This window comes from Poecilia reticulata, chromosome 15 (genome assembly GCF_904066995.2).
Source record: "Poecilia reticulata chromosome 15, P_reticulata-male-v2, whole genome shotgun sequence".
In the NCBI taxonomy this organism is placed as follows: Eukaryota; Metazoa; Chordata; class Actinopteri; order Cyprinodontiformes; family Poeciliidae; genus Poecilia; species Poecilia reticulata.
The window spans coordinates 22,125,278-22,353,247 of NC_088844.1; the positions used below are offsets into that span (position 1 = coordinate 22,125,278).

At 38.9% G+C, this 227,970-nt stretch overlaps 2 protein-coding genes and 1 long non-coding RNA gene across 7 annotated transcripts; 1 reads left to right on the forward strand and 2 right to left on the reverse strand.

Annotated features, from left to right (window-relative positions):
* The first annotated feature begins 22,877 nt into the window (after positions 1–22,877).
* Positions 22,878–195,282, forward strand: LOC103477236 (uncharacterized). 5 transcript variants are annotated; one of them, XR_014091152.1, is made up of 7 exons: positions 22,878–23,090; positions 24,036–24,193; positions 78,177–78,308; positions 78,451–78,598; positions 78,751–78,865; positions 187,645–192,561; positions 193,068–195,282. It is a non-coding gene; the product is annotated as an uncharacterized LOC103477236 (long non-coding RNA). The 5 variants fall into 5 exon arrangements; XR_014091153.1 differs by lacking the exons at positions 187,645–192,561; positions 193,068–195,282 and adding an exon at positions 107,933–113,624 and having other exon boundaries at positions 22,902–23,090; XR_001777371.2 differs by lacking the exons at positions 187,645–192,561; positions 193,068–195,282 and adding an exon at positions 78,960–79,575 and having other exon boundaries at positions 22,902–23,090.
* Positions 69,825–80,589, reverse strand: btbd3b (BTB (POZ) domain containing 3b). The gene is made up of 4 exons (XM_008430209.3): positions 79,590–80,589; positions 78,185–78,275; positions 75,036–75,154; positions 69,825–73,661 (listed from the first exon to the last, which is right to left on the reverse strand). The coding sequence occupies exons 1-4, from the start codon at positions 79,916–79,918 to the stop codon at positions 72,629–72,631; spliced, it is 1,572 nt and encodes a 523-aa protein (XP_008428431.1). The 5' UTR covers positions 79,919–80,589; the 3' UTR covers positions 69,825–72,628.
* On the reverse strand, positions 114,326–154,832 carry LOC103477234 (uncharacterized). Its single transcript, XM_081616534.1, has 16 exons — positions 153,612–154,832; positions 132,838–132,888; positions 129,919–130,019; positions 129,625–129,751; positions 129,463–129,512; positions 127,125–127,257; positions 126,749–126,907; positions 125,803–125,920; positions 125,410–125,471; positions 124,416–124,541; positions 124,221–124,315; positions 123,984–124,139; positions 123,709–123,905; positions 122,374–122,503; positions 118,232–118,425; positions 114,326–117,659 (listed from the first exon to the last, which is right to left on the reverse strand). The coding sequence occupies exons 3-16, from the start codon at positions 129,982–129,984 to the stop codon at positions 117,425–117,427; spliced, it is 1,848 nt and encodes a 615-aa protein (XP_081472660.1). The 5' UTR covers positions 129,985–130,019; positions 132,838–132,888; positions 153,612–154,832; the 3' UTR covers positions 114,326–117,424.
* Positions 195,283–227,970: the final 32,688 nt, after the last annotated feature.

A 227,970-nucleotide genomic window follows, 5' to 3' on the forward strand; every position in this document is an offset into this window, starting at 1 on the left:
ATCAAAGCTTGTTTTAACCTAATCCTGCTTTAAGCTTCTTCACAACATCATCCGTGACTTGTCTGTTGTGCTACTTGATCCTCATGATTATTCATTAATGTCCACTTAACAAACCTCTGAGGCTTTCCCAGAACGGATAAATTAAACACAGTCGGACTCTGCTTACTAATTAGGTGACTTTTAAAGGCATCTGCTTGCACTGAATTTTAGATAGGAATAAGTGCCTTGAATGTCACTCATTTAAAAATATCTATAAAGAAAAAACAAACTATGCTTCCTTTTTCTTCCTCTTCACAATTATGTATTAGTTTGCGTTTATCTATTCCATAAGGTTGAGGTTTGTTGTTGTAGTGTGACAAAATGTGAAGTATGAATACTTTTGCTTTTAATGTACCTACAATTAAAAAAAAATGGTTTCAAAGGAAACAGAACTCTAACTTGTAAAATGCATCCCAAACCTTTTCTGAATGAATCTATGTCTGTATAGGAATGTGAAACAGTAAGATGCTTTCAGACTCGATTCATGAGTATAACTGACTTTGGTGCTAAATATTTTCACTTTTCATGGTTTCACTTCAGGCGTTCAAAGTAGTCTTACTTGTGAAATTGTACTCTGCACGTCAAATGCTGCTGTTGCTGTAATAAAAGACAACTAAATGACATGAAGATGGTGGTAAAAGAAATGTGACGGACACTGTCATGGCGGGCCCAAGGCACAAGCAAACTAAGCTGTTTCCTATGACCCTTGAATTATCAGTGGCCTCCTATTAATGCTTGAATTTAACACCAACAATAGATCTAAAAAAAAAGGTGGTTATTGAAAATAAGAACGCTGTTCAGTTTGATTTAAGATTTTAGATCAATTAAAACATGTAAAGTTGTTAAAATTTTAATTTTAAGGAGAAAATTATCGATTTTACTTGGTAAAAGTGCAAAGACTAATCTTCATTGGTTGATTATTGTGTTAACAAAGCTATAATGTCATGCTTCAAACTTAATCTTTTTTTTGTTTTTAAATTAGGTTTGTTTGTAAATTAATTTCAGCAAACAATTAAAAACTATATACAAGATTCTCTTTTAAGCCCAGCTAGTAAAATGTTGCCCCCTCTCCACCTAAAGCTGTTGTTGTTGATGATGTTCGACAGGAAGAGCCGCCACAAACCAGGTTCTGTTTGAGGCATTTGTAAGACCTGGTATATGTTGTTTCCTGTTGGGTGCTTGGGTTTGGTCATTGAGTGTAACAACCTCATTACCATGTGCTTTGCTTACTTATAACAAAGCAGTGACTGATGTCGACACTTTGGACAAAAATAAATAAAAAATAATCAGACTGTTCACATTTGATCTGATATAAAACAGCACAATGATGTTATCTGGATATAATGGGAAGTTCAGCGGTTAGAGGGGCAGATGCCGCTATAGTGCTGGTAGTCATATTTACTGTGCCGAACACCAACTGTTTCTGTGTCAAAGTCCAGCTCAGCCTAATGGCAACACTTTTACACCTTTAAAGTGGCTGTTAATGTTTTTGCTGAGCAAAACTTTCTAGTTTTACTGCTGTAACAAGTGTTGCTATTGGTTTCCACGGCAGGAAGGCTTTGTGGTGAATCATATACTTCTGTGTCATAAATCAAACCTACTGTTTACTCTTATAAAGCACATAAAAAAAAATTGCCTTCTAAAGTCTTATCTGTTTGCTTGGTGATAGACCGCCCGCACTTTGACTAGTTTCCCTTTAGGATAAAGAGAGCGATGTTCATTAGTAAAATGGTGCTAACCGCTCCTGTGGTGTACGTTGTGGCTTTCCAAAGTAAACTGAAACATGTGCATGACTAAACAGGCTGGTGTGACGAAAAATATGCTAGTGAATTTTTTTCCCCAAGCTTTTCAGCTGACTTATTGCTTCTGAAGAGCAAGTCAGATTCCCAGAAGTGACAGACGTGAAGGTAGCGCTCAGAGGAACTTGTTTGGAATGCAGCTGCATGTCTGAACTTTATGCTGCAAGAATAGGAATGCTCTAATGGCAGTTTCTGCCACACAGGTTCTGCTAACTTTCCTTTGGGTCGCTCTGTTTGGGTCGCCGTCTAATATCTCCCATCTCCATGTAATTTCAACACACATTTTTTTACCACTGTTATGTTGGTAAAAAGCTCATTTATTAATATTTGATCAACGTAACTTCCTTCTTTATCCGACCTCTGCTGTCCCTAACCATCTCAACTCTAAATTTCAAAGCTAATAGAATCAGAATGTCATTTAAAGTCACTGTATTATGTTCTGACTGAAAATATTACTGCTCTGGGATCGTATGCATTGCATTGGAAAAGTATGTTTGCACATTTTGTTATGTTACAAATCATTAAAGAAAAAATGATTAATTCATGAAAGAAAATCTTACTTGTGTGGCATACATTTAAATTTGACTCCTGTTACTCCTATATGCCCCTAAATAAAATAAAGTGCACTTTAGAAGACCAATAATATTGCAAACAATATGCCTGTCCACCAGAGGACTACATGTTTGCTGAGTCTCCTACACCTGTTCACCTGAAGTGATAAGGACAGCATCAGTCAGAGAAGCAGCCAAGAGGCCCATGGTTACTTTAGAGATGGGAGACACTGTTGATATATAATTAATAGTTTGCATTTTAGAAACCTGGTCTTTATAAAACAATGGGAAGAATAAAGTCATTGTTGACAGAAAGCCTTAAGAAATTACAGTTAAAGTTTGGTGTAAGTTCTTTAGGAGACACTGACATGTGGAAGAAGTTGCTGTGGTCATTTAAGACTCATGTCTAATTTAGCAAAAACTAGTAAAGCTAACAGACATGTCAGGTAGAGCAACTTTACTGAGGCAGCTCATCTATATCAGTAGATCAGTTGGTCTGGATTAAGTGTTACAAACCGTGTCAATGAGATATTAGTCATATCTGCAGCTTTTAGCTGTTAGCTTCGTTTGGAGTCTTGAGCAGACCCCACAGCAGCAGGAGCAGCTGGTTCTTGCTTTCCTTCGTTACACAATTGCTTCCCTCTCATGGGACCAGATGCAGCCTACATCTGTCAGCCTTCATTAACTGCAACAATCTGGACAGCACTCTTCATTATGGATGTTTTCTTTAATCCTATGGTTCATTTAAAGCAACAGAAGTAACTTTTACTTACAATTTCAATGTTGCATGACTGATACATAAGTTTAAGTATTTTGTCTGACAGCTACATGTGCTGTCATTTTCAGTTGATTGATCTTGGCAGGGAAAATGCATATTAAACAGACTAAATCAGTTTGCTGTTGCTTTTTTATGTTCTCTATATTTAAGATTATTATGTGATTTATAGTGTGATAATCCATATTGAAAGCTCAGTAATAGAGTTGGTGAAGTACAACAAGTACAGATTATTCCAGTGTGGAGTTTCCATTTCTCAGAGTATCATGTCAAACAATTAACATTCCATATTTGATGACTTTAAAAGTTTTAATATGCCCAAACTCCCTGTGCTGCAGCATTTGCATATTATTTATAAAGAAAATCTATCTGGAGGTTGTATAGAAAAAGTAAACATTCTTTGCCAACAACAGAATGCATCACCAATTTGATAAGTAGCTTTTGACAGACAGGAGGTTGTCCTGCCATCTTGTGGCAGCGCAGAGGACATCAAAGTCAGACACAGACAATCCACTTAACTCTTCTCTCACACACGTAAGCTCTACTGCCCATTAAACAAATAAATAAAAGAGCAAATATTGCATATTTATATTATGTGAATGACCATTTCTTACTGCATCTAAGTTGCTGGTTCATCAGAGATGTGGGCAGTTGTGCATGAATGAACTCTTGCTATGCCATGAAAGCAAGTTGTGCTGCTGAGCTATATTTAAACTTCCCCCGGGGTGCCATTAAATCATGTAATTTCTTCGTCAGGCCCAAATGACCTCATTTTAATATCCTGGTTGCTACTGTTCTATATAGGATTTAAGGAATACTTATTTTATGTGACTTTAAAATGGAACAACCTTAAATATGCAGATGGATCTTAGTAAAAACCAACAAAGAAAACAAATCTAGTTTGGTGGAATTTTGACAGATTCCTTTTGAAAGAACTACTGTAACTGAGTGAGGCTTGTAGGCCATCTAGATGGCTGAATTTCCCACAGAGATCATCACTTTGTGATGGCCACAAAGTCAAATCATTATTATTTGTAAGCCACTTTGTAACAAATTTGATGATATGCTTTGTGTCTTGTCTCTGTTGTGTCCAAACTTTAACTTGTCTGGTGATTCCTCTGGTCTTAAGAATTTGCTTCAATATTTTCACATAATCTTTTTTGTAAATTGCACCAGTACATCCTGCAGTAAAACACTTTCCCAACATAATTCGGCCACCACCATACATTAGAATTAATATTAAATCCTAAGAATTATAAGTGTCCCCGTCTTTGCTCCAAATAAGACCAAACAGTTCCACTTTAGTTTCATAATCTTCTGTTCTAAAGTCAGAAGATTTAAAATAATACTTAGAGAAATATTTGTATTATTTTGGCATGCCTTTTGCCCAATTAGCTAGAAGTCACCAGCCCTGGTGCAAAGACAAGTGGATATAGATGGGATTGATCAGATAGAAATATTTTGGTAATTCTAACTGAACTAAAACAGAAAAGTTTGGTTGTATTTATTGTCAGACAGAAAAAAAGAGGTTTTGATTTTTTTTTTAATGGAAGTGTTTTGATAAAAAATAAAAAAGTGACATAAGAATGAAGTCTTGAGGAACCTCAGCTTGTCATGTTTTCTGATAATTTCCTTACCCACATACAGAGTCAGATACTGGACGCAGAATGAAAAAGGTATTGAAGTTTATTTACAATGACTAAAATGAAAGAACACAGCGGGAGGTTTGGTTGTCTGGTTTAGAGACAAGCAGTAGATAAATGGAGATGAATTTCACTAAAGCAAATCAAAGTTTCAAGCTTGCGGTTCTGAGGTGGACAGCTGATGTTGAGGAAGAGCGATCCTGGTGACAAAGAGTTTTGGTAAAAATTCCAGGGAGCTTCTCTGTGAGTAACGGACGACCTGAGAAATTCAGATGGTTACTTGAACAGAGTGTGTAGGAGAGCGGGCGGGCAGATGAAAGCTGAGGCTTACAGAGCTGTAGTGGGCAAGCATCGAAAGAATTGAAATCCAAAGATATCCTTGGTGAAGGACCGGTTTGTTGGTTTGATCGGGGATGATGTGGAAGCTAACTGCTCGTTTAACCTGGGAAGCACAGAGAGCACATAAACATAATCACAAATTCAATAAACTGCAATAAAGTATCTCAAAGAGATACATTTGGCTTGACCACCAGTAAAGGCTGATCACTTGCAGGCAGGTGTGGGATCTGCAGCAGGTCTGCCACACCTTTCAGCTGAGATCCTTTGTTCAGGGAACCTTCTTACATGCACATCAAAGCACAGCCATTCACCAACATCCCAACACAGATGTAATCTTTGTTTACTAAAGTTTATAAGTGTCTAAAAGAACATTCTGTTCTGGTAAATAAGATCTGAAACAATCTAGGCGAATGTTAGACAGTTCCACCCACTATTACATTCTTGTACACATTGGAACATTTCACAATGTTTTTTTGTTGTAAGCTTTTTTTTCTTCTTTTTTTTTTTTACCCAGTTAGCGGTGTAGACTGTAAACAAAACTGAAAAATGTGTTTTGTATAACAATAAAAACGCTATTTTGGTCCGTCACCTCCAGCGCTCAGCCTTTGGAATATGTTCAGATGCATTGGGGAATTGAGGATCGAAACAGAATTGGGCAAAGATATTTATACTGAGTGCAAGAGAGAGGTGATAGTGGTGATGTTGCAGACATGACTGGAGGCTATATGGACTAAGCTGTAATTTTCTGTGTTTTTGTCGGTCAACTTAGCACTTTTATGTCTGCTGATCCCAATTTATCCAGCAGGCATTGTGACTCACTAAACGGCTGGAAGAAGTTTCCTTTCAGGATGTGTTAAATACATCTTGAAAAATTGCTCTTTATCTTCCTTATACAGTTACAATTGTATAAACATTATTTCATTGTAAATAACCCAACCTCAGATTATAAAAAAAAAACATTGCACATTTTTAAATATTTATATACAGTACGTCACTAACCGTCTGAGGCCCAGACTTTATTCTCATGGTCAGATGAAATGAAGTGGGATTTCATCTTGAATAACTCGGGACGTATTTATAAAGGTCAGGATGTGAAGTTTAGTCTTAAGAGATATGCCACTAAACAGACAATTGAACTAATAAATTGCCTCCTCTAAGTCAAATCTGCCCAGTTCTATTGCATTTTTCTGCTCTGACAAGAAAGGCAACTATTTGTTACAGGCACCCAGGAATCTATTGGCCTTATGACACTGAATCTCTGCAAGGCTCCAGACTCCCTGGGAGCCTCCCCCCTCAGCAGTAATTACTGTTTCCCATCTACCGAGAATGTGCCAACCCGCCCCACAGACACTGCACTAAATCCCCTTGATGTTGTCAGCTATTCTGGTAGCTGGACAGGCAAAAAGAATAATAATAAGAAAAAGCGGAGGGCCTCCCGGAAGTGAGCGAGCTTCCCTCCTGGGTAATTGATGTGCGGATGATCGGTGGATTTTGAAGGATGGCTTCTCTTCCCACACTGGGCCATTCTGAAATCATTGTCAGACTGAGCAAATGTGTCTAGGAGGATAGATGAGAGCTTGCCATGTTCAGGATAGACTGGAAATAATGTTGTCCTCTCAGATCAGACACACAGTGGTGCAGAGCAGATAGACATTGTCATACGGTGAAAGGCTTATAAGAGCGAGGCTGTCTGGAAGATGACAGATCTAACAATAAGTAAAGTCCTGCGTATAGTTTTCAGGTTAGTGATTGATTGTACTTTTGGTTTGTTTTTTTAGGCAGGAAAGGATTGTTAGGTTTTATTGAGAAGCAGTACAAGTTTCAGATATTGTAACCAAGCCCTATTGGTTTGTTTGCAGTGCAAAAATATTTGAACCCCTTGACTTTTTTCTGGATTTTCTTATTTTTCAAACCAAAAACTTTAATTTAATGCGTTTAATTTGAATTTTGTATCGAAATTCAAATTTTGATACAAAATTTGAATTTTGTATCAAAATTTGCTTCATTTTCTTTTGGAAAAAGGTTTACCAAAAGAGGATAATGGTTGAAATTACTCGCTCATTTTTGCACGCACCACAGGAAATGAGGTGTAGAAATGCAACACTGTTTTTTTTTGTTGTTTTTTTTAAAATTACTTTTCTAGAAAAAAAAGGTACGCTTTTAAAGTTTGGGCACGACTTTTGACAATACGTAGGTATGAATGTTCTGTGGAGAATATTTTAAGACACCGGGGTCATTGTTCAGTAAGGCTCAGTTAGATCAAATAAGCTCTAGTTAAGGACACATCACAAGTGTGATGCAGTGCAAACTAAGCAGTAATGCAGCATGGGACAATGGCAAAGTATAAATAGTTGAATTCATTACATGAATTCAAAACAGGACAAAAAAAAACTTGGTTGGAAGATAATGATAAAGTAAGAACCTTTGAGTTCATTATGCAGAGTTACTCACCACCAGTGTGTATATCACTATCAGACTGCAAGATAAGCAGGATCAGTTGTGCTTGGAGCTGGTCTGCTGTGCAATCAAAGCAAGAGAGGAATAAAATGAGCACAAGAGACAGATAGCTGAAGGGTTTTTTTTTTAAAGCCTGCTTAGTCGAGAACAGTCATTATGAGAGCATCAATCTACATTACGACACAGTGCTTTTCCACTCATTTACAACAATTTGCCTGTCCTCGATGTGAATATTACAGTTCCTGTATTTTACAGTCACAATCAGTATTCATTACTCCTCCAACTTCAGCTCCAGATGAATGTTAGGCAATGCTAAGCTTTGACTTCATTTCTCTGCACTGCAGGGTTTTTTTGTTAGCTTATCTGAAACAATCCTAGTGGCAGCCTGTGACTGTCGTATCTTATTTTTCTAAATCTGCATGCAAATGCCACAACTTATGTATTGGACAGACAAGTGTGCAACAAGGTTCTGCTTTGCTGTGTTTGTCGTTTCCGTAGACCGACCACTCAATCAGACAAAGTCTATGGACAAATCCAGTTTGATATTAGCGGATGTTGCTACTAGTCCAGGGACTCTCCACACAGATGTAGGTACATTTGCGTGAAGAAAAACAAAATGTAACAGGTACTTCAAAGAGGTTTTGCTGCTGGTAAATGGTTTAATGAATTGTGTGGGTTAAAACCCCCAAACAACCAAATATGATGACTTGTCCACTTGTGACCTCATTATCCTTGAACTTCAACTACAAAATTGTTGCAAGAAATAAAAATTACAAAATTGCTTAGCTGGAACCTGAGCCTGTTTGTACAAGAGGTTTAAAAGTCTGCCTTTCTCCTCTTCTGACACATGCTTTATGAGAAGAATGATTCAGCCAGCTAGATATCTTAATATAATTTTGTGAATTTTGCAACATATGACCAAATTAGTGTAACTATCCTGTCTTATAATTTGGAATAAAACGGCTTATATCCAATTGGATGGGATTTTGATTATGTAATTGTATTTTATTGGGTTGAATTTGATCAAATTGAAGTAAATCTGGAGGAAATTGGATTCCATATACTAATTGAAAATGAACTGGGCCTGTGGCAGTAGTTAGAAAGTGGCACTATGAAAGTAAATAAGTTCAAATAAATTCATTGCATGCAGGAACTGCTAAATGTTGGCGAATGTCCAGTTCCCACTGTGCGGTCTCATTTTAGACCGAACAGATCAACACAGGAAGCAGAAAGAAAGAAGTTAATGGTTCACTTTTAGCCAGTGAAAAAGAGATCAATAAAACAAATGGACACACTTAACAACAGATTTTCAGGAACTGGTTTGTCATTTAAGTAAACACAGCAGGACCAACACAGAAAGTATCTTAACCACTTTCAGTAGTTAAAAATAGCTCCGGAACATCTTTGTTGCACCCGTCACTTGCTGTTTTTTACTACGAAAGTTATTCTCTGCCTCAGTTTGGTGCTAAAAGCTGAAGTGTTGAAATTTCACAGTTTTATTGAGACATTTTTTCACACATGAGCTTAATGGTGAGAAATCGTTACATTAAGGAAGGGTGTATATATAAATATAAATATATATATTTGTGTGTACGTATTTGTGTGATTGTCCTTCAGTTTGAAAATAGTGAAGAAAGTGAAGTTAGCCGGCAGTGACAATGTGGCGACGGATCTTGAGGTATGAAAACGAGACAGGCCAGTTGTGTGCAGAATTAAACAGGATAAAAGGAGAGGTGACTGTCTGACAGGCATGTGTCGGCTCTGCTTCCATGATAAATGCTGGTGGGGACAAGGGTGGCTTGTTAATTGGGACAGAATGTAAAAGTTCCTGTCACTCATCATCATCTTTGCTAATTTGTTTGGAGGCAAAAGTCAGCTGAACCGTAGAAGTGGGAGATTAGTCATGAAAGTTTGGGGAATCTGGGTGGATTTTTATCTCAGTTCATAACACATTAGATTATATTGGCATATAACCCAATCTCGCTTGGGCTTGCTTGCATATTTTGCTCGGGCAAAATATGCAAAAAGCACATCAGTATTATTTCTGATTTTCTTTCTATTACTTCTCAAAGATGCATTTGACTGTGAATCACTTGCTCAAAAGTAACAATGCATGTTCATGGAGTGCAGGTCTTGGCCTTCCAGTACGTGTAATTTATTTTTTTCTGACCTTCATTTGTTCCCATCTTTCAGAGCCCCTCATGCAGAGCCCTCGGGGGAAATAATAGCAGTGAGAAGGCGAGTAGAGTGCAGCCTCTGGAATTGACTGTAAAATTAACAGGGGACATGTTGCTTAACCAGTGTGAAAAACAGATAGTGACAGCGATAACAAAGCTGGTGATGGCACGATAAGTCCTCCTGCTGCTGTGGTGCATCCCACATTATTTATTCTCTAGAACAGCAGATTATTTTTAAAAAATACATCTTTAACTATTCATTAGAAAAATCAAATCTGATTTAAATTGACAAACATTTTCTAAATCTGTCATGTAAGTGTATTAGAAATGCACAAAAACATTTATTATTATTATTATTATTTTGATTATCAGTGTTTCCACCAGCTGCCAAACCTCTCAAGTCAATATTCTGCTGCAGGACGTTAGAGTCCAGATAAAATGTTATTTTACCCTGCAGCAGAAGAGTATTCACCCCACTTGAACTTTTTGTTTTTTCTCACATGACAGCCAGGGATATTCACAAATATTACAACAAGCAATCAATCAATTAATTGGATCAAAAATTTAAATGAGCTCAAAAATTTCTATTTTGATGATTAGTATTTGTTTGAAGGTCAGTTTTGTTTACTGTGACATCAAAGTCAATTTAATTTATGGTTTCAGTTATAGGTCATTTTTTATTTCTGTTTGGTTGTTGTGATTTATTTTGGATATATAAAACACCTTCTAGTTCCAGTGTTAAGTGTTCTTTACAACATAAAAGTTTATTGGTCTTTGAGGGGGGTGAACTTGCATATTACTTGAAAATGGTGTGAGAACAACACATCGCAATAATTGCTAGCACAATTTATTGTCCAACAAAATTTCTTAATGCTACAGGCCTAATCACACGTACGGAGAGTTTTATTTACTAAACAGTTGAACTCTGAAGGTAATTATTGGCAGTGGATTTTCTTTTGTGGCATTAGAGCAAAGGATGGAGGAATACAAATGCTCACCAAACTCTAAATCCATGTATAACTTTTAGATTCCTTTGCAATTTTGCACGTTTTCTTAACATCAGTTCATCACATAATCCTAATAAAATGCATTGAAGTTTGTGGAAGTAAGTACATTTGGAAAGTTTAGGGGATATAAGTAATTTTGCAAGACAATGTAGATTGCTAATTTGAGTAGTTTTAAGATGTCATGTCTTAAACCCGCTAACTGGGAAAACAAAAGCAATTATGGGGCTGGTTTGAGCATGGAATGACATCCCTGAACCGCAGTCATGCAGCAGGTGGGTAATTGGCCTGAGCGGTGCAGCGGTCACTGTCCTTGTCTCTTGATGGGGGCAGCGACCGCTTCACAGGGCAGTCTTATCAGCTAGCCGCCCTCTGAGGCAGATGCACCATTTTATAATTAACCAAATGAGACCGGCAAGGGTTAGAGAGAGATACCATACTTCTATAATGTAACACGCTCTGCTGAGCCTGCAATTAGGCATTTAGAGTAAATGTGTCGGTCTTCTCCTGCATTCATTTCAGCATATGTACAGTATGTATACTGTTAGCACGCATAAAGTCTGTTGGTGAGAGTTTTGTTGCTGAGAATGGCAGTGGATCACTGTGTGGCATTAATTGGGACTGTGGTGTGGCTTTTTTTTTTTTTGTCTTCCCAGACCATCAGATTCAATTTACTGGGATGACTTCAGCATCGTCCTTGAGCTTTAACAACTAAAAACCACTAAAGATAAAAGGTTGGTGTTAATGTGTAACTTTTTAGAGAATCTTTTAACAGCACATTAACATTTTTATATGTGCACTTTTAACCTGAAGACAACTGGAAACATAAAGAGACACAGAGATGCAAAAGGATTATTTTAATAGAGAGAATATTGTTTGTGCAGGTTACAGTCTTTTGTTCTTTTTCTTACATTCAATTCAAGTAGACATGCATTGTTGAGCATGAGAATCCTAGCTGTGTGATTTAGAAGAGACTATTCAGATTCTTCTTTTTCTTCTGAAAATATTTGTAATTTTTAAGGTTAAATAATACTCTTCACAAAGCAGATTTAATCTTCTTCTTTTAAATCTGTGGCTTCAACAAATTCCTAACACTACCTATATGAATGCATTTCCTTTTATTTTCTTTTGTGTGAACTTTGACTCTAATTGTATAATGACTATCTTGTCTTGTGTTGGTTCTGTGTGAGAAGGGATTTCTCTTCCCGCTATGAAAGGATCAAGGCCACTGGATCTTTGGGGAGCATTTTATTTTATGGCCACGCGTACGTATATACATTTTTGCTCAGAGCTTTAGCCAGCCAAACCGATCATTGTTGAGTGACCTTTCTGCATTGGTGCCACTGCAATGCAGTTCATGAATGTTTAATAGAAAGCCTGGCTGTGTTGGGCCTGCCAACCACGGTTTACTGCTTGACAGAAACATATTAACTTGAAGGCAGAGCGGAGGTTAACAGCAGCGGCAGCTCCAGACATGGGAAGCCAGGCACGACGCCTGACAGGTAAACACCCATTAGAACCATAGAAACCAGTTTAGCGTCGTGTGAAAAGCAAACACACAAAACACAATGCAAAACTCTTTATTTCATAATTTTATCTTATAACTTTATGTCAACTTTCAGTTCAATATGATGAACTGCTGCTTGAGTAAGCTACTCATACCTCTTGGAACTTTTTCATATTTTGCCATGTTGTAACCACAAACTTAGTATCTTTAAGTGATAGATCAACACACCAGTGTTCAATTGTGAACTCGAAGAAAAAATGTCAACATTTCTTTAAAAAATTAAAATCAGATGGTGTGATACCACTTTATTATTCAGCCCCTTAGTTAATGGGGATGTGTCTCTATCAGCTGACTGCGACTCAGCTAAACTGGATGGAGTCTCTATGAACATCAGTTTTCAAGTCTTGACACAGATTTGAGTTGTTTAACTTTGATCTCTCAACTTGGACTTTATCCAAACACCTGCTTGATTGATCCAAACCATTCTGGATCAAGTGTATGTTACATACACCTCTTAGTGTATGTTTAACCCCATTGTCCAGCGGAAATCTCTGCATAGTTTTAAATCTTCTGCAGCCTCTGACAGGTTCCCCTCACGGATTGCTCCGGATTTAGCTAATGCTGCTGGTTTTCCTCCACATATAGGATTTTGGTTTTTACATATGCCTAACCTATAGTTTCAGGTGAACATTCATGTCTTAGTAACTAATTAGCATGCACCAGACAGTTCTTGACCTCTGAAGGATTCATTTAGCTGTATCAGAGTGCATGAGTCTAAATACGCATGCATCACAATTATGATCTGCTTTGAGTTGGTGTATCACTTGAAATTCCACTAAAATACATTGACGTGGTTTCTAAGCTGAGGTTGCAGCGTGACAAAATGTGGAAAAGTTCAAGGTTTTTACAAGCCACAGCGCACAGTGTCTACATCCACTGTTTCCACCTCAAAGCATTTCACACAAATAACCACTTATTCTCAGACAAAATAAAATCTCTAAAGTCTGTGCCAACAAAATAGAACACAGAGAAGCTGGACAAACGGCTTCTGGTAAATGCCAAAATGAAAGAAGAAGTTTGAAACTTAATTGGATTTTAGAGCAAAACTGTGGCGGAAAAGCGGTGTTTGTCAGGGACAATGTCACACATACAGCAACTACAGAATATATTGGTAAAAAATATTCCTAAAACAAAACCTTCTTTCCTTTTCATGCTACGCCTGAGTGCTGCACAACAAACAACATCAAATCAAAGTTCTTCACTTTCTTTGTTTACAAGATAAAAATATGGAGTTCTTGTTTCTGACAGCACCCGATATTTTTTTCTTTTTTTAGAGGAGATTACAAGGAAAGGAAGAGCAGGTGTTTTTACAAAGACAATGCCAGACACTAAGAAAGAAACATCCTCCAAATGAAAAAAAAAAGTTTTACGTTTTGTCAGCTGGGTAGCATGAGAGAATCAACGAGAGTTGAATTTATAAACTAGAAATCGCCAAGTCATTGGGGGATTATCACAGAACCATCAAACATTTTGTTTCAAATAGTCAATGAGGCCCAAATGACAAAGATTTGAGAAGAACCAGTCATGGGGCTATCAGGAACCCAGTCTCTTCTCAAGCTGTTAACTTTCAGAAATGCAACCTTCCCATAAGTTTCCAGAAATACAAGATGCTCATGCTCAGAGATACCACCAGGGTAAGGAGGGAATGTACTCAACCACCGCTGAACTGGACACATGAGCTGAAATATCAAGACTGGGCCAAAAATAGAGGAAGATGGATTCTAATGGGTTGATGAGAGAGATTCTTGTCAGAATTTTGTATCAATTTATAGTTTTGGGGAATTATTTAGTTTATCACCAACATTAATAACGTTGGTATTATTGACAGTCAATACTGTACTATTGACAGTATTGACGGTCAATAGTACAGTCAAAACTGACTGTACTATAATAATCATGACTGTCAATAATAATCACAGAAAATAAAAACACAGCTTAATAGAATGATAGATCAGGAGATCATATCCTCATCACCCTGGTGAAATTTAAAGAAACATTTACTTACTCAACGGAGTGTTTTATCTGTTTTTTCTTTTTCTTTTAGAAGTATTTTTTAACAGGTATTTTTTTTATTTATTCTATTTTTTATGAAAAGGAAAAACTAATCCTAGATTAGACAAACTGAAGCTGGGGTATTTTACCTTTAAATTGGTCGGGGGTCAGGGTAAGCAACTCCTGATGAACTCTGCTCAACATCAGCAAACCAGGACTCAGTAAGAAAAGAAACAGCAAGAGAGCTAGAAAAGTTTTTATTTGATTCAGAGAGATTAAATATTATGAGAAGTTTCCTTTTTTTTCTCCTTCCTTTTTTTCCTGCCCTTTGAAGGTATGGGTTGAGGTGATGGATGCTGATGATCCACTGACCTCTACAGGGTGCAGTTGAAAGAAAAAGTACACAACATAGGTTTTGTTTCAGACTTTGACATAACATACCAAGTTTTAAAACATATCAGTGACTCCCTGTTTAAAGATTAAAGTGTCTTTCATTTTTCTATTGGTTAGAAAAGCATTGACTAGGAAGAGGAGAGAAAGAAATGTTAAATTCTTTCTATCAAGGCTAGATTTTAATGCAGGGAGCAGTCTTCATAGATAATGCATCAGAAGAGGAAATCCATCAGGAGCGCAGCCATTTAAAGCGAGATGGAGATATTCATGCATGAACGTGGGCACGGCCTCCCTCTTCCTGAACCTGCAGCCAGGTTGATGTTGTTCTACTTGGCAGCTCTGGCTCCCATGGACACTTTTTCTCTGCATCATTGCTACAGGGTTAAAAAATAAATAAATAAAAGTTATTAAGCATTCACAAGCTTTCTTTTCAATAATATTACATTTAACATGCTTGGTTCTGGTCATCTTCACTTGTCCTTGTTCTGCACACATTATGATTCAGCTGATTCAAGGTAAAAAAAAACAAACAAAAAAAACAAAACCCAGTGTGGATACATGACCAAATGTGCTTCTCCTGCAAAAGAAAAAAAAGGCATTTATCTCTCTTTGTTGTGCTTCTGACCTTTGAAAATATCACATATTAAATCTTTAATTATTTATGAAAGCGTATGAAAGCGAGTTGCAGTGATGAGAGATGGGAGGAGGATCCTGCCACGTGTGATGGGGCACTCTGACTTTAAGAGAACAACACATTCTGCCTGTAGCTATGAAATCAAATGAGGATCTCCGTTTGGTGCCAAAAGAGCCTCCTTCAGATCTTTGTAGCTTTTTACTTCTCCTGCAGTAAACAATTCTGACACATTCATTTTAACATAATCAAGCCATCATTACCCAAAAGTACAATAAACAACAGAGAAAACAACCATAGAGAGACAAAAAAAAAATAAAGAGATTTTCTTTGGAGAACTATTTAACTCGTGTTTGATATGCAAATTTTCTTTTTCATCCTCGCACCAGTAAATGTCAGGAAGGGACACAAGGGAAGAGCTGGACATCTCAATTAAAGAGTGCTAACATGCAGCAATGCAAACAACCATGGAAATGAAAGCATTTTGATTAATCTACAGCATCTGGGAGAATAAATGAGAGTCGCAACCTGATTCTGCTGTACTCCCGAGAGTGCCTGAAAATTGCAGAACAGGAACTGAAAGTCATATCTCCTTATTGAAATTTCAGCGCATGAAGGTGAGTTTTAGTATTTGGAAACTGGTTAAAGTCTGTGGTGATTCTGATGCAAAGATTTTTCTCCAAAACAGTAATGAATGTGCAGTTTTACCCCTTAAAGCAGGGGTCCCCAAACTTTTTCCTGTGAGGGTCACATAACTTTTTCCTTCTCTGGTGGGGGGCCGGAGTCAGTTTGTAACTGAAAAAATGTGACGATTGCAGGAGTGCCTAAATGTAAGAATTTATTGTTTTCCAGAAAGCACAATCAAATAACCCTCTCTGGGTTCTTCACAGAAAAAATCCAGGAAATAACACTATTTATTAAATAAATACTGTATTTTCCAGACTATAAGCCGCACCGGACTATAAGCCACAACCCCAAAGGTTTTTTTTTAAACCAGTAAACATACACAAATAAGCCTCAGATATCTCTGCCGCTCCAGGTTTTCCACAGCAATGCAGCAGCAGCAGAGGGGGGCAGACACCCAAAATTTGAGTCATAACAGGTCAATTGAATATCACATTTATTACGGATGAAGAAGAAAAAGTTGCCAAGATTAGATTTAACTGAACTGATTACGGTAGTTTCCGAACGGTAACTGTAACAGTAAAAGTGCTGATCCTTCGTGTCTGCTAGCATGTGCTTAATGAAAATAGGCGCTTTCTTCTTTAGCTTTCAACGGCAGAGTGCATGCATTATTGTTGCACTACTGCCATCTACTGGATCCTAAAATCTATACCTCAAATTATCATAATGATCCCAGTATTATTTTAAAAAAATAAAATAAATCTTCTTTTCCCCCTCAATGCTATTTAACTGATCAACAACATTCTCAAATTTCAGTTCCCTATTAAAACCTAATTCCGTTTTAATGGGCTCTTTCTTCTTTTATTTCCAATTTTGACTTCCAATGATTCACTTCCTGCTAAAGAGCCCCCTGGTGGTTGAAGAAAAATCCACATATAAGCGGCTTATTTTCCGGAAAATACAGTATATGAAAAAAAATCTAAATGTTCTCTGGCATTGTTCAGGGGGCCAGACCAAATGTGGAGGCGGGCCGGATCCGGCCCGCGGGCCGTAGTTTGGGGACCACTGCCTTAAAGTTTTGTTTGAAAGCAGTTAAATAATTTGTCTACAGTTTTATTTAAACATTTTCAATGGTATTTAATGCGTTCTTTGGCAAAGGTTGTCTAAATTCTGCAGATGCACTTAAAGTTGGCTCATATTTGCTCCTTGTATTTTGTTTTCCAAACATTTAGAGCAGCTTTTTATTGACAGAAAAAGCTACAGACTCATCCAGATCTAATTTCCTAATGGCTTTCAGTGTCTGAGTCTTTTAACAAAGGCCTTTTATTCATCACTATGCTGACAAAGTAGAGATCTGACAGCTTTCAGATTCAGCAGATTTTTTACTTTAGGCTTGCTCAGGAGATAAGATAAAAATTGCTTTATATAATGTTTCCCACAAAAAACACATGCAAGCAACACATATATAAAATAAAAAGGCAACACTTTAAACAGAAAACTGGCATTGTGCTAGTTCGCTTTCATCCAAACTTAGCATATGCTTATATAAGACTGGGCTTTTTTTTATTTCTTTTTTTCAGAGGCTTCTGCCATCTTTCAAACCCATTCCTTTATTTAGATAAGTAGAGAGTAACGTGGAAGACTGTAGCCATACGCAGAACACATCTTACCAAAAGTCACACTACAGTTAATTCAGTCTCAGTCTCTTTGCAGTTCCTGAGACCAGCTTCTGTCTTGTCTTTTTATCTGTAACGTCACGTTTTGCCATATTCTATTTACTGACAGCTGTATTTTCTGTGCCAGATTATTATGTATAAAATGTAGATTTTTTTTTTTGGCCCATTGTAATCTCCCGGTAAACTCTGGATTTGATTTAAGGATGCAAATTAGCAGTTAATAAGAATATCATGTAAGTAGAGCTAAACCTACAGCTGAACACATTCCCTAATTTTGATGGCAGGTGTGTGCTAAAAAGAAAAGAAATGCTGGAATTGAATCTAAAGACTAATTTAAGGGTGTACAGTTCAGACATATGGAACCAGGCTATTGCTGCTTTTTCTGTTTTTTACATTTTTCCCATCACAGATTTTGTTTGTGTTTCAAATAACTGCATTTTATTTGCTGGTAAAGTAAAAGTAAGACCTCCCCTAGGCAGTTGCTAATGGATTCGGGGTTGGTACGCAGAGTCTCATGGTAGGCAGGTCTTTTTATTTTCAAAATATGTTAGAAAACCTAACAAAAAAATCCCAAAAACTAGAAGCACAAAATGATGAACAGGCCGAATGTCCTGCAGCTGCTTACAATAGATGGTATCCATAAAGAAAAAAAAAAAAGAATCAAACAGAATTCTTAAAGATAGACTCCAACTTTAAGGAAGATCTGCCAAAGAACACAGCTCATGGTTTTTGTTTTATCAAGGAACCCACAGACAGGAAAAGAAGGAACAAATAGAAGGAACAAGATCAGAAAAGGTAAAACCTCAAAAAATGCAAACAGCAGAAAATAAATCAAGAAAGTAAATGTGAACCAAGAACTTGATCAAAACCGAATGGGAAAATAAAAGGAAATACAATAAACTGAAACAGAAACCAAAGCCACAATGTAGTTCACAGTACTACATACAGTGGGGCAAAAAAGTATTTAGTCAGCCACCAATTGTGCAAGTTCTCCCACTTAAAAATATGAGAGAGGGCTGTAATTTTCATCATAGATGTACCTCAATTATGAGACAAAAGGAGAGAAAAAAAATCCAGAAAATCACATTTTCTGATTTTTAAAGAATTTATTGGCAATATATGGTGGAAAATAAGTATTTGGTCAGCTACAAACAAGCAAGATTTCAGGCTCTCACAGCTGTGTAACTTCTTCTGTAAGAGGCTCCTCTGTCCTCCACTTGTTACCTGTATTAATGGCACCTATTTGAACTCGTTATCAGTATAAAACACACCTGTCCACAACCTCAAACAGTCACACTCTAAACTCCACCATGGCCAAAACTAGAGAGCTGTCAAAAGACACCCGAAACAAAATTATAAACCTGCACCTAGCTGGGAATACTGAATCTGCAATAGGTAAACAGCTTGGTGTAAAGAAATCAACTGTGGGATCAATTATTAGAAAATGGAACACTTACAAGACCACTGATAATTTCCCTCGATCTGGGGCTCCACGCAAGATCACACCCTGTGGGGTCAAAATGATCACAAGAACGGTGAGCAAAAATCCAGAACCACATGGGGGAACCTAGTGAATGACCTGCAGAGAGCTGGGACCAAAGTAACAAAGGCTACCATCAGTAACACACTACGCCGCCAGGGACTCAAACCTGCAGTGCCAGACGTGTCCCCCTGCTTAAGCCAGTACATGTCAAGGCCCGTCTCAAGTTTGCTAGAGAGCATTTGGATGATCCAGAAGATGACTGGGAGAATATCATATGGTCAGTAGAACTTTTTGGTCAAAACTCTACTCGTCGTGTTTGGAGGAGAATGAATGCTGAGTTGCATCCAAAGAACACCATGCCTACTGTGAAGCATGGGGGTGGAAACATCATGCTTTGGGGCTGTTTTTCTGCTAAGGGACCAGGACGACTGATCCGTGTAAAGGAAAGAATGAATGGGGCCATGTATCGTCACATTTTGAGTGAAAACCTCTTTCCATCAACAAGGGCATTGAAGGTGAAACGTGGCTTTCAGCAGGACGATGATCCCAAACACACCACCCGGGTAACGAAGGAGTGGCTTCGTAAGAAGCATTTCAAGGTCCTGGAGTGGCCTAGCCAGTCTCCAGATGTCAACCCCATAGAAAATCTGTGGTGGGAGTTGAAAGTCCATGTTGTCCAGCGACAGCCCCAGAACATCACAGCTCTAGAGAAGATCTGCATGGAGGAATGGGCCAAAATACCAGCAACAGTGTGTGAGAACCTTGTGAAGACTTACAGAAAACGTTTGATCTCTGTCATTGCCAACAAAGGGTATATAGCAAAGTATTGAGATGAACTTTTGTTATTGACCAAATACTTATTTTCCACCATATTTTGCAAATAAATTCTTTAAAAATAAGAAAATGTGATTTTCTGGATTTTTTTTCTGCCTTTGTCTCTCATTGTTGAGGTACATCTATGATGAAAATTACAGGCCTCTCTCATCTTTTTAAGTGGGAGAACTTGCACAATTGGTGGCTGACTAAATACTTTTTTGCCCCACTATATGTGTTTCTGATTTATCTTTTCATTCAGCACTTTCTATCATATAACATCACTTCAGACCTTTTCACAGCTGTTGTAACAACTTTATTTCTGCATTTTGTTTTAGAATATTAACAAATACTTTTTAAAATTTAATTATTAATGCAGAAATATCATGTCATTGCCCTGTCATATGACTTGACACCTGACAAAACTGTCAAAAGTACAAATACCTGGTTTAATGGCTAAGGTATTACAAAACTTGACTAGCTAACAAACTTGTTTTAGCTAAACTCCAGTATAAGGATTATTGTCAAGTGGATGTGGCTTACTTGTGTTTTAAGGTTGATCACAGACCTCACAAAGAAGAAGAACCGTCTCTGAGAGTCAGTTAATTAGGATGACCTAATTAACTGACATGGGAGGGGGGGGTGAAATGTTTGGGGTATGCACCACAACATGAGAGATCACACCACTGCCGTCACCTCAAGTTTACCTTTCTTGATGAGACAGTCCACATGTCGACAAAGCTGTTGGAGGTCTACTAAAAAACCTTAGCAAAGATTTTAAAAATGCTTTTGCATATTTGATGATCCTTACAGAACGGTAATACACCTACAATGAATATATATTAAATATTAATTCATCAAGCTGCTCTTTATATTGTGAAAAAAACACCAAACTGCTGAAGTTTACCACACTTTTGTATGTCCTGGCCACCATATCTGTTCAGATAGTACTCAAGCGAGGGCTTATTATAATCCTCAGCATATTCTTTGGTGTCACATTCAAATGCAAGATGTAGAAGATTAAAAGAATTACTCTGAATTAAAAAAAAAAGAAGAAAACTGCATTTAAGGCTTTGGTTGACCCAGTTTCCAGGCGTGCATCCTGCAGCTTAGAGACTCTGGAGGCTTCTAAATGTAGAATTGTTGATTCACCAACCAGAATGTGCCTTTGTGAATAACTGTGTTTACTGTGTGCATAGTATATGTGCACGCAAATTCTACCTTTGTGTAGAAGTTTTTTCACACAAACTTGTACATGAAGCTCTTTTCACTCGTATTTGTGTTTTATTCAGCATCAGATCTCATGGAAACATTGACCTAGATATAATAAACCCCATTAAATCTGTAGAAAAATAAAACATGTATTTAACGGAACCTGGCACTCATCAATCTGCTCTGCGTGTCGTCACACAGCTGCTTCTCATGTTAAATGTAGGCTCCTAATAGAGGCGAATGTCATTGCCCCTGCATAACAGTATAAACTGCAAGAATGCAGAGACACGTAGAAGACAGGTGATGGAATAGAAAGACTTGTGTAATGCCGGTTCTTTTGGATGACAGACTTCTCACACGAAAGCACACAAGTTCCAGAGAAACAAGGTTTCTGTTAAAGCAAAGATGAGCGTTTCATTTTGAAAAGCAGCAAATACAAAAAGAAAATACCCTGAACTCCATTTCATGACAGAAAGACATGAAAAATGTTTGTAACTTTTAAAATTCTTCCCTACCTTTCAAGATCATGATAGTCTGTGTATTTGCATCATGGGGAAACTGAATATGTTTTTTCCCCCCTTCAGAATACAAGTTAGTTTCTCTTTAATGTTGATTTAAAATGCCTTTAAACCACATTGATGTTCAGCTTTCAGTTTCTTATCAGATCTAAAAATCCTTTTGGTTTTCAGAGTCTTCCTATCAAGAAAATTGAGAAATTAATTCTAAGGCACAGGTGTCAAACTCCAGTCCTCAAGGGCCACTGCCCTGCAACTTTTTGATGTGCCTCTGCTGCACCACACCTGAATAGAATAATTAGATCTTTAGCAAGGCTCTGGAGAACTTATCTACACAAGGAGGAGGTAATTAAGCCATTTCATTCCAATGTTTTGTACCTGTGGCCCTTGAGTACTGGAGTTTGACACCCTGCTCTAAGGTAAGGTAAAGAACAAATATTAGAGGAGGCGGAGGCCTTATATTTTGTGGAGAAGGAAATCACTCAGTTCTAACTAATTAAACTTACTCTACATCACACTGTTGCCTAATTCCTGCACTTCAAGATATGTTCAAGCATTATCATTCATTATAGGAACGTAACAGTAACATATACATCAGTTAAACCAGACTAACAGTTTTTGGACTTGTCAAAAAAAAAAAAGTTTGATTACTTTAGGAAAGTAATAAAACAGTGGATCTAACATTACTTAATTTCAAGCAGTGTCAAGCTGAAGCTTTGTCAGCACCGATGAAGCTGTTGGCATCAAAATAGTTGGAGTGACGTTGATGTCAAGGGACCTGTTCTTGTTTTCCTGTTAACTCGGCTATTAATTTCTTCATGACTCATAGTCACGAATGCACTGTTTGCAGAACATTGAACATAACATTATCATTGTAGCGTCTAGTCTCGTCTTTCTTATGCTAAGGATGCCAAAGACAATGATCACTAAAATTTAAAAATATTTAGCTCTCATTAGAGGTGGCTCTGGTTGATTAAGCTCAGCTACAGGCCTATGGCTTTAAGCAGCATAAATAAATGCAGAAGACGCCAGGAAGCTAGGGGACGCCATGAAAAATAGTAACGAAAAAAAAAACATTCTTTTAAAACTAATTGGTTATTTTTTAATTTCCTAATACAAAAACTTGTCTCTAATTTAACTGCAATTAATATTCATATTTCCCCCCCATTCTCTTCTAGTTGGTTTGTTCCTGCACCCTTCGCGCACCGCGCACCCTCACTGCTCCCTTACTGCTTGGTATCCACTGATAATCGCGCTGTGGGGGGGAGGTATGGGGGTTAAGTGGGGTGAGTTTCGTAAAGCATGTAACTTCAGAAACACCATGTCAAAGCGTCATGTCGGATGCCCAAGGAAGAAAATAAGACAAAAGAAGACTAGGGGAAAACGTGAAAGAAATGGAGGTAAAGGAAATCTAATGGGATGAAATTACCTGCTGCTTTAGCAGAGTGTAGCGTAGCAGCTAGGCTAGCTAGCCAAACACGGAGCTAATCGGCAGCATAGCCAATGTTTCTTGTTTACTTTCATTCAGCTGTCAACTCAAACTGCACATTTTCAATACAGTCACAGGCACTCATGATCAAACTGACACATTTTGTTTGCATTAGGCTGCAACTGTGCCAAAAACATTTAAAATGTAAAACAAAAGCAAATATTGCCTTCTAACAATTCAATTTGCAATTAAGGGACAACTTGTCCTATTGCATCACTTTGGCATTAATTTTTCTAGGCTGTGTCAAATTTTCCTTCTCACTAAAAGTTTGTTCCAGAATCAAAAATGTTTTGATGCAAATTTTTTTTGATTGCATGACATTTCTATTAAACTGTGACTGAAAACTGTAAATATTACCAAAAAAAAATACTGTAAATGTGAGATAAAACTACCAGAGAATAAGAAATAAAGTAAATAAAGATAAAATGATGGTTAAAACGATGGCTTTTGGACGGCTTGAGTGACATCTGTGTTAACTGTTGTAAAAAGTTGAGGAAGATGTGTCAAACCAACAAGAAATGGGTAATACAGTTGCAAGAAATGTCTTCTGCTCTGCTGACAGTGATGATGACAAGTCAGTGGATCCCAGTTTCTTTAAGTAGGTCAAAACAATCAAGAAAAACTAAACTAGCAAAAACAAATCAACGATGCGAGGTCATTACTTAACAGTAATGTTAAGTTGTCAAATTAACATCATTTCATTTCCATATATTGTTGAAGTTTATTGGTCCATTGAATCCTGCATTTAAATGAGATCATTTCAATTTGATTTCAGTTGCATCTCAGAAAATTCATAGTGTATTTTACATGTAGAGGATGTTTTTACTTCTGGAATCATACTCTTCTTTCTTTTCAGATGCATTGCTGAGATAATTAAGTGCTACCTCTGGGCCTTCTGCATCCCCACAAAGCACTTTTCCTGTTGCCTCTACGTCACAGGAGCTCGTCCATGCATCAGAATTAAAGAGTGCACTGATACATGTCGCTGACTGGCTGTGTCGACTAAGTGATCAGGTCAGAATACTTTGAATATTTTCAGATTACAGATGATTTGTGTTTTGATGAATGGGGAACTGCACAAAATCTAGGTCCGGCCCTTGGTTGCTTTAAATGTTTCTTATCAAAAAGGAATATTTATACTAGAGGTGTGCCAATCAATCGGCCACCGATCAGAATCGGCCGATTTCTGTGAAAAAGTGTATGATCGGTGATCGCCGATCACGGTCTCTTGTTGCCGATCACACAAACCGATCACCTGCTTCTCATTTCGCAGCCTGCCTGTGCAGCTGGTCTCCTCTTTCCTTCACTCTGCGCAAACGTGCAGCAACAAATCCTAAGCGATGTGGAACTATAATGCACTGAGTGAATGGGGAAGTTTGCGTGTTGCGGCGGAAAATTGAAGCACGTCAACATAACGAATCTAATATGGCATTAAAACAATGCCATACTTGACGGAGTTTGGCTACATCGAGGCTCACTGCAGTAAAAAAGACATATGGAGGATCAGATAGCAGGTAAAGCAGCGCACAGCTACAAATACTCACCCGGATTAGCATGACGGTCAGAAAGCTAAACAAATAACCCACAAAATTATTTAAGTCTTCGAGCTGCGATGGAAGACACTGGTTCTGGTCTCGCTATTGAACCGCTGCTACGCGCTACAGGTAGTAATATTTCACAGACGGAGCGCCGCTTCTGCTCCACCTGGTAGTGACTCTCACACCGAACCTCTGTTTAAAGCTGCAGCATCTAACTTAAAAAAATACATTCTACACATGTATTAAAACTTTCGCTGTCCTAACATGAAACAGATAATCTCTAAAAAAATAATTGATCTCCTCCCTGCTCTGCATAATTACTCCGCTCAGTCAGAAACAGCCAATCAGAACTAGCAGTAATCAGCTAGCCGCCATGCTAACAGGAAGTTTTCATTCAGTAACTCTGGATTGTTTATTGAAATGGATCCTGTATTTGCCTTTGAATGTTAAGTTTTATACTTGAATTTTTTTGGCAATGTTGAGAGGTTTTATTTTGGCTCTTTGCACTATTTAGCCTCTTCAGAGGCTTCATATGTTATCAGTCTGTTAAAGATAGTATTATCAATAGCAGTACAATTTGCACAATGCCTGTTTTGTTTAGTTTTCTTCTTGGAAAAAGTTATTAAAAACAAGTTTTTGTCTAAATTAAGGTGAATTCATGGTTCATTTTTCCACATAATGTAACCGGTAGTGTTTATAATAAAAAAAAAATAAAATAAAATTATGTGATCGGTATCGGTGATCGGCCCTCATGGGTGATCGGAATCGGTATCGGCAGGAAAAAACCTGATCGGCACATCTCTAATTTAAACAGATCTCACAGATTTTGATGCTTTTTACAGACTGTTAAAAAAAACAGTCTGTATGTTTTTTAGACATGCAATACAGACTTCAAAACATCTTTCTACACATTCTGTTCAAAGTTAAAGTTATATTACAAATTTGATCTTAAAGTCAGACGGATGTTCAAGGCAAAATATGGCAAAAATAATGAGCAAGGTTATTATTACCAGCCAATAATGCATCTAGTTTTCAAGTTCCAGTTTTTGTTTTGTACTTGATTAAGGTCATTTTTAAGTGCTCTAAATAGTTGAAAGCCAAAATCTCTTCTGCTTCAGACTGAAATGTGTTGCATTTAATTGATTACTGTTTTTTTTTCAAATATGTTTAGATCTTTTATCTCACTCACTGCAACACCAACCCAGAGTAAAACCATGGTTATGCCCGACACATGCCGAGGCGTTGTTCCATCAAACATAGTTCCTTCTTTGTTTTCCAACAGCAAGATTGAGATTTAGATTGAAACCAAAGAAGTTAAATTTGAATTTCATCCTCATTGCTGGTCTCCAAAGATTCCAACTCTATTGAGTTTAGACCACACATATTGTTTGCCTTTCATAACTTTTAGACTCCCAGCCAATTTTGGTTCTAATACACAAAAGGACTATGCTAGCCAGGGCTGGGAAATATCGCCTAAAATTAATATCCCGACATAGTGGTCATTTATTTCAATAAATTATATATCTACAATATATATTTTTTGTCAGGAACTGCCTGCAGAAAAGACTTAAGTTAAAAGTCATATTTTTATCCCGACATTCTGCAACATTTTTGCATATTGCATGTCTTCCAAACACTGTGGTGCCAAACTTTTTAGGTTTGTTCAATGTGACTAATTCCTAAAAACGATGCATTTGACTTATAAGTCGTACAACAACAATTTTAAATGAACTTAAAACAGAAACGAAAGTAAAATCTGGTGTTCTCACAGGTATGCACATTATTTACTTACTCTTACTTTAGTGGCAACAATGATAAAGTTCATCATCCTGTCAGATTAGCAGCCTAACTGTACCATCAACAACACAGTTTTGACAGAGACTAGTTAAAATCTCTTGACCAGGCTAAGTAAACATCACTAACTTGTCATTGGACTAGTACATGGGCACTGAAATCTCAGAACTCTTGCTGACCTGATTACATTTCAAACACGACTCCTGCAGTTGCAATTTGTAATTTTTTACATGTCTGGAAGTGATGAGTTCACAACGATAAGAGAATCGGCTTTTAGTGAACTAGATGCGGATGGGCAGTGGTTGCTCTGGGAATTTATACTAGATGAGTCAAAATGTTATATTGTTAGACAACACATCAAATATAGTTGTCATTATTGCCTAACCCAAGTCTAAACTCTCCCGTGTCTCTGAAACCTTCTCCTCAGTAACTGTGGGGGCTTGGTTTGCATTATATCTAAACATTTAGGACCATCTCATGTATTTCACTGTTTCTGTTAGTTACTTGAAACATGTTAGTCTGTGGAAAAACTGAAGCTTTAAGCACTGAATTGCTTAACGTTACAGTTTCTCTTTCAGATGCTTCAGTAGTACCGTTTGTACTGTGTCATCATAAGGTTTGAGTAGTCCTACATGGTGCAACGATGTGATTCAGTTTGTTAAGATGTGTTCTCCGAGCAGGTGGTACGTTAATAAGCAGTAGGCCACACACCCTGAATGCTTGGGGAAGATACAGGGAGAGAATTTCAGAAACTCATATGTTCTGAGACTGTCGGGCTCTGAAATCATCCATTTCTGTCAGGCTTGTTGTGCTTTTCATCGCTTCGATTGTGTGGTTCTGTTTTTCTGTTACTTTAACTTTCAGCTCTTCCTTCTTACTCCACAACCAATTTGTCAGAGATCTGCCGCCATGCTGTTTGTCCTATACAGTACATATAGGCTGTTTCAGTTATTCTCTGTCAGATCCTCATTGCATTTGTTTTCTTTCTGTACCGCCTGCCTGTTAGCCCAGTTTTGTGCCCAGTTCTTGTTGAGAGTTCAGTTGTTATCTTCCTATTTTTGCTGCTCCTTTGACTCTGTTTGTTGTTGAAAGAAACATGTTTGGGCTTTTGGTGTCTGCTTTTTGTTTCCAAGTCATCCTCTTCAGTATTATTTATGACTGAGAGATTTAGGTTTTGGTAAAGTCTCAAATAGTGACACTTTAACCATTTAAAATTACTGGAATTTTTTTCCTTTGTCAGTTTTATTTCTCCAGCACTCTTAGTACTAGTTTAACCTAAAAAGCAGCATGACGACAGCTATTACTACATCAAAAAAGTTGTCCACAGTACAATCAAATTTAAAAACATGGAAACTTGACACACAGAATCTTGCTCTCATATTTATAGCCACAACCTTCACCGTGTTCAGGTGAGAAAATTTGTGAACTGGACAAGTGTCGAGGCTCTCCTATGCTTCATCCGGAGTGTCAATCGTTTCCGATTCACATAGTTGCGTGACAAAAATTGGGTCATCTTTTTCGCAGAGAGGTGTCTAATCCCCTTCTCAAATCCAGGCCTGGGTTAAACTATTTCCCATGGAGTTCTGCGTAAAGTACAGTGTGACTGATTTCAACTACAATTATTGTGCATACACTATCCAGTTTTGTTTCTGGAGGGCAACATGAATACTTTAAAGAAGTGTTTATCAATCATAGTGAGAAATTACTTACTTTTCTATAAATTTTTTTTTTTCTACCAGGATTGTCAACTGGCTAAAAACTTAGGGGCATAACTTATACTACAACCGAATACAAATGCTTGTAAACATTAGAAACATTTTTGTTTCCTTTCACAATTAAATGGTATTCCGTGTTCTGTCTCGGGTAAAATCGTACAAATACTGATGTAAAATTAAAATACATATGCATCATGAAATAATGCAAATAATTTTCAGAACAAAATCAATGTCACTTACAGACTCAGACATTCTGATGGTCAGCTCTCAGGAGTTGGTGGGTTAGGAATATTCAAATAAGCATTTGCTCCTGCCTAAGGCTCTACAGTCATGGCAAGATGCATAAACTAATTATGAATGTATAATAATCATGTTGATTATCTGCGTTTATTGTTAAATGCGTCAATAAAAACAATTTAGTAAAATCCCCAAAAAATTTAAGTTGGGTGACTGTTGTGTGACCAAATAGTGAAAGATATGATGGTGTAAAAAGATAAGAAATCATGATAATTCAAGAGAAATTTAGTATTTTGATACTAATCCTACCATAGTGAATTAACAGAAAATTCTTGCTCAAAATTTGACTCTTTCACAGTGCTTCTTACGTATTTGTGTTTCTTTTCTGAGAAATGCTGCAGTGCTGATGTATTGTTCCTTCACCCTCCCTCTGGGACTGTGGTTTCCAGGGGAAGAGACGAGTAAAGATGAGAGAAAAGGAAGCGGGGAACACAGAGGAGTAAACTTTAATATGCACAATTCTAGTGTCGTCTTGTTTCCAGCATTTTATATAGGAAATTCACTACACCCCAGTTCCCAGAACTGTATATCCAAGAAGATATTTTGATGTCAGGTTTACTATGCAGAACTGCGCTTTCATCTTATAGCAGGGTCTTCACACATGCTCATTAAACCTGCTGATTTAGCTTGACTAATCAAAGCCCAAGGGCTCAGGTTTGAGATGTAAGCAGATATAGTGCGCCTCCTGGGCCATTACAACTTGTTGATAAATCATAAACATGAGAGTGTGGTCTGCTGGAGAAAATCACTGGATGTTGTATTTCGAGGAAGAACCTTATGCACTTATTTGTGTTGCAATGACAGGATATCTTCTTTCAGTTTAGGAATGATGGGAATCCTATCGGCACTCAGTCGGGCCCTTGGGCTTGGGTATTACATGAACTGTGTACTTGTTAAACCCTCCAAACCCTTGCCTCTGCAAAGCTTCCCTGAATGCACAATCATTGCCCTCTCTCTGAGCTTCAACGCCGACCATGAGTCCTCGATTCTCCCAGGACGCCGAGTACTTACTTCCATTTCAACAGGACTCTGCAACGACCGCAAAGGTCGGGCTGAGAGTAAATTTGTAAGCCTGCCTCTGTGTAAACTAGATCACTAGGGAGCTGACACTGCAGCTCAGTTCATGGAGTCCTGCTATTTTTATGTGTACCTTTTATTTTTGGACAAAAGAAGTCTAAAAAAAAATAAAAATAGTTATTGTTTCTCTTCATTGCTCTTGAACTCTGTAAACAAAGAGGCATCTGCACCAAAACCTGCAAACCTCTCTTTTGACACCCACGCCAAACCCTGTATATACAAACATGCCACGTATCTGTCAATTTCAAGCAGGATATTAGGGGACCCAGAGCCATGGTCTACCATGCAGGAAAGAGCATATTCATTTAGCCCCTGGCAGTTCTTCACCTCTACCTATCATCGTTGCATCACATTTCAATGTTTCACAGAGGTGTGCCGCCAACGCTCTGCTGACACATCAAAGGACTGCAGCAAATCCACTCTCCCCTTCGGTACCTCACAGTTCTGGAGTTGGCCAGAGAGGTGCCGCAGCCAGGCAGGCCATGACTAAAGACCTTAGCAGACAAATTAAAAAATGGACTCTCCATTTCCCACTTGGATGACTTAAAGTTATCAGGGCAGCCTGTGGGTAGAACTTTCCAAGTCTAGTGCAGCATGGTTAACTCTGGGGGTTAGGTGGAAAGCAGATTTCAGTTGCAAGACGTGCACAACAAGCTGGATTTTTTTCACCCCTGTTTGTCGAGTTGAAGGTATTTTCCTGGAAAAACGATGTTTTCCATGGTGCCATGCAAAAATATCTTTACCCTTATTTTTTGTGATATGACCACAAACTTCATTGTATTTTGAAGGTTTGATGAGATTTAGCAATGGAATGTAGTGCATCATTGTGAAGGGGAAGGAAATGATAAACAATTTTAACTGGGATTTGGTAATAAAAAATCAGACAAGAAAAAATCTGTGGAAGACTTTTTTTTCTTCTGCATATTGGTGGCAGCAACATGTTACTGGATCTTTTTCTTTAGCAGAATCAGGGAAGCTATTCTGAGTTCATCAATCAATCCATCCCTACTCAAGAAGTGCAACTTGTCATGTTCTACATAGATATTAACATTATTCAGTTCGTCCTGTGTTTGCCCATCACTGTGTGGTTTGACTCGTCCACACAGTTGTTGGCATTGTTGGCATTTGTTGACCAAATGCCAACAAAACAATTAGATTTGCAGAGAGAATCAATGTGGATGAACCTTCCCTTCATCCATGGCACTTGTACAGGTCAGAGGTCAGAAAAAGAGCAGTTAACATGTCTACAAACCCCACACTTTCTGGACACAAATGTCTACCTTCAGGTTTAGCGCCATTTGCAAAGGAGTTGTCTGGTAAATGAAATATTGCACCACCACAGAGACAGTTTTCCCCCCATATTCTCTGATGAACACAACACATACTTTATAGCCAGAGCGATACTCTATGAAACAAAATAAACATATTTACACTATCGCAACCTGCGTTTTTTTCTGTTCTTTATGGAAAAATTGCTGTATGTCTAAATGCATGTAAATTCTGTTTTATGTATTTTGTTTCCTCTAAAACGTATATACTTGTGCCTAGTATTTGTACACTACGAGTACAGATCAAATTGTAAGGTCAAATTCCTTGTTTGTGCTTGTAATCCTGTCAAAGTGATTTCTGATTCAAACATAGAACAATCCTGGAGAAGAACCTGTTTCATGATAAAAAATGATTTTAGAATATGATGGACCTTCAACTTTCATGTGGACAGTGGTTCTAAAAATACAGTTAAAGCTACAATGTGGTCATAGTGAACATTAAACATAGGTAAAAGTCATTGGTAGGTGATTTGGGGAGTGGGTAAGTCATTTGCTGGGATCCAAAACACAACCTTTCATTTACCAGATGACACGTTTTCCCGCTGAGCCACATTGAAAACCCCGTTTCCTTGCAGTTCACAATTATGTACAATATTTTCTATCGCATGAAACAACCAAATTGAAGTTGAGTGGTTATAAGTACTTTTGCTTGGCCCTATATATTTACTTTGCTATGAGCTTTTGTATCGAAATACTCTAGGACAGGCTGGTCAAAATGAATTCCTTCTCTAATCTTAAAAGTAATTTTGAAAATGAGAAATTTCTATCTCTTAAAATAAATGGCTATAGTGAAAGAAAACCCATCAGAAATTAATTTAAGGTTTTTCATTTCTCCTCCCTCCACAGCTGATGGCGATTTGCTGATAACTTTGTATGGACGCAGCAGATGCCTCTATTTCTGGGCCTTCAAAAAAGTAGCATCTGCAATAAATTTGCTCATTTATTGCTCCTGGCTTTGCCTCCATACGTTTAAACTCCACCACCCCCACATCCTCCTCTCTTTCACTATTGGCCAAATGCGTTGGGGAGTTAAATTGAATTCCTTCTTGATGTATTTCCTTCCACGGGGCTCGCTAATTAAGAATTTAATTATGGCTGAGAAAAAAGAGAAAGCCAACAAACCGCCTCATGTTTTAAACATCTTTTGACTTGCCTTCTCCCTTGTAATCTGTCTCTGACTTTTTATTTTTCTGTCCTTCCCTTCCTAAGTGTGTTTTTTAAACTTTTGACATCGACTGAAGGTAAGACGTATGCTAAAATGCCAGAGAAGGACTATATAAAACGTTCTCAAGAGGCAAAATGCAGCGCATGCATAATCAATTAGACTCAGAAGACTGGAAGCTTGTTGATGTTATTCAAATTCTAAGCCTGCTTGCTAAGAATAGAACATTTCATTGCCTAAATCCTTAAAATACAATTAATAATTTATGCTTTTAGCAACTGATGAAACGCACAACAGTTTGAGCATGCAGTGTTTTACAGTAAAAATCAACAGAAGCACTTTTCAGTGTGTTGTTCTATGTTTTTCTTTAGTCTTTTTCTACATTTTGCTCTTGGGCTGCCTGAAAAAAATCTTGTCCTATCTTTGTTTTTTCTCTTTGTTCTGATTCAGCCTCATAGCATAGCCTTTTCTTTTTCATGCATATCCTGTCAACCTGTTTTCAGTGTTTCAAGCTTCCATCAGTTGTTGATGTTCCAACAAGCTCTGACCCTAAAGCATAGTTGTGGGGTGGTGAGGACTGGGTGCCAGGGAGGGCATAATCAAGGTGAATATTACCTCTGGACCTGTGGTCCAGAGGTCAGTCACTCTCCTGTGGCAATCAGAAAAGCAATAAAAAGGGGGACAAGTCTTTGCTTATGGCTGTGTCAGCCCAGGTATACTGAAGTAGTGATGGAACCAGAATAAAACTGGCTTTCAGAAATTCCTGCTTTAGATCCACAATATTGCATCATATGTAGCTCCCAATACCTGTGTCACACTGTTGCGTATCTCTCTTTCATCTCAAAGCTGTAGCAAGACACGATGCCATCTGAAAACAACACTCTCGCATTGCCTTACTATGCATTTGACAAAATGACATACATAATTTGTTTACCAAATTAGTTGAGGATGTCTTTGGTAATGCCAAATGCCCTTTTAATATTTCAAATATCATCATGTGTGGCTGTGCTACAGCCACACATTCAAAGCAACAGTGACTAAAATATCACAGCAGTGATCAATAATGACATTACTTATTCTACTCCTACGCTATGTGTCTGCACTGATGAGGATTCTCTAACATCGGCATACTGGTTAAAACTGATAGCTCTACTTCCTGAATACTTCTGCTAATTGTTTGACCATTTGAGTCATTCCCAGATGGACATTTGATCCTTATATGTGAGCAAGACAACATAATTAGTGTACCCTGTCCTCACACAGGGTACACTGTGTGAGGACACAGTGTACCCTGTGTCCTCACATGGTACACAAAGTGGAACAATTTCACTTTATTGATGCCAAAATATCTGCAGATTTAAGAACGACAGCATCCTCATGACATTTTACAATGTTTGGATCTAGTTATGGTATAGTTTTATATAATATTGATAAAGTTCTTTCGTCTTGTCAGTCTATTGTACATTTTCCCAAAAGTCTTGGAAATTATCAAGATGTTTTCTGACAAATTGAAGTCAGAACTTTTATGTTCTTTTAGATTATTACTCGATTTTGCTTTGGTAGGATTATTGAATGATTTTTAAATCTGAGTCACTTGATAAAAAATGTCTTTCTAGACTCTTCAAAAATGTTGGATATGTAAATATCTGCATATATACCTAGATATGTATTTGGCATGTTTTTCTTTGTGGAAACTGAATATATATATATATAATTTTTTTTTTTTATTGAATTAATTTACCTGTAGCTACTATCTTTTATCAATGAGGACTGCCCTACTGCCCCACCATAACAAAATCGGTTCTGTTGCTTTTTGGTTTGTCTAAATGTTAGATAAATACATGAACATGGGAGGACAAAGGCAAATTATGCAAATGGCCTCTGCTGATTTCACTCTGGATAAAACTCCAGTGTTCGTTGGGTAATTTATCCTTTCTATTCGTGGATAGGGTCCCATTTTTAGTACAAAACGATATGAAGAAAACCACCTGGGGGTAAGATGTACGCAGATGGGAAGTTTTGGATATTTCCAGGAACATTATGCAAGAGTTTTAGCTGCAAGACTGAGCTAACTTCAGTCGTGGTGAAATATCTTTCGCTGAACATTCTCCATTTCCTTGCTGTGACATTAGGAAATAAAGAGCAAAATTTTTAAGATGCTTGATTAAATGATCATTTGGGTCATTAATTCATTACACAAATGTTATCTTGTTTCTCCTAATTAATTATCTATAATTCACCCTTCCTCTTTTCCCAGAAACAGGAACAGCCAAAATCTGAGCCATAAATGTCTCATAAAAAGGTTATAAAGCTGAGAAATCATGTTGCAGAGCTTTGCCAAAATTATTACATTTAAGCTTTCTTACATTTTGTCATAACTGCAAACATCAAACTCTAAAGTTCCTTGCATCTTTTAGGTTTACCTTGTGTTTATCTCTAACAATTTTGTCCACCTTTGCTGAGTAAGAGCATCCCTCACAAAGTTTTGAATTTAAGTCTGTCACTGAATCCTACCAACCGAGCAAAGGATCTCTGCAGCTCCTACAGAGTTACCCTGGACTTCTTGTTTCTTTTCTTCTTGAGTAATTCTTTCTTTGCCTGGCCTCTCAGCTTATCTGGACAGTTATATTTTGGAAGGTTGGCAATAGTGCCATACTCATACTTTGTGAGGTGATTGGTGCTTGGAATATATTTATAAACTTACTGAGCTTCAAACATCTCCACAACTTTCCTCTGACCTGTTCGATGTGTTTCTTAGTCTTTGTGATGCTATTTGTTTGCTTATGTTCTCTAATACACTTCCAAGGTCTTTACAGATCAGCTGGATTTGTACTGAGATTAAGCTACGTGGAGAAGTGTGAATGAAATTGGTTACACAGAATTTTATTTAAAGATATTTGAGTAAAGGGGGTTGCATAGAAAGGCACTCTACATTTGACAAAACAAAGCTTGGGGTAAAAAAAACCAATTTTCTTTCACTCCATAGTTATTCACTCCTTTCTGTTGGCTATTGATCGATATGCATTAAATGTATTGAAACAGTTGTTTGTAACATCAAAAATGGACAAAACATTTTTGTAAGACACCGTAACTGCTACAGTAAAATATACAAACATTTCATCCACCAAAGATGTAATCAATGATTGAATTGATTACATCAAAAAGTCTAGGTGTAGTTCTCATCACATTTTAATTAACCGATCCTGGTTGATCACTAATCCGTGTTCAGACAACCTTACAAACTGAAAAATGAAACAATGTGTGCTTCAGCACAGTGCGCCTGATGATACAGTAAATCAGAGGTTGTTTGTGGTGTGTGTGCATCTCCTGGCAGATGCGCTGGCCTCTTCACGTGTATGTGCTTAGCAGGAATCGTCATCCAGGCAGGTAATTGGATGCTGTTTACATTGCCCTTGGCATCCTCCTCCCCTCCATCCTGACACATCTGTGCTGCTCAGTAGAGCTGAGCAACTCTGCGCTGCATCGTCTTTGCAAATTTAGCCTTGCAGGTGGTTCACTTTCTGCAAAGTCAATCCAATGCTCGGTTCTCAGATTCCAACATTTTTATTCAAACTGTGCAGTGCTGTATTATGATGTATGATTTATTGATCAATTTCAGAAGTAGGAATTGATGGCTATTGGATAGCTTGTGTGTGTGTATGTGTTTGTGGAAAGCCGTGCAAGAATGGAGGACATAAGTTTGGAACGGCTGACTGCAGGCGCTACTATGCCAGATGGAAAAGAAAGTAAATAAAATCATCTTGCCAGTCTTATGATTTTCATTAAAAGGTTTGGAAAAATGAAAACTCTGAGGACATCTTGTAAAAAAAAAAAAGAAAAAGCATTAAAATTCACAGTGGTTTCAAGGTGGTGTACCTAATAAAAATCCAAGACATAATAATAGATTAAATCGCAGAACTATGTGCATGGCAACCTTCCTATTAATTACCCTATTCAGAACTTATTAATTATGCAATCAAAGTCCTGACACAGACATGGTCTTTGAGGAAGAGTAGATTTAGTGTCTTCATCATTTTCATTGCAGATGCAAGAATTATATTTGAAATCCATCCTTTAAAATAAATACAAAATCCTTTACCAAATTAGACACAGTTATAACACAGCATCCTCTGACTGGTAGTTATTGTCCTGAGCCTGTAAATGTAGCAGAATTTTACTTGTAAAAGGATAAAAATATGCATTTAAGTTCTTTTCTAATCATGGACTATGAAAAGTTAATAACTGAGATTAATATATATACTCATAGTACAGTGTCTTGTTAACCCTAAGCCCTTGCAGGGTATTAAAATTTGAGCTTTTTCAAAGTTTCTGATGTCACAGCTTTCCAGAAAAAAATGATGTTCGTCCAGCTTTCCTGTCCCTAAGGGATTACTGACATCACGATGCAGTCCCCACCATGTTTCATAATGTGGTCGCTGCCATGTATAGCATTAGGTTTTCATCACACATAGGCTGCATTCATACAACAGGTCTTGATGCTCAATTCCGATTTTTTTTTCTCTCCCTTTTTTGCTGAAAAATTATATTTTGCATAGTCCTTCACTCTACTCATTCAATGTGGCTACAGTCACACTTCTGCATGAACAGTTTAGACCCCATAGTGACCCGCATGTGCAAAAGAATAATGTAGATGTTTCACATCAGTGTGCTGAAGTAATAATGGATGCCGTCATCTATGGATTAATTTTATAGTTGTTGAGCAATGAGAGCCGACACTTGATCTTAATTTCCTTCTTCTGTTTTACAAACATTACCCACTTTGTATTATTGACTCGATTACAATTCACTTGTAATTAATAATACTATGCGCTGCATCTGGAAATGTTTATTAGACAATGTGCTGTGTTTTTTGCTTTCTTTCAAATTAAACTCAAACCATAGCATGCTGGCAGTTAGCTCAAGAAGTGCCAAATCATAAAAACAATGGTACCACTAAATTTTAAAAGATGAACCAATTTGAAGCTTTGGTGGTTGATTTTGGGCTCAGTGTTACCTGACAGGCAATTAGAGTGACCTTGAGGGAAAAAAAAGGAGGACAGCCCAGTGATGATGAAGCTTGGAGGTGAGTCGGATGAGAAGCAGGTGTGCTATAAAGCCTGCCAGCGGTCTAGATGCCAAGTCTGTAGCAACACAGAAGGAGAAGAAGAGAAAGGCAGACACTTACATAAACACGCGCACACACACACGCACACACAGGAGAAAGCTAATCTCATTGCCAGTAGGAACTATGACACCTGTTTTAATTAATTTTTAAGGTTTTATTGGCACTGATCAAATGTTATGCATTTACAAAAGTAATCATCATAATTTTTAACAGCGTGCCATATTTTTGCTATGCCTACAAATTTGCTTGCCAGTTGCAAAATAGATAGCAAAATAACAGCTTCTCTTGCTGCTGGCAGTGATTGAGGACCCAACAGGACAATGAATTTACCTGACTATAAAGAAAACAATGATTACCTGGTCCACTACACTTCCTTATTTCCTTCCTGTCACTTTGTAATATTATGTAAGATTTTATACAACAGGTGCTTGGAAATGTTTTCACTTTTTGGTTGACTTTTCTTTAAGGTTTCAAAAGAAATGGCTACATATTTCATAAAGGAATGTATATCAACTAGCGATGTCCTTTTTTGCTCTTTACACTGTTCGTAGTCTGATACATTCTCCCTTTAACTGATATTAGTTGAACAATAAATCCAGCCGCAGTCCTCCACTTGTACATTTCCCCTTAACTTTTTAAATTTATTTGACTTCATAATCCTCCTAAAGCTGCAGTTACCCCTGTTGCTTTTGGATCTTTTTCTATCTATATTTTCCTTTCGCTTAACTTTTCCTTGACATGCTTGAGTCAGTTCACTTTGTGTTCACTTTGTGAACTGACAGCTTTTTTTTAGCAATAACCTTGTGTGCCTTGCCCTCTCTGTAGAGGGTGTCAGCAACTACTTTCATATCAGTTTTGTATACTTATTGAAAATGTTTTACAAAATCAGTGCCTGTTAAACAAGTCTAAGATTGTATTTGGCCAAAACATTTGCAGGGGTGCAGACTGCTGGGATCTGGGCTTAAGTAACAGTGGTGATTAATCCTCCAGAATAGAGCAAATTTATTTATAATCAAAGAAGATGCGTTTAAGAAATTCATTTGTTTGAATTCAGTGATCCGAAAAGTCCTTAATCCTTCTTCCAGAAGTGGACATACAATATATTAAGAGATTAACAGTCTGATGGTAACAAATTCTCTGACAGAAGGAACATCCCTCCCTGGAGTGTAAAATCCTTTCTTTCATAGTCAAATGTGGCGATTCTGATATAATATGTCTATTTTGTGCTTCTTGGCAGTACATGGTCACCACTGTCTCGAGGGTTTCTCTAGGCAGTCAAATTTTATGCGCTGAAAGCCTAAATCTCATTACCCTTAAGTGCTTTACAGCAGGCATAAACTGACTGTGTGTTTTCTGTGTGTGAAGTCTCTTGGAAGAACGACAGCGCCCATCCAAGCTGCCCACAGGTTCAAATTAGCTATCCCCCGATCTCTCTGCGGCCTCTGAAGCCCTTTCAGCTCCACCATGTTAGGGTTACACTGCGTCTCTAGTGGCAGGGCTTACTTAAGGCCCAACCCACAAACTCTAACAAGACATGAACCATCTTTGAAAATAACCTTGAGAAAGTAGGCCTGAAAGGGAGGGTTTTTGCTACACTTGATGTGTTTCTGCTATAAAAAGACTGCATGATTTGGCCTCTCTAGAGAGACCATCAGAGCACAGCAGTCAAAGCTCAGCAGTCCCCCCCTTAAAACTATTTGAAGACCAACAATGCATTTAATGGCTTGGCCTAATGCCAGACAATTATGTAAGTAAATGACAGTGTGTGGTTGAGAAAGACATTGTACATAACCAAGCATCTTATTACCAGATAAATATGTCTAGTTTTTATGTAACATTCAGTTTAAACAGTATGCTTTATGGTTTCAAGAAAAGCTCTGTAAAAGGAGAGCATTCTTCAAACAGCTGCATTACATGTAGAGGTATAAAATAAACTCCTGAAAGGTGAAATATTCATCAGTGCTTTTTTTGTACATGTATGTTTTTGTATGATTCATAATAATTCAGTCTGTAAAAATAGTGTGTTTCAAAAACTTAATTTGGATATTTTGAAGTAGCATTAAATTAATGCACGATTTGTAAAGGCTTTGGGCAAATTAAAACCTGAAAGTGTGGTATTCATTTCTTTAATCTGACCCAATTCAGCCAGTTGACTTCAAAATTCATCTAATTAGGGAACAGAGTAAACCTCTGTCTAATGTAATCTTTAGCTGTTCTTTGAAGGCCTTAGAAGTTTGTTAGAGAAAATTAGTCGATAATGTTGCACTTAATTTTTTTTTTTTTTACATTTAATTTAAATATAATTACCATCTAAACACCAGCTTTGGACATGTATAGACTCAAATCATGAAGTCCAAGAAACGTTATAAACCAGATCAGAGATAAAGACATGGAGAAGTTTAAAGCACAGTTAGGATATAAAACAATATCTTATGCTTTGGCTAACCATTCATTTGAAATTGGATAGATTGTTCTGCAAATTTACTGATACATGGCTGGCCACTGAAAGTGACAACTGACAAAAGAGCATTAACACAAACCAAGATAAGGTGGGAGGAGTTGCCAAGATCCACAGACCAGGTGGGATACTCGGTTAATGAGGATTGTGAATTAATCCAGAAGAGCAGCAAGAACAAAGCCATTGTAGAACTAAAATAATAAGAATTCTTGCATAAAGTTTGTCACACACTAGAGCTTAATACAGAATCAATGGAAAGTCCTGAAAATTGCCGTTCACAAATGTTGAGTTACACGGAACCCTCCCACTGTCACAGGTATTACGGACCACAGCTGCCTACGAATAGCTAAAATCTGCAAATATCTGAGACCCCTTCTAAGAAAGCTTATAACTGCCTATCTTAATAGTTCAAACACTACATATAATAATTTATATATTAATAAATAATTTAATATGTATTATTTTGCACAGTGAAAGATAACATCTACAGTCTTCATTATTTCCACTCTTGGGGGTACAATCAATACCAAGGAAAATAAACGCAAATTACAAAAACAATCCAACGGTGTCAAGTAGCATCGTCCCTAGATATTTCAGCTTTCTAAGCTGGATTTTCTTTTGAATGTTTTACATGCGCTATAGCCAAAAATCTGAATTTTCTGGGACTAATTAGGTGTCCACAGAAAAACCTGTGAATAGGTGAATCAGGTAATAGGAGAGGTTTCACTATATACTTTAAATAATAAGCAAAAATTTGAATCTCTACATGTCCAAAGCGGGTGTTTAGATGGTAATTATATTTAAATTAAATGTAAAAAAAAAAAAAAAAGTGTAACATTATCTACTATTATGTACGTATTGTTCTATCACTTAAAATCCCAATAAAATGCTTGAGGCTGGTAATGATAACGTGCCAAAATGAAACAGCAGAAGAGATATTAGTGCCTTTAGAAGGCACTGTGCAGGCTCTCTAGACATCTGCTAGAGCTGTACTGTGGTCAACACTGCTGTCAGCTCTGTGACACTTGGCATGAAATATTCACTATACCAAGAGACATGTTTGGAGTTCAGGGAACTATGACTGAATTTACCCGTATCGAAACGTTTACTTAAGAACGTTTAGTCTTACTGCGAAACCACCCTGGACTCATCTGCGCTAATGCAGGACTGTACTTGTATGTTGCATAGATTTTAGATATAGCGACAGAAAATATTTTATTTAGATGGAGGGAGGCAAAACACACCTTAAAACCTTTACTGTCACGAATAACATTGTGTAGTCTAATGTTGTGCTGTTTGTTTTTTACCTGAGCTGCTCAAGATAGGTGATAAGTGGATAAAGATTGCATACAGCATGTTAGACTCAAATATGTAGGTTCAGAGTTTTTGTTATAAACAGGCCATAAATTAGCAGAAACAAAGATTGTCATCGCACGCGGCAGCAGTGATTAATCTCACTTTAGGCTTTTATCTCACAAGCTGGGTCAGGCCATGTTTTTAAGTCAGATGGTGTTTCCTTGGTCATTTATTCATTACAGAGAACCTGAGAACATCCACAGACACCTGAGTTGGAACTGAAAATTGTCTGGTGTTTTCCTACAAGGGTAGGATGGTGATAAGCTGTTTGGCACTTTCAGCTCACAAGATTAACTTTTCTGGTTTGCATTTCTCAGCTGTGAAAATCTATTTTTATTTATATTTTACATAATTCTCCAAATTTATCCTTTAGGCTTAAAAAAACCCTGCATCTTGAGTTAATTGCTGATAGAGGGTTGTTTAGAGTCTGTTAGAGATATAGTTTGCAGAGAGCAAACCTATGTTATGTCCTCTACAATTTTCAAAGATACAACCCTTCTAAAACAACCCTTATATGTTAACTCTGTTTCTGTCTTCGCTTGACCTGTAAAATTTAACATGCTGAGATCTGTTGATTCTGAGGTGGAGCTGTTTTGTTCTTGAAGGGAAGTTGATGGAAACTGCTCTCCTGCTAAGATTGGCAGCTGTCTTAGACATTTTCCACTTGCAACTTTTCTCACTGCAGAATGGTGAATGTCAAATTGAGTGGAAATGGTCTAGCCAATCCTCCCAGATTGATGGGTAGCTACAGTTGCTTCTCCAAGGTCATCAATGATCTCTTTCTACATTAGCAAAGTGGTAAACATATCTGAAAACCTGCAATTGCTCTAACTCTTGCTTTTGCAGAGGTGACGACATCTGATAAGTAGGGCCCTATGATTTCTGTGATGTGGAAAGCGCGGGGGATCACAAAATTTAAGACACAAAATGGAGTCTAAAATAACTTCACAGAATTTGTCTATCAGCCAAAAGGAAAAGACCAGATATGGCGAAAAAACTCAACAAAACACATATATTCTCTAAAAAGTACTAAAAACTCAAAACTTGGCAAAAGGCTCAGGGCTATCAAGTTTTATGGGAGAAAACCTTTAAGCACTGGAGGTGCGAGGATACCACTTTTAGTAAAGATTCACATCAGAAATGTGTATAAGAAGAACACTAAAAGGAGAAAAAAACTTACAGTAGCCAATTTTTAGGTAAAGCAATGCAAGTGCAGGGCTGCAGAAACATGAGAACTTCAAAGGAGAACAAAGGACCTTATCATTGTGGAAGTGTGAACAAAGGTTTACTGTTTGCATGTGTTTAGTTCAGCTCTAGAACATTTGTAAAAATATGTTATATTATTATCATTAACCAAAATGTTTATTTTTGTAAAACGTGAAAAATTAGTTCTTAGTTTTCTTTTCAAAAAATATAAGGGGAGTTCTGTTTTAAACCTGGTAAAAGCATTCAGTGTTCTGTTTAACAACAGCACTGTTATATTTGTAAAAACCTGAATAACAATAAATGTGGACCTCTGGCTATTGGTTAATGTTTTCTATTCACTCCACAATTACACTCCTATTGGGTTAATAAATATGGTTTTAACTGAAAACGTGGGGAAAAAAATAAAACGGAATTTGGAAAATGATTTCATAGATTTTAAATCCTTAAGAGATAAGAGTCGGCAGCAGCACCTGCCTGCTATTTTAACTCTTAAATCCTTTAGAGGAAGCAAGGTGTACTCTTTTATTTTTGATTTGCCTTTGTTTAAAATGATGAGTGGGCAGAATCTGTTGTTTACTTAAGGTAAGCTTTAAATAATTTTGGAATTTGGCAAATATCAAATATTTTTATTATGTTTACAGATTGCTTTTTAATGCAGAATATTTATTGCATATGTGCCAACAGGCAACTCTCTGCACCTACAGGAAAAATAAACAGTTTTCCAGGCAGTGCAGCTGCATTTGTATGGCAGATAAGTCTGCTTGTAAATTATCATTCTGCACCTGTGTGACCTGCAACAACTCGAGTGATTTAATATTGGACCATCTTGGCTTTTAAGCTTATGTGGTTTATCTTAGGTTTTTAGTCCCTTAAAATTATCTCTACATGTGAACGGTATTTGTTGGACTCAGGTTGCATCGATGATGTGAGCAGCTGCCTTTCTTGGTCGGGACACTTTCATGAAATAACTTTTAAGTCTCAAAGGTTTTCCTATTACTGCTCAGTAAATACATGAAATGATCTGAATACATTAACCTTCTACCCATCAGCAGTAGAAGGATACAATCAATATTTTAAATCAATTAATTGATTGTCTTTTTAAGATGTACAATTTAATAATCTGTGTCCAAATTCTTGGATCTTTTTTTTTTTTAACTGAACATTCCTAACTGGTTTAACAAGTCCCATCCAGTGATGGATAAAGGTCTGACCTGCATTTTGTCTTTGGGCTGCTGGAGAAATAGGAAATAGTTGCAGGATGAATGGTTGAGAGTTCCATCATTAGAGATTACATCCTAAATCTGACAAAATCCACAGTACTGTTGCCAGTGATCCAGCAAGCATGTTGCGATATTCCTTATCTAATCTGGTATAGAGTTCAAGATGCATGTCCAGTTCCGTGAAAGAGATAAAGTCAAGACCACATTTACTGACTTCCCTGTCTAAGGTGTGTAAAAAGCGGTTATTTTATTTTTTAAATCTTTCATTTCTGTAGCGCACCGTCATATAGTTTCAAAAATCCAACCTTTAAATGAGGAAATGTATCAAATCACATGCTGTCTGTACCTGCTTGTTTTTGTAGGGTCGCAGGGTAGAGAGGGTTTAACACCCATGCAATGTTCATCAGACAAGGGGGACAACCTGCCACCCTGGACAGGTTACCAGTCCTTTGGAAGACACAGACAAACAACCATTCACACTTAAACACCAAAAAGAAATTTATAAAAAACATTTAAACCAACAATCATGATTTTGGAATCATAAGCTGGAGTGCCTGGAGAGAACCCACGAAGGAGAACATGCAACTCCATCTAAGACCCTTGGGTGGGATTCAAACCCAGAACCTTCTATCTGAAAGGCAACCGTTTTACTTATTACTGCAGCAAACATGTCCAGTGGAGAAAAGATATGTTTAGAAATAATTGGTTTTAACTATGCTTTACTTTAAGTTTGTAGAAACTTCTAATTAGCAAGCCAAGAGGCCACTTTCTGTTAGTTGTTGGACCCTAGAGAGGACTTGCCAGAAAGGAACAGGAAGAAAAGTAAAACAAATCTCTAAAGCTTACCATAACAATCATTTGCCAACAGTTTGTTAGCAAATGAAGCCATAAAAGCAGCCTTTTCTGTTTTTCCTTCAAAAACACCCTCTGTGGGTTTAGTGTAAAATGAAGGATAGATATAGAAAAGCACCTAACGCCCACTGCTAAGTATGGGGGAGTGTGTGGGATAATGTGGGCCTGAATCCCCATGGAGCCATGTTGGAGTCAATAGAATAATCAACTGTTTAAAACACCAGGACATTTTCATTTTGAATAAAACCTGAAAACCGAAAATAGGTCATCAATGTGCTTCTCAGTAGGATCACGAAGCATACAGTCAGATCAACACAGAAATGGTCCAGGAGGCACAAAATCAGCCTTGCATGACAACAATGAACCAAACCTAGACCCCATAGAAAACCTGGTGAGGTCAAAAGGCGAGAGGAGGATCTGAAGAGGATTTAGGAACCATCAAGAAAGAGCAACCCTTTGTCTGTAGCCACAACCTTGTCAAATGTGATAGAAGACATAATTTTCTCTTTTCTAACAATGGTTGTACCTTTTTATAACCATATGAATAGATGTGGTGTCAGTAATTATAATTAGTTTTTCCTTTAACATGGGGTTTTTCTTGTTCAAATTAAAGTTTAAGTTTTTCTATATTTTCTATGCTAGATTGTGTTACTCCAGATATGAATTTCATAATCCTTATGAAGGAGAAAAGCTTTTAAGAATAACAACTGCCTTTGCTTTCATTGTCCACAAAACTGTTCTCTACTTGTTAGTGGATGAACAGCGGCCTTATATTGATGTTGGAAGTAAGATGTCAATAGAAACTAAAAGACAAGGCTTTGTATGGTTTAGACAAGAAAGAAGACACTAGCTGTGAAAGGAGATGGAGGCTATTGAGCATGTCGCTTGCCTCACCAGTAAATCAAGATGTTAAGGCAAGCTCCTAACAGAGCGTCTAATCAATGATGGACAGACACGGGGAGTTCTCAGCAGAAACTTAACTCTGCCTTATAAAAAATGCTTAAAATGCCAAACAACTCCTTAGACATCCTAGAGAAGGGACAAAGGCTCAGCGTGAGGGTAATGGTGCAAGCTTGCTGTGACAGTAAGTTTGCACTTGTTTTTAACCTGTCTCAAACTTTTTTTTTGGTCTTAAATGGCATATAATTGAGTTAGACGTCTTTAATCGAACTGCCTTAATGAATTTAATTTTAAGTGACCTCCAGTTGTTCTTTCCGCAACTGATGACTGAAAGAAACGACATATTTTAGGAAAACAAAAAGAGCAAATTATTAGTCTGACAATTTTTGACTAAATACTGAACACCAATGAAAAATAAACTAAATTGCAATGATGACTAATCAAAGAAAAAAGCAATCAGTAATTCCAGGGGCATTCAACCTTCCTTTTTATAAAAAATTATGTCTCTGTTGAGAGACATGTTGCACCATAACACGTTCATCCATAGATGGTCATGTTATGAGTTTTTTGAGAAACACTATGATTAATTTGACAATAAGTATTTTTACTTTATTCTACCATGTATGCTGTTGTATATGTGAAAATGCATTTCCCACTTACATATTTCTTCAGTATTTTATTTTAAATTCGGACTATATAAAAAATATTGCAGAACATCAAATTCATGTTAATATTAGACCAGTGGTTCATAACCTGGGTTCGATCGAACCCCAGGGGTTCGGTGAGTTGATCTCAGGGGTTCGGCGGAGCCTCTGCCGCGGAGGTAAAGACACACTTGTGTAAAGTCGTGATGACGCCCCGCTTTGCCATCACTTTCTGCAGAAGATCACTTTACATTGCTTAGCCAATCAGAGCTGCGGAGGAGCCCTGATTGAAGGAGTTCCACTTTTTTTTTACCAAACTATAGTCTAAATCTGCTCCTTAGATGCATCTTTTCGGGGCTGCTACTGCCTCTAGTGGCGTGGGGGTGGTAACAACACAGCTAATATAATTACATTACTAAATCAGAATACTGCAAAGTATGTTGTGTGTCGGGGGGGTGGGGAGGTCTGACGATTAGACAGACATTTTTTTCCGTTCAGAGGAAACCACTGCGCACGTCTTGGTGGTTTGCGTGCGAGTAAAGGGGGAGGCGATGGGTGACAACAGACACGTAAGTCACTTTATTGCTTGGATTTTACGGTGCCACCTTAAGTCCCTGAACTTCACATTTTAACGGAAAAAAAGAGAAATGCGACTTGGATGTAACGAGTAACGCGACAGTTTTGTAGAAATGTAGTGAAGTAGAAAGTACAGATACTTACTGTAAAATGTAGTGGAGTAAAAGTAGAAAGTACCCATTATTAAATCTACTTTAGTAAAGTACAGATACACAAAAATTGTACTTAAGTACAGTAACCACTGTCTAATATATACGACTAGAGTTCCCTCTGAGTATCAATGAATACGGTTTGCAATATCTATGGGTTTATAAGAAAGAAAAAGCTGAATGTATTTAACATGGTAATGATGGGAGATGTCATTGAATTGACCCTTAAAGAGGTGTAAGGGAAGTAAATAAAATGCAAAAAATAAATAGAAACAACAGCGCCCCCTGTAACTCCATGCAACAGTAACCAAAAAGAATTTGAAATTTGAGCTGGCAGTATCAGTCCTTTTTAATGATTGATAAGAAAACTAGTTTAAATGCTTTCCAGGTGTAACCGCTCAACATTTAAGAACATGGGGAAAATATGCAACATCTTAATGACCCATTGTGTCTCATAACAAGTACTAATTTACCATTTAATGTAATCTGCAAATTGCATCAATCATTTATTGCTTCAAATGATTGATGCAATGAGTTTGATAGAGACATACAAGAAAACTTTTGTATTAAATCCTCTGAATGGAATGAGGACAAATATATATTCAGATAATGTCGAAGTGATTTATTCTCATTTTAAGTTGAGGCGTAACTAAAGGAAAAGCAAATCCGAGCTGATTTAGGAATGAAGATGCGTCCTATACGTTTAAAGAAGAGCATACTTGCTGCATTTGCAGTGTGCTATTGTTTTGACTAGCAAGCATTCTCCCAGTCACCGCAGCTGCTGCGATCAAGGTCAGCTCTCATCCTGCAGACCTTATTTTGCTTGTCGGTATTCCAAGCATCTCAGTAAATGCTGGCAACAGTTTTCACTTGGTAGATACCGCTTCCCTCCCACCAGGGCAGAGAGAAGAGACGCACTGTGAATAGTCGATTCTTCCAACCTGTGGTCAGCATTCCACGTGCGTCTCTCGAAGCTAAATGCTCTTCCTCTGCTCTCCCTTTTTAAGCTCCCTGACAGGAAGGATGCGATATTGCACCTGGCCCCTTTCATGCCTCCTTCCCCCTCCGCCTCTGTCTTGTCATGGAGCCGTTCCACCACTCTGCACTAATTGTTCATTCTCTCCCTGCTCTTATTCCGCTCTGACACCTCCTCCCCGTACAGCTCCAGTGAACATGCTTTGAGAAAAGAGGACAACTCGTTATTCAAACTGTTAAATGGATGAGTTCACCAGCACGATCGGCTCCACACCCCAGGATACAGAAAATTAAATATGCTATAAATCTATTCTGATCTGACTGGAGTTTTGGGTTATCAGAGGTTTCTGATATCAAACTAGAGAACGCGGCCTCTTTTTGCTCAGCCTCAATAAGTCTGGGTTATTTTAATGAAGACCATTCAGCTGAAACAACCTGGCAAAATACCTCAATAAACTTTATCTCCATATTTAATGACTCCCAAAGGGACTTCCAGGTTCTGGCGGCTCCGTCTGTCGGTCCACTTCTAAGTCCAGCTATTCTAATAAGCATGCAGAAACCAAATGTTAATTGGCAGCATACAAAGTTGTTAATTAAACAGGACAAGATCAGATGAAAACTCACATTAATTTGCACAAAATAAAGTACTTTGGGTTTTATGATCAACACTTAAGAGTAATATGTTTAAGTGATGTGAAATGTACAGTGGAAATACAAACTGTTGTAACGACAACTGATTGTCTTTCAAATTATTAGAAAATGCAAGTGTTTGAATAGTTTGTTTACCCTTTTGACTCATTACAAGTCTGGCCAATAAAATCTAACCTAGATCAGTTATGTGGTGTCCAGATGCAGGGGATTATAAAAGTATTCATGATTTTTTTTTTTGTGGTAAACCATTGGTAAGGAGCACATAACATGAAGTGGAACACAAAATTATAAGATGGCTTTCAATAGTTTTTGCAAATAAAAATATGATAACTGTGGCAGGCAGCTTTATTTAGCTGCATATATTTAAACAGCTTTAACAGACATCAGGAAGACTAAGGAACACAGCACACAGGTCAAGGTTAAAGTTCTGCAGAACTTTAAAATAGAACTAGGTTAGAAAACAATATCCAAAGTTTTTAATGTCTTCTAGGACATTGGTCTGCAACCTTTACAATCTAAAGAGCCATTTTCAATCTAAGTTCAGCAAAGTTAAACCTGCTGAGAGCCGCAAATATTACACTTAAAAAAGACAACTTGTATAGCTTTTCAAATACGAACTATAATTGTTTTAAAGAAACATCTTATTTTTACGTTTTAAAATAAAAGCAATTCATAAAACTTTTGCAAAAAGGGGATGCATGAATTCTCTTTGATTGGATGCTGATAATTGTGGAAAATGTAAGAAGGCACAGAGAAATAGGGTTTGGTTTGATGTCTGTGAAATGAGCGCCATCATAAGTTGACTGTGATGATGTCAGCAGGAACTGGTTTGGCTGCAATAACTGTGCAAGGTTTGTTCTTGTTGTCCAAGACCTGTGGATTCTATTACACAGAGAGAAAAAAGGCTTAAATATTTAAGTACTACATGCACCAATCCATGCACTAATCAGAAGCACTGATTTTAATTTGTAAACATTTTTTAAAAATCATACATTATTTTTTTGCAATTTACAACTAAGCAGAAATTTCTAATAGTAATTTAAATGTGAAAATGTTTAAGTACTTTTGCAAGGCACTGCTATTTTTAATATTAGAAATGTAGTCTATGGGCAGAATTTTTTTTGTATCATATATCCGGCTTGAATATATGTACTTATTATAATAGTTAAAATCTCATTATTTATTTGTTAGAAATAGTCTATCGCTGCCGATGTATAATAATTTTAAGTGATCTTTTTTGGAGTAAGACATTTTATTGGAAGATTTTTTGAAAGAATATAAGATAAATTGATTATTTATTCAAAAGTACTGTTACAGGTTTAATGAGTGCTATGTCAAAGCCCAGAGCGGATCCTAACAGAACACACCGTGGGAGGCTGTTTAATAAATCAGACGCATCAAAACATTTTTGGCCTTCTGATGGTGAGAAGAAGAGGGCTGAACAGTTTGGGGGTCTGTGAAGATGAGCAAGAAAGGAACAGAGAGAAAAGATGAGTTTAGCAAAAAATGTAAGGGGACATTGAATTTGTAAAAATGGAATGACCTGGTACTCAACATGTCAAACGAGAGGCTGGAAACATAGAAAACATTCGTGTTACGCATTCTGATCCACAGGAAACATTCAGGAAAAAAATGTCCCACTGTCTGGGTATTTGATATTAATATTGCTGTTATGGATTAACCCCCAAATTCATAAAATGAGAACTCTCTTAAATCATTTGCCCTCAGTTTAAATGCAGATAAGAAACTATTTGTGTGTGTTAATATTATTTGACAAATCTGGGACTGTGCTGGTTGTGGCAGCCTTCTGCCTGTCCATGTCATGTGACTTGGTCAGCTGAAACTCTTGGAGAGCATCTGAACCGTAGTCCTTCACAGCTTAGACATTTTATGCAAATTGCTTAACTTGCAGAGTTTTCATTTTGTAAGTTTTATTGGCAATTGTCTTAAGAACATGCAGGAAAAAAAGGTCACTAACAGAATTATCAAAGAGTCATATCAAAAGAGAGAGGAAGTACGTTAACCAGAAACTACAACAACAATTTTTTTATGCACAGATCATTAGCATAAGTCACATTCAAGATTGCAAAAGGGTTTGTTGTCATATGTGCATAACAGGTGCTTTAGAAATGCATAACACAGCTGCCAGTGTTTTAAGTTGATGCTTTCTGACTATTATAGGAGCTTTATGAAACCCTGATAACTAAATATTACAGGGCAAAATCCCAGTCATTGTGATAATAGACAGGCAGGAGAGAATGTCTGAGCTGCATTCGAACATCATTGTTGGTATAGAATAAAATTACACTAATGTAGACAAAGTACTGGTAAATATTGCAAATTCATTTTCATATCTTCATTGGCTTTATTCTTTTTAAATGACTGATTTTTTTTATTTAGCTTCACAAGCACTAAATATTCCTTTGTATTGCAACACATTTTACAGTAATTTTAATTGAAATTTGTTATTTTTTGTATGTAAATGGCAGCCAAAGTGATGGCCATATGATTATTTTTAAGTCTTGGTGTTTAATGTCTGTGATCCTCCTGTTTCACACGAGAGTGATTAAGGATTCATTATAACGCTCCCTGTCAGTGTTCGGTCTGTGCACATACGTGCAGTGGATCAGCGGTGATCCTCCAGCAGGAAGCCTGGCCTTGTCGTGTGGCGAGGGGCGGTGCAGGAAAGGAGCGGGCAGATTAAAGCAGCTTTGTCCGTGCATAAGTGGATTATCAGCAGGTAGAGTGCTCCCTGTGTTTTTGCAGCAATTGTATTAGTGTGCTTCCTGCCTGGCCACAGAGAGGACCATCTGCCATTTAGCTCTGATGGATGATCCCAAGCAAACGTCAGCCCTCTCTACACAGAGCACCTGCTGAATCCTGATCAGACAGTTGGCTCATATTAGCACAGCCCATCACGTTTTCATGATACCATTCCTGTCTTACAGCAGGAGTTCAAAAATACGCAGGGTTGTCGAACAAAGTAACATATTTGGGTGCTTCAAACAGCATGGTGAGACTTTAAGCTCTTTTAAGATCATTTTATGACAAGCCATCTTGTTTTATTTTGATTTGAATGCCAAATTTGACCCTTAATCTCTCTGACATCAACAACTTTGATGTTCCCTGTTTAACAACGTTTTAAAAACAGTATTTTGTGAAATTCTGCAATAATAGATGTTCATTTTATCTTGTTATTTTTATTATTAGTCCAGTTTAAAACAAACTATTGGGTATTCATTTTAATCAAAATTATTAATGAAAAAAGTAATGAAGCAGTCTTACTACTGCAAATAAAATCACAGTAAAATTACCTTTTTACCTTGTTCGGTTTGTCTCTTTCCCCTTTTTCTAAATGAGCAGCCAAGAAACAGTACATTTATAAAATAAAATGTGAAATAAAATAAACAGTATTTTTACTGCTGTCAGTTGTATGTAGCTGTGGGGATTGTGTGTTTTGAAGCATAAGAAGCTCACCCACTGATGGGGTAGACTTTGTCTTCTTAAAATGGAAACGCTAAAAAAAGGAAAAGCATAGGGAGGAGTAGGCAAATTAATATGCTGCCTTGTATGGAGGAACACAACCCTGTAAAGCTGAAATGTTGAATTGTACAAAGGATTTCAAAGACGTACCGTTATCCCTCAGATCAGACCAGGAGATCATTCAGACAGCAGAAAACTGTGTTTAATGTGACAATCAGGGAGGGTTAAATCAGCAGGGAAAGACATATATATGTATAAGAGGCAAGAAAGCATACAGATCTGAGGATCAAAAACAAACCTTTGGCTGTCAAGTGACCAACAACAGTTGTAAAGCGTGCATGACAGGATCTGAACAATTTGCATATAAATATAAATTTCATCAGCAGCAAAGCAGACTTTTTCTATGCGTGAAAGCTGGGCAGCTATCTCTGTATCTGTCATGTCATTCCGCTTTGTTTATTTATAAACACAACACTTTCAAAATGAAAAATACCTTATCCTTTATTTTATCCTGACATGTATACACTTGACAGAAGCTGTATGCTGAGCGGGTGTCAGTCACAGAACAAAGACAGTTTTGTAGCAGCGTGAGGGTTATTGACCCTCTGAGCAGCAGGCACGCTTTCAGCCAGATCTCAGGCCCTGATAGCCATCAAAAGGCAGCAAGAAGAAAGACCCTGTCTTCTCCTGACAACCATCTCTTGGCATTCGTCACTTTATCTCATCAAGCCTGACAAGAAATAAATTAGAAACACAGTCAACTCGGAGGGGGAAAAGCTGAAGATGCGTGCGTCCTTAGCGGGACACATGACATTAGGCTGACAGTCTCGTTTACCACAAATAAGCCTGTAATTTTATTCACATGCATTTTAAGATAAATTACAGTTTGATGCACATCTTGGGTTTAATAATAAAATGCTGGAGGCTTCAAACTTGTCATAAATAAAATTTAGTCATGTTGACGTGACGCACATATATAATTCCCAATGAAAGTTTAACGTGCCAAGACTACTTGTTTTAATAAAAAATTTATTTTGTAAGGCATCTTTTCATTTTTAATGATGTATAACTAAAATAATCACCTAGATTTATCAGTTTCTAGGTATCCCTCTTACACTTGACAATATCGTGAATAAACTAAGAGGGTGAACGACAGATTTTAACTGTTTTTCTAAACCTTTACTTTGGAGGGGCACTGGAGTGTAAACCTGCTCTACTGGATCCCCCCTGGACAAGGATCAATCAATCAATCAAATTTTATTTGTATAGCACATTTCAGCAGCAAGGCATTTCAAAGTGCTTTACATAATTAAAATAAAAACAGAAATAAACAGTGAGAAAGAGAAAGAGATAAAAAAAAAAAACATTAAAACCCGCACCCCTTTAGGACTTCAGTTAAACGCTGTTTAACTGGGATTCTAACCCTCAGGGACTTTAGTCAAAAACACTGTTTGACAAGGACTCCAACCTCTAGGTTTTTAGTTGAAACTCCGTCAACTGGGAGTCTAAACCCCGTAGAACTTTAGTTAAACGTTGTTTAACTGGGACGTTTTCCGGGGGGCTTTACATCATTAAAACGTCGAAAAGAAAGAAAAAGAAATTAAAAACATTAAAGACATAAAAACATGGAAGACATCAAAACCCGCACTCTAACCCTAATTTAGCCATAAGCAACTCTAAACAGGTGGGTTTTAAGTTGAGATTTAAAAGCACCCATTGTTTCAGCTGGATAGAAGGATAGAAGCATCCAGTTATTGATTTCCGTAGTTGTTTTCTTAGCAGCTTATTTTGTGCATGTAAAAGAAACAAAACTGCTGCCAGTGGGTCGGTTTCTACTTCACAACTATGTGTTGGTTCATCAAATTAAATACCAATAAGTACATTACATTTGGTGTCTTGGATGTGAAAAAGTTGATCAGTTAGGAATACCTTTGCAAGAAACTCTATTTCTCCAGGCAGCTGAAGTGTATCCCAATGCCCGCTTTTCAATAACAACCTTAAGTCTCCACAATAACACCACATTCAATGCTTGCTGCCTCAGGCACCTTATGTTCTCTAACACAACACAGAAGAATCAGAGTGCCTGTATCCATCTTAACCCACCTGCAGTGGCTTTTAATGCCCTTTCCCTGAGCTCTAGTGTGCTGATGTTGCTCAAACACACACCCACTCATTTAATTCTTAATAAATTTCCCCCTTCAGCAACATTTAACTTTGGTCTCCCAAAATCTTGATGGCAAGTTGCGTTATTAGCCTCCAGAGCTGAGTTGTAGCCATCATCCATTTCAGTCATGTGGAGTGTACAGCAGTCTGCCAGTCAAATAAACCCCACCCCTTCCTCATCTTTCCATCCCTGTTTGACCCAGAGCTGCTTTTATCTCCTCCTGCTGGGACCCAGCTAGTAGAGGAAGGCGTCTAGCACTCAGGCATCGACTTTGAGCCTTTCTCCTTTCTCCTTTAGTTTCTGTCTCTCCCTGTGTCCCCAAACTCGTTAATGCCCAGGCTTCAGTTTTATAGAAAATACATTTTTGCTGTTACTGCTGTGCTGTTCATTTTCTGGGATGTGGGATTACAGGTTATCCCGGCCTTCAGATATACACTAACAGACCAGCATCCCACTGACCCTCCAAAGCCTTCAATTTAGCACAGTTATTTATGGAGCAACAAGAACATATTCTCCCCTCCTGCTTTTCTCTGCTCATGGTGCTGGCCAGCCACTTCAGATTTTTTTTTCTCTTTTTTTTGCCTGAGCTCTTCCCTGCTTGGCAAGCATGGCACTTTCTCTGTGATGCACAATCCTATTACCCCTCCATAGCCCTATAGTTTGGTGATAAGAGCGGTGTGGTAGAATATATGCAATAGCGGTAGTCCTGAGCCTCCTTTAGCTGCGGTAGGTAGCTTACCATGGGAGGAAGTTTCTGCAGAGCTTTCACTGGCATCACTTTAGTGGGTCTTAATCTTTCTACAAATGTTTGTTCAGGATGTTTGTTGAAGATGAAATTGCACAGACAAAAAACAAACCTTAATATGTGTGTCAAACATACAGAGCTTTATTGAAATCAATCAAATAAACATTAAGGTTCACCTTTTTTGGTGCAAAATTACATCAGTACATTCAGTTTGTGGAAAATATGAGCTTATTTTGAAATGTAATGCTTCTGGAGCTCAGAAAGTTTATTTAAACCCTTTACCTCTTGCTGATGCTAGAATGCTTTGCTTTTCTGAAAATGTAATATAGGGAGATTGAGTCTGATGCAGAGGAGTTCGGGACTGTCAATACTTGGTCCTTTATGATCATCACATGGTTCTTGCAGAACTTTAAGAAGCATGTTACTTATGGTCAGTATACTTTTACCACTTGTTGAAGTGGGTGTTTGTGTATTCATTTTCCTGCATTACTTTACATACTGTACACCGTGTCTTTAAAATTAACAAATGTTTAGCCATTTTTAAAAATTATGGTCTCTTTTTCAATGCTCACCTTGCAAAATTTTTCAAGAAGATGTTGTAGATGCTGTGGCCAACCATTAAATATGTATTTGTTGAAAACCCCAGATCAAAAGCCAAATACTTTGTGAAGAGGCTGGCCGAAGCTAATAACTGAGTCTCAATATTTGTGGTGAACCCATTCCTGTGCCAACAGGGACTGAGAAGCTGCTCGGTAAGAAAAAAGCAGTTATTCCAAAACAACAACAACAAAAAAAATCAAGGTGACATGTTTCTTATGAGGAAAAAACACTTTACTTTTTAGAGACAAAAGCTGTAATCTGATGAAACTCTGATTATTTGACCTTAATGGCCATTTTCACATTTGGAGAAACGAGGGGAAAGCGTGGAAGCTTGAGAACACTATCACATTTTTCTGAACTAGTGAACTTGACAAAATGTACAACATCATAGAACTTTGTGTAAATATTGAAGAAACATCTAAAGAAACTAGCCAGTGGGTTAAAGCTTGGTACTAACGGGCCTTCAAATAGGAAATGATCCTAAATTTACCACCCAATTAGCTAAAAAGTGACTCAAGAACCACTTTGTCAAATAAAAAATTATGGTCAATGTCAAAAAAGTGTGTGTTAGCAGGGTAGTTAACAAAGCTGACTGTTAAAACAATTCTGTCAGGAGATTAATTAAAGCAAACTATGGTGAAAAAGTTTGGTGAGGAAAATCCCAAAGTCAGTTCCTACCAGCAAATAGTAAAGGAAATGCATGTAAAACTCTCAATTTGAAGCAAGATCCAGAAATGTTTTTCCCCAACATAAAAATAAAAATAAAAATGTTAACCTTAACTGTCCTGAAACAGTACAATGTAATGTTATGCAACCAGAGGTGAGATTATGTGTCTTTTACTGTGATGTATGTAAATATCTCGATTCAGCTGTAAAAAAAAAAAGATGTATTCAACGCTTCAGACTATATTAAATTTGTGGATGTACGTTCACATGTGACAGCTTTACCTTTGACCTTGCATCCAAGATTCTTGTAAGACAGCTTGGGTGTCAGCTGACAGGGTGATTCTCTGTGAGAGTGCTGACAATGCTCTTAACCCTCTCATCAAAGCTTCAGCTTTCCTCTGAACCCCCTCCACCGAGACCCTAGCGTGAGATTCAGTCCCTCTTCAACCATGTACACGGTGCCTAATTATGCTCTGGCCAGCATGAGCAGTAGAAAGAGCCCCCCGCTGTATGACTGCAGCTCGAACAAAGCTTGAGAAAAGGGAATGGGAGAAATGGATAATTAGGAATATGGTCCGATTTTCTTTTCACTTTCACTCCTCTTTCTCACACTGCTTCATCTGCATGTTTTAGAAGGTCTGTCCAATTACCGAGCCAGTATCCGTAGCCACTTCTCAATCCACCACCGGGGGGTAAAGTGTTACGGTGTGTGAGGAGAGGAGTAAATGAAGGGGATTCTCAGAACAGTGTGAGTTTAAATTAATTGCTTAAATTAACAGTTCCACAGGATGGAGTGAAATTGAAGAAGTATCCTTTTTTTTAAAAATTTGCTTTGTTCTTACTACCGGCCTTGTGCACGTAAACATGCAATATTGGTTGCAAAAGTGCATCTGATGTGGAACTATGTTAAAAGCAGGATGTAGTTTGAATCCAGCCTCCTTTGGGATGCGTCCAGCTGTTTTCTATCAGCGCTTTGTGTCCAACTCCGTCTATCTCTGGATGACTCAGGGACTACCGCAGAGATTTAGTTATCACAACTGCAGCAATAATTGGATGGTAAAGCAGAAGTTTAGTGAGTTTGGAGTGTATTCTCTGTGAAAATGTCTTGTTATATCTGCTGAAATATTCATATTTTACATGACTGCCTCAAACACACACGTAATTATCCTGAGACCATTTTTATTTCTTCATGTCGCATAAGAAAATGTATTGGTGGGGGGGGCGAACTAAAGAGAGTACTGTTCTTCTAAGGTATGTGTCATGGTATCTTTTTAAGGTTAGTTCTTCACATCACAGTATCTCTATTTTACAAGAGCTGTTTTAGCTGTTAAAATGAATTTTGTATAGACTGTGTGTTTTTAATACTTATCAAGGCAGCATATAAAGATGAGCCCAGCCTCTAGGAATGATTGAGTCTTTCATTATTTTCATCCACTTAAAAAACAGGGTGATAAGACTGACCCAATATAATAAAACTGTCCCTTACTGGTGAGAGTCACCAGTCCATTGTATAATCTTTAAAGAAAGGAAAAGAGTCAGGAAAATGTAGTTTGACTGTTTCCAGATTTTATTAATAAAGCACATTTAAAGTATTCAAAAGAAGTATAGCTTGAGAAGCTGAAATACCGAGGTGCTACTTTACATTTCATTCATTTTTCTTGGCGCTGAGTGGTCAAGAGTCGAGATAAGAAAAACTGTAGCTGTTAGCTTCTGTGGTAATACTGAGACTGCTTCCATTGTGTACGTTAATCCATATTAAGTTACAATTGGAGTTTTAACTATTAAAATGGGTAGTTATGGGCTCTTTAAGAGGGACCAGAGGGCCCCTCTAAAAGTGGAAGGATGCAGTCCCTAACCTCACAAATACCAGGGGTCCTCTGCAGTTGTTGTCATTGTTCTTTTCAAAGTATTTCAAGTGCACATTTTTAAAAAATACAATATATTATCATATTTCAGTAAATCTACTTCGGATTTGCTAGACTATTTAAATTGCGTATGTGTGGGTGGCATACTTATACAATTTTTGGAAGCATTCTGTCAGTGGACAAAGTTTACTGCTCAGCATAGTCTATAATGCTTCTTGACATGAGCCATAGGGACAGTTTGCCAGGGTGTGAGATTCACCTTAACCTAACATTCTTCTGCTTTTACAATTTGCAGTCGATAGGTAGTTGGTTGCCTCTTGTGTTGTGTAGGGACTGCTTGCTTGCTGCTGAAGATTAGGGAGATCCAATGCTTTGTGCAAGATTGCACTACATTTTATCCCAACCCCAAATCTCCAATGATTTCCTGCACTTTGATTGGTTGGACTTAGCAGAAAAAGGGGCTTGCCCAGGGCACTTCTCATGGAAGAACCATCATTGATACAGAGAAAGAAAAAAAAAAGATGGAATAAAGCTCATAGGCTTTGCTTTTTATTTAAATATTTACAGTGGTCAGATTGTTACAGTAGTAATAGAAATAGAAGAACAACAAAGACCTTCCACATGAAGGATAATAGGTGTGCAATAAGTGAAATTTCAGCTTTTAGTTCTTTCTGCCCCAAAATATGCAATATTAGTAAATGTTGGTAAGAGTCTGACGCAAGTTAGGAATATTTATCATTTAGATATTGTACTAAGAGGTGCAATATCTCATACCCATACTGACACCATACCCATGGTGCTAACTGCTAATGAAAAAAAGTTTACCAATATCATATTTTCTTGACATTGTTTTACTATAATTGTAAACTCTTTTTTTCCCCTTGAGTTATTAATGTCCAAAAAGTGATCATCCCTGCAAAATAACATTACAATTTAACCTAATGGTAATTACTGTATGTGTCTGCTGATTTGACTGTGGAGACTAGTGCTACATTTGTGACTGTATTGTATGACCTTACATTTTTGCCTTTCGTTTACGTCAGTCTCTAGATCAGGAATTTCTTCCTATTTAAAACCAGTTACTCTTACTTTGGGCCTAAAGTTGCAAACAGCAGCAAAAGCCCCTGTAGCTAATCCCTCCCCCCCTTGCTGGCCAGTATCACCCCCACCTACTCCGCCTCACTCTGCTGCTTACTTTCACTGAAGATTTGGATGTATGAATTCATTCTATAGCTGCAGTAGTTTGAAATCGGATACGTTCGAGCCTTGTGTCAAGCTGTGTTTGCTGTACCTCGGCAGATGCACTATCACTTTATTTTTCTGTTGACCACATAATTCTTGCTTGTCCATCATTTATCACTGAAAATTGGTTTCAAATCCCCAAACCCACCGGGTATCCATGCACAGAAACCACTGAGACTCATATCATTGGTTTTTATAAATAAGAATTGATAACATTATGACGGTTTCATTTCAAGCACGCGGTGCTGCTGTCTTTTCTACGTCTCCAGCCTCGATGCACGTACACTGCAGACAAATCTCCTAAATCCCATGTGAGAAATTTCATTCTCACCAGCCATAAGTCATGAGACGTCTTCAGAATATAAAATCAGCCAGTGGATATGGAAACAAAATTGCCTATGTGTGAGTATACAAGGCCATTAAAAGCATATTGTGGTCATGGGAGGAGTTAGTGGTTGCAGGGTCATGGTAGGGGCCAAACTAATTCACTCTGATTTGAACGTTGCCTTGAAATCATCTACACCGTTAGAATAATAATATATGCCTAAAGGAGCAATAGCTTGGGGGAAATGACACTCTCCAAAGTGTTTAATAACATTGCATTAATTACTAATATTTGTTAAGAGTGGATGTCTGAGTTTAGTGCCTTTAATCCAAACATACCTGAAGAGAAAGTTATTATTAGGGCAAGTGAGCAGATTAACGAAGCACCACATTAACCTTCAGGTCCATCTAATTGTTGAGAAATTTAATGCAGCTCTCAGTGAGGGGAGATCAATATATTGAGCTGGCCTGGCTTACAACGTCTAATCCTGCAAATCTGCTTGAGAACCTGTGCTGCTGCATTGAATGTCTGAGCAACCAAATGACTTACAAAGTGTTGCTTAGGCATAATTCATGTAATGCATCTTCGCATGTCCACACTCATTTCCACTCCTGCCTTTTTAATTTTTCAGGATCAATCAAACTTTTCTCAGTCTGGGTTGCCAGGGTGTGGTGCACCCACATGCGTTTATATGCTGACTGGGTGTCTTGTCCTGCTACTTTTGATGCATAGAGACTTTTCTAATGATTATCTGGATGTGAACAGTAATTACACACAGCTATAGATCAACTTCTAAAGATATTGATAACAGCTGAATCAGCAACATAAAATTCAATGCGACCCACAGAAGGTGAACTTGCCGTGCAGAGGTGCTCACAACCATTTTAAAATTTTGGAAACCTGACAGCCACAAACTGCTTTTTGTTTTATTGGACATGTCATTGAACAACACAAAGGAGTGCCAAGTTATCAAGTGGGAGGGAAACGATGTTTGGTTTTAGACATTTTCTACTAATTAAAACCTGGAAAGTGGGGCATACATTTGCTTTGAGCCTCCATAAATCAATACTGCAGTTCTTTTGAGGTAAGTTCAGCGTTTCTCTCATCTGGCCAGAGTTCTGTTTTCCAAAAGTCGTATCCTTAAACAGCTTGTGGCAACTTAAAATTCAACTTATATCTTAAATGTATATTCTTTCTTTGCACTTTTCATTAAGACATGATCATTGGTTTTGATACTGTCAGATTCTCCCACCCGAGCTGTGAACCTCTGCAGCTCCCCTGTAGTTACCATGGAGTACTTGGCTGCTTCTCTGACTTTCCTGTCAGTAAAGCAGTTTTATTCCGTTTGTTCACGAATGTTCCCTAACTGAGGGTGGAAGCTTTTTACTTACTAGGAGACTTTTGTTGGTTTAGCGGTAGCAGAGTAAAGAATACAAATCTCCAGCATTATAACACTTTTCAGATTTTGATTTTCAAAAATTGTAACGCATGCATCATCTCCCCTCCCTGTTCATATGCGTTACTTTACATCCCAAAAATCTTGAGAAACTGTGACTGTATACTGAAAAAATATACGTTTTACGGACACATTTTCTTTGGTAAGGCACAGTATCCACTTAAATAAAAATAAAATAAAATAAAAAAACCTTAGTTAAGCCTTTACATACACTCGCCATTTCACTTTTTATCTCAAAACAAAGAAACAGTTTCTTTTCTTTTTCTCTCTTGTAACGTGCCAGTTTAGTTAAAATCTGTAAATCCATTTCTCTAAATTACATCATCTGCGCATCCACTTATCCCTTCAAAAACACCATTTGAATCTGTGAGCTTCCAACTTCGCTCATTATTAGTAGACAGTGAAGCTGCCCTGAAGCCTCCTGTCTGTCCTTTCAATCACAGGCTACTGTGCCACTTGTCATCTGCAGTCAGGCCTGTTATTGAAAGCCATCCCTCGGGCCAACTCTTTGTCTTTAGTGGCTCCATTAAATTAGAGTGACACCTGGCATGGACTCAACTGTAATGGGCCTTCTTCTTTTTTATCCAATCCCTTTTATCAGCCTAATAGAGCACTGATGAAATATTACTAAACCAAAGCTCTTTCTCTGTGCACCGGTGAACTCCATGTGGCGCTGAAAGTAACAAGTCATCGGTGCGTGAGACTTTATTGATATAGCAAATTAAAAGGATGTATTCATGCAGTAATGAATAACATCAGGAAGAAGACCGAAGTCCTCACATATTGCAGTGACTGGATAAATTACATAAGCTCTTTAATGACATTTAATGTGGCTAGTGACTCGCGCACGCAGCAGCGTGATAAGTGGTGATATTTCTGACCTTTATAACGCAAAATGCCTAATATTTGCTTCTATTCCTGCAAACAGAGAGCTGCTTTTAGACTAATCTTTTGTTAGGGTCTTTATAGTTAAACTTAGACTTGCATAATACATTTTGTGTGGCTTTGTTATGCAAAAGAAGCATGATGAAAAGTGTTTCTTCTCTGAGTAATGGGATTCCAGCTGCTCCCCTTCCTGTTTGTTGCTCGAGGTGAAGATCAGCACACTGTAGGAAAATCCCCTCCTCTCCGACCTCTTGAGTTCTGACATATTTCGCTTTGTGATATTCTGTGCCTATGAACATGAGACGGAAGCAAAAGTGTTGGGAGCAGAGGGCTTAAAGCAGTTAGGTTTATGTGAAAATTGATATAGAAACTACAAAATATGTCCTCGTCAATGAAATGCGTTGTTAGATATGCAACAATCTATTAATTATTCATATACGTTACTTTCCTGAACTTGCACTTTTCTCTCGCATTAAACTTCTCCATTGTTCCGTCTTTATTCACAAATGCCAATTCTGCAAAATTGCAAGCAACTCTTTGAGCAGAAGAAGCCTGGAAAATGCTGTGTTCTTGCTCTGCTTGCTTTAGTACTGCCTTAGGTGACAACATAATAATTGATAGTCCAAGATGTTATGTTAGAATGAGATGCATTACTCATTGTGTTAAAATGATGTCTCTCTTGTGACTTTTTGTTGCCTCAAGGGAGGATGAGATCTTCTGTTACATAAAAGACAATATCCACATCATTCATCGTCTTTTGCTGCTCTCAAGTAAACTAATTATAACTAACTTACCAAAAATAAATTCACTTATTACATAAAATGGGCAAAACGGTAAATGTGAAAATACTGGCTTAAGAAATTGACCAAAAACTTTACTTTTCACTAATATGGGGTTATGTTGATGCAGAAAAAATGTATGGCATTTGGCTACACTCTTTAATTTGGTTAAATTTATTCAGTGAAGATGGAATATCAGATAAGAAATAGTTAGTTTTCACAAAATCACTTTCAGTAGAATTATGAGTACCCTTAAAAATCCCGTTTTGAAATAAATCCAGCTACAGCTATTTATACAGTTTTTTTTTGGAAACTTACAGCTTATAGCCTGATTAAATAAATATAGCCTTACTAATACAGTGGATCCCACCCAGTCCGAGTTCAGCATGTGGATTAACTGATTTTTAGATTTTACTATGAAACAAAACCCAAAATTATTTGCATAAAACTGACCAATCCATGGACCTTTTTTATCGTAGAGCACATTTGAAATACTCTAAGGAAAATGCAGCTTGTGAAGTAAGTATTTGCAGCTTTCAGCTGTTCGCGGGCAGCTGTGGTCTTTATCCCCGGTGAATATCGGGGGTCCACTCTAATACATAAGCTCTAGAAAAAAGGATAAGTTGAAGGACTTGGGACTCTATAATTTAGACCGTTACAATTTTTGTGCATGGAAAGGACAAAGAGCTGCTCTGTCAGCAAAAGATACATAAGATTACATAAAATACTGACTGCAGGGACATCAGGGATTTTGTGGATTTTTACAGTCAATTAATAAATTGACTTGCACTAAAGTTTAGATTTTTCTTAATGTTTTAGCATTAGATTTTGCTACAATTAGAATATCAAGGTTTGTTCCACATCTTAACTAAATTTCTATTCATCTTAAATGTCTCCTTTGTGGAGTGACCATCCCCTTCCCCCCCAAGATAAATTTGACACCATCAGACATACAGATATATTTTCCTGACTTATATCAGTACAGACTGGCAAGTTTACAGAGAATATTGTCTTTTTTATAAAGCTTGGTATAAACACATAAACCATATGCTCCACTTTCCTTGATTAAATACATAAAGCTAGTCCCACACCTGTGTAGTACAGTTACTGCTTGCCAGAATAAACACATAAACTGAGCTATATGGACAATGGATCTGTTTGGACTGACTGCTTTATGTGAAAGTCTGATGCTCTCTTTATCTTCCTTTGAACCATAGTTACACATTTTATAGGTCTGACATTGTTAGGGGTTGCATTTGTCAAAGCTGTCTAGTCGCTCTCTCCTGCTCTGCTACATACGGTGTACTCTGTGCTGAAGAATAAAAACACTCATAATCAACAGGGAAACTTTTCCAAACAAGACTCATTTATTCATCTCATGTCCTGGGATTATTTCCAGCAGCTCAGAATGAAGAAAAAAGATTTGGTATCTCAAAGGCAAGAGAAAATAAGGAGAAGGTAATGCATGGCAAAGCTTAAATTGAGGCCATTATTGAGGGCAGGCAGGGAATAGTTTGGGGATTGACTAAAGAAAGCATAAGGAGAGAAGATTGTTAGTTGGGTCAGATGAGCACCGTTGGCAACTTAAATTATGCAAGGGTGTTGAATCATCTGATCTATCAGGTAAAAATATAAAACAATACTTTACCAATGGCATTTCGTCATAAATTTTTTTGCCTTAGATTTTATGATTCATTATTTAAGAATTTAGTATTCTCAAGCATCAATAAAAATTCATTTCTACTTAAAGCACTTCAGACAAAGAAGTCCAGTTCATTTTTAGTCGAAGAAGCATCCATCATGTATTTATGTCCATCCAGATAAAATCCATTCATTCTAGTACCACTTGGAGTTGAGAGGAAAAGACGGAGAGGCAGAAAACCGAGCAACCGCACCTTCTATAGATAGGAAAAGAAAATACAATGTTGATGGCTGCAGTGATTCTCTGTAGGAAGAAAACACAACTAACGTCAACACCACTCAACCAGGTGAAACGTATATGAAAGGGAGTCGAAGAATGTACACATAGTTAATAGCAGCAGTAGTTCTTTCAGTGACTTTGTACAGAAACATAAAACACAAAGATTCAGGTTATGGGCCAGCAATACCTTTAGCGAGAAAGAGAAAAACAAAAGGAGTTTATAAAGTTAATGGCATCATAAATTCTGTCAGTAGTTTCCAATATAGCGTCATAGCTCTTAATGGACCCATTGGGTCAGTAGAACTTTATATGAAAATTCAACAGGTAATTGACATCATTATCTCTGTCAATACCTGGTTTCATCTAAACATAAAGAGTACTTTCAATGTGACATAGAAGCACTGAGCCAGCAGTACTTTCTTCTCACTGACTAAGAAAACAAGCCAAGAAAACAAATGTTACACAAAGTTCATAGTAGCAATATCTCTATTATTTGCTCTGTCCAGAAAAGAGATCAACATAAAAACAGAAGTGCTGAGTAACGAGTAGTGATATAGTCTCTGTAATGGTAACAATTAGCTCTGACATTGGCTTTATGCACCAAAGATGCAGATGTCAACACAGGTGAACTAAACCAGGTGCACTTTCTGTGGGAAAGAAAAAAGATTGAACAAAGTTGATGGCAACAATAGCTCTGTTAGAAATTTGTTCAGAAAGGAGATACAGCTATACACACACATTGCGTGTCACTTTCTGGGAGAGAAAAAAACAACAACAAATAGACACATAATCAATGGCAGCAATTGTTCTGACAATGCAGGAAAGATACAGAGCCAAATACAAGAGCACTGAGCCAGTAGTACCTTCCATTGAAGGGTAATGGGGAAGAAAATGGGGTCCACAAGTTGATGACAGCAGTACCTCATCAGCTCTGAAAGTTTTTTCTTCACAGTTGAGGCATCTGCAACTAGCTATTTGACTTAAATAGTAAAAAAAAAAGTCTTTGCTGACATCAGACGCATTAGTACGCTGACAATTAAACTTGCAATTAACTGCCGGGGCTGTTTATATGGGCCAATTGCATGAATGTGGTGATGGTTTAAATGGAGGTACTTTACACCCAGACCCTCTTTGTTTGAGAGCTGAAATTTTTGCTTCAAAGTCGCAATGAATTGCATGGCAATAGCTCCAGTGGTTAGCTTTAGGCCACAGTTGCCTAGGTAATGCTGTTTTGAACAGTGTTAATTGCACAGAGAGACACAGAAAGTGGTTTTTCCCTGTGGTAAGCAGGACATTAAAAAGGGCAGAAGAACAGGAGATAACGCTCCACTTCTTAAATTGGGCCACAAAAGCAGGCTGTTTGAGCTCAGTCGCATTTTAAAGAACTCCGGGTATTATCATTTAACTACATCTGTTTTTGTTCTTCCTGCTATAATTTATACAGAAATTGGCAGCGTTGGAAAGTGTTAAGTCACATGAAACTGAGGGAAAATGGGGGGGAAAAAAAAATCTCTATTACTTGTGTATTTATGAGGAGGAAATGCTGTGTTGGCTCCCAGAGACGCTGATAAATTTTTATTTGGTTGACAAAAGAAATACCTTTTTGGCAGAATAAAGCATCTATTGATTACCAGCCTCGCAGCTGCAAAGTGATAAGATTTGCCAGATAATGACCAAATTTGAAACCTATTATTTTTCACAATAACTACTCAACGCATTTGTATTCATATGTATACAAATGCAAACTGAATCTAATCATTAAAAATCTGTCAATCTGCATTTTCTTTGTGCCAGCAGGAAATAATTAAACCGAAACGACAGATATTCTGAATAGATGCACATAAAGTGGGAATCCTGAGGGTTTGCGCCTTCTCCATCCCCATATTACACCCTACTGCATGTTAAAACACATTACCCCCTCCCCCCACCCACCTACCCCAAAGCTGCACACAGAGAGATGGAAGTGAGAGCATGTGTACAAATGAATCAGTGCTGTTTGTTGTAGTGTTTCAGTCTCGAGCCGTTTCAAGCAGCTTATTTGAGAGAGCCGTGGATCATGTTTAGAAAGCTTGCTCTCATTATATCAGACCCTGGGGAAAGAAGGGCCCCTCTTTCTCCATACTATCAAAGCCACAGAGCAGCTTTAGAGGACATGCTTCAGTCTGAATGGAGGCTCTGGAGTACATAGAAAAAGTAGCATGCTCAGCCCTCATCAGCCCATGCTGTGGGAAGCTGCCAGCGTTCAAGGTTTTGATCAGGCCTTACAGTAATGGCTGTGGGTGACAGGTATACCATTCTATAGTTGTAGGACTAAATAGCTTGATTAGCATAATGCTTCGGCAACATATTTAGCTTCCACTGCTTATGAAACTACTTTTTTTTTTTTTTTTTTTTACTTTTCTGCCTGGCTGCAGCATTTTGGATTCTGTTTCATTTGACAAAACCATGATTATGTAAACAGGGTATTTATCGTGGCACAACTGGGGTGTAATATTGTTTACATCCGCTGTGTCATGCACATTTTCCCCTGGTTTAAATAATTTACAGCTCTTTTTATTAACCAAGCATATTGTTGTTTTCTTTTAAGTAATTAAAATATACCTGGCATGCACAACACTTGCTTCCCACAAATCTAAACCAAACGGATCCACAAGAAGGACAGCAACTTTATATTTTTGCTTTTTGAAATCTTTTTCTCATAAACGGCTACAAACACATATTTACATAGTCTATGTAGCAATCTACTTTTATTTGCTAAATGCCAAAATTAAGAGATAAAGTAAGTTTATATACATCCACTTGGTATTTGGTAGAATGCTATTTGAAACTGTCAGATTTAAGTCAAAGGTTTTGGGTTTGCTGAAGTTCTAGCTAATTAGCCTTGACACAAAACTGTCACCTTTCTGAATGGTAAGATGGCTGAAGATTGTCATACTGTTTATACTTGTTCATCACTGTTTGCACAGATGAATTTGACGCTTTTCCTAACGTGTAAATTATACCTAAAGATGAACAATACATCTGGAGGTCCACAATTCATATCTTGCTTTTGATTTTTCCCATTGAGTCACCATTGAGAAAGCCAGGTATTTGAGGGGCTGTCTTAAGATTAGTCAAATTTATGCTTTCTGAAGACGCCAGAGTTTTCTGCAGTCAAGTCGGTTATGCTAACAAATTACCAGAGAATTACTTAAAAAATCTTGAAACACCCCTTTAAATGTTCTGCATTCATCATGACATTCCAGCAAACCTTCTGGACTTTCATAACACTTGCTAAGCATATTTTTGCACTAAAGCAGATTCTGTACTTTGAATATTATCTTATAGATACAATCTGTACGTTTGGCCTAAGGCGAGACTGGAGAATTTCCTTGAGGTGCGAAACGAGGTTCAATTAAAAATCCTATACAGAAATAATTTTCTTTGATGAATTCTTTACACCCACAGCTGGGTTTTCCTTCCTTCTCTAGCTATTACTAATTCATTTACATTTTGCTGCAAAGGAAATTATTAGAATGTTGCGCAGTGAATTGCCTGCAGCAAACAAGACGAAGAGTGGAGCCCTGGCAGAATAAAATCTGGCGACTTTTATGTTTGCTCTTTATGTGCAGCCTTTTAACGTCACCATTGTACTGAGCCTTGATTCAGTTCTTGTTGATCATCCCTAGCTGAGTTCCTTTTGCCACACCTCCTCTAGCCACCCTGTCTACTGAACTGACTGTGACAAATACCAAAGAATTATGAAATTATAGTGTTGAATAAAAAAAGTGTTCAGTGTGAACAAAAGGAGGAAATCTCTCACCAAAGCCCTGGTGCTTTGTTTATGCATCAAAAGTGACACAAAGGTTTGTTCTCTGCATGGGGTTGTTCTTCTCAGCATTAAAACAAAACATAAACTTTACTTGGATTGGGAAATGTATATATATTTTTTCTTTCCTGCTGAACAATAAAAATTTGCTTGTGTATTTAGATAGACTGATCTACTTTACAGGGTACTGTTGTTAATTCCAGGTTAGACCTTCTTTTCTTTCAGAAGCGCCTAAGGTCTTTGTGGCAAAGACCTAGTACGGGTGTCAGGAACATTAATGTTCCTGAACATTATAGTTTAACTATAATGTTCCTCTTATTTAAATTCACATCGAGATAAAAGCCTCAAGCATTTCCTGCATCCTTGCGGATTCATAATGCACATCTCTCACACCACCAACTGCAACCTGAACCTTTGATGCAAGACGGCAAAGATCCAAGTTTTCATGTTGTTTAAATCTAATTCTGACCTGACCGTCTGAATGATAGAACAGGAGATGTGTATTATGGATCAAGAGTCATTAAACCATGTAACATTTTTCATGTTACTGGCCAGTTCTGGAAAGGTTGTGGAAATTCTGGCTTCTGGTTTTGTATTAATATAAAAGTTTACAAGAGTTGATGTGATTGGCGAACTCGCACACATCAAAGAGAAACATTGGTCTCAAGAGTGAGAGATGTATTACTACATATTTATAACCTGATACACAATCTAATTAATTCCCAAAGCGTATTTTTGACTCATTGTTTTTAGAAAAAGTTATCTCTCCTTTGCAATTAGAAACTCTTAAGATAGTGGTGCCTTTAAATATTCTTTTTAAATCAGTAGGCCTAGATATAATATGAGATGAAAAATTTCAGTCCAGTTCAGAAACACTTTATTTTTCCCGAAGGAAAATTAAATCTCATTGTAACTTGTATCATCTAGGCATCCTCAAATGGTCGTCGTCAGTATCACTGGGAATTAAACACGGATTAGAAATTAGATTAGAAATTCAGCAATCAGGATTTTTCTGATCAACTTTCAATGGCATTTCTGGTCTGGCCTGCTAATTTAGATTTTTACATACAGTATATATATACCTTAAAAAAGAGAAAATGTGCTGCAGGTTCTTTGTTAGGTAGCAGTTTTTAAACTTACTTATCCAATTTATGAATCCCTCATCTATCATCTGATTTTTATTGAACACAAACTTCCTGTTTGTAGATATTTTTATTCTCCAAAAATGGTTGTGGTACCTAATTATGATGCGTGTAGTGAATTGGAAATCCTTTTTTTTTTTTCAGTGCTACTGATTGTCGATTAAGGTTAACAGTGACCACCTCTAACCTGTGGTTAATTTTGTAATATCAGTTTTTACTTTTATCTGTTCTAACTTTGAAACATAAGGTGTTCTTTTTAAACCCTTCCTCTGGATTGAGGTTAAAAAAATCCTCACTCACCTTTACAGAACTGCATATTTTTTAGAATAATTTCTACGTACAAAGAGGTTCAAGAAGGATGGAGAACACAATTTGCATTTGACAGAAAACGGTGGGGTGTCAGAGTGACACAGAGACAATCAACTGCCTGCTCAACCTGACATTCAAAATCCCTGCAGCACTGAACAGAGATGTCACCCCGTGTCCTAATTTTTGAACATGCAGTCACATACAACCTTCAGGAGACGAGATACACAATGCGTATGTACAACTTTTGTTTATTTGCATCATACACAACCATACACATTCGCTGGTCTTGCAGTACTGTAGCACATACAACACAGGACATGTACACCAGTTTACCCATCCATTACCACCAGCACACAAGCCTGAAGACTTTTATCCCTCATCAGAAAGAATATTCAGTAGCATAGTAAATCCCCCCGAAATTACCTGCATTAAAAATGAGCAAAAAAAAGCAAAACAAACTTATTCACAAGCCAGCATCAGTGCAACTGTGCAGTAATATGCTCCATGAATACTGAAACTGTTTGTTCACATTAGGAGGGAGTGCTTCATCAATTCCAGTGCACATAGTTTTTTAACACAGTTCAGCAGATAAACAGCAGTTCAACTGGTTATTTTACTGTAAACAAAAAGCAAGGTGCCACAGTAATTAGTAGTACATACATATAAGATGGCAACAGATCCAGTCTGTCCATGTTGTGAGTGCTGCAGTGGGGATCACTATGGATAAATGACTGGACAACATTTCAATAGGAAGTAGTGAATGGTGAGGATTTAAGTTCTACATTTGCCTCTAGACATATCCACATTAGTCAGCTTTATATTTTACAAGCAAAACTAATACCAAGCAAAAAATAAACATTATTTAGACACCTTGCTTTCCTGGATTAAGGCGAATACATGAGGCTACATAGTGACAATGAAGGATAGCAACATACGTTATACCATTCAAAGATTTTCTAAAGAAGAAAAATAAACTTTAAAAACATGTTTTTAACCAGGCATGTTGTTGCATCCCCTCTTATAGCAAGTATTGATGAAAATTACTTGAATGAGTTCTGTTACCTTGCTCATGCATTGATAAGAGGTTAGTTGGGATTTTATCATTTCCATTCCCCTTTCCTGTTCATATTCTGTAAACGTGAGGCAAAGCAGCATTGACAATGAGGGTATTGTTTTGCATAGGGCTGCACAATATATTGCAAATTTATCGCAATACCACTCTACGCAATATCGCAAAGACTTGCCAGACCTGCAATAAGTGTTGGCTACTGTTTCAAGTAGCATGCACTCAAGCTCTTTATGCTTGTAATACTTAGAGACTCTTGTTTAATGCAGCACACAAATTAAGATGACGGCATTAAGGTCAAATCATTCAGCAATTATAACTTAGCTGTTTCACTTCCAAGGTAAAAGAAACTAAATTTGAGCTGAATATCAACACTCGCCAGTTTTACCGTATGTTTTTTTTTCTCTAACATTGTGCAGCCCTAGTTTTGCAAGAGGCCCTCCTAAGATGGTTTGCAGAGGGTGTGAATGCAGATAAATGTTATTTAAAGGTGTTATTTAATGCTTCCAGAACAATATTGAAAAGGCAGCAGTCCATTTTAAATTACCTAAAAGCAAATAACTAATACTCATTACTCATATTCATTAGACAAACCATGTTTTTGATCTTAAACATGGGCTGGTTTTGAAAGCTGTACAGTATTTTTTATCTCCATGATAAGGGTCCAGAGACTCCTGGAATAAAATGATCACCATGGAATCAAGTATTGCTCATATATATGTGCACTCTGTGCAAATATAGAAATAACATACTGTAACATTTTTTTTATTATATAAGATATCTATACAGCCAGCACAGGCCACAACTGTGGTATTGTATACATTTTTCAAAATTTACATATGTTCATCTGTACATGCACCTGTAGTGCAAGGAATTTTTTTGTTTGTTTATTCTAGAGCGAGACATAAGGGCAGTTAATTTATTTGGAGAACTCAGCAACTTATTTTAAATGGTCCAGTTTAGGTTATTTTGCTCCTTCACCTTTTCGTACGTAACTTTTTCTCGCATGAAATAGAAATATCCATTGCAGGGTCTTTCATACTACCTATGCATCAATTTCTACCCACCAGGGGAATATTTTAAACCAGCTTTGGCAACCAAGGATTTAAAGTAATTCTTTAAAGCAAAAATGTACACTACATAAACAACACAACTGTTTTTTCTGGTTTTACTGTGGCTAATGAGAGCCAACATCTTCACAATGTCTTTTGCTTTAAATCTGAGGTCAATTATTTTGCACCAAAGCGCATTCATCTCTGGGACACAGAACCCGTCTCCTTCCTTCCTGGATCTTACCGTGATGTCACAAAAGGAAGCTGTGTGTTTGGGATGTTCCCTTAAAACACATCAACTTTCACCTCCAATTAAGTCAAATCTTGTGAATTGTATCAGAAGTGTACAAAGCAATGACCTCATCAGTTGGGTTTTCACAAATTGCTTAAAGTTTCTTTGAGACTTAACTAAAAATAAACGTTGTTCCCCTTGACTGACTTAAACAAGAAGTTCAGTGTAATTCAGTGTTGGTAAGTAAAAAAAAATGCAAAAAGTGTATTTAAATAGCTGTTTTTTTCAATCTGTAGAATATACAATAAATACTTTAAAAATTGGTTGTCAAGAAGCAAAATATACTCTCCCAATATTTCAGAAAATATTTTTTAAAATGTTATAAGTTTATCTTTGGAATTTATGAAAGTACTGCAAAAATGATTTAAAAAAAATAATGTAATTGATGTAATTAATCACTGATGTAATTCAGCCAATAAAATGCAAGTATACTTGGGGAGGAATTACACCGGTTATGAAATGGTGACGGGGCAAATTGACCAGGAGCTGGACCATTTGCTCATGTCAAAATAAGTAAAGAAAACATATCGCGGGTCTAACAAAATAACACCTTCCGTTATGCACAAAGTGATACATTTCTGCTTCAGTAAGTGCACTAAAAATGAGAAAAATGGTTACACGTGTTGTCAAGCATAGAAGATAAGTTCAGGAATCTGCCCTCCCTGCACCCCGGTGCCGTTGGTGCTGTCTGAGGAGCACTGGAACTGGAATGTCACTTTACCACACTGTACCTCTGTCATCCCTTCCTGTCCGAAGTAGCTCAACTCATTTCCATCCAGAACAACACTGGCAGTGTAGAAGGTATCTGGCTCAATTTGGACTGGATACTCAAACCATACGGGAAAGGTGTTGCTGGACCCGTCGGAGAAGTATTTATTGAGGTTTTGCCCCAGCAGCACACCTTGACGCTTCAGCTCTATCTTGGCACTGTACTCTGCTGAGCCACAGCTAGATCCATACAAGCCAAACCCGGCGATAAAAACTCTTTTATCCACAGCGAACTGTATGCTGTCACAGCGGCCGCGGTAGCGCCACTGATTGCTTCGATAGGCACAGGACTGGAATCTGTGGCAGCGCTGCGGCGTCAGGCCCTTCCTCGATTGACTTGCAAACTTAAGCTCGGGCTTCTTGGCTGCCGTGTACCACAAGAAGATGTCATTGGTCTCATTAAGCGTCAACACGCCAGACTGGGCCGCTCCATTGGCAAAGTCATCCAGAGCCATTGTAGGGATACGTATGAGGTACATGGCCTTTCCCAGGACCTTACGCTTGTTGTCAGTAGAAGATGTGAGCTCCTGTCTCTGACATTCGGCCTCAGCCCAGCTAAGTGCAGCCTCGAAGACCACTATCTCTTTAGCATTGAGTGTCTCTCGCTGTAGGATGCTCTCCAGGGTCTGGGAGTCAATGTCACAGAAACCCTCTGAACGTAAAGCCAGCTCTGCCTGGGCATCAATCACCTCCCAGCAGCGCTGTGTCAACTCCGGCTCCTCGAACAGGCAGCTCTGGGAGAGCAGCACGCAGGCGTTCTTGGCGCTCAGACTCGTCTCTAGGAAGTTGACGCAGGCGCGTGCCAGGTGAGGGACAATGTACTTTTTGGCAGCATAGAGAGTGGCCAGCACGGTGTCAGCAGTCAAGTCAATTTCATCACAGTATATATACCTGTTGGAGTAGAAATTGGACATTAGACACATCACCAAACTACGATGTCTAGCATATTATTGTAAAATCAGGCGAGGTAGAATAGCAAAATTATTGGAATTAGGACAATTTGTGAAAGGAAATTGAGAGTTTATCTCGTTGTAAAGTCATTTATTTAGTCACTATTTAGTTCAAATTGGATCAATACTAAAGAAAAATAATAAATGATAAATGTTGAATAGGCTTTTGAACATTTTATTTAAAATTTGATCGAAATGCAGTTTCTGTTGAGGAATAAACCAGAAAACACTCAGATTTTCTGAGTCTTTTGGGCAGATTGAGTCCCATTTAAATGGGCTAAAACTGCACATCAAGTGCCCAACATGACAACATCATGACTCAGCATTTTGACTCAGGTTTATCTTGTTGACACCTCAGACATTTAGCTTTTTATGTTCCTGTCGAGTAAAGTGAGAGTGAACCCATTGGTGATAATGGAGCTGAATTAGACTTTCAGAAAGAAGATTGCAGCAGCTTTTTGCTCTAGTAAGGAGTTTAAAAAGGTTTCTAAATAATCTGAAATCAGCCAATACACTCTACAGAAAAGAGTCTCCTAATGGAGAACACTAATAAACTACAAGCCAAGCCTGGCCATCCAGGCAAGGTCAACCTGAGAGCAGACTGCAAAATGCTAAAACTATTTTCCAAAAATCTTTTTTGTGCTGTTGATGTGAATGTGCATCCCTGTATAGTCAGAAATAGACTGCACAAGTTTAACTTTCATGAGAGATATGATGAGGGAGCCATTTCTCTCCAAGACTAACATGAAAGTCACACTGAGCAAAATCATGGACATAGACCAAGACTTCTGGAATAACGTTTCTTTGAGAGATGAGTTTAAAACTAGATAATTGAGACACCAGAACAGAGAACATGTTTGGTGTTTTTAGGAAGAAAAAAAACCTGATACCAACTGTAAAGCATATAGGTGGATGTGTCATGGTTTGGGGAAGCTTGTGCTGCAGCAGGGCCTGAACAGCTCATCACAAAATCCACTATTAGTTCTACTGTACATCACAGTGTACTGTATTTATTTATTTTTCACTTAATGAGCAAAAAAGGCAATTTTGGGTGTTTAACTGTAATTAAATCACCGTTCTTTCCTCAGAAAACATGAGTGTGATTCTTTTTGGCATAAATGAGACAAGGATTGTACTTATGTACTCTCACTACAGATAATACCCTTGACTGTTGCATAGACGGGTGTAATAAGTCATATGAGTTTTGAGCAGTTTTATCCAAAATATAACAGAAAAGCGTTGATCTAGACAAAGAGCATCAGTAAAATATCAGTGATATGAGGGGAAAATAGACAAACAGTCTCAACCTCCTTACTTTAGCATTGCCAGAAATGCTGCTGGTTCCACATCCGGTATGTGAATTTCATCTTTGTTCTCCGCAAGTTCACCATAAAACATGGCGTGAAAAACTGAACTGCCTACAGCCAGTACATACTGTGGAAAGAAGAAGAGAAAACACTGTGACAATGGGGAATATACATTTTACTAGCACATCTCTGTATCTTTGCATGTACAGTTATGGAGGTGTGAGATTTCGAAAATGATTCATGCCCCAGACTTTTTGTCAATGGCACTATTTCTTGTTAGTCATCTAGACTTTGGGTGCAGCTTAGTATCTGACCACAATATCAAAAAAAAAAGAAAACATTAAGTGAAACCTTAACAATATAGAGTCAAAGTCTGCATACCATAAGGATGATGGATAGATAGATGGATAGATGGATAGATAGATAGATGGATAGATAGAAATATTTAATCAGAGGAATTGCCTAAAATCAGGCACTTAGAGCTTGTTTGCAATTAGAACTGCCTGATGCCTGTGATGGCAGATAAAAGCTTCCGCAGTAATTACCGAGGTCGGGTTGTAATTATTTTGCTCAGGTCATTTTATAAAGTCACTAAAAAAAGCAAATGTGTGTTTCATTTCTGTGAGAACCCTAACCAACAATGACTTGTCAATAGATTATGCCTAGAAAACCTAGCCTTTTGTTTAAAGTAAACACATTTGTTATCCGACTATGCAAAGTTTGGCATAGTCGGATGGATATACAAAAGACAAGGTCCAATATATATATTTTTTTGTTTGGATGAAAATGCAAGTATTTGAGAAAAGCTTAATTCATGAAAATATTTAATCCTTAGATTTTTCTCTGCTGTTCTTAGCTTTCCTTTTCCCTGCGGAGATGAAGGCAGATTTCTAGATACTTAACAGAGTGCACTAAAGGTTCAGTTTGCTGGAATTAATGAATTATCTGAATCATGATGAAATTAGATGCAACACAATCACCGTTTTCATTAATAGGCACGCTTCGATTAGACACTGCAGGGCCTCAAGTTCTGTTTATAAACTCAGGTTTTAGATCTTTGTGTGGAAGTGTTTGTGCGAGCATGTGTAGGTGAAGATGTGGGTGGCATAAATTTCCTGAAATAAATTTCTCTAAATTGCAGCCAGTCAGGGGGAAATGCTCGAAAAGATGTCACCATTGTTGTAGATGCCGGTACATGCTGTAATACAATTTTCTAAAACATATTTGCTTCCTTCATTATGGAGACACACATGCTCTTGTATGTGGATTAGGGAACAATATAGTAGAAATGAATTAAATTAGTCTCAGGTCATGCTCTAATATACTTCATAGATATAAACAAATTTAATGCTTTTAGCTATTTTCTTGGCTTGGTAAGGAACTAACTGCAAAGATAATGGTTGTGTAATTTCCTGCCAACTGGACACAATAAAGATTCCTGAGCTGAATATCTTTAAATCCTATTGGTATAATGTCTCAGCATAAAGGGCCATCAAATCATTCTTCCATAACTGTTCTCTCTAAATGCACCAAGAGCACTGCAGCTCCAAATCATATATAATTCATTTGGTCCCATATAATGGACCAAAAGAGAGAAAATAGAGCTATTGAAAGCTAATGTGGTTGGACGGGTGAATTTAAGGCATTAAAGGGACTTGCCGTATTAATCTTGTGTAATTGTGTTTAAAGTAAGTAAATATGAGAGTGCCTTCATAGAAGGCATACGGTCTAAGAAAAGTTGATCTTAATTATTTATCTGAACATCTTGAAAGAGCAGACACTTCAGTGGGCAGAGGAAACAAAGACGTTGGGCTAAGTAATATTATGTTACAAGTTGGATATAATACTACCTATCTGAGCATCTAATAACTAATCTAGAAACATTTTATTTAAAACATTTAAAATCTATCTATTTAAAATAAAGCAGACTTATTTACAGGTTTTAAATTGTTGAAATTAGCACAGGCATTAAAACAGATGAAATTTAATTGAAACCGACTGAAAGTAGTTCTGATCTTTGCATTTATGGTCTATTGAGAGCTGAGGGGGATTTTCCTGCTTGAAATTCCACTCTTATTTACTAATTAATAAGCGATAACATATTTTTTCCTAGTTTTTCATCAGTAAATTGTTTATTAGTAAGAGTTTGGTGTCATGTTTGCAGAAGACATTTAAAAATGCCTTGTGACCTGGTTAAACTTTAGTTGTTTTTCTCTAACTGAAAGTCAGGGACAGTAGTTGGCATAGTTACGCATCAATTCGAAAGCTTGCTCCCTTTACTTATTATTTGTGAGAAAAATTCAGATTTTTAAAAAAACAAAAAAGTCAAAAATTTTTAAATGTCTGAAGTCATTTGGCTGAAGTTTGCAGCCACCGACTGGTGTTGAGGTGTAGGATTGAGGTCGGATCACATTCAGACCATAAACCCATCACTCTAGAGTTTGTTTGAAACCGAGGTGGACTTTGCGGTTTAGTCCGCACACTAGTGCGAGTCCTTGGGTTTACATCTACCTTAATAAATTGCACTAATGGAGCAACCAAACCAAGGATCACTTTAAATGGATCCCAATATTTGTAAATTACCATTCTTTTTTCATCTTCCTTTGTTGGATTTAAAGTTGGTTAACTCCAAAGCAGTTCTGAAAAGCATAGTTTGGACTTTGCGGTTTAGTCCGCACACTAGTGCGAGTCCTTGGGTTTACATCTACCTTAATAAATTGCACTAATGGAGCAACCAAACCAAGGATCACTTTAAATGGATCCCAATATTTGTAAATTACCATTCTTTTTTCATCTTCCTTTGTTGGATTTAAAGTTGGTTAACTCCAAAGCAGTTCTGAAAAGCATAGTTTGGGCTGAGACGAGGGCGAATCTATTTTGTGTGAGATGACTGCTGAGGAGGAGACGACCCCTTCCTCTTGCTCGCTCTCTTTCAGCCTCATTTATATAAATAATTGAAGACTGTCTTGAAAAAGACACATGGTGCGGAAGTGAGAACAGAGCACAAAAGATTTCACTTCCACAGAAGCACAGGATGGAAGAAGATTATTTTTCATGCTTCTATGAAATGACCTTCTATGAAACTGAGCCTGCCTGATCCCTTGTTTGCTGATTTCCTTTTCTTGTTGCTGTTATTTTTACTGATATAGATTCTTACTCTGTGGCCCGGCAGCCGCTGGGTCCTTCCAGGCTGACCCACGACAAAATGAACATCTGCCATCAGCTCATTGTTGAACATCACTGAATTTCTGAAGGGAGAGAAAAGCAGAACAACAAAATCAGTACGTCTGTATAGTATTTCAGCTGTTTGGTAACATTACTGCTCAGTAGCATCTTTCATCCTGCTTCATTTAAACTAAAACAGTCTCATCCGTATGAGTTCTCCTCATACCATTTCGTTTTATGTCTTCTCTCTTCACAAAGACAGACGAACAAGACAACAAACTTAATGGAAAGTCCCCGCTGTGAAAGAACGGGACCAACAATAAAGCTGTGCTCATATATTATTGAGTACATGTCACTGGGGTGGGTAAACAGCCCCGCGACGATCTGGAGAGACAACAAAAGCCAGGTCAGAAAAAAAAAAAGCCCATGTTTTGCTCCGAACAGCTGGGGCCTTTTACAGATAGGCCAAAGTAAATATTTTGCTTTTAGCACAGATCATCCTCTGCATGTTGTGCATATCAAACACACTTGCTGCCTGTCTGTTCTCCACTGCATCAGAGCAGTGAAGGCTTGGAGGAGTAGGAGAGGCTGCAAACAGAGGTCTCCCCAACAGAATGAGGACAGTGCTGACAGAACACCGGCACAACGGCAGGGGCCGGTTGCAGCTGTCGAGGTACACCAAGGTTTTAAACACGTACGGTTAACATGTGCAGTTTAAAGCTGTTTCAATAAGATTCCAGTGGATTGGCTGGAATTGTCTCTCCCAGTGATTGCTGAGCACTGCTTGTCCAGATGGCTGAGAGAAGGCTCCTTCCTACACTTTTCTCTTGCTCACAAAAATGGTAAATTTTGTCGTTTGGAAACATTCCAATTTGTGAAACACATGAACAATATGTAATGTAAAATACTGCAACCCATTGCTCTTATTAAGGTAATATTGTTTTAAATTTGATAAGCTGCAGAGTGCCAGATAGCTACCTAAGCAGATAGCCAGACCACCTAACCTGCTAATATCAGATTGTTACACTACTATGAAGATTATGAATATTTGAAGTTCAATTTCCCAACTGCAATAAGCAAGAATTTTAACACCAATACAAATTATTTATGGTCTTCTTTAATAAAAACAACATTTTTATATTTTTTGTTTTAATTTTCATTCAATGATCCTTATACTGTTTTTTTAAGACAATCACACCATGACACTCTCACATTCCCTATAGCTAACCACAAATATGAAGGTCACTAGCTTGCATTAGTCCTGTCTGAGATACTGATATATGAGAATCTTTACACAAATTTCTCATTTATCAGTACGCTTAAAAATCTCCAAATAGTTGCAGTCATGAGAATCATTTGTGCTGCAGTGTGCAGCTTCCTTGTTTGGCGAACTGTACCTTTCTCTTATAGTTGAGTAGAGTCCCTGCCAGTTGCAGTTCTGTATCGTGTTGTTGTTGTTGAGGTTCTGCTGCTGGTACTCCTGCACCGTGGTGCTGCTGGTTGTGGTGGTGGTGGATGCCGGCTTCTTGGTGGGGAAAATTTCCGCGGACATCTTCTTCTTCTTCTTGCTCCTCAGGGTGATTATCTCATAACAGACTGGGGGCAGCTTGGAGCTGCCACTGGCATTCCCTTTTTTGGAGCTTTTGCTTGACTTGCTTTTCACCGAGTCAGGAAGCATTAAGAAGAAAGTCAGACATTTCATGTTCCTTCCCTTGGCATCGACCATGAGTGTGTTCAACTGCTGAGCAGTGGGAGAGCATGCAGAGAAGACATCCGGCAGGAGTAGCCAGGTTGATGGAGGGCTGAGGGAGATGAGGACAGGAGAGATTTGAGCTGCTCTGAGCAGTTCGGCAGCAAGAGTCCTGTGTGAGGTCTGTTCCACCAGCTTTTGGAACTACTAGGTTATGTCTTTTCTCTGTTTTGTCACTTCCCTGAAGAAGACGCTTCAAACCGGCGATCTGAAGGCTTTTCTCTGATGTGAAGTTTGATCTGGTGACGGAGAGCCTTTCGGGGTTCCCATCTTTGCTTGTCCAGAGTGATAAAATCAGCTCTTCAAATCCACTTCTTCTCTCCTCCTCTCCTTGCCGTTCTCACTCGCTGGCTCACTGAGGGTTGTCCTGACAGCTCCAGATTTAGTATCGCTGCAGTTGTCCTCAGGCAGCACCTTTTACTCAGGTCCTGTCATTTTGCCCTCTTTCTCCCTCTGTGCTTTACATCCCCTTTCTGCCTCTCTTCATCTGTGACTCTTTTTCTCTGTGAGGCAGGGTCGTTTTTTCCCCCTCTCTTCCTCGGAGCAGACTCATCTGCAGGATGCAGGAGCTGTGAATGCTGTGCTGCTCCGCTCAGCCTCTCGTTCTGCTGACTACAGGGGTTGAATGGGAGAGCACAGAAGAGATCGAGAGCCCCCGCATGCACGCCCCCCTCTCAGCACAGTTTAGAGCTCTCTCAGGAGCTCAGCCAATGGCAGCAGACAGCATTTATGATTGGCTAATTCAGCCTATAGGGCTGCACATGCTTGAATATGTAATTAGGTACGTCTCAATTAAAGTGGCAGTCATGTCTCATAAGAAAGACAGATTAATCCACAGATTTTCCTCCATGTGTTTTATTTACTTAAAGGGTTCAATTTTAACTCCAATAAATAAACTTAATAATTGTTTAGGTCGAATTTGATTAGTCATCATATGACATTTGTATTAAATGCAGTTAAAAGTATTGAATCCCCACCTATAGTGGGATTACATTGTTTCACCATAGATTTCTACCTCCACGATGTTTCAAACAACTTTTCTTTGAAAGGCCTTCAGAGATGTCTTTGTAAATTTTTTATCATCCCATTTGGAGAGAACATGGAGCTAAGAATACAATGTACTCTCAGCACAATGTTCTCTAAATGCATATGGATTATTTGTCCTTCTTGTTTAACTTGCACAGTAGCTTTACTTTTTTCCTTTGAGGCTTTAAATGTTTACTTACACCCTTGCCACGCTATTGAGTATCTGTCCTGTATTTCAGCTGCACAAAGATACAAGACTTTTATGTAAATGACACTCCTTCTCTGAACACTAAAGAGGCAGCTTTTTAAAAAATGTATTAATTTCAATTTGGCCGGTAATTGTTTCCTTTCTTACTAAATATGTGGAGACATATTTAATAATCAATTGGTTCAAAGTTTCGATTGAGTTAATTATGATCTGTAATTAATTATTTGCAATTAATTGCATTTTAATTGAAAACTATGTCAACAAAATAAGCAACATTTTCAGTTCAAAAACTAAATTGTTGAATAAATGGACATGTGAGCCCACAAAGATTTTTATTGTTTTTAATCTGTTGTTTTGGTTATTCAACCTTCAGATTGGTGCAGAGTGCCATTATACCCATTCAACTCTCCAGTGTTTCAGTAACAACTGATCATTCATTTTACTTATATAAATTACTTCTTCAGAAATGTGGGAAGTGGAGTGAGACATTAACGTTGGGCATGCCTGTTCTGCTGCAGCATGTTTTGAATCTTACTGCCCAGATTAGCCTAATCTAGGATGTTGAAATTCAGGCGTGTTAGCCTACTTGGTCAAATTCTTAATTATTTTCAGCTTTATGTTCAGCAATGATGTTTTTCCTTAGTCTTCTTACCAAAACCTTGATTAAGTGTGCAGCAGGCTCACTTTTCTTCACATTTGATTTGATACTGTCACATATGCAGTTTTATCTTCATCTAAAATAAGCTGTGATTTTTTGTTGTTGTTGTTTTTTGTTACAAAACTATCAAAACATTCTGTGCCATCAGCATCAGAGCTGTTACCAGATATTTGCATACACCGTATAAAAACAGAACTATTTTGTCTGACATTAAATCAGTCTACACTTTGAATGTTGGGTCAGTTAGACTTACATATATAGTATTTTCTTTAAGTGCCAGAATAATAGAAACATTCTTTAAAAATAGATACAAAAAATAATAATTTTAAGGTTAAATTATTCTGTTTCTAGGTGGAGGAAGCTTCTTTTGAATTACTTCCCACTTGATATTTTTTAATATACCGAGTCCATTTTAAGATTGGTATTTTTAATTGTATATTGTCACAATGAGTCTTCAACCCATTTTCTATGAGTTGTGTGTATATAATTTTGACCAAAGAATTAGATTTTGACAGACATTTCTGCTGTATTTGGCTATTATTTAAGTTGGCATAATCATTTTGTAGATGTTTTGCAGAACAATTCACTTTCTGGGGTGTCATTATGTTTAGAGAGTTCGCCTATATTTGTTTGGTGGTGAAAACATAGCTGGGAAAAGACCTTTAAAGAACTTAGCAGCTGATCTAGTGTCATCCTTACGGTAATTTAGAAGAACCATTTGTTCTTAAGGTTTAGCTTAGCTGTTGCTTCAACTTTTTCTGATCCTATTGTTTCTTAAAATCACTAAATAATAAATTGACCTCCAGTAGGTGGCCAGAGACTTAATGAAGTTTACTAACCAGTCAGATTACCAGGTTGTCGATACAAAATGGAAAACGAAGATTCAAGACTATGTTGTGATGGCAAAAAAGTAACACACTGTTAAACACTCTTCACATTGTATATCAGCACAAACCTTTTCAAAACAGGACTTGATATTTTACAAAATGCTTAAATTCACGTCTCCCAAGTATCATTTTAGATAACCAGCATGAAAAACGGTGTTTCGTTTGCTATTTAATTTCATGGTGTTGTGTTAGTGTTATTCCTATTAAAATGTGTGTTCATATTGCATTGCACATTCATAACAGTGAAAATAAAACTGACAAACGGAGTGGGATAAGTTAAATGAATTTACCGGTGAGACTCTTCCTTGAACCAGTTTCAATATTGATTTTTCCATAAAGCCTAATTAACTGTCTTAGTGTTTTGCTGCACTGAGGAGCATTAGCCCGCTAAGCCCCCTGATACAGTGTACACTGTCGAACAGAGAAATTTGCTATGGCAACATGGAACCAACATTACGGGGCACCATACTCTGAAATTGCAGGCCACTAGAGATGTTACCCTGGTAACCAAATCCACAAGTAACACCAGGAAGGAAAAAAAAACATATGCAGACAAAAACAATGATGATGGGGAAAAGGTTTTCTTGTGCTGTGTTTTTATTATTCCAGATAGATCCATTGTCATATATGTCTATTATCTGCAGAAGTTAAAATGATGATTCCTTATCTGAAACTGCTAATATGCGTAATAAATCTGACATTTTTACAATTTATCTAACCGTATAACCCAGGAGCTGCCTATAGTATCTGATTAATGCCACCAAATATCAGTTTTAAATGGTTTAATTGCATTTTTCCTCCATTCATCAGCAGAAAATGAAATCCTGTTGTTCACACATCCAGACTCAGGAGTGAAGGGAGGAAGTAATGATGGTGTTGTTACAACGTCAACATTGATTTGATCTCGCATGTTGTCATCGCCTCGGCGCACATTTTCACAGAGAAGTGAAAAATTAGCATAACTGTAGTAACACTGCAATTAACACTGAGTTTAACAAAGACCAACAGCTGCTATAATCATCAAATTTAACACAATTTTGCACATGTATATAAATATATAAATATACCATGAACACTGCTGGTTCATAGTTTAGTCATCTCAGAATTAAAGCTAGAAAATATTAAATGATTTTATGTATTGATGGCACTACAGTTCTCTTAAATTCCTTTCCTCTGTACAGTTTTCCTCCTGCTGTGGGGTAGAAACATCAAAAGACGAAGTTAAAAAGCAGCAGAAGTCCAGCTGTGCCTTTGTTGATTGCTTCTTGAGGATAGCGCTCAATGAAACACCTTTATCTTCAAAGTTGTTTTACCAGGACACCTCCGTCCTATAAGAACTAACTACAGATGGTGTGCTGTACAAACAAACCAGAAAAGCAGACTGCTGAAATATGCTCAGTGTGAAAAAAAAAAAAAAAAAAAAAAAAAAAAAAAAAAACTGTATTGGTGTGAATTATTTTGGGTTCAGTGGAATTTAAATGGAATTTCTGCAAAACTCTGAATGCTAAGTCATTAGTTATGTTGTGGAGGTGGCTGCTTGCCACTTTGGGTTTGAGCACAGAGATGCCACCCTGTGTGGCGACAGAACTCTTCTGCAGAGGGAAACCTGCTGAGAGGCTTGGCCGAGCGCAGCGGAGGAGAGGGGAGGCTGTGAAATGAACTGTGATGTAGGGCTGGCACACGAAGGCAGGGATGGGATCCAGCAGCTCGTCGTCCACTGTTTGCTCTCCGTACGCCTCCCTTTTGCCCGCCCCCCTCTCCCACTCTGCTGCCACCATTAAAGCAGGCAAGGGCACCTGACAGGTGGAAGGGGCGGAAGTGATGGCGTCTGCCCAGATATGGGGCTTAGAAGTCCTGAAAGAGCTGGGGTTTTTTCAGTGGGGTCTTAGAGAGAGCTGGCAGTCGGGTGCAAGAACAGTGTGAGGGTTTGTGTGCACGTGCACTGCCCCAGTTAAAGTGTGTTTGTGAGGCTAAAATTTGTAGCTTATTCATCACTTTCCTTGGTTTTTTTGTTACCATTTGCTTTTGTTGGGGTTCAGTTATCAACATAATATGTTCAGGGAGGAAAAAACAATTTTTATCTAATTTCAGGATGTGTCAATTCGTATGTGAGCATATATTACTTCATGTTTATTTATTGTTGACTACCAAAACAATCTCAATTGAGTCAAAACTCCAAGATCCTGTACAGCATCATCAGAAAACTATCATGCTATGTCATGCTTAGTAGGCCTTTAAAGTTTTAGTTTTTGTCTTTTGTTCGCTGCCAATTAGCATTCAAAGTCACCAGTGACACCTGTGCACATTTCAGCTTTGTCATATGAAAAACAGCTTTAAGTTGCAAGTACTTCAGAAATTTAACTGCTCTTGAATGCGGTCATGTACAACACTGCCAGTGAGTATTACGTTTATTAATTCTTCCCACGCATGTCATTACGAAGTTATTCCCAAAACCATAATTGGATTTAAAAGAGGGATACCTAATACTCCTAAGCTAATGCAGTCCATGCTGGGGGCTTTTGGATGAAACTTCTCAAAATGAGATTGAAGACGCTTTCATTCAGTCAAATTTTACTGTGGGCAGTTTCTTTAGGGGTACTGCAGAGGGTGTGGGCTTGCCTCTGGGGAGAATCTGCTGTAAAAGTCTGAGAAAGTTTATGAAGGCCATCATTTTTAGCCTGCACATTTTTGCACAACAGTGTGGTGTGTGAAGAACTAATTTGGGTTTGGTTGCTGCCAGACTGAGGCAGGACTTTATCTAGCACTTCTAATGTGTGACTGCTCAACACTTGTTTAGGCAAATCTACTTTGAAAATAACAAGATGTGACACAATATTTGGACACTTTCTTTGTGTTAGAGACTATGATTCATCTTTTCTGTCTGCCTTGCATTTTCTCCTCTGTTGCCTGTTTCTCCGTCTATGATAGAAATTTTAACAGTGGGGTGGGCAAAACTATGAATAAATAGAAGTATCAAAATAGCGATTGCTTTAAGCCAACAGATTTATGAGATCGGGGACTAATGTTGTTTTTTTCCCCCAAATCTATGTAGGTTTTTGACAAATCAGGCCCACTGGCCTTTGCAGCACTCATACTAGATTTAGCCACTGTATTGCATAACCACATTGTTAGTTGCAAATGGCACTTATAGCAAATGGCAGGATAAACATTTCATTACAAAATGCAATGATCCTCTATTAGCAACTTGAACCCTTAACAATGTCTTGTCCAACAAATATCCCAACACACTTTAACTGGCCAGAAAGGCAGCAGCACAGCAGATGAGATGATAGCCTCCCCTTTGGCTAACAATCAATATGTCACACTCGGAAGATCTATGGGGGTAATTTTACTTGCTGGGAATGCAAAGAAATACCAAAGATTGTAGGAGGTTTGCAAGAGCCAGAAGCTCCTCTGAATCGCATGCACATCTACCATTTCAAATAGGTACATTGTTTTGGCCTGTGCAAGTCAATTTATATGCACCTATCCTGTGGCTGTGCATGTGTTTTCCGGCATGTGTGTGTGTGTGTGTGTGTGTGTGTGTGTTGCAGCTAAATGTGTGGATACAGTAATGGCAGTGTAGAGATGACCCTTTAACCCTGGCCCACAACACGCTCACATGCTGACTCCCACACATCCTATTCCATTGCTCACTCTTCATCTTCTCTGTGCTGTCATATAAAACTGATTTGGCATAGTTTTCTGCATGTCTGCCCATTAATTTAGTTTTTTCTACACACAGATAGATCCTTCAAGACCCTGCATGTATGTTCGCATACATAAAAGTAATTTATTTTAAAAAATGGTTGTAATGTGTACGCATGATATGTCCAAATGTCAGTGTTTAATACTTTCAAATTCAATTCTTTACTTGTGTAATAATTAACTAATTTCCAATGCTTTTTTTAAACCACAGCTTTGTAAATAAAATGTGGCATACTCAACAGGTTTCTGGGTTAAGCAGTGTGAATTTTGCTCTAAAATGAGTTCCCAGTGTGTAATTAAAGGAGAAGTATTGTGCCTTTTTTACAAGTCATGCCAATGCCCTTAGGTTTTAATTAAATATACATGCTTTGGTTAAAGTAGCAACAGAATGCAGTATAACAGATCCCCTCTCACTCCTTTCTTTGCATACATTATCAGAGCTACATTATTATTAAATAACACTCAAAACACAAAACCAACTGCGTCTTTTGAGTTAAATTGCGCTTTGTCGTCTTGTACTTTTTTGGGGGGGGAGGCTATCTCTGTTAGAACGTCATTATATCAAGAACAAGAGAGCAAAAAGTGTGAAATATAGATCATTTTCAATCAACCTTTTGTTTTTCAAACAATACATATGCATACATTGACTTCAGACTTCATATAGTTAGACAAAGATGAATGGAGAAGTTTAAAGATTTTCTAAATCAGAATATAAAATTGAAACAAGGGTGTATTTTTCAGCAAAACATTTATCCTAAACACAGTCAAGAAAATGTTACCGGTTAAGAAAAACAAAATAAACTTCCCAAGATGACCCTGTCAATTACAGAACTTGAATATAATGAAAAGTAGGTAGATAGAACGGGGTTCATCATGATGATCAGAGGGCCCCCAAAAAATGCAAGATTTTAAAATGAATCACAGCAGATGAATGAATGAGCCTAGTTCTCCTTAGATCAAACCGGAGCAGAAGTAACGACGTTCAACTGAATGTTGCCAGAATTTTTGTTTTTGAAATTGCAATTGTTCCCACAAGACATGTCACTGTCCAGTGAGGGGTAGATTCACTTCCCGTAGTGAGCTTTTACATTTTTGAGTACGTTTGTTTATGTCTCCAAGCAATTGCGTACATTGCTGTTGTCCTGTATCACAGCTGGAGACGTTGCTTTCAATACTTTTTTTTTTCATTGGTGACCCTCATGTTATGCATTGATGCCTATGTGTCCTGCAAGCCTAAACACAAGGAGAACTCGTAAAAAAAAAAAAAAAGAATTTCCTTTGAAGATCTCAGTTAATTTACTTTATTTTGTTAATGTATGTCATCACATGGATTTAATGATGTCTTATAGCATTTATACTCCTGAGTTGACTTGTTTTTTTTCTGATCTTCATCAGACCACTCTTTTAACTTTCCTAGCTTGTCACTAGAGGTGTGCCGATCGATCGGCCACCGATCATAATCGGCCTATTTCCGTGAAAAAGTGTATGATCGGTGATCGCCGATCACGGCCTCTTGTTGCCGATCACACAAATTGATCACCTGCATCTCATTTCGCAGCCTGCCTGTGCAGCTGGTCTCCTCTTTCCTTCACTCTGCACAAACGCGCAGCAACAAATCCTAAGCCATGTGGAACTATAACGCACTGAGTGAATGGGGAAGTTTGCGTGTTGCGGCGAAAATCAAAGCACGTGGGGTGAAGCACGTCGAAATGCATCAACACGACGAATCTAATACGACATAAGAACAATGCCATACTTGACAGAGTTTGGCTACATCGAGGCTCACTGCAGTAAAAAAGACATATGGAGAATCAGATAGCAGGTAAAGCAGCGCACAGCTACAAATACTCACCCGAATTAGCATGACGGTAAGAAAGCTAAACAAATAACCCGCAAAATGTTTAAGTCTTCGAGCTGCGATGTAAGATGCTGGTTCTGCTCTCGCTGTTGAACCGCTGCTACGCACTACAGGTAGTAATATTTCACAGACGGAGCGCCGCTTCTGCTCCTCCTGGTAGTGACTCTCACACCGAACTTCTGCTTAAAGCTGCAACATCTAACCTAAAAAAATTAATTTTACATGCGTATTAAAACTTTCGCTGTCCTAACATGAGACAGATAATCTCTAAAAAAAATAATTGATCTCCTCCCTGTTCTGCATAATTACTCCGCTCAGTCAGAAGCAGCCACTCAGAACTAGCAGTAATCAGCTAGCCGCCATGCTATCAGGAAGTTTTCATTCAGTAACTCAGGATTGTTTATTGAAATGGATCCTGTATTTGCCTTTGAATGTTAAGTTTTATACTTACATTTTTTGGCAATGTTGAGAGGTTTTATTTTGACGCTTTGCATTATTTAGCCGCTTCAGAGCCTCCATATGTTTTCAGTCTGTTAAGATAGTTTTACTATAGCAGTACAATTTGCACAATGCCTGTTTTGTTTTTTTCTTGGAAAAAGTTATTGAAAACAAGTTTTTGTCTAAATTAAGGTGGCTGTATGGTTCCTTTTTCCATATAATTTAACCGGTAGTGCTTATGATTAAAAAAATAAATAATTATATGATCGGTATCGGTGATCGGAATCGGCAGGAAAACACCTCTTCGGCACATCTCTACTTGTCACATTGTTTCAGCTTTTGTTTTGTTTTTTTTGTTCACATCTAGTTTCTTGCTTTGCAACCCCTCGTGTTCTCCTTTGAAAAATAATTTGTGTCATCCATCTCCCTGTCTGCCACCTGCTCTTTGCATTTGCATTCTCACCTTTTACAACTCCTGACACTAATATCCTAGAAGTGACAGCTCCCATGAAATGGTTTAAAAATGAGGTTTAGTTTTCAGGACCCTAGTGACCTTCTGCTGAATCTTTGATGGATGAATTTAAGTCAGTGGGAATTAATAAATCCTCAAAGTTTTCCAAGTTTTAAAAGAAGAATTTGCGCTTAGAAGAAATTCTGCTTCAGTCATTCAGCTACATGAGAAAACTCTTCTTGGACTTCCACAAGTAATGATCAAAATATTTCGATATATGAATAATAACTACAGTTAGGTTTTTGCTTATGGAAGACATTGTAATCAACATCGATTAGCTTGCACACTAATCCAGTCTGGAAACAGCTTGCATATTCTGTGTTGAGGCTATTCTGAAAATGCATAGGGGCGATGCATCACTTCTGTTGACACAAGAGAGTAAGAGAGAGAGAGAGGATGCTGAGGTAGCAACTCTACAGTGAGCACAGTCTTCCTGTAAACCCAAGGTTAAGACTTTTATTAAAATATCCACCTTGCCACAAAACCAGTTGCAGGCTCTTGTTATTTCAAATTCAGACTAGTAATTTATTTTGGAGGCTGAAATCAAGGTCCTACCAAGGTTGGAAGAAGAGCCCATTTCAGGATCATTTTAATACAACTGCAAGAATATCAAGGCGAGTCTTGGCCCTCATGCTGAGGGGGATCAGCTGCTTCAAGTAAAGGTTTTCTGAGACAAGGATTTTAAGTATTCCCATGTCTTACAAACTCACTCTTATCCTAGTCACTTGAAAAACACCTCAGCATTACTGAAAAACAATGTTTAGTAATCTAATAACACAATGGGGTGAATAAGTATTAACGAGATTCTTATTTTGTTAATGTATCTCCATCTCATGTATTTAATCAAGTCATCAATATAGATAAAGGCTGCAAGATGTCTCATAGCGGAGTCAAAAAACATTATCTGAAGATCTATCTGAGATCCAGTTACCACTTGCAGAAAGCTTTGGAAAGATCTGGTGTTAGTATGTACAGTTTTACCAAGAAAACATTAAGTAGTTAACTCAACTGCAATGATCTGTGTGAGTGGAAACTCAATAAAACGTCTCTGCTGAAGAAAAAAAAAAAAACAAATTGAGAGTTGCTTTAAAACTTGGTGAAAAGCATTTGGAGAAGCCAGTGAAATTGCAGGGAAGAATGACTCAGTAAAACCAAATTGAGCTCTGTGAGTTCCTGAGGTGAGAATATCATGCAGTGGGGATGCTCGATTGATTATTATAATCCTTTATTTTCTGGAGGTTCTCTCAATCATCTTGACTGAGAGAACTTTGGGGCAGCTAGATTTCTCTCAAGAGCCCATAAACATCAGCACATTGCATCGACTCCCTGTGGCTTTTAGAATTGACTTCAAAATTTTATTGTTTGTTTTTTAAATCCCTGAATGGTCTTGCGCCATCATATCTATCTGAGCTACTTACCTTTTATATCCCTTCTCGCAATCTTGGATCTTAAATCAGCTGCTACTTTCTGCTCCCAGAGCTCAGCTGGTGACAGGAACAGGAAGAGCTTTTCTGGTCCTCCTAGTCTTTTCCACAGACTAGGAGTAGATCAGACCTCCTAGTCTGGAATATTCTCTTTCTAAATATTAGACAGGCCTCTTTATTGTCTTCCTTGAAAACATCATTTAAAACTAACCCTTATATACTTAAGGGTTTTAATATTTTCATTTCTTTTGCGTTTTTGTCATTTCATTTTGTCCTACATTATTATGTGGTTTACTTGATTAGGTATACCTTTTGTGTTTCTTGCCATTTGTGATGTTTTAATTGGTTTTCTTTATTGTGAAGTACTATGTAACATTTGTTTAAAAAGTGCTATAAATGAATAAAATATTACTGATGCTTATTATTTTTCTCCATTCTGTTACCAACAGAATGAAGAAAGTTAGAGATATTCTAGATCAGAATCTAAAAATGAAACACAGCCAAGGGAACGCTACTAATTAAGAAAAATATAATAAATCTGTCGAGATGGCACTGTCAATCACCAGACATGAATATGATTAAAAATCGATGGACAGAATTCCTGATTAGACTGCATTGCGATGATTAGAAGACCCCAGAGCAATTAAGATTTAAAGAGATGGTTAGAAGAATGAGTCCAAATCACATCTCCACTAGTCTAGTTTAGTTTCTCCATTAACATTTAAACCTAACATTCCTATGTTTTCATTACCAAATAAGGCTTTTTTTGTATAGCAAATAATACATTTCAGTAAGCGTGGCTTAAACTTAATACTTCTGTCATTCTATTTTACTACACATTTTATGGAGTAATCTGTTTTGATTCCTTTGTCATCTTGTCAAAGGCCTAATTAGAAATAGATTTATTCAGAAAAATAACATGCAGTATTTATTTTCCCCATTGTAGGTAAAAGTTTGAAGCATTTTCTATTAATCTAGTTTATATTCGGGACTAAATGCATTCCCTTTTTGAGCAAAGAGCGGCATAATTGTCAAGATGTAGTCTTTGTTACTCACACGTGTCATTGAAACATCTAAGACTCCTAGTTTCAGCTCCGAGTTTGGAAGACATCTTGTTCCCAATGTCATTTTCATAAATTCACCCACACCAACACTTAGATGTTAAATTCAGAGTACTTGAATCAGTAACGGTTTGAATCATGCTGGCTTCTGTTCCAACCAACATCGCATCAGCAGATGATTTCACTGATTTGCATAATGGCAGTCAGGCAGGAGGTGCTTGTCATGTAAAATCAGCTATTTAGAGATCAGGTGCTGAAACCTGCATGTTTTGTCAGACTTATGGGGGGATGCACAGATGCTTATGTCTGCAATAGCACAGCAGATCCTGCTACGTCTGAAATATGGAACACTGGGTGTTGACAAAGTGTCGGTGGGAGTCCCGCTGGTGCTGAAAAGGCTGACCATATGGTTCATCCTGTGATGTGATTTGACGCGTCTGCAATCCATGCAGACGCAGAAATTGATTTATTTACACGAGACAAGCAGCAATCATAATGCACGTCTTAGTGCGAGTGCTAATGCATATGTGAACAACATAATTCCATGAGACTTGTGCCGTGGATTGTGATAAATATGTAGATAAATATCTAAACAGACTCCATATGCGTTCAAGCTGCACCCGAGGAGCCCCAGAGGAGCAGAGTGCTGAGCAGGCACATGCAGGCGTGGAGAAAAGAAAGAGACAGATGGAATAAGGAGCACGGAGATAGTTTGTAATAACGTCCCTATTGTTTAGAAAAGAGGGGACGTCTTCCTACTGTCTTAATAAACCAGGCAGTGAGACAGCACTTGTCATATGCTCAGTGTAACAACATATAACCTTCCCATTTCCCATGGATATATAGTTGAAACAAAATATTTGCAAACAGTGTAAACAGACACGTTTTTGTCAATGTCTGACATTAGATAAAATTAAACTTTTCTGATTTACATCAGTTATAATTACTACATATATTCATATTTGCTAAATGTCAAACAACGAGAAGATATTTTTAAGGCTCTCTTCAAATTTAAAAGTTTATAATTTTTTTTGTATCTTGGAAGAACTCTTGGTGTTAAATATTTTGACTAGAAATCTTTTATTAAAAACATAATACTTTTAGTGCATGTAAACTTCTGACCCTGAAGAGAGCGGCTTTCTCCCTCATTATTCTGGCGTTCAGAGAATATACAGTTTTGGTAAGCCTAACACTTTACATTGTATTCAAATAAATGATAACTTGCTGCTAATAGCATATTGTAACTATGTGTGTATATGATCCACATCTCTGGATGGACTATGAAATTGTGACTTTGGGTGCACGCTTCAGTGCGCATTAATAGGCAGAAATCGCCGAGCAGCAGAAGGTCAGAGAGGAGATTGGGGTCTCAGAACGGAGAGAGAGCAGCCCCTGTAGAAACCTGTGAAAAAGCAAAAAAAAGATATGCTTCTGCACAGCACATGGGAAAAGCCCCTCAAAGCTGATTCTTAATCCTTTTTTTGCCCCAGCCTGCTTCCATCCTCCTCTCAGTTTAATCTCCAACTCTGCACCAACATTAACGTTTTCCATGGCAGTTTGAGTCTGGTGAGCACTGTGACCACCTATATTTGTTCATTCAGACTAATTAGCAACCCCCTGAGAGGGAAGTTTAACCTTCACAGAGCTAATTTCTCATCACTTATCTGCAGCTTCAACATGGCTGATGCAAGAATTAAATATATGACCTTTTCTAGTTTTATCATCAACATCCATCCATCTATCTGTCCATAACGGGTTCAACAGGGAAACCCACGCTTCTCTCTCCCCAGCAACATTTTCCTTCTCGTTCTCAGTCCAAAAGGGATATCCACCGTATCTTGTTAGCGGTTCTGTAGAATTGATTGTTGATGCAGCTTTAAGTAAGACAGAGGTGATATATAAATACACTTTGTTTAGATGACATTTAGTGAAGTATGTTTGAAGTAGCTGGCTTGTTGCTTAGCTAATTTATTTATTTTTTTGTCTGGTTCAAAGACTACACACAGATTTAGATGGACAAAGCTTAACTTCTGCCTTCAGTAAGTTTTTGTGAAGTGAAACAGGATTTTTAATGTCGGTGGCAGTTCAGTTTCCATCTGTTACTGACGCATGATGTATCAAGTGCAGTATGGCTTCAGCATCTGCTCCAAACCAATAGATGGAAACACGCCTAAAGTATTTTCCGGACTATATGTTACTCCAGATTATAACCCCTAATTTAGACTGCATCCCGCTCCACCCCACCATGGTGTGGCCTTCGCAGTAAATGTTCACCCATTATAGTAAATGAGAACATTTGCACGTTCGAAAGGCAGCATGGCGCACCGCACTTCCGCCGAGGATGTCGCTAAAATTAGAACCGGTCCTATTTTTGCCAGATGCCAGCACAAGTACGGAGTCAATCTTCAAAGATCACACCACCCAAACAGGAAAATCCACAAGCACAGGATATGTATTTTCAAAATAGCTCACCTAGGCAGACTGTATTTGCTCAAAATATGTATTTGCTTATATATATTTATACATATATAAGCTGTCGGCATGAATCAGTTATATAAATACTGATTCATGCCGAATCAGTATTTGCTCAAATCACTAAATCAGTCAAAGACAAAGTGAGAGAAAAACGGAAGGAAAAATATTAATTTTGGAAGTTGAGAACTGCAGTATTTTGTCGTTGTACTACGCATCCTTTTTATTACCGGCTTTATCATCTGATCTTTTGATTCCTGCACACGCATCTTGTAGCACCTCTGTGGTTCTCAGTGAAACGGAGAAGGGAAGCAAACAGTGGTAATATGGGGAGCTCCAGAACAGCTGCGATACTCCTGTGAAGTGCGCAGCGGAACCACATGCAGTCAAAAAGATCCTTCATAAAGAGGAAAGAACCATATTTAAGTCACTCATATAAGTTGCATTTATATAGAAATTGTCAAACAATAAGAGGACCTCGTCCATATTGTAGAAAGTTTCCAGTGACACCTTATGTTCAGTTGTATGCTTTTTAACAAACGTAGAATTTGGCTTGGAATTTTCTAAACAAAGTTGTCTGTACAGGTATTTTTTTCTTCACCAAGATTGCTAAATGGGTTAAATTTATTTTACTAAAAATCATAAGGGAGGACGGAAACATCATATAGTGGACCCCCTCCTAGATTCATAGATTCAGTTTAAAATTCACAGAATGTGACTCCAAATAATTTGTGTAAAATTCACAGATTTTTCTTTTTTTTCGAGGATATCTAAAAAATTTTAAATAAAATGTAGCTTAGGGAGTTAAAATACCCAGGTTAAGTTTTATTTGACGATTAGATGGTATAAGCAACTCATGCAGCCAATTCAACAGTGTCTTTTATTTCCATTGGCGTTGACTCGGTTAACTAGCTACACACAGTCCTCCTCTCAGTGGAGACTCCTGCGGTAGTAACAAGACAGTTTCCATTGTACATATTTATTGCATATTAAAGTATATTTGGTGTTGGAACGTTTAAAGTTGGCACATATAAGCGTTCTTAGAGGAAATTGTGGATTTCAGCTTTTCGCATCCGGCTGTGGTCCCTAACCTCCTGAAGAATGAACAGCCATAGCAACTCCCTTAGCTATTTGTTTGAGAGACTCGGTTTTATTTATTAACTTAAATGTTGAAAACATTGTCATGCAAGCAGATTCTCATTTCTTGTTTAAGTTCGATAAAACCTAACACCCACTGGAGGGAAATAAAATGCCATGATTCAAAATAATTTCCACAGGTAGGGGGAGAAAAAGTCCAGCACAACAGATAAAGCATTTCTGGATGCTCAGGAGCTGTTCCTATTTGGCAAAAATAAATCTGTGTTGGGCTTTACAGACAATAAAGATGCAGCTCTTAGAAATCACAGCAGATAAGGGAAAACCCACAGAGCATAATGTACGTTTGTCAGACACTATTTATTTCTTTAAACTATATAATGAATAGCTGCAAACAGCAGAGATCTGCTGGAACAGAAGGACGGTGAATAAAGGAAAGTCTTTTTTTTTAATAAGAACTGAGATTCTGCTTTCTCATTGATAAAACACAGTTTTAAAAGACTTACTTCTCTTTGTGTCACACAGTTCATTGGTCTTAAAGTGTAATGGTAACACTAGCAAGAATATAAACCACAAAAGTTCAGGCAGAGGCTGAAAAACACACTGATTTGTTCAAGTGTCTAAGAAAGACATGGATGAGTGAAGACGGCGAAGACAGGGAGACGGTCACGGTTTGGCTGCTGTCAACCTTCCTAACAAAGACAACCATAGTTTTCCTCTTGACTGCCATAGAAATTAATATCATGATGGCTTGGCTTGAATAAAGTCTTCAAAGGAGATTTGTTTGTTGGTTTCTTCTGAGCTAATGGAAAAATCGTTTGAGAAGAAATCTCTAAAAGCGTGCAAATTGTTGAATGGTCAGTGGAACTATAATTTTCTTTTTTCTGTGTGTGTTTACCCTGAGGGGAGCTTGTAATTCCTTATTACAATTAACTTCACAATTTCACTAAAACTTTATGAAAAGGTCAGGAGGGAATGACGGATTATAGCTTTTTAATTAAAACGATTTTTCTGTGACACGGTTAAGAATTAGATTATGTGTGAAAATGAATGTAATGCTTTTGTTTTTGTATTTTTAACAGTAGATTTTCCTGGCAGAAAGTGTTAAACACTTAAGTCTTTTTACTCACTCTGCATGCATCGTGTCACCAGAGTTTAACTCTGAATCTTTTTACTCCTTGAAATAGCGACTTTGTCAGTTATTAACAATCCATGCTGTGCAAAGGTGCTCTGATTATTCAGCTTCACATTCTTAAAACTCAAGTATTCAGTCAGATGCAGATTCAGTATGGAAACAAAGTGATCTACAGAAACCTCTAAAATCTTTGACCTAACGAATTAGAAAGACGTCAATTTTTATGACAATAATGTAGTCTTGCAATTTAGAGATGCACATTGAGAAATTGTACTCCTTATAAAGCACTTCTTAAAAAGAAGATTATTTCATGTTTTAAATGTCTAATTATATCCTCATTCCCCAAGGATCATCTTTACCACTTCTTTTTCTTGTAATAATTGTCCTTTTTGCGTGTACAATGTATGAAAATATATAAAAAAAGAAAACTTCAAAAACAATTCAATAGTTAAAAAAGATAAAAGAAATGCATAAGGCATGTCCCACATAGCACAACTAACTGTAAAGAGTCTATGTGCTACTTTTCACAATATTTCCTCTTAAGTTCTGATCAAGCTGCTAATTTAGCAGTTATTCTACGTTAGCTGATAATTTCCATGTTTGAAATTGAGAAAATAGGTGAAAATGTGTGACGGAAAAAAAAAAAAATCTGTTACTTTTGAAACTTTTTTGACCCAAGATAAAAGTAGTGCCTCCAAAATCTCAAACTTGAATTATTAGCTTGTCGGGGGTTCTATAAAGTTGACTGACTATTCTCAGTAAAGCTGATGATCTACCCACTTTATTCTCCTCCCCTAACTCGGCTATGAAAACGAATGAATGAAATGTAAAAGCTGAATTCAATTTAGTGCTTTTTTTTTTTGTTGTTGTTGTTTTTACTCTAAGATTATAACACCAACAGAACTTCCATCTGTTTGCCAGGAAGGCAACACAGCCTTTTGAAATTGCTGCTTACTGCAGGGTTTCCAGTGTGGCACAGCAGGTATGGCTCTGCTTGCCGCTGCTGTAATCCATCCCTGAGTGCTGAGAAGCTGATTTATAAGTGGGAGGGGCCCATGAGCTGCGATCAGCCCTTTCTCATCAAAGCGATGGCTGGCTGACAACATCCAGCTGTCCCTGATGTGCCACAGAGGGCCGATGTGGCCTGTGTCAACGCTGCTGGTTTACTGCAGTGTTCACTGAGATGTAAACATACACACACACACACACACGCACACACACACACACATACATGTCTCTCAAAGACAGTCACTCATAGTGGCATTTTTTTCAGAAGCATATTACCACTAACTTTCGATGAGAAAACACTTTTCTGCTATTTTTCTATAAGTAGGATTTTTTTATATGATATCTGACAACAATTTGTGCTAAACTGGCTTAAATAAGTTTATTTTCACAGTAAGAAGCTATGATAAAGTAGATGTACAACGACATTTCAAAGCAATAAACTAAGTGTTTAACTTTATGTCGGAAACCATTGCCTGCTGTTTTTCTTAAGCCTCGACTCCAGCTTCTACTCCTGCCTTATGATAAAATGAGGTTATGCTTTAAGCTGATGAACTGTCACTGTGGGATCCCAAAATTAAGTTTGGCTCGCAGAACAGCTGCGACGATATTCGCAGCTCATATAAACGAGAAAAATCAGCCTAATAAAACTTGTTTAGGTTAGAAAAAAGTAAAGGTACAGAAGTTTAAAAAAAAGTCACAATTTTTATATTTCAAAAAGGTTTTTTTTTTTTTATAAAAAAGGAAAGTAATTTTAGCTAGGTAGATTTTCTGAAACAACTTGAGCTGCTTTTGTGCCAAAGTTTATTGTATTATTGTTTACATATAATTAATCATGTATGTATTTGTGGAAAAAGCTACAGCGATACAAGAAAAAATTGGTTGATGACTGTAAGTCTCTTTTAATCTGTATCAGAGGTTAGTGCATTGTTTGCATGCACACCCTATCCAGAGACTGCAGTCGTCTATGCAGGTTTTGATTCCTGACCCCAAACTATTTGTTGCATGTCTCCCTCTTCTCTCTTTGCCCTTTTGCCTATCCAGCTACTGTTGAATGAAAGCCATTATTGCCATAAAAGCCTTTTAAAAACAGTATGGAGCAGTAAATCTAGTAATTATTTTTCAAAAGGTTACTAAGGTTGATATTCATGAGTAAATATAACTACCAACCTCTGTCTAGGAAAATATTTATGACCCAGCACTGCAGGATGCACTGCCCTCAGTTCAGGTCAGCGTTTATGGTTCCACAATAAAAAATAATACTGGCAAAAATGGCATCCAAAGGAGAGCGCCAAGCCAAAAGCACTTCTGACCGGACTGTGGCGGCTGGAGCTGCTTTGCTACAATAGAACATCGACGAGTTACAGGAGTTGATAAATTCATAAACTGTGCCCTTTAAAATCCTGAGAGACATTGTTCAGCCAGCAGTTTGTGACCTTAAGTTTGAGTGAATACTTGGGTTACGCAGCAGGACAATGACTGAAATAAACCCCGAATGAAGATTATGGAGCGGCATAATCAATGTCTCAACTTCAGTGTGAATGAATTAAATTAAATATGAAAACAAGAGAAGGCTGGTATTAGTCCACAGTGATGTAAAAGCCTCCTTTCCAGGTACCATAAACAGGGAAAAGGCCATGGCAGTTGTTGCTGCCAAATATGGCAAAACCAATTTTTTTCAATTAAGACCTGGTTTAAAAGGCCCTTTTTTCTTCACTTCCTAAACAAATAAATTGCCATTTGGAAAGAGCTTTTCTCTTTTTTTTTGTTTCTGTTTATGTCTTTATCACTTCACTTTGTAGCTCCTCACTTTAGTTAACGTGAGAAACTTGGTGTCAGTGTTAGACAAACGGATAACAGCAGTAAATTAAGCTTCATCTTTGCAGCATGAAAAAAATATATAAAAGCAGAAAATTAATTTAGAGTTTTGCAGTCTGACTTACAGGTAAGAAGAGATTGTGAGATGGAAAACTAAGCCACACAAAGAAAGTGAGCATTTCTAATGTCGAACATATGCATAGTTATATTCTGGTGCCTGCAATTTCATTCTTAGACAGAGCGTGAAATAAAAGTGGTTTTCTGCTCTGCCAGACCGACAGGGCAGACGTTTATTGATTTTTTTTACCCATTTAATGCATTCGATATATAATATTTCTACTCCACTCAGCTGAGCAACCTGTCTGTCTAACATAAGCTCCTGTTTCATTTGTAATGTAGATGCCACAGTTTGGCGTTAGTTGCCTGCGCTTCCAGTGAACGAGAGCGTCAGGCAGCCTTTTTAAATTGCTTCTCCGTGCCACCACTGTTACATGCATGTTTCAGACTGTAAAGGCTGCATGTGCTGATGCTTTGACGTCCCCGTTTGCAGCAGGAGAATATCGGCTCTCTGAAATAAACAAGTGTAAATAGATGTGGCATCAATAAAATCAAAAGCTGGTTGGTGCAACCCGAGAGGTGCTGAAAGCAATCAGGCTGCGGCCACGGTGGGGAAATGGATGTAATAGAAATACGCTTTCATTCGGAAATGACTAATGTGAGACAAGTAATAAGCAAAGAACAGCTCTTAAACATCTCCATCATTTATCTGCTGTTATCATCAAGAGACGGTTAATGCTTTGTTATCACCTCAGAAGAATTCTTGTATCAAAGCAATCACTGTGCTGCCTTCTTTCCAAACAGAGGTGTCACATTTCGCATATCAGATTTTAATGTGCATAAAGAGAATAAATGAGACCTCAACATGAATCTGGCTCCAAGTGCTTCTCTCATAATCCCGCTAGGATGCTAATAAAACATCCGAACCCATTACACAGATTATGAGCAAAATAATTGCAGCTGGTAAGTCATTTTTAATTTAAATTTTTGAAAATTGCTTGTTCTTTATGGTGCCTTGAACTTTTAGGAGGGGGGGAGGAGGGGCCGTTGTCAGATTCCTAATTCTTATACGGGAGCGCATACATGTTTGACTTGCTTACCCACAGCAGTGATGATTCGTACTAAAGATCTACAGAGAGCGCCTTTTTTTATTTCTGTTTGGTAAGAGAGGAGTAAAAATATTGTGGGAGGGAAAAGGCCATTTATTGCCTCTGGGCTCCTTTGTGATTCCTAGAAATGGAGCTAGACGGATCTACACAAACACAGATAAAAGAGTCTGCTGCTGTCTTCGCTATATAATGTTCTCATCTGGCTTATCCTTTTGCGGAAGTAATCATATAAAGTGCCTTGCACAAGGATTCAAATCCCTTGACCCGTTACACATTTTGTCCAATTGTAACCTCAAATTCTAAGGTATTTTGAGATTTAGCCCATGATTCATGGTTTACAAATGTTCTTTTGAAAGTGATATTTGAAAAACGTGGAATGCATGTGTATTCATTCCCTTTTGATAGCCGAAAATAAAATCCAGTGCACATTTGTCTTCTGAAGTCACCTAATTAGTTAAGAGCCCTCCTGTGTCTTGGCATTGTCACAGAAGCAAACATCCACAGGTTTTTTGTTGTTGTTGTTGTTGTTGTTGTTTCCACTATACAACTGCATGGATTTATTTGTATCTGGACTACTACTACTTAAACAGAGAACTTTCTGGCGTACATGCAAAACTCTGCATATTGTGGTTACTGAAATCCATATTCACAATGCCTCCACCATGATAAACCAGGGTAGTGACAGCATTATAAAGAAAAACTATAGGCTGTAAAATACTTAAGATTGCGGTAGAGGAGCACTTTCCCAGGAAACAACAACTCTAAATAAACCACAAGTAGCTCATATGAAGTAAGCACAAAACGTATTCATTAGTTAGGAAGTCCAGGATTACATCCAGATAAATTTCTGTGATAATACATTAAAATCTATGCTCAGGCATTAAGCCAAAGTTTTAAGCTTTGTGTTATTTTTTTTTTACCCTATGAGCATCACAGCACACACACACTCTGAAGATATACAAAACCTTTTCATCACACAGCGGCTGCATTAGCGTTGGCATTAACGACACCCTGCTCCGCTCTGCACCGGGCGCGCCGTTTCTGCTCCATTCAGACCCCGAGTCGGCGGCAGAGTGGCTCACAGGGGCTCTTTGCAGACGTTTGAGCTAAAGCTGCGATTCTATTAAAAATGTATGGTCTGTATGAATGCATGACCTATATTTTGCATGCAAATAAATAAATAAACAGGGGTTTAAAGGAGATGATGCAAATCTTCAGAGGAGGGCCAAAGGATGAGCTAATGACATTATAACAACAAAGAGTTTGGGCTTCACACTGAGCACAATGGGGAGATCAATCCCGTCTTGCTCATTCTCTAACCTCCTCTCATCTGCTTCCCTCATAATAAGCCTACCCCACAATGCTGCCTCCAGCACAAGCTGCTTGTCAATTGGCCTCTCCCAGTTCAAGTGTGTGCTGTGACTCACCTTTTTCTTTGCACTTCAGGGCAGCACAGAGCATACCCTAACCTTCACATTGAGAGGGTTGCAGCCTTCCTCCTTTCAATCTTTCCTCACAGCAAATATCCATCTATCTTTCTTTTCTGCCTCTCATCTTTTTGCTCCTCAACCCCATCTCGTCTGCCTCTGCCCTGTTGCATCAGTAGTTTTTCTTTCTCGGTCCTGCCACTCACACGGTGTCGGGGACCGTGGCAGTGAGAATAAAGACCATTGGTTTCTCCGGCTCGGTGATGAACTGTTGCTGTCTGACTGACGCAGGGTCCAAAAAAATAAAAAATAAAAAAATAAAAAATCACTGCAAGAGAAAAATGGAGGAACCCTTCAGCTATCAGCCGCATCTGATTTGTGTGAGACCTTTTTTTTTTTTCTTTTTTTGCTGAACTGCAGTAGTCTGACAAGAAGAAACCCACGAAGCAGCGGCGCAGAAGACTAAAGAGGTTTCGAGTCGAGGCATTAACATCAATTTGTCATTTAGATCCTGTACATGAAAAGGTCACCTTGTTATCTCTCAAATGGACTGCGGGTGACATTAGTTTTCAGCCTAAAATCTGTCCACACACCACTGACCTAAACTCTGTGACAACAGAATAACCTTTTACCTCGTGCTCTCTACAAAGGCCGTCTCAGAAATAACTCATAGCATGCAGGATTTCTTACCCTCACTGTGTTTTTGCTTATGAGAGTGTGTGGCTTGATGTTCAGGCAAGGCTGTTGGCTGTTTATGTGAAGCAGAAGAGTGTATCCATGCTGAAATGACTAATTGGGAAATACAGTGTACAACCTGATTTGATGCACCAAGCAGCTTATTCTCTTCACATGAATAACTGCAGGTTTCTGCCCTAAAAACAGTGCTTGCATCTAGCTATGCTGAATTCAAAGATGATTTCTAATTATGAGAATCTCTATACTGTTTATATTTCTTTCCTTCTTGGTTGCACACCAACCACCACCACCCCGCCCCTCCCTGCACACACACACACACGCACACACCCCCCTCCCCCCTCCACACACACACACACACACGCATCCCTGCAACTCTTCCGTGGCCACAGCCACACTATTGGCATCAAAAGGCCATTAAGAAGATTTCGTCTAAATGAACTTGACAGCAAAGCCAAGGCGTGGTTATATGGGTGGACATGCAAATCAATATTTCAAATCGTCAGACTCTGGTTGGTGGAGCATGGGGACAGGGTGAAGAGACGCAACCAATACTGTGCATGAATTAGACCAAAAGTGAAGGCAGAGATGTCCTGTTGGTGGCTGCAGCTTCATTACATTTACTGTGCTCTGCAAAAGTTTGAATGCCCTTGAAGTTTTGCTCTTTATTAAGTTACAGCCACAAACTTTAAAATGTTGTTGTGATGAATGTTTGGTGTGTATTTGTATTCATCTCCTTGAATTATACCTTTTGCCAAAACAAACAGCTTCAAGTCTTTTAGGCTCCACCAGCTTCGGCCCTCTAGAGACATGGGGTTTTAATGAAACACAGTCAAATTGGACTGTGTTTCAGTCCAATTTGACTGAAACACAGTTTCAGTCAAATTGACTGAAACTGTCAATTTCAGTGTTACTGAAAAGATAACACAGAAAACATCTGTGTTATCTTTTCTTCTTTTTAAAATTTTATTAATTTTTTTTAGTTTAGTCATAGATTCTCTATTGGAATTTAGCTCTGGACTTTGACTGGGCCATTCTAACATAAAAAACACTTTTCTCTAAACCCTCCCACTGTAGCTGTTCACCTGTTGGAAGACTTTAGTCTTTTTTTTTGTCTCTTATAGGTTTTCCTTCAAGTTTTATCTCTGTTCAGCTTTGTCCTTGTCTCTTCTAAAGGAAAAGCTCACTACAGCATGATTCCACACCTCGTGGTGTTTTTTTTAAATTTATGCCAAAAAGTGTTTCCTAAATGGCTTGGCTTGTGAAAGACGTTGGAATACTTTATTACTTTCTATTTGCCAAGGTGCTATTAAAGTCGGACTTGGGGAAACCACAATTGCAACAACACTATGTCCCTGATTCTCCCACCTGAGCTGTGGATATCTGCAGGTCTGATGCTGTTTGTTCCTTCAAGTTCTGAAACGACCTCTGAGGCCTTCACAGAATATCTGGATTTATGCAGAGATTAATTTTTACAGAGCTTGGAGAGAGATTTCTGCAGGCAATTGGTTGCACATGGCATTTAGGGGCATCAGGCATTTATTTATAAAATACCTTTGAATATATTCCCTTCCATTTTACAATTCTGCATCACTTTGTGTTGATTTATCTTGTATATCATAATACTTAACACGTAACACACATTATTTGTGTTTGTAAGGTGATGTGCAGAAAAACTTTAAAGGAGAATAAAGATGCTGTAAAGTTGTAGTGAAACTACGCATCACAAAGCAGCTCATCCTTGATTCTAAACATAAAATCCAAATTAAATGTCTACGTTTTGCTCCAGTCAGGATAAAATTTTACTCGCAGATATGTTTGACATGGTTAAAATCACTGAAATGTCTTCTGTCTCATGTTCCTATAGATGCCGTAACTGTGATCAGTGTCGACCAGCCGTCAGTGCAAACAAGCAGACAGAAGGCACATAGGCGCACGTTAGCAATCCCTGAATTGTAGGGTTCAGTTTTACAGGAGCGGCTTAGCAATGTCTCACAGGACTTACGGTGTTGATGCAGGCTGGCATACGTTTGAACGGCAAACATGTCACTCAGCGGTAAATTATGTTCCACGCAAGGTCACCTTGTGTAAAGGTTGGGAAGGAAGAGGAAATGAGCTGAGGGTGTAATTCATCTCTTCATGTCAGAGATATACATCACGCTGAAGAAATTGAAACACACGCAGTTTAGGAAGGGAATAACGGAGGCAGACTTAACCCAGATGTCTATATTTATTACTCTGTTAAACTATACATCTAAAAGGTGTCGATCGTGGGTTCATAGCCATAAATTGCTGCTTTAAACTTTTTACTGCATTGCAGCGGGTAGTTTTCACTACCTTGTGCAGAGTTCTTACCAGGGGTATAAGCCAGTGTAAATATTTCTTTTTAAACCAATTTATGCAGACACAGTGCTGTATGTCATACAGGGCGTGGAGCTGGTATCCTCTCATTGGCGCTGCTAATTCTCTGTCCTTGTGTGACTTTCAATTTCAATCCATGCTCCCTCAAGGATACATGTCTTAGCATAATATAGTCGGCTTAGAAGTCATTGAGATGTGGTCCCTCTGCTCAAACAGACAGACTCTGCCAGGCAAGGAATCTCCCGCCTTGTTGCCAGCTTAGTGCCAACTCCGTGTGTCTCCAGCTTTGGCACCCGTGACCGCTCATCCTTTGATTTTCATCTCCCATGTCTTTTAAATGTGCAGGATACACTCATATAGCAAACTCCGAGACCACTCTGTTTGATATAAATGGTATTTTCTCACTATATGTTTTTTTTTTTTTATCTCTTGTGTCAAATTTGGGGAGGAAAACAAGGTCAAAATCCCCCCTTCCTCTGTCCAGTCCCATCTGGCTCCAACTCCAGTGACAAAAGTCGCTAGGAGAGCGGGAGGGTTTCATGCTTGATGCACAATTTGTCCTGTTTACTCTTCAGTCCTTTTGCATCACAGTACATCTGAGTGATACCACCGCTGAACCACGGTCAGTCACATTATGTTACGGTTTTGTTTTTCTTACAGCTCCGAGATTAGCTCCAAGTCCTGAAGTCCTGAAAATCATGCACTAATGATTACAGGAAACATGGGCACTGTAACCATGTCAGCTAGTGCATATGTTATTTAGGTAACGCGAGAGGGCCTTTCACAGATATTTGCTTTTCCGACTTCAGTCCTCCTGATTCCAGAGTGTTGGAACTGATGTAAAATAGCATCCCACTGCTGTTTTTACCTACAAAAACATCCAGTCTTTATTTTGAGTGCATTTATTCAGTGTCTGAAAACATTAAGAAAAATCAGTTTTAGACTAAATCATGGATGGGACAATTATTGGCACTCTTGCTGTTAATGACATGTAAAATCACCTTCTTTCTAATATGCAGCATTTAATCTTTTCTTATAACATTTCTCAAGGTTAAAGCACTCAGAAAGACGGATTTCTGACTTTTCCTCTTTGCATCTGCCTCTAGATCACAGAGTCCAGAGTTTTCTCATATGCTCTTTACTCTCTGGTCTCCTCACAAGCTTTGTATGAGTCTTGGTACTGAAACTGACTTTGAAGAAGAAGAAGAGGAAGAAGAAGAAGAAGGCTTTGTGTCTGACCAGTTCCACATATCTTGAGCCATTTTGCTTCTGAAAGACCCAAGGACAACAAAAGAATGTAGTATGCCAATAAACCTAAAGAGACTCCCAGCGCTGTAGAAGGAGAAATAAACGAGACCTAAACATCACAGATCCTCCACCATTTGTAACAGCTGCTTTTCCAGATATTTCTCATTCAGTCTACGTCAAACCGATCTGCAGGGTTTACTAAGTACAGTAAACCTTCACCTCTTTGTGGTTCAGCATTTACCAACTCAACTATTACAAGAGTTTTCTTAGAACTTAACTCCAAATTTTTGACAGAAAATTAACCTTTATTGATTTCTTCATGGAGCATACTTGAAATATTTGAATCCAGGAGGGTCGCTGATTGGCTGTATCCCCAAGAGCAGACATGAGTAAGATTGTGGATGTTCGCTTGTTCATTTTAGCAAAATGAGAAGGTCGTGGTCTCTGTCATTGTAAAAAAAAAAAAGAAAGTATTTTCTGCCTCCTGGACCAACTAACTTGGATTTATACTAAATAAAGAAAACGATAAGATATCACCTACAAAGCTTTAACTAAGCTTCCCTTTGGAAATGGTGAACTAGCTCTTTAAGTAAATTTAAGCAAAGCTTGAGCCAAAAAAACAGGGGCATTTGAGGCAACTGAAGCGCTGTATGTGCTGCAAGAAACCAGCGTAACAATAATGTAACCTCCTTATTGCTGGAGAGAGAGAACTGCACCGTGTTTTAGTGAGGCGTCTTCAGTAAGCCTGGAATAAACATGCTCATGTCCGTGAAATTTTTTAAGACATGCTGCATATTTTATCTGTCTGAGCAGATTATTAAGATACAACTCTGTGAAATTACTTCATGTTCAAGAAAATCTACTGATCTCAGACTGGCTGAGCTCAGATGACCTGGTAGCTTTGTGCTTGTAGTTGAGTATATGTACAGCTATAATATATGGTTGTGTGTTTTTTATAGTGTTACATAAGCACAACATGGATCCGCAACCCTGCAAGCAAGTATCTAGTCACACCTGATGAATAACAGAATGACCTGATTTCTTGTATCTCTGGAGACATCTGTGCAGATGAAGGAGCACGGTGCATCGGGCCCCAACTTCCCTTCTCCAGCCTGTCATAGCATCAATCCCGCCTTCAGAAGTGCTCTCCGCAGGGAGCGAATCAGAAAAGGAACTGCGGTTTAACCTTCTCTGTCGTTCTATTTCTGTGCTATCTGTGAACATATCTATCCATCCGCCCGGATATTTTGTAGTCTTTTCTCTCCTTCCTCCTTGAAGACAAACCCCTTCTCCTTTTCTTCCTGTCAAGCCTTCTCTTTTTATCCGTCCCTGCTCCCTGCCTTGTTTCAGCGGCAGCAGCAGCCGCTCTCGGAGCTCTGGGACTGTGATTAGGACTGAGGAGAACTGGCTGTAAGACAGAGACAAACTCAGAACTGGGTCATCATTGTTTCTGTGTGTGAGGACCTGCTCTGCAGATAAAAAGCTTGACGACGAGAAGAAAATGATGCTCGGTACAAAACTGGGAGACGTTTCTGGGCTGCAGAAGGAAAAAAAAAAGGAAGAATTGGAAATGCAACAGAGTTTATGTAATAGGAGTTGAATAAAACATGCTGCTGGCCTGCTTCTCCAACTAACCCTTCAGCTTAATAATCACCCGTTAGTTGGCTTTAGCTGTGGGGTAAAGATGATTATGCTATGGTCAAGAAGTGCAGGGCGGCAAAAAAAAAACTTTGTCACTGAGTGATTCTCTGGTCTCTCAGTCTCTGTCTCTCCTTCTTCTTCTCTCTGCAGTTGTCTCGATGTGTCTTCCAGCCCTTTAGCAGACAGTCTGACAAGCTCTGTCCCACTGGCCAACCATTCAGCACTCATCATGCGCATCATTTCCTCTCATCATTCCCCCTGGTGTGCTTCTTCCATCTCCTCTGGCCCACTCACTCACCATCAAACACTCTAGATATATACCCTTTTATTTGTGCGGAAAGTGTGTGTGTGTGTTTGTGCCTCGGCGGTGATGTAGTGAGAAGGAACAATATTGTTCTGAGTGTGGGTTTTTGTTTGATGGATTGTGGTGTCAATTTGAAGCAAGAAATCTACAGTGTCATCTTTTTATATCACAAGTGTTTTTCTTTGTTCTCACACAAATCATATCGAAAGCAACAAGTACAGCGGGGAAAACGGGTATTGAACAAGTATTGACATTGTCAGCGTTTTCCTGAGGAAATACACCCTAAATAGACACTTTATTAGGTACACAATTGCTCGCACAATTGCCAAACGATCACTTCTCTATGCCATCAGCATGTATCACGTTTTTGCTTCTCATTACTGCTGTGCACATATTTACTTAATTCCACTTTATGTTCTGGCTGATTTGTTTTGGTTAATTTATGTGTGCAGAATTTTTGGTTTGTTACAAATATCTGCTCACATCAATAGTCTTGAGTATTCACTGGGAAAACCATTGAGTGCCTGTTTTCTCTTTTTTTCTCATCATCGCGGTGTTCTTTATCATCTGCTGTCAAACAATGTCAAAAAGTGAGAGCATCGGGCAAACATGATTTAGTGCCGTCTCAGCTGCTCAGTCGAGTGCCGTTATTTGTTAGTCCAATTTCTTTGGGTAAAGGTGGATAACTTTCATCATGCCCTTAAAACTTCCACTCAGTTTCTTAGCGAATGGTATCGAATGGAAGATTCTGCATCCATATATTATTCTCGTATTTTACACAAATGTATCTTTTTTTTTTCTGTTGCTTTCGTCAAACATTTATTGCGAATGAGATTCAGCAGTGCCTTGGCCTACTTTCCAAAACCATCAAGGAGCAAATAATCAGCCCCGGCTAAGGATTTGCTTGGCAGTCTTTCAAACATGGATTCTTGTGAAGCATCTTTCTGTGCAAGTAATGGGTTTCACTGAGAGACTTTCTGAGAGAGTGTCTGCTGTTTTTTCTGTTCAGCTAACAGGGCAAATTCTGAGCCCTCTACTGCCATCTAGAGCACAAAAGCTGCTGTTCATGAGGGACCAGGCTGCCTTGGAGCAAAGCTGCCATTACTTTGTTTTTGTGGAAAAATTGTCATAAATCAAATCTTAATGGTTTGGTTTTACATATTTTTGACACCTCAAGAGGTCATTTCTGTAGTGTTTTGTGCTTTCTTTCCTTTTTTTTTGATAATCTCCCTCATACAATGCCGAGGAAGTGCCAGAAATTGCCTGTTTGTTGTTCAGCAAGTAGGAGGATATTTCTTATTATTGTACAAGTAACCTCAACTGCACCCACGCCTGTCCTTTTGTCAAGGCCATACCTCATTAAAGAATTAAAACTTTTTTGTTGTTGTTGCTTTTTAATCTACTTTAGTGGTTCCAAAACCTTTTTTATGGGAATAACCTGAGGATAAATACCTGGTATTCATCCTCAGTGAATACCAGGTATTTTAAAAAACCGGTGCAAAAGGGCTTTTCTTTTCTCAGTTTGCTGTGTTATGCTTTAAAAGCAGCAGCAACAAACATTCATATTCATCGGCACTGCATGACTGGCTGAAGGAGGGCTGGATTTAGGAGGAAGTTGGTTCCTGGTCAAGAGCCAATTTTAGTGCCTCCTACACAAGTTTCTTTCTGTGCATGCCAACTACAGTAGATTGATAGTTAGATATATGTTACCTTCCAGGTTTTTAGGTCTCGCCCCTGAAAAACGAGGTTTGATATATCAATTTTTGCTATGTTTTTATTTTTTAAATAGTTCCTTATAAACATAACTATATGTCCAAGGAATGTTCTTATTCATACGTAAAACTTTCCATTAACTGAAAAACTAAGCCAGCATAAGCTCTTGCTAAAGTCATACTCACGTTTGAATGCTATAGATGCCCTTATATATTTAATTTTTACACAGAAGTTACATTATCCAAGTCTGAAATCGGAAAACAAGACTAAAACTACAGCCTGCTTTCGCACCAGCTCTGACCTCAAAATCCAATATGACAATGCAGACAATGTTGGTAGCTTGTTCTCTGAATACAACAGTTAACAGGTTTTCTGGCTTGGCTCCCTTCCCAAATAGATTCTTAGGCTAGAATACCCCTTCAATAGCCCAGCAGCTGGACATGCAAATGGAACAACTGAAAACTCATGGATTGGTTAAGACGCTCCCTTGGTTCCTAAACCAATCCTGTTCCCACATCCCAGACAATTTCATCTCAGAGGTAAATGAAACACAACTGTTCCTGGACACTGAAGTGTCTTCTAAATTTTCTTACCAACACTTTTGAAAAGTTTATGATTGTACAAAAATCACTGTTCTTGAACATTTTTTATTTTTTTTTTGCTTTTGGTGCTCAGTAGGTCTATAACAAAATCAACTTGTTAGTATTTACCTTTGAAATAATAATACCAGTAAAGGTACACCAAGCTCCACCAGCAGTACTTGTTTAACAGTTTGAATCTGCTCCTGAAAAGAAGAAATCTTTTCTTTTGATTTCTTCCCTTTTTTGCTATAAATTTTCCTTCCTTTGTAGTCTGCACTACACTTCTGAGACTTGATTCAAGATTTCCCAGCCACTCATTGCTGATTATGTGCGCTGATGATTTTTTCCCATAGCCATTTTCATCTAGTGTTAATTAAACCTTTCATCGGACAAAGACACGAGCCATTATGGTCTCTGTATTTCAGAGAATAGATTGAAAAATGACGAATACCTTATGCTGACCTTTCCCCCGTCTCTGCCTGCTGGCAAGGCAACGGAAAGCATATTTAGCAGCATATTTATCTCATCCAAAGCACACCTCAGACTTGATCCTAATGGCTTTTTCATTATCCCTCTAATTAAACGGTGCAATGAGAGTTAAACTGTCTCTCAGCTGCCTTTGAAGAGTGGCCCTAATGTCAAACCCTGTCCATACATGTTAATCTGGGATAGTTAAACCCACATTAAAACACAAAGTGTGGTCATCAATCATTTGTGTTTCTCCTGAGTGTACGCTTCTGTAATTGTATTTAAAAGTAAATAACAGTAAAAGGAGCATGGCTCATATTTATCGCCCTGTCACATTTGGGTCATTAGTAAAGACAGAAGTTCCCAGCAGTCACTAAATAAATACAGTGTTGTTTGATGCATGTGGAACTCGGTGTGTAATGCAGCATTGTGTAGTTCTACTTTAAAACATGACACCAAGACAAAAGAGAAAGCTTTCACTAAACACTGCTGCTTGGGAACATTAAGATTTCTCATACAGTTGCAGTGGAGAATAAAAGGTGAAACGAACCAAAACTTTGTCAGAGTACACATTTTTCAACAGCAATAAGGTGTAGCTCTCACTGCAATTAACTGAATTACTCACCTGAAACGTTAAGCTGAACGTAAACATCGCTGGTACTGGAGAAAAATCAGCCAGCGTCCAAATACTTATCCCATCCAGTCTCACCAAAGCTCTACATGGTCAAAGGGCGATGGAGAATCGGAAGTCTCCATTGACAAAAGGTTACTTTCCAAACAGCTTGCATTCAGGTACAGCTGGGACACAAGGTTGCCTACATTTTTAAATAACTCCAAAGTATTATTTATAAAATTCTAAGCGACATTTAATGTTTTCAAGTGTTGTTGTTTAATCTATCTAACCATTGGCTTTACTTCTAATTGTAGCTTATAAATTGACAAAAATCAGATCCTGTGCAAAGAAAGAAGGCCAAAAAAAACCTTGTCTGAATGCTGCAACCATGTGAAATGGTACCAATATTTTTGTCACTATTGGTTGTAAAAATAATTTATCAGCATGTGTCCTTTCTCCCCTGCTGCTTAAATGTTTTCAAATTAAAGGTTACCTCAGTTCAAAGAGTCGAGCGAGAGGTGCCAATAGTTGCAGAAGGTGCTGTATTTGTCAATAAAGTGAAGTAGATTTCACATTAAAATATACCTTAGTTTGAGCTGTTAACATGCTTGATATGACTCCAAAATGAGTGTTGAGTGTTGAGGCAGCCTCCTTAATATGTTTCTTACAAACCATCTAGGAAGCAAAGATGTGCAGACTTTTCCACATTAATTTGATAAATCTACACATTTGTCACTTCAGTCAAACTTCTTGGGTATTCATTCAGCCATGAAACATAATCACTGTAAATTATCTGCATTTCATGAATAATGGGATGTAATCAAAATCACTTCATAATCAACCCCAAGAGAAATGATTTTCTTTGCTGCCACTCAAGTAATTTGTGGGGATGCAAAACAGGATTTTGTGAGATGGCCAGTAGATGGCAGTCTCTGCTCATGCTGCCATGCCTCAGTGGTAGCAGCAGCCTCACTATGCTTGGTGATAATAGGATAATAGGCCCTCACTGGCCTGGAGACGTTTAACTGATAAATATCTTTGGGGAGTCTCTGAAGTGCTCGGTGCAGCTAGATTAGCCACAGGAAAAAGGCTGAAGTTCCATTTCCACCTGAGTAAAATGAAATGAAAAGCCCCGGGGATTTGGCTGTGACCCTCTCAGCCCTCACTCCCACTGAGTGATTACTGAAATGTAAGGGGCTACAGGGCATAGACCTCTATTAACAATATTAGGCTGTGCAGCACCACAGAAATGAAAATCTGATGAGGAAATGTGAATTATTTTCTAATTAACATACAAGCAAATTCTTAATTACCTTCAAATAAATTGCATGAGTTCTTGCAAGAGAGAGTGAGAAACACAATCCACCTTTGTTTTGTACAGTATCATAAAAGGCTAAATGCCAGTGTTGTTGTTATAGCATTTAGTGAACAGGAATTCCTTTGGTTCACTTTAGACCTGTATGCATTTTATTGGCTTGTGTGGGATTTGGGCAGGAAACCAGAGCTAATGCCCCCTCTCCCACTTCAAACGGATGCCAGGCACCCTTAAATGTCATGGGGTGGTTAGAGAGTTGAAGAAGGTGGGAGGGTAAGGGGGTGGAGGAGTAGGGAGCTGAAGAGTGAGAAGCTGTGGCTCACAGGACAAAAGGGAGAAATCCAGCCACACCGGACTCCGTTTTGAGCTTATCAGTGTGCACTGGATGTAACTTTACTGAACCCACTAAGCCAAACCAGATGCAGGTTGCTTCGTGCCACTGTGTGTCAGGTACAGAGCTATAGGTCAACCTGAGGCGCTTTGCTGGTATGGGAAGATGCCGCTGCATGCCGCTCAAACCTACTGCAGATGTTCCTGATGAGCAAACAGAAGAGCACTGGTGCTCTGCGGTTCATCCTCTGTCACTTAAAGTAGTGGCTCCCAAATCTTTCAGCTTCTGACCCACAAAATAACTGTGGAAGAGATTCATGACGCTGACTGTCTGTTGAGGATATAAGTATTTATACTAGACAAGGGTGCAGTAACACAAACGCATGCCAATATAGGCTGCCATTATTCCATGAATCTTTTTTTTTAATGTAATTCAATTTATGTAGCGGATGTTAAGACCTCACACATGGTTGTTTTCAACCCTGGTTAAAATACTGAAATTAGTTCTGGGAATTACTGATAGTTTTCTGAGGTGATTTTCTGTTTAAATGTTAAGAGTAGTTTATCTTACCTGCAGTTTGTGCATCTTCTGTCAGTATAAATTCAAATTAGTAGCAGACTAGCCAGCAGCTATATAGGTAGGGCCTCTATAAAATCCGTTGTATTATTTTCCATATTCTGTTTTCTCCCCAAATTATTATTTTTTTTGTTGTTGTTGCTGTTCTGAGTTCCACCTTTTCCTAGCCCATTAAAAACCAGCTCCTGGTTCTACACTTAGCGTCGTACAGGGGATCTGGTCCCACAGCTATAAAGACATGATTGCTTGAGGCAACGGACTCTGTTGAAGTTTTAAACAATTGGATTTGATTTTATCCCCTTGCTAATGTTGTGTTTGTAATGCACCAACTCAATCATAGAGGAAGCCATGCTATAAAACTTACAGCGTGTGCTGTAAACCACCATCACCTACATTGCAATAAAAAAGCAAATAAAGGTCTTCAACTTTTCTCTTGCTCCGACTGTAATTGCTCAATATTTGGAAGCATGGCCAACATGGACTCAATGACTTTGTTCACTTGTTCACCCAACTACAATCAACTACACTTCTACAACAGCGCAGAAATCAACGAGATTGTTCACAATTCCTCATTGATATACATGTGTAGAAATCAAGCTCAATGGGACAATCACAAGCGGAGCAGTGAAGGCTGACGTTTTCCACTCTCACCATATTCATTAACCCAAAAAGTGTGCAGTTATAGAGTGAATGAGAACTATTTAACAAATCAAAAGCCAAAGAGGTTTATATTCACTGTTTAGGTTTAATAAATGAGACAAAGTGCTGTGGTTCATCAGAACATTGTATGCTTTTCTGAGGTACTTAAAAATAACACGTCATCATTTTTGTAACTAACTTGAACAGTTTTGCAAAACAACAAATGACAGTTTTTACATTTTTACAAAGAAAATCTCCCTTTTAAAATTGCTTTAAACTTGAACTCGACACCATAATATTTATCTCAAAAAGAAACCTGCAAACAGTAAACCCTTGTTCACTCCATGGTCTGCAATGATCTGGAACTTTATTCAGTTTTATGTTTTCCATCTGTCCCAGACATTTGCATTATAGGAAGTTCTGAAAGTTTTTTGTGTTTAGGTCTTTTTTGTTTTTCATTTTCTGAAGGATGTTTGTGTTCCAGTGACTTTCTTTCATTATGGCAGATTGTTTTTTTCTGTGTGGAGAGGTGAGCTGAGCTCTCCACACAAGGTAGTTTCTGGTCTGCAAAAACTACTAAAGAGTGCTTGCTTGCAGATATCTGCGAATTCTATGAGACTTCAAGTTTTGTTGTGAATTTCATTTCCTTAATTAAATTCTGCTAGTCTATCCGTGTTTTCGTCCTTATGGTTTTACCAAGACCCACTGGTGACTCAGATGACGAGATCAGTGTCGGTGATATATTGCTTAATGTAGACTTGGTTTTATTATGTATGAAACCATTTTATATGAAACTCTTGACATGTTCCGTTTTTAGTACGAGTTTCAATCAGGACGATTATTGGTGGCGTACCGCCTCCAACTTTCATTTCTCCTGTAAATAATCAACAGCTAGCCGGTAGCTCGGGTACTCAGAGATGCAATAAATGAAGATCCCAGGAGACCTATCTACTAAGGGTCAGATATTAACTGGTTTTAACATTTTAACAGAACCTCATTTCAAAAATGGTAAACTAATCTTTAATGTCTTGAATGAGATGTTTGGGTTTCGACGTGTCCAGTTAAATCCTCACCAGATGGATTTCTTGTGCTTATTAGATTGACAACATGCAATAGTTTTATAGCAGGAATATCAAAGTTTGTGAGTATGTGTTCAGAGGGTTGTGTCGGTCACTGGGAGTCCCTCCGTCTCTTTCTAGTCTTGCCAGAATGAGTGTTTATAGGATTTTAGTCTCATTTTCTCCAGCGTTAATTTGTTTCCATGAAGGCAGCCATGACACATTCTCTCCTTCTCCTCAGCCTTTGTGTGGCTTTATTTTATAGAGTTGGGAATTTCTCTCCATGTCTCTTTGCGCTGAATGGAAGACCAGACTACCTCAGCTGCTTTCACACTGCTATTTTGACTCTGAGCATGATCATCAATAATTTCTTCCCCTTCTCTTCCTTCCCACAGCGTCTCGCGTCCAAGCCCTGGCATTGAACTGTTGCCGTTTTTAAATACACTTTTGATTGTATTGTTGAACATCCTGAGGTTTGTTATTATGGTTTGTCTGTGTGAGTGGATAGACAAACATGTTGCAACGTGGAGGAATTCAATTTCCCATGCCTGCAAAGAAGTCTCACATTTCCAGTTTTGCCAGCATGGTACTCCTCCCTCCCTGTGGCTCAGTTTGGCAAGCAGCAAATGCCACCTCTGTCATCATCGGGATTATACGGAGCTCACTTGGCTTTGATTAGAAAACCATTAAAACACAAACGTGTTGGTGACTGACCTGTGACCTTTCTCATCATGGGACAAGCAAAACCAGTTCCTCACTTTTCCTCTCAGGCTCTCTGGACCCCTCGGGGTCTGGGTCAGGGTTTGGTAGTGTTTGTGCTGTCTTTCTGTCAGACATGCATGATCCACTGCCACTTAGTAAGAGCAGGAAGAAAGGGGGCTGATAAATGGGCTACTTCCGGGCCCAAGGGTTTGTTCATGCAATGCAGTGGATTACGTTACGGCTTGCCAGCAAAGACCCAACCTCCTTTCATTTAAGAAACAGTCTGCTGTGAACAGTATTCGGGAGCATCTAAAGTGTCAAGTTGGCAAGGTGAAAGCTTGCAGAAAGCTTTCTAAGTGTGCTAATCAAGTCAGACCCTTCTTGCAGTCTGTTTGGAAATCATTGTCCAGAATGCAAGATAGTTTTGTGTCAATATTTACTTTTTTATTTCTAGCCATTAATGATGATCCAAGCAAAGACAAATATTTCTGTCCATTCTTCTTTGGAAAATAGTACAACCTCAACCAGACTGGATGAAAACATCAGTTTGCAACTCTAGTCACAGATTTTCAGTTGGATTTAAATCTTGGCTTTGACTAGGCCATTCTAACTCACAAATGTACTTTGACCTATTCATTCAGAGCTGGTCAAAGGCAAATGTGAATTAAGCAGCTCCTTAGGGCCCCACCACCACTAGGCCCCCAAGCATGTAATTTGATTTTGTTTTGTAGTGACAGATTGCATGTTTGGCTCATTTTAGACACCAATTTTAAAATCAAAAGATATTAAACTTGCTTATTTGTTTACTGTAAATTTGGTGTTTGTCTGCAGATGTTACTTTCTAATAGTTAAATTAATATGCCACGCTTGCATACCTCTCTGGATTTCAATTAGAGCAGCTTTGCTTGTTTGCTACTCTTGAAAAGTTAGAATCGATAGCCATAATAAGACCAGTATAATGTAAGCTATTTACAAATGACACTAGTAAGTATGTTACACAAATAGTGTAGCCTAGGAATGATAACGAATCTGATTTTGACATGTTGCTATGGTGGTACCCTGAAACAAAATCTGCTTAAGCCCCCAAAAAGGCTTCGGCCGTCCCAGTCTAGCTACATGCTTAGAGTCTTGTAAAAGAGGGGAGATCAAAAATACCAGCCACAATAAGCAGATTTTTGCTTGCGAAATATTTTGGAAATCCTTCATCATTTTTCTTCTACTTCATAATATACACCTTTTTGGCGAATCATATAAAAATCCCAATAAAATACATCAAGGATTTGTGCGTCTAGCATGACAAGATGTGGTATGACAACTTTTCCGATGCTCTGCAAGCCCACTGTTAGATGGCCATAATCTTTCTCTGTGGTGCGGTTTCTGTAGTCACTTCATCCCTTTGAGGCCAGAGTGTTTGGACATGATCTGGACTTATGGCCGGTTGCTTGAGACAAGTAGAGACCAGAGTAGGTGGAGGCTGGCGAAGAACAACAATCTGGACACACGGTCTGAGACGCAGCAGATCGTTCAGCTCTTCCAGGGTGGCGCTGACCACCGGCACCCCATTCACTTCCACAAGCCTGTGAGGACAAAGTGGTGGGTAATAAATTATGAACAAATCTATATTTTACAGTAAGCTTGATAATAATTTCTTGCATTCATAGACAAACAGGATTTACATTAGGATACATGGCCTGCAGCATTTTATTAGCTTGTAAAAAAAATACAACAAAAGACTGTTTTTGACTCCGTTGGTTCTTTATTTGCTCTGTAGTCTAGGATCTTTCCATGGCAAAACTGTTTCTACAAGCAAAAATAACACCACTGAGAGTATGTGAAGTTGTGCCTCTAACAGCTTTGTTTCTCTAACAATATACTGACTATAATTCCTTAATTGCTTAAATGCATGACATATTTTTATCTGCTTATTTTCTCTCTGTTCTGCATCCAAGTATTACATGACTGTTGCTTGTTTTGGGGCTATTATTTAATGAGTCTCCATAGCTACTGAGTATAAAAAAAATGCACCGATGAAAGAAATGAGTAAGATCTGCTTTCCTTTCACTTGCTAGGGGGGGGATCAGTGAACACACTTTAGTCAACAATCCTAAATGATCTGCCCAGGATAGTTTTGTTAGTGTGCCTTTCTTACCTGTCCCCCACAAACAGCTCGGAGTTGTCCACCTTCACCACCACCAGTCCTCTGTCGTCTCTGTGGCAGCAGGTGAAGCCATAATGCCCATCAGGAAGCTGCTTCTCTTGCATGACCATCAGCATGGCTGGAGACTGAGGCGTCACCAACTGGCTTAAGCTGCCTAAAGCTGAAGTCTGTTTTTGAGCTTTCTCCTGTAATACCATGAAACAAAAACTCAAACAATGCAGTATTTTTTTAAAGAAAATAAAAGTCTGACTAGTGTAGCATTTAGATTTGTCCCACTTGATTCAATGCTTTGTAGAGTCACCTGTAAATACAGCTGTTAGTCTGCATCCATGAACTCTACACAGTGAACCCTCGGTATTCATGGGAATTAGGAACCACAAAGCTGAAATCTGTTAGTATTTGAGAAACTCATAATAAGTTATAGCTGCCTGAATTTGTTGTTGAAAAACCAAATATACTTTAAAACACAGTGGAAACAGTCTTTTAAGCTAATTTCCACAGTCTTCCTGATCGCCCCTCTTGGGGGTACAACCAATAATCGTCAAGGAAAATGACAAGTTTTCCTTATTTGCTGCTTTGCAAACACCAGCCAGTAGAATTTCAAGTAGTGTCACACCCAGGTTTCAGCTTTCTAAGCTGGCTATTCTTTCAAATATTTTAGATAAGCTCTACAAAATATCCATTAATAGACACACTTTCTGCGAATAGCTTAGCGTTATGTTCCACAGAAAATTTTCCGATTTCTTAACCGGGAATAGTCAACTGTATTTTCTAGCATGAGTTTTGGTCGCTCCTAGGTGTGGTGCATTTACTATTTGGAAAATATGTGGATTCTATACTTTCTGACTGGCTGGTCATTGGTCAGGGATGGTCATGCTAAATATTGTCCAATTCTCCCCACAAACAGATTTCTTGATGCATTCAATGGCTGCAAAAGTGCAGCATGATTTATCATGTTTTTTGTATGTTTTTAAGTTCCCACAGGAAACCTTTGCACACATTCAAAACAAACATTTCCACCGAGCTTAGATAATGCAGTTACATAACTAATTAATTTTTAATGTCAGTTTAGGTCTCAATTCAAAGCATAAGTCACCATTGGTGATTGATGCACTCTGACTTCTTTTGTTCTCTAAACTGCCTGTCAAACTTGTTATGTGCCACTGAGTTATAAAAATAACCCGGATATCGCCTCCTTTAAAGTTACACACACCACTACAGTACAAGAAAGTTCCCAAGAGATAAATACTGAGTCTGCGTCAAAGTCAGTCGACCACCAAGATATAATGATTAGCTCTAAAAGAGATCACGCCGCAAGAAGCTTGCAGGAATCAGAAATAACTTGAGTCTGACCACTGAATTCCAACGGGCCCTTTATCCAGCCTCTTGGCATACTTCTCTCTCCCCCCACATGGCGTGTGAATGCCTTGCAGCAATAGCTGCCGCCTCGCAAGGGTCAGGGGTCAAAGCTAAAGCTTCTCTCTCTCTAGACAAGTGGGCCAGACAGGATATATCAACGGAAACGCAGGCAAAGCCCCTCGATGAAACTCTAATTTTTTCCCTTCCAGTTTGTTCACTTCTGGTCATATTTTAAGAACCTGAGGACTTTTCGTTTCATATTCTTCTTGTTTATCCGGAACTTTGAATGAAATCCCCGTCTGCCTGAGGCAGACATGCGGTACTATTCCACAAAACTAATCCAGAGTGAGGGAGAACATCAGGAATTATTCAGTGAAGATAATGAAACGGTGAGAAATAATCTAACAGGAGTGCAGTGAGATTAAAATTGAAGATGCTCTTTCTGTGTTTTGGGGGGGGGGATTTCCTTTTTGCACGTAGAGGACTTAGGTGCTAGGGAGGGATGAACCAATAATTTTCCAGCTTCCTTCTCTCCCACTGTCCATCTGAAGTTTTAAAACCATTAAAGCTAAACGGATTATTTAAAGTCACTTTCCTCATTTGATGTTCTCACCCTTCACCCCTCAATCTGTGTCTCTGTTTTCCTCTGCTTCCCCCTTTTCCTCCTTCCCTCTCAGCTGCTTTATTGATGCTCTCCAGTCGCAGGCGATCCTGGTGATTAGACGGCCGATGATGAAATATTTCCTTATTGTTTGAAATTTGGGGCAGCCTGCGAGGAGCAAACACTAGGCGGTCTGTTCCTTATTTGAACAGCAGCTCTATCAGTTCCCAGACTGCTCCTTGGCTCTGACCTGTGTGTTAACTCTGATTAGGTCATATGATAAACATTAGTGCTGCTGCTTTTCCCACAAACTCAGCACCTAAAAAAGTGTGGCCTGGGGGCGGCAATGTGACACGGGGCACCTTTCAAAGCTGAAACCGCGTGTGTCCTTTCATGGCATCTCGTTAGGGCTTCACCGACGAGATAAAAGAGCCACGTTAAAAAAGAAGGGGAGCTCCACTGGGGGATAGATGCAGATAGTTTTACACATACTGGCCCATTTCTCCATTTCACTCTCCCAGTAGCTTTTGTCACATGCATTCCTTTGTTGGTATGGTCACAGGCTCTCGAATGTCAGCACTAAACATCCTTTTCTCACTAAACACTGCAAGTTTGTCTAAATTACTTTCTCTGTCTGCTTGTTCATCCTCTTTGAAACAACTTTTCCTTTTTAAAGGGCGTTCATTCTTGTTGCTCACAATAGCTGAATTCATTTCCGTGACCAAAAGCTGAAAATGAAACCCGTAAAAATGAACGAGTTAAAAAAAAAGGTAGCTTAGACTTCAAGCAAAAGTTGCTAATCAATAATAATGCATACAGAACACCAAACGTGAACATCAGTGCATAACACAAAAAAGTGATAGAAAAGTGTCTAGGAGGAGAGATACTGTGTGCCTGTCGCTCGTCACCACGGTGATGAGTGACCGCTTGGGCAAAAAATTGTAATTCAAAACAAATTCCTTGAAACATTCTGGGTCAGTGCTGTAGTTTCTGCAGTGATTGTGGAAGACCAATTTTTATTAGCATAGTCCTAATTTTACTTATGATGTTTGTAGTTCTACGTCAATAATGTGCTCACAAACAACACCTTTGGTTAACTCAACTGTCTGGCTGTCGACTTCCTGGTTTTAGCTATCTCCTGTAGCTGCTCTTGTCTCCTTAAATCCAAAATAAATGTTTAACAATCCAGTTCAGAATGTACTTACAGTAGAGACACTGTTTTGTTAGGTGAGAAGAAATCATTCTCTTTACTTTTTATTTTATTTTATTTTTTTTACTTCTCAAGAGATTATTCAAGTTTCCTGTATCAACGATCATTGCACTCACCGTATTCTGCCTGTCAGTCTAATAAACTTCCATTTAACATATTCTCATTATAAAGGTCATTTGTATTAATACCTCTCTGCAGCCATATTAGGTAAAAGCCATTACAGATGCCATCTATGGTAGAGCCTTTTGCATTCAGTGGGCATGACTCAAAAGGCTCATTTGGTTTCAGAAATGTGAATTTTAAAATTATCCACTTTGCAAACAAAAGGTTGCTTGTGATTTATTAATATTACATACTCTGAGGATTTTCAAGTTTTGTGACACTGAAACACAATGTTTTATGCTCTTTAATGCACTATTGTGTTATGTCAAATCAGCAATAGTTTTGATTGGAGGAGTATCTTCTCAAATAGCTGTGACCACCTTGTCTTACTGGGCTAATCTGTTTAAGAGTTAAATATCTTTGTATACAAATAAATCTTAACATGTCGCTGCAAACTGATTTATGCATCAGATCTGGAATGTCTGAAAGAAAAAAAGGCAAGTCACACAAGTTTCTTTGAAATGGTTAAGAATAGCTCAAAAGCACCATATCCTGCAAAAAAACACCAAATTTGACTCTGCTATTTCTGAGCTGAAATCATTTTATTATTCCATACCAAACATGCCTCTCCCAGTATCTGCAGTTGTTTTGGTGCACATATCAGTTTCTCAGTGTTTATTTTTGGAAATGAAAACATTCTCTGTCTCAGACGATACAGCTTTCCCACATATTGGCGCAACTGTCATTCACACGCTGCTGATTAAACTCAACTGACTCAACTCCAGCGCTCTTTAAATCTGCAAATTAAACTCTGCAGTAATGCAAGCATTCAATGAAAGACACTCATTTCTTCTGCTGTACCTTCATGGAGCTTCCTTGCCAGGCATTTAGGAGATGAGTAGCTTGTCGATTGAGATGTACAATGGTAATTTCTTCCTTAAACACTTGGCAGTTCAGCTTAATCTTTTCCAGCAGATGAACCTCCAGCTGTCTAAATGAAAAGAAACCACATTTCAGAGACTGTGACAGACATATATACATGTAGTCACATACAATTAGCAAAATTAGTAGTTACAAGTAACATTTTATACTACCATTAGAGTTTTATGGGATTTTTTTTTTGCCAGAGTTGAAGAAGTATAGCAGACAGTTCAGTCTCCATGAAAAATCAGTGAATCTCTGGGCCCACCCAGGAAAAAACTCCTAATGCACAATTAGGAGTTGTGCATTAGGAGAACATCTATCTCGATAAGACCAAACAAATGGTGCACAGAGTCAGTAGAGTAATAAGGTAAGCACAAACAGAAGAATAATTAAAACTATAAATGCCTCAACAGATATACTCACAGGCTTTCTCAAAGAGAAGGGTGATTTAAACTCTTTATTTTAGAGTAGAATTGTAATTCTCCCTTATTTGTTTTTTTAAATATAACACAATGCAGTAACTTTGAGGTCTCTTATAGCAAGGAATCTGCAACACCAGTCCTCCAGTGCCCCTGTTTTGCAACTTTTTAATGTGCTGTTGCTCCAACACACCTGAATTATCTCCTTGGCATGTCAGCAAGTTTTGCAAAAACCTGGTCATTAGCCATTCATTTTATTCTTAGTCTGTTGGAACAGGGATGCATTCGAAGGTTGCAGAGCGGTGGCACTCGAGGACTAGAGTAACAGACCCCTGCTTTAGAGCACAGGTGTTCCACTCTAGTCCTTAAGAGCTGGTTTCCTTTCAGCTTTAGATATGTTTCTGCTTGCAGCACTGGTTTTAACAGTGCTGGTTTTAAAGCTCCAACTATTTCCTCAGCATGTCATAAAGTTCTACAGCGACCTCCTAATGAATCATTCTTTGATAAAGGTGTGTTGGACAATGGGAAAAAAACCACTCACCCTTGAGCACTGATTTTGGACACCTCTATAGAAGAATGATGATATGATGCAAAGCCTCTCTGGTACTCTCTCAACCATTGTAAGAAGAAAACTCCTCACTAACTGGGTTTTTGTTGATGACATGACTATCTCTTGTGATGTAAGTAAACAAAAGGTGAAGAGTGTTAATGTTCCACCTCGTTCGTTAAAATCAAAGGTGTTATTCCCTGACTGTAACATTTTAGAGTGCAAAGTGTCATCACTTGAAGAGGGAAGAGTCCAGTCTCTCTCCATTGTGAGGCTAGACCACCTCCACAAAGATACTTCACCTACTTGTTTTTATGAGCAGCTGAGTTGTTAATGTTGTCTCTGAGGATCTGCAGCCTCTGCTTCTTCTCCTGCAGTTGGCTGTTTACCATCTCCAGCCTCTGTTTCAGCTCAGCAGAACCCAGCTTGTCCACATTCGCATCTGGGTCCATGTTCTTTATCTCTGAGCAAAACGCTACCAGGCCGTGGTGAAGCTCCTGGACCTTGGGGAGTCAAAGGGGTCAAATTGATTATAATTCTTACTATGAATTGAAAAGGGCTGTTTGATTTTTATAACAGACCTGAAGGATGACATTCTGCAGCGAGTCCACCTGCTGGTTTAGCTCCCGGATCCTCTCCTCTTTACCTGGCTGGTTCACCGGGGCATTTTTGTTGATGTTGCCTTTTTCACCGTTCATATCCAGACTAGGTTCCGATGCAGAATTTGTTTGTTTGTCCTTTTACGTAAAATCAAGCAGAACGATTGTTGTTAGCTTGCACACTGTAAAATCTGTAAATACTGCGTCAAAGTTCAGTACCGCTTTACACAGATGCAGCTCCAGCTGCCCGTTCTCTAATGGTGTCTTTAATAAAGCTCCTATCTGCTGATCCAGGGACAACTCCTCAAGGGAATCTGAGGAAATAAGACACAAAATTATATTGATACCCTCTTCATATAATACCTCTGTATGCTATCGCAAACTATATGGGGATATCGCTGATTATCTGAGCACCTTGCTTCTCTTTTAGTGTGAATAGAGTCTTATTGTCCATCAGTCCCAGCATTTTCAGGCACGAATCCATGATTTTTCCCACTGTTGTTTCCTTTGGGGTCCTCAGATGAACTATCCGTTCTGATGCTGCAACATTTGCATCAAAATTAAGTCTTTTAAAACGCATTAAAATCAGTTTAAAAAGCTACTTAACAAGCTCAAATCTACACAGCAGACATTAACATACAGGGTCTTGTATGTTATAACCTTTTTACACTTGGTGATATTACAAACTGTGATTTTGTGGAATTTTATGAGGTACATCACCACAAAGTAGTGAGAGTAATTATAATGTAAAAGAAATCAACAATCAAATTGAACACATGGTTTACTGTCTTTATCTCAGTCAGTTATCTGAAAAGTGTGGTGCTCATCTTTTTCCAGTTTCTCAGGCAAGTCTTATGTGTCTTGTGTGTAGATTTGCACGTGTAGAGACCTCTTTACAAAATAGCTCAAGTTTAGTCAAATTAGATGGCACAAGTCTTCCTACATATTCTCATTAGGATTTGAACCTGGACTTTGACTGGTCCATTCTATTGCAACTCTGACTGCATGTTTAGGTTGCTAAAAGATGGACTTCCACCACGGCCCAGAAAAGTTTTTTTTTTTCTTTTTTTGTCCTTCATTTCTATTCACTTTCCCATTTGTTCTTTAATGTTCATTAACAAGGTTTTTACAAAACACAACTGCATTAATACTGAGATTTAATTAATTTCAGGTGGAGTAGCAATGCAGTAATTGGATGCTGCATTGCTGCCATCATATTATTTAAAAATAATGCACAAATCAAAAATAAATCAATTAAAAAGTGAATAAAATACTTTGAAGATTGTCATGCGTCAAGATGGGGGGAAAAGGCACGGGGTAATAACACTTTGCAAGCCCTTTTATTGTCTCTGCTTCAGGGAATCAGTGATAATTTACCATTTAAGTTTGTGTGACTGTGTTGACTCACCGTTAATTGTGATCTCTATCATCTGAGAACCCCTTGGTGCCATGAGGTTTTGGCTCCTGTTCCTATTGTCGAGCAAGATCATGAGAATAAAAACACTTGCTTTTTCCTTTAGTAGTATTTTGTTTTCACTGTGGTGCGTGTTATTGGCAGCACTTCAGGGAACAGCACCAGCAGAAACTAATTAAAATATCTGCAGCTGGTCCCTAATAGGGTTCTCTCTTTTGTACTCTGTAGCTTGTAGCAATAGAATGCAGCAGAGGTATCAGCCTGAAGGCCTCTGATACCGATGTTATCACACGTAATGTTTTCCCTCAAATAACCCAGTAGCTACAGACCTGCTGCAGGCTTTTTTTTTTTTATATGTGCAAGGTTTAAAGAGTATATGACCTTTACCTGAACTTAAAAGAACGCCGGTTCATACTCAGGCAGCTTACATGGGGAGAGGATGTGGACCTGCTCATGGATGCCGAATCTGTAGTGGACGTTTCTATCTTACTTGGCTCTAAAGTCTCTGGGTGGAAAAAGAAACATCAAGCAAACATTTATTTATTTTATCTTGTTAAGTCTAAAACCTTCTTTACACTTTAAAGACCGGATGTCCCAGTCGAGGCATTTTTTTAATAATTAGCATCGTATTTCCTTACTAAACTCAACTCCCGGTTGTTGGAGTAATGCCTGTAATTTTATGTCAGCCAACTATAGTGTTAGCCAAGGAATTGTAACGACTGTGTTTTGCTCAAACAAATAACATGGATTGCAAAACTTAATAATGGGTCATGCAGATCGCTGCAAGTTTTCTCTAATAATTTTAAATGCTGTTCACAGTGATGGACTGTATTGGACGCTGTGCCCTGTGACCTGCTATTTTTAGTACGCAAAGCAGTTGAACCATCTGCCATTAATTAGTTCAACAACAATTAAGATGTTCAAAGCAAAGCTTTTTAAAGAGGGTGTATTAAGTAAAATCAACTTTTGAGTTTGATTGTGCTGTACAATGGTACTATGTGCCTGGAAAATACATCATGCCACATCTAAGAAAAGGAAAATAACTTTTTTTCTAAGTTTGTTCAGAATTAACTGGAAACAGCATTTTAACATGTTTCACGGTGGATCGTCAACAAGTCATATCAAAACAGAGAGTAAAGCAGGGAGGCTTTCCACTTAGTAAACTACTCTATATGAAAACTGTCAGAAGGAACAAAATGTTTTAGGGTAATGTGTTACTTCAAGCAAATGTATGGCACTGACTGTAATAGATTTACAGTCAGTAAACAGCTAATCTGATTGATATATAGAAACAACCGCTTGACTGGGACATTCCTGTTGAGGTGAAATATACCAAGCAAAGAGTCAAGAGTCTGAGTGATGGTGCTTGGAGGGTGGAGTGCATTATAGATAGCTGACAGTAATCGCTCCCTGTCCTCCAGTGAGTTGATGTGGAGGATGTCCAGTGTGTTGGCATCTACTGAGGCTATGTCTGATCCACACAGTTTAGCTTCTAAGAGAGAAGAGAGAAGACGCCATAAACAAACATACATGCTTATTTTTAATATATGAAAAACAAAAGACAGATTTCTTTAGAAGGCAGTTATGCATCTCTGCATCTCTTAACATTATGAAAAGATCAAGTTCTAACTAAAATGTTAATGATTCTGAACATATTTTGATGCATACCAAAGAAGAGCTAGGTGATGAGTCAAAATATGATGTTTTACCTCTGATTAAAGGGAGACATTTTTGCAGTCCAATGCTGGTAAACCACTGGCAGACTTCTTCTATGCTCAGCTCACTGAGGGATTTGGCCTCTTGCTTGTGTAAATCTTGAGAGGGAGACGATGCACATACATTCTGCAGCACATAGCAACCGTATCATGCAATGGAAACCCTATTTTATAAACACGATGTTGCAAAACACTGAGCATTGATATCGTCGTTTCTTTCATATAATTGGCTACCTAAGCAAATAATAAAACTGACTTTGGCAGTTTCTGACACCTCTAAAACAAAACATTTATAATTTATGTATTACTTTTCGTTTGCATGTCATTTGCTGATGTGCAGGGCAATCATCTTCTGTGAAGCTGATTCATTTCTAAGGCAAACATTCGTACTGTATGAAAATGAGCGTTTTCTAAAACATCATGATTGCTTAAAAGTTAATTTTGTTGACATTAACCAGATTAGTTAATTGGCTTTTTTTGTTTTTTTTGTTTTTTTTACAAAGGAAGAGATGACGCTGACTTTCACTGTTGCTATTTAAACTCTGGCAACACTTCAAAACAAAACTTGGTAAAATTCCAGAATTGTCAATGTTTGCGTCACCGTCTTATTGAAAATGAGTGTGACTGAGTTTGATATGCCCGTTAAGACATGTTGCTGCTCGTTAACATATTTGAGTCATTGTGAAGAGCTTAAACAGCCTGAAGAACTAAAACAACATTTTTGAGAGTTTTTTTTTTGATTTCACAGATGGGCTTAAATAAAGCCCTGCTGTTACCTGGAAATGTTTTCAACTATGATGGTGGCTGATGCTAAAAAAACTGATGGTTTGTTCTAGTGATGTTTTCATGAATCATGGTAAATAATATTATATCCACATCTTAGCCAACTTTTGTCATGTAGCAAAAAGTTGTGGTAGTACAGTTACAGTTCTAGCCAGACCGTAATTTACATTATTTGGGGCTTTTAATCATTTATTTGAGCTGTGCATTTTCCAGGGTGGAAAGATTGATTTTTTTAAACACAAGACAGAAGTGCACAAATGTGAATTTGTGGGGATTTTTCTCAAAATCCACACTGGGTCAAATTATACATCCTGGCTGAAACATATTCCATACACTTCCACTAATATTTGGATAAATATCCTTTGGTAAATTACATAAAGCCACAAACAGTTTGTAGCCATCAACAGCATATTGGGATAAATCTGACTGGATGTTTGACCACTCTTCCTAAATTTGTTGGGTTTTTGGCTTTCAACTCTTTTTTAAGCATATCCCATCAATTCTCCATTGGATTGAGGTTGGAGCCATTTCAGAAGCTCAGTGTTAGCTTGCTTTATTTATCCCAACACTGGTTTTGGTGTATTGGAGCTTCCAGTTCTGTCGAAGCTTCAGCAGCCTGACACAAACTATCAACCTCATGAGAAAGGGAATTGGTTAAGCTTTCCAAGAACAACACAACAGCCACCCCGTCTCACCCAGCCGATTCTGTACTGGAAAGTACAGAAACACCAGGATTACAAGAGAACATGCTGACCCTAACCCTGCAGTGTGACTCTTTGAAGCTTGCCTGAAATGTTCAGTTTTCCACATCAACAAAACCACATCTTCCCCAAAGAGGTTTTATTGACACAATATGACTTAAGATTGAACTATTAACTTACTTCCTGTAAATCCACAGAAAATAAAGTGGACAACAATAATACCCAACTAATGTCATAACTGGTTTTTAAATAGATTAACTAATCTTAACCAACTTCCTCTTGATTGGATTGGTTATAAAGGCTGGATCCATGCTGACTAACATGGATCCAATTTGAAAACTTTTTTACCAAATCTGATAAGAAAGGTGGCCAAATACCCAGACAAAATTGTCAAAAACTTGTTGAGAACCAGAAGAAATATGTTTTTTCTGGCGAACTCAGTTCTAGTTTTCAAAACCTATGGAAAATGTGTCGTGCACCCAAAATTATTATGATGGTAATGTTGATTATGATTGGTTTAAAATGTGTATTTGTGTAATTAACTCACACAAAATCGGTGTTGTAACCACATGAAACTTGGCCTTGATGACAACAATTTAGCTGGATGCGAGTTTCTCTTTTGAACTAACTGTTTCAGTTTAAGCATACACCGAAATTGTGAAAGACACAAGAATCCTTGTTTGGAAAATTTAAATACCAAGAGTAAATTTCTGAGACATTTTGCACACACATTGTTTTACCATAAGACCAGGAGAGATGGGGAAATCTAAACAGAGAATATTCAGCAAGCAACATCAGCAAACTGTGTGATGATACTATTTAGGCCCCACTTTGCTTCTTTAGATTACCTTGTCAGCGAAGTTTCCATTCTGATCCGCTGAATGAGGCTCACATGAAGCTGGACAGACACACAACAAAAATAATGCTAGAAGGACAGTATCTAAATCACCCATTAGCTGGAGAAACAGCATTATATACAATATCTATCCATAATGTGCAGACAAACTCACCAATGGTTATGCGCCGTTGCTGAAGCAATCCTTTTCTTTCCTTGCACAGATCTGTGGTCTGTGTTGATGTATGGAAAGCAGAAGTCTGAACCGTTTCTCCGAAACTGCAGGAACGTGTTAATGGTCGCTGTAATATAGGTTCCTGATTAGATAACAGTCCTATCTAATCAACTCAAAGTCATCAAATATAAGTTATTTCAACACATTGTCATATGCCAGTAATAATTATTTAGCAGATTTTCACTGTACTACTGTATATACACACGTGAGGAGAGGAGCTAGGAACAGTCATACCCTGTGGAAGGTGAAGGCCTCCATCCGGGCTGTGTGAGGAAGCTTGTCAAGTTCTTTCTTCAGCATGTCAGGACGGATAAGATCTCTGTTGCTTAAGTCATCTTAATAGAAGAAAACAATTAAAATTGTTAAACAAAGAGAGAAAGCTTTAGATTTAGTCCTTGTAAGCTTTTGTAGATTATAATGCTGAACAGTGCCTTGCAAAAGGATTAATATCTTTTGAAAGATTTTTTTCAGTGGTGAATTATTATGAAGCGGAAGGGATAGAAAACAATTTAAAAAATAATAATAATAATAATTTGGAAAGCAGTTATCTAATACACTGGTTAGATCAGTCCTTTTTTAAAAAAAACTTAACACCCCAAAAGCTAAATATATAATTTTAACTTTAGGAAGTTATATCCCTGCCTGCAATAAATGGTCCAGTTTTTGAGGGTTGTTTTTGTTGGTAAAATAACTGAAATTGGTTGCATTATTTAATAGCTGGAGTCAAATTGGAGTGTGTGTGTAATATTTCTTTGAAAAAAAACGCATGTGGTCTGTAACCTGAATAGAAAGAAATATTTCAACAAAAAAATATTCTTTGCACTATTGGTGAAAATTACCAAAACAAACAACTTTTTCTCAGATAATCATTTTCAAACATTGCTCAGTTCTTTAGCATTTTTGACCGAAATCCAAAGGGGAGAGTCTAAAAAGTCATTTGTGGCTGTCACTCAAAAACTGCTGTTCACTTCCAGTCTGAAAGAGTCTGAGCTAATCTGCAAAGAAGACCAGGCAAATAAAATATTCAAAATTGGTAGGGGAAACCAAACATGCAAAAGCTGCAATTCATGAAAACCCATGAATCACAGTGCTTTGAGTTTATGACTACGTGGGACTTTGGGCTGATCTAAAGTCTCAGTAAAATAACTTGAAGTTTGTGGTGATAGCACAATAAAATGTGAATAAGTTCAAGGGGTATGAATACTTTTCCAATGTGCTGTAGATTGAGTTACTGAGCAACCAGCCAAACACAAGCCTGTCTGGTGGATGACATGCTTCTCTGACAGCCCAAATTCTTTCCCACAGGCAGCCCTTTTTCTTACATTTCCCAAATATCACTTGGTCATTTATTTTGTCCAATCATAACAAGCAAGACGAATGAGGCTGGAAACATGACATCAAGCTAAGCCCTGACTTTTTCATGCCACACATGGCAAAAATAGTGATGTGACTGTGACAGCCTAAACTTCGATAAATTTCAAGGTTAAAGGATTAGGATGAAAAAGCAGTTGTGTTTTTGAATAAGCTAGCCAAGAAAAACATGAGCATCATCATATGAGTACTTTTTCTTTCCCCACATTTCAGCTTGCCGTTTCTGAAAAGCTGGTTTGACATGGATAGGGGTTGAAATGAAGGCAGAGGTAGATAAGACAGTGTAATTGGTTTATGTGTGTCAGCACTGGAATCTTGTCTGGGTCCTGGAGGAGCAGAAGAGCACAAAAAGGAGGGGCGTTGAGCTAGCAGTCTCTTCATCACCTGGTATATGTGTATATGACCTGCAGCTAAGCAGAGGCAGAAAATTCTGTGTACCAAGCCCCTGTCTTATCGAGGCTGGGCTGAAAGAACCGATGAGTGTTGGCTACATCCGAAGACTCCTAGGAGTACCTTCATATAGCTGACCACTGTGTGCCTTTGATATTCTGAGAAAATCACTTTGTCTCATTCAATGACTTTTGTTATCTTCCTACAGTCCTTAAAATTACTCTAGTCTTTCAAAGTGGAAGAATAGCATCCATATATTTCCATTTGCCCCTCTTGCACCAGCTTCTTAATTGATCTGGACTTTGACTAGGCCATGAGAATATCAACACCTCCTTTAGAATTGCCACCTCTAGATTACTACTCTGATACATGACTTTTGGTGCCGTTGTTTACTGTCTTAATACAAGACAAGTCTTTTCAGACTCTTGTCTCCCTATCAGCTACGACCAGCTTCCCTGGTGAAGTAAAGCAGCACCACAGAATGATGCTCCCACCACCTTGTTTTGCTGTGGGCGGTAGTGTTTTCAGGGTAACGTCCAACATCAGTTTTGCAAAATATGCAGTGCTGTGGATGTCGGCCAGTAGTTTATGACAAAACGTGGAAAAATTATGGAAATGAATACTTTTCTGTGCCATTGTATGACGTTCTTCAAAGAAACGAAGGACAGGAATATTCAGGCACATTAAAATTCAGCCTAGACATAATCCATCAGTCTGAGATGCATGACTCTCAGGGACAGCAAAACCATGAGTAAGACAGGTTAGCATAGGCAGATCCTGAGCATCCTACATTTTGCCTATGACACATTGTGAACCCCGCCTCTCGCCCGAAACGTTGGCTGGAGATGGGCACCAGCACCCCTCCCGACCCCACTGAGGGAAAAAGGGTGCAAGAAAATGGATGGATGGACATTGTGACACACAGACACAAGATTAACAACAAAGCTTTAGAGTCATGACATTTCAGCACATTTGTGTAATGGATAGGGAAAAGTGATGCTTATCATTTGTACCATTGGTTTGAAAGGAAAGTCTGCTTTTTGAGAGAAGACGGAGGGAGGAGCACATGCTGAGTCACAGCAACCCAAAACCTGGGAACAGGCTGAACAACCACACTTGGGGAATACCTGCACAATGGCTAAAAAGAGACTCCAACAAAGGGGAACTTCTGCAACTCCCATGTGAGGCGTTCTAGGTACTGTAGCCATGTCACATAATGAGAGCAATTTCAGCTGAATGGGGAACCAAGATCAAAACGGAAAGGTAGCACTTGAGTCTGAACAGCTGGAAGAAGAAACACTTGGTCTGGATCTGGATGACATTTACCTCTCACCTCGACTATTCCTTAATGGATACAAAAAGACAGAATACAAGAACCAGGGAAAGACTTACCCAAGTTATTTTCAGTAAATGATAGAAAATGTATTCCTGCATTGCTTCCCCCTGTGACAGAAAGAGAAGAAAACAGAAAACAATGTTTTTGCTGTAAAGTATGTCATAGCTTTTCAAATAGACGCAAAATTAAACAGGCATGAAAAAGAATTTGGTTGATAAGGTATTAGGAATTTTTAGGGTATTTATATATATATTTTGTTGTTGTTTTTTTTTTTGTTTCATGCATTTTAAAGTATTTGTCCAAGCTCATAGTTGCATGCTTATTGTGACCCAGTCATTTTGTAAACTCTATACAGAAATGCACGCCAGTCAACCCCTGATATTTGCAGAATCTTTGACTATGAGGGACATCAACTGCTTCAAGAACTAAGAAAATGAACATAACGAGTGTCTGAATATACAATTATTTATAAATGTATCTCTAAACACACGGGCAGAACCAGTTTCCAAAAATAATCACCCCTTTGTCATTGTCACCTATTGTCTGAATTGGTATCAGTAGGCATTTCTTTAACAGAAGTTTGGTGTCTCAGAGTTTCTGCATGTAGGCTGAACTGCTACAGGTACTCATTTGTTTCACTTTCTATCAAAGCCATTAACAGAAACAAAGCATAAACTGTGACTGTAGGTAATATTGTCTAAGATTTTAAATGCACTGCTTTGTTTCTCTGGTGTATCATTATTTATTTCTCTTATAATGAATTAATCATAGAAGTGGTTTTAAGTGAGAAGATAATATGACGGTTATAGTTTTTCAATTGTGTAGCAGACAGTGTTTGTATCCATGACAAATTTCTTCAGGATAGTAAAGTTTATCTTATCTAATCTGTCTTAGAGAGCAGCTGGACTTCATCTTCTGTTTCATGAAGACGTTTTACCTCTCATTTATAGTTTTCTGTTTGTATTGCCTTGCACTTTTAACCCTACAAGAAACATAGAGAGGCTTTAGATTAAACATTAAGATTAAACCATATCTCTTTCGCCTTCTGATGAAGATAATAGAACACAGAGAATAGCACATCAGGTTAAGACACTGCAGTTTATTTACATCTCAAGGACAAAGGAGACTCCTTTGAGGACAGGGATGTGCACATTTCTTTGTCTCCGGAAGAGGAGACAAAGAGTTTCTATGTGAAACACAAAAACATAGCATAAGCTACTCGGCTAAAAAAAAAAAAACAAAAAAAAAAACAACTTTAGCTCTGCTCCCAGTCTGTTTCAGTCATTCGTGCATCCTAAACACCCCTCCTAGTGGAGTTCCAAGAAGGCATTCTTCAAATGATAACATTGCAAACAACAAGGATTGTTGGGTCAGTGACTCATCTGTGTCTTCATCCGCTCATAGCTGTGGAGTACCTCAGGGCTCTATTTTAGGCCCTATCCTGTTTTCATTGTGTTTGCTTCCACTATAATCCACTATGAGAAAATACAATCACATTTCACTGCTGCTGATAATTTACAGGTTTGTTTGTCCACTCAAGTATATAAAAAAGACTGAATTTTTTGCAAGAAAAATATTCAGGGATCCAGTATTGTTCTCATTCTCTCTGTAATTTGCCCAAATACATGCAACTGAGTTTGGTTTTTAACTGAATGAATGAATACCAGGGGTGTCATGTCCTGGTTAACAGGGCATGACAGGATGTAGTATGTTTAAACATACTACATACAGTAGTATGTTTAAACAGTGATTATATTTCCTTTCTTTTACTTCTACATAAACACATTTACAAATTTATTTAAGTAATCATTTAATTAATTAATCTTTAATCAAAACCTAGTTGCTCCAGAGTTTCACCTATACATGAAAACCGATAGACTCACGTTTATTTGAGATCTCAGGTATAGGAGCCCCCTTAAAGGCACTTGATAGGAATGCAGCTCTTAATTTCTCTTCATCCAGCTTTTTATGAGGTACAGATTCTTCTTGGTCTCCAGACTTATCACTTAGACCACCACCACTGTTGGGTTTGTTTTCAGCAATTTCATTACTTTCTTTAGCCAGTGTGAATCCTTTCTTTGATTCCTCCGTTTGCACACTACAGTTCTTGTCCAGGTCATCGGCAGCAGATCTTCTATCACTCTCAGATGAACAAACCTCACATTCATCTAAATTGCTGTCAAAGAATCGACCATCATCAACGACATTAGAGGGAGTGGGTGGGATTAGGTTGATTATGGGTGTTGTCAGGAGACCTCCAGCACCAGATGTGCTATCAGCGTCATTTTCAAACACCAGCTGGAATTCCTCCTCTTCTTCATCAGCCTGCTTGTAGCTAATGGCGACTGTTGGTTGAACCTGGGGCGGTATAACAAGTGAAGACGGAGCATTTAGTCTTTTCTTTTTCAGAGCCCTTGAGCAGGATGACGCAGAGCTGAACGAGGGGGCCGTGCTTTTCCTGGGGGTCAGAGGGCCCTCGTCCCCCAGGCTAAAGCCTGTGTTATCTATCCCCAGATCCTCCACTGTAATATGGACCACATTCTTCTCACCTGATCCCCGTTTATCCAGGTGTGAATGCAGACGACCCTCATTAATCTTCATTTGCTGCTTCCTTCTGACACACAGACATGAGCAGAAGAACAGTCCGCATGAAAAACGTTCACTTGTTCCCCAGGTTTTCCGTTGCTTCTCAGCTTTTCCACTCGCCATCGAGTTGACTCTGAGTATTTTTTTAAATCTGTTGCTTCTCAGCAAAATGGAATGGATTTCTCCATATCGAAAGGAGGACAAAACCTTCGTCCACTCCTCTGTGATACTAAATCTGGACCAAACAGACAGTCGGCTGCATCATGCGTTGCTTAGGAAAACCGTGGAGGATAAAAAAGCTCCAATTCATGCTCTTGAGGTCAGGTGGACACTTGAAATGAATGCAAGCCTCACCGAATATCCTTTGATATGATAAACAGCATCATTGCAGCCACATTGGTTTAAAACGACTGATATGGCAGCTGAACCGTGGTAGACATATGGATTGTAAATTTAAAATGGCCATGCATGTGCCTGCAGTGGTACTTATATGAATTTGATAAATCCATATTACATTTTGTGAGGGTGGTTTGCAATGGGGCCTTGTGTGAATAGGGGCAACGGATGTGTGGCTCACACAACCCGCATGGCATCAGATGACATTTCCCTCATTCCACAGGAGCCGTCCTGTTCTCTGATACTTGATGAATCATCCGGCATCAGCTTAAAACTGGCTTACTGCACCACCCACACCGACGGCTTTTCATGAAAAGATAATATCCCTGTTTTTTTTTTTGTTTTTTTTTGTTTTTTTTTTTTTTGCTTCTCACGCCCATAACGTGACAGCAGAGTGATAGGAATGGGTACTCCTCCACCAGTAGGCATGTCTTGCCCTGGAGTCTTTCTGATGTATTTCTTCCCTCAGTTTCTCAATTTCTGTGCCTATAATGTTAAAATTGCAAAGCAAACACCATGTCAAGGGTAAAGATGTTTAATCTGCCCACCAGGGTTTAAAAATTATGGTAAACAAATTTAGCCTGCTACAGATAAAGCCATAGTTAATATTTTAAAGAGCCACCTTTTGCTGCAAGTCTTGTGGGTCTACCTCAGATTTGCACATCAAATTCTCTCATTCTTTGCAAAAATGAATGGAAAAAAGCAAAGAATGGAAGAAAGTATAAATATTAAAGCATTGGCACGACTTGACAATTGGATTTAGACCTGTACTTTGACTGGTCCTTTCTAAGAGAGGAATATGCTTTGATCTAAACTCCAAGTTTTCAAAGTGTGGGGAGCTAGCCCCTTCTCAGAGAGACAACTGCACCCACCCCAACTACATCTTTATTATTTCTATTATCATTTTGCTGATGTTATATTTGATGTTTCATTCATACATGTTTCACTAACGCAATAAAGTTTACCTGCTTTAGTTATGCATGTCACATTATGATATGATGCTTCAGTTGCCATGTCATTAACAGTTTGAGTGAAAGATTGTGTGCGTGATCCGTGCTGACTTACAAAAATTCAGAAGTGCCGGCCCAGGGGCCACGGCAGTGCATGAGGCCAATGTACAGGAGAGGGTGGACGATGTGTTTCATGGGACAGTGTTGGTTTTTTGTGACACATAGCATTTAGCATGCAACAAAAAAGTTACATTTCGGTCTCATCTTAGCAGAGCACCTTTGACCGCATTTGGTATATATTTTTCCAACAACAGCTGTCTTCTTTTTGTCAGGTTAGGGTTTAGTTTTGTGATGGACATGCCGAATCACATTCAGGATATGAATTCAAAGGAAACATTTTGTATTTACAGTAATGTGCATAGAGAATGGGAAATGTTATGATGTTATGTTTGCAGTGTTTCTTCTCAGGAGCTAGGAGTTATTTTGTCTAAAGAAGGAGGTACATTATTCAGTGATCAGGAATCTTGATTGAATTAAATATCAAAAGGGAGTGGTTTCCTGTAACTTGAGGCTGAGAAGTGCGTGGGAGGAGTGAATTAGGCTCTGGTGTGGAGGAAAGGTGGCTTGTTAGGAGTCCAGAGGTGAGAATGGAGTTTAACAGTGAGACATAACCTGAACTTGGAGCACAGAAGGTTTTAGGCGACTTGACCACAAGAAGAAAAACCATAAATTTCAACTAGAGAAACTTGAAAAGGAACAAGAAACGCAGAGCTGGTTAGAGATTACCAGCCAAGTTAATAATTTGGCAGAAAGGGAGGTTTTGAAGATTCTTAAATCCTAAGAACACTGTTGAGACTGAGGGAAAGCTCTGATCTCTAGCCAAGATCCTATCATACTCACACAGAAAACATGATCGCACCTAAATCCCGTCACTTTTTAATATTCCATAAAGGCCAAATTTGGGGGTGAATAAAAATCATCCTGCCAACAGATTCTCACTCCTGAGTTGTGGCTCTTTGCAGCTCCTCCAAAGCTACCATGGGCCTCATGGCTGCTTCTCTGATTAATGTTGTCTTTGCATGGCCTATGAATTTAGATCAGGGGTGTCCAAGTCCAGTCCTCAAGCTGTAACTCTTCAACTTTTAGATGCTTCTCTGCTTCTACACACCTGAATCAAACAACTGACTATCATCAGGCCTAAAAGAGCTAAAAGATTAAGATGCGCCATTTGTTTCAGTTGTCTTGGTTAAGACAGGCGTCTAAAGTTGAAGGATAATAGTTCTTGAGGACTGCACTTCGACGGCCCTTGTTTAGGTTGATGATTACATCTTGGTAGTTTGCAGTTCTCCAGTTAAATTACCGGATTTGCCGCACTATAAGGCGCACCAGATTATAAGGCACACCTTCAATGAATGGCCTATTTTAAAACTTTTTCATATACAGTATAAGGCGCACCGCATTATAAGGCGCATAGAATAAACGCTACAGTAGAGGCTGGAGACAAAACAGTCTGACTCCGGTCGGCAAGGAGAGCCTTCTGCGATTGGGCCGGGGCGTGGCCGGATGATGGTCACACATCTCCGTTCGCGCACAGCATGTTCGTGGAGAACGTGGTGCTAAATGACCTGCAGACAACCTGATTCTAGATGGTCGGTAGGTAGATAGGTCAGTCAAACTTTATTAATAGATTACAAACCAGCGTTCTGACAACTATCCCAGCATGCACTGCGCGCTTCTTCTTCTACGGGCGAAAATGAAGTTGGCGGCTGCTTACCGTAGTTGCTAGACCTGCTGTGGCTCAATATTGGTCCATATATAAGGCGCACCGGATTATAAGGAAGGAAATTGAAGGTTTTTAGGTGCGCCTTATAGTGCGGAAAATACGGTACACATAGTTGGACTTTATTTGCTTGTAAAGTGAATTTTGAATGCAATTGGTTGCTCTGGATTTCATTTGGAGGGATAAGATATAAAGCAGGCAACTCACTTTTTTTTGTTTTATTATTAAAAAAGAAAAGCATGTTGTTTTTCTTCTACTTCACAGTGATGAACTACTTTGTGTTGGTTTTTTCCCCTTCAGTCCAAGCAAAATACGATGACGTTTGTGGTTGTTGCACGGCAAAATGTGGACATTCTAGGGTGTGAATGCTTTTGCAAGGAACTGTATTCCTAAATAATAGATTAAAACAGCGCTTTGGTATGTTTTGGCTGCAGACTTAAGGAAAAAAACCATCATCCTAACACACAAATCATTTTGTTAAGGAAGTCCCAGAGTCTTTGTTGCTGGGCATAAGTTACAGCACCTTGTGGTGATTTCAGTTGGCAGCCAGGCAACTGTTGACAGACTGAGGGAAAGACTAGAAAGACTCCTAAAGTCAGGTGAAAAGAACTTTTATACCCGTGTTATGCAGACCCACATGGTGGTATCCACTTCTACTGCTAATCTCAGGAGAACATCCTGACCACAGGTCTAATAGGAGGGGTTGAAGGTATGTGGGTTTAGGGCGTCTCAGATTTGAGCACGATGGCAAAGTTAGAAAGCATTTATGCAGGTACAAAAATAGAGTCAATAAAAGAAAGGCAAACAGCACCACTTTCAAATCAAATTTCTGGGTGTGTATGGAATAAATATGCACAATGGGGGTCTATGACTTGATCCAAATCAATGTTGCCTGGCCAACAAAGGGAGGCAGCAGAGAGCAGATTCTCCCAAACTGTCGGGACATAAAACAGACCCCACCACTTCTTAGAGGGACCTCCACTGGTATTTGCACGTCTGGATAAAGTTAAACCACACAAGAGCTTTTTATTTGTAGCCTGCAGGAACCTGGCTTTCATGATATCTTGATCTGGTGTTTGCAAGCATATCAGTTTCTGTCATAATCTTCCGTACATGTTGTTTGAATATACATAAGCAGTAGGGGAATAAAAACTGATGTGCAGGAATAACGTTCCATCTTCTTTACTGAGGTTGTATTTAAAACGAGAAAGCCTCCGACCTTCCATGCAGAGATGTGAAAAATCAGTTCCTTATGATGCATGTTCAGAGACACTGTAAGTGACAAAACAGACAGAGATGAATGCTTCACAGCTGCTTTAGCCTGAGGCAGGATAAGTTGGCTGAGGTCAACATGGAAACCTCACCATTCTTCACTCCAACAGTCCTTCATCTCATGATGTACATGTGAAACTATTCAAGTTATTTCTCTTCAACATACGGTGCCTTGCGAAAGTATTCACCCCCGTCTTTTATTGAGACTTAATATGATTAATTCACGTAAAGTGGCACATAGTGGTGAAGTAAGAAAATGTAATTTATGGTTTTCTAAAGTTTTTGCAGAGAAAAATGAGAGAAGTTTGTCACACATTTTTTTTTCCATACCCCCTCATTTTGGTTCCTGTAAACAAAACCTAATGATGTGTTAAAATGGCCTAGACAAAGTTCAGACCTTATTCCAAATACGAATCTGTGGCAAGATTTAAAAAGTTGGTTTTAGTCTCTAAATGTGCAAAGCGGTTTGATGCATGCCCCCAAAAAAACTGCTGCTGCAATTACATAACACAGGGATTCTGCAAAGTGTTGACTAAGTGAGGGATGAAAACAAAGGGATACTTTTCAGATTATTTGTTTAAAAACACAATAAAACCATGTATAAGTTTCTCCCATGTTTGCATTAAATTGTAAATTATGCAGTCGTATATAACACAAAGTTCTAATAAAATGCTTTATTTTTGTGGTTGTACGTTTATGAAAGATCAAATAGTATGAAAAGTTTTGTGCTGTGGTCCTTTGGGTTTAGTTGGGTTTTTTTCATCTTGCTCAGTTGTACTCCAGGAGTTACATCACCAGATCTCTCTGCGCTCCGTGAGTTAGCCTTCATGTCCAGACATAGGTCTGCGAGTATCTGAGCATGCTCCAGTTGTGCTTATAACGGTCTCACACCGAGAGAGCAGTAAGCTCCGGACAGCCCAGAGACGGTGGAACGGCCAACATCAACAATAAGCCTCTATGCTCTGGGAGGGCTCCATTTTTGCAACACCCTCACCTCCTTCTCTCTCTCTCTCTCTCTCTCAACTTCTCTCTCTCTCTTGTTCTGTCTCTCAGCTGCAGAACAGCGAAGCATGTTGAACATTTCCTGTGACAGTCATGTTTCCACAGGCATCAAGACTTTACGTCCGTACTCAGCAGCAGCGCGGGTTCTGTGGTGAACATGACCCTGTTTGGTCATACAGAGAACTCACACAGGCAAACACACACCCCGTCAGACTGAAAAGACAGGTTTTTTTTTCTTCTGAATTCATAGAGGAGGAGAATGTTTTAACCAGCCTATAATTGCATTTACTAAACAAGACAGGAGTATGAGTCACTTTCCAAGGGAAAGGAATGTCACCTCTTCCTGTGAAATTAGAGGGAGGGGGTTGGTTGGAGGGAGTGACTGTTTGAGAAAAACACTTACCGAATGCTTTATATCGTCAAGGATGTCGAGCACTCACTAGGGATCAAACAACATGGTGGCACTCCACCAGTGAGGGTGGGGGGGACAACAAAAATAAGCATCTTTAACCAACGCTGTTGACTTCTTAAATCAACACATCATGAATCAAACCTCTTTACCCTCGTTTCTATCGTTTCCCTCAAGCAGATGCATCCATTTTTCTGCTTACAGGGACCTTCCTGTTTGTGTTCGCCACTGCCAAACGCCTTAGAAAGTGTGCCAAATACTTGGCTGATACCTAATAGCCTGAGAAAAGGAGTTCAGAGGGGAGAAGAAAAGGCCAGTGACCTCTAGAACTTCTGGGCTGAACTTTCCCCTCCATACCTTCCCTCCACCCCCTCAACAGCTAGTCCCCCCCCGCCTTTCTCTCTAATCAATTACTGTTGGCAGTCAGGAGACCACCAATGATTAGCAGCAGCAAGGAAGTCATGGTTAGGGTGGGGGATAAAGTAGGCTGGGAGGATGGCATGGTTGGGGGGGGACAGAGGAAAGGAAATAGGCTTTGATCAAAATGCTGCCTTAAAAAAAAGCGTAATGCATACTCCCCTCCCGCCCCCCAAGTTTAAATGACCCTTGAAGAGGTTTATTTATCTGTGAGAATGAAAGATGGCATCCTTTTGTGTTCCTCTTCTCTGGCCAGACAGCAGTTTCTGCCAAATATTGTTTACACATACACAAGCTCAGTAGAAACCATTTGAGACCTAGAGGGCTCAAAGACAATAACGAACATAAACACAAACTTTTTTTCCTCTTCTTCTTGTTCAAGTCTTTGAAGCAGGAGGGAAATAATTTACTGGCTCTCCGTTTTTTTTCTTCTTCTCTTTTGTTTTTTATGAGAATCTGTGCCGTTCCCACGCCCAGTGTGGCAGGAAAGCGCAACAAAATCATTTGTCTTAGATTGGCTGATTGGCTTGCTGGAATCTGAGTGCGTCTCTGATAGAGATGGAAGTTTAATATGAAGGAAGGCAATTTCCCACTATGCCCACCAGCAGCTGCCTTGGATAAACTTTGTTTTATTTGTCTCTCTATTGTGCTTTAATTAGCAACAATATTTCTCAAAGTTTCAAGGTTGTCTGTTGAGACAGAATAACGTATCAAATGGAGTTATTCTTATAACTCCTTTTCTTTTGCGTCTCTCTTGGGGAAATCATGTGAAATAAATGTTAAATTCATCTCTTTGTACAGGTATTCATAATGTGAATACCTTGAAAATTGTTTGGCGATGTGGTCAGATGAGACCATTGTTGAACATTTTGGCCTAAATCCAAAATGGGCTGAAAACTAACACTTCACACGCAGCATTCATGCTTAAACGTGGTGGTACCCGCGTCGTGCTATTGGGACGCTTTTCTTCGACAGGCACCGGGAATTGAGGCATAGTTGAAGAGAAGATGAAGGCCGATGATTGCAGCTTGATGCGAAAGACTTATTTTCAACAACCCCAAATAAACAGTCAGAGCTAAAGTAGTGGGGTGGTTTAAAGTGTATTCTACTGTTTGAACTGCCCACAATATATAACGTAAAGTATTATGAATACTTTTGCAAGTAATGTAAAATCCTGCAGTTTTAGGCGCAGCAGATCTGTGCAAGTTCCTACAAATCTTCCTTACCAACTGTGGTTTCAGAGCACTCTGTGGCTAGCGCTCTTCACACAATTAATGGCATTATGAGCACCACTGGAGAGCTCAACAAAAACTGTTGTGTCTGTGATTTTCCCATGGGAACACCATGTTGTGCTGATGCCAAACTCTGAAGTGATACAGTTATCGCTTCTCACTCATGTTCTCCTTGAAACTGCAGTGTCGAGACAGCGGAGCTAAATCAAGTTAAGATTTATCTGTAATTTTAGAGCCATCAAGGATAACCACAATGTGTCACAGAGGGAAAAGGGCTATGCTCTATGAAACTGTTGCACACTCTCATCTGTAGTATTGTTTAATGTGCTGATGTTGTCCTCGTGATTAGATGTTTTTCACATTCTCAGGCCTAAAAGTGGAGTCACTGCGACATCTAAAGCCAGGGCATCTGAGCCTCATCAGACAGGCATTTCAAATCTGCTGTCATGGCCATTTAAAAAGAGGCAGACAGAGGACAAAAGCAGCTTGTCCAGTTGTAGCCCCATCGAGGTTCCCTAACGATGCCTGGGCCCTCTTAGACATCACTGCAAATTAAAGCTAACACTCAGTGAAAGGACAGATTAGTGCCGAGAGGATGGCACAAAGGGTGTTAAATATGGCGAGAAGCATGCTGGACCACAGGCCGGGCCTGGGACACATTACCTACAGCTGTCCACTCTGACCTATTTCCACTAAACTAACTTAAAGATTTTAGTGACCTCCATTGTGCAAAGAGCTTTTGAAGAGGCGCTGCTGAAGTCTGATCTTCGTGGCCCACTTTGGGCATGCTGTCCTTTGATGCCTCTGATAAAAGCAATGATGAGGGGTTTAATTAAGTGTGGCAGGTGATTATATGGTCTATATTTATCTGAAGGGTCGTGGCAGATGTGGCAAGAGACGATCACAGGGGAAACGGGCTTGTAAAGAATACAAAAGGCATTATGATTGTGGTACATGCAATAAAAAGCCAAGTGGAGACCTTAGTGATGGATGTAATTCTCACTCTTTCATAAAGAAATAAAAGTGATTTATTCAAATATCTTACTTAAGGAAAATATTGAGCAAATGTGAAAGCCATCTCAATGAACGTCTTTTCTATGAGGACAATTTCCTGTGCACTCTTAAGGTTTGTGTTGTATTTTACCAGATGTTGAACATGTAGGGGGTCACAAGGACCACAATTCAAAAGATGGATGAATAAAAAAAATAAAAAAAACAGATCATTTAATGAATGTACATCTAATGAATGATGGCATTAACTGAAATGCTTATACTATGAGCATAATGCTCACAACTATGTATGAATGCATTTAAGTTTTTCAATGGTTCTTGTTGTAGGCAAAATATTTTCAACTTTACCTATCAAAGTCAGTGGGCGGGGCTAATACTGCTTAAGTTAATATTGCTGGTCCAGTCAGGTTGCAAAGTGCATGTTGGGGTTTGCGTCATGATGCACTGTGGGTCAGGAATCATTAAGTAATCATGATGATAAAAAACACTAAATTAAATGCATATAATTTTAAATATATTCACTCATCACATTTATGCAAATTGGATACATATTTGAATATTTAGTTTTCAATGTGAAATTGAATTTAAATTTTGGCTTTAAATAAAACTTTACCAATTTCTACATGACATTACAGACATCATGAACAGCTGAATTCTTCATATAACGTAACTCCTTGATACAATATCATTTCCAATTGCTTGATTTCTTCTTTTTTTTCAAGTTGATCTTTGGTGGACAAAGTGGTTTAGTATAGGAAATGTGGTTAACATACTTGAGGTTACTGTACTGAGTAATTTGAAATGGGTCAGCATGTAAATGCAGTCAAAGAAAAAGTATCTGATACACTGCCAACTTTGCAGTTTTCCCTCTTACAATTTCCAACCAGTCTCCAGACCTGAACCCAGAAGAAAATCATTGAAGGGAGCTGAATATTGTTGCCCAGCAACAGCCCAGAAACCTGAAAGACATGGAGTAGCTCTGTATGGAGGAGTGGGCCAAAATACCTGGTGCAATATGTGCAAACCTGAGATACATTTGACTTGTGGAACGCTAAAACAAAGGTACCAAAGGTACTAATTATTTCTAGTCATATTTTTTATGATATGTAATGCTAATTCATTATTTCAAAGCTATACAATGTGATCTTTTGGATGTTTATAGACTCTGTCTCTCACAGTTGGCTGCACCTAAGGTGAAAAGACTAATGCATTCTTTGTAAAAGGGGAAACTTGAAAGGACAGTGGTGTATCCTATGCTTATTTCCCCTTTTGTAAGGAAAATATTTGTCACGATAAACAAAGTATGTTTAATTTCACAAGGAGTCTGATGTGATTCATATATTTGTATGATCAACACACATAGGTTGTTCTTCTATGAACTCTGGCACTTCTAGTACAAAATGCAAATGACTGACAACACTTTGAGAGCAGATGTGAATTATCCTTGGCCTTAAACGTTGTATGTATAGACTGATATGGAAACCAGAATCTGAAGCGTTTTATCTGTTAAATAAGAAAGAAGACACCACAAAAGCTCCTCATTTTCTGCTTTTGACAACCGCTTTAATAAGACCCCAAACTGGTGTACCCAACTGCCATGGCCTGAGTTTATGTTACACAGCATGCTGTCCCTGTTAGGAATTTGGTCTGTCCTATTTGTAGAAATGTCATTGTGTCATGTTGCTTTGGAAATCACATACTCTGACAGATTTTATGGGATGGTTGATTCAGTCAGAAACAATCTTGGCACATCCAGGTCCCTCTTGTAATTCAGATACCCTGTTCTTCAATTATTGTCCAGAGAATTTGTTAAAGAGCCAGTGATGCACATTGTGTGTTAAAATCCAAACAATGAATTGACTGTGGACCTTAAATCTTTGCGTAATCCCTAAAGCACATGCTTGTGTTTTGCTCCCACTAATCTCTCCCCACTACCACCCCTAGCCCCCCTCACTCTTTTTTATGCTGCTGGATTGTTAGAGGTTGAGTATTTGCATTTCTTTCCTCCTGTGCCATCGGTCCTTTCAGGAGGCCATTAATGCAGAATGTCTAGTCACGCTAGACGGCAGCAGGCTGCTTTAATACTCCGGTTGCTCAGGGTCACTCTCTAACTTTGACCTCAGTGAAACAGGAGAACCTCTGGTCCTCCCCCACTTCTTCAGATAGCTACATCAGTGTTGCAAAATCTATGCAAATGCGATGCTCTTCCTCTTATACCTTTGTGTTTTTCATTCATTGTCCCAATTTTTGTTGGACTTGGGAGATATCATGAACAGAAACCTACCAGCGGTAGTTTTTTATGTAGGCCATGTGGCTCACCACGCAGGCCACTTAGCCTTGTGAAGTGACAGAAACACTAAAAAAGAACCTTATTGTTAGCTTCAACCAAAATTAAGTTTAATTTTGTTCATTTGCAAGTCAAGTCAATGAGAGGGTATTTTCACACTTGATAGGCTGATAGACTTTGTTTGATTGGGGACCTAAATTGCAACATTTGTACCATTTTCAGCTGGTGTGGTCCACTTTCACACTGCACTGTGTTAAATGAACCAAACCCTTTAAAAGTCCCTGTTCCCCCCCCTCGCCTGTGGGGCGCTACACCAAGAACTACTGAAGGAAACGACCCGAAAATCTCTGACGAAGACGTGCGCAAGTTCGTGCTTCACACAGTTTAAACAAAAATAGGATGGCGCCACAGTTTAGTGGTTGTAGGACTTCATGTTTGTTCTTGGTAAAAGACCACAAGTCCTTTCTCCCACTAGAGCTTGATTGTTTTGGTTGTATTTACCCAGAATGCCCTGCGCTATAGTCTGCTTTTTGCTTTTGGTGCAATCTCCGATCCGCTTGATATTCACATTGCATTCCAATGCCACCGGAGTTGGTTTCAACTATGCCGAACTAGGTTTTTAGGTAAATCAGAATTCGCCTTTTTGTCCACAACACGGTTTGATTGCACATTCATACTTCCCCAAACAAATCAAACTTTCAAGACAAACAAACTAGAATTCAATTAGAGCTGACTAAGCAGTGTTGGTGTGAATGCACCTTAAACGCTTTTAGTCTTCACCTCAAATTTATGTTTATAAAATGAAGCTCCATATTTTGAATCATCCAGTGAGGATCAGAACATCAGGAGAACTTCCAGACATTAGCTTGACAAGCCAACACAGGAGTGAATTGGGTCTACAGTGTCTACAGTTCAGCAAAGTGAAAAATGGCTGCTCGTGGCAAAAAGCGGAATCTAATAGAATCCAATTAAGATTTAGTTTAGATGTTACAATTGTTGTTCTGGTCCTCACCAGCATTTTTACTCTGATTTGCTTATGCAATATTCAGCCGATTCCTCCCAACAACTATGCAACCGGAATAGTCTTCTTTACCCTGCAGAAGCTACAGTCTGCACATCTGACTGTTCAATATAATTCAGTCCATATTTTACTCGTGAGGTACTAGCTATGAGTTTATCTACTGTTTTTACCATAGGCACAAACATGTTGTTTGGCCCCGAAATGCCACTCCATGCACACAGAAGGATTGTTTGCATGGGTTGGTTATAGATTAAACATAATCTTCAGAAATCAACAGACATTTTGTACTGCCAGAGAAAACAAAGTAAAACAATGCTCTAAAGGAAAGTAATTTCTTAACTAATAAATATTTTGCTCACAAACAAGAACTTTTGTTGCCCTAGTACTGTTTACTCTTTGCTTGGGCTATAAGCAGGGGTGAAGTAAGAAGAGGATAATGGGGGGCACACTTCCATGAAACACACCCATTTTTCCAGCATTGGTTATCTTTGGCTCAAAGCTGCTTTCACCACCCTTTTTCTTTTACATCGCCAATAAGGGACGCACATCCATCCACCATGTTCACATTAAACATTTCATCAAATGTTCTATGGAAAAAAAGTATCGGACATTGCAAATCTATTATCAATATGAATTTATTGTCAGTATAAATACTCCCTGTTTTTAAATCCAGGGTAACTACAAAAGCCTTCTTTTCATCTAAAAAGTACTTTGAAATTTGTTTGATTTGAAAAACAATGGAAAGGCAGTAATCACCCCTTCCATGGGTTAGTAATGTTTCATAATTTCTAGATTTCTACGTTTTATTTGTACATGTCAACCTTAAACAAATAGAGTTGTGTTTTTTGTGCAGTATTTGCTTTACAAGACAAAAGTATGTTTAATTTGTCTGATGTGGGGTGGCAAAAAAATGTAGGGATTAAATTTGTGCAGACAGAGGCTCTCGCCCAGATCTGTATTTAGGTAAGAGATGCCTCTGACTCCTACAAAGCCTTTTAGGAGACTTTTATTAACAAAAAAAAAGCCGCTTCGCTTAAAAAACAACAAGAGACTAGAGACTTGCAGAAACGCAACATCAGCGTTTTAACAATTAGGCTCGTTAAGCCTGTGGAAGGAACAGGAAGGCAGCCTGTATGCAATTATAGCAGACATAAGATCAGACAAAGTATGAGCTTGGAGGTCAAAGGAAAGGGATCGCGTCTACGTTATCAGTCTGTTTAGGACTCGCAGTCTCCCAGTAAACCATGTCCCCACCAGCCCCCTCGCCTTATCCGAGGCAGGGGTGGAAAGCTGCAAATTCTGACAGCAGACAGGAAGCTCTTATTGTACTGGGGCAGAGATCCCAGAGCCAGACAGCATACAGGAGCGATGTCATCCCTGGCAGGGCCAGGCATATCTTTGTGCTTGCTCACCATGTAACAAAGACGTAAATAAACACTGTTACCCCCGCTGGTCTTCAACTGTCATTTCAATTAGGAAGAGTAGTGATTGAAAGCCATGGTCTGTGTTTTTCCCAGCCATGCTGTTACCTCTGACCCCCACGGCTCGTGCCTGAGGTGATTTTCTTTATTGGTCCATAGGGTCAGTGTTTGGCCCCATAGTCATCAGTAGCAGGCTTAAATCTGCAGAGTCAACATTCTGCTTTCCTGGCTGTTAGCTGCATTAGCACACTGAAGTTGCACAGCCCTTCCACTCCCACTCCGTAAACATCCTCCCTCAGGCCAGATAACATCTCTGTCCCGTCCATTCATTAGCCGGCCGATAGCTCATGTGCCTCTGGCTTGAACGCAGAGTGATGCTCATAGAGATACGAAGTATTTAAAAAACAGTTTCCTTTCAAAAAATAAAACTAGTCAAACATTACACTACGAAAAAAAAATTAGCAGTCCTAATGAGAAAATCTGTGTGTGTGTTGTGATATTGCAGGTTCGAGCAAGTGAAATACTTTTTTGTATTTTGTCAAATAATAATCACAAACTTTACTACATCTTGGTGGTATGTGACAGATCAACACAGGCATTTATAATTATGACGTGCAGGCAAAATTACACTAAAAATAAGTTTTTACTATAAAAAGATGGAAAAATCAATCTGGCATGCATTTGTTATTTACCCCCCTTTGTTTAAGTACTTTGTAGAACCAGAAAATATACGTCCTTTGTGGCACATTTCTACCACTCCTAACATCCACGGAAAGTTTTGCAGATTCTTCTTTAAACAACTCAAGCTTAGTTAAATTCGATGGAAGAGTCTGTTAAGACATGTTTTTTCTTCTCACAGCTTCTAGATTGTATTTAGGGTTGGGATTTATTATTTTAGTCTATGAATATGGTTTGTTCTAAACCAATAAAGGTGGCTCTGGCTACTCTACGGTGATCTTCCTGCTGGGAGGTGACTGTCTGCCCCAGTCTCCAGTTTTCCAGTACTACAATGTGTTTGGTTTCATTCAAACTCCCATCAACTTGATTACTAACGTTCACTGACAATCCTCTGAGGTCTCCACAGAAGAGTTGCCCCCTGAGGCTAATTACCACATCAGCATTTACTTAGGGGCATCAAATTTAAGAGGACAAGTAAAAATTCCTCAGGCACTTTCAGATGTCTAATTTCTTTGTTTAAAACTGAAAAACATGCTTTTCCTTTGAATTGGTCAATCACATAATCTCCCAATAAAGCTGCATAATACAGAAATCACTACAGTGACACAGTGTTGCAGCTTTTTACTACTTTGCAAAGTCTCTGTATAGAGCTGAGACCAAATGCAACATGTTCCAGGAAGCAGAGCATTTGGGAAAATGACAGTAAACGTTTTGTTACTGACAATAAATCATCACATTGTTTCATTAGCATCATCCAAATTTTCATTCATTGTGGTGTCCCTCTGAGATGTTTCTCCCTTTGGCTTTCATTCGCATACCTCTCGAGAAATCACACCCTTTATTTTGCCCTATGAGTGTGCGACAGACAAACGTCAGTTCTGCGGGAGAATTTTCTTGTGAGAAACAGGCCACTGTGATAATCCTCCTCAAGGGATTTACAATCATCACCAGACAAATAAATGCGTGCTTATCTATCTTAATTTTTTCTTTTCAGATTTCTTTTTATCGTCTTAACCGTGCTTACTTCTCCTAATGTGGATAATTACAACTTCCAACGAAGATAAAGCCCGGTATTTATCATTTAAACAAGTACATTCTTATCTAAGTGTTCTCTGTTCTCACAGAAACAGCCCAAAACAATGGTGAGATTCCTGATCCTCCCACCCGCTTTTAACCCTGGGTTTCACCTGAACCTAATCTTTTGAGGCATCTTAGTCATACAAAACCCTGCAAACCTGAGTATGTTGATGCCATGTTGGTGGTGGTCTCCAAAGACCAATGGGGACAATGGATCAAATGCAACCTAAAATACAAAGAGGCTTTGAACTATTGTTATTGGTCTCATGCCCACCACATCCCCCTCAGGTCCTCCTCAGCTCCTCGTATCTCGCTTGTTATCTGACCCAGTGAAAGTGCCACATTTTAGAGGAGATGGAGGAAGCGTCTGATATACCTATCTCCTTCACATTTGACCTCGATTTCTTGTACAGTAGATTCATCCACATTCCCACTAGCTGTTTCGAAAACTTTCATCACTGTCTGCTCAGAATTCCCCCTCATCCATTTGACTGTGGAGTCATAAAGTAAATGTGGTTTGGAAGCCATGGGTGCATTGGTAAATGACTGTGATCTTGGAAGTGGAAGGATTTGAGAATCAAATAGTACATATATCCGGATTACATGCTTCTCAAACAATCTGTTCTCAAACAATAATTCCAGCATATTTTGGAGCCTACTTAAAATGGTTAAAACAAAAATTCACGACTATATATATGGATGATGATGTAGCATTTATTGTAAACCCATGTAGTGTAAAATGAAATTACATTCTTTTCTTGACTTAAAAATTAAGGTCTCGATGTGTGGTCACCTTTTAGAAATGTTTGCAGTTATTTTCATGCAAATGATAAAGTGAAAAGGATGGACTTTTCCTCACCCACCAAAAACAACTTCTTAGTTGGAACCATTTTTTGTCCCAATTCTGTAAAACACTCATTAAGGTGCAACGTGAAAAGTAACTTCCTTGCAATTGCAAAGTTGTCAGTTCAATTCCAATTGAATGTGTCCACAAGGCATTTAGGTTCGTCCATCTTGTATGAATATGTACACATCTACATACTGAACATTGCATTGTTCAGGACTAATGTAATGTTATTGTGAGATAACTAACTTCACACACACTCAGTCTGAAAGGTGCCAATTACCATTTTTTTAAGCTGATTAAAGTATCCAGCTGCATCAGCCACTAAATTTATAGCACTCTTTTATTGGGGCCGGCAGCCACCACTTCGGACACCCATCAGTTAAACCCTCAAGAATAAAACATGGACTGAAAATGTTCAGAAAAGTTGAACCGTAAAGTCACACAGTTGTTGGAAGAAATGGGAGTGGGGATGCAGCCTGGTGTGCTTAAAAGTAACGATTTTGGACAGAACCGGATAAGAATTATAACTTCTACCTGAATGATCTCATAATAATAAAAAAAAAAAGTTTAGTCAGAGATGGTTAAAACTAAAAAGGAAAGGTTGTAAAAAATTACAATAAATCAAACATGAATTATAAAACGTACACACAAATAGTTCTTTTTCAAGGAACAGCTAATGCACAGATGATGATTTGTGTTTGTAAGCTGTAGATTGTTGCCAGTTTTCCTAACTAAAACAGAAACAGTCATACTGTACGATTGAACCTCAAAAGTTTTTTTTTTTTTTTTTTTTTGCTTTTTAAATATGGGACTTTCTTTTGCAATATAAATCCTAAGGAATTTTATCCTTCAACATTAATCTCTGTCTGGATGATAAAGAAACTGGTGACAGATGAGTTGATCGCCGTCCTAGGGTGGGGTCCTTGCATATTTGTCTGCAGTTCTACTGTAAATGCAAACGTCTCCACCCAAATTCAAACCACTCCACAGACTTGTCTCCCTTCCCGAGCTGTCTGTAGACATCAAGTCAAACATATTATACGCACACTGTTTACCTTCATTCCAACACACATTTCCACAAGACGGGACCATGAGGAGTCTTGCCTAATGAGAAAACAGCATGTATCTAATCAGCTTGAGAGATTAGGGAGAAACTGTGCAAACCACAGTAAAGCTATCATTGGCAGAGGCTGCTTATGATACAGGCTTGTCAGTTTCTGCCAGCTGGCACACATGGCCAGGGGTAAACCGCGCCTGCCAGTTAATGGATCATAAAGGTTTGCTTGTAGCCCATTCACAACTCCACATTATTTAGCAATGTAACACAAATCCATTAGTTTTCTGTGTAAAGCAAGCATGATATTTAGACTCCACGCACCGTGCAGGCTCCATGCAGCAAAACAAAGACGTAAGGCACTCATAAATCATCATGGCTGGGCAACTCTCACTGTAAGACAGTTATACTTTTCTTCAAAAGCTTATCACATAATCACAGCAAAAAAAAAATAGTTTGGCGAGCTCAAAGCAATTATTCTCAACTGCATCGCGTTATTGCACCAGCATTTTCCTAACCATTCTGCCCACAAAAAACAATCCGTTCAAGTCAAAATTATACCAGCGTTTGTAACCCATCATAAGATGTGAACTGCACCCACTCCATTTAGAAAAGTGGCTGCCTTGTTTCTGCCTCTTGTTTTTATGACACTTATATGTCCTCTGGTTATAAATCTGTGGATGCCAAAATAAAGCAGTTGATGTCTATTTTCCACTGATGTGCAAGACGATGAATTTTTCTTTTACCACACACTGCGTTTTACTGAGACAGGGTTGATCAAATGAATTTAATTAGTAAAAAAGACCTTAAAGTTTGCAAGAAAACTTACTTTGATGGTACAGTTTGAACCTTTGTGCCCTTTTAAGACTTAAGAAGGGGATAATAAAGTTGGAAAATGTGAGAAGACAATTTTTAATTCCAACCACCAGAGAATCCTTCCATAACAAGAACGAAAGTGACTTTTTGAGCCTGACACGCATGCTGTTGATTTTACTGCCTGTGGAACTGACTGGATCTCCAGAGTGTCTCTACAGTCACTCTCTTTAACTCAGAGACATCTCAGGATGCAGAGCAAAGCGCTGATTCTGTCTGCAAGGTTAGATTTCAGAAATCACATATAGATTTCAGAATCGGGTCTTTTAATGCAAAGAAGCATTCCTTCCACCGCCTCTCCCCAACAACAGAGTCTGCCGAGATATTGATAAATTGTCCTGTTATGCTACAAATATGGAAATATGAATTTATTGTCATTTATTGCGTTATTCCAGTAGCACAACAGAAAAACTCAGATTTGCACATATTTAGCAACTCCAAATACCGTTCTGAATTTTCCCATAAACGACACAATAAAAAGCAGGGGGGAAAAAAGAATTCATAGTTTTGTTCTTACCTTAGTGAAACAAGGCCATTCTTCAATGAGTAGAGGAAGTAAACTTTAAAAATATAAGGACTTTGTCAGATGCTCACATTCTGTTTGAACACAAGTAAACACGGCTGATAGTGGCGGCATGGCAAGCTCTGCAGGCTAACAGAAAGGGATTAAAAAGCATTAGGAGTGTCCAGATGCAGAGCCACACACACATTCATTCAAATTAATACTCTGACACACTGCACCGCAGAATAAAATATAAAGTGAAAAAACACATTATTGTGTCATTACCTAATGGCATTAATTAATGGCAACATCAGAGCATCCTATAACATTAATATTTTCAGAGTTGTTTGGCCCAAGGTTATAGTTTAATATGTAATGTTAAATGGTGTAGTCAATAGCTGAACCTCTGTTTATCTTTATCTGTGTAGATCTGTTGTTAAAGCTGATTATTGTAGACCAGATGGGCCCCACAGGCCACGCCCTGTCTGTCTGCCCCTCCAGTTATCATCCAATGAATGACACACATCTGTATGAGTAGATGACCAATACAAGCAAACTGGGTCACGGTTTTATTTGAAGATAATACACTTTGAGTGCAGAATTGTGTTTTTTCCAAGATATTTCCCGCCTTGAAAGTGTAAATACAGTAAAACAGAAAATCCCACCAAAGACGCCCACAACATTATATGATTTTCCCATATGAACAATTTAGGGATAATTTATCTATAAAATACAGATATCCTTTGGGGTTATTGCAGGAACACAGAGAGTTTGTGTGCCAGCAGCGTGCTTCCAAAGGCCAGAAATTCCCCAGCTGCATCTCTGAGGCTAGCCTTGCTCCCTGGACAGCCTCCTTTGAAAATCTCCTGTGACCCTTCTGACTTTCCATAAATCTGCTGAGTGATTGCGGTGCTCAATTAACACTCCACGAATTGCTCCCAGCGGAGAGAATGGTCACATCCGAAACAGCAAGAAACCGAAGCCGCAGGTTCACTCTGAGTTCTGCTGTAATAACACAGCGGACCCGGTACAATGAAAGAGGGCTTGAAGGTCCAAAGCTATAATAGCAGCCATTGTGCTGGTGGTCACACAGTCACTCAAGTGCAATATTCAGGAAAGCCATTTCATTACATCCAATAGAGCCTCAATCATGTGTAAAATTTGCAGTTTGAATAGGCTTGCTATCATATCAATCATCAGCCACTGTACTGAACGCTAATGGAGGCCCTTTCTTCCTGCTTACGCTTTGTGTGTTTTGTTTCCAGAGCCAGTATCAGAGTAACGTTCATTTCAGACTATTTTTTTTATCTTGACAGGACTTTCAGTCACTATTGTGTAACCGATTTAGGTTGCTCACACTAATATGTTTCCTCCAGATTAGGACAAAATAGAACATAGGAAAGACATCAGTCAAAGCCCATCACACATTCGATGTTAAACACAGCACAGTAAACACACCTGTAAAACAATTTCACACAAAGTTTTTCAATTGGCATTGCATTCAAAATTTTAACAAGGCATAGCATAGTGCCGTTAAAAAGTATTTATATCCCTGGAACTTGTTCATGTCACGTTACAATCACAAACTTTCTGTTTTATTGGGATTGTAATAGAAAGTTTGTGGCTGACTGACAAAGTAGCACATAATTTTGCAAGGTAAATAAAACTATTCATGTCAAAATGTTTAACAAATAAAAGCATAGTGTGCTTTTTACTGTGATAACTAAAACATGCGTAACACCCAGTTGCCTTAAGAGTTTGCCTAATAACTTTCAACCTGTGTGGACATACAGTAAACAATCCAGTAATAAAGTGTTGAAGAAATTTAAAGCAAGTTTATGTTTTAAAGCAATATCTCATGCTCTGAGCATAGCATAGGGCTCTGTTCAATATACCACCTGAAAATAGAAAGTCAACAGCACATCTGCAAAGCTACTAAGACCAGAAAACAAGAGCATTAATTAGCAAAACATCCAATGCACCCACGTAGTCTCTGGAAGAAATCCAGAATTCAGGTGAGGAAATCCATATAAGCATGGCAGTAGCAGCATCATGCTGAGGAAATGCTTTTCTTTAGATGGAACAATGGAGCTGGTCAGAGTTGATCAATAGAACTAAACGGAGAGAAATCCTGAAAACAAATCTCAGAGACTGAAAACACAGAGAATCACCCAAAAAGGAATACAATTCACTCAAGCACATTATTTAATTATCATAATAGTTATATTTATCAATATCATTAAAAGTATACATAGTTTTTCAATTGACTTTGTGCAGCAGCTTAATCCTGTTAAGAATCACAACAGGGTGCAGACATTACCTAATGTTTGCATTTCAGATTTGAGAACAAAGTTACATTTACAGTTAATACTTCACAATTGCACAATAGAAATTCTCATAAATGATTGAATTATACTGTGATTCAATACGCTAAAAAAAACTATCATTAATTGAGCAACTTTAGGAATGTAAACACAAGAAATTGCAGTGTCGAAGTTACCAACATTAGAAAAAAATCATAGATGAAACTGAAGAGCCAGCAAAAAGAAGTGATTCACTGCAGAGTGATGATTCACCAGAGTGTTAAAAAAAATCCTAATGATTGACTGTAAATCTGGATGGTGTTACTGAAAAGTGATGTAAAGAAACATGGCAAGCATGACACACAACATCTTGTAACTTAACATGTAATCAAATTTGGTCTTAAAGAATAACTGGCTGTTTCATTGCTGATCCCACCATGTTTTCATCATTGCGCCAGAAATGCATTTTGGAGAAATAAAACTTTTAATAGAAAGCAATTATAAGCAACCCCAATTTTAATTGAATGAAGTGAGTGATTCTCAGCCTTAAATGTTCATTACCGTGCACTGACATCATTTGTGGTCGAAACTTTTGGGCGTGTAGATGGTAGAATACAGTGACTTTGTTTACAGATGTTGTGACTTAGAGTGTGGAAAATAGGTGGTCAGCACCCCCACAAACCCTGTAATTTGCACTTTGTTGGTCTTGTTTTTTTATTATGCTGCAAACAGTTATGTATACAAGGAACATCTCATAAAAGATGCTAATATAAACACTTTATGACTGCAGACAATCTTTTCCCCAGTGAAAAAAAAATATCACGGGAAGTAAACACATGACTTCATCCGCTATATTTTATCTCTGAAGCTCAGATCAACACCCTGCAAGGTGCTTGGCAGAAAATCAACTCCAAACACTTGCTTGGACCCGACGTGTCGTTCAGGGTTTTCTGGAAGGTCCACGTCTGGTCCGTCTTTAGAGAACTGAGCTGCGGCTTTGGTTTGTAGTAAAATGTTTTTATGTCTAGACATTTCACCAAAATAGAATCACTGAATGGAATTAGCTGAGTGTTAACCAGCATGATGGGAGCACTTTCTCATGAGTGAAAAAAAAAAAACTGCCTAAGCACAGCAAAGCTCACCAGACTTGTCAGCTGGAATAGAAATGCTTAAAACAATATCTATATTTTTTTTTTCAGCAAAAGTTAGTACCAGTGATGGAGAGCCCTGTCCTGGATGTTGGTATGATGCCACCTTTCCAGATCAAATGCACTGCAGCACATTTGCTTCCTCGCTATCTGTGAAAAAAATTTATCCAAATCTGAGAGACCAAGGAGTTTGCTCAACTCATCTGCTTTCTGAAGGAGACTCTCAGGATCCTGTTGGCCAGACAGCTTTGGGTGTCACAAGTGAAGGATAAGAGACCCAATAGGTACCCACAAATAGAAGAAAATCAACCCTGACAGACTGCAAACACATGTATTAAACATCAAAGGAAAAGCTTAACGCTATGAATTTTCTGGTGGTAAGGAATACTTGAGAATTATTGATATCTTACCTGCAGTCGAAGCAATTCCAGTTTGCAGAATCACAGATGAACCATTATTGGTGTCGAACTAAAGTCAAATGCATACTGGGCCCATTTGTTTGTCTGTCCGTTGGTCAAGTTTTGGAAGTACCAGGGAAAGAAGGGGGCCGTAACTATCTCTCTCCTCAGCAGCCATCCAGTAAGGAATGCAGTAACTCTGTCTTGATTCCACTAGATAGTGGCCAAAGAAATACCAGTTCGTAGGAGAAACAATTCTCAATGTACAGCAACTCATCCATCCATCCATCCATCCATCCATCCATCCATCCATCCATCCATCCATCCATCCATCCATCCATCCATCCATCCCATTTGGGCTTTTTAACTTGCAGCATATAAATCAATCAACCAATCATATGTTACATACCTGTTATTTAAATCTATTCAGCTAACCTCTACATTACTGATAAACTATGATCAAGCACAGTCAGGTCTGTGGGCACAGCTAAGCCGGTACTTAATCAGTGGAATATTAGAAAATATGTTTTGTGTGACTATTTCTAACGGTGAACAAGTTAAGTCCAAAATTGTTCATATCCCTGACAGATTTAGGTTTACAGCTGTCTGTTGTTGGTAATTATATCATCTTGTTGCTTCTGACTGGAAGTATGAACATCTTCACACTTCCAGTCAGGACTCAAGTCAGGACTTGAACCTGATAGTGAAACGAGTGAATTAGGGTGACGGAAGGAACATCTTTCAGTTTAGTAGACTTAGAGTTCATCATTAAAGATAGTCATTGTACTACAGGAAACATGCAATTATAATTGACTGATTGCTTGCTGTACTGCCAATAATAATCTTTCCATTGGTTTCTAAGAAATGTATAAATCAATTTTGATATGCTGTACTTTCAAACAACAGATAAATGATTTAAAATATTGTAAAATAGCTTTATTGTCTTTTGAGCAATGCCTTCTGGGTTTATGAAAAGATGTAAAAACTAAATCTTCATTATTTTATTTATAAATTTGTATCATTTTTAAAAAAAATATGTTTTGTAAACAAAAGCTATTTTGCCGTCTTGTGGAATGAAATATAATTGGGACGGAGAAGTGGGTTAACAAATCTTCTTTTGTTTCTCTCAGTGATAAAAACCAGAAAGTACACTCATTTGATAAATTACCAAAAAGTATTGGTCCTCCAACAGTCTATTACTTTTAACCGCTGACACATTGTTAACCCAAAATTGCCTCTGGGTATTTTTTTTTGTTTTGTTTTTTGTTTTTTTAAACGTCGGAGAGAATATTAAATCCTCTAAATAGGCTCGCAATTTACATCTCCAGTTTGAGTGTTTCTTGCTCAGTTTTATTTGAAAAGCTTGCCAGAACAGCATGGGAGTCAGGATTCAGGAATGTCTTTGTCACTGCTAATGCACAGTGACACACAGCTAGGGTGGATCAGGATTTCCAAACATTCTCTTCAAGTTTTGTTGAACAGTCCCTTTATTAGGCCATCTGGGCCTGAGACAAGTGTGCCAAGGCTTTTAAGCGCAGCGCAAGTCACTGTCAGAATGTGCAGCTCACTGTGGGAGTGGACGAGGATTGATGGGCTGATGATGCTGTATTATAACTAACCCCACTCGGCGGTTTTAAAGCGTTGCCGCCAGGCTGCTTACAGCTTCTGAGGCGGTGCTGGCCGAGCAGCGGGGCACCGCCGTTAAGAATGACAGGGATGACTTGAGAGAGGCAGACTTACATTCTGAGGATGCTTTGGGGAGGCAGAACGCTCTGATCTGCGTTTTGTCCATCTGCAGGCAACAGACAGTGGTGGGACTCTGGCAGCAATTCACTTTAACAAGTACCAGCTTTAACTACGGAGAGTCTTATTCTGACTAATGTCTGCCCCTCATTCATTGAGGCACGACATGAAAAGTGTTCAGACACTGGGACGTTGCCAGAAGTGACATCACACCATATTTTCTCCTCTGAGGAGGCAGACTGTAGCGGGATGTTAAAAGGATTGACATAACACAACCACCTCTGCTTACAAATGCGCTGGTGCCGACGCCCAGTTTACATGTGAGGCAGTGTAGACATGTTCTTGCCTGTGTCAGATTGTTCATGCTTATGATCACGTGTGCTCTGTTGATGGCACCTATGCACATAGTCAGATTGCCCTGCAGCAAAATGAAATGAGTAAGTGGCTCTTTAGCAAGCTAAAAAAAAAGAAAAGGATTTATACTGGGTCATAATTCTGTTACAGAAGTATAATCCTACAAGTTTAACTTCCACGTCTAAAGAAAGTAAATTCTGTATACACTTTACAGACTAGAACTGCAACAAGAGCTAGAGCGACAAGATCTCACCTAAATATCACTCTCAACTTCAGTTCTGGCTGCCAGTGTCGTCATGTTGCCTGGCAACAATTAGAATAAGAATCTGTGGAGTATATTTCCACAGGGCGGGAGCGATTGCGTGCATCGTCAGGTAGAACTAATTAACTGAATGTGGAGCAACTGATCAGGGTTATTGACTGAGGTACTGGGAGAGAATGACGAAAAATGGAAAACTAAGCACAAGGGATTAGGAAAAAGATTTAATACAAAGTTCAAATGTTTTAACTTAGTGTAAAGCTAAAACAAATTAAACCAAAAACAAGGGGACGCCTTAATGACATAAAATTTATCCAAACGCAACTTATAAAAACGCACTGGACGCAAGAGGGCGATAGAATTGCAGAATAAAGAAAAACAAGAATTGACAAAACTAAGCACCCTGTAGTGTTGACGATGTGGGTTAGCAAGCCCCACATACCTTGGTTTTTTCATATTAACCCAATTGTATTGACATGTAATGTGTATTTTTGACCTGTTAAACGTTGTGTTGCTTTGTAAGTTATTCTCTTGGCCCATGCAGGCTGGTTCCTGTCTCCAGTGGTTAATTGGCGAGAGGTAAAATGACACACTAGACAGATCACTAGCCCATCACAGAGAAACACGCAAACACATTTATGCACACACACTCATGTCAAAGTGGAGTTTAGGGCAGTAGCCACTAACCTCAGGAGTGAGGTAAACAGAGTATTGAGAGAGAATCCAGACATGCACAGGGAGGACTTGCCAATTTCACACAGAAACAAGGATCCAACCATATTTTCTCCAAGGTTTAGGAGCCCAAGGCCTCCTTGTTGTGAGGTAACAGAGATAACAACTGTGCCATATTGTCTGAATTAAGTGTTTAAAAGGAGCACCAAAGCACATATTGTCCCCTGCTGTTAAAACCCTCCTTTTAAAGATTGCGTCATTTTGTTCTGATAAGTCAGCTGCTTGGTCATAAATAACTGATGGCGAGGCAAGTGCTCTTTCTTTATTTGAAACATGCAAAACTTTTTCTGGATTTGAAGAAAACATGCATACCAGCGGACACAAGCAAAACTTCTGGTTTCAAAACAGTTGTGTTTAACCTATGGTTTCTGAGTTTGTTTTTGTTGGGTTTGCCCCAGCTTTTGTGTACTTGTTCTATTTTCAGTCTGGCTTGATTTCAGTTTTTTTTGGGGGGGGTTCAGTTCTTCATTCCGTTACTTGTTCTGACTGTTTGCATACACAAGGCCTTGTTTTGTATTCTCTTACAACTGCATCCATTTAACCATTATCTCCCTCTGTACTTCTGTTCCCTTTTCCTTTTTTTCTTTTGTCAGACCCTTTATGTCATGTTGTCGGCCCTGTTTGTTTGTATGTTTTACAAACAAATCATGCAAAGTTAAAGTGTAGCTACCTCGTGAGTGGTCCTGTATTTGAGTTCACAAACCAATAACTCAGGATAAAAAAGTACCACACAAGTTGTTGGGACTCTACAGAACATGCAGAGGAAAGGAAGTCGGGTTTTGAGGGGATATAGCCGCTCAGTCTGTTGCTTCCTGTTGCTTCTTAATCAACTAATCTCCCTTGATCCCTGTTTTTTTATTTACCTTTTTTCCTGTTTGGTTAAGGTTGTTAAGCAGATTTCCCTGAAAGGAGTGGCAATGTTTTAATCTTCACTTTGGAGTCTTGTTGCATTAGTTTGTCTTGCTTTGTTCTTATGGATCTGTTTTTATGTGGATCATTTCATTGAAACCTTTCACTCATTCCTTGGTTTCCGTTTGTTCTTTAGCAGCTTCTACTTCTGCTTTTGTACACATGTCCTGTTTTTTTTTTTTGTTGGTTTTTTTCATTGTCACATGCATAGCCACTTAGTCATTATGGCCATCTTTAGCTCCTATATTTCCTCTGGTCAATTTTATATCTTTTTCAACTTTTGGTAGATTTTTTTTATGTCTTGATTTTCACTTAGGTTCCACTTGAGTTCCTAGTCATCTGCCTGATTTGAGCAGGCATTTAGGTCTTCTAATCATTTATGACAAGCTCTGTGGCACTTTTCTGGTACTTTTGACCAATTGGTTATCTTATACTCACTTACAGTATGAATAGAGAACAGTCTAAATTATTGCTGTGATATTCACTAAGCTTGGATTTTGTGTAGCTTGACCTCCACTCATTTTGAAACAAATAGCAGTCATCACACCTGCAACGAGGCAATGAAAACTTGTTTCTGTCCTTTTTACAGTGGCAGAATTCAAAATCTTTTGTGCACGTCACCCCCTCTTACTTTAAACCACTCAAGTATTTCCACTCTGTTTAGCATCTCTTTATTGCCCCTCTGCTGCATTCCCTTGTCTTCACTCTGCAATCTCTAACAGAAGAGGGCTTCAAGATGAGGCGAGACAAAATCAGACAGGGATGGGCCTGAAAGAAGCATATTGTGAGGTCACATTCTTCCCAAATGTAGACAGGAGCCAAGTCAGTAGCTGTCGGAATTACCCCCATGAATCATGCCCATTGTGATGCCTACCCTGGATGAGAACATGGAAAGAAATTAGGTATGGCAGAACCTTATCAGCTCCTCGTTTGGAGCTGGTCAGCGACTTGGTAGAAGCAAGCTTTTCCCAGTCCTCGCTCATCTAGAGTATTCATGGATGTCGAATTCCTCCACTACCATGTGTTGTTACTTAAGTGTGTGCAGCAGCCAAGTTACTGCGCACTTTTCCATCCACGCCCGTCCTCCTGTCTGTGCACTTCCTTCCCTCCCATTTACCCAGAGATCTTTGTGGTAGGTCCTGGAGTTCAGGCAATATTAGGTTGCACCTCTTAAAACATGTCAGGCTTTGTGGTGAAAATTAAAGAATGGAAAAATTGTGAAATGCAACATTTTCTTTGAGGGGTTTTTCACATTCAAGCTGTAAGAGCGGAGAGAAAAAGCATGATCAAAAATAAACAGGATTTCTGGTACACTGTTTAGGGATTTCTAGTAATATTATTTTACAACTTTCAATTTGGAGTCTGTCACAAGATATTTTTCCAAAGAACCCCCGTCTGCTTTCTTTTTTTCTCTTTTTATGTTGAGCTAAGAATATTTCACGATATGACAAATGAAGTGAATTTTTTTTTTTTATGGCAAACAATGAATGTTTGTCTGGACGGATGAAAGAGACAGCGAGAGTGAAACACTGTAATAGAAAACACCCGACACCGGAGGAGGACATAAAAAATAAACCCCTCTGGTAAATTGAATGAAAGGAGCCAGCACAGGATGAATGCGTCTGCTACATGATAAACTATTCTATACTGCTATCGAGCGTTACATGCCTTTAGCTAAAGATTTCAGGCGTCTGAGGTTTGTGATAGATGGTAAACAGTCCTAAACTCTCTACTGCTCCTGCGAGTGAGGTAATAGCAGGGATACGGAAAATAGTCTTACTCTGGAAGTCTCTTCTCAGCTTTTTAACAGCACAAAAATGCATGAATCCTGTCAGGTAAAAGTTTTATTAAACATACCTTATTTTAGAACCTTAAAAGCTTGCAAATAAATAAATAGTTCTTTCCCTTATTTATTTCACAGTAATATACAATTTCAAAACATATTTTTTCGACACAAGAAGAGGCAATCTTACTAAAACAAGAAGGAACCCCATATTTGGATGGTGACTTTTTGACTGTAAAGGCACTCTCCACTATGGCCGTAGGCAACATTGTTTTCTGGATGTTTTCATGGGAATATGTTGGGTGAGTGATTGCTTGTTGGTGACACAAAAAAAAAAAAAAAACATTGCAGGGAACCCTTTCCTCACTCATCTAAATAGAAAAGGTGGGCGAGTTCTCCTCAATCACCAACTAAAAACACTTTTCACCCCGAGACATGAAATAATCAAAACCTTGGACTAAAAGGAGGCAGCAACCTAAAATGAGAGATGAGGACCAGTGTTGTAGTACTCGAAATCGGTCTTGGTCTCGAGACCATTTTTTGATGGTCTCGGTCTCGTCTCGGACTCGACCGTATTTGGTCTCGGTCTTGTCTCGGCCTCGGGCGCTGAGGACTCGCCGTTTTATTTCAAGACCGGTCAAGACCGCAACTGTGAAAATATCACTAAGCGTACAGCATACTGTCCAGTTTATTTAACATCGTTGTTTTCAGTTTATGCAAAACGCACCAATTAAAATCAAAGCAAGTATGTGTTTCTGTTACTCCCCTTTCCCCCTCCCCCTCTCCACCTTTCACTCGCACGCGGTGCTCCAGGACATGCGCAGTGGTTTCCTCTGAGCGGCAGAAGATCTCGTCTAATCGTCACTAATAGAATAGCGCTGCATAAATCTTAAGAAATCCGATGGCCACAGCTAACTCAGCAGCGCTTCGCTTTCACAGACAGTGGGGACTACGTCTAACTTTTTTCGTCGCTTAGAAAAGTAGCTCAAAGAAAGGTAAGCTCCGTTGACATGATGTTAGCAAAGCTAGCTGTATAGAGACAATATGGGCCAACGCCCAGGGCGTTATCTTTTTAGGGATGGCACGAGACCATCACACATTGTAGCACAGAGATGGAATATTTAATATTGGTAAAATGTATTAAGTATTTAATATCTAGGTGTTTTTATGGGAATATGGATCTTTCAGATCATTTTGAGAAGCAATTTTGATCATATTTTACATTTTATTGTGTCATGTAGCACGGGCTGCTGGTCTTGGTCTTGACTCAGTCTCGACTTTCCTCGGTCTTGGTCTTGACTTGGTCTCGGACCCTAAAAGTCTTGGTCTTGTCTCGGTCTCGATACGCTCTGGTCTTGGTCTTGTCTTGGTCTCGGGTTAGGTGATCTTGACCACAACACTGATGAGGACACAACATAAGAACTAGACGATATTATGTGGGTCTACATGTGGTAAAATGTCTTTTTCTTTTTTTTTAAATGGTGCATGTTTCAAGATCAGTGGTTTTCACAGTGTTTCACTTTACCATAGTGTTTTCATACTAAAATATAAACCACATGTACCCCCAAATGGCCAGATAATTATTAGTCATATTAATTAGGCATAGAGTGATGCTGTCAGTTTGACTTTTAGTTTGAATATTTCAAAAATGTTGAGGGGAATGAAACTTCTTCATAGTGTAATAAAAAATTATATTATTACTGAGGTATACACGCAGTGACAACTGCATGTTGTCCTTGACAACCTGACAGCAATAAACGTGTTGTAAAGCTATACAGGTGGGGTTATTTCCTTTATTATGGTGTCATATTGTGGTATTGAAGTGAATGACAGATATAATATTGAAGCACCTTTTACTTTTTATGTGCCCTCTGCCATTACAAAATGTTTGCTAACGCCCACTGATCATGATAAAACAACAACAACAAAAAATTTAGCTATTGCAAAATCATTTTTGTTGTTTGTGTCTGAGCCAAATGAATGAGAAAGACTTCATAGCACTAGAATTAAATGATTTTGTTCTCAAGATAATGTCTTGACAGGTTAGTGCAACATGTCAGTAATGTAAAAGAAAATCAGCTGATGCAGTTGGAGAAATGAAAGTGCTGGTGTGTGTGTGAGTGTGTGTGTGCGTGTGCGCGTGAGTGTGTGTGGGTATCGGATTAAGAGCTAGAATTGGAGCAAAACTAGCCACTTCTTTCTATGCGTTATTCATAAAAGTTTGGTGTTCCAAGCATAACATTATCACTGTTTGGTAACCTTTGGCCACATTCTTGGCTACCTTGTGCTCAATTTCTTCACTCTTGCTTTCGTACCTATTTCTCAATTTCTGACTTGAAAAGAAGTGAGTAATGAGAGAGCTACAAGCTAAAACACAGCTGACAAGGGAACGTTGTAAAAATTACGTTATATGACGTTTAGATTTGCATCAACACTAGGCTGGATAAGAGAAGCAGGAGTCACCCCCCTTTTTTTTTTTTTTTCCAGGCTCTCCCAACCCCTCCTCCAAAGCTTGGGAAGAGCATTCCGGGTGGGGCTGGCAGAGCCCTCATACCTCATAAGGGCATGACACAAGCTCTGACTGCACGCATCCGGGGAGTGAAGGCTTTGTCATAACACGGCTCTCTGCAAAATAAAATAAACACACAAGGAAAAGGTGGGGAGAGATAAGGACGGGAAGGGAGGAAAGCCAGGTAGGAGGGTAAAAAAAAAGTTAAGTTTTGCAAGACAAAGAAAGGAAGTTTTGGAAAATGGTTCTGCAGGAATCCAAGCGACAAGCCCTCCCCTGAGTTGATTACTATTGAGTGAGGCTCAACTCCATTAGCCCAAATAACATCCAGGTGCTGCTGTAGCTATGGTGGCTTTTTTTTTTTTCTTCCTCCTTCTCCTTTTTTAAGCGGGGTGTAAACGACCTGCTCCTTTTCATGCTCCGACACGGGAGGCCGGGAAACAGGCCAGACGAGCGTCATGTCACCTTGGGCTATTCCACTCTTTCTCTCACCTGAGTCCCATCAGGACTCCCGCTGCTCCTCGAGACATGTTCTGTTTATCTGCCACCCCGAACATCACCTAAAAACACTGCTGCTCTCTGATCTATGTGTGTGTTGAGTGTGGGTGTCTTCTCTCCCCGTGTGAGACCTCCCTCAATTAACCATTACAGCTCCCTTCCCACAACTGAGTCAGTGGGTAGGGGGGTCTTCAGCTCATACTAAACATGTTTTTTCTTTTCCATGAGGTTAATGAGAAATAGCAGAGAGCGAGAGGAAGGGAGAGGGGGGGACGGCGGAGGGATTCCAAACCAGCCGAGCAGGATTTATTTTCTGGAAGTGGAGACAGATATACATGCGTGGAACCGCATTACAGCCATGTTACCTCTCATTACCTCCAGATAAACAGCAGCACGCCACAGCTGGCTGCTGTGTCTCAGTAATGACCACTCTCATACAAATTAGTGTCTTTGGCCAAGCCTATTCTCTATGGCCTTTAGGTTTGGACTCTGCATTTTGGGGTCGATTTAACAATTAGGAGCCAAGTTTGAGCACTAGTCATTACTTTACATCTGACTTCCTTCAGGCGGTGGCGTCTACTTTATTATTTGTTTACTCATCTGTGAAGTGGTGAAGCACAAAACTGTAAACATAGTGAGATAATCAGAAATTTGATCAGGTTTGTTTCTTTTTAAATAACTATTTTTATACGTGGTGTATAGTTTTTCATTATTTCATATTTTACACTGTTTTTTATTCTTCACTGCTGTGATGGGATTGGTGGGACTGATAAAGTGTAGAGGAAGAGGAACCTCCTCCCCAATTTTAAGTCTTCTGCAGCCTTTGATTTTCTTCTAGGATTGTCCTTCATTTAGTATCTCCACCCATCTCCCCATGAATTCTTCCCTGCTTCTCTGTTCCTGCTGGAGAGACGTATATGATTAAGGTGATTTTATCTGATCAATGGCTCTTCTTCGATATGATTTCTCATAATTTTTTTTCTCCAGTTGCTTTCTTTGTGCCTTTATTCTAGAAGAAAAGCACCTTGGCTGCATGATGGGGGAAACACCATGTTGTCCTCAGGGAGATGAGCAGTGTTAGTTTTTGTTTTACCACTCAGAATCTGCAGATAATAGAAAACGTTTTCTTCTAATTTGACCAGAAAAACTTTTTTCCTGATTCTTGTCTCCCCTTACATGGCTTGTAGCAAACTGCTTATGGGATTTATGACTGCCATAAAGGCAAGTTTTATGCAGTGTGCAATAGGTTCTTACACCTTATATCTGCAGCTTCTCTAGAGTTACCATAGGCTTCTTTGCTGTGTCTTTGATTAATACTGTTCCTGACCAGTCTTATATCTTTGTAGGTTTCACTTGTGCCATACTCTTCAATTTCAGATGATGGATCGAAAAGTGCTCTGTGATGAGTTTATAGTTTGAGATCTTGCTTTAAATTTCTTCAGGTTTCTCCCTTTATCCGCTGTGTTCTTTGGTCTTCACGATGATGTTTGCACACAAATGTTTTCTAAAAAGCCTCCAATGCCTTTACAGAACAGCTGGATATATACCTAGATTGAAATACACATAGTTTTTTTTATTATTACATTTCCTTATATTTTTATTTGTAAAGAAGTAAAACAAACCGTTCATCATTTTCCTTCCACTCCACAGTTATGCGCTACTGCCTCGTCATGTAAGGTTCCAGTAAATGACATAATGATTGATGCTATGACTTTTCAACATTTAAGAGTTAATGGTGCTTGAGTACTTTTGCAAGGTACTGCAGGACACTAACACTTTTGTCCACTACGGACTTTAGACACACATTCAAGATTCATCTGGCTGCAGTCTGATGCTAAAAATGTGTTAGTACAAAATGAAATGACTTTAGTCAACACGTGACCTTGCTTCCAGAGGCACCAATAGCCCAAACCCACTGGAAATACCAGTGTGGCTGCTACATATTTTCTGCCTCCCTCATCGCCGACCACACTCACCACTCCAACTCACCATCAAATAGTAAGCTCAGAACCATGCCTGTATGCTTCAGTGAGTTAAATGCTATGTTGTTTTTATTTATTTTTGCGTATGATTTTTAGCAGCTCTAATGGCGCTCTTTGTGACCTAATAAATCACTGCGTGATATTTGGAAAAAGTGCTGCTTTTTGAACGAAGTCTGCTTTAGCCATCAACACTTCAAGTTGACGAAACTGAATTTGTTTGACTGTCAGTGGGAACTGTTAATATAATATAGCAATAGTTGAACAGCTGCATGATTCATCTCATAATTATCAGCTTTCACAGTGTTTCTTAATACTCCACCAACCACTATTACTTAAGGTAGTAACTGCATACTCTTCAAGGAGCTTTGCATGTGTTATTTATGCACAGACTGAGGAAGGTAAATCACTTTTTTCCATCAGGATAAGCCTCATATTTCCAGTATTTACATCTATGCAAGTTAACACAGGAAGGTTAATCCTTACAGGTAGTATTTGCTCTGCTGCCTGATGCTTCGTGTCCTTTTGCACAGCTATCGCTCTCGGCTGTACTTCACCTCTGCTTAGCCTGTTATCTAAAGTACTTTGTGTTGTGGTAGAAGCTCTATTTCTTCTTCTGTCAACTCCCTCTGATGATATCTGTGAAACATTCACTCAGCGCGGATCCAGCGGTTACATTGATGGCAAACCATGCAGAACATCCACTCGTCTCTGGGGTGACCATTAGAGTTGGTACGCTGACAAGATATATGATTCGATGCTGTCGGAGATGAGGAGTCCTTGTCAAAAGATACTGAGGATTTCAACCTTTGCTTGTCACGACAAGCAAGCGAAGCCATTGTTCTGATTCCTGATCTTTGTGATGATTCAGTTCATGTCATCCATATAACAGATGTCACTACTGAGGTGTATGATTCTTGTGATCTTGACTGCTTTAAATGAGTGTAATCTTGAATATTTTATCATTTTTTTATACTTCCAATAGCTTATGATCGTTATATTTAAATCCAAAGTCAACATAAATAATAAAAATATTTTCTTAAAAAGCATGAAAAAGAAACCAAGCATAGGCGTCACACACAGTCTTCTTATAATTTGCTGAGTGCTTATGACAAAACTTTAAAAAATAAAGGCAGAAGAAAATCATAGCAGAAGTGAATGGAAGTACCTAAAAGTCTCACTTGATTATGTTCAGACAGATTAGTCTGTGCAAATTATATTAATAATAAACACGTTGTGCATACACATTCATTTGGCTCAAACGCTGAGAAAAAAAGTTACAGAAAACAATGAGGAGCAGTGTATAGAGAAAGCTGTTATAAATTAATTAAATTACACAATTCATGAAAGTCAGTAGACAAGAAGGCAGTCAATTTTCTTACAAGTGTTGTTACCTATCAAGGGTCAACAGCTTTGTGTTGATTCTTCAGTTGAAGCCAATCTTCTGTTCAAGACTGATGTCTCCCACAGAAACAATTGTATAATAACTATAGCTGAAATACTGCAAGAGGAGAAAAGGTTTGTGGGGGTGACAAAAAATCCATCTTCTTCAACTGTTTACGTTAAATAATATTCTCTTTTTATTGACAAAACAATCTGATTTACAACAACCTGGCGTCAAACCTGGTGTTTTTGATCCGACAAGTCATCCTTCCATTTGCAGATTCTTTTTGACAAAGGCCTGCTTCCACTGGGTCAGAAAAGTGCAATTTAAAAATCACTTCCATGTTTTGAAACATTTTAAAAAAGGTCAGTTAAGAATTATGTATGTTAATTCTTAACAGATTTCTATGTTTATTGAAGAAGAATTTGAAGTTGGACAGCTTTATCACTGCTGGAAAAAGAGTCCATTTAGATTAGTCAGCAAAATGTGCCTGAACACTGCAGGGTGTGTGCAAGTGCGTGCATACCATGTGTGTTTGTTAATAGTTTTGTTTGTACATGTACTGATTTAAAAGGTCCAAGTTTGTGTAAGGCTTTAATCTTCTCATGGAGGCCTAAAGGAAAAAAGAAGCTTCAGCTCTAAATATAATTAATTTATAGCAGCCTTGACAGATGCTCATTCAAAAATTCTGCTTATAGAAGCCAAATCAAATTAGTCGGAAAAAAGCACAGACCAAGAAGATAAATACTCGCTTGAAAAGCCAGATAGCATTCACTTTGAATAAGGAAAAATAAAATATGACACAATAAAGATGGTATGAAACTTAAAAAGCAGAGGAATGTTGACAGTCATGAGCATCCATGGGTTGAAGGGTTATATAGAGTGTCCCTATGCTGCACAGTGCATATACTAACCAAGTGTTTAAAACCTGTCTGTGTATTCCAAAAGTATTGTTTCATTAATATCTCAGTTTAGACTTCTCCTTGATGCAGACGAAAACATCAAAATGCATTGAAAGGTCAAAAAAATAATACTTCATTTTAGCTTTTTCCAAAAACAAAGGTCAAAGTTGACAAAGGCGAAAGATGACGAGCAAACGTCATTTTTTTCCCATGTGAAATGTCTTGTGCAACAGCAGCCGGAAGCCTTAAAGATGCACTTTCATAACACATTGACTCAGCAGCCCTGAGAAAGCCGAATGTGCGTAACTTATGTGAAACTTTTCGTTAACAACCATGTGAATTGATGAGGGTATGTTGTGCATAAATGTTCTCACGCATCAGCAGTAATTATGTTGATTTAAATAATTCTCAATGGCAGCATAGTTTTCTCCAATCTGCCTTCAACACAAATCATTGACCCTTTCTTAGGCCTGTTCATGTCAGCTCCATAGCAGTAAACCTGTCTTCTATGTTAACCCCACTATTAAGTTGTATTATGTTTGTTTCGTTGAGTGAAACACGCAGTTGCCTTGGTGATGGATAGCCTCTACTGTTAAAGTCGAATGTGTTTGCTCAATGGTTTCTTCACCCTCATTGGGTCAGTGCATTGGGCTGGATTCAAATGTTTTTGTGGGTTTCATGAGCAAGCAGCAAATATTCGCTGTGTAGTGAAAATGGTCATTTTCTGGCCCAGTTGTAGGGACTACAACGTGAGCAGAATGGTAATGTTAAAACAACCGTCATATGTGAAGTTTAGTTGTTGGAACCACTTTAAAAAAACACTAGTCCATATATATATATATATATATATATATATATATTTTTTTTTTTTATCTTTACAGTTTAATTGTTTAAAAAAGGGTTTTAAAACCAGTTCTATTCAGCTCAAGACTCATCATCAAGACTCTTGATAAGATATCCATAGCTGAAGTTGAGGAATTTGCTCAGTCACAGCGCAAGATGTGTTCACTGTGTGTTAAGGTTGCATAACTTAAAGCACATTTGATGTGCATTGCTGCTTAGTGTGTGTTCACTGATCGAAAGAAAAATGTATTTTCGAGTTTCCAGCAGAGCCGGAAACTCATTTAAGAAAGTTCAAGCTGAAACTCATTTGATTCGGATAGCAATGACAACTTAGCCATTTTTTTTTTTTTTTTGCTGTATTTTATGAGTATGGTGACCCCTATAGCGACTGCTTTTCCAAAATGCAACAAATCCAACAACTTATTTAGTGCTTCTGGAGACTTTTCAAGACTTGATTTAAGCACATATCGTTCTTTCTTTTCTCAGTTCTGCCATGAGCTCTTCACCAATCCTGAAGCACTCACAGGCAGCCCAGTCCTCGTGGAGCATGATCAACTGCACAGAAGAATTATATATACTTTTCACAAGAAAGTACATAAAATTTACATTTACATACATATGGTGACAGCTTAACAAAACTAAAACTTAGTGTTTCTGTCAGCTCTATTTTAGACTGAAAAAGCTCTATTTTTTTGTCTAAAATAGAACTGACAAAACTGTAACAAAACTGAGAAAAAGCTAATATTGATATCAGAAATCTTCATATTTGTTCTAAACGTATTTTAGGGTCTTTTTTTATTTACTTTTCTGTTTACTTTCCAACATTATTTCTATCTCATAAGCATCTATTCCAACTACATGCAAATGATGAATTATGCAGTAGATTGCCATTTAATGAGTTCCAATGACTTCCAGACCAGCCAATAGCTTTATGTTCTTACAGAAGAGTTGGCTTCTCTAGATTCCAACAAGTTCTTAGTGCATCTCTTGAACTTTCCTACTGTACTTTGTTGGTTCCATGTTAATTGGGAGCATATGTACCGTAATACTCTATATTTTTGGCTGCTATCGACTCTTTCCCAATAGAAACAGGATATCATAGAGGACACAAAAAATACCAGATGTATTTTGCCATTACTTTGAAAGAAAATACATTACTCTAGCTTCTGGGAGAGAATACATCATTAGCTAAACGCTGTCCAGGAACCAACAGGACATCCTTACCGTGGGATGACTAAATAAATCAGCTCTCTTGGAGTTCCTCAACTAAGTAGGTTTTACTTGTCTGCTTTGATCTTTGCAGAGCACCTGCATTCGATGGCTCAGGGAAAATCCCTTAAAAGTTCAGAGCATGTTTATGTGGCTGCCACACAGGCCAGCTTTCTCATCACTTTATTATCAAGTCTTTTAACTTTGTCTGTAAAAGCCAAGATTGGCTTTCCCAAGCAGTACCAAAGCATGAGCATAAGGAAATACCTAAAGACATAATAATCATTAAACGATTAAAGCAGGAAAGCAGGCATTGAGTCATCTCATGTGTATTCAGCAACTCTCCGGAGGCACCTGTGTTCCATCAGGGTGCCATTAGTGTCTAAAAAGATTTGGGGAGCCTGGAAGCATCCTGTTTTTTCCTGGCTGTGTGTGTGCTGTGTGTGCTGTGCTGGAGGTAGAGGGTGAAGGTTGCTGTCCGTTTGCACTGTATATGCATGAAAGATGAGGAAGATTGGGCTGCACAGCTAAGTTGTTTTGTTTTAATCAGTTTCGCCTGTAATCACACAAGTCCGAGTTGGCAGGCGACACGATTGGAGATGGGCCTGATGCGGGTAAATTGACTTCCTGTTTTTTTTTTTTGTTTTTTTTTGCTCTCGCTCTTGAGCTGACTCATAGCCGGGGAGCGGCCGTGCATGTGAGTGTGAAGACGGAGGGGAAGTGAGCTCACTGGTGGGCCGAACTTGTCCACTTGGTGCCAAATCACTGCCCGCTAATTAACCGCAGAGTCGCCCCTTCCCAACAGCACCCACCAGGGAGTTTGCTCTCTTCAAACCACCGAACTAAAGGACTCGCTCAGCATGGCTGCACGTTTTTTTTGCATTCGCTGGGAAAACGTGCGCAAGATCCCCACTAGCACTTTGACAATACTTATTTTCTATGAGCATCAACATCAATCGTGCCTTCAGAGGTCTAGAGACGCTTGTTGCCGGCGTTGCTATGACGACGCATACATTGTGTTGTGTAATGTGTTCCAGATGGATAGGTAAAGCCAAACATCCTACATTTCACCAGCATCTGGGGGAATAATCTTCTACCACCTCCAAAATGCTTTCCTTGGATGCAGCAAGAAAGTGATGATCACGGTTTACAACAAGCCGCTTTGATTTCTGGAAATCTAGACCACCACCTTGCCTTGGCTGGCTGTGACTTCTACACTGGCGAGAATGCAGCATATGGCTTGAAGCAAATGCGAATAAGCTGAGAATAAGCCAAGCCCACCCACACCTGACTATCCAGGGTAATATCCAGTTTGAAAAAAAAAAAAAAAAGCATGTTGCAGACAAATGGGGATTTCTGCACTATTCAGATCAAATTTTTAGAAATATTTGTATCCCAAAACTAGTAAACACTATATGGTGGTCTGGCTGAAGAGGGAAAGCAAAAACACTGCTGCACACACAGTTTCCATAAGAAAAGATCCAATAAAGTCCCAGGAATGATTTATGTGGTCAAGTAAATAGAATAATTTCCTTTTTGCATGGTTCGGTTTGGGTGGGACAAAGCTTGAATAAACTCTTCCAGACAGGTTCTGTTTACCAGCTTCTAAACAGCGTGGATCGGTTGAGAAAGAAAAATGAAGCACATATATTTTTCACATGCACTTTTGTGCTTTAAAATTGTTGCGTGGACATTCAGAAGTTATACGTTTACAAACAGCTGTGCTTTTGGATTCTACATAAAGTATTCCTTTCAAATTTTTGCTAAAAACTTCATTAAATTACAGGGATTGTATGGGTTAGACAAAGAGGCACATCATTGGAAGTGGAAGGAAAAGGATATGAATCTTGAAAAAATGCAGTATGCATGTGCCCGCCTTACTCTGACCTTCTTAGCATGTTCAGTGCAATTAAATACTTTCAGAGGTTAGTAAAGAAAGTGTACTTTAATCGCTGTATAAAGGTAGATGTTTGGTGAATTCTAAGAGGTTTCTTAGAGAGTATTAGTGAACAAGCAGCTTCATGATGACTAGGGAATAGAGCAGACAGGTCAGGGAGGACTTCAGACATCTGACAAAACACTGTTCAATTCATTATCCGAAAATGGAAAGAGTACAACTGCTAATCTTGCACGTACCTAAAAAGACAGGCTGAATAACGAGTGCATTAAAAGGGCAAATGGTACTCAACAGGAGCTGCACAGATCCAGAACTCTGATAGGACAATTGGTTGACAGGAATTCTCCTTAAATATATCTCCTTATATATACAGGTTGGTGTATACTCCACAAATCTTGTACAGACAGATGTCTGGGGATGCTTTTATTCAGCATCCACAGGGAAAGTAATCGATATTAATGGGAAAGTGGATGAAGTTAAACATGAAACAGTCTTGCAAGAGGCTCCAAAAGATTGGGGCAGAAGACATAACAATCGGTTTAGATGAACGCAATAGAAATTGTGGTCCAGTCAAAGTCCAGACCCATAGCCAGCTGACAGTTTTTAAAAAGTAACATTCAGGCTGATCCATTTTGCAAAGAATACATGCACACAGGCTTTTACGAGTAAGAAAATGAAGATTTTTTCCTCCACTTCATATTTATGCACTAGCCGGTGTCAGTCTATCGCATAAAATCCCATTACATTAAGGTTTGTGGTTTTAACATGACAAAATGTAAAAGAGTTCATTGGGTTTGGATTATTTTGCAAGGCACTGCAATGAAATGAAACTCTTGCAGCCATTTAAATAGGGATTGTGTCACTCTAGTAGTACTAATGGTCTCTTTATTATTTAGGACCACACACTGAGCCACTGAAGTCACAAATTTATAAAACGCACATATTCGCTGAAATATACTTTTTAGTGAAGGCAAATTATATGGCTCTGAAGCATATATGAATATCGTTGATCCCTTCTGAGATCCCTCAGCGCACTTTAAAATGGAATTACTTTGTAACTTTCTGACGCAACAACCGCTGGAGAAAGAACTAGCATCTAGAGCCGTGTGACAACTCCTGATGGTGAGTGCATTTTAGCTTTGCATCATGGGATGTGTCATCAGTTGAGCAGTTGGCATAGTACAATGTTGATGTAATGTGGCAGCCATTATCTTCTGCACTCCCTGCCAGAGGAGGGATACCCTCTCACACATGCTGTCAGATCATCACTGCGGAAGACTGCACCAATTTGTCACTATAAGCAGCCTGTCACCATATCAGCCTTCAAGCCAACTGATACACTGCAGGGCTTTTACAAACGGAAGTTGGTTGGTCTGTTACGTAAAAGCATATTAAAGTTTATGATTGTAACCAACTGTGTAAAAGATCGAGGGGTATAAACAAGACACAGGAAATCCCTCTACTTAAACCCTTGCTACTGCTTTTTTTTGTTTGTTTTAAAGATCTTGTCCGTCGTTTATCAATTTTATATTGTAGCATGTCATGCGTGGGTTCAAAGTGATTCTGTTTACAGTGAATGAGGAGCTGATCACACAGAGAAGCATCCGGAAGACACCTTAAGGTTGGGTTTGGACTCGGGTTACACTGCTGAGGCTACAAACAAGCGTCAGCCTCTTTATAGATGAATGCAAACTATTACCACATGAAGCTGAAGGCAGGGGGAGAAAAAAAAGAAAGGAAGTGAAAATAGACAGTGACTTCAAGGTCTATTGTAATCATAAGCAGTGGGTTTTGGGGGAAATACCCCATAGAAGTGATGAGATTGATTTTGTCTCTGTCTGCAAACACATACACACACACACTTGCACGCACGCATTTATACGTGCATTCTTGTACATGAGCGGCCCTCGTGATCAGGCTTGTAAGTGCACGCACAGAACTCCGGAGGATTTACTTTTCCTGGCATGACTGCCATACTAATACTTTTATAAATTGAGGAGGGGGGAAAAAAGAGCTTGCAGCCTGATGCCAGTAGCTGTTGCAATGCTTCTCTCATGCAGAGTGAAAATTTAAGTTTGGGAATATGAATCCGCAGAGTAGTGGATGTCCACCACGTAGACGAACCAGAGGGTTTTCTGCAGAATGAAAGTGTGTCGGAGTGCAAATGCAGCACAAAAGAAGCTGGGACATTTGCAAATGAGTTGGTTGTTGAAAACTGCAAAAGTATTCACACTCTCTGAATTTTTCTCCCACTTTTCAAGCTACAGCAGCAGAACTGAATAGTGAAGTGGAGGAAAAATAATGCATTTGTTTTTGCATAAACAAATGCATTATTTGTTTATGCAAACCAAATACAATCAGTTGGCTCCCAAAGTCACTTAGGTAACAAATAATTAAAAAAGAGAGAAGTTTGAAAAGTCTTGCAGTTGTATTAAGCCACTGCAATTCAATAAATAAAATTCCAATGTGACCAGTTTTCTTCTAATGTCAACTAATGAGTAAATTAAGCCATTCTGTTTTTAATTTAAGTATCAATATATGTTCTCTGCAGGCCTCAGAGGTTTCTTAGACAACATCAGTGAACAAACAACATGAATAACGAGGAAGACAACAAACAGGTCAGGGGAAAAGCTATCAGGATGTGGCCATCCACCTAAACAGACTAAAAGTTATCCTTTTTTTTCCCGATGTGTAAAAGGTTAAATGTGGTGGAAAACTAACACTATGCATCTGATAGAACACAGCATCATCACTATGAAACATAGTGGAGGGAGTATCATGCTGTGTGAATGCTCTTCTTCATTAGGCTTCTTCTTCATGGATAAAGATCTGTTAGAGCCTGCAAAACTCCAGAAGCAAAGTCAAGGGTTATCTTTCCAACAATATATAGATCTTATACACATAACCAGAGTTGCAATTTGTCAGTTTAGATTAAAGCAATTTATGTATTTAAAAGGTCTAGTCAAAGTTCAGTCCTAAATGGAATCAAGAAGTTGAGGTGAAATTTGAAAATATGAATAGAATAGAATAGAATAGTCCTCTATCAATCCCACAGAGGGGAAATGTATATATTACTGCTTCACAGTAATACAATATACCACAGTGAATTTAAAAATATCTAAAAAATTACATTAACAACTGTATATTAATAAAGTACCTACAGATGAAAGACAAATCAAAACCTGAAAATCTGGTCGATTTTTAAGTACACATGTTCTTTTGTACAATATTAATTTAAGTTTTTATTTTCAAATAATAGTAAAACGTTCAGCCTCTAAATTAAAATGCATAGAAACCCATATATCATTTTCCTTTTACTTGACAACAAAAAAAATCCCAGCAAAATCCATTGAAGTGTGTGATTACGGTAAAAGTTTTTGCAAGACACAGTAAATACTTTTCTTAGATGAAATACCAGCATTCTCTGATGAATACTCGGAGCAATTACTCTAGGAGAAACACATATATGCTTTACATTGATTAGAAAAGGCTGTATAGAAAGGGAAGCATCCTGCTGAGGATACATTTCTGTTTTCAGAAAATGAAAACAGTTATTTTTATAAAGGACCCACTCTTTTTACTTAAGGCTTGTATATACAATGAAGCCTTCACTCTGCTTTCAATATTGTTCCAGAGCAGCTGGCAGGCTACAACACACACCTGGGTAAACACACTATGCTCTAGCTCTTGTAGAGTTTGCTCTCTGTCTCTGTGTGCAACAAATGAAGATCGCCGACTGTTGCAAGCGGGCCTTCGTTTTCCATTTCTCATCCTGCTCGTAGTCAGGCGCACAAGGCTTGGCCTCAGCCGCAAATCAATCTAACTTCAGCGAGCACTGTCCGCCTAAGCATGAGAGGGACGCGACGACAAAAAAAAAAAAAAAAAAAGGGCCCACCCAAAATCCCTCAAAATCCTCCCTGTGCAGAGCAAGCAGGACTCATAGCAGCATGAATTACCTCAGGAGGCTGATATGGCCCAGCCCCGCCGCTCCAGACTGGAGGGCGCATTTACAGTTAGTGCTTTGATTGTATCGGATACGGTGATGTCAGCCGGCGCTGCTGCTAACAGCTTTATGCCACTCTCTCCCTATTGCCCTTTCACTCTTTTGTCACTACGTTGAATAGATTAATCCATGGCTCTGCACTGCATACTGCTCAATTTTTTATTAACATGCAAAACCTTAGACCAGGATAATAATGTAACACCTGACAAAAATCCCCACTGTGTTAGCTATTGGCACTGCTTTTCAAAAGACAGTATATTCCTTGAACCTTTTCACATTTTGTCACATTCCACGCACAGAAATCAATGTATTTTAATGAGATTTTTAATGACAGAACCACACAAAGTGGTTTTCACATCTTTTGCTGCATCTGACGGGTTGTGTCCCAGTATCTATCATAATTATCTCCATCCATTTTTCCTTATCGCTTGCATATAAATACACATTATTGTCTTAAAACACTTGAAACTGGGTCAGAGATTCACTTTCCAACCCTAATCATATGTCCACAGCTCCAATAGAACTGATTAGACCAAAGTATATCTTTGTGTTAGAATGGTTCAGGCAGATACGGGATGTAACAAGTATTCAAAACTTGCCACCTTCAGTTTTTGAATATCATTTTCTGTCCCTTCACAATTATGTACTAATCCATTTGGTCTCTAGGATTGCACTGTTCATGGTGACAGCATTTTGGAGTAGTTCTCCTGCGTTAGTTCTGATTCATTGTTTTTGCAGACGGTTGTTCATCAAAGAGCAGATCATCATAAGGTTCAGGAATCATATAGTTGATTCCAGTGTCTCTCTCCCAGACGCAGATTTGAAGAGGAGCAGCAAAAGCAAATGAGGTGGATTACAAGTGTTTTGTGTCATCAAGGACATGTTACTGCCTGGAAATTGAGCTGTTACCATGTCATGACGGTCATGAGTCAGTCTTGAGCCACGGAGATCTTTAGATTCATAACAAGACTTACTGGAGATCCTTCCTCCAGACAACATCATCATCCACAATGACTCTTTACAGACCCTTGGATGATATGAGTTACAACAAATAACTTCCCTTTGGAATAAATACAGTATTTTTAATTTAAGTAAAAAAATGTACTTGAGTTAAATGTTAGCGATTGCAACATGGCATAATGTGAAGAACTTGAAGGGGTATTAATACTTTTGGAACACATTGTACTTTCTCTGTTTTGTCTAATAATCCATTTAATTGCTCAGAAAAAGGCTGTGTCTGCATTAACCTCCTCTCAGTAGGGCTTCCAGATGCTGATGACTTAACCCTTCGCCTGTAAAATAATAAAGAAAAAAACACTAAAGATTATACCGCTGCGACAAAAACTGTACTGGTGTCCTTGTTCCTCTCGGGAATGAGAGCCTGGCTGGGTTTCTGTCACCGGGCTTTAGTGGTTGCAATAAAGTTTTTTTGGGTGTAATTTAATTTTGCATCCAATCAGGATGTCTCCGCTGACCCTTCTCCGTCTGTCGATCCCCTTGGCGTCCCCCTCAGAGCGGGGAACTCCGTGTTAGGGGTTTGTGGAACTCACCATTATTTATTTATGAGTGTTTAAATGCCACAGCACCCTGGCAAGAACTTTAATGGAGGTGAGACACTCCCATGTCGCTCTACTCCCCTCAGTAAAGTTTTATAGCGTCCAACCACACTCTCCTTAGAGGCTAGGGGAAAGTGACGCTATGGTTGAAGAATATGCAGCCTAGACTGACGTTTCGGTGCAACTGACTTGGAGGTTTTCGAAGGATCTTAAAACCGTGAAAAGTGTGATTTTTAATTTTGCTTTTCTGTTAAACTACTTCCACTATCACTGTGGTCAGATGTCACACCTTCAAGGCAAACGTATGAAAGCTGAGATGTGGTCAAAAGAGAAAGGTTGCGCCACATGTAATGTCGCCCTGTCTGCTTGTGCCAGTCAGCCCACAAGGCACTTGTATCTGTCAGGCTTCACCACCACTGCGACTAATGGATTTGGTACTTTTTTTTTTTTCCACGTTGATTCCTCCCTGTAAAGCAAGCCCCCTCTGTCAACCCACCCTCCTTCGCCTCATCTGGCCTTGATGAGATCCAGACCCTGTGTGGAAGCATATTAAAGTGGCTCAACAGTGTCAGCAGGAGAGCTAAATGGAAGGTAGTGAAATCTTTTGAACCTCTGTTACATTATAACAGTTCTAAACACATCCAGCTGGGTCCAAAGTTCAGGGAAGACATAAAAGCACTGCTGCATGTTAGCTCGGAGGATGATAATAACTGAGCACCACTAAAACTACTAAGACAGTCCACAATCAAAGGGCCCAGAGGAACGACTCCCCGCTCTTCTTACTGGCTGCTAATGGCCTGTGTGCTTCAGACACAACCTGTCTGAGAGTTGTTATATCTCCTATAAGACTCGCTCCATGCACCGTAAAGAGAAGGAGCCTTTTCTCTCTTGGTGATTAAACTCCATTAACTCTGGCTCAATTAAAATACAAAAGACTTAGAGGAGTAGTAATTAGGACATGCAAGCCTGGTGGGTCACCCTTAAAACAAGCTGGAATCGGTTGATCTTGACGGGAGGCTGCTCATGTCGTGACTCCGCAGCTGCCAGATGTCTTTGTGAACCTGTTTTACAGGAGCCGAAATGCTGACACAGACAATATCGCTGATACAGGAGAGAGGCTTGACAGACATGGCAGAGAGTGGTCATTTAACGTGTGTGTGTGTAGGGGTGTGTGTGTGTGTGTGTGTGTGTGTGTGTGTGGGCATGTGTGCGTGCATGTGTGTGTGTTCCTTTAACTCTGTGATTGCTGTGGGTTCCTCAGTGGCGATCGAACCACACAGGATAAATATGAGCTTGTGGCGAGGCTGCGGCGCCCCAGGAATGCTTACATGTGGTGGAACTGCTCTCACCACCATTGACAAGAGAGTTAGGTGGCTTTTGGCCATTCAGATTCCTGACTGGGAGAGCTAGGAGACTATTTGACTTAAAGACTCAGTTGGCAGATACCAGTTTTTTTTTTGTTTGTTAGTTGTTTTTCTGGCTCAAGTCTCCCACTGGAGCGTGTTATTTGTTTATTCCCGTACACAGCCGTTGTTTGCTGGTCTGACGGATCCCAATCTGGTCCAAAAATGCACTTAATCACCAGTTAGCAGCATCTGAAACAAACATGAAATGACACGGCCAACAGCAACATTTTCCAGATCAAATGGAATTCTATGGATGTCTTTCCCTATTTATTTATACAACTGAGAAATGCTCTCACAACCTCAACCAGCGTTTCTGTGTCGGCCTGGATCGCTGTTGGAGGTGGCCAAAGAACACAGTTCTTTCAGGAATCGCTGGCAGAAGCCAACTTAAATAGTATAAATGATCAAAATCCTTCTGAGCTGTGAGAGCAATCATTAATAAGGCAGTCAAACCTGGCGAGACTTATCGCGTATTAACCAACATTTTCCATGTACTCCTGCGTAGTTTTCTGCTAATTTACATTTTGAAAACAATTTGACGTTCCCTAGACAGAAGTAGTTTTCTCTGTCATAATAATGCAAATCCACCCTGTCTATGGAAATAAGAAAGGTAAACTCGTGCACTCTGCTTGAGCGGTTTAGGTTTAGGACACTCGGGGGGCGGGGGTTCCTCTACCTCAGTGCTGGGTGGTTATGCTGCTGGTAACTTGTGCGGACTTGGCTGTCTGGGCGTGCTGCTCTGGGGGACATAATAGCGACGAAGTGTTCACTACTCTGCGTCTCTCCTTGTCTTGGCTTCTTGATCCTGTGCTTCAATGCCAATCTGCCTCTGTTATCAGGCATAGGGCTGTTCTGTGGGAGTGCAATAATTCCTGCCCTTTGGGCTGTTGGGTGTTGAGGTAAGGTTTCTTTTCTTCCTACCGTTGTAATAACTTTGCAACTTCAGGTGACAAAATACAAGAAACACCTGGTCTACGCCCACACATGTAGCCATGCAAATAATCCAGCAAATAATCTTTTTATGCTGGGTAGACCTGTCAAAATGTTGATGTAAACCGTGACTGCATCCTGATGGCATCTATTTTGTAAAGTTCAACCAGGTCCTCCTGCAGAAAAAACACCCTCACCCAGAGAGATAAGGATAGAGGAAGAGATCTAGATAGGCAGACATTTAAAGAGTGTTAGTAATTTTGTGGTCTTTTAAGTATATTTGACCTTATAGTGGTCATAGGGAGTAAATGCAAATCAGAAGACTATAAACTGTTGTCTCCCTCCCTGCATCCATCATTGGAGGCCAGTGTGTTGTCATCCATAACTTCATGGTTGAAAAGGGTCATTCGCCTGAGGCTCTGTTGGAGATGATATCCCTCCTCTGGACAGATGCAATGGCATAAGGGGGCCCCGGATGCCCCCCTCTCCTCCCTGACCTCTCCTGCCATTCCAGTGTCTGAGAAAGGGTCCTGGGGTTGAGAAGGTCCTGGGGACTGGACACATTGGAGCATTAATTACACACTCGTTTACCATTGAGCCTAATGTTTGGCCTCCCCCTCCATGGGGTTAACTCCTTCCTGACAAGCAGGGAAAGTAATGGGGCCTCTGTGGCTCATTTGCCAACGCAGCTCCTCAGTTGTCTTCCTTAGACCCGGTTCTCACTGACTGACAGCAGCTAAATGCTTCAGCCCTGCATGACGATCACATGTGGAGGACTAGATGGGCATAATGGGAGGTGCAAGGTGGTGTATGACAGGCGGGAAGTTCCATCTCATCAGAGGCTTTTTACTAGTTGTCCTGTGCAAACAAAGAAGCTTTTTTGGGGGCGTTCCGAGATGTTTCCCCTGCTGACATCCTTACTACAGCTGAGAGTGTGACTGACTGAGGAGACGGAGAGAAGAAAGAGAGTGTGCACTGACAGGATATCCCGCCCCAGTTAACAGCAAAGTCAACAGAGTAGAAAGGAAGAGAGAGGAAGTTTAGTTCTGTCACACAGACCTGAGGTGAGATGCTTACAGATGTCAGAGTTGTTGCTGAACTTTGGCAGAACTGGGGTAACCCTGTAAAGTGCTGCTGGCTACATCTATAATCACAAGTGTCTCTAGCTATCGCCTAAGTAATCCGATTTCTGGTGACAGTCGGTAATCTGATAGGAGACTACTTACAATATCAAGGCTAGTGTTTCGTTTGATTAATTCATAGCCTACAGGGCCTGTGAGATAGAGAGAGAGAGCACAGCGTGAGATCATGACCCTGGAATTCTAAACAATAACCATCTGTGGTGAACCACATTGAGCTTGATCCAAATCTTGCTTTTCTTCTCACTTCCTCTCTTTCTCTCTCTCTCTTTCTCCCTCTCTTCTCCTCCCAAACACGTTAAACAAACCCACACACAGAGCTGCTATACACACACCTGCAACAGGCAATATGTTTGTGCCCTCAATGATGCAACAATAGCAAACAAACAGCTGAAAAGGGGGCTTGCCTTTAAAAGAACCCTACCAGTGTTTCAAGAAATAAAATCAGTCTGACAGACAGAAGATAACTCGTGTTCAAAACCTTACAGCAGTCTTTATGAAGTATTCACACCCTTTGAAGTTTTTCATTGGTTACAACCACACATTTCTACTTTTTTATGACATCCCCCTTTTCTTTAGCTCTATCCATCTTCCATTCAACTCTAGCCAACTTCCCTCTCTCTGGTGAAACATTAGCCATTAGCACGATGCTGGCACTATTTCACTGGTGTTTTCTATTTTGGCCAAAACGTTTAAATCTTAACCAAGCAACTTCTTTTGACTTTAAATGGAACTTTCTTTCATTTTTATTCAGTGTTGTCAACAGATTTTCTCACCTGCAATCATAGTTTCCACAGAAGTCACTGTGGAAACTTTGGCTGCATCTCAAATTAATGCTAGGTCCTAACCTAGCTGGTCAGTTCAGGTGGACAACTGTATCACAGTAAGTTTGCATCTGTGCCATACTCTTTCCTTTTCTGGGCAATGGATTGAAGAGAGCTCAAGAGAGCTCTTTTATGCAACCATCACCACCACTTTATCTCTGTGCTATCTGCAGTTTATTGGTCTCAATGATGTGTGTTCAATCATTTTCTCTAGCAAACCTTTGAAGCCTTCACAGCACAGTTATATTTATGCTGAGCTTAATTCATGCACATGTGGACTTTATTTACTATTGAGGTAACTTCTGCGCTTTTCCAATTTTTATTTGTAATAAAATTTTGTTAACCATGTAGCCTTTCCGTTCTACTTCACAATTATCCTCCAATTTGTTTGTCTATGACAAAATTTCCAGTAATGTTCATTGAAGTTTGTGGTGTTAACTTGACAAAATGTGGAAAAGGTCAACGGGTTTAAGTAATTTTGCAAGCCGCTGTATCTGTTGGAGTAGATGTATCTTTGTGTCTGACATTTTAAAAGGATGGTCCAAGTAAACTGCTTTGTGGAGTTTCCTCTCCTTCCTCCACAAAATAGAAAAACATCTCTGTAAATGTCAGAGCTCTTCCAGCATCTCCTCAGTGTTGAGAAAAAGTGACGCGGTGTGTTCTCTCTTAACCGTGTACCACAGGGTGGTGAATGATAGATGAAGTGTTACTTTGCGGACTATTTTTACCATTTCTAAACCACAGTTCAGACATCCCATCTGGACCGGGTTAGGGGCATGGCAGTATTGAGTTCTTCCCCATTAGTTACTGTATCCCCACGTTGCAGAATCTTGTAAGAGCTCAGAAAGCAAATGTTATGCCTATTTATATGCTGTGGCACAGTGAGTAATGAATGCCTAATAGTTTTCAAGAGGTGATATGTGACTGTTTAATAAGCTAAGACAAAGCTGTTTAAACAAAAGAGATAGTTAAAAGGTTCTTCTCAGCTCATTAAGAGGTTTCAAAAGGCTGGAATATTGCAGCAATGGGTTCGCCTCAGACGTTGAAACTTGTACCTGTGAATGACGTCTTGCTCAAGTCCAGCCTGTCATTTGTCAAGGGAGGCTGAGAAGCAGGGAGCATCAATCACCTCCTGTACAAGTTTCATTTGCATATCATATACATTGTACCTTTGCTTCTTATTTGCAGTTCAGTAGTTGTGGATTTTTCTGTGGAGCGTCACCCCAAATTGTTCATGGAAAGCCTGCCTATTGATGGATTTTTTAAAATATTTTTTTCATGGAGCACATCTAAAATTTATGAGAGAAAATGCAATGTGGGACGCTGAATTGCGTAGGTGCAAAGCTACTTTACACATTTGCAAAGCAGCCAATCCCAGCGTACCATTCTTTTGTCTTCATGTTGATTGGCTGTACCCCCAAGAGCATAGATAAAGAAAACTGTGTCCTCAGGACCTTTGCACTCCAAGTAAAAGTGGAAAGTACCACTATTTCCAAGTCCAAAAACAATGTGATTTATTCATTTTTGTTGCGCTCACTAATAACTGTCCGAATCCAAACACTAGAGAAACATGTTCTATGTGTGTTGCTGCTTTATTGAGAGACAAACAGAAGCGGAAATAACCGATATATGTGTATATAATATCAGAACAAAACCATTCAAGGATATCTTTATACTGACTAGAATATTAGTTAATTATATCAAGAAAGATTATGAATGAATGCACAACCTATTTTTAAATTACATTTATACTTAATCAGGTTTTTTTTTATTGTATTATACATTTATTTTAATCTATTTTTGTTGGTATTTATTTATCAGTGACAATGAAAATACTGCAAAAACAACAAAAAAATACTGAGAACAATGAAAAAAAAAACACGTTCCTTTCTTTGTTTTCCTCTGGCACTTTATGTGCAGATTTGTCAGTTTCCGTGACCCATAAGTGGCCTCCAAAGTCTTTGCTCTGATCTTTGACTGAAGGGGATGAATGAGTGTCTAACTATCAGCCGGAGATCTACTGATGTTTATGTTTAACGGGTGTGTCAGGATGAGAGTGTCAACTGAGATTCCTTGAAAGAAAGGGAGGTGCACCCTGCATTCACACAGGCAGAGTTGAATGTCAAGTGGAGATATGGTGCAGAACAATGAAGAAACAACAGTTTCCAATGAAAAATGTCATCCTGCCCTCCGCTGCTGCTGGACGAATTAGCCCCACAAAGCACCACTAATACACAAGATTTCCATTATTTTATTTTGTTCCGGACTTACCATATGGTTCATGAATAACTGCATTTTTATCAGCGGAGCACTTTCATTTAATGCCACTATTTTTGACTTTATGGGACGAAAGGGTGTTCCCTTAATTACGGTTACAGAGTTAACAATATCTGGAGTTTCCCTTTGTGCTCAGTGTGTCTCAGATAGCATGAGAGGGACTCTTAGGTTTCCAGTTACACTATCAAAGTAATCCACGATTGCTCCCGCTGCTCAGGTGGTGGGAGAGTCTGGCAAACCTTTTGAGAAACGAAGAAGAAAAACTGTCATTTCTGGGTGGTTTATGGACATAAACGCTACTCTGAACAAGTAATGGCTCTTATTCCTCAACTATTGCAGCCAAATTCCAGTTGTAGGTTAGATAAATCACCCTGTGGCAAAACCAAAGAGAACAAATACTTTATAGGCTTTACAAAAGTGTGTCAGTGTGAGCCTTAATGTAGTGCTTTGAAAAAATATTCTTTTCCCTTCAACTTTTCCACATTTTGTCACATTGGGACCTCAAACATCAATGCATTTTATTGGGATTTTTTTATGTGATAGACCAAAAAAAAAGTAGTGCATAATTTAAAAATAACCTCCTTTACTCTGATATCCCCAATTCAAATCTAGCCCAACTAATTCCCTTATGATATCACCTGGGTTTCCAAAAGTGTCCAGTTAATTAAAGGACACAGCTGCTTCTTTAATTAACTGGACAAAGAGAACATTAATCAGAGTAAAACTTATACGCCACATGATAACTCTGAAGGAGCTGCAGAGGATCCCACCTCGGGTGGGAGAATCTGTTGAACGACAAATATTAGTCGGGCTCTTAAACCGGAAAAAGTCCCATGTGCAGCTTGCCACACGCCAAATAGGTGGCACATTAAACATGTCAAGGAAGGCATTGGTTTAAGTTTTATAAATTTTATTACCCTGCTAATTCATGACTGTGCCTGACTTTGTATTGGTCTATCCGATAAAGTTCCAATAAAACACATAGAAGTTTAAGTTTTTGCAAAGCAGCAGGACCCACCTTTCTCTTTATTCACACTCATTTGTAATCCACGTGTTCTTTCAGGGTGGGAGGTGGGCCACAAGCCACCGGTGCAGAACACACGTTTCCCCGTCGAGGAGCTTTGTTCTGGAGAATGAGAGCCAGACACTTGATGAGACAGCGCTGCGTCTGTTCTGCTGATGCAGAGGACTCTGAAGGGGAAGCCCACACAGCAGGAACAACAATACAGTATCGTGTGATGGGAAAACATCTTTCATTTCATTTTCATCAGTGCTAACAGAAACGCAGGGAGAAAAAAGAAAGCATTTCTCTGGCTTTTCTTTAGGATTTATTTCATGTAAACCTACAGCTGTCTGCGTGGTTGTCAGCCAGTGTGTCTGGGGACCCCCAGTCCCTCACCAGGGCCAAACGTTAAGGTTTACCTTGAACATCAAAGGTCAACAGACGAGTATAAATCGCCCCTCTGGCTGAGATTTAGTTTCCACTGCACAACTCAAAGCCTTGATCTACTTTTAGTCGTCTGAGGAAATGAATGAAGACTCAGGAAAGTGACATGAAAGATTTGTTTGTTCTGCAGCAGTGCAAGAATGTGAGGTAGAAGTCTATTTTTAACATCAAATTAAATAGCGACATCGCAAATAGGACATAAAAGTATCTAAAAAGGATAATTGCATTTCAAATAAGTAAACCCAGACTTAGAGAATCATACAGAGACCTTAATTATTAAAATACCAGTTTTTAGAAGGATCAGTGTCAGTGTTGTGGCATGAAGTTGGAGAGAGATCCAGAGCTGATGGGTGGAAACGTCTGCTGAAGGTAGCTTGATTGCTCTCTTTCAGAGATTGCATCCCTTTGTCCACACTTGCACATGCGTTTCTGCTGCTTTTCACTTTTTTGTTCATATTTAAATGGGCTTTTGGGAACAAAAAGTTCAAAGCTTGATAGAAATGAAGATGTAAAGCCCCACTATGCACATGCTCTCTTTTGCTTTTTTCCTGCTGGAAGCTGCAACAGCATTCAAACCGTTTTTGCGTTTGTGTGTTTCCATCTGGATGTATGTTGTTCGCAAAAAGAGGAGAGATTGCCAGAACCTTAGACAACAAAACTGACCGCATGGTTTGCTGAAAATTAAGCCTGAACAGAGAACTATTTGGTTTTAAATTTAATGAATGTTTTCTGTGACAAAAAGTAAATCAAACATTTGTGCAAATGAGCAACAGGATGACTGGAATCAGAGAAAAAGGGCCCTTGAAGTCCTTCAGAATGCAGACCTGACCTCTGACCCCTTTCATCTCTTCTTAGAAGACATGCACAGAAACCCCACACAACCTTAACTTCATTAGCAATTAGGATGCACGAGAAATTGGAAATGTACGGCTGGTTTCAGTTCGTCAGTGGGTAGCATTTCCTCAGTCTCGAAGCAAACCCCACAGGCAGCGTGCTCTCCAACGCCTGCTGGTGAAAAAGGAACGGCATAGTTTGAAATGGAAATGCTGTTGTGGTTGGCCTCCACACCCCACTATCATTTGTCTCAACCAAACCCACCCAGAAAAAAAAAGAAAGATCACTTAAATCCAGGGGTATTTTCAATAACTCCCCCCACCTCCACCACCTTCCTCGTTCACTTTCACGCTCCTTTTTTTTATTTTTATTTTTTTGCGAGTGGAAAAGCAGCACGCTCTGTGGAATTTAGTCGCCCACGCACTGGGTCAGGACACTTGATTCCAATTAGATATTTTTCTTTGCTTTCTTGTTCTAGCCTGTCTGGGCCTCCTGCTTTCATCCCTCCCTCCTTCTGCCCGTCCCTCGCTGCTGAACTCTCCCCTCCTCTCTCCCCCACTTCCTCGCTCGTGTCCTCATTCTCTCAATCTCTATCACAATGTGCAGTTTTGTGAACCACAGTGCCCTTCTTTTGCTTTTATGTATTCTCTCATAGGCAGATTTCTCACAGCTCCACATCCTGTGTCCGTTTTTAAACTTTGACACTGTCACAAACTACCCATGAGGGCCGTAAAACACTCCGGCGAGGCGATTATAGCAGACGCAACCGAGCAGTTTTCGTAATGACAGAGCCCGGATTTAGAGCGGCTTTAGAAGTTTGCAAATGGCCTTTGTTTCCCTGCTTGGCAGAGGATATTTATTAACCTATGGATCCATTTGATTACAGTGTGAGGTCAGTTTCATGCTGTGAACCTCCTTCTTCACATTTACTAATGATAGCTTTACCATGGAGAGCACACAATATGCTTTACCCGAGCGCAAGAGCCACATACAATACAACATCCAGATTATTATAATTAAAACATTCCACTATCCTTTGTGTTCTATTTATTCATTCATTTGCTGTTGCTTTTCTGAGACCAACAAAATTAATACATTCCCACAGAAATAGAGGTTTATTTTCTCCCTTTGTCGCGTTTCTGAATATTTTAGAGTTTTCCAAAAGTATTTGTTCTCACAAACCTTAGTGTATTTTATCAGGATTTTGTGAATAAGACCACCACACAGTAGGGTAGTATTTGTGAATTGGACTAGGCCATTCTTACACATGAAAATGCTTTGATCTACACCATTCCATTGTAGTTATGGCTGTGTGTTTACGGTTGTTAAACTTTCTGGAAGGTGACCCTAGCCTCTCCATCTCCATTCATCATTCCTTAAAGTCTGGCCTGCTGAACAATATCCTCCCCTCAGCACGATGCTGCCATTATCGATTTACTGTGGGGATGGTGAGTTGAATGTGATGGGGTTATGTAAGAGCACCTTCTTGCAAATATTTGCTGTTCCTAGTTGGTTTGAGGCAAACCACAAAACCAGACTTTTTCCTTGTATCTCTTCTATAAATACCAGATTTATGTATTGCAAAGCTACACTCATTCAGCCAGTAGATTACCTAAGCTGAGCTCTGAGTTACCATGAGCCTCTTGGCTGCGCCTCTGGATAATGCTCTCCTTGCCCTGCCTGAAAGTTTGCTGCTGTGGTGTATGTTTTCCATTTTCGGATTATGGGTTTAATGCTGTTTTGTGGGACGTTCAAATGCCGCAATTTTGTTTCAATACCTAAATCTTTACGTGGTTTTTCGATAAAGTTCTACAGCAAAACCTTTGAGGACATCACAGAATTGCTACATTATTATTCTCTGTGAACTGATTTTATGATTTCTAAAGGCAATTGGTTGCACTGCATTTTAGTTAATGTGTCACAGCCAATAGGGTGAAACGCATAGCCAAGTTGGCTATAGCAAATCTCAATAAAACACATTTAGATTTGTGGTTGTACCATAAAAAAACTTTGAAAAGTTCAAGGGGTAAAGATATTTTTGCAAAGCACCATTTGTGATGGATTAATCATCAATTTAAGGGGAAAAAATATTTTTTGGAGGGACACAATAGGATGGTTACTGAACTGAAAGTCAAACACTTTTACAGCCTAAAGTGCTTTTAAGTGTGGGGGTTGGTGTGGCATCAAGTTCAACTCTTCATGGCTGAGGCCTCAAGACTTTCTCCATGTTGCAACGATGTTTCTAAAAGCCAAACCAATATACTATATATGTGTCAGCTGCATTTGTCATGTTGCTGTACCAGACTGGGGAAATTCTCTTTTGTAGTTTGCCATTTTTGTGGCTGACCACAACAATAGAGCATTAAGAATATCCCATAGTTTCATAGTTGGTTCATTGGGTTTTGCAGAAGGAAGGTTTGCAATTGAATTTGTTGTTGAGCTGGGAAGGTTGAGTTTCTTGTTATGCAATTGCTAGATGGAAAGGTAAATTGATTTTCACTGGAAAAAGCTGAGCTTCGCAGGATTCGCCTCTGATCATCCACCTTTGATTAGTCTTAATACAGAACAGGATTAAGTTACTGCTGAGGCAGATAACTAATTCAGACTGAAACTCAAGGGGGAAGCTGGTGTTGAAGACACATGAATTTGAAGTAAATGGATGATGATTTGTATTGCACTCACTAAACATGTCAATTGAAATACCAGATCTGTTAAGTCATGATGCTTATTCAGGTTGTTGAGTAGGGATGTCGTGATCACGACGTCTCTTTTTCACAATTCCAGTCCAACCCATTTAAGATTAAATCTGGTGTCACTGTCTCATGTCTTGCCATGTACGGCACCGCAGCGAGAAACGCAATTTGTGTGGGTTTAAAAATGAGGAAATGAAGTCAACTTTCAAGTTTATGTGTCATTTTGGATGTTCCTGTTTTCAATAGTGCATGTATTTTGGAAGCAATGTGTGGATTTCACTGAGTGTAATTATCAGGAAGGCTATCTTACGTTTGCAGTGACATCACCTTCTTGTTGTGTGACTTTAGTAATAGTAATAGTTTTCTTCTAATCAGAAATGTTTGTAATAAATGGCACCACAAAAGGCCGTTTTTAAATGTTACCATAGAAACATTCTCCATTTTCCTGTTTTTAAAGGAATACCATTACTACCTTTGGCCTTCACCATAAGTAGCACATCATCTGAAATTTTGCCTCGATTCTATAATTTTAATATAGAAACCAAAATCACAATAGTTGTATATTTGTAAAATATATTTTCTAGTGAGAGTTAATGGCACAAAGACTGATCTGTTTAGAAATACAGATGACTTGAATAAAAAAATACAATCTGGACAAAATCTTTTCCACTTGGATTGACACAGCCAAAGAAATGCAAAAAAAAGAAAAGGAAACCAAAAACCATCAAGAAGGTGTAGGGTTAATCAAATGAAAATTGGAGCCCTCGTTATGCTTTGCCGTCAAAACATTAGAGCAACTTAGGATAAAAACAGCTAAAATACCCCTTACTTGTGATGCCAAATTTAACAATTGTTCATAGAGCAGACAGAGATCAGAACATTACTGTTAGTAAGTACTGTGCATCACATTCTGAAATGAAGATTTGCCATTTCTCACTTGGAGCTGAATTATTCATTTACAGGAAAGACGGAAGCTCAGTCCTTAGTCAAGGATAGCATCCATTCGGTAAGTCAAAATCTCATCAGATTGCCTCAGAAGGAATAAACACATGCAGCTCATCCGGAAGATAATGTCCAAAGTCATGCCTGGACTTGATGTTGAAAGCAGATGGAGCTCTATTATGTATTTTCCAGATGACAATATTTATACACAAATTCAAAATAGTAACTTCCACTGTAAAACAGCCTGTCTTAGATGAAATTATCTTTGGAGGATAACTATTGACATTGTTTTCAACCAGTCTGTATAATTTTTTTTGTAGACATATTTTTCATGTAAAAAAAAAACTTGACCAAAAAAACTTGAAAGCCTGAAAAATGAAAAGAAGGAATTTCTTTAATGTTTTTCAGAACTTCACAGACAGGCAGGATTTTGTTTATCAGTGTCATCTAATCTAAATGGAAAACACATGGCTTTCGTCAACTTCTAGTTCAAATTTGTTTAAAAATTTCCCTGCAAAAATCTTGTTTCAGTGCACTTAAATTAATTTAGAGGAAATGTTGCACCAACAGCTGTGTCATCCCAGAGAACCAGGACCACACAGAATTATCCTTCATTGGATCCTCAAGGCCAGAACCATGCAGGCATGAAAGATCTACAGCTGGAGGAGAAGCCCAGCCTTGCTCTCTGCTTTTTTAAAAAGTACTCGCTCTCCTTGAGCGTCTCCAGAGCGGGACAAACGCAACAAGGCAAGGCGACCCCCTCCGAAGGGTCAAGGAGAAACACAGGGACGCTTGGGGTGAGGGGTGAAGGGGGGCGGGTGTTGACTTCACAGGAGTTATCTGTCATTCACCGAAGATGTTGGCACCTTTAGCAGACACGCACATGTACGCCACAACACGCAGGAAGGAGAAACCTCTCGGCACACATTAGCGGAAAGGAAGCAAGGCCCTCGCTCCTGACACGAACTCTGCATGCCACAGAGGACCTCTCACATGTCTGCGTTTCTCAAGATAACCAGATTGAAAAGCTGCCCCCAGACAAGTGCGCTCTGTCAAGGGCTCAGGGTCGTTTTTATGTCTCCCTTTTGCCGTCTGACAGAGACCCAGAAGGTCAAATCTGGAGGAGAGCTTGTTCACGGCTGTTACAGTCACTCGTGCAGCTACCAATTGGTGTGACAATGGCCACATTATCAGTCTGCCTGTGTTTGGCTGTACGGATGTGCAACAGGCGATCTGTCTTAATATCCAATGCACACTGTCAGGGTGTTATGACCCCTCTGCAATGACGGGGTAAATTTTAATTATTAAAGCAGAGCTCTGGTCTGTCTGGTAATCAGATACACTTATGCTGTTTTCCAAAGTAGGCAGCCAAGCCGTCATTGGACTCTTTCAAACAGATCAACACACAACGTGTCAACACAAAGAGGACACATTTTTGTTGAATTTGACAGTTTTCTGTGCTAATAATTCAATGTAGTTATTGTGTCAAATAATTTTAACACATCAGTTTTGTTAAATTATCAGCACAGTAACCCCGCACAGGTTGCAGAGCAACAGTGAGACATACACATTTTCACACTTTAGGATTACTTTAAAGAAATAAATTAACTGAACAATTTGTTAACAAATTGTTAACAATTTAAGCTCACACATTAAGTTTGTTAACAATTGGTTAACAAACTTAATAATTTGGACTGCGGGAAGAAGCCGGAGTACCCAAAGAGAACCTTTGCATGAACAGAGAGAACATCAGTGCTACCAGCTGCACCACTGTGCGGTCGCTTCAGTTGACTGGGTTTTTTTTTTCTGTAGAAAGTTCCAGAGCTGCAGACGTCCAAGAAGTGATGTGATTAAGCAATGGTTTAACACCTATTCTGCATCCAGTTGTTGAAATAAAACACATAAAGTGTAGACAACAACGCAAGATTTGTGCTCTTGATCGTAACACCGAAAACGTGTTGGAAAACAATACATTTGTTTTAACAGTGCAGTGTGTTCCTGCTCTAATCTTATTCTCTGACAGTGTTAACTTGGTTATTATGTCTCACGGGGAACATAACCCTATTAGATCTTGTGTGTTTTTCTAACAGGTTCAGACACTGCATGGACAGCATAAATTTGACTGATACTGAGAAATTAAGTTTATATACTAGGAAAAGAAATAATATTTCTATAAAACATAAATAACATTTATTCCTAAATTCTAAAATGTGCTAAAATGAAGTGCAGATGTGTAACCTCAGGTACATTACTCAGTGTTTTGAAAAAAGGTTTGTCCTCTTTAAACCTCATGCTTTTAGTTTGGTATGCTCTTGCAGACTGTGAGTCAGCTAAATGGTTTCAACCCATCTCAAAATAATTTGAAATCAGTAATTTCACTGCAGAAACAGGAACCTAAAAGAAAGAAAACAGCTGCAAGCATCCCCTAGTATGTCTGTCCAAGCAAATTCGCCATGAAGCAGACTACAAAATGCCAGAAGATCTACCAATCTACCAAGAAGTAGGTGAGAATTAAGAAATGGATGTTTGACAAAGGTAGAGAGCTTCAAAAACTGTTTCACAGAAGTTGTCTTGGCCTAAAGAGGTGAAGTTGGAGTTTTTAGGGGGTAAAATAATTTTTTTTTCCTCACTTTGAAAATATATTTTTGTTTGTTATCCCTATTATGAGTAAAACCATGTTAATTTTTGATGTTAAAGAGCAATTAAATAAGTTTTTCTGGGATAAAAATAATGAGATTAGGCTTCAATATGTGAATACTTTTTTTTTTAAAGGAATACATATTTATTAGAGTACCTGAATTTTTTTCACACGACTGTATATCAGATTTATGTGACTGTGTTTTTTAGTCCAAAGGAAATAAAACTGTCATATAAAATTTGTGTTGCAAAAGTTATTTCATACTTACTTATTCAGCACAGCTACAATTTGGGAAAAACTTGACATACACTCATTTTGGACACGTGTCCTATTAATTTAGAGCTTTAAAAAAATTATTTCGCAAAGTTCAACCGGTTTTAGAAACATTCATCAGAAACTAGAACTGTGTACACAAGTTTAAATGTATTTTCTTTTTTCTCTTGTGCACTCTGGGTTACAATTATACATACAGATTTAACTAATTACATGCATCCTCTGTACTATCTGATCAAATCAATCTTCACCAAACTGCATCCCAAATATTTGCGTTTTCTATCCATCGGCTAGCTTCTGGTACAAATCTGTCTGGATGTTTGACCACTGTCCTTGGTATAATGAGCAGATACAATTTAAAGTGGTTGGTTTCTTGGCATAGACCATGCTTCTAAGCACAGTCCAAATAATGTTGATAGGTTTATGAGTAAATAAACACATTATGTCTGAGTTCAGTCTGACCCTACTAATTAACTCTAATTAGAGGCCCGAGCCCAAAGTAAACCTGACTCTTTTTTTTTTAACTATTACCAGTTTAAAATGCTTCCAGACCCCATTTTTAGCTTTTGCTTAACATTTTCCAGCTACATTTTGTTGATTATTCTGACCGCAGGGTGAGTCAAGTCCAAATCTTCTGGGATATGTGATTGATAGGAGCAGAGCAGCATGAAACTTCTGCAATTTTCTTTAATCAACAGGGTAAACTAACTGATCCTCTATTTAGACTAGAATAAATAGATTAACACATCTTTATATTGTGTGTTCTTGTTTAGTTTCTAGTCTCTAGGAACATTTCTACATTTATAACTCCACCTCATGACTGAAACTTGCAAACCCCTGGGTTGTTCTAACAGGACTACGCTCCCATACACTGTTCATATGATTCATAAAAGCCCCAGTCAATGTGACATTCATGCCCTATGATGAGTGTACATAAACCACTGACTAGAACTGTAAATTTCCTAAAAGGTAAAACCTCCTTGACTTGCTGGCTACAGAAAACCATCTGGAGAGTCGAATGCACAATCTAGCCGTTGCAAAGCCACGGTGGAAATATTTTCAAAAGCCAAGCGGGTATTCTGAGACATGCTGCAGGTTAGTCTCTGGGTGTGTGGAAGATACATGTTTATTTTGGACCTGAGTGACAAGTGAGCCCAGCGAAAAGTTCAGACTTCAGAGAGAGGCGACATCACGTCAGAGCTCGCTCAACCGCAGCGCGAGCCGCTAACGAAGGCTTACTGCCACTAACGTGCCTAAAGTGTGCACGAGCTCTGACACCATCATCTTCAGAGGGGACCCACCACCCTGCAGTGGAGCTTGGCATCTCACCAGCAGGGAGGGAAGAGAGGGGTTTAAGTGTGGAGCCTGAATGTACCTCATTCCAGTCCCAGAGACCACTTAAAAGACATTCCTCCTTTAAACACAGCAGTTCAACAGCTGAGGTCTTACAAGTGAGGAGAGCAGTTGAACTAGTCGGGGTGGGTGCACAAGGCTGATATTTCTAGCCCTAAATTTATTACAGTATTAGTCATTACTTGCCTCTTATAATAAAGGAGCCACATGTGGGAAAGTTGGCAGAGCACAGTGCAGCTAAAGGTGATGTATAGACTGCAGAGCGTGATCACAAACTAATCACTTGTTCCTCTGAGACAAGATACCGTCATTGTTGAAACTGTGGATGCAATAAGAAAATTACAGTGCAGTGCTTTTTTTTTTTTTTTTACATTTTCACCTCAAATGGCCTCAATGATGTTTCAGACACTCACCAGCCACTTTATTAGATACTTCTGTTTAATTGTTCACCACTCAATGCACTTACTCATCTAGACTTGGTAAAAAAAATAATAACTTGCTGAGCATCAAAATGTGGCAGATTGGGGATTTTACTTTGAATATTTGGTACTAGACTTGCTGCTATGAGTATCTTAGGAACCGCTGATCTACTCAGACTTTAGCACATAAACAAATCTCTCTTTTACAGAGAATAGTTAAAAAAAAGATGATATGCTATAATTGGTGTAAACGGCATGAAAACATGGATCCTGCTTTGTTACAGTATAGTAATGGTGGTCTTATGGTTTGGAGGGATATTTTCTTCCTGTAAAATTGAATTTTCACATTTGTAAGTTGCTAGTTTCCAGTATATATTAATACTGTCTACCAATCTACTTAACAGGATCTGAAGTCATATTTCGGTGTTTCTATCAAGGACGTGATCCTTGCATCTTTTTTTTTTTCTTTTTGAGAGACTCCATATTGAAAGTCTGCCGTAAATTTATATAGATTTTTTTTATTATTATTATTATTATTCATAGTTGAATCATTTGGCAAAAAATTGTTGAAAGGTTTCAGAAATTTAGTTCTGGATATTTGTAGTAGACATAGAGAATTTTGCTGTGATTACATTAAACAATTGTCTGTCATAGGCCTTTTTTTAGTATGATCATCTGCATAAATGCTTTCCTTGCAGAAAAAAGGTTAACATTTGATTTTCATCCAGAAAAATGTCACATACCAAATGCTTCATTTATCACAGAGATGCTTCCAAGTAGGATTTTTTTTTTCTTCACTCTTCAGATATACACTTCAGAGTATTCCAACATTCACAAACTTACAGAAAGCTTAGACGGCAGATGACTGTGATGGTAGATGACAGAACCACATACAATGTTTTGCACTCCTCCAAAGGCCTCCAAACTCTCCAGTGAAACATCTCTATTGGCACTCTTACATACGCGTCTATAAAACATGTGGTTTTACTTTGCAGCTGATGATAGAGAGTTCCTCAGAGTGTTATGTCTAACAATTATACCACAGGGACACATTCTGAGGACGGTGCATAATGTCCATCTTGTCTGTAATGCAATTTAAAGATCTTGGGTGACCACTACGTCTATAAATAGGCCTTTCCATTTCTCACATGCACTCAGAGTACCTATAATGTGTAAATGCACGCCTCGGAGAAAACTCATAATAAACAGTAGACCTTGATGTGAGAAAAAAAAATGAGTAACTGAGGTCACTATCTGGAAGAAAGTCCCTCTGGTTAATCTGACAGAGATGGTAGTTATTATGAGGACAGATAACACATGGAGGCATGTGGAAAGAATCACAATCACGGAGTCAAATGCACGCAAGCATAGGAACGCGACTTCCACCCTTCCACACATGCATTGTGAGGCATCACCACCTACAAACATAGCTGCTTACAACAACAATGTCATTTCAACTTGCGTATCTGCATAATGGCTAATAAAATGCCATTTCCACACACATGCAGGCACATATGTATTTGCGTATATGCATTGAGCAGTATTTCCCTACCACAGTGAAGCAAGGACAGGCCAAAGCTCACTTTTCAGTCGGCGATGCTTTGAGTTCCAGAGGGGCGCACATGAAAGAGCTGCAGAATATAAAGGAGTGCCCAAGGATACACTGCGGCGCTCAATGTGAGGACAATTTAGCCCTGATGGAAAACCTGGATCAAAGGCCTGGCCTCCATAATTGCACATTCCCCAACAAACACAGTGGCATTTGAAGAGCGGGCCAGACCTCCGGACTCCTGAGACCCGGGTCGCAGACACAGGCAGCACCATTCCTTTCACCTTGCTATCTTCTCTGTCTCAATGTCTTGCTAAAAGATTAGAGAAATGCTTTTGTTCCAGGACTGCTCACAATTTCTCTTCAAATGTCACGATACAGACAGATAGCAGCAGCCTCTCGGGTTTTCTTCTACCATTTGTTGCTGTTGTTGACCAAGTTATGGCCACTGCTGCGAAATAAAAGGACTGAATGCATGAACTCAGCACATACATATAACCAGTTAAAAACATTTTAACACTAAAATTTAGTTTTTTGTGTGCGTCTCTACCTAAACAATCTATTAGATTTGCTGGCCTGTCAAGCATATACCCTGGTCATTCAGCCAGCTTTTGACACAGATGTTATGTACTTCTAAAACATAAAATCAACATCTTTATAAAAACAATTGTCAACACAAAATCTAGCTCCAGTCTACCAAATCTCCTCCAAACTATTTGCTTCACAAGCCATCAATTTCAACCACACTTTTTTCTTCCACTAAGCTTTTCTTTAATATGCTTGGATGGGATTTTTTTTATGATTAGGTCTTCGGTGAGTGTCTGCTCGTTAATTGCAAACTTACAATGGCTATTTTAAAACATCGCTGTATTATATACCAGTTTAATTAGCCTTTTCTACATATACATTTTAATTTTCTGGAAACTGAATTGGATGCTTTCATTTGCTGTAAGCCACAATAATCAAAATGAACTAAACACTTGAAATCTGTCACATCCTGGCTTAACCCTAAGATAGAAAAGCTATGTGTTTGTGCCTTTTGCCTGCAAGAAGACGCTGGAACAGGAAATTGTTTTAAAACCCAAAGTTTCTTACTCCCTTGAGCTCTGCCTGTAGGTTTTCTTCCTGTTGAATGCAGGTCGAACCACCAAAATGCAGCTTAAGAGACTGTAAATCTTGCTTGAACATCTTCACTCTGCTGCAGGTGGGAGACCTCAGGATATAGTGGAATGTCTTGGCTCCCCTGCAATAAAAACCTTAAACTTGCAGGAATAAAATAGAGTTTGACATCACCCAGATAAAGGTTGGGTATCTTAGCTTGATATACAGCTTTGCACATGCCATAAGTTAGTTTGCAATGTTTAAAAAGGAATTCTGTCTGTTAACATTGGTTGTTGTCGTAGAATATTGACTGTCGTTCTTTTGCTCCGTCACCGCTCTGATGTTTGCATGAAATCTCTTCCAACACTTCACAGACACCGAGGCAAAACCAACACTCTGACAGCTCGATCCACAAGAGCCTGTGAGTGCTTACTTCAGGACTTTGGATGGTTTTATGTTGCGTCTAGACTTTAATAAGTGGTTGTGTTTTCCTGAACACACACCCCAAATCTACCCTGAAAGTCCTATGGCGATGCTTTAATAATAAAATATCGTCTGCATGTGTTGTGGGGTTCTACTCATATAAACATGTTTCTAAGAAGCCTGAATGTGGTAAACCTACAAAGACTGCCCTGTCATCAGAAATATCCCTCAGTTTATGTGCTTTTCTTTACGGTGCTACATCCCTGAAGGTTGAGGTTTTTGTGAGCTTATGTATGTAAATGCTGTAACTCAGACAACATAAGCAGAACGGTCAAAGTTCTGCTTTTTGGAACCAGAGTTGGAGCGCTGTGCAGAATCTGCTCCTCTGCTCTTCAGACTCCTGGGTGGACTAACGCCTGACAGCTCATTCAACTCCCTCCACACTTGTCAGAGAATCGGGTAAAAGACACATAAAAAGATTTCGGAGCTTAGAAAAAATTCTGGGCTAAAGGAAGAAAAAAACAGTTTTTGATATAGAAGAATTATACCAAGATTTCTGAGGTTTAGTTTGACAGAAGAGGCCAATTCACCAAGATAATGCTTGATTTCAGTCATTTGAGTCTCTCTGGCAATAGGAATTCAGTTTCATCAGAGTTCATCTTCAAGTAGTTGTCACAGAGCAGCAGAGAATCTCATCAGCATGAAATGAAAAGTCATTTAAACCTGCCTGATTATTTGACCTAGAGCGAAACTGTATGAAAAAAAAAAAAAAAAAGATTAGGCCCCAAACCTGGGCTCTGTGGTACCCCACATGCCAGGTTTTCAGAGTCTGACATTATCTGGTAGCCAAAACATTAAATGTTCTTCCCAAAAAATGAAAGTTAAACCACTTTAGAGCCACACCTGATAGACTGACTTACATATTAGAGCATGTTATGCAAAAGAAGAGTGTTAATCAGAGAAGCAGCTACTCTGGGAACCGCAGAGATCCACAGCTTAAGTGGGAGAACCTGCCAACGACAAACTGATCAGAGCTGATGAGAAAAAAACCTGTTGGAGACTGCAAGATAATTGAGACTGGGGTAGATGTTCACCTTTCAGCAGGACAGTGACCCTGAACATACAGCTGGAACTACAGAGGAATGGTTGTCAGAATGACACAGTCAAAGGTCAGATTCCCACAGATCCAATTGGGAATCTTTGGGAAGATTTGACACTCCCTATAACTTCTACTTCACAATTATGCAATGCTTTTTTGTTGGTCTGTCTCAGAAAATCTCAATAAAATACTGATGTTTGAGGCTTTTGTGTCACAAAATGTAAAAAGGCTAAGTGGTTTGATTTGTTTTGCAAGGCATATCTGGGATAAACTGTGGAAAATAGCAGAGTAACTTCTTTTCACTTATTGTACTGTTATAGTGTAGCTCTTAAAATATCTGAATTGTCACCATAAGTCTTTGGTGGCAGCTTAGATCCATCATAGAGCTCCCTTATGGAAATGTTAATGAATGACCTGTCAAAGCCAGCATCCATCATTGTATATTTGAGTTGCCCATACACACCCTAGTTGATTCCCTACTGATTCTTTAAAAAAAAAAAACTGGTTCCGTAGTTTCCAAATAATGACCAAATTCCAACTTGAAACCAAATTTTAAAGGCTTGAATTATGTGGGATCCAGAGGGAGCTGAACTGAGTTCCCATGAAGAGGGTCGCACGAAGGCAGTAAAATTATTCAACAGCGAAGGCCAAGACTCATGTGAATCAAACCACAACAAACAGCAACACTTACATTTTTAATTTTTTTCACTATATCTGCAGAGTTATTTCTTTGGATCTACATGGAGCCCTGTCCGTCATGTAAAAAACAGTTTTTCTGCATTATCTGAAGTCTATTATTTAAAGAGTATTTAAAATTTCTTATGGAAACATGGAAATATAACAAAAAGCAAATAATTGTATCCACCTAGTGTGAACAGTTCATGACTTTGGTCATAGATGCACATCCATCAGCCATCTGTGTCCCAGTATCTCCACTAACCAGATAAACCATTAAATATCTGCTCCTCTGGGGACTTTGGAGTGTATTTTCCAATCTGAGTTCCTCTTACAGCACTGACCCGTCATTAACCTGCAAGGATTTTCTCTGGTTGCTGGTGAAAAGCGGGACATATTGAATTTCCCCTTTTCTGACATTCAAGTTCTAAGCAGTAATAGTGAGTCGGTAGAGAGGTCCAAGAAAATAACCCAATTTAAGGGAGGCCAAGGTTTGGATATGTCTCATTTCTCTTTGAGCAGAAAATGAAAGGAATAACATAACAATCTTTGTTTAAATATTGGTTCGTTTTGGCTTTGTTAAACTAAAAAAGGAAAGGTGAAAATTACAAGACGCAGACCGTCTACAGTTTTGACAAGTCAATAGTCTCCAACTTACTCCAACGGCTGATCACTGCTGAGATGAAATCACAGATAGAAAACAGGAGGACGTTTGGTGCTAATCAAGCGCTGACTGGAAGTTCATGTGTATTAAGCTCCCTCCCTTAATGCATATAGTGCTTTGCTTTGATACCCTTAAACTCTTGCACATTTTGTCACATTAAAACCACAAACTTCAGTGTAAACTCCAGATCAACTTGAAAGAAGACTGGGTTGCAAATATTCACATCTCGCATTACTTGGTAATAAGCAAGGTTCTTAGTTGAGCTTGAAAATAGACAAAGAAGAAAGAAGAGACAAATTATTTAAAACTGTACTTAACAGGCTTTTTATTAGCTGACAATGACGATGAGCCCACAAAACCCTGCAAACAGAAAATAGTCCCCAAAAAAATGACCCAGTTGGGTGCATAGATCTGAAAAATTATGCAACAACTTTACCAACTCCCAAACATCTGGTGAGATGGAGATTCCACCTATACAAGTTGTTTAAATACTAGGAAACAACTTGTGTCTGCTTACAAAGTCATTTCTAAATATATGAAATGCTGCTGAAGTTCTAGTCTCATCGGTCATGTAGTTGCACCTTTGGTTTTTAACAGTTTACAAAATTATTTAGTGGTGCTTGATTTGTGTTTCCAGTGTGAAAGACTGATGCTTGTGTAAAACACTTTGTAGTCCTTCGATTTGATCAGTTTGAATGTATAAAATCCCAAGATGTATGTGCAGAATTGGACTTTTTAGATGATTAACTTTTGATCGGATGAAAAAAGAGCCTACCTGGATTTTTAATATAATTATTTTGTCCTGAAATGTGCACTTCTCCTCGGTTTTAATAGTTTGTAATGCATTTGTGTTGGTGACAGAGAACCACAAAGCATCACCTAATTACGAAGTGAAAGAAACAAAATTAAATCTTTTACTCTGACACCTAAAAATAAAATCCACCCCAGCCTCTTCGGATGCCACTTCATCTGCCATTTTTCTTCTTGAAAACAAGAAATAAGATGGCAGCAAATGTAATTTAATTGCTAAATTAAAAGATTTTGTTTATGATGCTCTTTCAACATATTTAGAAAAAAAAAATAGTTCTGTCGTCTCAAAACGGCTGTAAATGTTTAGCTTTAAACTGGTGGCTCCGTTGGGCTTGTGGGATATTTGTTTACCCAACTCACGGATAAGAGTAATATTTGCAATATTTTGAGGTACAAACAACGTCCTGTGGGTGTGTTTCCTGTAGGAGTGGTAACCGGCAGTCAGCTGGGCTGTGGTTACGCAAGTCGCTGGCCACAGCGTTGGGAAACCGTAGCACAATAGTAAATGCGTAAGTCGTGAATAAACTGTGGGATGCTGGGGGAGAGGGTGAGGAATTAACACATAGTGATGATGATGATGATGATGATCCTGTGGACTCAAAAGGTTAAGGTCTAATTTGCAACCCTTTCTTTTTTGTTGTTGCTGCTGTGTTAAAACCGTTCTAGTCAGCAGTAACATAAAACACTACAAAGCAAACATGCCTTTAGTGTGGCTGAGGAAAACATACTTGTGGACGGAGTTTTTGGACAGAATGTGCCCGCGCGCTTTGCCATATCAAATCTAATATAGCCCAGCTAATTTGGCTTCAAATAAATTGAGCCGCTTTATTTTGCTAAAGGCGTGAGAATGCACCAGTGGCAGAAAAACAACTAACTGTGTAATATGTCCAGCAGTAAATCATCAGACAGATGTTGAGTGAGGCAGTTTAAAGTCACATTAAAAAAATGATTAATGCCGGGACATGACAGAGGGAGAATTAATGAACGATCCAATCATATAAGTGGTTAAACAAACCGCCGAAGACAGAGAACACCCTTCATTCAGCCGCTGAAAGACAGCAGCAAATATGCGACAGCGCCCTCCCTGCATAGCAATCATTGCTATCGTGCAACATCTCCACGGAAAACTAATCAAACTGTAAATTACAGATGTTCGGTTGTGTACACAAAGGACTGAGTTTGTCTAATTAAAAAAGAAACAATGATTAGTCTGTGGGACATCGCAGTGGAGAGTGAAGGTCCACGCTGAGCATCTTGATGAAAAGCTTCATTATTCGTCTGTTTATACTGCAACACTGGGACTCTGGGTCCCTCGTCCGAAAAGGCCCGGACTGCACCGCTGACTCTGCAGCAATCAGCTGTACGCTGCAGTGTGGAAATTGGCTGTATATTATGAAAAGATTACAATCTAAGCAGTGCGGTGCGTGCCCGTAATTCATGCCATATCCTGTGAGGCTTGGGGTTAAACAGGCAGGACTTAGCGACATGAACAAGACTTCAATCACGGGGAGGCCCGCGAGGATAAGGAGGGGGAAATTCACCGCTGGCGCTGCTATGCGAGGCATATTAGTTGGGACAGAAATGGGACCATTATTTTAAAGAAAATGTGTTGCTTCAAGACTGTAATTTTACATGTGAGGTGTTTTTTATGTTCGAAATTACGCTTTTATTGAATGTTTTAGTGCAGAAGCAGAATGATGACTTCAGCAGGCATCAGAGGGAGTTGGAAGTGCACAGAGCTCAGAGTATGGGGTGATTGGGTGTGTGTTTCTTTTAGGGCAGCAGTGGCAGTCCCCCTTGGGGTTGATACATTTATGGGCCAGGGAGAGGTTCAAATGGACCGGCCTTCAGATCCAGCTTTGGATTCTTCTATGAAGCAGTGGAGAGTTACAGACTGAAACACTAGTCCAGCTCGACCCCATTGTTCTTTATGGCCTCATCCACTCTGCAGTCTCCAGTTGCTGTTGCTGTGAGTTTCCTGAATGCAACAGAGAATAATTATGCTATGAAGCCGTGTTTCATCCATCTGTGGTCCCTGCATCACAGTGCAGCGACGCAAACGGAGGACAAACAGAATGACTTTTTCCCACCTGCAAAACTCGTCACACCGCTTAAACTGTTTCACGTTTTGTACTTTGGGGCAAGTTTTACATTGTAGATCAATACAAATTGTATAATTGTAAGGAACAAAGAGCTTTTATAAACAAAAACCTGAAAAGTGTGGCATACATTTGTATTCAACCCCTCAACTCAATACTTTTTTATTCCTCTTTTGCTGCGTCTATCGGTGTTCTTCTGTGCATAAATGCTGTGAGCATCAGTTTTCATGATGCTGCCACTACCATGTTTCACAGTGGGAATGGCGACTTTAGCGGGACCCCTATATGTTTTAGCATGTAGGCCACAAAGCAAACAAGCAAACATGAGGCAGACTATGCTCTTCATTTTTGGCCTGCCTGAACTCTGACACTCCACATGCTCAAACACGGTGGTGGTAGCATCGTGCTGCAGGGATGCTTTTATTCAACGAAGTCATTCAGGCTTGAGGATAAATACTGGGCAATCTGGGACAAAAACATATGAGAGTCTTCAGAAGATTTGAGACAGGAATGCTGGTTTAGGTTCTGATAAGAAACAAGCTCAAGCTTACAGCCAGAGCTACAGTGGATTGGTTTAGATCAAAGCATTTTTGAACAGCCTAGTCAAAGTCCTCACCTAAATTCTACTGAGAAACTGTGACAAGACTTAGAAATTGATGTTCGCAGATGCTCTCCATTCAGTCAAGCTGAACTTGAGCTACTTTCCAAAGAAGAATGAGCAAAAGATGTGCAAAGCTGGTAGAAACTTGCAGCTGCATTTCCAGCAGGACACATAAAAGTTCGTTCTGTGCGGCACTGTAAAAGACTTTTATGGGCTTTGTGATTTATGTTTCCTGATTACAACTAAAAATAATCATCGGATGGTAAGCTTTGGCAGGGCCTGATTGTCTGTGATAGGCTTGCTGAAAGAAAAACCTGCGGCGTCCAGCTTTAAGACAAGTGGAATATCTTGTACGAGGATGGAGGGATGCGGGCCAGCTGTCGTTCCGATCCAACCATTCACATGTGTGGGTCCAGACAGATCAGGAGTGAGGGAGGGTTTGCTGCTGTGAGGCTGCTCCACCTAATCCCATGCTGCATTACTCACCCAGTCCAGTCAAACGGCCCACAGACGCGGGGACTTCCCCTTCCCTCCGAAGACAGAGAGGAATACTGTATTGCTTCATGCGGCGCTGAGGTAATATCATTACTTCAACCAAATGCTGCAAAGTCTAACCTGTATATTGTCTCAAGTGTCTAAACTGCATGGTGGGAGAGTAGATAATAAACTGTGACAGAGTAACACTAATATGTCACAAGGAATATTGCAGATATAGCATTACAATAATTTTAGGATTGCGGTTGCACGTAAATACTTTCCAGCCTGTGCAACTATGGTTGCTTTTACTGGATCATTTTAGGAAAGTTCATGTCTTGTCTGCAGCGGAGAATATAAAGCGAGACATTTAGTTCCTGATAGATATCAATCCAATCTTCTTCAGGGGAACTCCATGACGTGGGTGTGCAACAGCTCCACAAAGTATTGTCTCTTGCACGCAACTCTAAAATGACTGCTATGTTGCTGCCGCCGCCACTCCTTTAACACCTTCAGGGTTTTCAAAGGTGTCATTTCAAAAACGCAGACTGAAAAACAAACCCAAACGCGACAGGCGAGCCGTGTTCATAAAAGCGCTCATATTTGTCGGGACACGGCCCATAAAGTCGGCCGCCTCTCATCGTATGCATTTCACACAGCTATAATTGTGCGTAATTGCTGTGCTACCTTTAAGTTAAACGTAAGGGAAGGATCCTCTTCAGCAGCTTAACACTGAGATGTGATGGCGTAATGAGTCCAAACTGGTTCTGCTCTGACATATTTCCCATGATAGGTAAATATGAACTTGAAGCAAAGCAATGGGGCTATCTGTGAAAACAAGCAAAGCCATATATTTTACTTGGAAAAACAGCCATCAGCTGTATCAACACTGGTCCTCCTACTGCAGCCAGCCACATCAAGTGAGAAACTGTAGAGTCTGGAGGCATCCTCTGAGCACAAGCACAGACCCGAGGAAAACATCGTCCGTCAGATCAGGGGCTTTCTGGACATATCAGGGTTTAATGACTAATCCCTACTGACTTTAACTGTTTACTCCTGATAAATGTTCAGACATAATAAGATTTTAGCAAAGAGAAACAGCTATGGGAGCTGTTAACCGTTGCTGTGTGTTCAATGGCGGTATTATGATAGTGAGGCCGGCCCAACTTTTCCTCTTGCAAATAATCTGTGTGCTGTTTGCACTGGCACAGCTGTTTGCTTCTCCTTTTTTCAGCTGTCTGTGCTCTCCCTCCTTTCTCCCGGTTTGATAACATAATACTCCAAGCATGTTTCCAAAGGGTCATAAAAAGAGAGGGAGCCGTTATCTGCTCTTTGATTGTGCAACGAGCAGATTTAAACACATCCTACAAACCTGGAACCTTCTGCCATCCCATGTTTTATTTTTGTGAAGGTTTTTTTCCACAGTGCTCACTGAGCACAAATTTACGCATCAATTTGTTTGATGCTTAAATTCATCAAACAAATTGCAATATCTGGGGAACATAACATGAGTAAACATAAAATGCAGGTTTCAAGCTAAACTGCCCCTATGTGAAGAAGTAGTTAGAAGGAAAACAAGTCTTTTAGTATTTGCAAAATTATTTTAACTACGACACACTGAGGGGTTTATAAGTGTGATTAGCCTGATTAAAATCGCATTGCAGTATGTCCAGACTTTGACTAGGCCTAGTTCAGAGTAAGACGATCTGTTTTATTTCTTCTGTTGGTCAAGTAACCGCGCAAGCAAATCAGGTAAATCTATAAAATACACTTGCACTAAAACCCATGTTGTCTACAGCCAAACTATTCCGGTTAAGCCTGTTTTCCTCTGATCACAGAAGCTAAACAGAGTCAGGCCTGGTCAGTACTTGAATGGGAGACCACCTCCGAATGGCTCAAATCCAGGTGCTGTAGGCATTTTTTTCTTTACCACAAAAGGGTGTAAAATGCCGGTCAAGGCAATTTTATTGCCTAAAGCAGCAATAAAATGCCGGTTATGTTTCTTTCAAAACCTTTGTGATTTTGAAAGAATCTTGTAGCGTTCTATATTACAGCAGTCTCATGAAGAGGAATCCGTTTTGCACCATCATCTGCAGAGGTTCCACAGCAGAACCTCAGAACAGAACCAGCCTTCTGCAGCAGGTCGCTGAGTCTTTTTAAGTCTCAGTGTATAAGTATAAGAATATTTTCATATAGGCTTGGTTGGTTTGAGTTTTTTCCCCCTTAGGTAATGAAAATATGATTTTTAAATATATATTTTTAAACCCGAGTTGTCTTTGTTTGATAATTACAATCACTTTGATGATCTAAATCATTAAATACAACAAAAAAATAACAGAAACAGAACATATTCACAGTGCCGTATGTGTGCAACTGGTTTAATGGTTTAATGTAAACTGGTTTAATGTCACACAAACTGTTCGAAGCACAAGTAGACAGTTTATGGCTACAAGTTTCATAATGTTTCATGTGAGCAGCGGCCATGTTGGATTGTGAACTCTCGGTGGCTTAGGGGCTCGTATAGAAATCTGTCTTCTTTGTATGTTCTGTTTTATTTTTCGCTTGGAATGTTCTTACTTTACTTTATGTAACTGAACTTAAGTCGCTATGTTTGACCCGACTGATTATATGTTTCTGGACAGAAATTGGATTTGCTTTTAAAGGGCTCTGAGAAATTTGTTTGGCACTTGCAGCTTTATAAATAAAAACGTTTTATTCTATTACTTTTTCCCAAGCAGATGATGTCTGTCGGATATTCTGTGAGCCTGTGAGATTGACTGAACTGTGTGGATTACAAAACCTCTTGGGACATGCAGCACTGCTTATCAAACATCTGATGTTGTGTTTGGATATTTCTTCTTGGTGTAAATCCTTTTTAATGATCTCATTGTGATTTTGAAAGAAACTTGCATGAGTCAGTGACATGCCCACACATGGCTCCCCACAGGGATCTTATTAATGAAACCATTTGCTGCATTGCGTTTTTAAATCAGAAAGAATCTGAATATTTCAAAAGCCAAAACCAAGGACATTTTGTCATACTAAAAAACCTTGGGAACATCTTCTTGAGATCCTCTTTTTAAATGCTCCTCCCCATTCCCAGGCCAGTGTACCGCTTTTTTTGACAACTTGACAACTATCTGTCATCCTGCATGGGAATGAGGTAAAAACATGCGTTTTATTCTCGTACTAACATTTGAAAAAATTAAAAAAACGTTTTTTTTGTTATTTTCCAACATTGCGGATACTTGATAGCCACAACCAGCTAAATGCTGTTCACCACACCTTATGGAAACACACCCACAGGACATGGTTTATACCTCAAAGTATTGAAAACATCATCCACATCCATGTGCTGGGTAAACAAATATGTCACTGGCCAAAAACCTTTGAAAAAGCAACAGCTATACTGCTGAAAAACAGCAGACTTTTTCTGTTTCTTCTCCCTTATTGATTTATACTCATTAGAGTTAACTCACAAGCACCTTTTGTGTGATTGTTGCTGCCCCTAAAGAAGATGCCTTTTAGCATAATCTATCAATGAAATGTTCCAAAAAAAAAAGGTCCTGGATTTAATTTCCATAGATTTAGGCATTGGGGGAGGAGAAAAATCCATGTTAATGATAAATTCACTGGTTACTCAAATCTTTATCTATACATGTATGTGAAGATTTTTTGTTTATTTAGTTTTAAGTTTAGAAATTTTCTTCCACAAAGGCCCTTAAAATCTTTTAAAAGTGTGCCATCATGAACTGTCTGAAATGCCAGACGGTCTTAAATAAAAATCTCAGTCCCCAGAACTAAATGCTTAAAAAAAACCCAGGGTGAGCTGAAGAGAGGAGAGAAAAACAGAGGGCCCATGACAATCTGGAAAATCTCTCCAAATTATTTAGGGAGATTGTGCAATGAATAGGCAATGAATGAATAAAATGTGCTCACAATAAAGGCTGAATTTTTCTCTTTTAGATTTATATTAAGACTTTCTAACACTTCTTTACCAGGGGTGCCAATAAATGTGACTATATAAACTTGCTTTGCCCTTTAAATGAGGTAATGGGATTCCAAATCCAATAAAGAGACACATTTTTACTGACTTTGTTCCACCTCCCTGTAGGATCCACTGCACCGCAATGAATAGGATAAATTAAAACTTTGTTAGACCGTAAAGCTGTTCTGTTACCTTACACAATGTAAGTGTCTGTTACATTAGAAGTCTAGTGATGCATTTGGAGGATCAGAGATACCTCCCAACCAATTCATGAAAAGGAGGTTTTATTTTGTGTGAGTTCTAAGAGGTGGGACCCGACAGCCCCACCTTTGACCTCCAAAAATGACGGTCATTTCTGGTTGTGTGCTCGTCTTCCTCATCAGCAAAGCAGCTTCTGCGAGTGTTGGCATTTTTGAGCAAGTTTCTGATCAACACCCACTGAAGTGAATGCTGGGGTTTTCACTGAAGCAATAAAAAAACAAAAAAAACAAATGCGTTTAGATTTTGAGTGATGCCACCGGTAAATAGGCATGACAGCACACTCGGTCCCACGTCTCCAGGCGGTGGTCTGCGGGGGCTCCGTGTTTTGTTTCAATCATCAAAGCTATTGGGTTGGGGATCTTTTCTCTCTGCCTATCTCTCAGCAACACTCATGGCCACTCGGACCTTGAAATCTTACTCCGGGCTGCTGAGAGGAGTGGGCGGCTGGGCCAAAGAAACGTCTCCCTGGCCTTGGTCGGCGCTGCCGGGGGTCACGCTGGCATTCTTCTGTTACACAAAAGGCTTCTTCAAGTGGCCGTGTGACAATGGGCTTTAGATCAGTGGAGCGTTATGATTACTGGGCAACTTGAATGCATTCTATCTTAAGTGAGCCAGAATTAATGTGAACTTTTTGATGTGTTTCTAAAGCAAACCTGCCTGTAGCATCCAGTAACTTTCAACAGACACGCATTCTGTATCAACAAGACAAACCGGGGTTCGTTATGAGCCTGTTAATAAGCACAGCCTTCGCTTTCAACCTTAAGCGCTAACATTATGTCACTCACAAGCCCCTCATAATGAATGTGCACAAACCACGTCTCCACAACGGCATTGAAGCATGATTTCACAAGACAAGCCTTTAACGGAGCACAAAGGAATGTCAGATGTGCTGACACAAAAGATCTCCTCTTTCTCTCCCTGATTTACAAAACGTATAACGCACCGAGGGGAGTTGAGACTCTCATGCATTAGCGCACCGCATTAAAATGCGTTCAGCGACTCTGATTGGGGCCGAATGAAAAAACATTATCAAATAAAATTAATTAAAACAAGGCGGTGAGTCTATAGCTTCCAGACTGCTTTTGTTTAGCTGTCGTAAACAGAGTTAGCGGCGTCTGTCAGTGAATTAAGAAAACGCTGGGCCCCTTCTACTGCGGCGGCCTTGATTCGTGGATCCTGTGAGGCCTGCCAGCGCTTTGCTCTCACTCAGCGCGAACCGACTTGGCCGGTGACAGACAGGCAGCCTCGTGTCAAAACACCGTCTGCTTCTGCCAGCCTGCAGGACGCATGCAGAAAGGCTCATTCACGTCACCATTTGTATATTTCTGTGCATCGTAAATTTATTCTTAGAATTTAAAGCTTCAACAATTTTTTTTATCAGGATTTCATATTAGACTAATGATGAGTGTACGATTGTGAAGTGGAAAGAAATATGTTTACTTAAAATATTTAAGCTTGCCATACCTTTATGTTTAGTCCCTTTTACTTTGATACTACAAAATAAAATGTACTGCAATCAATTACCTCTGATGTCACAATAGTGTAAGTGTTGAATGACCTTGGCACATCTGCACACCTAAAAGAACATTTATTAAAAAAAAAACACAAAAAGCTCATGGTAACTCTGGAGGTGATGCAGCAGTCCATCGCTCAGGTGGGGCGATATGTTGACAAGGAAATTATTAAATGTTAACTCAACAAATCTGTCAAGGAGAAAGCCGGTGTTGGCAGAAAGCAAATGGAAGTCCCATTTGAATTCTGGCATAAGCCTTACGTTAAAACACAGTGGTGGCAGCATCATACTGTGGGATGCTTTACTTCAGTATTGGATGGCACTACACACGAGAAGAAAATCTGTTAGAGGGTGCAAAAGACTTGAAGGGCGAAGGTTCACATCCCAGCAAGACCCTAAACATGCTGCCAGAGCTACAGTGGAACGACTTAAAGCATGTTCGTGTGTTAGGATAGCCTAGTCAAAGTACAGAACCAAATACAATTGAGAATCTCTTGCGCTGATGTGAAATTTGTTGTCTACAAATGCTCTCTTTGCACTATTTTAGAACTATTTTTCAAACAAGAAGGGACAAAAATGTTTTGTCCCTTCTTGTAAAGATCCATCCAAGAAAAAGAGTCACAAAGTGGTTCTTAGTTATTGCATTTTGAAAACCTTTGGGCCTTTTTTTTCCCTTTCATGTGCTGCTTTGTGTTGCACTGCAACATAAAATTGAGGCACAAAACACTGAGATTTGTGGTGGTGACGTGACAAAATCTTGAAAAGTTCATGGGGTATAAATACCTTTCCAAGGCGATGTGTGACAGCATGTGCAATATATCAACGGAGCAACCCTGCCTCTCTGCTGTTCCATAAAAAACAACCATGTCCAGGCAAGCATTGTTATTTTGCCATCAAACATAAAATCTGCTTCAGGTAAAAGCATAAATTCTGCATTTTAGCTTTGTAATCACTGTTTATTGAGTTCTGTTTAATTTGTTAGCCATGAAGCCATTTCATTTTAAAGTTGGAGCCCATTTTGTTTGGGTTGACCACAAAACCAGGCTACAGAGCCAGTGTCTAGTAAATAGAAAACCTCTTTTAAAAGCAATGTGTTCAGTTATCTGAAAGCTTATGAAACTTCACACTAACATTTTTTATTGGAATATTTGAGGTAGCTCTTTATTTTATTTATTTATACTGAAGGGTGAATGATTCACTGAGTTGGAGACTTGATTTAAAGTTATCTAAGCAAAAGCAGCTGAAATGAGCAGATCAAGACAAAGAAAAAACAATCAAGCATGTAGACTTGTAACTTTATTAAAACAAAATAGATAGTATTCTGGGAACAAACCAATAATCCAGACTATCAATAAGGAACAACAGCGTAATCACAATGTGCTGTCTCTATGGCACCCACGCTTGTATTGCCTCTGTGCTGTTTGTTATCATGGTGTGTGGAAACATTCCCCCCCACTGACAGTTTTATGACTGCTTCACAGCATTTTGAGAGTCAAAGCCAAGACAGAATAAAATACAAGATAATAAAGCCTCCTATTTCCTCTAAAAGGTTAAAAATTTAACTTTACTCTGGTTTATCGATTATGTTTCTTACGATAAAGGAGTGTTGTAGCTTCACAGTCTTGACCAGCTTTGCACACCTAGAGACTAAACTTTACGCCCCTGAATATTGTTCACATAACTTAATGGAGGGCATCTAGGGGAAAGAAATTCCAATCGTGACTTTGACTGGGCCATTCCAAGACACGGAAATGTATTTCTGAAGACGACTGGGTGCTCTGGATTTTATTTAAAAATATCAGAGCAAAGGGGAAGAAATAGAAGGTCATGCCTTGTTTTTCCAGGATTTTATTTGTAAATAAAAAAATAAAACCAATCATCATGTTTCCTCTACAATTAATGGCCACGTGGTTTTAATCTAAACTGCTGATTCCCAATAAAATATACTAAAGCTTGCAATGAAACAAAATGTGAAAATGTTGAAATTCACTTTAAATTCTCTTCTCTGGGTATTTTTTTTTCTGTTTACGACATTTAGTGCAAAGTATTGTTGCACAATTGTAAAGAGCCTTGAAAAACTTCATATCTTCAGTTTAACTCTTAACTACTTCTAGCTATACAGTAGATTGTTGTTGCACATTGGGGTATGAATAGTTCAGCTCACTATGCTTACTTTCAACATATCACCTGTTTACTTTTTATCATGCAGAATAAAAAATTTACTCTCTTCCAACTTCCTTCTTATCTCCTCTGTTTTCCCCTCCCTGCTTGTTTTTCTCTCTGTTCATTTCCTCCTCCCACCAGGTGAGATCCACACTATATGTTCACACAATTGTCATTACCGATTTTTTGCTGAAATAAATTCAGGTTTTTTTTGTTTTTTTTTTTGCTTTAATTTATTGAAATAAAATAAAATCTATTTATTTAATTAATGAATTAATTAATTATTGGCTAGTCGTTCAAGCTACTAATTTACGCCGTATTAGGGACATAGATGTGCTCCAGTGAAGCAGACTCTTCATAGAAAAAAAAATACAAAAAAAATACAATTATGAGGATAAAGTTATATAAAAAAAATAATAGTCATAGTAATACCAGAATAAACTCATAATGTTTTGAGAATAAAGTCATAGTATTATGAGAGTAAAGTCCCAATATTGCCAGAACAGCCAGAATATATGACTTTATTCTTGTACAAGTTTATTCTTGTAATTTTATAACATTATTCTTGTAACTTTATTCTCGTAAATTAATTTATTTATTTATGTTATTTTAGTTTTTTTGAGGGTGGGTGAAAAGATTGAAATCGGGTTCAAACCATTACCCAAATATATAAGTCGCATAAGGGCAAACAGTGGACTTAGCTGGTATTTACCTGCTGTGTGAATAGCCTTTAGTCTAATTTGCCAGCGCTCATGGGAGTAATTTCCTCCTTACTGCTGCTCTGCACACCTGCAGCTGATTCTCCCCTGATCAGGTAATCAGCCAGGCTCAAACCTGCATTCACTGCCAGCCTGTTGACCTAGCATGGTGATGCTTAGCTCCTGTTTTCCTGTTGAAAAGGAAAAATAAAAAAAATCTTAAGTAAATTTTCTTTATTTTAATGTTCATAAATTCATCTTAAACTTAAACTAATAAAACCAATGCCTTAATTAAGAAATATTAGCTTTTATTAATCGTAGTTATAGTGGACCCCCATCTAGTCATGGTTCTGTATTCAGTTTTTTTTTTTTTCCTTTCACCACACAAATAATTATTCTCAATTAAACAGATACTAACTTTTAGAAATGACATCAAATGAGTGTTAAAGCATCTAAAAATGTTGTTGCTGTGACCTGTACTGTGCCACCAAGCACATTTATGCCTTTTTGTATTGTGCTTTACCAAGTGTGTTTACAAAAGTTTTAAAGTGACAACCCTAAAGAACAACTCATTAGTTTAACATTAACAGGTAGTTGTTATGCTCCAGTGAAGCAGACCCTTCAAATATTCAGCTGTACCCATTAACGGGGCAGTTCCCACATATTTCCACGTTATGCTCTGGAAGGTGACCGCTCGCCTGCCTCCGACCCGACTAAGGCCTGTAAACAAACTCGGCATTGTCCATAATGTGTTGGGCAACAGTCATTACACTGACACACCTCCTGTTGGCACTGGGCCTAAGCCAGGGATTAAATATAATTAGAGAAGGGTTTATTGTTATATGAAGTTACCTGATCTTCTTTTGAAGTATTTTATTGTATCTAATTGTATTTGAGGAAACAAGATTACTTTTCCCCCTTTTTGTGGTGAAGTATAACCTGTTAGTATTTAAGTATAACTATGCAGTGGAACCTGCTATTAAACATGTAAAATTAAACAATTTCTCTATTTTTTTTAGAATTACCTTAAAGTATGTAAGAACATATAAAATATGTGGATATCCATGTGATAAAATAAAACTACAATAAAACACTTCACAACCTTTTCCGTTTTTACTCTGACCTACATCCTACAACTCAAAACCAATCCAAACCTTTCAAGGAAAGGATATAAACGTGGTTGCATACGTGTCCAGACCTTTAAATACTTTCTTGAAGAAACTTTTAATTCAGTTGTACCATTCAGTCTTTTTCTGAAATTTGTTCCTCTCCATCCTTGCATTTGAGTCACGGTTACAAAGGATCAAAACGATTTCAGTCTTCAAAGGTAACAGTCAGGAGGTGGGGACCAAATCTCCATACAATATCAATCAGATTTCAGGTTCCTCAGATTAAAAGAATTGATAGCAGGTGTGAAATCATGAAGCCTGGATGTTGAAACAGAAACCAAAGTGCACTTGTGCAATCAAATTATGTCACCTTTGTTACATGTTTCCCAATGAGATTTGTTTGTTTTCCAACTGAATTGTAAAGAATATTCATGTTTAAAGTTGAAAAGACCCTTTGAAGTTAATGTCTCACACTAATAGGAGCATATCTCGTGTAGGATATTTTTATAATTGTTTTGTAGAAATATTTAACAGTTTTGTAACACAGTAAAAATGGGATCACTTGGGTTGAGTTAATTTACATCTGCTGGTTCTTTGTTACTAAGTTAATAAAAACTGTCCCACATGGATCAGATCTTCCTGTAGTTGATATTGGTTTGTGTCTTCTGGATCTCTTCAGACATTGTAAGGATTTGACGTTTGCTTTTCTGTTATACTTAATGTATATTTTCCTTCCTATTGCTTACTAACCTGTGTTATTCTGTTCACTTTGTTTTCAAATAGCTTGTTAGTTTATTACTTTTTGCTTCCCTCAGTCGCTCCATACGTTTCCCCCCCCCCAGTTTGTGCTCAAGTTTCCTGTGTTGAGTTTGCTTTGTTGACCTCCTTTTATGACCTCAGATTTATTGCATTCCCTTGATATTTTTTTATGTTTTGTGTAAATAAACTGAGCAACATTTTTGCAGATCCCCTGCGTCTCTGTGGTTGGTCCGTGTGCTCCCTGACACGCCACATGCTGGTGTGTAATGCCATTTCATGAATTTACATCTAGTTTCCTGGAAATAACATTGCGGCCGGCTTTCCATCTACAGGCTTACAAAAACATCCTCGGTCTCTTTCAGTCAGGAATGAGAAGACCGAATATCAAAACTGATATCAGCTTGTGACTGCCTGTTCTTCTTCAAGACTTATTCCTGGAGTGTGCCTGCTAATATGTATGAGCCTGAGGATTTAGTTTGCTCTAGAAGAAAGTGAAGCGGAGGGGTCATCTATATTGAAACTGACAGGCCCATTTGGAAACAATCATCAAATGTGTCATGGAAAAACCGCTACGTCATGGTGCAAAGGACGTCAAGAGGCTGCCAGCATCAATATTTTCCCCTCAAGGCTGGCAACGGATGTCGTTCTGATGGAGCTTATATTCCTCTTGGCAGGCCTGTAGGCCATTTTTCTTTCCTTTTTCTTTTTAGTAAAAGTTGCTGGTTTCAGAATCCCGGGGATTTCTCACCCTCATCATCCAAAGTGCAACATAACTGACAACAACCGGGACAACAGAGAGGAAGAGTTTTATCTGTGTCACCTCCTCCAGATAGGAAGTTCAGGTAATTAGGTGCACTCACCTCAAGCGGGGCCCAATATCCTGTTTGAAGAGAGCACTGTTCTGACTCACTGATCCTGAGGACACGCAGGCCCTTCTAACTTAAGGAGACCACCTCGGTTAGTGTGATGCACAGTGGATCTAATCTTCTTGCCTCAGTAGTTTCCCTCCTCCCACTTGAGGAACTGTCACTGTGATCAATAATGAAGCTGCAAACATTCCCCTGAATTCTGGCTTCTTCTTGATCTAATCACAAAGTGCCTTGGAAAAATATTCACAGCACTCAAAGTTTTTCACATTTTTCACATCACGACCACAAGCTTTAATGCATTTTCTTGGGATTTGATGTACGGAAAGTAAAAGGGGTTGCACATTATGATGTGGAAGCAAAATAAACTATTTTTTACCAAAAACAAATCTGAATTGTATGCATTTGAACCCCCTGGCCCCCAAACACACAAATTGATGTACTAATAGATATTTTGACATATTCACATGCTAGAATGATCCAATCAAAGTCAAGATCTAAATCCGGTTGAGAATCTGTAACAAGACTTGAAAACTCATGCTCTTACTCTCGCCATCATTGAACCTAAAGGTTTGTGCAAAAAAAGAACAGGCAACAATGTTTCTCTAGAAACATACAAGTTCTACAAAGTACTGATTCAGGATGGCTGAATACAAATGGACATCACTTTTTAGTTATTTTTTTCCTTCTTTGGACTCACTTTACAATTAGGCAAAACTTTGGTATATCACATAAATTCCCACTAAAAAGCAATAGAAGGTTTTGGCTCTGACGCAGGCTCTGGATATGAATCCCCGGTGAAAGGAGCCTTCCTGCACACACATTTGGCCTAATCACAAGGGTCAGCTCAGCTGTATGAGACTTGATACTGTAGGCCAGGTGGAAATGCAGCTATAGCCTAAGACAGGATAATCTATCTTCCCTCCCCTCAGAGGATCAAACACCCCTGGCCATTAAGGATGTGAGGGGACAGCACACAACACACTGATGATCCATTCACAGGGTCTTAACCTAACACGTGTGCCTGTGCAGAGAGCTGATCCTGTAGCCTTGTTATGACGCTGTTGATGTGCACGCTTGCAGGTAACCATCTAAATCCTTCTGCAGTCATTGCTCCCCGCTCCACTCCCCGTCCCGCTGACATATGTTGCACCACTTTAGCATGGGGGAAAAGACTAAAGACACTTCGAATAAACATGACATAAATGAGTCGCCCACAGAATCACCACAGCAATTAGGCACAGTTTGAACCAATGAAAATCAAAACCAAACCCCTCAACATGTAATCCCTCTTTTTTTACTCAACCTCCACATGGCAGCTGGGCTCCCACCACACCGAGGTGCTCACCGCATATTCACTCAGACATCCAAATACCATCACCTCACAGAAGAGGCTTTTGAACTGCATGCAGCCCTGCTTTAAGAGAGAGGGGGACATTTATCTGAGTGCAGAAAGCTGATGCCATCTGTAACACATTTTGTAAGAGCAGCTCCCATAAACACACCATGTAAACAGTGGTGTATATTTAAAAGGAAAAACACCCCAAATGACAAAAGGGAACCTCTCTGAGCTCTAATCGCCCACTCAGATGTGTTTCATCACCTCACACATTTACTCCTGCCCGGTATGTGTCGTAATCTCCTTAAAACTCTTAATGCATTAATGCCTATGCTCCATCTTATTTTTACTGTAAGTGAGGTGGGAACCCTGTAAATTTAGGCAGAAGCCAAGTTTCTTAAACTAAGAGAGAGCCAAATAGATATCTGTTACACCCATTTCATTAAATGAGGGCCGGGCTTTATAGAACAGAATAGAAGAAATACCCTATGACTGTCCACAGCGGAGAAATTCAGGTGTAACAGAATCAAATCAAAAGTAAGTGGGGAGCATGCAGGTTTACACAAAAGTAAGAAATGTATAAAGATAAGAATAAGAGGCTGTTCTGTAACTTTACAACATAAGAGAAATAATACTGTTAGCGACTTAAAGCTATAGATGAACAGAAATGATTCAGTTGAACCCACTCAACTGAATTAAAACGTAAAAGAGGTGCAAATATGTGTGCATAAAAAAACTGTCTAAAAGCTGCTGGGAGGAAGGATCTGTGATGAAGCTCCTTTGTCCAGTTAGGATGCAGCAGTCTGTCACTGAAGGTGCTCTCCAGTTCAGCAGCAGCTTCATGCATTGGTTGGAAGACTTTGTCCAACAGTGATGTTGTAAACAGGTCAACCTAGGACATAGCTGACCTTCCTGAGGAACATATATGTTAAAGTATTTTGTGTCTTGAATGCCTGAAAGTTAGAATATACAAATTTTGTTTCTCAAAATAAACTCTGATGTACAGTTCTGGTCAGACATTTATATTATTCCCATACTAATTTTGGACTTTACGCAATGTTTCTTCAGGGTCAGATGATTATGCAGCAAACAACTTCAAGTACTTTTTATTTTTAGAACTTTCTCATGGATGTCTCTTATCTTTCTCATGGATGTACATGTCTGTACCTCCACTAATGTTTGGGTAAATGTCTGTTAACATATTGCAGAGACACTGCGTTATATTTGTGACCATCAACAGGCTTCTGTTATAGCTCTGGGTGGATGTTTGACTGCTCATCTTGGTGGAGTTTATTTAAATTGGTTGGGCTTCCCTGCATGGACTCAGTTTTTAGACATCGTCTATAAATTCTCAACAGGGTTGAGGTGGGGGTCATTCCAGATTTATGAAAGCTTGCTTAATTCATCCCCAAACCAGTTTTGATGTGTTTTTTGGATCCTTGTCCTACTGAAAGAACCATTAGTGTCCATGTTTCCATCAGCTAACCCAAACTGCTCCCCTGAGAGGGAAAGGTAATCGGTTAAGATGTTCAAGAACAACCCAGGAACCTCCCAAATGTAAACTACTTGAAGAGCAGTGCCACTGCCCACTGTATATAACCATGGACTGAGAGGCTGGCAGCACTTTCAAGCATGACTGAAATCTGCAGCTGCCCACCCAAAGAAACTGAACCCCTTGTGAGAAAATGTTTTATGGCCAGATAAGGCAAAGAATGAGCTGTTTGGCCACGATGACGAAAGGATGTTTGGAGGAGTTGGGGTGAGACTTTCAGATCTAAGAACACTGTTCTGGCTATCAAGCATAGTAGTGGAAGTATCATGTTGATGGTGTATTTAACTGCTTGTTGTACTAGTGAATTGCACAAGATGGAATAATGAAATTCTTTAGCTTTACTTCAGCTCAGCTCTGCCAATAATGGTGATCAAACCTCCAGCCTTATGTTCCAGCTACTCTGCAACTTGTTTAAGGACATTTATATATATATATATATATATATATATATATATATATATATATATATATATATATATATATATATATATATTTACAGGGTTGCATGCTTATATTTGATTCTATATGAATATATTTGACCTGATGTAAATTAGAAAAAAATGCTGTTCACTTCCTGAAGTTGTACATGAGTGTTTCAGTCTAAACTAATCACATTAGGTCCATGACAAGTGTATGAAACCTGTATCTATGATCATATTTAATGATATATTATGGGACATCCTTTTGATTTTTCTCTTTATTCTCATAGTTCTGAAAGCTGACAGCTATGTGTAGCAGCAGTAAAATATCAGCAAAAGAACAAAACGAAACATTGTTTTCATTTCTACAGTCATCCGCCTCTGCTTGAAGAAAGGGAAGAGGTGTTTCACGTGACTGACTGTGGTCGAGTAGGGTTCATGGCTCCAAAACGTGTCGGCATGTTCTGAAGAGCACCTCATGTACATGTCATTTCCTCCTTAATGTAATGCTGAAGGGTAAATGCACAGTCATGTTGCTTTCTTGTATTTCTCTGTTGACTATTGAAACAACAGGATCCTTTTGTTTGCTATGGATGAAAGAGGAAATTAACCTCTTCCTTGACTTCGGTGACTGGATGTTAAATGTTAAAAAGATAGTAGTTGTTATAAATCATTTTATGGGAGCAATGTGTCATGGATTTTAATAAAACGTAGGGGGAAGGGAGCACACTAAGCACCTAATCCACCACATTCTTGTTGAAGTCTGAACTCCAGCAGGCTTCAATGCCATGCTCTGCAACAGAAGGGGTTGCAAAAGACTGAGGTAATTGGATTGGAATACGGCATTGATTGTCAGACAACAAAAGATATCCATCTCTTTCTCCCTCTCATGGCCTTTCAGGTTTTGTGTCCCTGGTCTGGAATGTATTTGGTCATTCACTCATCTCATCCAAGCAGAGAGAGGACACAAGAACAGGAGAGAGGGGCCACCAGGACCGGCTCAGTCTGCTGTTCTCATCTGGAAGTCACAGCAGACCCATGTGTGAGGATGTATGAGCCATGGATCGCCCCCCGAAAGCCCAAGGGTCATTTCTGTGATCATTACCATAATCACATTAAGGCTGCAGGAGATTAGCACCATGGCCTCGGAGGAGAAACCAGGTCTGTGCTCCATGAGGACAACACACCGTGCTCATAGGGAGCAGCAGACATGCCGCATGATAAATGGGAGTAGTTATGGTTAAACAGAAGAGATCCAGTTTTTTTTCTGTTCTTTTTGCAGTTGTGTAACACTAGTTTGGATTTGTCATTGTAAAAGGAAAGAACAAATGTATAACGTGTTGCCAAAAGTGTACCTACCCTCTAAATGTTTTATTTGTTTGATAAACCAAGACAAAATTGTGCATAGTTCTGGAGATGAAGAAACAAAATGTGATTTTGTTTCTTCCTCATTCCCCTCCGCCCCCCAAAAAATCTAAAAAGTGTACCATCTTTAGATCTCTTTCCATGTCTCTCCAAGCTCTGTTCTAGTTTGCCACAGCTTTAAACCTACCAAGACATGGCCTTTCATCTAAACTGACAGCATTAATCAGATAAGAAACCCGCAGTACCCCTGAAGGAGCTGCAGAGATCCTTTTAGAGACTTAATGTGCCAAACAAGGCAAAAATGAGCAGTTATCATTTCTAAGGTTGGTTTGAAGGATTGATGATAATGAGGAGATGCTGGAGGTAAAAAAGGAATTCCAAGAAGCATAGTTTTTAAAATGCTGACATAACAATATTGCAAATAATCAAATATCAAACAAAAAGTACATAATTGGTCAAATGGCAATAAGTAAAGTAAACCCTGGATAAGAGACTAAACCATTACAAAGCAATTTACAGAGATTAATGATCGAACAGAAGTGTTTTTTGATTGTAGGAGAAACCTGGAGTACCCAGAGACAACCCACCATACATGCAGGAAATATGGTAACTCAAAGAAAAAAGAGCCCATCCTGGACTTGGAACCCAGGACCTCCCTGCTGCAATGAGGCTAAAAATTGCACCACTAGAAATTGCAGATGTTAATAGGTATAATTCAAACAACTGGTATAAACGTGTGTTTCTACAGTAGGGAAGCTGGTCAGAGTTGATAGGTAGGAAGATGGAGATTAATAGAGGAAAAGGCTGGGAGGAATCCTGTTAGAAGATGTCAAAGAGTTGACACCTTCCAGCAGAACAACAACCAGAAACATACGTAGACCCGCAGACATTTGGCCTTCCAAATAAAAGGCCATTAAAATACATCAAAGTTTAGAGTTGTATAATGTGACAAAAGGAGAAAAAGTCTTGCTAAGCACTTTGTAGTCTGTATACATTTCCCCCCTCCTCTCACCGCAGCTCCCCCCCCCCCCCCCCCCCCCCACCCCACCCACCATTATCCTCCATGGCAGCATCACCTCTGGGCAGGTCGTGGGGGCAATGAAGGCAGATTTCTGACACAACCCCCTCCCCAAACTGTCCATAGCGTCTAGACTCAATTTCGGCTTTTCCCATCAAGGAGGAAAAAGAAACTTACCCAAGGGTTAAAAACTTTTCCAATTAACCCTAATTACCCAAAGAGAGCATTTCAATGAGCCCTGCAACCTGAGATGTCTATCAGCTCAGTGGCTGAGGCAAGGAAGTGGTATCTTTCATCTTGAAGTTCAACCACAGGAAACGCGACATTTGAATATCGACGGCAGTGATTTAAGACCGTGGAAGTAACACCTAGATACTCTCCCTCCTCGTGAAGGAATACAAGTTGTATCACGGCCTCTGCATTAGATGAAAACTCAACCCCTGGCTTCTGGGTGTGCATCCCTGTGTCACTGATGCTCCTGCAGATAAGATAAACCCTGCTGCTTTACTGTCGGGGTGAAAACACGGAGAGGTTGTACAGTCTTATAGAAATACTACAAAAAAATAATAGCTTTCAGCTCATCTAGTGCAAGCACATCTACGCAGCGCAGCACCCTCATAAACAGCTATAAAGTGGGATGGTGAAGCATTACATAGTTACTGATTGATTCGCTCCTCACTATGTAATACCACGGTTTCCAACGGTGCTTCTTTGATTGTGACCCTTTGAGTGACCTGTGTAATTGGTTCGCACAAATCACTAACGACAGGGGCAGAGGGGGTTTCCCACCCCTCATATAAATGTGTGTGTGGGTGGGTGAGTGCACAGTGCTGGGCACTGATCTAGTTCACAGATTACCTTCTAGAAGAGAGACACCTGGCCACAGTTACCCTTTGACACCAGCAGGAATATTTCTGTGATCACATGGAAATAAAACGAATGTTAAATCTGTTAATCTGGTCAGCAGGAGTTTCATTTAGACGGACATCCGTACTGGTAGTGCTATGGATGTTTGGCCTTACCATGACTTGTGGATATATTCACCTTTCTTTGTTTTGTTTTGTTGGTCTGATTAAACCCACAAACTGCAGTGCTATTTTACAGGGATAGGATAGAATCATGTGTAATTGTGAAAAGGAAGGAAAATTAAGCATGTTTTGTACATTTTACATGTAAAATATTTAAAAGACATATTTTCGGATTCAATTAAAACGGATTAAGCTCTGATCTTACTAGGCCATTCTAATACATTAATATGCCTGGATCTAAACCAGGTTTTCTGCCAGTATTGTGCATGTAGCTCCATCCATATTCACTTCAACTCTAACCACCTTCCCTGTCTCTGCTGAAACAATGCAACTCCACAGCACGATGCTGCCACCACCATTTTCCACAGTGGATGCCGTGTGTTTAGGGTGTCAGGTTTTAGCCACATTTAGATCAAATATATTTTTAGCTTCAGGTCACCAAACCAACATTTTCCGTATACTTGCAGTGTGACTTATCGTTTTTTTTATTTTTAAGAATGTCTTTCTTCTTGCTGCTCTTCCACCAAATTTGTAAAGCGTAATTCTTTTATTTTATTTACCTGTTGGTCTTTGCAGCTCCTCCAGAGTTATCATGGCCATCTTGGCTGCTTTAATGCTCTCTTTGGTCAGTTTAGGTGAACATTCATGGTTAAGTAGGCTGTTGTGCTCTATATTGTCAGATGATTCATTGAACAGAGCCCTGTGAGATTCTAGGAGCTTGGCATGTTGTTTTATGACTTCTAACTCATTTAAATTTGTCTTCATGATGCTGTTTGTCGACTCCTACAGACCTCTGAAGCCTTCACGGAACAGCTGGATTTATTCTGAGATTAAATTACACACAGATGGAATCTGTTTACTATTTAGAACATTTCTGAAGCCTATTGATTTTTATAACTATCAAAATAAAGGCATCTGTATGCAATATTTTGCTTCACGATGATGCTCAGTTGTTTGGTTTCATAGAATAAATCCCAATAACTGCATTCGGAGTTGCCTTTGTAACATAAAAAATATGAAAAAGTTCAAGTACAAATACTTTTCCAAGGCACTGTATATTCTGGTTAGCAACTGATTTACAATGTGTGCTCTTGACATTGTCGACATTCCAACAATCAAAGCATTTTTAGCAGGAAGAATATGCTTAGAATTTGCAGATGTTTAAGATGTTTCAGCAGTAGAATTTCACAATCTTCTTCCAAGGCTTGCCTAAAAATACCATGCTTTCAGTATTTGTCCTTGGCTCACTGCTGGCCTTGATGCAATCTTTCCTTTCACCCCACATGATTTAGCGAGCTGCCTTTACTAATCAGAGTGTGAAAGCTAACATCGGATCTGTCCACCTTTCAGGCAGACATAAATCTTTACGAAGTAAAAATGACTGGAAAAGCTGTGGTGAAGTCCAATAGAACAAGAGGTAGATGCAGTAAGAACTGACGCATGCTTGAAAAATACATTTCATTTTTGTTTAGGCTTGTGGCTGTGGAGAGTTATGCACGTCAACATGACTTCGGGTCATATGTGTCTTCACACTTAATTGTGCCAGCACCGTGATGCAAGAAACTCTTACAGCTACCATCCAGGTGTGTATTTTTTATAATTCCTGGCAACACGAACACAGTTTGTTAATCAAATATGGATTTCCACTGCAAAATCCACAAAAAGTAAAAGTAGACTGTGGCAAAAAGAAAAATGTCATTCAGTTCTGATTTTTATTTTTGGTTTGATGGCATCACAAAAGATGCAAGGATCGAGCTGATTATCTGATTTCTGTAAAAGCTACATTGTAAAGTGAGTTGAGAAAAGTTTAAATAGAGAAGTGTCATCTATGGCCCAGTCTTTTGGGACCATCATCATTCCAAGATTCAATTTTTGAGTCAATTCTAATGCTTCATGATGGCCCGTTTCCAAACGTTCTACTAGATGATTATAAGGGTTTTCCACTAATACTGGCTAAATAGTGCTAGTCTCTCTTTTTAGATTTTTTTTTTTCGCTAGGGTTCTAAGTGTGCAAAGTGGAGCTTAAAATGTGACATCAGAAGAGTGTCGGTCACTGCTTGGCTAGGGTGTTGCATCACAAAAGTGACTCTCACTCTCCTTTACTTCTCTGCCCACAGACTTCTCTGGTTCTTTTCTTTTTTGAGTCAAACAAAAAGCCACAGACTGAGCTGACTGCTCAACATAGCCTCCCTCCATGTCCTCCACTGTCGGGTTTGTGCAACATACAGATCTCGCTGCGTTACGTTTCGGACTCTGGAGTCGACCAATATGTCGACCCCACTCACTAGACTTGTAATGGAAAACCACCAGAACTGTGTAAATGAGCCGAGTCGAGCCACGCTTTAGAGGTGCTAGTGGAAAAGGGCCATAAGTCTCTTTATGTCAGTGGCGGATTTGATAGCGGCAATATGGTTTACTACCCAACGAGGCATGACCTAGGGAACACGTGGAATAAAGTCGTCAGTTTGATGCACCCCAACAATTTTTTGTTGCTTCGTTTACATGTCAGTTCCACAGTGAATAGAATGTTCACAACGTAAAAATACAATGCAATTGGGTATTAAAGCTGAAATTTTTTTCCACTTAGATGTAATAGTTCTTTACATGTTGCTTATAACGTGAAACTAAACCCAATGTAAAAGCATAACCCCGGGACGGGGCAGTGCTAAGAGACACCGGGGGGCGTGGCCAAGTGTGGGGAGGAGGAGCAGAGGGAGTTAAACAGGGGTGTGGTCAAGGAGAGGGAAAGTGACAGCTAGCTTGAAACATGAAGAGTGACCAGAGCGATGCTGGTAGTTTCACCACAGATCAGTCTGTTAAGGTGAAGAATTTCTATCCGTCATCACCAGAGGTGAAGGTAGGCTTTGTGGAGTCCAGCAGGTTTAAACCTAATCAGTTCAAGCTCAAGGCGCTGAGTCAGCGAGTCCCACAGCTAGCACAATGCTAATTAAACTAAAAGACTATTCTAACCAGTAGGTAATAAAATGCTGACCTGAAAATGTTATCAATTAATGCCTACAATTCCAACTCCTGACTTGCTATGTCTGTGTGAGATGGTTTTATACCTGATGCAGGGTCGTGACGAAGACATCGACCAAGTTGTACCATTTGTTACCAACAGGAAGATTCAACTTCTAACCCAAAAACACCAAAAACGAAATTATATGAAAATGTCACTATTTGCACAGTAACATAAAGAAAGCACCTTTAAAGTGCA

Coding starts and splice junctions, on each gene's coding strand:
- btbd3b (XM_008430209.3), bottom strand. CDS start 79,918: ATGGTCGATGCCAAGGGAAGGAACATGAAATGTCTGACTTTCTTCTTA. Junction 78,276..79,589: donor TACTCAACTATAAGAGAAAG/GTACAGTTCGCC, acceptor CTCTCCCTTCAG/AAATTCAGTGATGTTCAACA. Junction 75,155..78,184: donor AGCGGCTGCCGGGCCACAGA/GTAAGAATCTAT, acceptor TTCTTTCCACAG/TATGTACTGGCTGTAGGCAG.
- LOC103477234 (XM_081616534.1), bottom strand. CDS start 129,984: ATGCTGAAGAAAGAACTTGACAAGCTTCCTCACACAGCCCGGATGGAG. Junction 129,752..129,918: donor AGGCCTTCACCTTCCACAGG/GTATGACTGTTC, acceptor CCTATATTACAG/CGACCATTAACACGTTCCTG. Junction 122,504..123,708: donor TCAGCTGCTCATAAAAACAA/GTAGGTGAAGTA, acceptor CTTTTCATTTAG/ACAGCTGGAGGTTCATCTGC.